Genomic DNA, 234928 nt, shown 5'->3' with positions numbered 1-234928 from the left:
GGGTCAGCGCACTCTCAGATGTTGTTTTTTGCCATCATTGTAAGCCTGCCACACACACACTATACAATACATTTAAACATAAGAATGAGTGTGAGTTTTTGTCACAACTCGACTCGTGGGAAGTGACAAAGAGCTCGTATAGGACCAGGGCACAAATAATAATACTATAATAATCAATAATTTGGTTCTTTATTTAGCCATCTTACATATAAAACCTTATTTGTTCATCAAAAATTATGACTAACTCACCACAGGTTAATGAGAAGGGTGTGCCGGAAGGATGCACATCACTCTGCAATGTTGGTTTGTATTGGAGAGAGTCTCAGTCTTAAACCATTTTCCACACACAGTCTGTGCCTGTATTTAGTTTTCATGCTAGCGAGGGCCGAGAATCCACTCTCACATAGGTACGTGGTTGCAAAGGGCATCAGTGTCTTAACAGCGCGATTTTCCAAGGCAAGAAACTCTGAACGCAGCCCTATCCAGAAATCTGGCAGTGGCTTCTGATTAAATTCAATTTTCACAGAACCGCTTGTTGCAATTTCGGTGAGGCTCTCTTGTTCACATATCGGTAAGTGGACTGGAGGCAGGGCATGAAAGGGATAATGAATCCAGTTGTTTGTGTCGTCCGTTTTGGAAAAGTACCTGCGTAATTGAGCACCCAGCTCACTCAGTTTTGGGGGCCTTTTCCCCCAGCATTGTCCCAGCCATATCTGCGGTAGCAGGAAGAATGAAGTCCTCCACAATAATATGGGCTTGCCTGTCCTAGCCACTCTGTAGCTCACCATATAAGACACTTCTAGTTCCTTCTTATTAATGGTATCTGTTGCTTTTATATGTCTTACTATTTCAAAGTTGTCCTTATTTTCGCTCCAAAAACTCCAGTGGCTTATTTTTCAAATTGTCATTTTTTCTAAATGTCTGCGCAAGAGTGAAGGTTTCCCGCGAGAGAGTAACGGTTAATGTGATTGGATGTTAATTGTTTGACTAGGCTACCTGTAATTTGACATTGTGTTGTTATTTCACTGAACACTAGATGGTTTCATTTTATTTTTGGCAGTGCAGCAAGGCTACTCAGGCGAGAAAAAACCCCACCCAAATGTATAGCCCCGTTGGAAAATATAAATTTACTGTTTAAAAATGTGAAGATTATTTTATTTTTATAATAATAATAATTATTTGGCGTACCCCCGACGGGAATACCTGCAATAGAGGGTAATACAGTAGGGGATTTGGGCCGACAGTATGATATAATAGTGGTGACGGAGAGAAAGAGTAATGTGCTAGGATAAAATGGTGAGGGGGGGATGGGTGGACATAACCTAAAACATATTTAGCATTCATTGGGTCAGTGAAACACAGAAATGGGGGGATTTCACAAAGTTATGAATAATTTGTTTTTCCAGCTTTTAAGCAGATGCTCGCACAATGACTTCAGAGCATGGGGAAAAGTTATAGCCCCTTTTTATAGGTCTAACAAGACAATAAAAATGTTTTAACGATTTTGGGGTGAATTTGGACAGCCTTGTGGTTCTTCTCCCCTCCGTCGTAGACTGTTTTCCCCCTTTGTGCGTGTTGCGAGCAGTGCACTCAGGCCCAAATCCACATTACTTAGCCTGGCTATTTTGCCCGTTACTCACATCTGTATTAGTTTTACTAAAGCTAATATAATGATGACCCGTCTCCTTTGTGTGTCAGAAGTGAGATTTGAACCTACGACTCCTGAAGATAACATAATGGTCTCTTTATCAATACAATTACCACTTGATATCCTTTATTACCTGATATCCTTTATAGCTTAAGCCTTACACCATAGCATAGCATAAAATCTCTTTGTGTATATGACGCTACTTTATGACTCAAGTCACTCTGGGCGGCAGCTAGCCTAGTGGTTAGAGTTTTGGACTAGTAACCGAAAGGTTGCAAGATCGAATCCCTGAGCTGACAAGGTAAAAATCTGTCGTTCTGCCCCTGAACAAGGCTATTCCATTGTTCCTAGGCCGTCATTGAAAATAAGAATTTGTTCTTAACTGACTTGCCTAGTTAAATAAAGGCAAAATAAAAACTATGTGTAAAGATTGTTATGATGTACAGAAAGAACTGCATTAAGTTGGGCTCAATTGGGAATTTTGGAATTGACTCCTATTCAACTCATGAGTTGAAATTGAAATTAGAATTGGCCACACCCCACAGGATGTAGAATTCGAATTTGAGTGACGGGAAGTTCAATTTCATTCAGTGCAATTCAAAGAAATTCCACTCAGTCATAGAACATGAGAGTTTCGTTGAATCTGTCAGGTCACTATCAGAAACCAAAGAATGTAACACTTTTCTCTTAGAATAGCCAATTATATTTCCACCAACCATTTAATTTGTTTGGCTTCTTTTTAAAGGCCTCATGGTCAACTTGAGGGTTAAACTAATGCATTCTGAGAAATGTAGTATTTTCCCTATATTGAACTAAATTTAAGTGATTACTGCAATATAATAACGTGGAATACAGATTGTTTTCCTTGAGCATTCATTTTAAGAGTTTTTTCTGAAAATGAATTGTTTTAACAATAATTTATATGTATGCCCACGGTATAACATCATGTTTGATGTTTTATGTACAATTTGTGTATTTGTATAAACTACACCTAATATAGAATAGAAGTGGCATTTGAATTTCATTGAATTACAATTATATATCCTGTTCACTACTTCAATTCAAGAATTTAATTGGAATTTATGAGGCCCAACCCTGATACGTACTGTATCAGCGGGTATTCATGGCTGCTGTGTGTGTGTGTGTGTGTGTGTGTGTGTGTGTGTGTGTGTGTGTGTGTGTGTGTGTGTGTGTGTATGTGTATGTGTATGTGTTGTGTGTGTGTGTGTGTGTGTGTGTGTGCGCCTGTGTGTGTGCCTGTGTGTGTGCCTGTGTGTCTGTGTGTGTGTGTGTGTGTGTGTGTGTGTGTGTGTGTGTGTGTGTGTGTGTGTGCCTGTGTGTGCCTGTGTGTGTGCCTGTGTGTCTGTGTGTGTGACAGCAACATGGCTCACCAAATGACCTCATTCTTTCTAGGTGAGCAGTGGCCACGCTGACCCTTGCTCCAGATCCTCTCTTCATTTTTCCCCTCTTTTTTTCTTTCCTTGCTCCTCTCTTATACCTGGCACCAGATAGATAGGGCTGTTTCCCATTATAGCAGGAATCACACTCCTCTCCCTTGTTCCAATTGGAGACATGTTAGAGACAACATGATTTAAGCAATACCAGAAATCCAATCTGGACATCTGACTACTTAACAGAAAAAAAAGAGAACAACGATTAAGAGAAAGAAAAAGAAAGGTGGAACAAGATTATGAAACAGTTAAATGTAGGTATGTAGTAAGGGTAAGAAAAGGTTGGAATTTGCTGAATGTGCCCCTCGCTGTGATATTGCAGCCTTTTTTCTTGTTAAGTCTTTCAGATCTGTGCTGCAGTGCAGCTCCGTTTTTGCTAGGGGTGGGTGGGGGACAGGTACATTTTAGATTTTTTATTAAAATTGGAAATTACAATAAAAAATGGATCACCAAAAATGTGATCACTCTACATACTCCAACACCATTGCAATAGAAAATACAGAAGGTCGATCTGAAGAGGAGTTGAGAGAGTTGGCGCAGCATTACCTAGAGCAGCGGTCTGATATTCAAGGCCCGGGAGCCACATAAGGCCTGCTAGATGCTTTCCAGTGGCCCCCAGATTGATATCAGAATCCTGTTTCTTACGTGAGGGGACTTCTTGTGTGGTGATGACTGATAAAAGATACAGGATGTCCAAACTGATACAAGATACAGGATGTATGTAATGGTCAACACAGATAGCACAACACATACAGTACAGTAGCCTACAAAATTTAAAAGCAGTCCATTCAAACGTCAATTTTACCCTACGTGTTGCTTAGATAGATGTTGAAAATGAAAAAAGGTAGACATGACAAACAATAATTGACAACACGACATCCCACCTCCCTCCTTTATAACCATAGCATGGTCAAACCCTGGAAACTAATGACCTCATACAAGTCTCTTAACAGTAACACCCAACCACAGACAGATTTCTACAAAGCAAGCAAACAGACAATTGACAAAGACCATGTGTCTGGCCAGTGATAAAGACACCTTTAAAGACGTTGCAAGTTGTAAAATGACATACGGTGTCCATCACAGGGTGAATTGGGTAAGTGTCCAACAATTATATGTTTATATTTTTCCTGTAAAGCTAACAAAGATAACTACAGTGCCTTCAGAAAGTATTCACACCCCTTGACTTTTTCCACATTTTGTTGTGTTACAGCCTGAATTTAAAATGTATTTCATTGACATTTTGTGTCACTCATCTACACACAATATGTCATAATGTCAAAGTGGAATTTTGTAGGTAGAATTTTTTTTCAATAATATAACATGTAAGCTAAAATGTCTTGAGTCAATAAGTATCCAACCCCTTTGTGAAGGGGTCCCTCAATCAATGAGTGAATTTCAAACACAGATTCAACCACAAATAACAGGGAGGTTTTTCAATGCCTTTCAAAGAAGGGCACTGACTGGTAAGTGTATAGAAAAAAGCAGACGCTGAATATCCCTTTGAGCATGGTAAATATATTAATTAGGCTTTGGATGGTGCATCAATACACCCAGTCACTACAAAGATACAGGTGTCCTTCCTAACTCATTTGCTGGAGAAGAAGGAAACTGTTCAGGGATTTCACAATGAGGCCAATGGTGATTTTAAAACAGTTACAGAGTTTAATGGTTGTGATATGTGAAAACTGCGGATGGACAAGAACATTGTAGTTACTCCACAATACTAACCTAAATGGCAGTGTCACGCCCTGACCTAAGAGAGACGTTTTATTTCTCTATTTTGTTAGGTCAGGGTGTGGGGTGGGCATTCTATGTGATGTATTTCATTGTTTTGGCCGAGTATGGTTCCTAATCAGAGGCAGCTGTCTATCGTTGTCTCTGATTGGGAATCATACTTAGGCAGCCTTTTCCCACCTGTGTTCGTGGGTAGTTGTTTTCTGTTTAGTGATTCTGTACCTGACGGAACTGTTTGGCTTTTCGTTTTTTTCTTTCTTTTGTTCATTTGTTTCATAGTAAATAAAATATGAACACTTACCACGCTGCGCTTTGGTCCCCTTCTTCCTACGACCGTCGTTACAGGCAGAGTGAAAAGAACGAAGCCTGCACAGAATAAAATATTCCAAAACATGCATCCTGTTTGAAAGAAGGCACTTAAGTAATACATAAAGAAATGTGGCAAAGAAATTAACTTATTGTCCTGAATACAAAGTGTTGTGTTTGGGGCAAATCCAACACAACACACCACTGAGTACCACTCTTCATATTGTCAAGCATGGTGGTGGCTGCATCATGTTATGGGTATCCTTGTTATTGGCAAGGACTATGGAGTTTTTTTAAGATGATACAGCTGCAAGCACAGGCAAATCCTAGAAAACCTAGTTCAGTCTGTTTTCCAACAGACACTGGGAGACAAATTCCCCTTTCAGCAGGACAATAACCTAAAACACAAGGCCAAATCTACACTGGAGTTGCTTACTAAAATGACATTGAATGCTCCTGTGTGGCCTACTTACAGTTTACTTAAATCGTCTTGAAAACATATGGCAAACCGTGAAACTGGCTGTCTAGCAATGATCAACAAACTTGAAAGGGCTAGAAGAATTTTGAAAAGAATAATGGGCTAATATTGTACAATACGGGTGTGAAAAACTCTTCACTACTGTGAATTCAATGTGAAATCAACAAAAAATGTCACCATGTCATTGAATTTAGGTTGCAAGTTTAGACAAATCCCTTACATTTTGCAAATCCAAACTATTTTTTTTTTACAAAAATGAATATAAATAGTGTCTGAGCATTAGTGTTTACCTCAGTTCACCCTGATGTTAAAGTAATCTGATCATTTTAAAAAGATACAGTGCACTCGGAAAGTATTCAGACGCTTTAACTTTTTCCACATTTTGTTACATTACAGCTTTATTCTAAAATGAATAAAAAATAAATAAAACATCCTCATAAATCTACACACAATACCCATAATGCCAAAGCTAAAACGGGTTTTTAGATTTTTTTTGCAAATGTATAAAAAATGAAAACATACCTTATTTACATAAGTATTCAGACACTTTGCTCTGAGACTCAAAATTGAGCTCAGGTGCATCCTGTTTCCATTGATCATCCTTGAGATGTTTCTACAACTTGATTGGAGTCCACCTGTGGTAAATTCAATTGATTGGACATGATTTGGAAAGGCACACACTTGTCTATATAAGGTCCCACAGTTGACAGTGCATGTCAGAGCAAAAACCAAGCCATGAAGTCGAACGAATTGTCCATAGATCTCCTAGACAGGATTGTGTCGAGGCACAGATCTGGAGAAGGGTACAAAAAAAGTGTCTGCAGCATTGAAGGTTCCCAAGAATACAGAGGCCTCCATCATTTTTAGATGGAAGAAGTTTGGAACCACTAAGACTCTTCCTAAAGCTGGCCGCCCGACCAAACTGAGTACTCAAGTGCCTTGAATACTCAAGAGAAGTGCCTTGGTCAGGGAGGTGACCAAGAACCCGATGGTCACTCTGACAGAGCTCCAGAGTTCCTCTGTGGAGATGGTTGTCCTTCTGGAAGGTTCTCCCATCTCTGCAGCACTCCACTAATCAGGCCTTTATGGTATAGTGGTCAGATGGAAGCCAGTCCTAAGTAAAAAGGCACATGACAGCCTACTTGGAGTTTGCCAAAACGCACCTAAAGACTCTCAGACCATGAGAAACAAGATTATCTGGTCTGATGAAACCAAGATTTAACTCTTTGGCCTGAATGCCAAGTGTCATGTTTGGAAGAAACCTGGCACCATCCCAACGGTGAAGCATGGTGGTGGCAGCATCTTGTTGTGGGGATGTTTTTCAGCTGCAGGGACTGGGTGACTAGTCAGGATTGAGGGAAAGATGAACAGAACAAAGTACAGAGAGATCCTTGATGAAAACGTGATCCAGAGCGCTCAGGACCTCAGACTGGGGCCTAGGTTTACCTTCCAACAGGACAATGACCCTAAGCACACAGAAAAGACAATGCAGGAGTGGCTTTGGGACAAGTCTCTGAATGTCCTTGAGTGGCCCAGCCAGAGCCCGGACTTGGAGAGACCTGAAAATAGCTCTGCAGCGATGCTACCCATCCAACCTGACAAAGCTTGAGAGGATCTGCAGAGAAGAATGGGAGAAACTCCCCAAATACAGTGTGCCAAGCTTGTATACAGAGGGTACGGGGCAACAGAAGATGAACAGCAAAGGGGCTAATGACACAGAGGGGAAAGGGACAATTAACCGGGGGGAAAGTTTGCGGGACTCCACCCGAAGGGGCAAATCCTGGGTGGACAGCCATACCTTATGCCCAAGACGATACCGGGGAGCCGGGGTCCGGTAGCGGTCCGCTTGTCATCGATACCTGGAGGTGGTCTTGAGAAGGGCCGACCGGGCTCTCTTCCAGGTACGACGGCAGCGGTGGACAAACATCTGGGCCGAAGGTATGCCAACATCTTCCTCTTGCTCAGGGAAGAGCAGCGGCTGATAGCCCAGGGAAAAATCAAAGGGCGAGAGATCCGTTGTAGAGCAAGGAAGAGTGTTGCAGGCGTATTTGACCCACGCTAGTTGCTGGCTCCAGGTGGTGGGGTTAGCGGAGACCAGGCAGCGAAGAGTCGTTTCCAAATCTTGGTTGGTTCGCTCCGACTGGCCGTTGGACTGGGGGTAGAACCCGGAGGACAGGCTGGCCCGACGACCCAATGAGCATTCAGAACGCCTTCCAGAACTGGGACGAGAACTGAGGACCCCGGTCGGTGACCATGTCCACCGGGAGTCCATGGAAGATGTGCTGCACCATGAGCTGGGCCGTCTCTTTGGCAGAGGGTAGCTTGGGGAGAGGAATGAAGTGGGCGGCTTTGGAAAACCGGTCCACTGCTGTCAGGATGGCGGTGTTAACTTCAGACGGGGGACGACCCGTGACGAAGTCCAGGGATATGTGAGACCAGGGACGGTGAGGGACAGGCAATGGTTGAAGACCAGCCGGAGCTTGCCAAGGAGTCTTGTTCTGCGCACAGACCGTACAGGCGGTGATGAACGCGGAGACCATGGACTATGCAAGGCTACCAAAAGCATTGTCGCACAAAGGCCAGGGTTCGACAGGAGCCCGGGTGGCAGGAAAGCCTGGAGTGGGCCCACTCACCCGTATTGACCATATTCCCAAGCATCTCCATGCAGTCAGACTTTGATTTTGTGCCACCAGGGTCACAATTATATACACCCTCTCTGAATATCCGAGTGTGACCCCCTCCCCATGGGTTACTGCAGCTAGTGTTGCCAACACTGCCACTGCCTGGGTGGGGGCTCCCCACCGGAATCCCCACCGGCTAGGTACAAGGTCGTCAAGGTTCTCATTAGCAGCTTTGAGAATTTCCTTGTGTAATATGCTCTCCCTTTAGGGGGCTTTGGCTTTGCAGGACCAACCCTGCCAAGTGGGCTCAGAATCTTGAGGGGGCAGTGCTGCTCTTGGTCTCTGACCGCATTTTGGCTGCATAGAGACTGCTTACAGCAGGCACATAAAACAGTTAGGGACTTCTCCTTAGTATCTGGGTCATTCAGGTGGGTGTGTAGGGTATAGGGTTGTTGACTGTACCATTAAATTAGGATCAATAATAAATAGATATAATTTATTTAAAAATGTAGTTCCCCATGATAGGACAATAAATCAATTAAATGTATAATTTATTTTAAAACTGTCCCACCATGATAGGACAATAAATAAATAAATAAATAAGACGTATAATTCATTATAAAAGTATATCCATCATCTGAACAACATTGAAAGCCCTCTCATACCCCCGCTCACAGCAATACATTGGTTCTGGGATATGCAACCATTTCATTACTCACTCACTCAACTTTCCCAATCATAACAAATAAAATAAAAAGATAAACACACACCCACCATCCACACATACTGTGCCTTCTGTTTACTTAGTTTTTATCTTCACCATGTTGAATTAGTGCTTGTGTGTTCTAATTAGTTATATGTGAAGATATATACAAAACCTATTTTTTTGTTTATTTTATTGTTACAATCCATAACCGGGCTAGAATTGTGTTTCATTATTTTCCTCATCTATGAGAATTTTGTAATTTTTTTAAATAACCATTGAGTAGTCTTTGTGTCTCTGAACAACTGGTTATCAATATATAGTTTATCGACGACGAGAGCTACTCGTTTCCCTTAAATCTATTTTCTTTGAAAATTGGATACTGAACTTTACGCCATTCTGCAATTTCATTGAAAACTGATCATTCATGCCAATTTTGGTCCCAACAAGTCTTTTACCCAGGCTTTTAGCCATTATTCTATCTTTAAATGAAGCAAATTTGGCAACGATTGGGCGTTCATACCATTGGCCTCTCTGTCCGAAGCGGTGTACACGTTCAAGTTGGATTTTGTCGATAGCTTCGCGTGGGATTTGAAATGCTGTAAGGAGGAACTCTCTAACTACAGATTCAGGAACTTCCCCTTCTTTCTCCTGGATACCTGTAAGTACCAGATTCTCTCTCATGGTTCTAGTTTGTATGTCCAGTAAGGCTTCTCTCAGAATGTGTTTCCTTCTCCAATGTCGCAGCTTTTTCATCACTCATCTCGAGGCTTGCCTTCAACTCTTTTATATCCTTACTAACTTATTCAAGTATACCCAGTTTGTAATTTATTGATTTTAACAGATCGGTTTCGACCTTTACCATTCCCGGTGGTGAAAATATTAAATCGTCTGTGTCTGTAGAAGAGACACGTTTTCGTTTTGAAATCGGTTCCCCTGTCTTTCTCTCCGTCATGTTTGGGTGTTGCTTATTTTCGTAATATTTGTCGATAAATGTCTCTAGTCTTAAGATTTGTTTTGTGTTATTATCCAGATTGAAGGTTATCACCCACCAGATTGTAAAGTGCTAATATTTTAGTCTAACTTACCGATATTGAATATTATGTTTTTATCTTGAGGTGCTCTACATAACTACGTTCAGTCCGCCATCTTCCTTCCTCACCTACCTCACCTACTATCACGTTTTAAAGAAAACCCAGATGCAGACAGTGTCGAAGTAACAAACGTTTATTACTAGAACAGGGGGCAGGCAAAACAACAGGTCAAGTGCAGGCAGAGATCAGTAATCCAGATCAGAGTCCAAAAGGTACAGAACGGCAGGCAGTCTCAGGGCAGGCAGAGGTCAATAATCCAGTGTGGTGGTGCAAGGGACAGGGCGGCAGGCAGGCTCAGGGTCAGGGCCGGCAAAATGATCAAAACCGGCAAAACTAAAACCAGGAACAATAGAAAAGACAGGAACAAGGGGGAAAACGCTGGTAGGCTTGACGAACAAAACGAGCTGGCAACAGATAAACAGAGAACACAGGTATAAATACACAGAGGACAATGAGGGGAGATGGGAGACACCTGGTGGTGGGTGGAGACAAGCACAAAGACAGGTGAAACAGATCAAGGTGTGTCGGTATTGTCATAAAGTGTTTCATTTTAAAGACTAATAAGGCTGGTGGAACCATTCATAGAGAGTTTTAGGAAGAACTGTTCAAAGATGAAAGGGCTCTCTTTCAAATGCTTGTTTCGGTATCTCACATATGGGACACGCCTCTTCAGGGAGAGACCACAGGAAGCACCAATCACACAACGTCTGTTGTAGACAGACAGGAAGCATGGTGACTAGTGGGGAACACTACTCTTTATAAAGTGCCACTGTCCTGCCCTAATTTTCTTCCATACGGAGATCACAAGCTCTCTTTAAACTCTCCTCAGCACCACTTGAATCCCTGTTTTCCTGCTTAAAAGGAAAGGTTCACCCATTTTGAATGTTATGCTGAACCAAAAAAATATTAAAAAATATAAACACAAAATGCAACAATATCAACAATTTTACTCATATATAAGGAAATCAGTCAATTTAAATAAATAAATTAGGCTCTAATCTATGGATTTCAGATGACTGGGCTGGGGCGCAGCTATGGTTGGGCCTGGGAGGGCATAGGCCCACACAGTTGGGAGCCAGGCCCACCCACGTGGTAGCCAAGCCCAGCCAATCAGAATTTGTTTTTCCACTACAAAAGGGCTTTATTACAGACAGAAACACTCCTCTTTTTTTCATACAAAATTATCAACAACTTACATCCCTACATCAAACATGTCTAACAAAACAAAACACATAAACAAGAAAATACTAAATACTTACATAAAAAATATATAAAAAAAGAGGTTGCAAGGATCTCGTCCTGGTCCGTCTTGTTCTTTCTCTCGCTTGAGCTCGTAGCATCTTGTGTATCAATGCTGCTCTGGCTCTTGTCGTAGCTAGCATGCCTGCTGTCTTCTGTGAAGCTTGGATATTCCGTCTTCTGTTGCCTTTCTGTCGTGTTCTTCCCGTACAACTTGACAAAAACGAACTCTAAACTTGCCATATGTAAAACAAGTTTTAGTTCGTTTCTTGCTACATCGATAGCCAATATTAGACTGTTAACCACCTAACTCTCAAAGTTGCTTGGACAAGCCAGAAAACACTCCCTCTCACAGCGATGCCATCATACCAACACTTAGTAAAGTTTTGTAAAAAAAATGGTGTTTGACCAGATACAATGCTATTTTACAGTAAACAAATTGACAATACACTTTCAGCACGCTTATAGGGAAGGATACTCAACAAGCACAGCATTTACACAAATTGATGATTGGCTGAGAGAAATTCATGATAAAAAGATTGTGGGGGCTGTTTTGTGGGGCTTTTAACATTATTGATCATAGTCTGCTGCTGGAAAAACATATGTTTTATGGCTTTACACCCCCTGCTATATTGTGGATAAAGAGTAACCTGTCTAACAGAACACAGGGGGTGTTCTTTAATGGAAGCCTCTCCAACATAATCCAGGTAGAATCAGAAATTCCCCAGAGCAGCCGTCTAGGCCCCTTGCTTTTTTCATTCTTTACTAACGACATGCTACTGGCTTTGAGTAAAGCGAGTGTGTCTACAGTATGTATGCAGATTACTCAACAGTATACACGTCAGCTACTACAGCGACTGAAATGACTGCAACACTTTACAAAGAGGTGCAGTTAGTTTTAGAATGAGTGGCAAGGAATAAGTTAGTCCTAACTATTTCAAAAACAAAAAGCATTGTATTTGGGAAAAATCATTCACAAAACCCTAAACCTCTACTAAATCTAGGAAAAACAAAGTTCCAAAGGCTGGGACTAATATAGTGTATAAGAGGTCTTACAAAGTTTTGTCGTGATTCCTATGTTGTTGATGTAAATAATATTTGTTGGTCCGTGGTGTGTAATGAGGCGCAAACAGACGTTGCACTTGACACATATATGAAATTGCTTATCCCCGTTACTAATAAGCATGCACCCATTATGAAAATGACTGTAAAAACAGTTAAATCCTCGTGGATTGATGAGGAATAGAAAACTGGTATGGTTGATAGGGATGAGGCAAAAGGAATGGCAAATAAGTCTGGCAGCACAGCCGAATGGCAAACGTACTGCAAATTGATCAATTACGTGACTAAACTGAATAAAAATAAAAATAAACTACACTATGAAACAAAGATAAATGACAAAGATTGATAGTAAAAAGCTTTGGAGCACATTCAATGGCATTTTGGAAAAAAAGGCAAATTCAGCTCCATCATTCATTGAATCAGATGGTTCATTCATTACCAAACCGACTGATATTGCCAACTACTTTAATGATTTTTTCATTTGCAAGATTAGAAAACATAGGCATGACATGCCAGCAACAAACACTGACACTACACATCCAAGTATATCTGACCAAATTATTACAGACAAAGAATTGTAATTTTGAATTGTATTTAACTAACCTTTATTTAGCTCCCAGACTGTTAGATGCAGCAGGCACCCTGTCTGCTGCTATCAATAGCTATAGCCCAGGCGTCGTTGTTCATGGGAGTTGTTGACGATCTCTCAAAACCAGCCATTGACGCACGAATGGAGACACCATCCATCCCCATGTGTAGCTTTCTTGCTATAGCAGTTGACAGATGCCTAGCTTCCCCACTGTTAGATCATTAATTGAAAGAGAACTTAAGGTTACTTGCATAACCTCGGTTCTCTGATAATATTAGTGAGGTACAGCATCTCACAGCGTTCCTCTTCTTGCTTTGGCATAAGGCGCATGTTCCATATTGTGAGATACCTCACTCAGAACTGGGGTAATGCAAGTAACCTTAAGTTCTTGGTAGAGCCCTTCATAGAGGGTTCTAGGAATAACCTTTAGATAATAAAAGGGTTCTAGGTAGAACCCTCTGCAAAAGGTTCTACATAGCACAAAAAAAGCACACTTCGGTTCAAATAGTATTTATTTGAAATGCATTGAGTGTTTGGTTGAGCCTGCATTAAGTGCCAGATGGGTATTGTTTGCACTTTTGGGACTATTCCATTAGTTCCATTTCAGTAGGTTAGTTCAATCAAGCGCATAGAAAGTATTTTAAGAAAGCAAATCATGTTTGAATCCAGGTCTGCCACTAATTATAGCCTTCTGTGAATGCTTATGAATCAGCATCTGTGTAGAGAGCAGAAGGCCCAGACATGACTACAACACACCAGACAGTTTACCAGCACATCAGCCCAAGTCTATTTAGTGTTTACAAAGGAAACATGTTGCACAGCTGTAGACAGTCTAGGGTGGTTAGCACATTTCTTCTGATTGGTCTGAAACTTTGCTATGCTACTCGCATGTTAGCATGCACAGTGCAACCAGCCAGAGACAGTATAGTTTGTTTAGCAACTTGCTTCTTAGTGGTTTGAACCTCTGCTATGCTACTACCATGTTAGCATGCACAGTGCAACCTACTGGAGAAGGTCTAGCGTAGTCAGTACATTGCTTCTAATTGGTTTAAACCTCTACTATACACCTCCAGAGTGGCGCAGTGGTCTAAGGCCCTGCATCTCGACCGGGAGACCCATGGGGCAGTGCACAATTGGCCCAGCGTCTTCCGGGTTAGGGGAGGGTTTGGCCGGCAGGGATGTTCTTGTCCCATCGCACACTAGTGACTCTTGTGGCGGGCCGGGTGCAACGCACGCTGACAAGGTCGCCAAGTGCACAGCGTTTCCTCTGACACATTGGTGCGGCTGGCTTCTGGGTTACGCGTGCATTGTATCAAGAAGCAGTACGGCTTGGCTGGGTTGTGTTTCAGAGGGTGCGCGGCTCTCGACCTTCGCCTCTCCCGAGTCCATACGGGAGTTGCAGCGATGGGACAAGACTGTAACTATCAATTGGATACCACGAAATTGGGTAGAAAAAGGGGTAAAAAATAAAATAAAAACTCCTATAATGTTAGCATGCGAAGCGAAATAGAAGAATGTTGATCCCCTGCATATCTCTGTACTGGAATTATCACAACTGTCATAGTCATGTCAGTAATATTTCCACCTGTTAATGGCTGAAGACTGTTGACAGCTTTATTGTCATACAGTCAGTTAGTATGGAGCTCCTAGAAAGCTAGCATTCTTACTGCCACCATCAACACATTATTTGATGAACTCATCATCACAACCCCATAATTGTGTAAAACATTAGGTGCTTGACAGCAACTGACATGTTAAACTCATCATGTATTAACTGATGTCCATGAACTACATTTTGTACAATAAGCAAATTCACTACAGAAGGAATTCTGCCTTGGACATTAATGGTTTAACACAAATGTATTTTAAAAAAAAATCTTTCTCACCATAATATCTGGAGAGAATATTGGATAGCCCTTGTTGACGTGAGTTATTCAGATTCACCAGCAAAATATTTATATCCTAAGCCAAAACAGCTAAGCCCATTTGACTGTGTTCCCCGCTCTGCATACAGCTGTTGGTGATCGAGGACATTTGCAAGATGTTGTTAAACTGAGTCCTGCAACCTATGCCTTGAAGAATGTAACAGTCTTGTGTCTTCACGCTCTCAAAATAATGAACCTATTGTCAAAATAATCATCAGGCCTAACTAGGGACAAATAAATCAGCTTTCCCCTAAAGAGAACATGATGCTGTAATTATCCATTATAAGACTTGTCATAAGCAGCTATGACACCCTTATGTCTTTTGATCATCTCAAAATGATCCTGATTAAATAGCACACACCTTGAGTCCTAAATGTCATACATAGAGAGACATACAATACCATATTATAAGCTTTATAATAAGACATTATTAAGGCTCATACATGCATGTAACAAGTAGGCTAATAAAACTTTATACTGGTGGGCTGTAAGTAAAGTGTTACTCATATGTTTTTATATAATATAGAAAATAATTAACGAACGACTGTTCATTGCTACACTCTAGACTGAAGTACACATTCAGTCTCCAGAAACTCATTATAAATGGTCTGTCCCTGGGGGAAGGGGGAACGGTTTATAGAGAGGGTCTTCTGGGTGGGTAGCAACCAATGGGTGGGAACTTTGTGACATCGGCTGATGTAAAAAGGGCTTTATAAATACATTTGATTGATTGGTTTCCCTGTTGGTCCTGCTTCCTGTGGGTCCTGCTTTTCATTTTTCATCCATGGGCTTATCAATTCTAAAGATAGCAATTATATAAAAAAAATAAACGATTCTCTTGTGGAATTAAACCGTTCCAGCTGTCTTGATATTTTAGCAAGTAGCCATATATACTGTCTGAAGACTGAGGCTACTGAGGGCTAAATAAGGGGAAGTAATCAAGGCAATGATGAAGTCCAGGTATGCATAATGATCTGGAGCAGGTATGCGTGATGATGGTTGCCATGTGTGCATAATGCGGGTTGCTAGGCCCGGTGGTTAGTCGAGCACCAGAGAGTGGAAGCGGGAGTAGGTGCGACAGTAGCCCCCCCCCGAGGCGGTGGAGTAGATGACCCTGTTCCTCGACCGTCCGGAATATGGTGTTATATTGGTAGTCCCCGGCCCCGATGCGTAACACCGGCCAGGGGGATGGCCCCGAGGGCGAGGAGCGGGCCGGTACGGACGGCGGAGATGGAAATCCCGGACAATATTGGGGTCCAGGATGCCGGCTGCCGGAACCCAACAGCACTCCTCTGGGCTGTACCCCTCCCAGTCCACCAGGTACTGAAGGGACCTGACAGCGTAGGCAGGGGACCCATTGTAGTCCAGGGGAGGTGGAGGGGTGTCGCATCAGCAAGGGGACCAGGAACCACCGGCCTGAGGAAGGAAACATGAAAAGAGGGTGCGATCTGGTAGTTGGTGGGGAGTTGTAAACGGTAAGTTACCTCATCAACCCTCAGGAGGACCTTGAAGGGCCCCACAAACCGGGGGCTCAGTTTCTGGCAGGGCAGGTGGAGTGGGAGGTTCCTGGCGGAGAGCCAGATGCTGTTACCAGGATGGAACATGGGGTGCCTCACTGCGGTAGCAGTCCACCTGATCCTTCTGACGGTGGACAGTGCCCTGGAGCCTCTAGTGGGTGGCGTGCCACACCTCCTCTGTGTGTCGGGACCTCTCGGTCTGGCTTGGAGTCCATGGAGCCAGGGCCAGCTGGTGTCCCAGGACGCACTGGAAGGGAGTTAGCCCCATAGAGGAGTGACGAAGTGAGTTCTTGGTGGAAGAGTTGCTGGAATACTGCCTCAGCAACCTAGTGAGCAGTAAATCAAATCAATTCTAAAAGCTTTAACAAGAGCAAGGTATTGTGTTTCATTTTAAAACAGCATCACATTTTGTAAAAGCAGAATATTTCAGGTCATCCAGAGAGAGGGATAAAATGGTAGGATTTGGAGAATCTGTCAACAACAACCATAATAGTGGTAAAACCATCAGAAAAGGGGAGATCAGTTACAAAGTCCATGGACAGATGTGACCTAGGCTGCTGAGGCACGGGAAAGGGAAGTAGTTTCCCTGCTGGAGTGTGCCGTGGAGATTTGGATTGGATACATACGGTGCATAAGTTTACATAGTGTGCAATGTCCTGCGCCAAGGTAGGCCACCAGTATTTATCGGAGAGGGATTGGATGGTGCAGGTGATACCTGGGTTTCCAGCGGCGAGGGATTTGTGTGCCCAGGTCAACAGCCAATCTCTCACCCCAGTGGGGACGTAGATTCACTCTGGAGGGCAAGTAGCAGGAGCGGATTCCCTCTCCAGAGCCTGGTGGATGTCCACATCTACGTCCCAACACACAAATCCAATGATTCAGGAGGACGGATTGATAGGCTGGATGGCACTCACAGGATCCTCCACCAACGTCAAAGCACAGGGTGTGGGAAAGCAGGTCCTCGGGTATCCTGGTCCCCAGGCGGTGATTCTCATCCTTGACCAGGTGATGTTGGGGTTATGAAGTTGGAGCCACGGGAGGCCAAGGATGATTTTGTGTACAGGTGAGGTGGTGATGAGGAAGGGAAGGCTTTCCTGGTGCATGGGTCCCACGGTGAGGGTGAGTGGTGCTAGAACTGTGCCAGATCCCAATGGTCTTGTATCCAGGGCTTGGACAGGAAAAGGAAAGAAGAGCGGGTGTGAAGTTCAGTTCAGGGAGAAGGTGAGGGCCTGATCGATGAAGATCCCATCGGCGCCGGAGTCCACTAGAGCTATACAGTGAGGGAAAAAAGTATTTGATCCCCTGCTGATTTTGTACGTTTGCCCACTGACAAAGAAATGATCAGTCTATAATTTTAATGGTAGGTTTATTTGAACAGTGAGAGACAGAATAACAACAAAAAAATCCAGAAAAACGCATGTCAAAAATTGTATTAAATGATTTGCATTTTAATGAGGGAAATAAGTATTTGACCCCCTCTCAATCAGAAAGATTTCTGGCTCCCAGGTGTCTTTTATACAGGTACCGAGCTAACGTACAAAATCAGCAGGGGATCAAATAATTTTTTCCCTCACTGTAGAAGCAACACTTGAGGGACATCCAGCCAGTGAAATGGGAACCAGAAATGGTTTGGTGGAAAACAATGATAATGGAATACTCACTCCTACCCTGGGAGACAGAAGGTCACGGGCCGCCCCTCTGCTCTAGTGGACCCCGGGTTGGGACAAACCAGACACTGCTGAAGCTGGTGCCCCTCCTGGCCGCAATAGGGACAGAGCCCCAGCTGTCTCCGGTGACCCTGCTGTGCCATGAAGAGGTGTGTGGCCCCTTCCTCCATGGGTTCAGACTCTGCCTCAGGACAGCCGAAGGAGGGAGGCGAGTGGCAAGGTGGACACCAGCTCTCCCGAAGTAGGTCATCCAGACGGATGGCCATCGCGCTGAGAGTGTCGAAGGATATGTTGTCATCCTGACATGCCAACGCCGTCTGGACCTCCTCGCACAGTCCACTGCGGAATAGAGTGGGAAGCTCATTCCATCCGCTGGAGGCTGCCACAGTCTGAAAGGTGAGGGCGTATTCCGCAGCGGTCTGGGCACCCTGCTGGAGTTGGAAAAGTCGCTCACCTCCCTCTCTGCCCTCTGGAGGATCGTCAAAGACTGCCCTTAACAGAGCCGTGAACCTCTCATAGGAACCCAGCTCCTCCTCTCCTCTCTCCCAGATGTCCGTAGCCCACTCCAACACCTGTCCGGTCAGCAGGGAAATGACTGTGGCAACCTTGGACCTCTCGGTGGTGGGTGCTCCCGTCTGATAGGCGAAATAGAGGGAGCACTGGAGTAGGAAGCCACGGCATTGCGATGGAGTACCGTCATACTTCTCCGGAAGGGACAGTTGGGCATCGCTGACCTGGGCAGACAGCTGGGTAGGCAGAGGGACTGGCTCACTGTGATGACCCATGGTAGGAGGCCCTCCGTCAGAGGTATGGAGAACCTCATTGGTGGTGTCGAGGCAGTGGAGTAGATGACCCTGTTCCTCGACCGTCCGGAATATGGTGTTATCTTCTGCTGCTTCCGTTATTCTGCAGTATTCTGTAACGTATATGCTATCAGTCAGGAAGCAGGTGCACAAGGTTAGTTTAATAATGAGAATAAGCAGATGAACAAAAACAGGAGCAGCGTACTGAATGTGAACGAAACCAATACTGCCTGAAGACTGAAGCTTCTGAGGGCTAAATAAAGGGGAAGTAATCAAGGTAATGATGAAGTCCAGGTGTGCATAACGATGGGGAACAGGTGTGCGTAATGATGGTTGCTAGGTGTGCATAATGTGGGTTGCCAGGACCGGTGGTTAGTAGACCAGCGACGTCAAGTGCCAGGGAGAGGGAACGGGAGTAGGCGTGACACCTAGAATTGTACACCTCTGATTGTAAATCCACACGAAACCTGATCAAGTCCTTTTTAAAAGATATAAGATCTCATCTTCTCTTAACTGAGGAAGCTGGTTTGCTGGGAGCCCAAATCTCTCTCCTTGACCTCAAAAGGGCATTAGATTACATGAATAAAGGCAAATTACCTGGTTGGGACGGTATTCCCCCTAAGGTCTATTTAGCATTTTGGAACCAATTAGGTCCACTGTTTCAAATATGAAATGATTAATACAGTCAATCACAAATGTTCATTTGGAAGGGATGTAAATACAGCACAATTTTTGCTTTTATTTTAAGTACGCCACCCAGTGATCTCACCATCTTTAATAAACGCAGATATTAAACAATTTTCAAAAAAAGCTTTTGATAGACTAGAATGGTCATATCTTTGGTCGGTTTTCGAACATATGGGACTTGGCTCCAATTGCATTAATATGATTAAAATACTATATGCCAAATTAATAAACTTGCAAAGAGGGAAAGACGTAGAAGGACTATCCTTGCTAAACTATAAATTGTATTTCCAGGCACTAGCATTTCGTCTCATGGGTTTAAACATGATTCGTCCAACTCCTGGCTGAGTATAGAGAGAAATATGGTGTCTCCTATTGCCCTGGAAGGGGTGGTCTTCACTGATATATCCCATAAACAATATAAAGTAACTTTGTTCCCATTATTGCTCACACAATTTTTTTCTGGCCAAAATTGAAAAATAATTTAGCTGGGAATCACAATAGCATGCCCATGTAACAGTACTCTTCTTGCGTTGTGTACAATCAATCATCGACACGAACTCCAACTTGTAACACCAGTCATGGAGATTTATTGTGATAAAAACAGTACAAAATTGCACGTCATGCAATGCATGGCTCACCATACAACTCTGCACTCACGCACTGTACAAAATATACAAACCCCCCCACCAGACACAGTAAGTTGCTAGCTAGTATTAGCTGGAATTCTCTACAACAAAATGCACAACAAATATGCACAAAAAAACGTTGCATCTTATGTGTGATGTTCGAATAACGTTTGCAAACAAATTGATATAAATTGTACATTCAAATCATCACTTGGGAGTATAAAAATCCCTTTGACGTACAGTGCTTTGCAACCAACAACTTACTGCTGGTTTGGTGCTTGTTCACTGGGACGATTCTAACTGAAACATCATCCCTCATTAGCAAGCCACGCAAACCAGCCAATAAGATTCCATGTTGAGTAGGTGAAGGCAAGTCCAAACTAAAACAAAAAACAATAAAATGGCAAGGGGAATCACCAATATAACCCTGTTACACCCATATTCCAAAATGTCACAATAATGCATTGCAATCTGGAGGGCAGACTTCTGCATCCCCCCCAATGGTCCAAATGTGAAATCCGTACTCTTGCCAGTATAGGTTTGAGAACATTTCAAAAGGCACAAATACAGCACGTTACAGTAATTTAGCAGACACTCTTATCCAGAGGGACTTACAGAAGTGAGGGTAACCATTTTCTTATTGCCCCCCCCATGGGACTTGAACCCACAACACCGACATTCTGACAGTCATACTCTACCAACTGTGCCACACAGGACATTACCAGGTAGCTCCTTTTTTTATATTTACAATTCAGGTCATCTATGCTGGCCTATGGAGTCCCTTGGAATATTCAACTACCAAACCATGCAATGATGGGATTTATAAATAAATGATTTGGTCTCCAGAAAGGACTGATCTCTATAATATATAAACTATTCTTGGAAAGCTCGTCTTCTGAGCTAGGCATTAATTAGGGATAGGCGTCCCGCTAGCGGGACAACTTCCACTGAAACTGCAGGGTGCGCAATTCAAATAAATAATCATAAAAATGATGGATATTAAACATTTAGGTACATATAAGTCTCTTATATCTGCTGAAAGCTTAAATTGTTTTTAATCTAAAATCTACCCCTAAACTTTGTTTCAATAAGTCAAAAAACATTTCTATTAACTCCTCAGATACCCTAAAATGTAATCAAACTATAATATTTCTTACGAAAACAAGTATGTTCAATAGGAAACCGATTTTAGCAGGTGCATACTGTCTTAATGGCGCGCGCAAACACGAATTTCCAAGACTGTGTCCCTGTACTAAAACTGATATTTCTTATTTGTTTTTGAAGTTACAAGCTTAAAACCTTGAACATAGACCGCTGACACAATGTGGAAGCCATAGGAATTGCATCCAGGGAGCTAATTTTCAATATGACCTTTTACTTGCCTTTCTAAGAGGATGGTCTCTCTCTCTTTGGATTTTCTCCTACCATATCTATTGTGTTATAGTCTCCTACATTATTTTAACATTTCTACAAACGTCAAAGTGTTTTCTTTCCAATGGTACCAACTCATCCCAAACCATCTCAATTGGGTTGAGGTCGAGTGATTGTGGAGGCCAGGTCATCTGTTGCATAACTCCATCACTCTCCTTCTTGGTTAAATGGCCCTTACACAGCCTGGAGGTGTGTTGTGTCATTGTCCTGTTGAAAAACAAATGATAGTCCCACTAAGCGCAAACCAGACCGCAGCAGAATGCTCTGAATTCTAAATAAATCACTGATAGTGTCACCAGCAAAGCACCCCCACACCATCACACGTCCTCTTCCATGCTTCATGGTGGGAACCACACATGCGGAGATCATCCGTTCGCCTACTCTGCTTCACACAAAGACATGGCGGTTGGAACCAAAAATCTCACATTTGGACTCAGACCAAAGGACAGATTTTCACCGGTTTAATGTCCATTGCTAGTGTTTCTTGGCCCAAGCAAGTATATTTTTAGTGTCCTTTAGTAGTGGTTGCTTTGCAGCAATTTGACCATGAAGGCCTGATTCACACAGTCTCCTCTGAACAGTTGATGTTGAGATGTGTCTGTTACTTGAACTCTGAAGCATTTATTTGGGCTGCAATCTGAGGTGCAGTCAACTCTAATGAACTTATCCTCTATAGCAGAAGTAACTCTGGGTCTTCCTTTCCTGTGGCGGTCCTCATGAGAGCCAGTTTCATCATAGGGCTTGATGGCTTTTGCGACTGCACTTGAATAAACTGTCAAAGTTCTTGAAATGTTCCGCATTGACTGACCTTCATGTCTTAAAGTAATGGACTGTCATTTTTCTTTATTTATTTGAGCTGTTCTTGCCATAATATGGACTTGGTCTTTCACCAAATATCTTCTGTATACCACTCCTACCTTGTCACAACACAACTGATTGGCTCAAACACATTAAGGAAAGAAATTCCACAAATTAACTTTTAACAAGGCACACCTGTTAATTAAAATGCTTTCCAGGTGACTACCTCATGAAGCTGGTTGAGAGAATGCCAAGCGTGTGCAAAGCTGGTATCAAGGCAAAGGGTGGTGTAATGGGTGCGTGCTGGTGGCAGGGAAGTCAGGCACAGGAGAACGAACTTGGTATAAACGGAGTTGTTTAATAAGTGCTCACAAAACCAAAATCGACAAAATAATAAAAGTGGGTACAAAACCCGTCGCACACCAGAACATAACTTGCACATCACATACAAACAATCACCGACAAGGACATGAGGAGAAACAGAAGGTTAAATACACAACATGTAATTGATGAGATTGGAACCAGGTGTGATGTAAGACAAGACAAAACCAATGGAAAATGAAAAATGGATCAGCGATGGCTAGAAGGTTGGTGACGTCGACCGCCGAACTCCGCCCGAACAAGGAGAGGGACCGGCTTCGGCGGAAGTTGTGACAGATGGCTACTTTGAAGAATCTCAAATATAAAATATATTTTGATTTGTTTAACACTTTTTTGGTTACTACTTGTTATTTCATAATTTTGATGTCTTCACTGTTATTCTACAATGTAGAAAATAGTAAAAAATAAAATAAAAACCCTTGAATGACTAGGTTTGTCCAAACCTTTGACTGGTACTGTATATAGTGAGCTCCAAAAGGGTATTTTCACCCATTTCGGGTGAACCTTTTAGAAATTACAACACTTTTTGTACATAGTTCCCCCCATTTTAGAGGACCAAAGGTATTGGGACAAATTCACTGTGTATTAAAGTAGTCAAAGGTTTAGTATTTGGTCCCATATTCATAGCACGCAATGATTACATCAAGCTTGTGAATCTACAAACTTGTTGGATGCATTTGGTGTTTGCTTTGGTTGTGTTTCAGATTATTTTGTGTCCAATAGAAATGAATGGTAAATAATGTTTTGTGAACTTTTGGAGTCACTTTCATTGTAAATAAGAATAGAATATGTTTCTAAACACTTATACATTCATGATTACAGATAGTCCTGAATGAATCGTGTATAATGATGAGTGAGACAGTTACAGACGCACAAATATCATAACCCCCCCCCCCCCCCTTGTGCGTCTGTAACTTTCTCACTCATCATTATTCACTATTTATTCAGGAACTAGCCGAAGTCATGGTAGCATCCACATTAATGTAGAAGTGTTTAGAAACATATTCTATTCTTAATTACAATAAAAGTGACTCCAAAATGACACAATACATTATTTACCATTCATTTCTATGCTGAATACACACATGCCCTTGCCATTTAGTTCTCCCCCCAGGGGTCATGGTGCATTACAATGGACAAATCATCCTGCCTGGCTCTATTTGTTATTGCCTAATTGGGAGTGCGACCCCAGTGTTGATTGTGACAGCAACCACGTTCATTACGAACCCCATTAACATGGTCATTAACGCTGGGGAGGGAGGAGAAAGGTGGGGGGAGATGACGCCGAGAATGTTTGGAGACAGTTATCTGGCTGGAGATTGGGAATAACTCAACAGGTGTGTGTGTGTGTGTGTGTGTGTGTGTGTGTGTGTGTGTGTGTGTAGACATACTATAGCTGGTGAGGGTGGCTATATCAGATTTGTGTGCGTGGAGAGACGTGACAGAGGAGGGGAGTGGGAGTCGTAGTAAGGCTAGTAATTCCATTGTTGAGGCACCCTTGTTTGTGTGCAAAACAGCCCACTGATAAGATCAGGCCCAGACCTTTCCAAATATTGACCGATATGACCAACTCATTAGAGATAGAGAGATATAGAGATAGAGATAGTGAGAGAGGAAGAGAAGGGATAGAGGGAAGCTACGTCAATGTGTTTTGATAAATGCTTGACTGCCAGAAGCAGAGACAGAAAACACTTTCAGATATGAGCTACATAGAGAAAGGCTGCAACATAAAAATAAATATGACCTCAACTGAAAATGTGTCTATAAGCTATAAGTCTTGCAGCCCAAATGCTTGGAAAGTAGAGCTGTTGCAAACTTCAAAATGTTAACATTTTGACATTTCTATTTTGATGTTTGTAAGTGCAGACAACCTACATTTGTGGGAGGCAGCATTATGTTTAGAGCAAAGACTGATGCAGCAGCTACAGTAACTAACTGTAAATAAGTGAATTGTTTCGCTAAAGTTATTTACAATTGTTTATCAACCACTACATACGCACGAACACACACATACACACACTTTCACACTCAACATATGCTGCTGCTACTCTGTCCTTTATTCTTACTCTTATTATTATCTATTCTGATGTCTAGTCACTTTACCCTGCCTTTATGTACATATCTACCTAAAATACCTCATACCCCTGCACATTGATCTGTTACTGGTACTCCCTGTATATAGCTTAATTCTTGTATATTGTATTCCTTTTGTGTTACTATTATTAATTGTTTTACTCTGCATCGTAGGGAAGGGCTCCTAAGCAAGCATTTCACAGTAAAGTCCACACCCGTTGTATTCGGTGCATGAGACAAATAAAAATGGATTTGATTCCTACACGTCTCCAAAATGACAAGGTGTCTCAAATTGTGTTCACATTTGACTGATTGTACGCAGTCCACATTTCAAGAGTAGCCCACTGGGCACAGATGTTAATTCAACATGTATTCCACATTGGTTCAGTGTAATTTCATTGAAATGATGTGGAAACAACATTGATTCAACCAGTGTGTTCTCAGTGGGAGGTTACTTTTCACTTGCCAACTGAATCATTAAATCAATAAATAAAGTCATACAATATTATAAAAGTATTACAATAAACCTACAACAACAGTATTGTAATAAAAGTGTTTAATGTTTGGAGGGTAATGACAAACCTGGTAACCACCAAGGATGAGAAATCAACTCCATGGTACCAGAGTAAAAGCCTTTTCCCACCGACTGGGTTGTTTAAAAAAAAATCTGAGTTCTGATTTCGAAGTGCAAAACCATTCACACCAAGTCCGATGTGTTTTTCCCCAACTTTTTAAAAATGATTCGCGTAATGTCACAAATGCCTGCTTCTGTGGTAATTCTCTTGCTTTCGAGAAGGCAGTGGCACTGGCAATGAGTTGTTTAAAGTGGCTAGAGAGTAGGCTATGCCATAAAGAGAATGAAAACATATAGCTTAAGCTACTGAAAATATTCTAAGATGATTCAATTATGAAAGGAACAACCTTTTCTTCAGTTACATCCCATTTAATGAGAGAGGAAACGCAAAACTGGCATCTGTCGTCATTCCTAACCTTCACACATATGCTGATCATCATGATAATTTTTGTTATGCTCATTTCAGTTTTACCAGTCCTTCTTTCTATCTGATTAAAGACATGGAGTCCCCCCCCCCCACCACCACCACACACACATTAAAGGACCTGTCAATCGAAGCCACCAGAACATCTCAGACACATAAGCAAATCACATTTCTCCTTTCCCAAAATCGTATTTAAAGCCTACACAGTAACGGAAAACTGTAATTTCTAAGGTCATTTTTGGTATTATCAACACCAAAAAGCTCTGAAACGTGTTACTGCGGAATGCTGTAAATGATGGTGCATTGTGTGAAAATTGCTGTATTTCGAATGTTACTGTAATTCCACCTCATAGTACCGTATCTTTGGAGCTCCAGAAACCTTTTGACCACTAGTGGGTGCATGTTATTGTTGTTTCTGGCTCATTAACATATTTGAGGCATATCTTGTAAGAGGCTATTGCACGAATGAGTGTGAATGCTGTACTAATTTAACTCCTATGTGGTTATAGTGCCCCATGAAATGTAAAGTGTATAGGGGACATATTGGAGTGGCAGCAAGTCTTAAACCTTAACTTGTTGAGCATTTTGCCTTGTCCTGGTCTGTTTTGCCCTGTAGTTGCTGCCAGTTTGGAAGCCTTTGTTAAAGCCTCTAGAAGTGCAAGTGATATAAAACACCAAATATTAATTTAAATTCTGTAATGTGTAAACACTTTACTTAGCAGTCAACCTGCTTGCACCAATCCCTCATTCATTAATTAATTCCTATTACGGTAGCATGAACTTTTTTACAGTATAATACAGTCAATTTTACAGTATTGTACTGTGTCATTACACGGTACTTGCTTTGGTACTATTTATATTACAGTAGGTGTACTGTAGTATGAACTACAGCATTTCACCCGCCAGCGAGCTGCCTGGAAGATACTGTCAAATTCAAGACAACCCCTTTAGAGTGTAGGCCTACCATCAAATCCTGGCTGTAGTCTATCAAAAAGCTGCATTAGGCCTAGGATGAAGCTAAAACAACGTAGGCCTAGCCTATCAAATGAACTGACAAGGAAAGTTTGAAGGGAGACAACTGTGCAATGGTAGTCTATGATGAAGATGAAACTGACAACCATTAGAAACAGAGAAACAACATGCAACCTGTCCAAGGCCTAAAGATCAGCCATTGAATCAATGGGTGGTTATGCTGACACCAAGGTTACTTTTGTTTTGTGATTTTCTATTCGTTTTTATTTCTATTCATTTTTTCATTTTTATTTGAAATTCAGTTTCCTTTCAGTTCGTTTTCATACTTGATTTTGCTTGTTTTTATTTATACCGAACAAAATATAAACGCAACATGCAACAATTTAAACTATTTTACTGAGTTACTGTTCATATAAGGACATCAGTCAATTGAAATAAATTCATTAGGCCCTGATCTATGGATTTCACATGACTGAGAATACAGATATGCATATGTTGGTCAGATACCTTTAAAAAAAAAGTAGGGGTGTGGATCCAAAAACCAGTCAGTATCTGGTGTGACCACTATTTGCCACATGCAGCATCTCCTTCGAATCAAATTGATCAGGCTGTTGTTTGTGGCCTGTGGAATGTTGTCCCACTCCTCTTCAATGGCTGTGTGAAGTTGCTGCATATTGGTGTACATGTCGATCCAGAGCATCCCAAACATGCTCAATGGGTGACACGTCTGCTGAGTATGCAGGCCATGGAAGAACTGGGACATTTTCAGATTCCAGGAATAGCGACATGGGGCCGTGCATTATCATGCTGAAACATGACATATGCAATTACATTTGTACACAAAATTTGAGAGAAATAAGCTTTTTGTGGGTATGGAACATTTTTGGGATCTTTTATTTCAGCTCATGAAACATGGGACCAGTACTTTACATGTTGCGTTTATATTTTTGTTCAGTGTATTTTTGTTCAGTATAATTGACTCCCTAAATGAGGTGGGAGTTAGAGATCCACATAAAGTCTCCTCCCGGGCCTCTGGGGCCAGGAGTAAGCTCTGGTGCACCAACGGCTGGGGATTTAGTGATGTTATCCATTAAGTGCTAAATAGCCAAACACAGGCATGCTGAGTGTCCCTCATTAACTGCCACCTCCAAAACCAGAACAGATGAGGCGAGATCGACTGCACTGTCTCTAGAAGATGGAATGATGGGGAAAGACAAGAGGGTAGGGAAAGAAAGAACGGGACAGGGAGAGTAAGGGGAGTCATGGTGAAAGGAAAGATCTCTGCTCTATGCTGTAAAGGGTATAATAAATATTGAGTATAGTAATCATGTTAGTCAAATTTTTGCCAAACTCTGTATTCCAGTCTATCCAAATACGTAATTAAAGTTGTGACAGATATGTGAGTAACACATAGATTGATACTGTCACCCACAGAGCAGATAATATAGTCAGCAACATCTGCATCTGTTAGCTTAGGTAACCAGAGTTGGGCCCTAGCATAAAACTGAAAAAAAAAAAAAAAGACGTGACTCAAAAAAAGTCCAGATGTTAAAGAAACAGACAGCATCTCACTCCAGGTAGCCATGCTGCAAAGCACATTGTAAATTAGACCTACTTTGGTCTGAAGATTCCTGCATCAAAAGTCAAGAAAGGGAATCTGTAAGATAGGAAAAAAGGTTGTAAATAGACAAAGAAAATACTTTTATAAATTCAAAATACACATATATTAAATGTCAGACTTTTTCCAAACAGAGGGCTTAAGGTTGGACACACAACATCTTTATCTGCCCAGAATTGCTAAAAGATAGTGAATCAAATATGTCACACTTCATTGTCATGGCTCTCCCGAGCTACAAAAAAATGTTTTTATCAGATCTGGGTGAAATATTTTTTATGTCAAATACCTATAAGTATTTTAAGGTGTGCCTGGTTGAGCTATTGAAACAAAACAAGTATTAGAAAATATTTTTGATGATTTTGACATTTGTGGTTATTATACATGAGAGTTTTGCCTCTGTCGTGCAAGGCAACCACAACTGCCCATCATCTTTAAGGCAATTAGTAGTACCCACAATTGTGTCCTTTTGTAACACAACATCTCTACTCTTTGGTCTTCATCAGGAGACCTCTTTTTGTCTTTGTTTGTCAGTTGCTTAATTTCGGGGGATAATTTGAATTAACAATATTGTTTTGAAGTTTGATCATATACAATAACCAAATTAGTATGATTAGTGTCCTCACTCTGGAAATGTGTACAAAGTTAGGAGGAAGACACAAGAGGAACAAAATCTATTAAATGGCCGCTTGAGAAAGCAAGCCGTCCCGCCAGAGTTTGTATTCCCCCTCCCTGATGATAATTACGTTTAATGAGATCTGGGGGTCGTCTGCAGTGTGCACTGAAACAAATTACTCCCAGCATGGGGCCCTTGGGGGGGGGGGCTTGTTTTTGTCCAGCACAGAGGGCCACTAGCTGGGGTCAACTGCGTTGGCCCTGTGGGGCTGCCACTCAACGACCCAGACCATGAATCTGTGACATGTCGTTTCTGTCTGCTTTTGTCTTCACACTCCCCACCTTGTTTGTCTGAGTGAGATAAGCCTTGAAGGTGCCTGTCTTGCTGCATTGTGTGGCCCCTGTTGTCAATGTTGTCAATCCATCAAGCCCATTACCCCACCCCTGGACCAACACCCCTCCTCTCCCCCTTTCTGCCTTCGCAGCTGATAATTCTGCCATCATTTTCTGGTCGTAGGGGGTGTCTCAGTCAATTTAGTTAAGCCATTAACCACTAATTGTCTCCTCCCACATTGTGGCTTGAACAAACAGCATAGCAGGGGGGAGAGAGAGGGTTCTCCAGGGCCTTTATAAGCCATGGGGCACAAGAGGAGCTTGATATCAAACACACCTGCCTAGACTGGCTGAGGTCTAGACTGGCTGAGACAGGACATCTATACTGGCTGAGACCCTCCATTTTGGAAACTCTCTTCACTCTCTGTCGCAATATTTCTTCAACTCCATTCGGACAAGCTCCTTTTTTCTCTCTTCCTCTATCATTCTCTCTTTTTCGACCTAATTGCATGTTTTGTGGAGATGATGTCAACCAGGATTCTGTGGCTCCTGTCTCTCTGGCTGTGTATGCCCTTGGCCCAGGGCCGTATCTGGGCCTGGATGCTCAACATGCCCCACAGTCCCCCCAAGAAAGGACCCATGGCTCTCATGGACAGCACCCCTCCAGTCAACACCAAAGGATCCACGGTAAGACACAGATCATCATTTTTATGTGTTTGAAAGCATCTTGTTTGCTTAAACCGGTTTTGTCCTATTGAAGGAGTTCTGAAATGTTTCTGAATTTGCTAATTGCTCAAGTGGTAATCTCTTGCTATTTTACCTGAGCTTGAATTGACACACGTGTATCTGCTTTTGTGGCATTTTCACATGGTCAATCTGGTCAAAGAATGCAATTTGTTAAAAGTCATCGATACATTTTCTCTATCTGTTCTGCAGCTAAAAAAAACACACACATCAAGATTCAGGAAGTAGCTCAGTCAAGCATAAAGGCTGGATGTATTCAGTAGTAGCTGAACCATTGTCAATACTCCAGAGTTGTAAATGGTACATTAGCATGTTAGTGACGATGCTACTCTATTCCAGTAGCTTTCTCTGTTTGTATTGTGCTGTAAGTGGTAGAAAAAATTAGGACCTTAGAGCACCAGTCTTCAACTGATAATAGCTCTCAATCACAGCAGCAGTAAATGGGCAGCAACACTGTGAATGGTTTATTTACTTAGATGGTTCTCAGTGTATCATCGTTGATCTTCCTTGGTTTCCTTTCTTGGTTTTCTTCATTCCTTTCAACTAGCTCAAATCCAGTTGAGCAAACCTAAATGTAGACTCAATGAAGTTGCGTGCATGAAGTAAACACGATATCGGGTCAATTTCCGTAACATCTAAGAGCGTTGAAGCCTGAGGCTAAACTTCTCCGCTGTTTTGCTCCCGTTACTAACACGTTTTATCAGCGTGAAGCGCACCTGCGCAGTTACTCTGTGTGATTGAGTGAGAGCGGTCTTGCATCGGGCTCATCTCAATAGCTGCGGTGCTGCTCACTGCAACGGCGTCTCGCTCAGTCTTTAATAACACAACTTATTTTCACTTTATTTCCCATAAAACATGACAACTACCATTATTTGAATATTTGTTTCAAGAGAGTATATGTTATACCAGATGTGAACGCAATGCTTTGCTTATGGGTGTGTGTCATCATTATCACAGTTTCTAAGCTCTTGCTCTGTTTTTCAGGGTGTGTGTGACCATGACCGCGCCTGTGGTCGAAGCTTCTCCTGTGACCGTCACTTTGGCCTGTGTTTTCCTCTCCGTGGGGAGGGCCAGTACTGCAGGAGGGATGCCCAGTGTGTCCGAGGACTCAGCTGCATGTTTGGGAAGTGCCACCGTCGCATTTCTGAGGGACAAGAGGGTAGGCTAAGTGACAAGGGCATAGGACTCACTTGAACATTTGTGGTGGACACAGTACAGTTTATTGAAGTAAATGTACCTCATTTTTTGCTATACTGAGTGCTGGCACTAAGGGAGGGACCTGTCTACATTTAAAATAATAATAATAATAATACACGAGAGAAATGTTTCATGATGACCACAGGGTGACAGGATGTTTACTCACTAATTGATAAAGTAGTGATTTGTATAATTCATTAATTCATTAACTAATTCATTAATTTAATTATTATTCACTTTCATGAAATGATTCACTTTTGGCTCTGTCTTGTCTAGGTGCTAGGTGTAAAGTAGACAGGGACTGCGGCGAGTCTGTGTGCTGTGCCCGTCATCACAGTGAGCAGTTGTGTAAGCGGCGTCTGTTGCGAGATGAGAGCTGCTTCGTTCCCGAAGGCGGCCTAACGTTCAGCATCAACCAGATCTGCCCATGTGATGAAGGCCTGCTGTGTCGTGGCGCTGTTGAGCCCAAATGGCGAGAGTGAGTATACAATAAAAGACTTAAGAATGACAGCAGAGCACAGGAGGCTGCTGGTACCTTAAATGGGGAGAACGGGCTTGTGGTAATGACTGGAGCGGAATGAGTGGAATGATATCAAATACACCAAACACATGGTTTCCAGGTGTTTGATGCCATTCCATTTGCTCCGTTCCAGACATTGTTATGAACTGTTCTCCCCTCAGTAGCCTCCTGTGCGGCAGAGGTCTATCTAAATCATGACAACATCAATAGTCATACAGTACTAATAAAACCCATGATCTATATCATTTATGGCATGACGTTAGACAGATTCTGACCACATTTTTCCTTGTTTCCCCAGGAAGGAGTTTGTCTACCACCCTGACACTACAAGTTGGACCTGTCAAGCCCCAAAGCCTTGATGAACACTTTGATCAATTAACCAGTTATTTATTATGTCAGTATCGTGTGTATACCGATATGACTGTATATACTATAATGTAAATTTTTCTTACATTTGTTGTCGTTTTGTATATTTTAACAAATGCACTGTTTAGCGAGGCCAATTACCATCATAGTTTTCTTGTCAAAGTAAATCGTTATTAAAATCGAGTTCATGTCGTCTGGTCATGTCAGACAATGTCATCTGATGAAATAAACGCTAAAATGAAAGCTGTTATTTTGTATGGGTGATTTGTTTTCTTTTTCACTGTTTGTCACACTACACAGCTCTTACATTAACACCATCCCTATTAGGACACCATCAGAGTACACATATCCATTAAAGTTGACAAGACATAACCTTTCACAACCTGCTACAATGCCATTATGTAGAGTACATAAGCAGCCTATGATGATCCTTTGCTGTTTTTAATACTTACATCATAAGGGGCTCGTTTGGGAGGTTTATATTTCTATTATGTCCTTTGTAAAGTTTACTGCGTCCAGCGTTGAGATATTTGTATGTTGTTAGTGGTACAGTTAAATGGATGACTGAGGATCATCAACACTGGTCTGACAACAGATAGGAACAGAAAGAGAGACTTTGCCGCTTTCTAGTGGAGAGCAAATGTAAGTAAAGTAATGGTCTAGGGCAGGGTTCTCCAGCCTTTTCTACTTAAAAAAAAAAACATGTCCTGACCTACTATGTTTTTTCTATCTTTCAAATAGGCATACTCTTTTCTTCTCATCTCCCCTGCAACTCTTCCCCAGGTCATTGGTGTGTTTATATATCAGTCTGCTAATACAGGACTAGTAAAGGCCCAGTGCACACTTTGTTTCAATTTTCATTTTTTTTTAATTGTTTTATTCTGATTTTTCAGAGGATGCTGCAGCACCCTTAGCACCCCTACTTCCTGCGGCATACTGATTGATACAAATAATCATTATATAATTCTGCCAGGTAGTCTTTCTGTCTACCATCTAACTGGCTACATGAAAGGATAGATGGCACACCACACAGAGACAAGGGCGATATTGCTGGAACTGTATTGGCAGATATTGTGTTACGTTTGGCTTTTTAAGCCAATTGTCACTTAACAGGGGTGTGATAATGTCAATGTTAATTTGATTGGATAGTAGCTGGGAGCATACAGTCTCGGATACTTGTGAGATTTGTTAACAATAAAATATTGTATATGTCACGGGCAGATAATTCACTGGAGGATGAGTCAGGCACAGGAGACTGAGTTCCGTTCGAGCAAAACGTATTTAATACTGCCAAGGGGCAAAATCCACATATAAGGCAGGGTGCACAAACGTCAAATGACGAGTGACAGCTCCACTTTGAAAGTCAGACGGGGCGCAGCCCGGCAACCCTAATGCCTAAACGAATACGTAGCAAAAGTAACTACGTTAAATCAATACAACCCCCTACCACACGTAACTTAGAACAATCCCGCACGAATCCTAACTAAACACAGACAAACTAAATACCCCCCAACTAATGACAAACAAGACACAGGTGCAACCAAAAAACAGACATGACTAACAGACACTGAAACATAGATCGGTGGCAGCTAATAGGCCGGCGACGACGACCGCCGAGCACCGCCCGACCGGGGAGGGGCGCCACCTTCTGTGGACGTTGTGACAGTTTATTTATATTTATTACAATAAAATATTATTATTACAATAAATATATCATCATTACAAATAAAAAATATTGTTCTTAAGAGAAATATATCATTATTACGATAAAGAACACTATTAGGCTATAGCCTAACATTTCAATAGGCTATTGATCGGACAATCGGACTCATCCAAGTGGATGATATTAAGATTAGCTGGTAAATTCATAGGTCCAGGGCTAGCGCTAAAAGCCCAATGCCAATAGGGCCTATAACTAACTATTAAGTAGCCAAACAATATATATCATAACTGAACAAGACCTGCATGGTCATGATACAATCATGCAAATTCAGACATGTGAATTTGAGAGATTTTGCATGCCTCTTCATCACGGTACTGTTAGTCAATCATGTATAAAGGCAGGCCATAAATCCAGCAAACAAAAATCAGTAAAGCCAGGGTGTGTTCATTAGCCACCTGAAAGGGGGAAATGCACCCAATCTTGGATTATTGCAACAGTCAGTCATGGAGAAAGGTGCGCTCAATGTCGGTCCCGGGTTTGTGATCTATTTGGTTTGCCAAATTGGTTTGAGCTTGTTAATTGTAGAAGTTGTAGACTAACGTACTGCTTGCTGTTCATTGACAGCCTCTGAACAGAAAGTGTGTTGTGACCATGCAACCTCAGGAAAGACACAACGCAGCATAACTGTCATCTGGATGTAGTGTTTTTCAATGGTTTATGTCTACCTGGAACCAAAAGGGTAATTCAAAGTGTTCTCCTATGGGGACAGCCGAAGAACCCTTTAAGGTTCTAGATAGGGTTAGATGTATTAATCATACTTCTCTATGATCTCCCTATTAAATATATTCTTATTTTATTCAATGCACGCACTTTAGCCATGGCATTTGCATGTAGACTATACAGTGGCTTGTGAAAGTATTCACCCCCCTTGGCATTTTTCCTATTTTGTTGCCTTACAACCTGGAATTAAAATTGATTTTTTTTTGGGGGGGGGTTTTGTATCATTTGATTTATACAACATGCCAACAACTTTGAAGATGCAACATATTTTTTATTGTGAAATAAACATGAAATAAGACAAAAAAAAAAGAAAACTTGAGCGTGCATAACTACACCCCCAAAAAGTCAATACTTTGTAGAGCCACCTTTTGCAGCAATTACAGCTGCAAGTCTCTTGGAGTATGTCTCTATAAGCTTGGCACATCTAGCCACTTGGATTTTTGTCCATTCATCAAGGCAAAACTGCTCCAGCTCCTTAAGTTGGATGGGTTCCACTGGTGTACCGCAATCTTTAAGTCATACCACAGATTCGCAATTGGATTGAGGTCTGGGCTTTGACTAGGCCATTCCAAGACATTAACATTTTCAATGTGGGGATGGTGTTCTTTGATGAGAGATTGATGAGAGGTGTTGGGTTTGTGCCAGACATAGCGTTTTCCTTGATGGCCAAAACATTTTAGTCTCCACGAACCAGAGTACCTTCTTCCATATGTTTGGGGAGACTCCCACATGCCTTTTGGCGAACACCAAATGTGTTTGCTTATTTTTTTCTTTAAGCAATGGCTTATTTCTGGCCACTCTTCCATAAAGCCAAGCTCTGTGGAGTGTACAGCTTAAAGTGGTCCTATGGACAGATACTCCAATGTCCACTGTGGAGCTTTGCAGCTCCTTCAGGGTTATCTTTGGTCTCTTTGTTGACTCTCTGATTAATGCCCTCCTTGCCTGGTCTGTGAGTTTTGGTGGGTGGCCCTCTCTTGGCAGGTTTGTTGTGGTGCCATATTCTTTCAATTTTTTAATAATGGATTTAAAGGTGCTCCGTGGAATGTTCAAAGATTTTGATTTTTTTTTATAACCCAACCCTGATCTGTACTTCTCCACAACTTTGTCCCTGACCTGTTTGGAGAGCTCCTTGGTCGTCATGGTGCCACTTGCTTGGTGGTGCCCCTTGCTTAGTGGTGTTGCAGACTATGGGGCCTTTCAGAACAGGTGTATATATACTGAGATCATGTGACACTTGGATTGCACGCAGGTGGACTTTATTTAACTAATTATGTGACTTCTGAAGGTAATTGGTTGCACCAGATCTTATTTAGGGGCTTCATAGCGAGGGGTGAATACATATGCACGCAACACTTTTCAATTTAAATATACTGCTCAAAAGAATAAAGGGAACACTTAAACAACACATCCTAGATTTGAATGAAAGAAATAATCTTATAAAATATTTTTTTCTTTACATAGTTGAATGTGCTGACAACAAAATCACACAAAAATAATCAATGGAAATCCAATTTAGGTCTGGATTTGGAGTCACACTCAAAATTAAAGTGGAAAACCACACTACAGGCTAATCCAACTTTGATGTAATGTCCTTAAAACAAGTCAAAATGAGGCTCAGTAGTGTGTGTGGCCTCCACGTGCCTGTATGACCTCCCTACAACGCCTGGGCATGCTCCTGATGAGGTGGCGGAGGGTCTCCTGAGGGATCTCCTCCCAGACCTGGACTAAAGCATCCGCCAACTCCTGGACAGTCTGTGGTGCAACGTGGCGTTGGTGGATGGAGTGAGACATGATGTCCCAGATGTGCTCAATTGGATTCAGGTCTGGGGAACGGGCGGGCCAGTCCATAGCATCAATGCCTTCCTCTTGCAGGAACTGTGGACACACTCCAGCTACATGAGGTCTAGCATTGTCTTGCATTAGGAGGAACCCAGGGCCAACCGCACCAGCATATGGTCTCACAAGGGGTCTGAGGATCTCATCTCGGTACCTAATGGCAGTCAGGCTACCTCTGGCGAGCACATGGAGGGCTGTGCGGCCCCCCAAAGAAATGCCACCCCACACCATGACTGACCCACCGCCAAACCGGTCATGCTGGAGGATGTTGCAGGCAGCAGAACGTTCTCCACGGCGTCTCCAGACTCTGTCACGTCTGTCACATGTGCTCAGTGTGAACCTGCTTCATCTGTGAAGAGCACAAGGCGCCAGTGGCGAATTTGCCAATCTTGGTGTTCTCTGGCAAATGCCAAACGTCCTGCACGGTGTTGGGCTGTAAGCACAACCCCCACCTGTGGACGTCGGGCCCTCATACCACCCTCATTGAGTCTGTTTCTGACCATTTGAGCAGACACATGCACATTTGTGGCCTGCTGGAGGTCATTTTGCAGGGCTCTGGCAGTGCTTCTCCTGCTCCTCCTTGCACAAAGGCAGAGGTAGCGGTCCTGCTGCTGGGTTGTTGCCCTCCTACGGCCTCCTCCACATCTCCTGATGTACTGGCCTGTCTCCTGGTAGCGCCTCCATGCTCTGGACACTACGCTGACAGACACAGCAAACCTTCTTGCCACAGCTCGCATTGATGTGCCATCCTGGATGAGCTGCACTACCTGAGCCACTTGTGTGGGTTGTAGACTCCGTCTCATGCTACCACTAGAGTGAAAGCACCGCCAGCATTCAAAAGTGACCAAAACATCAGCCAGGAAGCATAGGAACTGAGAAGTGGTCTGTGGTCCCCACCTGCAGAACCACTCCTTTATTGGGGATGTCTTGCTAATTGCCTATAATTTCCACCTGTTGTCTATTCCATTTGCACAACAGCATGTGAAATTTATTGTCAATCAGTGTTGCTTCCTAAGTGGACAGTTTGATTTCACAGAAGTGTGATTGACTTGGAGTTACATTGTGTTGTTTAAGTGTTCCCTTTATTTTTTTGAGCAGTGTATATATATTTTTAAACAAGTTATTTCTTTCATTTCATTTCACCAATTTGGACTATATTGTGTATGTCCATTACATGAAATCCAAATAAAAATATGTTTCAATTATAGATTGTAATGCAACAAAATAGGAAAAACGCCAAGGGGGATAAATACTTTTGCAAGGCACTGTAGCAGCAATTATTGTGTCCACCGATGATTGCAACTGATGGAGCACAAATGCTGTATTTTTCAATGGGGTTCAAGTCCGGGCTGTGGCTGGGCCACTCAAGGACATTCAGAGACTTATACCGAAGCCACTCCCGCGTTGTCTGGGCTGTGTGCATAGGGTCATTGTCCTGTTGGAAAGTGAACCTTTGCCCCAGTCTGAGGTCCTGAGTGCTCTGGAGCACATTTTCATCAAGGATCTCTCTGTACTTTGCTACGTTCATATTTCCCTCGATCCTGACTAGTCTCCCAGTCCCTGCTGCTGAAAAACATCCCCACAGCATGATGCTGCCACCACCATGCTTCACTGTAGAGATGGTGCCAGGTTTCCTCCAGACGTGACGCTTGGAATTCAGGCCAAAGAGTTCAATATTAGTTTCATTAGACCAGGGCATCTTGTTTCTCATGGTCTGAGTCATTTAGGTGCCTCTTTGCAAACCACAAGAGGGCTGTCATGTGCCTTTTACTGAGGAGTGGCTTCCATCTGGCCAATCTTCCAGAGAGGAACTCTGGAGCTCTGTCAAACATTGTTGAATCTTATTCCTTAAAGTTAGGCTACTGTATATTTTAGGACTAGCCATTTTTATAGTGTCATTTTCACAAAGTGGGAAAGCAGATACTGGCAAGGAACAACCTTCACGCCACAACCCATCCAAACATCAAAGGTCCAAATTCAAGCAAGAATAGCGTACAGAAAAGGTTTTTTAAAAGAAAAGCCCTGACTATGAGGTATTTTCCCTCCTGTCCCATCTCCTGTTCCCAAATGAACAGTCATTTCAGTTATCAGAGCTCACGTTTGCAGCCCATGTTGTAGTGTTTATTGGAATCATTATCAATCTTGCTTTATCTGACAGCATTGTAAGGCAAACCATAAGGATGTTGGGGTTAATTTTGGAGTTAGGAGTGTAGCTAGAGTGCATATCAGAATAGGTCTCGTGACTCAGACGTATCATCAGATAGAAATCATGATTATAATTATTCAACCAGTAAACAACAGTATATCCCTATCTTTCTGTCTCTGCAGATAGACACAACAAACTTGGGGAGAAGGAGGACAGTGGTTGTCAGTTTATCTGCCGAACTATGGGGACAGGATTGCCACAAGGCGTTTTTGGATTGAGTCCACAGTGTGAGATGCCAAAAAACTGTCCTTTTTGAAAAACTGAGAAAGATAGTGAACTGGGATTTAAAGGGGCTAAAAAAGCCACAGCATCAGAGGACACTGTAGAGCCGCATTCCAAAAGTTCAAGGGCGTACTTGAGGAGCAACAAGCTTACTGAAGAAAAACCAAGATCAATTGAATTTGGGTGGATACACGAGGGTAATCAAGTTAGGAAACTGTGTTTTGGGGGGACCAGAGTTATCAATGTTCCAAAAACTTTCAGTAAAAAGGAACTTTTGTGTCAAGCAAAATAACAGTTTTTCCCACAGTCGGAATATAAGAAATGTGGGGTGTTGAGATGTTACCTTATCACCAAGGAGCTGAAACAGGAAGTTGTTCATAATGCAAAACGAGTTACAGTTGCTGTCACTTTAACCAACACTGAAGGGATTGATGTTAGCTGTCTCTCAGACCTATCAGACATATCAGAGATACAGTTTGTACCACACCTGTGAGAACTCCTTCCGTATCAGCTGGATGACACACTGGTATTTACACATAGCCACCTGATCGCTTTTACACTTGATCCTTCTCCAGACAACAGATGTCACACCACATGCCCTGCAGAAGATAGAAGTCACGCCACAACCCCTCCAGACTTAAGAAGTCATGCCACAACCCCTCCGGACGTCATAGGTCATGCCACAAGCCCCCCAGATGTCAGAAGTCATTCAACAACCCCTCCGGACGTCAGAGGTCAGGCCACATCCCCGCCAGACGTCAGAGTTCATGCCACAACCCCTCCAGATGTGAATGGTCACGCCACAACTACTCCAGGAGACAGAGGTCAAGCCACAACCCCTACAGAAGACAAAGGTCACTTCACAACCCCTTCAGATGTCAAAGGTCACTCCACAACCCCGCTGGACATCAGAGGTCACACCACAACCCCTCCAGACATTGGTGTTCATGCCACAACCCATCCAGACGTCAAGGGTCAAGCCCACAACCCCTCCAGACAACAGAGATCATGTCACAATAAAAATACATAGAGTCAATCTACTTAAAGAGATCAATTCGCTATTAAAAAAATCCCAAAATTGTCGATCTCCTTGTAAAGTTCACCTTGATTGATGAGAAAGGAGATCATGCGCAAGGTGTTTCAAGGGATGTTAACTCTGGATTTTTTGGGGAGTCTGAATTTTTGGGTCTGAATGTTTCGACATTGCGGCTGATGGCGAGGATATGAGGGTCCCGTCCCTCATCCTGAGATGGCAGAAAGACGAATGGCAATCTATTGGCAGAGTACTGGCAAAGGGATTGAAAGGTAATGGCTATTTCACTAACCGACTTGCATATGTCTTTACTGAGGCACTCATTTTTGGAGAGCATTTAGTGTCGACTGAGCACTTGTTTAATTCCTTCCTACAATATTTAAGTCATTCTGAGAGAGATCTTGTTGTTAAAGCCCTTAAAGAGGATCTAAAGAGCGAAGATCAAGACGAGTTGATCGATCTCCTGGACAGCATGGGGGTGTGTACAGTACCTAACCCTAGAGCTGTGCTTTTACAGGTAGCACATAAAGAACTCATTCAGAAGCCAAAGTATGCTCTTGATAATATGTTGGATGCTGCAAGAGAAGTGCTGTCACAAACTCTCCAGAGGAAAGAGGCTATTGAGAATATTTATGCAGAGCAAAATCCGACAGCTAGAACAGTTTTGAAGTTACTGCAGGCATCCCCACAAAACCAAGCAGAGATTCAACATTTCTGGTATTTCCAGCAATATATCAGAGGGTTGGATGAGGTTGGACTCAGGAAGAAAAGGAGATTCATGACGGATTTTCGAGGAGTTTGTATTTCGCGCCACGCCCTATCATTGGATATTGGAGCGGTGTTCCGCTAGCGGAACGTCTAGATGTAAGAAGTTAATGAGGACAATTACTATGACTGTGATATGTGGTTGTCCCAACTAGTTATCTTAACTTCTCTAGGGCCAGTGGGACGATTTCGTCCCACCTACGTAACAGCCAGTGGAATCCTGTGGCGCGTTATTCAAATACCTTAGAAATGCTACTACTTCAATTTCTCAAACATATGACTATTTTACACCATTTTAAAGACAAGACTCGCGTTAATCTAACCACACTGTCCGATTTCAAAAAGGCTTTACAACGAAAGCAAAACATTAGATTATGTCAGCAGAGTACCCAGCCAGAAATAATCAGACACCCATTTTTCAAGCTAGCATATAATGTCACATAAACCCAAACCACAGCTAAATGCAGCACTAACCTTTGATGATCTTCACCAGATGACAATCTTAGGATATTATGTTATACAATACATGCATGTTTTGTTCAATCAAGTTCATATTTATATCAAAAACCAGCTTTTTACATTAGCATGTGACGTTCAGAACTAGCATACCGCCCGCAAACTTCCGGTGAATTTACTAAATTACTCACGATAAACGTTCACAAAAAACATAACAATTATTTTAAGAATTATAGATACAGAACTCCTCTATGCACTTGCTATGTCCGATTTTAAAATAGCTTTTCGGTGAAAGCACATTTTGCAATATTCTAAGTAGATAGCCCGGCATCACAGGGCTAGCTATTTAGACACCCACCAAGTTTAGCCCTCACCAAAGTCAGATTTACTATGAGAAAAATGTTATTACCTTTGCTGTTCTTCGTCAGAATGCACTCCCAGGACTTCTACTTCAATAACAAATGATGGTTTGGTCCCAAATAATCCATAGTTATATCCAAATAGCGGCGTTTTGTTTGTGCGTTCAAGACACTATCCGAAAGGGTAAATAAGGGTTACGCACCCGACGCGTTTCATGACAAAAAAATTCGAAATATTCCATTACCGTACTTCGAAGCATGTCAACCGCTGTTTAAAATCAATTTTTATGCCATTTTTCTCGTAAAAAAGCGATAATATTCCGACCGGGAAAGCGTGTTTACGTTCAAAGAGAGAGAAAATAAAAACATGGGATCCCCTCGTGCACAAGCCTCAGTCTGATGGTCCTCTGATCGGCCACTTACCAAAGGCACTAATGTGTTTCAGCCTGGGGCTGGAATTACATCATTCAGCTTTTTCCCGGGTTCTGAGATCCTATGGGAGCCGTGTGTCACGTTACAGCAAAGATCCTAAATTTTCAATAAACAGAGCCAAGAAGCCCAAGGAATGGTCAGAGAGGGTACTTCCTGTACAGAATCTTCTCAGGGTTTTGCCTGCCATATGAGTTCTGTTATACTCACAGACACCATTCAAACAGTTTTAGAAACTTTAGGGTGTTTTCTATCCAAAGCCAATAATTATATGCATATTCTAGTTTCTGGGCAGTAGTAATAACCAGATTAAATCGGGTATGTTTTTTATCCGGCCGTGTAAATACTGCCCCCTAGCCCTAACAGGTTAAGATGAATGAACTAACTGTAAGTCGCTCTGGATAAGAGCATCTGCTAAATAATTATAATATACAATTTTTAAATAAGTATACCTGAAAACAAGTATACATGAACTTTGAAACATGCTCTCGTTGTTGGGCTAATACCTATGGCTAATGACTTCTACCTTAGCACATGGCACGTGGTAATTTCCTGCAATTCACACCTCCCGTGTAGAGGGCATTAACAAGCATAACACTCTGAGCTGGAGTTTGTAGAGCAGCGTTGCTGCTTGAGCCAGGCATTGGAGAGCTACTACAGCGCTTTGCAGGGTGCGACCATTTCAGCGACGCAAGCAGTGACACTGAGACAGCTGGGACACTTTTTTCATCTATGAACCCAGCATGAACTGGCAGAAGTTCACCCATTGGTTGATGCAATCCAATGCCTGAGCAGTGGAGCACGGCCCTAATGTTCCAAGCAGATCCTTAGTGCAGAGCTAACATAGCAGCTTGTTTGGTGAGAGCACATTGCCGTTTGTGCTTAGTTGAATAATGAAACAAAATGTCCACATGCCTGCTAGACTGTGCCACTTCCTGTGTCCCTTTTTGTTTTCTGTGCGTTTTGTACAGTATGTTTGTGATTTTAACTAGAATGGTTTATAAAGTAAAAGCCGAATGGCAATAGAGTAACTGACAAACGGGAAAGCAAAGCAAAGGCTGCAGAACGAACTAACCATTGGTGTTCGGAACTTGATTGGAATGTTTCATGAAGACAACCATGTCCTAAAATGAAATGTTTGAAAATTGCCTCTACTTTATGCTGCCTGCTTAATCCAGATCCAACATTTCACATGTGTGTTCCCCATACAGCCCTGTGTTACAGGACCTGAATTACCTTTGACTCTGGAATGGACCCATTTATCTTTGACCATGAAAATAATGTTAATTTTATGTGAACATAGATTTAATGGAACATACTGTATACATGAGGATGTCAAAGTACAGACCTTTCAGCATTCCTGTCAAGTCACCGACTCGGACAGACTGATAGTGATCAGTACCTTTCATGGAACCAAACACGAGAAAAGCAGGGACCGCCACACAATAATGACATCGTCATTATTTGAGGAATCTTTAAAAGGTATCGGGAACAGAACACCATCTTAGTGGCACAACACTGCAAACAGGCATGTATGGATATCCCTGAACTGCGATGGAGGCTCTGATAAGATAAGACACACTACCAATGAGTGTTCCAAAGTGGAGATGAGATGGGCGACTTTGTTTCACAGACATTTCACATCATTCAGAGATATAGGGTTTCACAGAGCCCAGTGGGATACAATGAGATAGAGGCAGCTTTTGTCCCTGGTCTGGTGTCCCTTTCTTGTATGTATGAGGACAGAGTGACTGGGGGAAAGTGTCCTAATTGACCCCTCTCTCCATTCATATTTAGTCAGCTATTATGATGGCCCATACCATGCTCCTTACAGGGTTTGAAATTCCAATTAAATTCTTGAACTCACTCATGAAGTGGACAATATGACGTTGAATACATTTTTTATTACCACAATCTTCAAGTTATGAAATTTTAATTGAAATCAGACTGTTAGAATTGGAATTGCATTGGATTTGTAAAAACATTTGAAATTGAATGGTATTGGAATTCAATATTTATGCATTTCCCAGTTAATGGAATTAATGCATTTAGTATAAAACATGATTTGTTTTAAATAATTTCAACTTTAATTTCTATATTTCCAGCTAGGCTGTCTGAACAGTGACACGATCAGCCTGAAAGGCGGAGGTAATTGAATTTGTGAAATTCCTGGGGATAATATTGAATTGGGATTTGGATTATTGGAATTTACCTAACATGACTGACCTGCAATTTGAATTGAATTCAATGGAATTTAGAGTGAGAGGGAATTTAATTAAAATGGAATTCGTAGAATTAACCCCAACCCTGGTCATAACATTAAGTTTGTCAAATGTTTTTAGACCTCAAAAGCAGTCTAATGTCTAATTGGAAAAGGTCCTGTATGGCTCAGTTGATAGAGGACAGTGCTTGCAACACCAGCGTGGTGGGTTCAATTCCTGGGTCACTCATTTGTACAATGTATGCTTTGGATGAAAGGGTCTGTTAAATGGCGTATATTATATATAATGTGGGATCGAGACAAGCTGGATCCACACAACCGATGGCTTGTGTTGTGTTGTGGACTTGAAATGAGATGACTACGTGATAGATAATGTTCCTTTTACCCATGGTAATGAAACGCTATATCAATTAAAATCCTATTCTGAACAACTATCGTCTGTTATGACAGAATAGGCAATTTCCACTAATCAAGTGTAAAATGATAGGAGCGGATCAAGACACTCCTGTCATTCATATACCAGTTTGGGAAACATTACAGTGCTATTGAAGAGGCATAGCTGGCTGCATAGCGTTAGCATTAGCATCAGAATAGAGCATTGGGGAATTCTTGGAGGGGGATTCATGGAAGATACAAATCAGAGGAAGGGTCAGGGGACAGGTAGAGTTACAGCTCTTTAGCCATGCTAACAATGAGAAGCCCCCAGATTCCATCATGTTATGTAAGGTTGGCATCCCACGCTTCCAGTCGCAAAAACATGCTAGGTGATCTACAAAGAGCTAAGAAGAGTGACAGTGTGCGTGCGTGCGTGCGTGAGTGAGTGAACCTCTCCCTTTCAGAGCATCTAACTTGCATAGAATCTTTAAGCTGAGAACATGCTTAGAATCAACACAATACTGAATCAAATATGTCTCTGGACGCAACACAGTCATGCTCAATCCTTGATTATCGAATATAATTTAGAAGTATCAGAATAGAGTAAGACATAAAAGGAATGTTAAAGACTAACGCAATGTTGAGTGTGCTGCAGTGATCCCCTGAGAAGTTAGTAATTTGAAAGTCAATGTCGTTTCCTTCACAGAGAGCTTTTGTGAGTAGCTCCACAATGGGGTTACCAATTTGGCATTGCAAAGTAGGGGACTTGAGATAGAGGAGAGGTGAGCGGGGTGGGGGGGGGTTCCTCTTACCGGTAAAGGTATAAAATTCACCCTCTTGGCTGTCTTGTTGTCAGTGGTGGCTAAAGTTCCCAATCAGTCTATACAGACCACGAAGACCCTCTGACGGAAAACTAGCCAGACTAGAACTAGCCACCTACCCTTCATGAATCTTCTATGGTAAGGTTAAAGAGATGGTTCACTTAGGTTTAACCTTATTTAGGCCTTACCTAACGTGTTGTCATTTCATTCCATATTTAAGTCTCTTAACTTGTTTTTTTTTTTAAAACATCCGACATCTCCCTGAGAGCATTTTTAGACCATGTAGAAATCCTAATGGGAACGGATGTTATCAGCTCATGCCAATTAATACTAGAACTATGTATTGGTCATGTCTGTCTGTGACTGTGCAGCGGTTGTGAAGGAGTGGCTGGTTATTAAACCATGATTAAACAAAACAATGGCTTGGGATCTGACTCCCCTGGCTGCTATCGTGATCTCCGCTCAGAGACCAACGATGCTTCATCCCTCCACTCCAGTCCCTAACTTAATTTCACCCTAAAATCTTCTTATTTTTCTTTCCTTTTTGTTTGTACAGTGTAATTCAGCTTTTAGCTGTGCATGTGTACCAGCTCAAATAAACCTTATTATATATGGGGAGATTATACGATTTTAAGTTCTTATTGACTTATCATAGCAATGTGTAACAATTTAATTCTGATATTTATTTTCAGCCTTTGACAATGGCTGCTGTAAGCGCTCTACTACTTCTACTGCCTGTAGCGTGGACTTGTGCCCCCCAGAAAGCAGGTGAGTATTTTTTCCCTTAAAGAGAGTGGAATCGCTATCCATATGACACTATTGAACAGGTTCTATCAGCATCCTCTAAGATCGGCTTTTCTCTGTGCTTGTTGTTCATCAGACTATGTGATGGTGTCGTGTTTCCCCAATGCCATCATTGCTAACGTCCCGGAGTGTCCCTACGGCTGGGAGATCGGCCAGCTGTCCCTAGGAGGGCTGTGTTACAGCGGTGTCAACAGCCCAGGGTACTTTCGCTTCACCATCCCTGACCTGACGCCCAAAAACAACTCGTACTGTGGCACTCACGCCGAGGTGAGACACTGAACATACTTTTAATGGAGGGGGTAAGCTTGCCTGAGACATGAAGAGTTGCAGGTCTGAGCAAGGTATTCCAGCTAAATGCAAAGCAATGGGCCTAAAGAATCAACAACCCATCCTCATTCTTTGGCATGTCTGCTATTTTTTCCCAGTATATTGGTGGTAAAGACCCCAAGTATGTCTTCTACAACTCCATTGTGTCCAATGACACTTCACTAACAGTCAGAAACCAGCCGGTCAACTACACGTTCAGCTGCACGTACCGGGCCGCCTACTTGGTCAACAACGCCGTCTTCAGCCAAAGGTAAGCACTGATCCTGGCATTTAGGTCACCGCTGATACCTTCTGGAAAGCGTTTGCATTCTAACCCAATGACTTGCAGCGTTTTTACTAAACCCTTTGCTTCTTCCAGAGTGGCTACAGTTTTTGTCAACAACGGGAGTTTAGGCACTTTTAGTTCACAGTTGTCTATGAACGTGTTCACGGTGAGTACCTCAAGGTTAGGTTCTCATCAACTTCCCGGACACAGATTAGGCCTAGTCTTGGACATTAAATGGGGATTCTCCATAAAGCATGCTTTTTAGTCCAGGACTAGGCTTAGTCTGGCCCCGCAAAACAGGTTCTTAGCTGCTTGAGTGTAAAACGTAATGCTAACATTAGTTTTGTAATATTATGGAGATAATAATTTGTCCATTACTTGTAAGGATCACTCAAGTCGTAAAAGTCAATTTAACGTGAAAATAAATATAACTGACTAACCTATGTTCATGTTTTTAGAATTCCAAGTTCCTGTATGCCAAAGATGCCCCCTATGTGATTGATACATCAGAGATTGGCTCTGAAGTGTTCATTGGGATTGAAGCCAAAGGACTCAGCAACAGGTACTCAAAATATACAGTATATACGGTTGGTGTTGGAGTCATTAAAAGTTGTTTTTCATCCACTCCACAAATTTCTTGTTAACAAATTATAGGTTTTGGCAAGTCGGTTAGGACATCTACTTTGCGCATGACACAGGTAATAAAAAAAATTTGTTAACGGACAGATTATTTCACTTGTAATTCACTGTATCACAATTCCAGTGGGTCAGAAGTTTACATACACTAAGTTGACTGTGCCTTTAAACAGCTTGGAAAATTACAGAAAATTATGTCATGGCTTTAGAAGCTTCTGATATGCTAACTTACATCATTTGAGTCAATTGGAGGTGTACCTGTGGATGTATTTCAAGGCCTACCTTGAAACTCAGTGCCTCTTTGCTTGAAATCATGGGAAAATCAAAAGGAATCATCCAATACCTCAGAAAAACAATTGTAGACCTCCACAAGTCTGGTTCATCCTTGGGAGAAATTTCCAAATGCCTGAAGGTACCATGTTCATCTGTACAAACAATAGTACGCAAGTATAAACACCATGGGACCACGCAGCCGTCATACCGCTCAGGAAGGAGACATGTTCTGTCTCCTAGAGATGAACGTTCTTTGGTGGGAAAAGTGCAAATCAATCCCAGAACAACAGCAAAGTACCTTGTGAAGATGCTGGAGGAAACAGGTACAAAAGTATCTATATCCACAGTAAAACGAGTCCTATATTGACATAACCTGAAAAGCCGCTCAGCAAGGAAGAAGCCACTGCTCCAAAACAGCCATAAAAAAGCCAGACTATGGTTTGCAACTGCACATGGGGACAAAGATCATACTTTTTGGAGAAATGTCCTCTGGTCTGATGAAACAAAAATAGAACTGTTTGGCCATTATGACCATCGTTATGTTTGGAGGAAAAAGGGGGAGGCTTGCAAGCCCAAGAACACCATCCCAACCGTGAAGCACGGGGGTGGCAGCATCATGTTGTGGGGGTGCTTTGCTGCAGGAGGGCCTGGTGCACTTCACAAAATACATGGCATCATGCGGGAGGAAAATTAGGTGGATGTATTGAAGCATCTCAAGACATCAGTCAGGAAGTTAAAGCTTGGTCGCAAATGGGTCTTCCAAATGGACAATGACCCCAAGCATACTTCCAAAGCTGTGGCAAAATGGCTTAAGGACAACAAAGTCAATGTATTGGAGTGGCCATCACAAAGTCCTGACCTCAGTCCTATAGAAAATTGGTGGGCAGAAATGAAAAAGCGTGTGAGCGCAAGAAGGCCTACAAACCTGACTCAAGGTAGGCCTTGAAATCCATCCGCAGGTACACCTCCAATTGACTCAAATTATGTCAATTAGCCTATCAGAAGCTTCTAAAGCAATGACATCATTTTGTGGAATTTTCCAAGCTGTTGAAATGCACAGTCAACTTAGTGTATGTAAACTTCTTACCCACTGGAATTGTGATACAGTGAATTACAAGTGAAATAATCTGTCTGTTAACAATTGTTGGGAAAATTACTTGTGTCATGCACAAAGTAGATTTCTTAACCGACTTGCCAAAACTATAGTTTGTTAACAAGAAATTTGTGGAGTGGTTATAAAACAAGTTTTAATGACTCCAACCTAAGTGTATGTAAACTTCTGACTTCATCTGTAGGTGTTGGAGACAGTGCCTTCAGAAAATATTTATACCCGTTGACTGATTCCACATTTTGTTGTGTTACAGCCAGAATTCAAAATGGATTAAATTGAATAATTTTCTCTCACCCATTTACACACAATACCCCATAATGACTAAATTAAAATATGTTTTTAGTAATGTTGGCAAATTTATTGAAAATGAAATACAGAAATATAGTATCTAATTTACATAGGTATTCACACCCCTGAGTCAATGCATGCTAGAATCAACTTTGGCAGTGATTAAAGCCAAGAGTCTTTATGGGTAAGTCTCTAAGAGCTTTGCACACCTGGATTGTACAATATTTGCACATTATTATTCAAAAAATTATCCAAGCTATGTCAAATTGGCTGTTGATCATTGTTAGACAGCCATTTTCAAGTCCTGCCATAGATTTTCAAGTCGATTGAAGTCAAAACTGTAACCAGGCCACTCAGGAACATTCAACGTTGTCTTGGTAAGCAACTCCAGTGTATATTTGGCCTTGTGTTTTAGGTTATTGTCCTGCGGAAAGGTGAATTCTTCTCCCAGTGCCTGGTGGAAAGCAGACTGAACCAGGTTTTCCTCTAGGATTTTTCCTGCGCTTAGCTCCATTCCGTTTCTTTTCTTATCCTGAAAAATTCCCCAGTCCGTAACAAATACAAGCATACCCATAACATGATGCAGCCACCACTATGCTTGAAAATATGGAGTGAGGTACTCAGTAATGTGTTGTATTGTGTCACACCCTGATCTGTTTCACCTGTCCTTGTACTTGTCTCTACCCCTCTAGGTGTCACCCATCTTCCCCATTATCCCCTGGGTATTTATACTTGTGTTTTCTGTTTGTCCGTGCCAGTTCATCTTGTTTTGTCAAGTCAACCAGCGTGTTACTCTGTGCTCCTGCTTTTTTCCTTTTCTCTGTTTTTTGCTAGTCCTCCCGGTTTTGACCCAAGCCTGCCTTGACTCTGAACCTGCCTGCCTGACCGTACTGCCTGCCCTGACCTTGAGCCTGCCTGCCACTCTGGACCTCCTGGACTCTGACCTTGTTGTGATCTTTTGCCTGTCCATGACCATTCTCTTGCCTGCCCCTTGGATACTAATACATATCAGAGATTCAAATCATCTGCCTCCCATGTCTGCATCTGTGTCTCGCCCTGTGCCCTTATAGTATGAACTGGCCATGACAGACCCAGCAGACTTGGACCAGCTCCGCCACGCTGTCTCCCTGCAGGTAGCCACCATTGGGAGGCATGAGGAGCTACTGCTGGAACTTTTGGAAGGGCTTCGTTCCCTGACAGAACCCCACGACCAAGGGTTCAAGGCTATTATGGAGTAAATCAGTGAGTTAGCTCATAAGAAGTCTGCCACCTCTGAGACCTCCCAACCACCCAGTAACCTGTCTACAATCAGTGGTGGGTTTGTACAGCCTAACCCGGCTCCCCGAGAACCCTGCTTACCTCCTCTGGAGCGATATTCTGGGGATCCTGGAACCTGCCAGGGTTTTCTTTCTCAGTGCTCCCTTATTTTTGAGCTACAGACATCTTCGTTCCCTTCGGACCGGTCGAAGATAGCGTATATTGTTACGCTAATGACGGGAAGGGCCCTCTCCTGGGCTACGGAAGTTTGGAAGCAACAGTCTGCCATTTGTCATCATCTGGAAGATTTCATGGCAGAGGTGAGGAAGGTGTTTGATTCTCCAGTATCTGGGAGAGAGACAGCCTGAAAACGACTTGAATTACATCAAGACTCCCGTAGTGTGGCAGACTACGCAGTAGATTTTCACACATTGGCCGCCAAGAGTGCCTGGAATCTGGAGTCCCAATTCGATACCTTCCTTCACGGACTTTGAGGAAATAAAAGATGAGCTAGCAGCTCGGGAGTTACCGCTGGGCCTCGATTCCCTTATTGCCCTTACTCTTAGGATTGATGGGCGTCTACGGGAATGCAGTAGTGAGAGGAGGTCTGGTCTGGAGAATCATCGGCGACGGGTGAGTCAGACACACGGGAACCTATGCAACTGGGCAGAGCTAGATTATCGCCTAGGGAACCTTCACATAGGCTAAGTTCCAACAGTTGTCTGTGCTGTGGGGCTGCGGGACATTATATAGCCACCTGCCTGGTTAAGACACCTATTTCTTTAGTAGGTACAAGTAGGTGAGCCAGACTGGGAATCCTCTAATTTCCATCAACAACACTCCCTTTTTTGTGATACTGCAGTGGGGAGAGCAGTCTAAGTCTCTCCGGGTGCTCATTGACTCTGGGGCGGATGAGATTTTTATGGACGCTACCCTAGTTTCTGAATTAGGTATCTCCACTCAACTCCTCTCTGTTCCCATGGACGCTAGAGAAATGGACGGCCGCTCCGTTGGTAGTTACCCACAGCACTTTTCCTGTTAATCTGCGGGTTTCAGGAAATCACAGTGAGGCTATACAGCTTCTCCTCATTGAAACTCCCCATGAGCCTCTTGTGTTGGAATTTTCTTGGCTCCAAAAACACAAACCCGTTATTGACTGAACCACAAGTTCAAACCTGGGTTGGAGTCCATTCTGCCATTCCCATTGCCTCAAAGCAGCGCAGCCTTCCCCGAGATGCCCTCCTCAGGGCTTAACTTCTTATGGGCAACATCCGGTGTTGGCCAACATCCTGGCCAACTTCCGGTGAAATTGCAGAGCGCCAAATTCAAAATACAGAAATAGTCAAATTAAACATTCATTAAAATAGAAGTGTTATACCGCGGCTTAAAGATTAACTTCCTGTTAATCCAGCCGCTGTGTCAGATTTCAAAAAGGCTTTACGGTGAAAGCATGCCATACGATTATCTGAGGACAGTGCCTCGCTTACAAAAGCATACAAACATTTTACAACCAAGTAAAGGAATTACAAAAGTCAGAAATAGCGATAGAATTAATCACTTACCTTTGATGATCTTCATATGTTTGCAGTCACAAGAGTCCATGTTACACAATAAATGATTGTTTTGTTCGATAAAGTCCCTCTTTATGTCCCAAAAACTCTGTTTTGTTGGCGCATTTTGTTCAATAATCCACTGGCTCAAAGGCGGTCACGACATGCAGACGAATACATCCTAATAGTACCGGTAAAGTTTGTCGAAACATGTCAAACAATGTTTATAATTAATCCTCAGGTTGTTTATTGTCTAAATAATTGATAATATTTCAACCGGACAATAGCGTCTTCAATAGAAAGAAACAACAACAAACGGCGCGCAAAACAGCTCTGGTTCATTTAGAGTCCACTGAAAGAATGGTCTCATTCTTCCTCACTTTTCAGAATACAAGCCTGAAACAATGTCTAAAGACTGTTGACATCTAGTGGAAGCCATATGAACTGCAATTTGGGTCCTATCCAAATACATACTGTATATGCATTCAATAGAAAAGAACCCACATCAAAAATATCCCACTTCCTGGATGGATTTTCCTCAGGTTTTGCCTGCCATATCAGTTCTGTTACACTCACAGACATTATTTTAACAGTTTTGAAAACTTTAGAGTGTTTTCTATCCAATACTACCATGCATATCCTATCTTCTGGGCCTGAGTAACAGGCAGTTTACTTTGGGAACCTCATTCATCCAAACTTCAAAATACTGCCCCCTACCCAAGAGAGGTTAAGTCAAGCCACGGATTTCTCTGCCGTCCCCGCCGAATACCATGACCTCCTGGAGGTCTTCAGCAAGGCACGGGCTACTTCTCTTCCCCTGCATCATCCCTACGATTGTGCCATTGACCTTCTCCCAGGCACCACACCACCTCGTGGTCGGGTATATTCCCTCTCTGGCCCGGAGACCAAGGCCATGGAGGAGTATATTGAGGACTCTCTGGCTGCTGGAGGCATCCGTCCTTCTGCATACCCTGCCGGCACAGGGTTTTTCTTTGTGGAAAAGAAGGAAAAGACCCTGCGTCCGTGCATTGACTACCGGGGCCTTAATGACATAACGATCAAGAATCGTTACCCCCTACCACTCCTTCTTCGGCTTTCGAACCTCTCCGGGGGCTACCATCTTCTCCTAGCTGGACCTTCAGAATGCCTACCACCTGGTTTGGAAACGCGAAGGGGATGAGTGGAAGACAGCCTTCAATGTGGACATTATGAATACCTGGTCATGCCGTTTGGACTCACCAACACCCCCGCGATCTTCCAGGCCCTGGTAAACAATGTGCCCCGGGACATGTTAAATCATTTTGTGTTTGTCAACCTCAACAGCATCTTGTTTTTTTAAGTTCTGCCCAAGAACACATGTTCAACAAGTCCTTCAGTGCCTCCTGGAGAACCAGTTATTTGTGAATGGTGGGGTCTGTTATTCACCAGGTTCAACTTCACCATTTCCTATTGCCCAGGGTCCAAGAATGTTAAACCTGACACCCTCTCTCACCGGTACAGTCCTGCTACCACATCCTTAGACTCAGAGACCATCCTCCCTTCCTCATGTGCTTGCGGTTGCTGTGGGCTGGGGTATTGAGACCCTGGTCTGCAAGGCACAACGTTCCCAGCCTGCCCCTGGAGGGGGCCCGGCTAACCGGTTGTTCGTCCCCAATTCAGTCCAGTCCTGGAATGGGCTCATTCCTCCAGGTTTACCTGTCATCCAGGTTCCCGTCGAACCCTGGCCTTCCTCCGACAACGTTTCTGGTGGCTCACAATGGTTCCTGACGCCTCTGCCTTCGTCGCCGCGTGCACCGCTTGTGCTCAGAATAAGACTCAGCGGCAAGCCCCTTCCGGCCTACTTCAGCCACTACCTGTCCCTCATCGTCCCTGGTCCCATATCTCCCCCACTTTGTTGCTGGGCTCCCTCTATCTGATGGCAACACCATCATTCTGATGGTAGTGGATCGGTTTTCCAAGGCCGCCCATTTCATCCCTCTCCCCAATCTACTCTCTGCCAAAGAGATGGCCCAGCTCATGGTGCAGCACGTCTTCAGGATCCACGGATTCCCGGTGGACATGGTCTCCAACCCGGGGTCCTCAGTTCTCGTCTCAGTTCCGGAAGGCGTTCTGCACCCTTATTGGGTCGTCGGCCAGCCTGTCCTCCGGATTCCATCCCAAATCCAACGGCCAGTCAGAGCGAGTAAACCAAGACCTGGAAACAACCTTAAGATGCCTCATCTCGACCAACCCCACTACCTGGAGCCGACAACTGGTCTGGGTGGAATATACCCGGAACACTCTTCCCTGTTCGGCCACGGGACTTTCCCCTTTCGAGTGCTCCATGGGGTATCAGCCTCTGCTCTTCCCAGAACAAGAGCAGGTAGTCAACATACCCTCGGCCCAGATGTTCATCCGCCGCTGTCGGCATACCTGGAGATGAGCCCGGGTGGCGCTTCTCAAGACCAACTCCATGTATCGTCGACAAGCGGACCGCCGCCGGACTCCAGCTCCTCACTATCGCATTGGACAGAGGGTATGTCTATCCACATGGGACCTGCCCCTTCGGGTGGAGTCCCGCAAACTTTCCCCCCATTTCATTGGCCCTTTCCCCATCTCTGGAGTCCATCGTTCCACTGCTGTTTGTCTTTTGTTACCCTGTACCCTCCATATTTACCCTACGTTCCATGTGTCTAGGATTAAGCCCGTGTCTCACAGCCCTCTGTCTTCTGTTTCCAGGTCCATCCCTATGCCCCTTGTCATCGATGGCCATCCGACGTACACGGTGAGATGCCTCCTGAGTGTTTGACCGCGGGGCAGGGGTTTCCAGTACCTGGTTGACTGGGAGGGTTGTGGCCTGGAGGAGAGGTGCTGGGTACCCGCTAGAGACATCCTGGACCCAGCCCTCATCACCAACTTCCACCGCCGGCACCCCGGTCAACCAGGTATGCGCCCAGGTAGGACACCAAGTGGCGCCCCTAGACAGGGAGGGGGGTACTGTCACACCCTGATCTGTTTCACCTATCCTTGTGCTTGTCTCTACCCCCTCCAGGTGTCACCCATCTTCCCCATTATCCCCTGGGTATTTATACTTGTGTTTTCTGTCTGTGCCAGTTCGTCTTGTTTTGTCAACCAGCGTGTTACTCCGTGCTCCTGCTTTTTCCTTTTGTCTGTTTTTTGCTAGTCCTCCTGGTTTTGACCCAAGCCTGCCTTGACTCTGAACCTGCCTGCCTGACCATACTGCCTGCCCTGACCTAGAGCCTGCCTGCCACTCTGTACCTCCTGGACTCTGACCTTGTTTTGATCTTTTGCCTGTCCACGACCATTATCTGGCCTGCCCCTTGGATACTAATAAATATCAGAGACTCGTACCATCTGCCTCCCGTGTCTGCATCTGGGTCTCGTCCTGTGCCCTTATAGTATTGGATTTTCCACAAACAACACTTTGTATTCAGGGGAAAAAAAGTTAATTTCTTTGACACATTTTTTGCAGTATTACTTTAGTGGCTTGTTGCAAACAGGATGCTTGTTTATGAATATTTTTATTCAGTACAGGCTTCCTCCTTTACACTCCATCAATTAGGTTAGTATTGTGGAGTAACTACAATGTAGTTGTTTTATCCTATCACACTCATTAAACTTTGTAACTGTTTTAAAGTCACCACTGGTGTCAAGGATTCCCCCGGTACTGCTGCTCATTCCGTGCACCAGCTCCGGAGGTCTACGTCACCGGCCTCTAGGCGTCACTGAACTGTTTCATTATGCACACCTGGTTCCCATTCCCCCTGATTAGTAGTTGTATATGTGCCCTCTGTTCACCATTGTTTTGTCGGTTATTGTTACCACGTCCGTTGGCCCTCGGCTTCCAAGCTGCGTGTATTGTGTACCTGTTATTCCAGGTCTCGTCCCGTGTATTTGTGGTTTATCCTTGCTGTTTTGTTTGGGTTACATACCTTTTTTGCAGACGTGTTTGTTTTGGGCTTCGTCCCCGTGGCTTTCATGGCATGTTGTATTTTCAGGTGGAGTATTAACTTCTTATGGGCGGTAGCGTCCCACCTGGCCAACATCCGGTAAAATTGCAGAGTGCGAAATTCCAACTACAGAATTATAAATATTTAACTTTCATAAAATCAGAAGTGCAATACATCAAAATAAAGCTTAACTTCTTGTCAATCCAGCCGCTGTGTCAGATTTCAAAAAGGCTTTATGGCGAAAGCACACCATGCGATTATCTGAGGACAGCGCCCCGCTTACAAAAGCATGAAAAACATATTTCAACCAGGCAGGTGCGCCACGAAAGTCAGAAATAGTGATATAATAAATGCCTTACCTTTGATGATCTTCTTCTGATGGCACTCCAAAAGGTCCCAGATACATCACAAATGGTCCTTTTGTTCGATAATGTCCTTTGTATCCATAAAAACTCAGTTTAGCTGGCGCGCTTCAGTCAATAATCCACCCAGTTTCCCTCCATCAAAATGTATACAAAATGAATCCCAAACGTTACTAATAAACTTTTCCAAACAAGTCAAACAATGTTTATAATCAAACCTTAGTTACCCTAATATGTAAATAAACGATAAAATTTAAGACGGAGAATCGTTATTGTCTTTACCGGAGAAAAATACCAAAGAACGCCTTATAATAAAAGTGACAGCCATTGAAAACAGTGGTAGGCTGAATTGTTTTGGGGGGGGATGGTTTGTCCTCGGGGTTTTGCCTGCCATATCAGTTCTATTATACTCACAGACATAATTTTAACAGTTTTAGAAACTTTAGAGTGTTTTCTATCCACATCTACCAATTATATGCATATCCTAGCATCTGGGCCTGAGTAACAGGCAGTTTACTTTGGGCACGCTTTCATCCGGATGTGAAAATACGGCCCCCTACCCAAGAGAGGTTAAAACCCCCTGTTACGTATTCCTGCGCCTGTCTCCATTCCTTTATACAACGTGCCAATTGGCCTCATGGTAATATCTCTGAGTGGTTTCCTTCATCTCCACTTTTCACATTTAATTGATTTGTAAAAAGTTCTAAACATAATTCCACGTTGACATTATGGGGTATTGTGTGTAGGCCAATGATGTAATTCATTTTAAATTCAGTCTGTAACACAACAAAATGTGGTGTGAATAATTTCTGAAGGCACTGTATTTGTATCATGCAACATCCATTCACCCTTAAAGAGATCACTTCTCTGGATAGAAATTAAGAAAAAGAAGGGGATGATAACACAAAACAGGGGACGTGCCCCCGGATCCCCCTCTCTTGAATATAATTGTCCAACATTCTTTGCTCCCCCAGATTCAAAGTGGTGATAAGCAACTGCTGGGCGACACCCACTCCTTACTCAATAGACAAGAAGAGGTGGAATCTCATCATCAACAGGTATTTCAGTGGTAACCAACCTAATTCGCACTGCTTGCTGATCAAAACCCAACTTTGTGGAATAAACAAATTCATACTGAATTGCATTGAACGTTCGTACAGGTGATACAGCTGTTCCTATATTTTCCAAACATTTTATCAAACATTCAATCAATTGAGGTCTCTCATTCACAGCTGCTCGTATGACAAAACTGTGACCGTTTTCGAGAACGCCAAAGACAGCCGCTCCATGTTCAAGTTCAACTCATTCCGCTTCCAGCGCCAGGAGAAGGTGTCCACTGTTTGGCTTCACTGCGAGGTTGGGGTTTGTGATGGGGAAAAACTCTCATGTCAGCCAGTAAGTATGACATTTTACCATCCTACATATGTAACATGGGACATTTGTGATAAATAAGCAAAACTAACGGAGTCGTTACATTTACGTAGTCTCCAGGAAGTCGAAACTGGATAAGGGTCTTTCTATAAACTAGGGTACCAGTGAGCATTTCTTGTTGTGGACAACTGTTTAGAGCTGTTACAAAGTCATTAATAATAATTAGCTAAACAAATTCATTTGAATACATTAAGATAAAGGGGGAACATAGATACATTCAATTTAATTCATGAGTTGAATCAAAACCATGCTTGGCGTCTTCACAGATTTGGCAAATATCATGTGACAAAACATGAACTTTCTCTCCTTATATTTATGATACTATTAGTCGTTGTCATAATCATTTAAGAATTAAATTACACATTGAACTTGATTCCGTAAAATTCCTGGATAATGCTGTTGGAGTCAGTTTTCATGGGCACACATATCCAAAATAATTATGCGATTGCAAAATTGAATGCTTCTAACAGAACGAGTAACTTCAACATGACTTATAAAATAAAATCTATACTGTGATTAAGGGGGTTCTTCAATAATCACGCTATCACGTTCTGACCTTGGTATGAGGTCATTTTTCCATCGCAGATTGGTCAGGGCGTGACAGGGGTGTTTTTGTCTATGTATTTTGGGTTTTGTTTTCTGTGGGTTCTCTAGATTGTCGTTCTGTTGTATTTTCTATGTTGTGGCTGGGTATGGTTTCCAATCAGAGGCAGGTGTTTTGTTGTCTCTGATTGGAAGCCATACTTAGGCAGCCTGTTTTTCATGGGGTTTTGTGGGTGGTTGTTTTCCGTTTCGTTATTTGTACCTGACGGGACTGTTGTTGGTCGTTTTATTTTGCAAAGTGTTTTCATTAAAAGTAAATATGAGCACTTCACACGCCGCATTTTGGTCTCCTTTAGACGACCTATATTACACATGCATAATAGTTGTTTGATGTCTAGCTGTTTAGTTGTGGGGACATTGTGCAATACCAGCTGATTCAGGAAAGGCTTTTATGAATGACAGTCAAGTGATAGAGCTTGTGTGATACTGCACGTTTTTTGAACAGCCAAAGTGAGGGAATTAATGTGGATCGAGGATTGACAGAACATTGGTGTCCATGTTAGGCGGTCAAGATAAGTTTGTCAAGAGCCAAAATTAGTCAAGATTCCTGAGGTAAGATAATGGCTTATTTTTCAATTTTCTGTATATGTTGCGCACGCCTCTTGGAGGGAACGCAACACCCTGCTACACTCAACTCCCCGTGGAGTGAAAGAGGTATGTGACTGCAGGTGCGGTAAGGATGACAGAATATATTACCTTCACACAGTAATTTGGGGGAAAAGGGGCTGGACGGAACCAAAGCAAAGAAAGTAAAAGTTAAAGCGCTCCCTCTCCTACCTTACGTACCCACCCACAACTTACCTAACTAGCACCAACTGGTGCACTAACCAAAATACAGGGGATGGTCCGCCCAGGTCTTACCTAGTGTAACGAGTGTCGTATGTAATGGACCAAGGTGCAGCGGGAAAATGTATACTCATCTTATAAAAGGAAAAAACAAAGAAACACGTATACAAAAACAAACGAATGACACTAAACAGTCCCGTCAGGTGCTACATACACTAAACAGGAAATAACTACCCACAATTCCCATTACCAAAACACCCCTATACATAGGACCTTCAGAGGCAACGAGGAACAGCTGCCGCCAATTGAAAGCCAAATCAATAAACTAAACAGAACTAGAAAGACTAGAACAGAAATATACTAACATAGAACATAAACCAAAACCCCAGAACACTTTAATCAAACACCCCTCTACAAAACACATAGCCCTACAAACCCCGAAACACTAAACAAATACCCCCTGACCAAACTAATATAACAAATAACCCCTTTACTGGTCAGGACGTGACATAGTGTGCATAGACATAGTACGGGTATGTGTGCCCAGGTCTTACCTAGTGTGCATAGACATAGTGTAACGGTTGTCGTCGGGAATAGAGGACCAAAACGCAGCAGGAATGTGGATGCTCATCTTGTATTTATTTTTAAATAAAGAGAACACCAAAACAAAAAAAACAAAGAACTCACGAACAACAAAAGTCTTGTCAGGCTCACACAGGCAAGATAAGAAACAATCTCCCACAAACACATACCCATATATAGGACTCTCAATCAGAGGCAACTAGAAAACACCTGCCTCCAATTGAGAGTCCAACCCCAATAAACTAGACATAGAAATACAAAAGACTAGAGACCACAGAAATACAAACCTAGAACATAACCCCAAAAACCCAGAACTAACTAAACCAACACCCTACTAAATAAATCACCACCCCAAACCACAAACAAAATACCCTCTGCCACGTCCTGACCAAACTACAATAACAAATAACCCTTATACCGGTCAGGACGTGACACATAGTACATATTACGGGTATATGTATGCTCACAGACCTCTTGCCTAAGCACTCCCAAGGTGCCTTCCCCTCCCCCCCCCCCCCGGGAACAAATTAAACAGAACAATACAAACTTAAAGTGAACAATTTCACTAATCAAAAACACAGTCCTACGGCATACACAAACATCAGCAGGACCAGCTACAAAATGCTTTACAAAAATTCATAAAGCCGAACAACACAGGACATACCAAGAAGCTCTCTCCTCCTAACAAAGGAACACTGGCTTTTAAAGCTGCAGAAGGAGTCGATAATTGAAAATAGCTGTATCTCCTGATGAGAGGGCGGGGTCAGAGCTCCGATCATCAATGGGGCCGACCAATCAGCTGCTTAGGACTTTATGAAGCCATTTCCTGAAATACACACATAAACACATACAAACCCACAACAACACAGAAACTGGGGAACGTAACAATATAAAACCAAAAAACAACTTGATATAGGGTGGGTGGGGTTAAATTTGAACTGTCTGTCATTGGTCAGGTGCACAGCCAATACTTCCAGTCCTTTCAAAGTAGGAGGTAGTCGAGCGGTTAACCTCTTCCAGACAGTTGTACAGAGCAGATGTTGAGTGGCTAGGGGTTGTTTCTGGAAGCCATGGTTATTTTGGTAGCTCAGTCTCTCAGTCAGTCTGACACTGTCTAAAAATATGAATAGCTGTCAACTACTTGCATCCTCTGTCCTTGAGAATCTGAATTGCATGATTCATCGCATCCTCGCTCCTCGTCTCCTTCTCAAAATCCATTGGATGAGAAGGTCAGAGGTCCCGCCCCTCAACTTCTTATCTAATGGGTATTGAGAAGGAGGTGAGGAGAGATTATGTGAGGAAATGCAATTGAGATTCTTCCCTTGTTCCCTCCATTCCTCACCTCCCTCTCAAAGTACATTGTGGGAGAGAACTAAGGGTTCCTCCCCTCGGGCTCCAATGCACTTTCAAGGAGAGGCAAGGAGTATTGGAAAAAGACAGAGGAAGCAAGAATTTGATGGTTAGTTTTCAGATACAGATTCACTCACACCACACACACAGACAGGCTTGAACTGCTAACCTTGTGGGGACACACAATTCAGTCCCATTCAAAATCCTATTTTCTCTAACCGCTAAACCTAACCCTAACCAGTACACTTACCCTAACCCAAAAACCTAACACTAACCCTAAAACTAACCCTACCCTTAATGTAATTCTAATTCTAACCTTAACCCTAAACCCCCTATAAATAGCATTTGACCTTATGGGGACTAACAATGTCCCCAGTTGGTCAAATGTTTGTAAGTTTACTATTCTTGTGGGGACTTCTGGTCCCTACAAAAATAGTTAAAACACGTCCACACACACACACACACACACAATATTGAAGAGTTTACTGATTTTAATGATTTCATTATTGGTTATTGTCAATGATTTTGTTGACAGAACCCATTGTATTATATTGTTATATTAACTAAAACATAAATGCTGTTGATCATTTTCATTCTAAAGCAATGTTTAGCATGGCTATAAATGATAGAGAAGTTGACTAAAGCACAAACAGACCTGGCTAATAGGCAAAGAAACATGTGGTGTCCATGTTTCATGTGACATTTTGAATATTTTGTTGTTGCTAGGTGGAGTTATGGCATCATTTGCTTATCTAGACTCTTATTCCTGTAACAACACATGTGAAGCTGCAAAAAAAATCATATTTAAATGTATTTCCAACCATTTTGAAATGTTGACGCTGACGTTGGCACCTTTATTTATACAATGACCCATAAATGCAAACTCTGTTAAAAACTGTTGAAGTGCAATGCCTTCCACTCACTGTCCAATTAAAATGCATACTTTTTACTTATCTGCAAATTGCAGTTTAGTGCATTCACAACACACCTAACCCATTACATTTATCAGGAGTTGGTTGTATACAGCTCTGATCAGCAAAGAGGTCATTAAACACTATCTTCTAATCTTTTTAAGGGCCCGTGCACTGCCAGAAGCCTCCCTTCTGAAGCAGAGCCCAGTGGCGGTATCCTCACCACAGAGTTCCACCTTAAAGGTATGTCTTTTTCATCTTGATGTAACATTTCCTGACCTATCACTTGTGGTTCCCCTTTGCCTATGTAACAACTAAGGGGTGGTATAGTAAATACATGCAATATAATGTAACATAGCATTAAAGGCTCCTTTTTGTCTTTGTTTCACGTCTTTATTTTTTAATAATTGAAAATCAGTTAATAAATTAGTCATTTTTTTCAATGTTTTTAACACCAGCAAGGTGCCAAGGTCTTGCTTGTGCTGTATGGTGTAACGTTTGACTTCCATCATAATTTGCTGTCTGCCTTTCTATTATGTCTCACTGTTTCCCACAGCTAATGAATCTTCCAATAATGAACACATCACAGGTAATTATCTAAGAGCCGATCACATGGCATAATTACATTAAAAATCTATATTGCCTATTTTCAATCAGTTGACATGTAACCACTGAGTTAATGTTGTCTTTATAATGCTGCTGCTGACATCCGAAATAGGACATTTGCTGAAGTGACGCATTTATGCTGAAACAGTAAATGTATTCTTGAAAAAAGGCTCCGTACCTAAATTTGTATTATCCCAACAAATAGTACTATTGTAGTGTATTGTAAGTGCATTTATGATGTCCTCCAATTTGTGTTTCTCTTATCTCTTTCCTGTTTCTCCCAGGCACGTCTCTATGTATCCTGTGTATAGTCCTGGTAAACACACTGTTGGGTTGTGTGAATCTACCCAAAATGTAGAATATATAAATGCATTAGAACTGTATGTGTGGACAAACTACTACACTTTTGGAGAGGATATGAAACTACATAGACATGCTGGACATATATACTGACAAGAATATACACTACCGGTCTAAAGTTTGGACACACCTACTCATTCAAGGGTTTTTCATAATTTTTACTATTTTCTACATTGTAGAATAATAGTAAAGACATCAAAACTATGAAATAAGACATATGGAATCATGTAGTAACCAAAAAGGTGTTAAAGAAATCAAAATCTATTTCATATTTGAGATTCTTCAAAAAGCCACCCTTTAACTTGATGACAGCTTTGCACACTTTTGGCATTCTATCAACCAGCTTCACCTGGAATTCTTTTCCAACAGTCTTGAAGGACTTCCCACATATGCAGAGCACTTGTTGGCAGCTTTTCCTTCAGTCTCCCAAACCATCTCAATTTGGTTGAGGTTGGGGGATTGTGGAGGCCAGGTCATCTGATGCAGCACTCCATCACCCTCCTTCTTGGTAAAATAGCCCTTACACAGCCTGGAGGTGTGATGGGTTATTGTCCTGTTGAAAAACAAATGATAGTCCGACTAAGCCCAAACCAGATGGGATGGCGTATCACTGCAGAATGCTGTGGTAGCCATGTTGGTTAAGTGTGCCTTGAATTCTAAATAAATCACAGACAGTGTTACCAGCAAAGCACCCTTACACCTCCTCCATGCCTTATGGTGGGAAATACACAGGCGGAGATCATTTGTTCACCCACACAAAGACTCACAAAGACATGGCGATTGGAACCAAAAATCGCCAATTTGGACTCCAGACCAAACAACACATTTCCACCGGTCTAATGTCCATTGCTCGTGTTTCTCGGCCCAGGCAAGTCTCTTCTCATTGGTGTCCTTTATTAGTGGTTTCTTTGCAGCAATTCGACTATGAAGGCCTGATTCACACAGTCTCCTCTGAACAGTTGATTTTGAGATGTGTCTGTGACTTGTACTGTGTGAAGCATTTATTTGGGCTGCAATTTCTGAGGGTGGTAAGTCTAATGAACTTACCCTCTGCAGCAAAGGTAACTCTGGGTCTTACATTCCTGTGCCAATCCTCATGAGAGCCAGTTTCATCATAGCGCTTGATGGTTTTTGCGACTGCACTTGAAGAAACTTTCAAAGTTCTTCAAATATTTCGTATTGACTGACCTTCATGTCTTAAAGTAATTATGGACTGTCATTTCTCTTTGCTTTTTGAGCTGTTCTTGCCATAATGTGGACTTGGTCTTTTACCAAATAGGGCAATCTTCTGTATACCCCCCTACCTTGTCAAAACACAACTGATTGGCTCAAACGCATTAAGGAAAGAAATTCCACAAATGAACTTTTAAGAAGGCACACCTGTTAATTGAAATGCATTCCAGGTGGCTACCTCATGAATCTGGTTGAGAGAATGCCTAGAGTGTGCAAAGCTGTCATCAAGTTAAAGGGTGGCTTTTTGAAGAATCTCAAATATGAAATAGATTTTGATTTCTTTAACACTATTTTGGTTACTACTTGATTCCATATGTGTTATTTCATGGTGTTGATGTCTTCACTATCATTCTACAATGTAGAAAATAGTAAAAATAAAGAACAACCCTTGACTGAGTAGGTGTTCTAAAACTTTTGACCTGTAGTGTATTTACGTGCTATCACACGTGGAAACAAAGAAACATACATGCACACATGCTCATCAGGTCTCAGGGAGTGTACGTACACATTCCTCTTTATTCATACTGTATTAAGCTTTACAAACTGTGCAGTACATTCACAGTGGCATTACAGTAACATCCACCCATGTTCTCATCGCTTCTAGTATCAGTACATACTTTAACAATTCTAACAATATTCATGTTTAATGTAACCAACAGTACAAATATTCTGTTTCAAAATAATAAAAAAGTACAATAATTGTTTCCCATTAGTCTCTTTTATATATTAAATGAATTCTAACCTTGTGGACAAAAAGTACACATCTCCACATACAGTAATTAACATGTAACTACATTCCATTCAAACCTCGTATAACAAAGGCATGTGACAACAAAGATCAAAAACATGTCTGAAAACATGTAAAAAGCCCTTTCTGCAAATAAATTATTCTGCTAAGAAAGTACCCGTTTTTGTGTGAACAAATCCAGAAACCAGTAATGGGTTGACTAATTCATCTTTGTATTAATGTACTAAACAAGATAATTACTAGAAAAATAGCTGCCATTAACAACCATGTTGGGGAAAAAAAAGAAAGACTTTCGATGTGGCCTGAGTTCGCCTGTAGGTCATCCTCTTCCTGCGGTCAGCGTGCATGCCTTGGTCATATGACTGTGGTCAGAGTTCTCTGTCCTCTTCCCCTCGCTTTGCTCTCTTGGTCTTTGGATGTTTCTGGTTTGACCTAACAAAGAAATGACCAGGGCTCTGTTTAGAAGGATGAAATGTTACAAAGCATTTAGATATCATAGAACTGTATTGTGTAGAACATCTTTATTGGAAATCATGTTAGCTCTATTCATTACATTTCAAACTCACATCATTGAATACACCCCAGGATTATCACCATACACTTATTTAATTTGGTTCACATCAAACATCTACATTTACTCAAGAAAGGTGTGAACATAACATTTCATATAATCATCACGTGTGGGCACTAGGGACTTTTTCAGACCGGAGATAAGTTGCCTTAACATGGACTTAAAGGCCCAGTGCAGTAAAATTATGTTTTTCCTCTGTTTTGTATACATTTACAACAGCTGATGAAACTAATACTGTTAAAGTGTGAGGAAATTTGATCAGTGTTATTTCCTGGTAGTTGCTGGTTAAAATACAATCTACACAGGACCTTCTGATCAGCAGGTTTGCAGGATGGGAGTTTTGGCTTTCCACGGTGACATCAACATGCGGTAAAGAACAAAGAGAGTTCCAAACCTCAGCTACACCGCCTTCAGAAAGGATTCACACACCTTGACTTTTTCCTCATTTTGTTTTGTTACAAGGTCAGATAAAATGTATTTAATTGTCATTTTTTTGGTCAATGATCTACACAAAATACTCTGATGTCAAAGTGGGTGAAAAATTTGTAACACAAATCATGAAAAATAAAACACTAATCTCTTGATTACATAAGTATTCAACACCCTGAGTGAATACATGTTAGAATCACCTTTGGCATCAATTACAGCTGTGTGTCTTTCTGGGTAAGCCTGTAAGAGCTATGAAAACCTGAATTGTACCACATTTGCATATTATTCTTAAAAAAATTCTTCAAGCTCTGTCAAGTTGGTTGTTGATCATTGCTAGACAGCCATTTTCAAGTCTTGAAATAGATTTTCAAGTCAATTTAAGTCAAAACTGTAAGTAGGCCAGGAAAATTCAATGTCATCTTGGTAAGCAACTCCAGTGTATATTTGGCCGTATGTTTTAGGTTTGTAACCTGCTTAAAGGTGAATTAATTAACCAGGATTTCCTAGTAGGATTTTGCCTGTGCTTAGCTCTAATTATTTTATTTTTAACCTAAAAAAACTCCCTGGTCCTTGCCGATGAGATGTATACCCATAACATGATGCAGCCACCACCATGCTTGAAAACATGAAGAGTGTCACGGGTGTTGTAGGGATTGGACCAAAACGCAGCGGGAACGTGTAAACTCATCTTCTTATTTTATTAAAGAAGGAAAACAAAAGAAACACGTATACAAAAACAACAAACGACACTAAACAGTCCCGTCAGGTGCACGAACACAAAACAGGAAATAACTACCCACAAATCCCATAGAAAAAACACCCCTCTTAAATAGGACCTTCAATTAGAAGCAATGAGGAGCAGCTGCTTCCAATTGAAAGTCAACCCAATAAACACCACATAGAAATAGACATACTAGAACTAACATAGAAATAGACTAACAAGAACATAGCCCAACAAACCCCGAAACACTCTAAACAAACACCCCCTGCCACGCCCTGACCAAACTACAATAACAAACAACCTCTTTTTCTGGTCAGGACGTGACAAAGAGTGATACTCAGTGATGTGTTGTGTTGGATTTGCCCCAAACATAATGCTTTGTATTCAGGACAAAAGTTAATTTCTTTGACACATTTTTCGCAGTTTTACTTAGTGCCTTATTACTTAGCGCCTTATTGCAAACAGGATGCATGTTTTACAATATTTTTATTCTGTACAGGCTTCCTTCTTTTCACTCTGTCATTTAGGTTAATATTGTAGATTAACTAAAATGTTGATTCATCCTTAGTTTTCTCCTACCATAGCCATTAAACTCTGAAACTGTTTTAAAGTCACCATTGGTCTCATGGTGAAATTCCTGAATGGTTTCCTTCCTCTCTGGCAACTGAGTTAGAAAGGACGCCTGTATCTTTGTAGGGACTGGGTGCATTTGATACACCAGCCAAAATGTAATTAATAACTTCACCATGCTCAAAGGGACATTCAATGTCTGCTTTTTTCATATATTTTTTTTACCATTAACATGATTTTTGAATGACTACCTCATCTCTGTACCCCACACATATAGTTATCTGTAAGGCCCATCAGTTGAGCAACGAATCTCAAACACAGATTCAACCACAAAAACGAAGGAGGTTTTCTAGTGCCTTGCAAAGGGCACCTATTGGTAAAACACTATTTTTGGACACAGAGAGACTCCATGCAACTTATTATGTGACTTGTTAAGAACAAATTTACTCCTGAACTTTCACTGAGTGTACAAAACATTACAAACACCTGCACTTTCCATGAAATAGACTGACCAGATGAATCCAGGTGAAAGCTATGATCCCTTATTGATGTCACATTTTATATCCACTTCAATCAGTGTAGATGAAGGGGAGGAGACCGGTTAAAGATAGATTTTTAAAACTTGAAATGATTGAGAAATGGACTTTGTATGTCTGCCATTTCAGAGAGTGAATGGGCAAGACAAAATATTTAAGTGCCTTTGAAAGGGGTATGGTAGTAGATGCCAGGCTCACCGATTGTGTCAAGAACTGCAACACTGCTGGGTTTTTCAAGGTCCACCACCCAAAGGACATCCAGCCAACTTGACACAACTGAAGGAAGCATTGGAGTCAACATGGGCCAGCATCCCTGTGGAATGCTTTCGACACGTTATAAAGTCCATGCCCCAATGAATTGAGGCTGTTCTGAGCGGAAAATGGGGGGGGGTGCAACTCAATATTAGGAAAGTATTCCAAATGTTTGGTATACTCAGTGTAATTGCATAATGGAACTGTATTTGATTTGTATGTGAACTGTATGTCCAATTACAAAATACCTTGATCAGTAATCATCTCACTTGTTAGCTGGTGGTGAACTATTTGGCCATTGAGGACAGCAGTGTCGATCAGATGTAAAAATATGTTCTTATACCACTTCTAAGCGCATGCCACCAAACTGTTTACCATGTCCACCTTATCCACTGCTCCCATTTTGCAATTATAGTCAAGCACACAGTCTGGTTCGATCTTTCTCTCTGCCATCAGGTGGCCCACCTTCACTGTGGCTCTCTCTTCTCCTGTAGCTCCAAGGCATAGTGTTTGGTCTCGTCCACTATGTCTCTCGCCAGCTCCTCTGTCAGAAACAGCTTGAAGCACTCCGCCTCAGAGGGAGATGGCAAGAGGCTTTGCACTCCAGACTGGGACTCATTAAAGCCAACAGCAGGGCCAGGAGAGGTGAAATGGCTGGCCGCCTTCCAGCTACCGCAGACCTCCTCTACTTCACCCACTGTTGGCCTGCCTCCGTCACCACCAGCATCTTCAGAGGGATTTCGTCGCTGGGCAAGTGGTCCTCAGATTCAGGGTTCTCAATGGCCACAAATTTGGGGGACAGCTCCTCACTGTCACTGTTAGAATCTGATTCCTCAATTTCATACTTAGACTTGTCAGAATTTACAAAAATCTCCAGAATTTCCGCATTTGTGAGTTGTCTCCTTTTGAAAGACATAAACAACAAAACTGAATGGCTCTAAGTGAGTGTCAGGGTTGATGTGATTGGTTAGGATAATTAATGTGGCAGGTTAGGCTCATTATTGTGGCAGGTTAGGTGAATTAAGGTGACAGGTTAGTAGAACTAACGCAGCAGGGTGGTGAATTAACATAGGAGGTTAAGAGAATGAGGTTAAGGTTAGGAAAAATGTTAGGCTTAGCTACATTTCTACAGTTGTCAACAACTATTGTCCCACTAGATAGAGCTGTTGTAGGCCTAGCTACTCCATTTACCCACAACAAAAGAGCCGTAAACAAACCATCTGTGGCGACAATTCATCAGTATCATAACTCGGATTACTTTCGACTTTTAGAATGTGTTTTACTCAATTATTTAGATCACTGGTGGGCTCACCCGTCATGTGATAAACTGTAAATAGTAATTGCTATTAGTTAATTCATATTATGGTTTATGTCAGCCGAGAGTTAGCCAAATATGACTGCTTGTGTTAGATCACTCTTTCCTAAGTTAGCACTAGAACTAATGTTGCCTACATTTTCTGATTTGGATGACAATTGTCTTATGCTGTTGCTACTTCTGTGAATGTCTGAACATCTGCATCCAAAAATAAATTGCTCACATTGAGGACATAAAGTTGTAAAGATTGTGTTTGTGCAAAATGTCTGTGAAAAAAACAATGAGGTCAGCGCAAACGTCAATCGTAACTAGACGTTCTAATGAAGTGTTCTAATCACACCGATTTGAGCTTATGCTGCAGAGACCATTGAAGAATGATCGCACCCGTATGCTTGTATGCGTCAAAGGGTTAACAACTTAGGTCCATGTTAAGTCTACTTATCTCAAGTCTGAATCGGGCTCTAAGAGAAACATATGTCATGGATGGGATCTGAACCCCAGTCTCCCGCTCGGGAAACCAATGTCAATGTCTTACCATTAGCACTAGTGCTCCCAAATTGTAAAAGTTAGGAGCACAAAATAACATTTAGGAGCACCAGAAAATACAATATTTTAAATTGATTGAGATTTAGGCTCTATGAATTATAACTACTTCTGAAGCACATGTTGTGCCCTAGAAAGTACTATGTAAATCAAATCAAATGTTATTTGTCACATGCGCCGAATACAACCTTACAGTGAAATGCTTAATTACAAGCCCTTAACAAACAATGCAGTTTTAAGAAAATAACCCCCCTCCAAAAAAAGCAACAGATAAGTATTATTAAAGAGCGGGGGGGGGGCAGTACCTGTCATTGAAATGAAGTCATATGTGGAATATTAGGTTGTAGATTATGTAAATGCACTATTTTTAATTGTACACGGCATCTTTAAGAGTGTCAAGTTTGTGATGACTACACAAGATATCGGTCATTCATTCATTGCTATGATCATTGATCTCCTGAAGAAGCTATCCCTTTTCCTTTCATTCTGTGCCCCCATGTTTTTTGATATATTGGTAAAGTTATCAGGTTGTTAACTAGCTAGCTAATTAGGTAACAAATATGACTGAACAAGGTGTAAAACAAACGAGGACTGCAAGTAGTTTTAGAACATGATTTATGAGTGTAAATATAATATGCGTCAGATCTTTAGCAACAAGCGGTTTTCATTGTATTAATGGTGCAAGTATGACGCGAACAAATCTGTGCTTGAGTAACAATAGTACAGCGAAGCCTTATCATTACAACAATTATCAACAAAAACTCAAATATTGGATTTTCACAAAATTTCCCAAATTAAAACTCCAGGTGCAAAATAAATTGGTTCACTTTAGAGACCTGCAGAGGCATGTATTCTGTTGAAAAGCAAGCAGAGGAATGAACTTGTAAGTACCTCAGGTGGTGGTTTGAGACATGAAGCTGGGGGAGAGGTGTGGACTGGTAGAGGAGGGTTGAAGCCTTCTTTACCCAACAGCCAGAAGGTCTTCTGACAGCCCTTTCCCTTATGGCATGGATGGATACACACAGAGTTTATGTCACTCACACACATTATGTTGAGGTAACACTGTTTTTGAAGGGTACCTACATAAGGACATAACACATTTATAATCAATCCATAAGCCAAATAAGCATTAATTATACTTATGCCAACTCATGTCAACAACCACAAGCTAATATTTGCGTCATGTCTTCCTATAAAATTTGTTGATATAGATAACAACAAATGAAGGTGTTGTGTATTAGGGTTGTAACATTTGCACCTCCATACTTACTGTAGTTGTATACGCAGAGCATCAAGGGTAATATGTGTTGAGATGAGCACGTTCAGATAAATTGTTGAACTTATTCCCGTCTCCTGTTTATCATTATTGAATTGTTACAAAGACCTGGTTATGAAACCCACGAGACATAACAAAAGATTGGCGAAGAGTAAGTTTGAACCTATGGTAACTATTCTGTCTGGAAGAAGTTGGTTTTACAAGTTTAAAACTGTTATTTTCTGTGGTAATGTCTAGGCTAATGTTAGCACAGTGTATTGCTAGCAGAGGCAAGTGCATAGTCGAGCTACCTAGAAATAGAGTTAGCATCGTCATTGCCAGCAGAAAAGGATTCAAGAAGAATGTCGGAGTGGGAAAACAACGTAATTAAAAAAGGAGGAATAAATATACAGTTAGTAAAGGAAAGGACATTTATTAAACTGTGAAGACAAACTTTGGAAATAAAAACTGCTAAATTAAGGAACTTGATGATATAACATCAGTGAGTGAAGTGAATGAAGATCATGTGAGTGAGAGAAATATTGCCGTGGTTGAGGACAATATTGAAGTGAGTGACAATCAAGTGGCTAATGAGAAAAGAAAAATGGCTGGAATTGTTGGTTACATTGGACAGTTTGATGAAAGTATTGAGCTGTGGAACTCATATGCAGAACGGTTTAAATATTTTGTTCTTGCAAATGACACTAAACATGTTTCCATCCACAAGTCATATCATATGAAAACAAATCATGACAGCTGTGATGTTTCGGTGTAATTTTAGAAATGCCGGCAGATCATTTGTTTGTTTGACATGGTGGGATCTTTCTGTGTCTATAAAATTAATAATGCGGGAAATGTCGGTGGAAATGTCTTTCTGCAAATATTAATATAATAACCATCATATCGAAGTAAATTTGGAGTGTCGCGATGATATGGTGTGTGGTCCTCCCACTATGACTCAGGAAACCATACAGTTTATTAGGCTACAGATGAAATAAGTTATGATGAGCTTCATTGGTGGTGAAAGTGCAAGGTGATGAGCATGATGCTGCTTTCCAATAAATGTCGAGGGTCTTATTCTGGTGACATGATGATCGATGCTTGACTGCCATTTGACAAATACAAATACCAATAATAATCTCATCATGTAGACTACACAACCCGCATGTCACGCCCTGACCATAGAGAGCCCTTGGTTCTCTATGGTGTAGTAGGTCAGGGCGTGACTAGGGGGTGATCTAGTATGTCTATTTCTATGTTGGTGCTAATATGGTTCCCAATTAGAGGCAGCTGTTTATCGTTGCCTCTGATTGGGGATCATATTTAGGTAGTTATTTCCCCACCTGTGTTTTGTGGGATATTGATTGATTGTTAGTGTGTTTGGGCACTACGTCCTCACGGTCTTTATAAGTTTTGTTATTTTGTTTTGTTAGTTTCACTTAAATAAATATGTGGAACTATACTGCGCCTTGGTCCGATCATTTTCAAGAACTTGACAGAATATCCCGCCAAACCAGGACCAAGCAGCGTGTTCACCAGGTAAAGGAGTTTTGGACATGGGAAGAAGTGATGGGTGGATGCGAAACCCTTCCTTGGCGGCAGACGGAAGCTTCCGGCGACGTTTCCCAGTCCGGAGCTTCTGGCGACGCTTCCTAGTCCGGAGCTTCCGGCGACGTTTCCCGGTCCAGAACCTCCTGCGACGTTTCACGGTCCGGAAACCTCCTGCGACGGTCCCCGGTCCGGAACCTCCTGCGACGATCCCCGGTCCGGAACCTCCTGCGACGGTCCCGGTCCGGAACCTCCTGCGACGGCCCCCGGTCCGGAACCTCCAGCGACGGCCCCCGGTCCGGAACCTCCAGCGACGGTCCCCGGTCCGGAACCTCCAGCGACCGTCCCCGGTCCGGAACTTCCAGCGACGGTCAACGGTCCGGAGCTTCCAGGCACGGTGTCCAGTCCAGCTCCAAGGCTGTAGCCTTCTTCTGCGCCGGTGCTCAGTCCAGGCACGGCGTCCAGTCCAGCTCCATGGCCGGAGCCTTCTTCTGCGCAGGTGTTCAGTCCAGGCACGGCGTCTAGTCCATCTCCAGGGCGGGAGCCTTTCTCTGCACCGGTGCCCAGTCCAGGTACGGCGTCCAGTCCAGCTCCAGGGTGGGAGCCTTCCTCTGCGCCGGTGCCCAGTCCAGGCACGGCGTCCAACCCAGCTCCAGGGCCGAAGTCCTCCTTTGCGCACCGGTGCCCAGTCCAGGCACGGCGTCCAACCCAGCTCCAGGGCCGAAGTCCTCCTTTGCGCCGGTGCCCAGTCCAGGCACGGCGTCCAACCCAGCTCCATGGCCGGAGTCTTCCTTTGTGCCGATGTCCAGGCACGGCGTTCAGCCCGGCGTGATGGCCGGATCCGGGGTCTGGGCGGGGGCTACGACCTGCACCGGAACCGCCACCGACACTAATCACCCCCCTACCCTCCCCATTTGGTTTCAAGTTTTGCGGCCGGAGTCCGCACCTTTGGGGGGGCAGGGTACTGTCACACCCTGACAATAGAGAGCCCTTGGTTCTCTATGGTGTAGTAGGTCAGGGCGTGACTAGGGGGTGATCTAGTATGTCTATTTCTATGTTGGTGCTAATATGGTTCCCAATTAGAAGCAGCTGTTTATCGTTGCCTCTGATTGGGGATCATATTTAGGTAGCTATTTCCCCACCTGTGTTTGGGCACTACATCCTCACGGTCTTTGTAAGTTTTGTTAGTTTCACTTAAATAAATATGTGGAACTATACTCACGCTGCGCCTTGGTCTGATCATTTTCAAGAATTTGACACCGCACAGCTTACCCGCACTGAATCTGCAAGCTGTTGGCTAGAGCGCAGGTGCCAAGACCAGAGTAGGCACATTTGCTATTTAGCGCAAACATTTTGTGGCAAAACGTTAGATTTTTATTCGGTACATGAAAACGTCATCACTCACAAATGTTTATCTGCAACAAGTCTATTTGGTGGAATCATACAGTACCACTGGCGGGAAAATGCACTTATTTTCTTTATGCATATCCTAGAATATTCGCGTAAAAATCTGTCGCCAACTGGATGGGAACCTAGCTACTGATGAGGACAAAATTGTACCTACATTTTTTGGTGTAATGGGGCCAATTTAATATGCAGCCTGCTACAGACAGGCCAGGTAATAAGACATTGTCACGTCCTGACCAGCAGATGGAGCTGTTGTTGTAGTTTTGGGGTCAGGACGTGGCAGTCTTGTGTTCTGTGTTGGTCTTGTGACTCCTGATCAGGAACAGCTGGGGATCGTTGTTCCTGATTGGGAGTCATATATGTAGGAGTATGTTTGTCACTTGGTTTTGTGGGTAGTTGATTTTGCACTGCTGTATGTAAGTACTTAGCCTGTAAAACTGTCGGTCTGTCGTTCTCTTTTGTTTATTGTCTTTCCCGTGTTCACGTTTATTTAATAAATTATCATGATGAACACGCAACCTGCTGCACCTTGGTCCATTTCCACAGAAGACAGCCGTTACAGAACTACCCACCACCAAAGGACCAAGCAGCAGAAGAGGAGGAAGCCACAGGAGAAGGAAATGGAAGAATGGACCTGGCAGGACGAAAGAAAATTCTGGGCGGACAAGTTAAGGGAGCTAAGGGAACCCGAGAGGCAGCCCCAAGATTTTTTTTGGGGGGGGGGCACACGGGTAGTTTGGCCAGGCCAGGGAAGAGCCGTAAGCCAGCTACCCGTGACTACAGGGCGGTGCGTACGAGGTGGAGGGCGTCATGTTACGCTGAGGTGCGCACCATCTCGCCTATACGGACGCACAGCCCAGTGCGCCCAGTACCAGCGCCCGCAGGTGCCAGGGCAAGGGGAGCATCGAGCCGGAAGGGGTGATGCCAACCCTGCACTCAAGACCGCCAGTGCGCCCTTTCGGTCCGGTGTTTCCCGCTAGACACACTAGCATGGAGGTGCGTGTCTCCAGGCTGGTACGTCCAATACCTGCCCCACGCATCAGGAGTCAACAGTCGTCATCGGAGCTGCCCGCCAGTCAACAGTCGTCATCGGAGCTGCCCGCCAGTCAACAGTCGTCGGAGCTGCCCGCCAGTCAACAGTCGTCGGAGCTGCCCGCCAGTCAACAGTCGTCGGAGCTGCCCGCCAGTCAACAGTCGTCGGAGCTGCCCGCCAGTCAACAGTCGCCGGAGTGGCCGGACTCGCGCTGAACTGCCGGAGTGGCCGGACTGCGCTGAACTGCCGGAGTGGCCGGACTCGCGCTGAACTGCCGGAGTGGCCGGACTGCGCTGAACTGCCGGAGTGGCCGGACTGCGCTGAACTGCCGGAGTGGCCGGACTGCGCTGAACTGCCGGAGTGGCCGGACTGCCCTGAACTGCCGGAGTGGCCGGACTGCCCTGTTCTGCCGGAGTGGCCGGACTGCCCTGTTCTGCCAGAGTGGCCGGACTGCCCTGTTCTGCCAGAGTGGCCGGACTGCCCTGTTCTGCCAGAGTGGCCGGACTGCCCTGTTCTGCCAGAGTGGCCGGACTGCCCTGTTCTGCCAGAGTGGCCGGACTGCCCTGTTCTGCCAGAGTGGCCAGACTGCCCGGTTCTGCCAGAGGTGCCCGCCTGCCCTGATCTGCCAGGGTGCCCGGCCTGTCAGGATCAGCCCGAGTGGTCCTCCTGCCCTCCGGTCCAGCCCGAGGGGTCCTCCTGCCCTCCGGTCCAGCCCGAGTGGTCCTCCTGCCTTCCGGCCCAGCCCGAGTGGCCCGCATGCCTTCCGGCCCAGCCCGAGTGGCCCGCATGCCTTCCGGCCCAGCCCGAGTGGCCCGCATGCCTTCCGGCCCAGCCCGAGTGGCCCGCATGCCTTCCGGCCCAGCCCGAGTGGTCCGCATGCCTTCCGGCCCAGCCCGAGTGGCCCGCATGCCTTCCGGCCCAGCCCGAGGGGCCCGCATGCTCTCCGGCCCAGCCCGAGGGGCCCTCCTGCTCTCCGGCCCAGCCCGAGGGGCCCTCCTGCTCTCCGGCCCAGCCCGAGGGGCCCTCCTGCTCCCGGCCCAGCCCGAGGGGTCCTCCTGCTCCCCGGCCCAGCCCGAGGGGCCCTCCTGCTCCCCGGCCCAGCCCGAGGGGCCCTCCTGTCCCCGGCCCAGCCCGAGGGGCCCTCCTGTCCCCCGGCCCAGCCCGAGGGGCCCTCCTGTCCCCCGGCCCAGCCCGAGGGGCCCTCCTGTCCTCCGGCCCGGCTCGAGGGGTCCGTCTGCCTGGTGCAGCTATCGGCTCCACCAAAGTGGGCGACGCCGAGGGTGGAGCAGGGTCCACGTCCTGCACCGGAGCCACCTCCAGGATAGGTGGGTTGGGGAGGGAGGGTGTATAGCACAGTGCCGTCGGTGACGGCAGCCACCCTCCCTTCCCTCCCTTATTGTTTAGGGGTTATTGTTTATGGGTTTTGTTGGGGATTTTGTTTGTTGGTGTTTTTTTCGTTGTTAGGTGCATTCCGGGGTCTGCACCTTGAGGGGGGTACTGTCACGTCCTGACCAGCAGATGGAGCTGTTGTTGTAGTTTTGGGGTCAGGACGTGGCAGTCTTGTGTTCTGTGTTGGTCTTGTGACTCCTGATCAGGAACAGCTGGGGATCGTTGTTCCTGATTGGGAGTCATATATGTAGGAGTATGTTTGTCACTTGGTTTTGTGGGTAGTTGTTTTTGCACTGCGTGTTGTGTGCCTGCAGAACTGTAGCTGTTGTCACTTTGTTTGTATTGTTAAGTGGATGCTCTACTCCTTTATTTTAATTAAAGATGAGTATTCACATACCTGCTGCGCCTTGGTCCATTTCTACAGAAGACAGCCGTTACAGACATATTGGGATTTTGTGGAAATACTGAAAGGCCCGTTTCCATAAAACCACTAGTTATTGCTGAAAGTGTATTTAATGCAGCAGCAAACATTGTCCCTGATTCTCCCTCTTCCTGATTTCTTCTGTGGAGCCTAAACCTATCAGAGCACTGAGTTTAATTATGTTCTAAATGACACCATTAGAGACAGACTAGTATGTGGGATACACAGTGAAGCTACACAAGAGACTATTGATTGAAAGTAACCTGACCTTGGCAAATGCTATTGAAGTCGGGGTGTCCAGGGAACTAGCTGCTAAAGAGGCTCAGCAGTTGAGTTCATTGGGAAAAGTGCACAGTTTCAACTAAAAATCAGAGACAGGGAAATCAAGGTATATGTTTCCGCTGTGGCAAAGCGGGAGATCAGGCGTCTACATGCTGATGTAAGGACATGGATTGCCGAGCTTGTGGTAAAAAGGGCAACAAAAAGAACTCTGAGAAAACATGAAAGACTGAATACAAGAAAGAGACATTCCAACAAAAGAAAGAGACAAGTTCACGCTATCGATCTGGAGAACACTGAGGTGAGTGACTCATCAGACAAGGAAGTCCCACTGAATATACTGACCATTGCTGGGGGGCCGCATTGCTACTATGTCTCTCCCTTGCTAGAGGGGCAGCTGGTGCGTATGGAGCTTGACACAGGGGCAGCTCTATCTCGTGTCAGGCACAGTCTACAAAAAGACACTGAAATACGTTCCACTTCTGCCAGCACACATCGTGTTAAGACTTACACAGATGAATCTGTCGCAGTGATAACCATCACTGGGGTCACACTTCAGTTAAACGGACATACTGAAAAGCTGCCACTACATCGTGAAAAGAGACTATCCATCACTACTGGGATGTTCGTGGCTGGAGAAAATCACACTGGACTGGCGTACAATGACACACGGAGACACAAGCCTACCCTCCATCTTATAGAAACATGGATAAGTCTTTAATGGAGAGCTGGGTAACATGAAAGACATTACAGTGAAGCTTAGCATTAAGCCAGACAGTAAACCAAAGATTCTGAAAGTACGACCCATACCGTATGCTATCAGACCAAAAGTCGATGCCAGTAAGCGTGAGTGAATTGGCAACACCCATAATACCAGTCCTTAAGAAGGATGGTAGAATCAGGATATGTGGAGACTTTAAAGTTACAGTTAACCTTGTGTTGTCCACTGAGCAGTATCTGCTATAACACAACAACCTTTTTGCGGGTTTAGCTGGGGGTCAAAAGTTCAGCAAAATCTACCTCAGCCAAGCTTACTTGCAGATGCATGTGGATGAAAAGTCAAAGGAGCTGCTGACCGTCGTAACACACAAGAGGCTCTTCAGGTACTGTCGTTTACTGTTTGGAATCACAAGTGTGCAGCATTGTTCCAAAGGGCGATGGACCAGCTCTTGAGTGGATTGCCAGGAGTACAGTGCTACCTGGATGACATCCTCGTGACTGGAAAGGACGAAAATGACCATCTCCAGAACTTGGATGTGACCTCACAGAGATTGAATGACTATGGACTGGGAGTTCGTAAGGACAAATGTGCATTCTTCCAATCATTGGTTGAATACCTAGGAGCTCACAGTCACGTTCTCAGGACACTGACTCAACTGCACCCACACAAGTGTGTGACATTGTTGTTGGGAGTCAGTTTGACCACTGTTACCCTACGAGTGGCGTGAACCTAGAAGCTTGGACTTTTAGAACAGATTCTCCCTACAGTTCATGTAGGAGGGGAGGAGTTGTTGTGTATTAAGGTTGTACCATTTGCACCTCCATACTTACCATAGTTGTATAAGCAGAGCATCATGGGTAATATGTGTTGAGATGAGCACGTTCAGATAAATGGTTGAACTAATTCCCGTTTCATCATTATTTCATTGTTATAAAGCGTGGTTATGAAACCCACGAGACAAAACAGAACGGTCAAATGTTCACCTTTATCTCAATGTCTCCTCTCTCCTCCAGCTCAAAGGATCCTATCTGAGTGAGGATCTCAGCTGTGCTCTGGGATATGTGGATTTTCAGGGCTGTGGAATATTTACAGATCAAATCAATAGGAGGGAAAAACTATTGTAATGTAGCTAATACAACAAGATCATTACCAATGTATGGGATGGGGAATACACAATAGTATAAACTGGAGCTACAGCTAAGTGGAGTTGGGATGAAACAACACTATTCACACACACAAACCATGTTTGAGGAAATTCAATTACATTCAATTCAATTTGATATGACTTTATCGATCCCTGTTGGGCAACTATGAATTTGAACATAGTCCAGAGGCACCAAAATGAAACTTAATATAATGTGCTTAAGATGATGCAGTATCATTTGAATTGACATAAATAGCTTTCCATTAGGTTTCAGGAGCAGGTGTATGGAACTCACGCAGGCTGTTGCTCTCCATCCTGGAAGCAGTGTTCACTGTGTCACCAAACAGACAGTAGCGAGGCATGGTTGTGCCCACCACTCCAGCAACCACTGGACCTGCACACGTGCACAGGCACGCACACACACACACACACACACACCTCAGTAACTTGCAGATTTTTGGCACAAATGTCCCATTGACATCAATGTGTGATTCCTGCAACAGTCCAAGTTAAAGGTTAACTGCCCCTTAGAACCAACTTCTCTGGTTTTAAACAGCCTATGTGGTATTGATATGAGTCCGAAACATTAATTATAGTGTCAAATGGACTACAAAGTGTAAATAGGATGATTTTGGTCATAAAGTAATTCTCGTCCAAAACTGCTTTTTGTAAGTGAGTTTGTCACGACTACCTGGCGGGTTAGGTATGGATTATTTGCATGCCCACTTTTGCCAATGATGCGCGATTGCCCAGAGACAACACGTTGTGGTCCATCCCCAGCTGCCATGTTGACATTTGTTGTCAATTCCCGAATATGGGTGCAACGCACGCACATTTTGCTCAGAAAATCAGAGTGAAAATGGGTTTCCATAAAGTTGGTGCAAACTTCCAATGCATGTCAACAATATTGACAGATGGCCAGGAATGGATTACATACAACACGGTCCCTTCTGCTGCCTGTCAACCGTCAAACCACTAGTGTTGGTGAGTACATTAGGTAAGTAAATAGCTGGTACTAGCTAGCGAGCCAGGCTAGCTAGCTATGATACCACAGATGAAAGGGGAATGATACTGTAGCTAGCTAAATACATCAAGCTAACATGTAATGTGATGTAGCATGTCAGAGGAAGATGTGCATAGCTCACGTTAGTTAGCTACCTTGCTAACAACAGCTAACTGTAGCCCATTGGAATTTGATCTGGTCAATGGTCAAAATACTATCTGTCCTGGAAGTCACCTAACCACCATTGTCAAACATGTCAGGGAAATCCTGTCTTATACGGGACACCATACATGAAGGTATGATATTTTCCCTTTGTTATATTAGGAGAACACATGCTTCTACAGTATAATGTTATTTATGGGTTATTCTACATGGAACTGTTACACTTGAAAATTACACTTACATTTACATTTAAGTCATTTAGCAGACGCTCTTATCCAGAGCGACTTACAAATTGGTGCATTCACCTTATAATATCCAGTGGAACAACCACTTTACAATAGTGCATCTAAATCTTTTAAGGGGGGGGGGTTAAAAGGATTACTTTATCCTATCCCAGGTATTCCTTAAAGAGGTGGGGTTTCAGGTGTCTCCGGAAGGTGGTGATTGACTCCGCTGTCCTGGCGTCGTGAGGGAGCTTGTGCCACCATTGGGGTGCCAGAGCAGCGAACAGTTTTGACTGGGCTGAGCGGGAACTGTGCTTCCTCAGAGGTAGGGAGGCGAGCAGGCCAGAGGTGGATGAACGCAGTGCCCTTGTTTGGGTGTAGGGCCTGATCAGAGCCTGAAGGTACGGAGGTGCCGTTTCCCTCACAGCTCCGTAGGCAAGCACCATGGTCTTGTAGCGGATGCGAGCTTCGACTGGAAGCCAGTGGAGAGAGCGGAGGAGCGGGGTGACGTGAGAGAACTTGGGAAGGTTGAACACCAGACGGGCTGCGGCGTTCTGGATGAGTTGTAGGGGTTTAATGGCACAGGCAGGGAGCCCAACCAACAGCGAGTTGCAGTAATCCAGACGGGAGATGACAAGTGCCTGGATTAGGACCTGCGCCGCTTCCTGTGTGAGGCAGGGTCGTACTCTGCGAATGTTGTAGAGCATGAACCTACAGGATCGGGTCACCGCCTTGATGTTAGTGGAGAACGACAGGGTGTTGTCCAGGGTCACGCCGAGGCTCTTAGCACTCTGGGAGGAGGACACAAGGGAGTTGTCAACCGTGATGGCGAGATCATGGAACGGGCAGTCCTTCCCCGGGAGGAAGAGCAGCTCCGTCTTGCCGAGGTTCAGCTTGAGGTGGTGAGCCGTCATCCACACTGATATGTCTGCCAGACATGCAGAGATGCGATTCGCCACCTGGTTGTCAGAAGGGGGAAAGGAGAAGATTAATTGTGTGTCGTCTGCATAGCAATGATAGGAGAGACCATGTGAGGATATGACAGAGCCAAGTGACTTGGTGTATAGCGAGAATAGGAGAAGGCCTAGAACAGAGCCCTGGGGGACACCAGTGGTGAGAGCACGTGGTGCGGAGACAGATTCTCGCCACGCCACCTGGTAGGAGCGACCTGTCAGGTAGGACGCAATCCAAGCGTGGGCCACGCCGGAGATGCCCAGCTCGGAGAGGGTGGAGAGGAGGATCTGATGGTTCACAGTATCAAAGGCAGCAGATAGGTCTAGAAGGATGAGAGCAGAGGAGAGAGAGTTAGCTTTAGCAGTGCGGAGAGCCTCCGTGACACAGAGAAGAGCAGTCTCAGTTGAATGCCCAGTCTTGAAACCTGACTGATTAGGATCAAGAAGGTCATTCTGAGAGAGATAGCAAGAGAGCTGGCCAAGGACGGCACGTTCAAGTGTTTTGGAGAGAAAAGAAAGAAGGGATACTGGTCTGTAGTTGTTGACATCGGAGGGATCGAGTGTAGGTTTTTTTCAGAAGGGGTGCAACTCTCGCTCTCTTGAAGACGGAAGGGACGTAGCCAGCGGTCAAGGATGAGTTGATGAGCGAGGTGAGGTAGGGGAGAAGGTCTCCGGAAATGGTCTGGAGAAGAGAGGAGGGGATAGGGTCAAGTGGGCAGGTTGTTGGGCGGCCGGCCGTCACAAGACGCAAGATTTCATCTGGAGAGAGAGGGGAGAAAGAGGTCAAAGCACAGGGTAGGGCAGTGTGAGCAGGACCAGCGGTGTCGTTTGACTTAGCAACGAGGATCGGATGTCGTCAACCTTCTTTTCAAAATGGTTGACGAAGTCATCCGCAGAGAGGGAGGAGGGGGAGGGGGAGGAGGATTCAGGAGGGAGGAGAAGGTAGCAAAGAGCTTCCTAGGGTTAGAGGCAGATGCTTGGACTTTAGAGTGGTAGAAAGTGGCTTTAGCAGCAGAGACAGAAGAGGAAAATGTAGAGAGGAGGGAGTGAAAGGATGCCAGGTCCGCAGGGAGGCGAGTTTTCCTCCATTTCCGCTCGGCTGCCCGGAGCCCTGTTCTGTGAGCTCGCAGTGAGTCGTCGAGCCACGGAGCAGGAGGGGAGGACCGAGCCGGCCTGGAGGATAGGGGACAGAGAAAATCAAAGGATGCAGAGAGGGAGGAGGGAGGGTTGAGGAGGCAGAATCAGGAGATAGGTTGGAGAAGGTTTGGCAGAGGGAAGAGATGATAGGATGGAAGAGGAGAGAGTAGCGGGAGAGAGAGAGCGAAGGTTGGGATGGCGCAATACCATCCGAGTAGGGGCAGAGTGAGAAGTGTTGGATGAGAGCGAGAGGGAAAAGGATACAAGGTAGTGGTCGGAGACTTGGAGGGGAGTTGCAATGAGATTAGTGGAAGAACAGCATCTAGTAAAGATGAGGTCAAGCGTATTGCCTGCCTTGTGAGTAGGGGGGGAAGGGGAGAGGGTGAGGTCAAAAGAGGAGAGGAGTGGAAAGAAGGAGGCAGAGAGGAATGAGTCAAAGGTAGACGTGGGGGGGTTAAAGTCATCCAGAACTGTGAGAGGTGAGCCATCCTCAGGAAAGGAACTTATCAAGGCGTCAAGCTCATTGATGAACTCTCCAAGGGAACCTGGAGGGCGATAAATGATACGGATGTTAAGCTTGAAAGGGCTGGTAACTGTGACAGCATGGTCCTGGGAGGAGGCACAGGATAGACCAGGCTGGAGAGACCCACAGGAGGCCTGGTCCTGGGAGGAGGCACAGGATAAACCAGGCTGGAGCGACCCACTGGAGGCCTGGTCCGAGGAGGAGGCACAGGATAAACCGGGCTGTGGGGGAGCACTGGAGTTCTGGTGCGTAGGCTTGCCACCCAAACTCCAGGCTGAATGCCCACTTTTTCCCGGCACGGGCAGAGCGCAGGCATTGGGCAAACTGAGCCCTCCCAGTGCCCTGGAGACACAGTGCGCAGAGCCGGCGCAGGATAGCCTGGACCGAAACGGCGCACTGGAGACCAGACACGCTGAGCTGGCACAATCCGTCCTGGCTCGATGCCTGCTCTCGCATGGCACTTGCGGGGGGCTGGCATGTAGCGCTCCGGGCTATCAACGCGTACTGGGGACACCGTGGCTTTACCGCATAACACGGTGCCTGACCAGTACTGCGCTGCCTCCTGTAAGCACAGGGAGTTGGCCCAAAATGCAGCGTGGTAAGTGTCCGTCATTTTAATGAGAAAACTGAACACTAAAATATGACAAGCAACATAAAAGAACAACCGAACAATTCCATAAGGCACAGAAGCTATACAGAAAACAATCACCCACAAAACCCCAAAGGAAAACAGGCTCCCTAAGTATGATTCCTAATCAGAGACAACGATAGACAGCTGCCTCTGATTAGGAACCCTACTCGGCCCAAAACAAAGAAATACAAAAACATAGAAAAAGGAACATAGAACGCTCACCCAATGTAACACCCTGGCCTAACCAAAATAAAGAACAAAAACCCCTCTCTATGGCCAGGGCGTTACATATACACACAACTTATTTCTATTTGCTAGGTAGGTGTAGGCATACTGTCTTTATTAGCACATCAATATGATATTTACAGCACAGAATGTTTTGTCTTTGTATCATAAACACACTCATCGATTTTTTGTTGTTGTTAATAAATGTATCTACACTCAAGCTGGGTGATGTTTGAGCAATGTCCACATGTAGCCTACACCTGTTGTAGAGATATCAGTAGTTCTGAGATATGTCCCCTGGGAAAGACCTTACAGCAGACATAAGGAGAGATGACAATAGACAAACCTAGCCAGTCATAGCATATTGTGTTGTTGGACAACTGATTTGACTCAAGACCAGGCATACAACTCACAGTTGATACCGTTTCCACAGTAACATGTATTTACATGATATGATGAAACGTTGAAACTAAGTTGCAAGCTACTTTTGTAGCAAGGTGTTATAGAACGAGTGTCTTATAAAACACATTCGACACTGGCTCTTGTTATCTTGCCATAACTGATTTGGCAGTGAAATATCAGCTAGATAGAATAGCCAGCTGCAGCTATCACCAAGCTATGCTAGCTAGCTGTTGTCAGCTTGGCTAAACACAAGGTCAGCGCAGGCTTTAGGGTCAGCGCAGGCTTTAGCCTACACATAGAACGGAATTAGCTGACCATCTTGAGATGATGAGTCAATCAGGAGGGGAGAAGTCCTCAACTTCAAAACTTTGTTCTCTCCATAGGAAAGCTAGCTTAGCTTACCTCGCCGTACTCACTACTGGCTTTCTTTTTTTGGCAAAAACACACCCAAGACAACTCTCGCCTGCCTTCCGTCATGGCTGCTAGCATTTCTTCATCGGCAACTCCATCACTTTTCAACATAATTTTCATTATCTCCAGCACAAACCAGTGTGAAAATATGTGAAAATGGCGCATTTCTATGTTTCGTAGAAAAATCATTGAGTTAAAAACTGTGATTTTTAAACACTATGAGATTCAAGGTGATGTGGGGAGCAAGAAAATACCTTTCCTTGGGCTAGAAACTCATTGCAGGTTTTGAAAATCACAGTTTATTCATTTTAATGTCATTTGACCTTATGACCATTTGACCTTGACCATTTGACCAATTCTTTTGGCCTTATCTTTTTAACCACAGATCATAGAAACGCGCTGTTTTCACATATGTAGACACTGTTTTTGTGCCAAATCAGGAAATGCAGTCACCCTTTCAATTATACACACAGATCTCGAGTTAGGATTCGTTACTTCATGGCTAACAGCCGCTGTCTGGGTAATCGATTTGACAGGTTGTTCATACATACTGACCTGAGTTGATCCCGATGCGGAGAGACAAGCTCTGATTAGGCAAGTGGCGAATCTTGAAAAGCTTGATGGCACACAGGAAGTGAAGCGCCATAGTAGAAATCTCAGATGCGTGCTTCATGCCGTTACTGATGGGTAGCCCGCTAGCTACCATGTACGCATCCCCTATAGTCTCCACCTGATACACCATACACATAAATGCCCACAATATACACTGTAAACTTTACAAGGCTACCTACTGTACAGTGCCTTCAGAAAGTATTCACACCCCTTGACTTTTTACACATTTTGTTGTGTAAAAAGTGGGATTATAATGTATTTAATTGTCCGTTTCTGTCAATGATCTACAAGAAATACTTTGTAATGTCAAAGTGGAAGAAATACATGTTAGAATCACTTTTGGCAGCGATTGGGTGATTCTCATGAAACTCATTTTAAAATGTCTGTAGCAAATTGTGTTATAAAACCATGATGCATCTGCAAAAATCAACTATCATTCTGAGGACTAAGATCTTTAGTTTTTGGGAAAACGTGTTATTTTAAATCCATTTAAAAATTTCACCAGAATTTTGAAACTTTTTACAACAAATTCTCATTAACGAAATGCATCCGGATTAAATTATTGGGTCATTTGATTTTAAAAAATCATTAGAAAAAACAAACATATTTGAATAAAACACAATATGATGCATTATTATTATTTATTTTACCTTTATTTAACTAGGCAAGCCAAATAAGAGCAAATTCTTATTTTACAGTGATGGCCTACCCCAGCCAATTATCTAGAGTATTCCTTAGATGAGCACAAATTAAGTCAATTTATTCACTTATATGCCTTCAGAATGAGGTTCTTATTCTCAAACACCCCCTTTAAATCACTTGGCCTTCTCATTACCGAAACAGCTAAAGAGCTCAAATTGGGAAAAAGTCTGATTTAATTGTATGATATTTTTGTATAATTTCATTTGAAATATTCATATTTTCAGTGTTATGTTTAACTCAGACATTTTTATTAGGGGAGCAATGTAAAAAAAAAAATATTGGAAATATTGATTTGTTTATTAATTTGTTGAACTTTACATTTTGTAAAAAAGTTTGTAAAATGCTTCATATTTGATCCAAAAACATAATTATGAAATTATGAGACCATTTTTTTTGTTAATGAGGTTATTTTTTTAAAAAAAAAAAAAATTATGAGAATGACCCGATAACAGTTGACCCGATTACAATTCCACACCTGGATTGTGCAATGTTTGCCAATTATAATTTTCAAAATTCTTCAAGCTCTGTCAAATTGGTTGTTGATCACTGCTAGACAACCATTTTCAAGTCTTACCATAGATTTTCAAGCAGATTTAAGTCCAAACTGTAACTCGGCCACTCAGAAACAATCACTGTCTTCTTGGTAAGCAACTGCAGTGTAGATTTGGTCTTGTGTTTTAGGTTATTGTCCTGCTGAAAGGTGATTTCATCTCCCAGTTTCTGGTTCAAAGTAGACTGAACCAGGTTTTCTGCCAGGATTTGCCTGTACTTAGCTCCATTCCATTTATATTTTATCCTGAAAAACTCCCCAGTCCTTAACGATTACAAGCATACCCATACCATGATGCTGCCACCACTATGCTTGAAAATATGATGAGTGGTAATCTGTAATGTGTTGTATTGGATTTGGCCAAAACATAACACTTTGTATTCAGGACAAAAAAAATGAATTGCTTTGCAACATTTTTTGCAGCATTACTTTTGTGCCTTGTTGCACAGAGGATGCATGGATGCATGTTTTTGCACACAGGATGCTTCCTTTTTTTTCACTCTGTCAATTAGGTTAGTATTGTGGAGTAGCTACAATGTTGTTGGTCCATCCTCAGTTTTCTCCTATCACAGCCAATCAACTCTGTAACTGTTTTAAAGTCACCATTGGCCTCATAATCGTTGGCCTCATAATCCCTGAGCAGTTACCTTTCTCTCCAGCAACTGAGTTAGGAAAGATGCCTGTATCTTTGCTGTGACTGGCTGTATTGATACACCATCCAAAATTACAAGATTATGTTTAATTCTGTTTATGCATCGAATAAGGTTTCTCAGTACTCTCTCATCTATGTCTGTGGGACTTCGTTACGCCTCTGGGGCTTGGCGCTAGCAATTGATTTATGATGGCTTGGTGATAGAACCTACAGCCTGCATTCCATTGAATTATTTGTATCTGTGTATCTTATCTGTGTATCTTCTCCCAAGCCTAGAGAAGTTAACTTCTCTAGGCTTGGGGGCGCTATTTTCACGTCCGGATGAAAAGTGTGCCCAAAGTAAACTGCCTGCTACTCAGGCCCAGAAGCTAGGATATGCATATAATTGGTAGATGTGGATAGAAAACACTCTAAAGTTTCTAAAACTGTTTGAATAATGTCTGTGAGTATAACAGAACTGATTTCCCCGAGCACAATCCATCCAGGGAAAAACTTTTTTGAGGTCAATCTGTTTGCCATTGGTTTTCAATGGTAAGCCCGTTTTAATAGAAATATGCTTGCAGTTCCTATAGCTTCCACTAGATGTCAACAGTCTTTAGAAATTGGTTGATGTTTTTCTTTAGAGAAATGAAGAAGTACGGCTGTCCAGAACGAGGGTCCAGCCTAGAGCTCTCTAATGTTTTGATGAGCACGACCTGGAACGCGCTTTCTTTGTTTTCCTCCGGTATTGAACACAGTTTATTCCGTCTTAAATTTGATCGATTATTTACGTTAAAAAATACCTAAAGTTGTATTAGGAAAGTTGTTTGAAATGTTTAGATCAAGATTACAGGTAACTTATTAGATATTTTGTAGTCATATTGCGCGAGATGGAACCGGTGTTTTTTTTAATCAAACGCGCCAAATAAATGGACATTTTGGCGATATAACGATGGAATTAATCGAACAAAAGGACCATTTGTGATGTTTATGGGACATATTGGAGTGCCAATAGAGAAGTTCTTCAAAGGTAAGGCATGAATTAAATCGTTATTTCTGACTTTTGTGTCGCGCCTGGCGGGTTGAAATCTGATTTTCATGTGTTGGTATGCTGGGCGCTGTCCTCAGATTATCGCATGGTTTTCTTTCGCCGTAAAGCCTTTTTGAAATCTGACTAGATTTTAACTAGATTAACTAGATTAACAAGAAGTTCAGCTTTAATTTGGTGTATTGCACTTGTGAATGTATAAAAGTTAAATATTTTTAATATTTTATTTTGAATTTGGCACTCTGCCATTTCACCGGATGTTGTCAAATTGATCCCGTTAACGGGATTTGAGCCATAAGAAGTTTAAGACGAAGATAACCCTGTGTAAACGAGCAGTAAATGACCTAGAGACAGAAATCTGGCGCAATGTAAATCTCGCTGTCTGTTGCTTGATAGCATAATGTACCTTTGTATAATTATACACATCTGTTTGTCATGAACATTCAGAAGGATGTACTTTGCTATAAAGAGCTGTAACTCAACGATTACCGATGGGTGGTCGTTGAACAGCTTCCTTATTGCAATTCTTAATCGATAATAAAGATTGATTGTTTGAATAAATAACAAAGTCTCTCTCACTTGGTTAGAATTTCCACCACACCTTACTGGGGGCTCCTGAGTGGTGCAGCGGAATAAGGCACTGCATCTCAGTGCTAGAGGCGTCACTACAGACCCTGGTTCGATACCAGGCTGCATCACAACCAGCCATGATTGGGAGACCCATAGGGTGGCGCACAATTGGCCCAGCGTCGTTAGGGTTTGATGGGGTAGGCTGTCATTGTAAATAAGAATTTGTTCTTAACTGACTTGCCTAGTTAAATAAAGGTTAAATTACAGATAATTGTATGGTTGAGGTAAAGAGATGAGGTAGTCATTCAAAAATAATGTTAAACACTATTTTTGCACACAGAGTGAGTCCAGGCAACATATTATGCAACTTGTTTAGCAAATTTTTACTACTGAACTAATTTAGGCTTCCCATAACAATGGGGTTGAATACTTATTGACTCAAGACATTATTCCACTTTGACACTATGTGGTATTGTGTGTAGACCAGTGACAGAAATTTAAATTTAATCAATTTTAAATTCAGGCTGTAACACAATTTTGGGGAGAAAAGTCAAGGGGTGTAGGCACATGCAGTAGGCACATGCAGAACCCATAATGTATTCATAAACAGTAGCCTACATCAGCATTTCATAAGTTATTTTTTTAAATGCGTATTTACTGCTTATGCATTATGTAGGGATTATGAATTCCTTATGTGGGTAACCTTCAATAAAGTTTTACCATGCCCTAATAACTATGTAAGTTAATGGTGTCACTTGAGGTGAAGTGGTACCCCCAAAAAAGCTGGGGTCTGTCTAACACTTTAAAATGATTGTACAGGTATAATGTACCTTGTAGACATCGTAGAGCTTGATGATCTCATCAAAGAGACTGTAGAGGTCATTGAGGACGGTGACCACCTCCAGGGCAGAGCTAATGGAGCACATGGTGGTGAAGCCCACGATGTCCGAGAAAAAGATTGTCACCATGTCATAACCCTGAGGCTCCACCGACTTCCCAGCCATCAGATGGTCCGCTATGTACCTGTCAGTCAAGCCAGGGAAGTCAATGGAGTGGGTTAAATATATATAAAGGGTATGTTACACCAATGTTCTGTCCACAAAACAGCACTGAATTCTGCAAAAATAATATCTTATAAATCTCAATATTTGAGATATTTGAGACAAGGCCTGTGTTACCTTGGTAACATACTGGAGAGGAGCTTGTCCGACCGGGTCTTCTCTGCTGTAAGCTGTTTGGTTCTCTCTTCAACCACCTCCTCCAGGTGGTTGGCATAGCTCTCCAACTTGTTCACCATGTTGTCAAGGATATTCGCATGACTGAGAAGTATAAAATAGATGAGTCGATAAATGGTATAGACTGATATTACATGAGGTGAGGAAAACAATAATGATAGTGAAAACATCATTAGCTTAGGCAAGGGATGCCTGGGACCAAAAATCTTCTCTTGCATTGCTAACACACCAGCCCATTTTATTCATTAAGGCCCCATTATTAGCCAGGTAATTATAATTTTGCGCAAAAAAACAACAAGTCAGACAGGCCCACTAAGCAAAAAATGGACCAGCCCTTCTGACATTTGCCTCAGTTTAGGAGTGACTAACTGAATGTCAATGTTTATGCTAATTATACCTTTGTTTGCATTAATGAGTTAAGTATGGCCATTGTAATGTGAATTGGCTGAGGCCTGGTGGGAGTGGCTGCTAGGGGAGGAAGACACCATTGACGCTACAGCTGTCATCATTGAGTTACTCAGCCAGTCCTGCCATTCATCACGGCCATTAGGTATTTTAGCCTACCCTACTGATTTTCCATGTGAGGAGTACCACCAAGTGCAGTGGTTTCTCCTGGAGTTTTTAGGAGGTGGCGCCACCTGCTTGCACATCGGATTGTGAGTGGGCCACCCCAGGTCCTGGCGTTTCAGACCTGCAGCTGGAGCCGTCTGAGGCTCTGGTTTCCATTGTTGGGTTCTGATTTCTTGACTTATGAAATCATGAAATATACTTATTCCTTTCACTGAGGGAAAGAGGATGATTTATAACATTTACATTATGTCAGGATATGTTATTGTTAGCCATCAGGGATCCTATGAGAGAAGGAAAGACACCGTCTGGTACGAGTCAACATGACAGCCACGAGTTGGGGAGGAGTGAGCACTTTGGGGCAGAGGTCAGGTCAGATGAAGTGAGGAAGTGCAGGTATCACTAAGGTTCTGTCTAGCAACAGAGATGCATTGGCTGTTGAGATGTGTAGGAGGAGACTCAGCATAGGAGAAAGGGTTAAATATCAGTGCTTGTGTGAATATGTATTTTGTCTGATGCAGCTGTTTTGACCAAATGGGCGAATACATTTGGTTTAAGCTTTCATAGTGTCTGTTGAGTTCTTACTCTGATAATTAGAACTAACACCATCGAGGAGACACCTTCTCTTGAGGGAGTGGTGTCCCCTACTCTTCCAGCTGAGCAGGAGCTTCAACTGCTTCCTTTTGTCTAGGGCTGTGGCAGTCATTAAAGGTAGTCAGATTGTCACGCAAATAACTGCCGGTCTCACGGTAATTGATCGTTAATTAACATAAACATATTTAGTGTCTCCTGGATCCACACATAGCCTACAAGCCACTGACGCAGACCTTTGGAACATCTACATTTTAAAAAGTATAATAAATCCATAGCCTACACCATCACAATCAATCCATTAGGTATTTTAGATCGGTCTGAAGAAACATGATATGAAGAAAATGTAGTCTATTTCAGAAGAACAGAATAACATACTCTTTGTCCTGATGTTAGGCCCTGGTCTGGCTATGCCATATGTGTGTGGGCTACACTAGTTCATTTAGCAGACAAGATTTGCTTAGAATTCTGTGGCATTATCTTTTTAAATTATTTTGTAGTATGAAGAATACGATTGAACATAGCTGAATAAAATACTGTAGAAAGGATGTTTTCTCCAAAAGATTTCTGAGTGAGTGCGCACATTCTGTGTTGAGCGGTTAACAAAGAAATAGGTCTTAAAATATACGCTTCATATAGAGTTATTTATGCAACTTTAGTTGTGATCAAAACATATAGCCCAACGTTTGTATTTTTAATAAAATGTAAGTGTGCATGATGCGACTCTAATAATGATTTGAAAAAAGTACTATGAAAGGCATGAGCTCTGCTTTGTTATTTGCACAGGCTGCACATCATTTCATCTCTCATTCACAATTTGACACGCACTTGATAATGCCTTGAATATCCCGACAGCATCCCCCTTGTGTGGCCGCAATGCCCCTTAAAAAAATCCATCCCTTTTGCGGCTAGTGGCTGTTGTTGCACTTGGGCTGAATAAAACAATTATAATTCCCTTCGCCAGGCTGATTTCTCCGAAGCACCTCTCACTCACATGGCTCTCTCAGATAGCTCAATTCTGTCCACATTTACCTTTCGTCAGGCTAAATATCAATCTACATTTTTACGATGAAAATTATCTTCCACAAAGTTGAAACTCACGCGCTGCATATGTATGCCAGTTAGGCTCTACACCCGTTGTAAACTGGATTCATGTGCTTACTTTTAAGAAGTTATTGATACAAACCTTATCAAAACATATAGGCCTATGGGCTAGGCTACATGAGGTGAGACTATGATTTGAAAATGTCGCCAAAAAAGGCATGCTCTGTTTCTTGCCTTATTGCACACAAGCTTGGCATCATTCACAAGCGCTAATATGTAATTCACAAGTGATAGGCTAATATTTGCAAAAAACGATCAGATTTCGACAGAAATATGGCTGAGACGCAAAGAAAATTCAGGGAGATGGGGTACAAAAATGATCAGATTAATATTGCCATTGAGAAAATTCTAAACAAAACGAGACATGATCTTTTTCAAAATGATGTGGGTAAAACAAAGTGCGAATTAAAAGTACGTATCTCAGAGCATCATAGCACCATTAGGTGCAAAAACTCGACTTACCCAGTTGCGGCCCACTTTTTGGAAGCAAATCACTTGATTTCGTCTCTGCGTTATATTGCCATCGAACATGTCACTCTCCCTAGGAGAGGGGGTGACCTTGATCATTTATTGTTAAAACGAGAGGCTGCCTGGATCTTTAATTTAAAGACTCTTGCTCCCTTCGGTCTCAACATAGACTTTGATCTGAAGCTATTCTTGTGATTATTGTGACTTTGCCATTGTAATTGTTTGTAAGCTTGTGTAGTCTAAAATGAATCTATGATCGTATGCTATCCATTTGTTTTTTGTATGCTGTTCTTTGTATTCCATTTTAATATTTGAGAATTAACCAATGATATTAGGCCACACTTGGCCATGATTACAGACACCTGTGTGTGTCTTTTGACACTATATAAACGAGTCATCCCGCAGTGTTTGTGATCATACCCTGATGAAGACAGCTTGCCTGTCGAAACGTTGGACATTACATTTTTGCATCTGAGCTCCTAGAGTGTGCGGCTCTTCTTTGTTTTCAGGCTAATATTGTCGCCCATCAGATTGTTCTTGATTTAATCTTGTCTTTATACATACTAAATAATAGATGTGTGAAATTTGTTTTGATTTAGAAGGGACCAATATCATGCACCTGTCTCGAAACAAGGTAGTGGAAAAACAGACATGTCATCTACAGTATGCACTTAAATAGCGAATGGAGGACACTTTTCCCGTGGTTCATTTTCATGCTAGCCAGATAGGCTATACTCCTGTTGTAAAGAAAAGCAATGTGCTTAATATTAGGAAAGTTGAGAAATAATTATAGTAGGCCTAGCCTATAGAAAGCTGATGGGATCCTCCAGTTTTATTAGATTTTCGATTACATTTGCATTTATGTCAAAGTGATTAGAGGGACAATAGAGTGCTGAGTACCAGGCAGTACAAGGAAGTTAAGAAGATTGGTAGGCTACTAATGACCATAAGCAACAGAGCTTGGAGAAGCCTAGTTACCATGACTAAACGGTCACGTAGAATTTGACTGCCGTCATGACCCGTGACCGCCAGTGTGACGGTAATACTGTCACCGTAACAGCCCTACTCCTGTGACTGTTCCTGTCCCAAAAGAGGAGTGCCTACTTTCCGATGCACAGGGGCCCACTGTAGGGTCCTACTCAACTGCTGGGTCTTAACCTGTTGGGGGTAGGGGGCAGTATTTACACGGCCGGATAAAAAACGTACCCGATTTAATCTGGTTATTACTACTGCCCAGAAACTAGAATATGCATATAATTATTGGCTTTGGATACAAAACACTCTAAAGTTTCTAAAACTGTTTGAATGGTGTCTGTGAGTATAACAGAACTCATATGGCAGGCAAAAACCTGAGAAGATTCCTTACAGGAAGTGGCCTGTCTGACCATTCCTTGAGCTTCTTGCCTCTGTTTATTGAAGACTGAGGATCTTTGCTGTAACGTGACACTTCCTACGGCTCCCATAGGCTCTCAGAAGGCGGGAAAAAGCTGAATGATGTAATTCCAGCCCCAGGCTGAAACACATTTGTGCTTTTGGCAAGTGGCCGATCAGAGGACAATGGGCTTAGGCGCGTGCACGAGTCGACCCCATGCTTTATTTTCTTTCGTCTTTTTACCTAAACGCAGATTCCCGGTCGGAATATTATCGCTTTTTTACGAGAAAAATGGCATAAAAATTGATTTTAAACAGCGGTTGACATACTTCGAAGTACGGTAATGGAATATTTAGAATTTTTTGGTCACGAAATGCGTCGTGCTCGTCACCCTTCTTTACCATTCGGATAGTGTCTTGAACGCACGAACAAAACGCCGCTATTTGGATATAACTATGGATTATTTTGAACCAAACCAACATTTGTCATTGAAGTAGAAGTCCTGGGAGTGCATTCTGACGAAGAACACCAAAGGTAATAACATTTTTCTTATAGTAAATCTGACTTTGGTGAGTGCTAAACTTGCTGGGTGTCTAAATAGCTAGCCCTGTGATGCCGGGCTATCTACTGAGAATATTGCAAAATGTGCTTTCACCGAAAAGCTATTTTAAAATCGGACATATCGAGTGCATAGAGGAGTTCTGTATCTATAATTCTTAAAATAATTGTTATGCTTTTTGTGAACGTTTATCGTGAGTAATTTAGTACATTTTTAGTAAATTCACCGGAAGTTTGCCTGTGTGCTAGTTCTGAACGTCACATGCTAATGTAAAAAGCTGGTTTTTGATATAAATATGAACTTGATTGAACAAAACATGCATGTATTGTATAACATAATGTCCTAGGTGTGTCATCTGATGAAGATCATCAAAGGTTAGTGCTGCATTTAGCTGTGGTTTGGATTTATGTGACATTATATGCTAGCTTGAAAAATGGGTGTCTGATTATTTCTGGCTGGGTACTCTGCTGACATAATCTAATGTTTTGCTTTCGTTGTAAAGCCTTTTTGAAATCGGACAGTGTGGTTAGATTAACGAGAGTCTAGTCTTTAAAATGGTTTAAAATAGTCATATGTTTGAGAAATTGAAGTAATAGCATTTCTAAGGTATTTGAATAACGCGCCACAGGATTCCACTGGCTGTTACGTAGGTGGGACGATTTCGTCCCGCCGACCCTAGAGAGGTTAAAGAAGGCCCTTCTGTCTTAGAGATGGAGGTATCCATCTCCACTGTGTCGCCAGTGTTGACTGGTGATTCCCCAAGTTGCTCTCTCTGTGCCCTGGTGGAGCCTTGTGCTAAAATCCCCACGTCATCACAGGTGAGCTCTGTTTTGCCTATCCTGGTTCCTGCTGTTAGGCAGAGGGTCAAGCCCTTCTCTGACCATGGATTGCCTCTTGGTCCCCATCTACTCTACAAACATTGTGCCCATTTCCGCCCCTGAACAAACAATCTACAACCCCATTGGCAATCAATGCTGGGCCCTGGTTCACAGGCTGTCTGAGCCTTGGTACCCAAGTCCTGTGCTCAGCTACTAAAGAAGCTGAGACTTAAGGGGAGGGGTGTGTGACAAGGTGCCTACAATAGCAGAACCGCCTGTTCTGGCTTACTTCCACCCAGGTCGAATTATGTTCATTACCTGCAATGCTTCAGTAGCCCATGTGTCACGCCTGCTCCCGCTCGCCCTCTCTGGCGCTCGAGGGCCAGGCTGCCCATCATTACGCACACCTGTCACCATCATTACGCGCATCACCGCTAATTGGACTCACCTGGACTCATTCACTTTGTTGATTGCCCCTCTATATCTGTCTGTTCCTCAGTTGGTTCCCCGTGTCAGCATTATTGTCATAATGTCATTTTGTTCCCCCTGTCCAGACGCTGTTCTTGTTTCATTAAATGTTCACTCCCTGTACTTGCTTCTCGTCTCCAGCGTCTGTCGTTACAGAATGCTGACACCACTATTTGAAGCATCATGGAGTTCGTGTTTTTTGTTTTTGGTGGTGACGTTGGGTCCGGATGCCGCCGCCAATGGAACCGGGGGTGCCTCAGCTGACTCGTCAGGCTTCCACGCCTTAGCTGGCTTGAGAGGTTTTCTTGCCTCGGTTTGCTCGGCAGGCTCCCATCCTACGTCATGCCTCAGCCGGCTCATCGGGCTCCCACGCCTCAGCCGGCTCATCAGGCTCACATCCCACGTCATGCCTCAGCCGGCACGTCAGGCTCCCACGCCTCAGCTGGCGCATCAGGCTCCCACGCCTCAGAGGAATCGTCGGGCTTCTATGCCCCTAGGGGGGGGGGGGGTACTGTCAACATACCTTCATTGAGAAGTTACAAGCTGCCATCACACCTGAAAAGCGCTCAAGAGACGCTACAAGATCCAGTAGTAAGTGAAGTGCTACCCTAGATGGAAGGATGGAAAGGTCCACCAAGAGAATGTGCTCGCCGGAGCACATGAAGAACACCCAGCAACAAGAAAGAGGAAGCAGTTCCTTTGCAGCAAAGTATGTTGGCCAAAGATGGATTGTGTGCCATGCGCACTGAGTGAAAAATTGCTCAGACCAGAGAAACCACCACAAGAACCAATACCATCACCTGAAGAACCTTGGGTAAAGATTCAAGTGGTTATCTTCGGAGAACTACAAGCAGCTCTAGCTCACCAGAAGTACCTGATCATTGTGACAGACCTGTACAGTAAAAGGCCTGAAGTCATAGCCACAAGCAATGTGACCACAGCAACTGTGATCAATTGACTTTAAGATCTGTTCACACAAAAATGCCTCAAGTTCTAGTGACTGATAATGGCCCGCAATTCCAAGCTGACTTCACGTCCTACAAAAAAAAAGATGGAATGGTGCACCAGAAGACCCTGTTATACTATTCATTAGCCACCATAGGTGTAGAGAGGTTTAACAAAGTCTTGAAGTATTGTCTTCGTGCCCAGCTCCAAGAAGGAAAACAGTTCTCTGACGGGAAAAACACCCGTCGAGCTCATGATTGAAAGAACCTGGAGAGTCCCGCTGGATACAGTCCGTCCACCCTTCGTGGCTGACAAACCACCTGATGACGAAAAGCTAATGGCAGAAGTACAGAAACATCAGGATGCTCAAAATAAGTACTACAACAAAAGTAACAATGTCAAGGAGGATCCCTCACTTCAAGTTGGAGATTGTGTCTGGGTAAAGAGATCACTGACAGGACATAAGCTGAAAACCAATTTGTCTGGCCCTTACAGGATAATCACTCAACCAGGCAGACAAACCTTTCAGCTACAACATGGAACCTTCTGGAACTCAAGAAGATTGTTTTGTACATACCAGCCCGCCATATAAGAAAAGTCTGGGTTGCCTGGGCTGGTTAGTTCCTATCTAGGTTGGTCTCTACCTGTCTGGGCTGGCACGTCTCTCCCTGTCTAGGTTTGTATTTGTATTTTTATTTATCATGGATCCCCATTAGCTGCTGCCAAAGAAGCAGCTACTCATCCTGGGGTCCAGCTAAATTAAGGCAGTTTATACAATTTTAAAAACATTACAATACATTCACAGATTTCACAACACACTGTGTGTCTTCAGGCCCCTACTCCACCACTACCACATATATACAGTACTAAATCCATGTGTATGTATATTGCGTGTGTGTGTGTGTGTGTGTGTGTGTGTGTGTGTGTGTGTGTGTGTGTGTGTGTGTGTGTGTGTGTGTGCGCGCGTGTATGCATGTGTCTGTGCCAATGTTTGTGTTGCTTCACAGTCCCCACTGTTCCATAAGGTATTTTTTTATCTGTTTTTTAAATAAAATGTTACTGCTTGCGTCAGTTACTTGATGGGGAGTAGAGTTCCATGTAGTCATGGCTCTATGTAGTACTGTGTGCCTCCCATAGTCTGTTCTGGACTTAGGGACTGTGAAGAGATCTCTTGTGGCATGTCTTGTGGGGTATGCATGGGTGTCCGAGCTGTGTGCCAGTAGTTTAGACAGACAGCTCGGTGCATTCAACATGTTGGTCTCTTCCTGTCTGGGCAAGTCTGTCCCTGTCTGGGCAAGTCTGTCCCTGTCTGGGCTGGTCTCTCCACAACAGACCTTTCTGGGCTGGTCTCCTTCAGCTGCCTTCTGATGGAGCCAAAAGGAGGTCTGTAGTCAGGGTTCTCACTCCAGCAGGCCTTCAGAAGGTCGACCAGCCCCTCGTTGCACATCTGGGGGCACAAGGTCGGCCTGAGGGGCTCCCCTAAGAGAGGGACCCGCAATTGCTTGATAATCTCTGGAGAAAACCAATGAGACACAAACACTTTCTACACAACGTGATACCAAGTACAACAAGACTACCATGTCCCAGCCCCAGTTTCTAATGGACTTGATACAGAACAATACAGTTTTACCACTTTACATAACTATTTTCCCCACAAAGGACGGATTATAATTTGTGGTGTTTTCGAGGACCTTCTAGAATCAATTAATAACGCACCTTTTGGCTCCAGCTGGATATCGTGGTATGGATCCACCTCTGAGCTGTAGATCAGCTCACGCATAATCATTGCAAAGCTGTAGATGTCCCCCTTGGGTGTGCCATTGAACGGGAGCTGATCTTGCCTCAGAAGTTCTGGAGCCGTCCAGTACATCTCTAGACAAAGTGGCATCAAACTATGGTTAATTCGACTTGTGGTAAGACTTTACTTGAGAGGGGCATACATTGATAGACACATTCATAAGCTCTGTCTCAACATTCGTAATGGGTTTCATGACGTTTAATATAACACTGATATCATTTATGTCCATTTAAGGTCCCACAAACAACAATTGATAAAGGCGTCATAGGGCATTCCTTAAGTCTTCGTAAGCCCGACATAGATGCTTCACAAATTATTTTAAGCAAAGTAATACTACATAATGGTTAATATAAAAGGTTGCTACGTCTGTTGCTTTGCCAAATGTGCCATAACTCTTTTGCCCTACTTTATATAGCATGATATTTGCTTATGAATGATTTCTGAAGCATCTGTAAAGGTCTTATGAAGGAAGGCCTCATAAACATCTCCAAACACTGAATAGTCTGAATAGTCTGAATAGTGATTACATCAAACTACTCAGTTCTACTACCATGATCAATTGAACTATTAACCTTCAAATTTGGGATTTTCCAGAGGGATGACTTTGTGTTTAGTGCCGTGTTTGAACTCCCACAGTCCAAAGCCAGAGAGTTTGACCTGAAGTCTGCTGTCCACCAGACACGTGCTGGGTTTCAAGTTGCCATGGGACTTCAAGCTACTCTTGTGGATGTACTCCATCCCCTGCAAGTAAATCAACAGTGTCAAACTAAACCGGGAAAAAGTCTAGCCCTGTTCACATAAAGGACGTACCAGTCTAAAGGGATTTTTACTCACATTAACAATATCGTATGCAAAGGACAGTTTAAACATCCAATCCAGCTCAATGTCAGTGCATTTCAGAACATCCTGCAGTCACAAACAACAAAAAGGATACATTTTGTAGCAATCCTTACAACCCAATGATTGACATCTGAGTCGTGTCCATTAGGGAGGGTTTTTTGGGAAACAGAGATAAATGAGAAAGTACTACCTGAACTTTAGTTTTTTACTAAACACAACGCACCACATAATATGATCCCTTATATAGAGTGGTACAAGAAAAGCAGCAGTGGTACCACTTTAAATGAACATCAACTTGAACCCTTCTCTTATGTTCGATTCGGCTATACACAAGTTATGTTCTGGCTCAATTTGATTCGGTACAGTGAACACAAAAGGTACGGTAAGTACAGTTCCCCTTATCTAAATGTTGCTGAGAATGTCACCTTTCAGATTTTTTTCCCCCGTGGGTTGATAGCCCCAACCTTTCTAAACTTAGACCCAAATGTTTGATGCATGTAAAAAGTCATAAATCCGTAAGATCGTACAATCATAATTTGTCAAAACTCAGTTTTAGATCAACTTCAGATCAGTGTTGTTCAGCCTCAAGAGCTTGAAAATGGTCAAGTTCAAGGGTCAAATTGCGTGTCAAATTGACTTCAGATCTGTGTTGCTCAGCCTTTGAGCATCATAGGGAAATAATACTGTGACCAGCATGGTTGCACCATTCCTCTGAAGAAGCTTGTTTCTAGGACATAACGTTCAAGAGATATATAGACCAAGCTCACGGTCAAATTCCGAGTCAAATTGACACAGAACATCATGGATGTCACTTTTCTTGTACCGGGTAGGGTGTTTTATTGTGTGTAAATTACACATTTTACAAGTGTGAGATTCATACAGAGGAGAGTTGATTAAGTATGTTAGTGATTTAAAAAAAAAAATGGGTCAAATTGACCCGGAACGTAAGGGATGGGTTAAAAACTTTATGAAGCCTTTATGAACTGTTTATATGGCATTCGCAGATGTTTGACAAATAGCATTCTATATACATTGTTGTAACAGAGTTTATATAGTGTGAATTTGCTTATAAATCAGTTGTAAAGCATCTACGAAGGACTTATAAATAGTTTATGGTGGCATTTCAATCCGGACCATCACAGTCCTATGCTGTTACCTTCAGGCTGCCTTTCTTGCAGTACTGCATGACCATACAGACCTTTGGAGGGTCAATGCAAACCCCAAAGAACTGCACCAAGTTTTCATGCTTCATCTCTCTCAACTGTTTTATAAAGGAATACAGAGAATTATTTACAGAAATACTTACAAATGGGTTTTTCAATAATAATGAATTATTAATAAATATTAAGATTACATTTTTTATTGAATTCAATGTGCAATTTTAAAAACCGGAATAATCATAAGCATACAAACTTCAACTGCCAGTGATTGTTTTGGACTCAATATTGAGTCAATTATGTAAATATATATATATATATACACACATACAGTACCAGTCAAAAGTTTGGACACACCCACTCATTCAAGGGCTTTTCCTTATTTTTACTATTTTCTACATTGTAGAATAATAGTGAAGACATCAAAACTATGAAATAACACATATGGAATCAAATAGTAATCAAAAAGTGTTCAATCAAAATATAGGTAATTTCATGCAGCACTCCATCATTCTCCTTGGTCAAATAGCTCTTACACAGCTTGGAGGTGTGTTGGGTCATTGTCCAGTTAAAAAACAATCAATAGTCCCACTAAGCCCAAACCAGATGGGATGGTGTAACACTGCAGAATGCTGTGGTAGCCATGCTGGTTAAGTGTGCCTTGAATTCTAAATAAATCACTGACAGTGTCACTAGTAAAGCACCCTCACACCATCACACCTCCTCCTCCATGCTTCACGGTGGGAAATACACATGCGGAGATCATACGTTCACCCACACTGCGTCTCTCAAAGACACGGCGGTTGGAACCAAAAATCTCCAATTTGGACTCCAGACCAAACAACAAATTTCCAATGGTCTAATGTCCATTGCTCGTATTTCTTGGCCCAGGCAAGTCTCTTCTTCTTATTGGTGTCGTTAAGTAGTGGTTTCTTGGCAGCAATTCGACCATGAAGGACTGATTCACGCAGTCTCCTCTGAACAGTTGATGTTGAGATGTGTCTGTTACTGAACTCTGTGAAGCATTTATTTGGGCTGCAATTTCTGAGGCTGGTAACTCTAATGAACTTATCCTCTGCAGCAGAGGTAAATTCCTTTCCTGTGGCGGTCCTCATGAGAGCCAGTTTCATCATAGCGCTTGATGGTTTTTGCGACTGCACTTGAAAAAACGTTAAAAGTTCTCTAAACGTCTTAATGTAATGATGGACTGTTGTTTCTCTTTGCTTATTTGAGCTGTTTTGGCCATAATATGGACTTGGTCTTTTACCAAATAGGGCTATTTTCTGTATAACACAAATTATTGGCTCAAACACATTAAGAAGGAAAGAAATTCCTTCTTGGACATAAATTATGGACTTTATCGAACAAAACAAACATTTATTCTGGAACTGGGATTCCTGGGAGTGCATTCCGATGAAGATCATCAAAGGTAAGTGAATATTTATAATGTAATTTTTGTCATTTCTGTTGACTCCAAAATGGCGGGTATCTGTATGGCTTGTTTTGATATCTGAGCGCTGTACTCAGATTATTGCAAAATTTGCTTTCGCCGTAAAGCTTTTTTGAAATCTGACACAGCGGTGGCATTAAGGAGAAGTGTATCTATAATTCTGTGAATAACTGTTGAATATTTCATCAACATTTATGATGAGTATTTCTGTAAATTGATGTGCTCATTCACCGGAAGTTTTGGGAGGCAAAACATTTCTGAACATTACACGCCAATGTAAAATGGGGTTTTTGGATATAAATATGAACTTTATCGAGCAAAACATACATGTATTGTGTAACATGAAGTCCTATGAGTGCCATCTGATGAAGATCATCAAAGGTTAGTGATTAATTTTAGCTGTATTTCTGGTTTTTGTGACGCCTCTCCTTGCTTGGAAAATGGCTGTGTGGTTTTTCTTGTCTAGGCGCTGTCCTAACATAATCTAATGTTATGCTTTCGCCGTAAAGCCTTTTTGAAATCGGACACTGTGGTTGGATTAACTAGCGTCCCACATACCCCAGAGAGGTTATTAATCCCCACGACCGAAAGTAAGTTCCTGGCAACATGGACCGGGCCGTAAGAGGTGATAGAGAAGCTGGGACCCGTCAATTACCACACATGGCAGCCAGGGAGACGGAAACCCCAACAGATTCACCATGTGAACCTGTTGAAGAAGTGGCACCAGAGGACAGTCTTGGCAGTGTTATGGTCGGGACCCAAGATGCCAACGATACCAGTTGTGGTTCCGAGCAATGAGGACCTCGACCCGGCCCAAAAGCAAGCGCTCAGGGAGATCGTCGATCAGAACATGGCGGTGTTCTTCGAGGCCCGGAAAAACGGTACAAAAGAGACCATATCGGATTCCTGAGGCCCGAAGGAAGGCCATGAAGCAGGATGTGGAGGCTATGTTGAGGATTGGGGTCGTCGAAGAGTCCCACAGCGCATGGTGCAGCCCCATCGTGTTGGGGCCCACCCCAGATGGTAGCCTGCACTTCTGTAATAATTTCCGGGGTGTGAATGACATCAGCTTGTTCGACGCCTACCCCATGCCGAGGGTGGACGAGCTCATCGACCTGACCAAAGGATATTGGCAGGTACCATTGGCAGCCTCCTCCAGGGAGAAGACGGCGTTTTCGACACCGTATACCACACATTATATCAGTACCGGGTGCTCCCATTCGGTCTCCACGGAGCCCCACCCACATTCCAGTGCCTGATGGACAAAGTACTTCGACCCCACCAACAGTACGCAGCGGCCTATTTGAATGATATCATCATCCACAGGCGGTGCTGGACGCGCTCAGGCAAGCCGGGTTGACAGCAAACCCCAAGAAATGCAAACTAGGGTTCGATGGGGGAACGTCAAGCACCAGGAGAGGAAGGTCCACGCGGAACGTGACTGGCCTGTTCCACACAACAAGACACAGGTCAAGTCCTTCCTGGGACTGGCAGGATACTACAGCCGGTTTATCCCCAACTTTACGGCTATAGCTTCCCCCCTCACCGATCTAACCAGGGCCGGCCTCCCGAAAACAGTGAAATAGACGGGCGAGACCGAAGCGGCGTTCAGGCGCCTGAAGGAAGCGCTGTGCTCCCATTCGATTCTCATAATGCCCGATTTCCAGGTGCCGATGTTGGTCCAGACGGACGCATGCTACACGGGACTAGGGGCCGTCCTGCCCAGGCACACAATGGGGAGGAGCACCCCATCATGTACATAATCCAAAAGCTGATACCCAGAGAGATAAATACTCTATTGTCGAGAAACATTGCTTAGCAGTGAAGCTAGACACTCTCAAGTGTTGGGTACCCACTTCACCCTGGTAACTGACCATGATCCCCTGCTCTGGGCCAGGGGAAGGGACACAAACGATTGGGTCACCAGGTGGTTCTTGTCCCTTCAACGATTCTCTTTTTCTGTGGTGCACAGGTCAGGGGCGAAGCATGGAAATGTGGATGGCCTATTGAGAAGGGAGACATACGTCGCACTGACGACAGCCCCCTCCCCGACAGAGCTAACGGGGGTGGCTCCCTCTGCTTGACGTGCCAGGTCTCGACGAGATCTCCGGCCAGGACTAGTTGGGGCTGATTGCTCACCAGCTAGACGAGTCCCATAAAGCTGCTAGAAGGGCAGCACACGGGAGAGGGGACTGGGGGAAGAGAGGTGACTCCCGTATAGTCGTGCTCAGTTCCAGGGATAACGGAGGGAGCTTAGTTTTGTTCCCCACAGGATACAGCAAGACCCGGAGCCCAGAAGACGGTATCCCAGATAATTATTTTGTTTGTGTTTGTTTTTTAAATAAACACCCTTGAAAACGAGCTAATCCAACTCTGTCCATGTCTGATCTGTGTAAACGTCTTGACCAAACCCCCTGGTCTGCCACAAAATATACAGTATATTTATATATTTTTTTACATAGGCCTACCATTCAAAAGCTCAGTTCTTACCTTTCTTAATGTACTAACCATGTGTTTGTTGGATTTATACTTTACAAATGGTTAGAAGTTAAAAAGGCATTGTACTAAATGTTTGAAAATGCCACAAAAGGGCTTCAGTCTAGTGAAACCCAACTTTACCATGTTGAACTCTGCGATGATGGATGGCTTCCTGATATCGCTGACAGATTGATTCTCCATGTATTTGATGGCCACTTGATTTCCCTGAACACAATAGAGGTAGGTAGTAACACAGTGTCAGTAACACATATGCAGGCACACAGTTGCAGTTAAAACATCTATTATATTGTAATCTATTAGATTGTATCAGTTGCAGGTAGAGGCCTTTATGGATAACACTTTAATTGAAAGGGTTATACATTATGCATTCATAACACCTGACATGATAAACAGTTCAAAACACATGAGTTTTGCTTCAACATTCATAACGGCTTTCATGTTAACATCTATGTAATTTATGACATGGCTTTGGAACAGTATGTTAATTTAACCGGCAGAGTCATCCTGCTGTAGAGTAGATAGATTGTATTCTGTCAGTGTATACCTGAAAAAGACCTATAGTGGAGTAGATGTGCTCTTTCCCTGCGTTGTCTCTCAGTCCGTAGCTAGTGGAGGAGAGAGTGGTCTGATAGGAGCCTCCACTTCCAATCTTACTGGCTGTCGTGCTCAGAGATAGGGCCGGCACTCCCTAGACGTTAACCATATTTGTGTTAGTTACATACATACTTTGAATACATTCAGTTAGACAACTGACTAGGTATCCCCTTTCCCTTTGGTTTCCATTTACACAATGTTTCAGATGAGAGGAATCGCAGACATATCCATTTTTGAATTGGCTCATACTTTAGGCTCTTTGATAATAGTGATCTCATTGTAGTTGATGATACACCAGCAGGAGCCGGCCAGCCTGGTCTGCAGCCGAAACTTCTGCAGCATAAGGAGGCCAATGAAGACCAGGGCTGACACACCAATGAGAGGGGACACCACCAGCAAGATCACCAGGGATATATCTGTTTAAAAAAGCCCAGGTTTAGCTTTAAAGTGACCATTTAAGGGACAATTTAACATAAAAGTTTCCAGATATTTTCAGACATCAATTGTAGACTAATATTGAGATACTACCACGTCTCAGGTCATCTGGTGTGTAGACACACTTATGTTTCTATCTTAAATACATCGAAAACATAAGCACCATATCATTTCCTGATTTTATTCTGGCTGATCTTTTCAATTAATTTTAGGTTGAGGTATATAGCTGGATAAAAGACATGGGACGTGGATTCATTTTGAAATTAGAATATTTTTTAGATTTAAAAACATTTGATCATCTTTGATTATGGAGTGTAATGTCCCTTTAACAGCAAGACCACAATGTACAGCTATGGATATATAGATTGATATGAGTATATCTATAGTTTAATACTGTTATAGGGGAATGGAAAGACTTTAGGAGGTAACGCTAAGAAAGTAGATGTATTCAATCCACTCATATTAAACGTAGATTTTACATAGAAACATCTCTATTTTTTTAAATTTTGAGCTTGAACAATAGTTTATTAGAGGTATGGGTAGCACCATCTTGAATTTACATAATAACGACTGATGCCAATGTGTCATTGGTAGGCTTGACCAAATTGTGATTTTTAGCACCGTGACTGAAAGTGAATGCTGCCACCAGGAAGCGCCTCGCCTCCACTGGACCTGAAAGGTTTCTCACAACTTTGACAGCTCTGCTGTTGAGATCAGGATGACAACATTAAGGTAAGAAACTGTGTACAATTAGTTTCTATGTTGGTAATTATAATATTAACATTTTAGAGGATAATAAATAAATAAATTGAGACGTGTATGGTCTGTTTACATTTATTTTAGAGGCTATTTATACAGATTTTTTTATAAAACCTGTATAAACTGTATTTATAATTATATGATCATATTTTAGCTTGATAATAATTATATTACACAATTTCTGATATGGCTTACTGCCATTCATTCCAATTAGACTGATTTGGATTTCCCTCTGACCAATACGGCTGCCATTTGCACCCCATTTTGGAACTTTGAAGGTTCATGACATTACATTTTATAATACGATCTATATGATCTTCTCCTACAATTTTTGCACAGATATTGTTAATTTTAGGCAAAAAAAAAGTGTCATCCTGTTACATGTCACTGGACACTCTATATTCTGCTGTCTTTTGGATTTTTGTTCATTTTCCCAGTTTTTGCTTTTGGAATGCCACGGTTGCCATGGGTAACAGTGCTGTTACAATGCATAAGATGTATGCATTTGTAGGCCAATTTGGAAACCATAGAATGACTACATTACCCACAATGCGCATTGACTGAACATTCCAAATTACGATGGCAATTTTGTATCTCAATAGTAATTATATTTATATGGTGAAGGGCCTTCTATGGTGTAGGGCAGACCAGTAACTGATTTTACTGTGCATCACAATAGTCATCCTATTTCTATAGTAAAGGGCCAGACATTTTTGTAAACAAAACTTCTTGTCACACAAGATGCCACTGGTGGATTCAAAATGAGTAGCTTAATAATTATTTACATGTCCCAAGTTACATTTGCAAACTAATTATTTGTCTGTATACATAATGTGAAAAGTGAGCAATTGACAGTGAGCAATGAGCAAAATAACCATAGACAGCAAATGGACAATGTATAAATAGTATTTCTATGGTTGCAGTCCTCAAAGAGTGAATTGCATTGAATTGTAATAATCAGATCCAATGATTTACCGCCTGTAGGGTGGGATGCCACTAGTGTAGATTATTGTTGGATGGTGATATTGGGAATTACCATTGGAGAGCCATTGACAAAGCTTGTTGTCAAAGCCACAGTCAGGATTATCAGTCGGAGGCGTTCCCTTTGGCCAGATCACAGATACAAACTTTGGTGTCGGTCTGCAAAGGAACAACGTGACATGTATTCTACAAACCTACTATCCAATATTCATGGCGGTCACAATTAATTGTATGTTACAGAAATGGCCAGTTATTTACAAAGAAATTACAAGGTAAAATGGCAATTTAATTGAAATTAACTTAAACATTGTGTCACCTGATAGATTTGGTGTGGCTGTCAAAATGAAGGATGGGCACAAATGTGGTGCTGTCATCAGTATGCTGCAGATCATAAATGGAGTAGTCCAAGTTCCTCTCACCCTCCTCATCAAAGTGGACCAGTCCAGAGGCTCCTGTAATACACAGGTCACCACATACAATGATTATGCTTACATTGCGCTCATTTATAAATCCTCCATAGCAGTGCAACACCAATTATTAATACTCTATAAATGGGTTAGCTGACAACGTCACGAAAAACAATGCACACGCTTCAATGGGGCAGAAGGCAGTGTGTTGTTATGATTCTGGATGGCCAGATATCTAGCAACAATGACAAGAAGCTGCCATGTGGGGAATTGTAGGTGGCTCGTTTCAGCTAGTTTTATCTTGTTCTTGATACCATGTCTTGTTTTGAGTTTTTTTGACTGATGTCATGTCTATGCTAATAGGTCAAAACATTTCGCTAGCTAGCTTACCAACAACTGTAATGATGTATTTGAGAGACAACAAGTGCTCATTGTGCAAATGTATGTTTTCAATAAACATTAGAGCTGAAATATCATTACATGCTGTCAACAATCATGCTGTCAACCAACCATGTCCAGTTTGGTGCAACAGGTTCTTATTGACAATGGCAGCTGCTTCTCAACAGAAAAATCTGTAAACAGGTAAATTCATTTAAATGAATGGATAAAATAATACAATTTAGCATATGCTCTTCTCCAGAGTGACTTACAGGAGCAATTAGGCTTAAGTGCATTGCTCAAGGGCACATTGAAAGATGTATTCCCTTGTCAGTTTAGGGGTTCAAACCAGCAACCTTTCGCTACTGGCCCAACACGCTTAACTGCTAGGCTACCTGGCCACCATTATTATACTGTCCTATAGACTTGAGTGTAGACAGCTACTCAGGGCTTGGATTTCTGAATGTCACTGCATTGTAATGGGACCAAATAAATTAAAGGTTTAATTTATTTTACAGGGACAATGAACATTCCAGAGTCCAGACATAAACGTGCTGGAGTTTTTTTGTCTAGTCATGAATGAATAGAAGCTGAATTGAAGCTACCATAGAAGTGGATGTTGTTCTTGTTCTTCAGTCTCTGGAGCAGTTCACCGCCGTCATGGGGGTCTTTGCCATCTTTAAGGACTTCTTTCAGTCCCATGGCATAAAGCAGAACTGCATCGTGCAAGTAGGCAGAGTAAGGGCTAACCTGGAACACAACATCACCCACAGCAGAATCTCATACTTTTACTAGATCGCAATGAAAAGTGTAAGATTTGCTTGAAGGGACTTCATAAAGCATTCATAACCCATTCATAAGCAATACATAAACAATGTGTTGTGTATTGAGTTACTTTCTGCCAAGCTACAAGGGGTTAATGGGGGTATGATTTTGGGCGTCAAAGTTGAGACTGTTCTAAAGTGATCTTACCACACGTGAATGTAATGTTGATCTGAAGTTTTTAGTAAAAACCCCTGTCTTAAGCTGTCCTTATTTACTAGTTGAGAGATGTGATACAATGCTTATTGTCAACATCTGCAAGACATAATGAAATATCAACTTAAGTTGAAAAACTGCTAATGAATATGGTTAAAATGCTAATGTATGTGATATGTATGATATGTAATGTTGAAATTAAATGTTTTCAACCCCATATCACACACTCACAAACTGAAATACAGTATCTCACAAAAGTGAGTACACCCCTCACATTTTTGTAAATATTTGAGTATATCTTTTCATGTGACAACACTGAAGAAATTACACTTTGCTACAATATAAAGTAGTGAGTGTACAGCTTGTTTAACAGTGTAAATTTGCTGTCCCCTCAAAATAACTCAACACACAGCCATTAATGTCTAAACCGCTGGCAACAAAAGTGAGTACACCCCTAAGTGAAAATGTCCAAATTGGGCCCAATTAGCCATTTTCTCTCCCCGGTGTCATGTGACTCGTTAGTGTTACAAGGTCTCAGGTGTGAATGGGGAGCAGGTGTGTTAAATTTGGTATCATCGCTCTCACACTCCCTCATACTGACTGGTCACTGGAAGTTCAACATGGCACCTCATGGCAAAGAACTCTCTGAGGATCTGAAAAAAAGAATTGTTGCTCTACATAAAGATGGCCTGGGCTATAAGAAGATTGCCAAGACCCTGAAACTGAGCTGCAGCACGGTGGCCAAGACCATACAGCGGTTTAACAGGACAGGTTCCACTCAGAACAGGCCTTGCCATGGTCGACCAAAGAAGTTGAGTGCATGAGCTCAGCGTCATATCCAGAGGTTGACTTTGGGAAATAGACGTATGAGTGCTGCCAGCATTGCTGCAGAGGTTGAAGGGGTGGGGGGTCAGCCTGTCAGTGCTCAGACCATACGCCGCACACTGCATCAAATTGGTCTGCATGGCTGTCGTCCCAGAAGGAAGCCTCTTCTAAAGATGATGCACAAGAAAGCCCGCAAACAGTTTGCTGAAGACAAGCAGACTAAGGACATGGATTACTGGAACCATGTCCTGTGGTCTGATGAGACCCAGATAAACTTATTTGGTTCAGATGGTGTCAAGCGTGTGTGGCGGCAACCAGGTGAGGAGTACAAAGACAAGTGTGTCTTGCCTACAGTCAAGCATGGTGGTGGGAGTGTCATGGTCTGGGGCTGCATGAGTGCTGCCGGCACTGGGGAGCTACAGTTCATTGAGGGAACCATGAATGCCAACATGTACTGTGACATACTGAAGCAGAGCATGATCCCCTCCCTTCGGAGACTGGGCCGCAGGGCAGTATTCCAACATGATAACGACCCCAAACACACCTCCAAGACGACCACTGCCTTGCTAAAGAAGCTGAGGGTAAAGGTGATGGACTGGCCAAGCATGTCTCCAGACCTAAACCCTATTGAGCATCTGTGGGGCATCCTCAAACGGAAGGTGGAGGAGTGCAAGGTCTCTAACATCCACCAGCTCCGTGATGTCGTCATGGACTCCAGTGGAAACCTGTGAAGCTCTGGTGAACTCCATGCCCAAGAGGGTTAAGGCAGTGCTGGAAAATAATGGTGGCCACACAAAATATTGACATTTGGGCCCAATTTGTTTATTTTCACTTAGGGGTGTACTCACTTTTGTTGCCAGCAGTTTAGACATTAATGGCTGTGTGTTGTGTTATTTTGAGGGGACAGCAAATTTACAATGTTATACAAGCTGTACACTCACTACTTTACATTGTAGCAAAGTGTCATTTCTTCAGTGTTGTCACATGAAAAGATATACTCAAATATTTACAAAAATGTGAGGGGTGTACTCACTTTTGTGAGATCATGTATATGTGTGTACATTGTACAATCAATTAGTGAGAGAGAGATGAAAATATCACTTTCATTTGTATATCCACTGTAGCCTGCTATAAATCATGGCAAAGTTGGTTCCTGTTCCAGTCATGTCTTCTGTCATGTTCCTGTGAGTCAAACAAAAACTCTCTAATGATTGGTTTACAATAGAGCCTCCCACAATGCAGGTGATGGCTGCAGGATGAAGTTGGTGAAGAGCAACTGCAGAAACTTGCAGTCGACTGTAGTCAAAACTTCATGACCTTTGATCACGATTTTTGTAAAGTTCATGCAGTTGACATTTTTTTGGCCAATTTTTATCCCCATAAACAGTGGTGTCAGTTCAGCTCAGCTAAACCTAGGGTATGGCAAAGTGGGGTGTGTGGGGGTTGGAAGTTGAAGCTCATTTACTGCATTTTTACACAATTTGAAAACTCTAAAATGTTATTTGCAGAACAGAAGAAAAAAAAAATTGCCCCCAGCCATAATTATCACCAAAAATAAAAGGTTTAAATATATGTGGAACGGCATATACAATGTTAACAACTACTCAACCTCATCATAAATTGACTAATTTACTTTTGAACCGTGCATGCAGTGCAATGTGAAATAGATGCATAATACATACAAGTCACAACAAGGGCGACTTCAAATGCTGACATCCATAAGCGGTGCGTCAGTTTAAAGCTATTTTTCACCATGAAATTTAATCTTTATAATACTCTAAAACAGCCATTACATTTGATTCGGGATTGGAATGATTTGAGTCTACTTTTTTGTAGCCTACTTTAACATTCTTGGTCGTGAGCTAGGGTATTACGACTGCCATACCCAACTGACACCAATGCTCCATAATGCAATACACTTTGAAAGGCGATTTGACGAAAGTGATTCGCTCGAATGCACCATTATGATGGATTATGCAAAAAATCCTGGTAACATTGAGGACCTCTTTTCTCTCACCTCTTTTTCTGATTTAAGTTTGCTGTGAAAAGGGTGCGTCTTCAGCCTCTCATAGACTTGCTGAAAGAAGTCGTAGTAGTCGTAACCCTCATTGGACTTCTGACCAATGACAAAGGCCATGTCGAAGGCCCTCATGGTCGCCAGGTCTTTCCTGTTGTTCATGGCATATTTCCACAGGTTGTCCTGTTCAAACCAAAAGTGGTGGACAAAGATGGGTTTTTATAGCTGCATTCCAGTGTAAAAAGTTGTTCCCCTTACACCTTAGCCAAATACATTTAAACTCAGTTTTTCACAATTCCTGACATTTAATCCTAGTAAAAATTCCCTGTCTAGCTAGGTCAGTTAGGATCACCACTTTATTTTAAGAATGTGAAATGTCAGAATAATAGTAGAGAGAATGATTTATTTCATATTTTATTGCTTTCATCACATTCCCAGTGGGTCAGAAGTTTACATACACTCAATTAGTATTTGGTAGTATTGCCTTTATATTGTTTAACTCGGGTCAAACGTTTCGGGTAGCCTTCCACAAGCTTCCCACAATAAGTTGGGTGAATTTTGGCCCATTCCTCCTGACAGAGCTGGTGTAAGATTCAAATTTGTAGGCCTCCTTGCTCACACACGCTTTTTCAGTTCTGCACACAAATTTTCTATAGGATTGAGGTCAGGGCATTGTGATGGCCACTCCAATACCTTAAGGACAACAAAGTTAAGCCATTTTGCCACATCTTTGGAAATATGCTTGGGGTCATTGTCCATTTGGAAGACCCATTTGCGAACAAGCTTTAACTTCCTGACTGATGTCTTGAGATGTTGCTTCAATATATCCACATAATTTTCCTACCTCATGATGCCATCTATTTTGTGAAGTACACCAGTCCCTCCTGCAGCAAAGCACCCCAACAACATGATGCTGCCACCCCCATGCTTCGCGGTTTGGATAGTCTTCTTCGGCTTGCAAGCCTCTACCTTTTTCCTCCAAACATAACGATGGTCATTAAGGTCAAACAGTTCTATTTTTGTTTCATCAGACCAGAGGACATTTCTCCAAAAAGTACGATCTTTGTCCCCATGTGCAGTTGGTCTGGCTTTTTATTGGGGTTTTGGATCAGTGGCTTCTTCCTTGCTGAGCAGCCTTTCAGGTTATGTCGATATAGGACTCGTTTTACTGTGGATATTGATACTTTTGTACTTGTTTCCTCCAGCATCTTCACAAGGTCTTTCGCTGTTGTTCTGGGATTGATTTGCACTTTTCGCACCAAAGTATGTTCATCTCTAGGAGACAGAACGTGTCTCCTTCCTGAGAGGTATGACGGCTGCGTGGTCACATGGTGTTTATACTTGCGTACTATTGTTTGTACAGATGAACGTGATACCTTCAGGCGTTTGGAAATTGCTCCCAAGGATGAACCAGACTTGTGGAGGTCAACCATTTTTTTCTGAGGTCTTGGCTGATTTCTTTTGATTTTCCCATGATGTCAAGCAAAGAGTCACTGAGTTTGAAGGTAGGTCTTGAAATACATCCACAGGTACACCTCCAATTGACTCAAATTACATCAATTAGCCTATCAGAAGCTTCTAAAGCCATGACATCATTTTTCTGGAATTTTCCATGCTGTTTAAAGGCACAGTCAACTTAGTGTTTGTAAACTTCTGACCCACTGGAATTGTGATACAGTGAATTATAAGTGAAATAATCTTTCTCTCAACAATTGTTGGAAAATTACTTGTGTCATGCACAAAGTAGATGTCCTAACCGACTTGCCAAAACTATAGTTTGTTAACAAGAAATGTGTGGAGTGGTTGAAAAACAAGTTTTAATGACTCCAACCTATGTGTATGTAAATTTCCGACTTCAACTGTATATATATATATATATATTTTTTTTATTTTTTTCTCTCAAATTCTTTGCACAAATTTGTTTACATCCCTGTTAGTGAGCATTTCCAAGATAATCCATCCACCTGACAGGTGTGGCATATCAACACGCTGATTAAACGGCATGATCATTACACAGGTTCACCTTGTGTTGGGGACAATAAAAGGCCACTCTAAAACGAGCAGTTTTGTCACACAACACAATGCCACAGATTTCTAAAGTTTTGAAGGAGCAGGCAACTGGCATGCTGGCTGGTGCTGAGGAGTATTTCTGTTCGTAATAAAGCCCTTTTGTGGGGAAAAACTAATTCTGCTGGATTGGCATGTGCCCTCCCATATGCCCTCCCATCTGGCTGCTCCCCTGCCCAGTCATGTGAAATCCATAGATTAGGGCCTAATGAATTTATTTAAATTGAATGATTTCCTTCTATGAACTGTAACGCAGTAAAATCTTTGAAATCATTGCATGTTGCTTTTATATTTTTGTTCAGTATATAGTGCTGTCATCGATCATAACCCCGATATTTAACCCTGTTTAATATTTAAAACACTGATTGCATTTAGAATGCACTTCCCCTATTATATGAAAAAGGGGAGAAGTGCTAGGTTTTTCTAGCTGGTTACAAGGACAAACTTGTGTTTTGACGGGCCTCCCAACTGACGCAGCAGTCTCAGGCACTGCAGTGCTTGTCCGGGTAAGGGGACGGTTTGGCCGGCCTGGATGTCCTTGTCCCACGAGCTCTAGCGACACCTGTGGCGGGCCAAGCGCATGCACACTGACACGGTCGCCAGTTCTATAGTGTTTCCTCCGACACATTGGTGCGGCTGTGTCAAGAAGAAGTGTGGCTTGGCAGGGTCGTGTTTTGGAGGACGCATGGCTCTCAACCTTACCATATCCCGAGTCTGCATGGGAGTTGCAGCGATGGGACAAGACTGTAACTACCAATTGGATATCACGAAATTGGGGGAGAAAAAGGGCTAAATGACGTGTTTTGACATGGCAGGAATCAATAATTCAGTGGGAGATAAAGATGCTGTTCTATTCCACCGGAGCAGACCGGCAAAATATGTGCACTCGTAACAACATGTTTGCTTTAATCCGTTATTTGTTAAAATAATGATCAGAAATGATTCCAATCGTTTTTCCACCATTCAGTTTCCCCATAACAGATTTTAGAAAAACTTCAAATAAGGCCTGTGTTTTGTGTAAACTCACCCTGGTGTGACATTTTGATAACTGTGTAAATCTCTTTCGGACAAGTTGACTTTTATCAATATATTCGCTTGTATTTATCCCCCAAAACGAAATGCTAATTAGCTGCTAATGTGGCTATCATACAGAACTACAAATGCCTGTCTCAAGCTTCACATCACTCACCAGGGCCATGATGATCTGGACGAGAGGTAAGAATCTCAGGATTAGCTATCTAATGTTAGCTAAATTGAGTAATTAATCAAAAGGCTACATTTGTTTAAATTTACAATTCTGTGAACTGTCTTTGCATTTACACAATACATGTTATCTAGCTAGCTAGCTAGCTCATGGTTAGCTAGTTATCAACCTTAGCCTGGCTAGATGGGTACATTAGCCATATACTTGTCTAGCCATTTAAATGCATGAGAAACTAATAAAAACAAGTTTAACTTTCTTTGACTTTTATAAACCAACAGTCTAGCTTGCTAGTTAACTAGCTAGCTAACTTAGATGGTGATGCTAGGTGTTCTTGATAATGTTTGTTTGTGTCTGTGGGTGAGGGGTGGGTAGCCTACTTCAAGCACTACTTGACTTGTAACTACCCTGGCTACAGTGCCTTGCAAAAGTATTCATCCCCCTTAGTGTTTTTCCAAATTTTGTTGCATTACATCCTGGAATTACAAAATTTAAAAGTGGTGCGTGCATATGTATTCACCCCCTTTGCTATGAAGCCCCTAAATAAGATCTGGTGCAACCAATTACCTTCAGAAGTCACATAATTAGTTTAATAACATCCACCTGTGTGCAATCTAAGTTTCACATGATCTCAGTATATATACACCTGTTCTGAAAGGCCCCATAGTCTGCAACACCACTAAGCAAGGGGCACCGCCAAGCAAGCGGCACCATGAAGACCAAGGAGCTCTCCAAACAGGTCAGGGACAAAGTTGTGGAGAAGTACAGATCAGGGTTGGGTTATAAAAAAATATCCAAAACCTCTGAACATCCCACAGAGCACCATTAAATCCATTATTAAAAAATGTAAAAAATATGGCACCACAGCAAACCTGCCAAGAGAGGGCCGCCCAACAAAACTCACAGACCAGGCAAGCAGGGCATTAATCAGAGAGGCAACAAAGAGACCAAAGATAACCCTGAAGGAGCTGCAAAGCTCCACAGCGGAGATTGGAGTATCTGTCCATAGGACCACTTTAAAGCGTACACTCCACAGAGCTTGGCTTTATGGAAGAGTGGCCAGAAATAAGCCATTGCTTACAGAAAAAAATAAGCAAACACATTTGGTGTTCGCCAAAAGGCATGTGGGAGACTCACCAAACATATGGAAGAATGTACTCTGGTCAGATGAGACTAAAATGTAGCTTTTTGGCCATCAAGGAAAACTCTATGTCTGGCGCAAACCCAACTTTAACTAACCCTAACTGTGGCATCAAGCTACACACTCACGCACAATGACACTCCAACACACACACACACAATAACATGCTCACACATTTATACTGACTCTACACACACGCACACACACTCACATAAAATCATAATTTACGCTGCTGCTACTCTGTTTATCATATATCCTGATGCCTAGTCACCTTACCCTTATACATATCTAGTTCTATCACTCCATGCACATTGTAAATATGGTGTTGGAACTGACCCTGTACATAGCTTCTTACTTTCTCGTGTTCTTCTTATTTTTATTTATTGTGTGTTTTTGTTCTACCTTACGTTATTTTTAATGCTACATTGATTTTGATTACTGCATTGTTGTGTTTGGAGCTTGCAAGAAAGGTATTGCACTATATTTGAAACTTGAATTAAGAAAGACTTACTCACCAAATTGCCACTGACCTCAAAATGCTGCAGAAGGAAGAAAACATACTCTCCAGCCATTAGGTCTTGCCTCTCCGCCTCCATTAAAAGGTTAATTGCATCCTCGGCGTTGGTCATCACCACAATCACTAGGAGAAGATGGGAAATTATGGTTTCGGTAACTTAGGTTTCAGTAAGCATTTTTGGCCAGTTTCCTTGACAGATTAAACCTAATCCTGGACTCAATAGTGCTTTTAATGAAATCTATTGAGAATGCTTTTTAGTTCAGGACTAATATTAATCTGTTTCTGGGAAACCAGCCCATAACGTACTGCTGGTTGGTGGTAGGAGCTTAGTCTCGCGAAATGAATAGACCTGAGTAAAATTATGTCAGGTCAATACTTTCAATTGCTTTAGCTGTGCTTGATTATGTTCAGTGCATAGAGCGAATTAAAAACAAAAAACAACGTTTTGTGTGAAGTAGGCATTGGTCTGAAGCCGAAAAAGAAAGGAAACTCACGCAATGCCTATTCCACCCATGCTCTACCAAGGTTATCCAGCAGACAGCTTTGGGCTACTAAAGTTTCTATGTTGGTATTGTCTTTCAAACTATGTGTAGGCAGGTTGCTTGGGATTCAAACCTTCTTGATATTAACAGCTGATTTTCCAGAGGGAAGCGAAAAACCAGAAACCAATTTAAACCAACATGGAGTATAGACAAATGAGCAAGCTCCTGGAAAATACACAAATAATCAACATGTACACATTAACTATTTACAGTGCATTCAGAAAGTATTCATACCCCTTGAATTATTTAACAGTTTGTTGTGTTATAGCATGAATTCCCCCATTTATACACAATACGCCATAATGACAAAATGAAAACATGTTTTTAGACATTTTTACAAATGTATTGAAAATGAAATAAAGAAATATATCATTTCTGGGTAAGTCTCTAAGAACTGTCCACAGCTGGATTGTGCAACATTTGCCCATTATTCTTTAAAAACATTATTCCAGCTCTGCCAAATTGGGTTCTGATCATTGCTAGACAACCATTTTCATGTCTTGCCATAGATTTTCAAGTAGATTTAAGTCAAAACTGTCACTCGACCACTCAGGAACATTCACTGTCTTCTTTCTAACCAACTCCAGTGTAGATTTGGCCATGTGTTTTAGGTTATTGTCCTGCTGAAAGGTAAATTAATCTCACAGTGTCTGTTGCAAAGCAGACTGAACCAGGTTTTCCTCTAGGATTTTCCATTCTGTTTCTTTTTATCCTGAAAAACTCCAGAGACCTTAACGATTAAAAGCATACCCATAACATGATGCAGCCACCACTATGCTCGAAAATATGGAGAGTGATACTCAGTAATGTGTTGTATTGGATTTGCCCCAAACATAACACTTTGTATTCAGGACAAAAGGTTAATTGCTTTGCAGTATTTTTTGCAGGATTACTTTAGTGCCTTGTTGTAAACAGGATGCATGTTTTGGAAAAGTTTTGTTCTGTATAGGCTTCCTTCTTTTCACTCTGTCAATTAGGTTAGTATTGTGGAGTAACTACAATGTTGTTGATCCATCCTTAGTTTTCTCCTACCACAGCCATTAATTAAACTGTAACTGTTTTAAAGTCACCATTTTAAATATTGATAGTGTACTGTGTCCATTTGAACTGGCACAAATCGTTTTTCAGCTCTACATGGGAAAGCTTGCATTTCTCCGTGACAGACTCATGCCCACAATCAGCCACTCTGCCATAAAGCACTCTGTCCCTGGGCAGTACCATTGGGATGTTGTTCATTTCAAGGATGTGGGCAACGACTTCTTCCTTTAGAGTCTGAGAACCGGTCTCTACGGAGGTTCTAGCAAGACAGACGCAGTACTACACACCACCACACTCACTGCCACTCCAGAAAACCAAAGGTTATTTTCAGAGCACACTAATACATTTGAGTGAGTGAGTGAGTGAGTGGTGTGGCTGTCAAAACTATAAACTGAATCATGGTCAAAATGTATTCTCCAGGAGGCGAACCCACAATCTTCAGGTGGTAACTCTAACCATTACACTACAAACCCTGTCCTCAAAATATAAAACGTTTTTATTAGAATGAATCACTTTTGCATGTGAAATAACAGAATCCTTGTATTATTATATATTTTGTTTTGTATCTCTTTTGTAATATATATTTTTAATTATTATACAAAATAATCAACAACTTACATCCCTTCATCTAGCATATCTAACAAAACAAAACACAGGTATAAACAAGAAAATACTAAATACATACAAAATATATGTATAATATACATACATATATATATTATAATTGTTTTAAATATGACAATTCTAATGCAATTGTATTCACTCAGAAAAATGTTCATTATAATGATTGAGGAAGATGATTCACTATGGATAGTGTCTTAACCTGTTTAGGATAGGGGGCAGTATTTTCACGGCCGGATAAAAAACGTACCCGATTTAATCTGGTTATTACTCCTGCCCAGAAACTAGAATATGCATATAATTGTTTGATTTGGATAGAAAACACCCTAAAGTTTCTAAAACTGTTTGAATGGTGTCTGTGAGTATAACAGAACTCTCCCTTAAATTTGTTTGGTATTTAATATTTGTAAGGCATCAACCAAGCTTTTTTCCAGACAATATCAGGAAGAAGCATGTTCCAGAAAAATGTTCCTCTAGGCATAGGTTGGTTTCCTTGAATGGAAAATGTGTCCTTATGTATTTGTTACAACAAGATTTCTCAAGTAAGCCCACGCCTTCCAAACTGAGTTCTGGATAACCTCTGTTATCATCACCAAAGCTAAGATGAGTTTTCATTAGTGTAGTTAGACCACTGGGAATGGCTTTCATCACAGAAATAAACTCTTTGAAAGGTATTGGAAACTCATTCAATGTTATAAATTGTTCATATGAAACAATATTACCCTGTTGTTGAAAAACATCAAGAACAAAGTCAATATTCATCTCATGCCAGCTAAGGTAGAACAATGACCTATTCCTTACAATTATGTCAGAAGTAATCCACAAAAGAGCTTTATGTTGTCACGTCCTGAACATAGAAAGCTCTTATTTTCTATGATAGAGTAGGTCAGGGCGTGACAGGGGGGGTTTCCAGTTATTATTTTCTATGTGGGGTTCTAGTTTAGTTTTTCTATGTTTGGGTGATTTGTATGATTCCCAATTAGAGGCAGCTGGTAATCGTTGTCTCTAATTGGGGATGATACTTAAGTAGCTTGTTTTTCACTTGTGGGTTATTGTCACGGTTGTCGTTAGTAGAAATGGAGGACCAAAACGCAGCAGGTACGTGAATGCTCATCTTGATTTTTAATTATCTTCAAAAATGAACATACAAAATAACAAAAACGAAAAAACGAACAACTAACAAACAGTCTGGCAAAGCATAGGCTCAACACAGAACAATCACCCACAAATCACACACACAAACATATGGGACTCTCAATCAAAGGCAGATAGACAACACCTGCCTTCAACTGAGAGTCCCAACCCCAATTAACCAAACATAGAAACACACACACTAGACTAACCATAGAATACAAACACAGACCATCAACCAAAAACCCGGAAATACTAAATCAAATACCCTTTACACAAACACACCACCCCGAACCACATAAAACAAATACCCTCTGCCACGTCCTGACCAAACTACCAAAACAATTAACCTTATACTGGCCAGGACGTGACAGTACCCCCCCCTTAAAGGTGCTACCCCAGAAGCACCTTAACAAAAAATAACCCCAAGCAACACCAAAAAAAATTCCCCTTTTCTAAAGGGAGGGAAGGGAGGGTGGCTGCAGTCAACGACGGCACTGTGCTACACCCCCCCTCCCCAACCCACCAATATCTGGAGGTGGCTCTGGTTCCGGCCTTTCCAGGCTGTCGGGCCACTCTGGCATCGCCGAGGGGCAGTCGGGCATCGCCGGGGGGCAGTCGGGCCAGTCTGGCAACTCGGGACAGTCTGGGCAGTCTGGCAACTCGGGACAGTCTGGGAACTCGGGACAGTCGGGACAGTCTGGCAGTTCGGGACAGTCTGGCCACTCGGGGCAGTCTGGCCACTCGGGGCAGTCTGGCCACTCGGGGCAGTCTGGCCACTCCGGCAGTTCAGGGCAGTCTGGCCACTCCGGCAGTTCAGGGCAGTCTGGCCACTCCGGCAGTTCAGGGCAGTCTGGCCACTCCGGCAGTTCAGGGCAGTCTGGCCACTCCGGCAGTTCAGGGCAGTCTGGCCACTCCGGCAGTTCAGGGCAGTCTGGCCACTCCGGCAGTTCAGCGGCAGTCTGGCCACTCCGGCAGTTCAGGGCAGTCTGGCCACTCCGGCACGTTGACAGGCGGGCAGCTCTGCGCCGGACTGGCGGGCAGTTCGATGACGACAGTCTGGCCACTCGCGGGCAGCTCTGATGACGACAGTTGCTGGCGGGCAGCTCCGGACGACTGTTGACAGGCGGGCAGCTCTGATGACGACTGTTGCTGGCGGGCAGTTCTGATGACGACAGTTGACTGGCGGGCAGCTCTGATGACGACTGTTGACTGGCGGGCAGCTCTGATGACGACTGTTGACTGGCGGGCAGCTCTGATGACGACTGTTGACTGGCGGGCAGCTCTGATGACGACTGTTGACTGGCGGGCAGCTCTGATGACGACTGTTGACTGGCGTGGCTGGGTTGACGCACTTGTAGCCTGGTGCGTGGTGCTGGTACTGGGCTTACCAGATTATGAACACGCACCTCCAGGCTAGTGCGGGGAGCGGGAACAGGACGAGTCGGACTGGGTTGACGCACTTCCGGGTCCGCACGAGAGACAGGAGCTGGAAACCCAGGGCTATGGAGGCGCACAGTCGGTCTCGATCTTACCTCCTGCACAACCTGTCTTGGCTGGATGGAACTAGTAGCCCTGTACGAGCGGGGTGCTCGTACAGGGCAGACTGGGCTGTGCAGGGCCCTGATGGTAGCCGTGCGTAGAGCAGAAGTTGGGTAGCCTGGTCCTCGGAGGCGTACCGGCGACCAGATGCGCTGCGCAGGCATCCTCCTACCAGGCTGGATGCCCGCTCTAGCACGGCACCTGCGAGGGGCTGGAATAACGCGCACCGGACTGTGCGTGCGTATGGGTGAGAGTGCGCTCCTCAGCGAAACATAGCGCTCTCCACCCCATACGCTCCTCCATATAACCACGGGTAGCTGGCTTCCGGCTCTTCTTACGCCTAGCCAAACTACCCGTGTGCCCCCCCCAAAATGTTCTTGGGGGTGCCTCTCGTGCTTCTCCTTCAGCGCGTCCATGGCCTCGTACCACCGCCTCTCTGCCTTGGCTGCCTCAATTTCCCACTGCGGGCGGCGATAATCCTCAGCCTGGTGCCAAGGTCCGGCCCCGTCCAGAACTTCCTCCCAGGTCCACTTCTCCCGCCAGTCCAACTCGAAGTCCCTCTGCTCCTTCTTCTGCTGCTTGGTCCATAGTTGGTGGGTGATTCTGTCACGGTTGTTGTTGGTAGAAATGGAGGACCAAAACGCAGCAGGTACGTGAATGCTCATCTTGATTTTTAATTATCTTCAAAAATGAACATACAAAATAACAAAACCGAAAAACGAACAACTAACAAACAGTCTGGCAAAGCAAAGCTCAACACAGAACAATCACCCACCAATCACACACACAAACACACCCTAATATATGGGACTCTCAATCAAAGGCAGATAGACAACACCTGCCTTCAACTGAGAGTCCCAACCCCAATTAACCAAACATAGAAACACACACACTAGACTAACCATAGAATACAAACACAGACCATCAACCAAAAACCCGGAAATACTAAATCAAATACCCTTTACACAAACACACCACCCCGAACCACATAAAACAAATACCCTCTGCCACGTCCTGACCAAACTACCAAAACAATTAACCTTATACTGGCCAGGACGTGACAGTTATGGGATATTGTTTATGTGTAGTTTCATTACAGTCACGGTTTGTTTATTCTTTATTTGTTTTGTATTTTTCTAAAGTTTCACTTTCTAATAAATTATGTGGAACGCTACTCACGCTGCGCCTTGGTCCGACCATTATTATTATAACGAACGTGACGTATGTGGAGAATTTGTGCAGGAAACATATTTTCCAGGACGTTAAAGCTTGTTGGTGAAACCTAGCCAATTTAACGGGTTCTCTATCAGAAATATAATTACAATTCTGTGAAAATTGAAGACCTCCTAACTTATTAAACACATTGTTTGGAATGAAATACCAAATTGATTCTGTATTTACCAAACATATTTTCAACCAATTGATCTTGAAGGTATTATTAATGTCAACAAAATCCAACACTTCTAGACCTCCTTCACATCTTTCATTTCAAAGGACTGACTTTTTTAGTTTGATGTATTTTTCCAGATGAAGTCAAGAAAGGTCTTGTTGATCTCTTTACAGGTAGAGGGATTTACAAATACAGATAATGATGTGTACACAAAGTGAGACAGTCCCTCTGCCTTGTATAGAAATGTCCCTTTGTAGCCAATTAATAAATATATTCTAGGTTTTCTTAATTTTAGGAGAGAAATTTATATGTTGTCTGACCAAGGGTTTTTTGATAGATGTATTCCTAATTATTTAACACAGTCCTTTACAGGAATATTTTCTATTTCTTTATCATCAGAGTCAAAGAAACAGATTTCACATTTTGAAACGTTCAGTTTTAATCCAGACGCAATAGAGAATGCAGTGATAGCATTAAGGGCATGGGTGACCTGGTCTTTGTCTTTTAAAAAAAGAGTATCATCAGCCAGTTGGGAAATTTGTATTTTTCTGTTAAACTAAACGAATGTTGGAGCTTATGTGACGGCCCTTCATAAATCCTGAGGCTCATTTATAATGGTATCTATTGCTTTCTTTAATATTTTGGCATAAACCAGAGCAATCCATTTGTAATCAATATTTAATAAAGTAATTGGTCTCTTGTTGTCAACGGGAGAAGGGTCTTTCTCAGGCTTCGGAATCAGTGAAATTAAGGCCCTGTTTCCTAACGGAGACAATTTCACATTTTTCAATGCAATCTTGAAACTTACTAAAAATAGGGTCTTCTACTGACTCCCAAAACTGCCTATAGAATTCAACTGGGGCCAGGTGATTTCCCTTTTATCACTGAATTCAGAGCCTCTCTAATTTCTTCCATTGACAGGTGAATCGCAAATTGAGTGGAAATATCATTCTCAATTACAGGAAGATAATTCTGAATGTGACAAATGTAGCTTTCACAACCATCTTCCTGAAATTCTGAGTTATAAAGGTTTTCATAAAAGGAATTGACAAATGTTGATATTGTAATGGGATCTTTGCATAATACATTAATAATTTTGAGGGCCGTTATAGATTTTCTTTTGTAGTTTCTCTTTTCAAGTGCAAAAAATAACTGGTGTGTCACACTTTGCCAGATCCGTCTGAAGCTATTCTAATTCTTGTTGTATAGGTTTAAAGACCCTTCTTCTTGAGATACATTATCTTTCTTTAGAAAACTGTCAAGCTTGCTCATCAAATATTTTTCTCTAAGGTTCTTCAGGTGCTTCAGCTCTGTGGCACGTTTAATGACTACAATTCTGACTTTATATTTGAAGAATTCCGATCTACTTCCATGACCCAAGTCTTTTCTTGCAAAAATATCTTTGGTTAACAATTTGATGTTTCCAATGAAAATAGGATCTTTAAGAAGTGCGTTGTTAAATTTCCAATATCCTTGAATACCATAACATTTTTTTGTATCTTGCAAATTCAGGGAAATCAAATGATGATCAGAAAAGGGAGCCAACTGATGATCTACATTTATAACAAATTGTAACAAAAAGGTAGAAATTAGAAATACATAGTTTTGTTGGTCGGGGTATACAGTTGAAGTCGGAGGTTTACATACACTTAGGTTGGAGATTAAAACTCATTTTTCAACCACTCCACAACTTTGTTGTTAACAAACTATAGTTTTGGCAAGTCGGTTAGGACATCTACTTTGTGCATGGCACAAGTAATTTTTCCAACAATTGTTTACAGATCACAATTCCAGTGGGTCAGAAGTTTACATACACTAAGTTGACTGTGCCTTTAAACAGCTTGGAAAATTCCGAGACAATGATGTCATGACTTTAGAAGCTTCTGATAGGCTAATTGACATCATTTGAGTCAATTGGAGGTGTACCTGTGGATGTATTTCAAGGCCTACCTTCAAACTCAGTGCCTCGTTGCTTGACATCATGGGAAAATCAAAAGAAATCAGCCAAGACCTTAGAAAATAAATGGTTGACCTTCACAAGTCTGATCCATCCTTGGGAGCAATTTCCAAATGCCTGAATGTGCCATGTTCATCTGTACAAACAATGGTATGCAAGTATAAACACCATGGGACCACGCAGCCGTCATACCGCTCAGGAAGGAGACACATTCTGTCTCCTAGAGATGAACGTACTTTGGTGCGAAAAGTGCAAATCAATCCCAGAACAACAGCATAGGACCTTGTGAAGATGCTGGAGGAAACAGGTACAAAAGTATCTATTTCCACAGTAAAACAAGTCCTATATCGACATAACCTGAAAGGCTGCTCAGCAAGGAAGAAGCCACTGCTCCAAAACCCCCATAAAAAAGCCAGACCACGATTTGGAACTGCACATGGAGACAAAGATCATACTTTTTGGAGAAATGTCCTCTGGTCTGATGAAACAAAAATAGAACTGTTTGGCCATAATGACCATCATTATGTTTGGTGGAAAAAGGGGGAGGCTTGCAAGCCAAAGAACACCATCCCAACCGTGAAGCACAGGGGTGGCAGCATCATGTTGTGGGGGTGCTTTGCTGCAGGAGGGACTGGTGCACTTCACAAAATAGATGGCATCATGAGGGAGGAAAATGATGTGGATATATTGAAGCAACATCTCAAGACATCAGTCAGGAAGTTAAAGCTTGGTTGCAAATGGGTCTTCCAAATGGACAATGACCCAAGCATACTTCCAAAGTTGTGGCAAAATGGCTTAAGGACAACAAAGTCTAGGTATTGGAGTGGCCATCACAAAGCCCTAACCTCAGTCCCATAGAAAATGTGTGGACAGAACTGAAAAAGCGTGTGCGAGCAAGGAGGCCTACAAATCTGACTCAGTTACACCAGCTCTGTCAGGAGGAATGGGCCAAAATTCACCAAACTTATTGTGGGAAGCTTGTGGAAGGCTACCTGAAATGTTTGACCCAATGTAAAGAATTTAAAGGCAATGCTACCAAATACTAATTGAGTGTATGTAAACGTTTGAGCCACTGGGAATGTGATGAAAGCAATAAAAGTTGAAATAAATAATTCTCTCTACTATTATTCTGACATTTCACATTCTTAAAATAAAGTGCGGATCCTAACTGACCTAAGACAGGGAATTTTTACTAGGATTAAATGTCAGGAATTGTGAAAATCTGTGTAGAAATGTATTTGGCTTGGGTGCATGTAAACTTCTGACTTCAACTGTAACCCTTTGCATCCAGATTGAAATAACACCAGGCATCATCAACAGAGAGATCCTTGCATAATGTTATGATGATTTTGAGAGCTTTGACTCATTCTAGGAGGAAAACGATCAGCAGAGTCATCGGGTGTTTCGTTAAAATTCCCTGATAGAATCAGAAAAACCTTTGAGTATTTGTTGTGTCAATCCTGTAATTTTCTGGTGAATTTGGCAAAAAGGGTCTTATTTGGAGAACGTGACTTATGTCCATACACATTACAGATGATGAAAATAGAATTGTCAAGTTTAACAATTTCTGTGACCCATCTCCCATCCTGTGAAGATGTGGATTCTAGAATGTCGCCTTTAAACTTGTGGATGAGCATCAAAAGACCAGAAGAATGATTTGATCCATGACTGAAATAGGCCATGTCTCCCCATTGTGACTTCCAAAATTTCAAGTCATTTTCACATGAAATGGTTTCCTGAAGAAGGACAAAATCTGTGTTATTGTGTTTACAATATAAAAATAAGGCTTCCTTTTTGTAAGATCTCTCAAACCCCAAGCATTCAGGCTAATGATATTGAGTGAGTTGAAAACAAACTCCTGCATTAAAAAAGAAAGAGACTCAAACTAGACAACAGATGTAGTAATGTGAACAATAAAGCAAAACAGTAAACCTTGAGAGCGTTACTTCGACGGAAATCTACGCTCAGTTGAGGTAGCGGTGGTTAACAGTATAACAAATCTATTTTTTTCTTTTTTGGTTGGCAAGTGTTTTCTAAATTGTAGTTCGGACAGTAAATTTACTCGTGGCACCACAGTAAATGTACTCTTGGCAGTACTCACAGTTCAAGTGTGATTTCATGTCATCAGAGTTAACCATTAATCTTTCTTCTTTTGATGAGCGCGTGTGGGCCCTTGAACCCAGCCTTCTTTCCCTCTTGTCGTGCCTTTTGTATAAGCTGCCACAGTTTCTCCCTGGCAGTCTGATCCTGCGGTATCAGAGCCTCTGGTGGCCAGAATACGTCACAAGCTTACAGTTGGATTTTTGCATGGAATTGACACTGAATTTCACTTTCAGTGTTTTCAAGTCTCTCACAGATAAGATAAGACGTTACAGTGAGCTCCTGTATATAGCGTAACAGTACGTTTCTGGATGTTATTTTTCAGTGTTTCTGTCCACTGCTCTTTCTCAGTATTCTTCTCATTTGACATTCACTAGCTGAGCTACACATTGTACTTCACTCTGTTTCACTTCAATTGTCCCAATGAACATGTCCTCATTTCCTGCTGTTATCCCCTGTCTATGCTGTGAATCCTCAGGTTTTCTGCCCGTGTGTGTGCGTGAGGAGCACTTTTTGGCATAATCATTTTTTCTGTAACATACTTTGCATATCTGACCATATGCTGGACACTTTTTTGGTTCATGTTTGTACCCACAACGTGAGCATTCTCCCTGTGATCATTCTTTTACTAGCTGTGCACTGTCTTTGTCTAACTCATGAAACATTATCAAATGGCTCTGGCTCACTTCACTAGCACGGCAAATGTCTATTGGTCTAGCTAGCAGGAGATCTGGTTCTCTGAGTAATCTGCCTCGAACTTGGTCATTTGTGATTCCGCACACAATTCTGTCCTGTATCAGTGACTCGGTATGTTGTTGAAACTTAGTCTTTTGCTTTATTTTTTAGATCAGTCACATAAGCATCAATTGACTCTGTTTGTCCTTGCACTCTCGTAAAAAAGATATGCCTCAGGTATGTCCAATTTTTTCTTGGCTCACAGTACGTTCGAAAAAGCTCTTTTAATACATCCAAGTCATCTACATCATTGTCAAAATTGAATACCTTGATTGCATCTTCTCCGGCTACGTGCAAGAATTTGGCACATTTCACTTTTTCGGATTTCTCTGAGATGCCACTGGCGATGATATAAAGGTTGAATTTCTGCATCCACACTCCAATTTCCCTCTAGGTTCAGAGTAGTTGGTGGTCTCATTTGTTCCATGTTTTGTAATGTTGAGCTTTCCTTTGTATTACGTTTTAACATGACACCACGTAATATATTAGCACACTGAGGCAGGGTAACAGCGCCACCCTCAGGCACTCCAGATAAGTACATGTACTGTGCATTCGGAGAGTATTCAGACCCCTTGACTTTTTCCATATTTTGTTATGTTACAGCCTTATTCTAAAATTGATTAAATAAAATGTTTTCCTGGTCAATTTACACACAATACTCTTTAATGACTAAGCGAAAACAGGTTTTTAGAAATGTTTGTAAATGTATTTAAAAACAAAACCAGAAATACCTTATTACATAAGTATTCAGACCATTTGCTATGAGACTCGAAATTGAGCTCAGGTGCATCCTGTTTCCATTGATCATCCTGAGATGTTTCTTTATTGGAGTCCACCTGTGGTAATTTAAATTATTTGGACATGATTTGGAAATGCACACTCCTGTCTATATAAGGTCCCACAGTTGTCAGTGCATGTCAGAGCAAAAACCAAGCCATGTGGTCGAAGGAATTGTTCGAGCTCAAGAGACAGGATTGTAGACAGCAAAAAATGATGACAGCATTGAAGGTCCCCAATAACACAGTGGCCTCCATCATTCTTAAGTGGAAGAAGTTTGGAACCACCAAGACGCTGGCCGCCCGGCCAAACTGAGCAATCAGGGTATTAGGGCCTTGGTCAGGGATGGCTTCAGAGTTCCTCTGTGGAGAGAAACTTTCAGAAGGACAACCATCTCTGCAGCACTTCACCAATCAGGCCTTTACGGTAGAGTGGCCAGACGGAAGCCACTCTTCAGTAAAATGCACATGACAGCCCGCTTGGAGTTTGCCAAGAGGCACCTAAAGGACTCTGACCATGAGAAAGAAGATTCTCTGGTCTGATGAAACCAAGATTGAACTATTTTGCCTGAATGCCAAGCGTCTGGAGGAAACCTGGCACCATCCTTAAAGTGAAGCATGGTGGAAGCAACATCATCCTGTGGGGATGTTTTTCAGAGGTAGCGACTGGGAGACTAGTCAGGATCGAGGGAAAGATGAACGGAGCAAAGTACAGAGGGATCCTCAATGAAAACCTGCTCCAGAGCACTCAGGACTTCAGAATGGGGTGAAGATTCACCTTCCAACAGGACAACGACCCTACACACACAGCCAAGACAACTCAGGAGTGGCTTCAGGTCTCTGAATGTCCTTGAGTGGCCCAGCCAGAGCCCAGACTTGAACCCGATCTAACATCTCAGGAGAGACCTGAAAATAGCTGTGCAGCGACACTCCCCATCCAACCTGACAGAGCTTGAGACTCCCCAAATACAGGTGTGCCAAGCTTATAGTGTCATACCCAAGAAGACTCCAGGCTGTAATTGCTGCCAAAGGTACTGAGTAAAGGGTCTGAATACTTATGTAAATGTGATATTTCAATTTGTTTATTTTTTATTTTTTTGCAAAAATGTCTAAAAACCTGTTTTTGTAATGCCATTATGGGGTATTGTGTGTAGATTGATGAGGATTTTATTTTTAAATGAACAGAGTGGACTAAGTTTTGTAGACTTTACCCTTTGCAAAAGTTTTTTTTAAATCGTGCTTGGCACTGCCCACCTCCTTGCTTGTGTGCCACTATGACTAATTTGTTGCCATTGGAAATGACAGGCTGGTTTAGCTATACAAGTCTTTGCTAATGTTAGCTAACGTTAACTAGCTACCTAGCTAATCAAAATATCTGTTTGCATTTATTGATTTACCTCAGCTTGAATACAACTATATAGCTAGCTATCTACAGTAGCCTAGGTTTGTTCACATACACTTCTTATGACTGGCAGCCTGGTGAAAGCAGCTGTGTTGTTGCCGAGCAACCGACCCGGTGTTAGAACTCTGAGCTTCAGCTAAAAAAGATGTTAGCATTGTGAGAAATACTACAAAAAGGTAGCAGATCGTTGGTTCTTAATGGACAGAAATGAGCAAGTAAGACCAATAAATTATACATTTAATCAAATCTGTTGCCCCTACAAACGTATTCAGTCCGAAAGGTCTGCAAGTCTAATGGTCACTTTATGGACGCTGTAGTCTCATTCTCATCCAATGCCTGAACATTGAATTAATTCTGGGCAAAAAGTTGTCTGAAAACCCTAACATGCTGACCACACCACTCGCGCGTATGTTGATTCTGTCCTCCCACACCAGACGCGATCAGGACACGCAGGTTAAAATATCAAAATTAACTCTGAACCAATTATATTCATTTGGGGACAGGCCGAAAAGCATTTATGGCAATTTAGCTAGCTAGCTTGCTGTTGCTAGCTCATTTATCCTGGGATATAAATATTGGTTTGTTATTTTACCCGAAATGCACAAGGTCCTCTACTTCGACAATTAATCCACAGATAAAATGGTAAACCAAATTAGTTTCTCGTGCTCTCTCTCCTCCTTCCTTCAGGCTTCTTTTTCTTCTTTGGACTTTATATGGCGGTTGGCAACCAACTTTACGGTGCATTACCACAACCGACTGGAGAGTGGACCTCAGTTCATCTTTCAATCACCCATGTGGGTATATGCTCCTAAAAACCAATGAGAAGATTTGAAAGGCAGGACTTGCTGCGCGTTGAGCATCACAAATAGAACCAAGATCTATTTTAGCACCAGGCTACACAGACGCTCGCTGACACATGCGAGCAGTGTGGGTGCAATAATTGAATAACATGTATGTGTACATTTATTTTGCAATGCTCGCGCACGCGATGCGAGCACTGTGGTCAGCATGTAATGCTAACGGCCCTGTTAAAAATCCAGTATATGGTTCTTGGTAATGGACGGATGGCTCATGACGAGAGATGAGAGTGTATTGTGTACCTCCAATCAAGTTGATTTGCTAATTTTTATTGAGATTGGTGTCATATTGGCTTAGATATGATGGTAGGGAGATCTGAATTTAACATTGAGCTTCAATCAATGCCTATGTAATAGAATAGGGAGATAATGCAAGTCTTCAGGTCTATAGCAAGGTTACTCATCATGCAAGCATAGTTCATCAGGCCATCTGCAATACAAACCCACTTACCACATTAAAAGACAATACAGCACTACAGCACGATATAACTGATAAGTAATAGAGGAGGAACATTTGTTTGCTTACCTCTTGCCACTGTCGAGATGTACTTGACATTCCTGTGGACAAGTTCCATGTTGCTGGTGTCAAACTTAACACTTGCTGTTACGGTGAGTTGAGCGCTGAGCTGATCCTCGACAGACTTCCATAAAGCATCGACTTTGTCCCAAGTGTTTGAATCTAACCCCCCTCCAATCAGAGCCACATGGTCCCACCCAAAATATTGCAGTGTCCTAACTAAGACCTCTCCACTTCTTTTAAGGGGGGGCACAACTTTGATGTAAGTATCGTAAATGGCAGTATTGTCCATCTTGGAGGATTGTCCGACAAAGCCAAACATTGGGATGTTCCAAGTAGATGCAATAAGACCGGTGACCTGTAAAACAAAGAGTAAAATTATTATTGTATTCATAAACATTGTTCATGTTTGACCGTGCAAAATATATACATTTTAAAGGATACTACAGTGCCTCCAAAAGTGAGTACATAGTCATTAGGGACAGTTTGATAATTACTGGGAGTGGGGGGGGGTCCAAAATAGTGTAGGGGGGTGCAACATGTTTTTTTTTACTTTGGGGAGGGTTGAGGGTTCTTCTTTTGGGCACAGGGGAGGGATGTGCATTTTTCACCCAGTTTAAAATTCACAGTTTTGAAGGTTTTCCTATATAATTTATTCCAACCTAGCCAAGTTTACCCATATACTTGCATACTTTGGTTTGACCATTAGAAAGTGTTCTCTGGGACAAGTGTTCTGTCACCGACAGGTCCGTTGTTGAATGAATGGATTTCTCTCTGTTTCTCATGTAGGCTACATTTATAATGCATCAGTACTGCAATGTACTGTACCAATGCATCACCACCAGACTATATGATCACATTAGTCCTACACCAGAGCTACACACTCTGGCCATTCAAACTTCCCTGCCAGTACATTGCCAAAGATTCACCAAACAAGAGTAATTCTTGTCCTCAAACATTAGTTTTAAAAATTCCTCAAAATAAGTGACCAAACTATAGGCCTATTCAGTGCTATTCAAGTCCAATGCAGCCGTTTTATCGCAAAATCAAATCATTTTTGGGTAACAATTAAGTACCTTACTGTGACTGTTTAAATTAAAATGGTCAAAAAGAAACACAAATAGCTTCTTAGCAAAGAACAATTTCTCAAGTAAGAATTTTGCGAAGACTTTTTGGGAGTGGTCTGAGTAGGGAGGGGAAAACTGAAAACTAGTTGTTATTGGCAGAGAGGTTTTGAACCTAGTGATGTCACCAGGCAGGCCAAAACTCCATTCCACCAAAACAGGCTGAAATTTCAGGCGGTCTTTTCAAACAGCTCTTACACTAAAAGGGCATTATCATAATTTTCACAATTTCACAGTATTATTCCAACCTCATAGTGTGGAAAAATATATAGAACACAGGTAAATCAATTTTTATGTGTTGTATTGGATTTGCCCCAAACAAAACACTTTGTATTCAGGACAAAAACATATTTGCTTTGCCATATTTTTTGCAGTATTACTTTATTGCCTTGTTGTGAACAGGATGCATGTTTTCGAATATTTGTATTCTGTACCAGCTTCCATCTTTTCACTCTGTCACTTAGGTTAGTATTGTGGAGTATCACAGCCATGAAACTCTGTAACAGTTTTAAAGTCACCATTAGTGAAATCCCTGAGAAGTATCATTCCGCTCTAGCAACTCAGTTATGAAAGACGCCTGTATCTTTGTAGAGACTGGGTGTATTAATACACCATCCAACGTGTAATTAATAACTTCACCATGCTCAAAGGGATATTCAATGTCTGCTTTTATTATTTTTACCCATCTACCACTAGGTGCCCTTCTTTGCGAGGCATTGGAAAGAATAGAAGAATAGCAAGAATAGCACTCCCAAATCTCCGGGACCCTTCAGGAACTTGCAGAGTCCCTCCAACCACGGCACGCCCCCAACCCAGGAGGAGCCAATGCCCAGGTCTCATCATCCAGTGCTACAGACGTTATTGTGGTTCCTGCAGGGAACCTGCACCGGGAACCCAAGATTCCAGCCCCCAAGTGGTATGACGGCCACCCAGGAGGATGCAAGTGGTTCATCACTCAGTGTTCTCTGGTGTTCGAGCTACAGTCCTCCTCGTTCCACACCGATCGGGCCATGATCGCCTACATCATCTCTACTCTCGGGTAAGGCCCTGGTGTGGGCAACGGCGGTGTGTGAACAGCAGCCACCATCTTGCAGATCCTTAGTAGCCTTCACTGCCGAGCTGCGATGCGTCTTCGACCACCCAGTCGGCGGATGAGAAGCGGCCAGCCAACTGTTCAACCTCCGCCAAGGGGCCAGACCAGTGGCTGACTTCACCATTGAGTTCTGCACCCTTGCCGCCGAAAGTGGGTGGAATACGGTAGAACTGGTTACCGCTTTCCACCAGGGTCTGTCTAACTCCATGAAAGATGAACTGGCCACTCGGGAACTGTGAGAGGACCTCGAGTCCCTGAAAACGCTGGAAATCAGGTTGACAACCTCATCTGGGAATGGGTGAGACAGCACCCTTTTGACACCACTCCAGCATTCCAGTTACCTGAGCACCGCAAGCCCACCGAGCCCAGCATGGAGGATCCCATGCAGCTGGTTTGCATACGTCTGAGCCCACTGGAGCGTGACAGGCAAATGCGCGAAGGTAGCTTCCTCTACGGCGGAGGTCTCGGCCATCTCCGTTCTACATGCCCAGAGCTGACGGGAAACGCCAGGGCTCGCCAGGAAAGGGGGAGACCCTGACGAGCTGTGCAGTTACCTCCCGGCTACCCAATCACCGTCTGTTACTAGCCGCAACCCTCCACTGGGACAACCATCAGAACCAGATTTAAACCTTTGTGGACTCCGGGGCTGCGGATAATTTCATTGATCAAGACTTCGCCAGAGAGTTACAGATCCCCTACGTGAAATGTCCCATCCCTTTGCAGATTCAAGCCCTTGATTGCCGCCCCATTGGCTCCGGTCAGGTGTAATATCAGACCAAGCCCATTCTACTGCAGGTTGGGGTGAACCACTCAGAGACTCCTAGTTTTCTGTTGATCACTACTTCCGGGATCCTCCTTATCCTAGGGTACCCCTGGCTAGCGCTACATAACCCACTCGTTTCCTGGTCCATGGGACACCTACTAGACTGGGGTAAGGACTGCCAGACTAAATGTCTAAGAACACCACCAAGAGCCTCGCCGTGTCCTCCTGCATCCCTTGAAGACGAAGACTTTTCTGCTCTCCCTCCCGAAATACTTCGACCTCCAGGAGGCCTTCAGTAAGAGGCAGGCCGCCACTCTTCCCCCTCATTGTTCTTACGACCGTGCCATAGAACTCTTACCTGGCACCACACCACCCCGGGGTCGTCTGTACTCCCTCACGACCCCTGAAACAGCATTCATGGACAATTACATCCGGGAGTCGCTGGAGGCAGGTTTCATTCGCCCCTCTTCATCCCCTGCTGGTGCAGGCTTCTTCTTTGTGGTTAAGAAGGATGGAGGCCTGCGTCCCTGTATAGACTACAGAGGGCTGAACCAGATTACGATCAAGAATCGTTACCTCCTACCCATGATGTCCTCCGCATTGGAGTTGGTCCAAGGGGCCCAATTCTTCACCAACTGGACCTCCACAACGCTTACAATCTGGTGAGAATCAGGGAGGGAGATAAGTGGAAGACTGCCTTTAATAAACCTAGTGGCCACTATGAATATTTAGTCATGCCCTTCAGATTATCGAACTCACCGGCAGTCTTTCAAGCATTGGTCAATGACACTCTGAGGGATATCTTCTCTGGGCTAGGTGGGACGTGACCGTCCCACACTATTCAACAGCCAGTGAAATAGCATGTCACGAAATACAAAACAGCAAAAATCTCACAATTTCATTTTCTCAAACAATCAACTATTTTGCACCATTTTAAAGATAAGACTCTCGTTAATCTAACCACATTGTCCGATTTCAAAAAGGCTTTACGGCGAAAGCATAACATTTGATTATGTTAGGACATAAACTTCACAAGAAAATCCACACAGCCATTTTCCAAGCAAGGACATGCATCACAAAAACCAAAAGTACAGCTAAAATATTCACTAACCTTTGATGATCTTCATCAGATGGCACTCATAGGACTTCATGTTATACAATATATGTATTTTTTGCTCGATAAAGTTCAAAAACAGCATTTTACATTGGCGCGTGATGTTCAAAAAATGTATTCCCACCAAAACCGACGGTGAATGTGCACATCAATTTACAAAAATACTCATCATAAACGTTGATAGAATTTACAACAGTTATTGAAAGACTTATAGATACACTACTCCTTGACGCAACCGCTTTGTCAGATTTCAAAATAACTTTACGGAGAAAGCACATTGTTCAATATTCTGAGTACATAGCTCAGACATCGAAGCAAGCTATACAGCTACCCGCCAAGTACTGGCATCAACAAAACTCTGAATAGTATTATAAATATTCTCTTACCTTTGCTGATCTTCGTCAGAATGCACTCCGAGGACTCCTGCGTCCACAAGAAATGTTCGTTTTGTTCGAAATACTCCATATTTATGTCCAAATACCTCCGTTTTGTTTGTGCGTTCAGATCACAATCCAAAGGCATAACGCGCGAGCGCAGAACCAGAGACGAAAAGTCAAAATGTTCCATTATCGGTCGTAGAAACATGTCAGACATTGTTTACAGTCAATCCTTAGGGTATTTTTAACATAAAACGTTGATAATATTCCAACCGGACAATAGCGTATTCATTCAAGAAGAAAAATAAGGATGGGTGCGCTGTCGGGATCGCGCATCACCAAGTCCTTTGTCCATTGGCAGTCCACTCATTGACTGAGCTACTATTCTCTGCCCAGTAACAGGAGAATGATGGAAAAACTTTCTGAAGGCTGTTGACAGCCAATGGAAGCCTTAGGAAGTGCAACGTGACCCCACAGACAGTTTCGATAGGGATTCAAAAGAAGAACTACAATTCTCAGATTTCCACACTTCCTGGTTGGATTTTTCTCAGGTTTTTGCCTGCCATATGAGTTCTGTTATACTCACAGACATCATTCAAACTGTTTTAGAAACTTCAGAGTGTTTTCTATCCAAATCTACTAATACTATGCAAATATTTGACTCTGGGTCCGAGTATTAGGCAGTTTACTCTGGGCACGCTTTTCATCTGAAATCAAAAATACTGCTCCCTATACCCTAAAAAGATATGTTGAATCGGTTCGTCTTTGTTTACCTTTGACGACATCTTGATCTTCTCCAAGATCCTTCCTGAACACATACTGCACATCCGCCAAGTCCTGAGATGCCTCCTGCAGAATCAACTATATGTAAAGATATAGAAGTGTAGGTTCCACGTATCCCAGGTTTCCTTCCTGGGTCACATTATCTCTAACGAAAGCATCCAAATGGACCCCATAACGATTGAGGGGGTCGCCGACTGGCCCCGTCCCACCTCACTCAAGCAGGTCCAGTGGATACTCGGGTTTGCCAATTTTTACAGGCGTTTTATACGCAACTTTGGTGCGGTGGCAGCACCTCTCACGGTCCTAACCCGCAAGTCCCAGACCCATTTTTGCTGGACCCCCGAGGCTGACAGGGCATTCATGGAGCTCAAGGGACGTTTCACCTCTGGACCCATCCTCGTTCATCCTGATCTGACTCATCCCTTTGTGGTGGAGTTGGACGCCTCAGACACCTGGCGCAGGGGCGGTCCTTTCACAGCGCAACGAAGAGGACAAGAAACTGCACCCATCCGGCTTTTTCTCCAAGCGATTCTCACCAGCAGAACGCAACTACGATGTAGGCAACCAGGAGTTCTTGCCAGTTAAGTGGGCTCTTGAGGGGTCGAGACACTGGTTGGAGGGGGCACCTCATCCTTTTGTGATCTGGACGGACTTGGTCTCCATTCAAGAAGCCAAGAGGTTGAACGCTCGCCAGGCTAGGTGGCCTTTGTGTTTTAACAGGTTCGATTTCAGGTTCGATTTCACACTAGCCTATCACACTAGCCTAGTGGTTAGAGCGTTGGACTAGTAACCAAAAGGTTGCAAGTTCAAATCCCCGAGCTGACAAAGTACAAATCTGTCGTTCTGCCCCTGAACAGGCAGTTAACCCACTGTTCCTAGGCCGTCATTGAAAATAAGAATTTGTTAAATAAAGGTAAAATAAAATCAAATAAATATCCCCTGGGATCCAAGTATCAGAAGGCAGACGCCCTGTCCTGCCAACACTATGTCTCTATCAAGGAGAGGGAGTCTGAGCCCATCATCCCCAGCTCACGCATTGCGGCCCCTGTGATGTGGAGTATTGAGACCACGGTCCGACAAGCCCAGACCCGAGAACCTGACCCCGGCAGGGGACCCACTAACAGACTTTACATTCCGCGATCAACCCAGTCTCAAGTGCTACAATGGGGACACTCCTCTAAATGAACTGGGCATCCAGGGCAGGGGTTAATTGGACACGAGTCCCTGAGGTGGAAATTGTAGTGGCCCAACATGATGGAGGATGTGAGATCCTTTGTTGCGGCCTGTTCCATCTGTGAAAAAAAACAAGTCTTCACGTCAGCGACCGGGCCGGGTTGCTCCAACCTCTGCCCATCCCCAGCCGGCCCTGGTCTCATCTGTCTGTAGACTTTATCACAGGGTTACCTCCATCTCAAGGGCTTACCACTATCCTGGTGGTCGTCGATCGGTTCTCCAAGGCAGCCCAGTTCATCGCCTTACCCAAGTTGCCTGATCTCATGATTATCCATGTATTTCGACGACATGGACTTCCCCAGGACATTGTCTCAGATCGTGGGCCCCTGTTCGTCACACAGTATTGGAAGGCCTTCTGTTCCCTGTTGAGGGCATCGGTGAGTCTCTCCTCTGGGTTCCACCCTCAGTCAAATGGGTAAACTGAATGGGACAACCAGGAGCTGGAGAAGTTCCTCCGCTGCTTTTTCTCCACTCAGGCCAGCAACTGGAGCAAGTTCCTCATCTGGGCGGAGTATGCTCATAACACACTGCCAAACTCGTCCACTGGACTGTCGCCGTTTTAGTGTCAGTTCGGGTTTACCAATGTCATAACACATTACGGTAGTTAGATTATTAGCATATGTGTTTTAAAGTAGATTTTTTTGGTGGGAAATTCTGAGGATTCTTTGGAAAATGTAACGCCTTTAGATTGCTACAATATGCTCCACTGTATGGCAAAATAGCTGTGCGACTCACAGCTGGCCTGCCGTCATGACCAGTGGTCGTGACACTGTCAGTCACATTTGTGAATAAAGTTTGATTTGATTAAGATTTGTAACAGATACAAAGTCCTGCTCTAGGAGGCATTCAGGTTAATAAAATCCTATCTGGATATATTTGTCTGTTTCCACAAAATAGCGTGAAATTCACATAAATAAACACTGTACATAAAGGCGAGGGGTACTCAAGTAATATTTGAGAAGGTCCAGTCACACAAATTTCCTAGGTGGCAAAGGTCCGAATGGATAATGTTGTTTATTGGCATAGTAACAAACCATCACCACGCAACCCATGTGATCCTAAATTATACACCCGTTGTTGGAAGAGAGAACATTTTACTGTTTTTAATGCTCATTTCCTGCAATTCTATACTTTTTGCCATGGGGCAGAGAGAAAATGTTGCAGTTTAAAGAAAATTTCCTGCAATTCTACACATTTTGCAATGTCTTATTTGTGTTCATGTGATACCAAGGGTCGAATCCGGACTGAGTTTGCATTTTTTGTTGGTTTCTTGAATCAAATTAAATCGAACTTTATTTGTCACATGCGCTGAATACAACAAGTGTAGATCTTACCTTGAAATGCTTACTTACAAGCCCTTAACCAACAGTGTAGTTCAAGAAGAGTTAAGAAAAGATTTATCAAACAAACTAAAGTAAAAAATAATAAAAAGTAACACAATAAAATAACAATAACGAGGCTATACAAAGGGGGTACCGGTACCTAGTCAATGTGCGGGGGTACAGTTAGTCGAGGTAATTTGTACATGTAGGTAGGGGTGAAGTGTCTATGCATAGATAATAAACAGTGAGTAGCAGCAGTGTACAAAACAAATAGGGGGGGTCAATGTAAATAGTCTGGTGGCCATTTGATTAATTGTTCTGCGGTAGCAGAGAAAACAGTCTATGACTTGGGGGACTGGTGTCTGACTTTTTGGGCTTTCCTCTGACACCGCCTATTATATAGGTCCTGGATGACAGGAAGCTTGGCCCTAGTGATGTACTGGGCCATACGCACTACCCTCTGTAGCGCCTTACGGTCAGATGCCGAGCAGTTGCCATACCAGGCGGTGACGCAACCGGTCAGGATGCTCTCAATGGTGCAGCTGTAGAACTTTGAGGATTTGGGGACCCATGCCAAATCTTTTCAGTCTCCTGAGGGGGAAAAGGTGTTGTCGTGTCCTCTTCACGACTGTCTTGGTGTGTTTGGACCATTATAGTTCGTTGGTGATCTTGAAACTTGAAACGCTCGACCAACTACAGCCCCATCAATGAGAATGGGGGCGTGCTCGGTCCCCTTTTCCTGTAGTCCACAATCATCTCCTTCGTCAGCCATCCCCTATAGATGTGAGTTTCTTGGAAATTTCTCGCATGGAATAGCCTTCATTTCTCAGAACAAGAATAGACTGATGAGTTTCAAAAGAAAGTTCTTTGTTTCTAGCCATTTTTTGCCTGTAATCGAACCCACAAATGCTGATGCGCCAGATACTCAACTAGTCTAAAGAAGGCCAGCTTTATTGCTTCTTTAATCAGGACAACAGTTTTCAGCTGTGCTAACATAATTGCAAAAGGGTTTTCTAATGATCAATTATCCTTTTAAAATAATAAACTTGGATTAGCTAACACAGCGTGCCATTGGAGCACAGGAGTGATGGTTGCTGATAATGGACTTCTGTACGCCTGATATGTAGATATTCCATAACAAATCTGCCGTTTCCAGGTGCAATAGTCATTTACAAGATTAACAATGTCTACACTGTATTTCTGATCAATTTGATGTTATTTTAATGGACAAAAAAAAGAACTTTTTTTTCAAAAACAAGGACATTACTATGTGACTAAACTTTTGAATGGTAGTGTATCTCCGTTCATTTATGCAGGAACATACAAGACATTTTTGGACTCACCTTGTTGTGCTGTGCTCACTTGAACAGGAAGGTTGTGTGGCAGTCTTTCTTGGGGGCAAATTTTGTCATCAAACTTTGTCATCAAAGTCTGACATTCTCCGGATTTATGGTGCTTTCAAGACAACTGGGAACTTTAAAAAAAACTATAATCACGGCGTCAGTGATCTTCAGGTCGGAGCTCTAGAAAGAGGCCCAAGTTCCCGACTTCGAGTTCCAAGTTGGATGACCGTTCAAAATGTATTTTCCCAGTTGGATCTTGGTTTGCAGTTGTCTTGAACTCACTGAAGTCTGAGATTTCCCAGTTCCGAGTTTCCAGTTGTTTTTAACACGGCAGAAGTCATGCTGGATTGACAGCATGGCCAATGTATTCAACCTTTTCTGGCCCATGGTGTGTTGCAAGTGAATGTTTATCCTTTTCAGCTTGGAAAAGAGACCCTTAAACCCAGATTTGGTCTACACACCCTCTCCACTGAATAGTAGACTAGTGATTGCTTTACAAAGCTTTCAGTTAGCCACTGATTGCTGAATTTGCGATTTTCAACTTGTTGTGTAATGTGTCTGTCCAATGCCCTTTGAGCACCGATATATTTTAAGTTTAATTTCTCTTCATATGACAAGATTTGAAAAGGATTTGCCAGTAGATTGTCGACTTGATTTATGATGATGACTGCATGTCTAGCTTGCTAGCTAAGATTTTGAAAGTATGATGTTGATATGATCAGTCCAATCAAAGCTACAGTAGACATAACATGATTTGACATCATTTTATCCGTGGCCAAAGACCCTGAGCCTTCTTGGATGGGCACTTCGAATGTAAATCTATGGCAGCACCCAAGGGGCTTTAATTTTCTAGCTCTCCCCATAGATTTGTGGTGGTAATGTAGGGTCCTCATGAGTGACAGAACATTGAGTCAATCACGACGCAACTAGAGAACATTATCAACCCCTAAGCTCCGTATTTTCCGCTGGCTGCCCCACCACCACAGAAAGCACATAGCTAGGCTGAAACACCTGCATTTTAGAGCTGCCTTACTCAAGAAAGCAAAAAAGAGACAATGCTTGTATGCGGCATTATTAACATTTTTTTTTTTTTACATTGTTTGCAAACTGATATGTGACACGTATCTATATACAGTACAGTACCAGTTAAAAGTTTGGCCACACCTACTCATGCAAGGGTTCGTATTTATTTTGACTATTTTCGACATTGTAGAATAATAGTGAAGACATCAAAACTATGAAATAACACATATGGAATCATGAAGTATCCAAAAAAGTGTTAAACAAATCAAAATACATTTTAGATCTGTCAAAGTAGCCACCCTTTGCCTTGATGACAGTTTTGCACACTCTTGGCATTCTCTCATTCAGCTTCACCTGCAATGCTTTTCCAACAGTCTTGAAGGAGTTCCCACATATGCTGAGCACTTGTTGGCTGCGTTTCCTTCACTCTACAGTCCAACTCATCCCAAACCATCTCAATTGGGTTTAGGTCGGGTGATTGTGGAGGCCAGGTCATCTGATGCAGCACTCCATCACTCTCCTTCTTGGTCAAATAACCCTTACACAGCCTGGAGGTATGTTTTGGGTCATTGACATGTTGAAAAACAAATGATAGTCCCACTAAGCACAAACCAGATGGGATGGCGTATTGCTGCAAAATGCTGTGGTAGCCATACTGGTGTGCCTTGAATTCGAAATAAGTCACTGACAGTGTCACAGCAAAGCACCCCCACACATGTGGAGATCATCGGTTCACCTACTCTGCGTCTCACAAAAACACGGTGGTTGGAACCAGAAATCTCCAATTAGGACTCATCAGACCAAAGGACAGATTCCCACCGGTCTACTGTTGTCTCTATTTGCTTATTTGAGCTGCTCTTGCCATAATATGGACTTGGTCTTTTACCAAATACGGCTATCTTCTGTTTACTATCCCTACCTTGTCACAACACAACTGATTGGCTCAAATGCATTATGAAGGAAGGAAATTCCACCAATTAAATTTTAACAAGGCACACCTGTTAATTGAAATGCATTCCAGGTGACTACCTCATGAAGCATGAAGCTGGTTGAGAGAATGCCAAGAGTGTGCAAAGCTGTCATCAAGGCAAAAGTTGGCTACTTTGAAGAATCTCAAATATAAAATATATTTTGATTTGTTTAACACTTTTTTGGTTACTACATGATTCTACATGTGTTATTTTGGTCTGGTCCGGACCAAATCTGAACCAATCATAGTTGTCTATGTTTGGTTCAGATTTTGTCCAGTCTGGACCAGCCTTGATTTGGCCCAAACATAGACGTCTACTTTCGAACTTTCATTCAGAACCAAAAATGTGCCTGATTTCAACGTCTGGAAAATACGTACGTCTTCAGCCTCCTTGCCTCTCCACAATTTTGCAATGTGCAAACAGTGTGGTTTCTCCACAGACTCTACCCCGGCATTTATGAAGCATGTGAAGAAACACAGATATATTTGTCTGTGGGGTGTCTGACAGCCTCTGCACTTTTAAAAACTTTGCCTCTTTAAAACCCATGTGTGTCGATACCACAAGCTAGCAATAACAGCACAAAAAAGAGAAAGAATGGAGGATGTGAATCTGACATGTCAACTTGATGAGTGTACTTTCATATCTCCCAACTTTTTCAATGTTTTGCGAGCACTGAAATGGCATATCAGGGATGTGACAGAAAATACAATGTCTATTAAACAGTTATCCGAAGTCATCTGTCACATCACATTTGTGCAGAAAACATAAATACTTGGTGGATCACCCTGACTATGGGGATAGGGGTAGACCCACAGGTAGCAGTAATCCGCATCACATTGAGACCATGCCTAAGCACAGTTGTGAGGGTGCAGGTGTAGAGATAAAATACACATTTGTTGCCGTTGACAATGAGGAATATTTGAATAATCATTTCTATCTTAGAATACAAGCTAAAATGCCGTTATCGGCCACCACCATTCAAACAATAATACAGGAGTTCCAATAAATTATGACGGTATGGCATGCACTATAAAAAGTTCATGAACAACTGACAAAACGGAACACTTCAGACAATGATATCAGACAAATCATGAATGACTTATCAAAAGAGAATCAATGTTTTTATTTTTTTAATTGCAGCACTTTTTGTACGTGGTCTCCCCATTTTAGGGGACCAAAAGTATTGGGACAAAATGTGTAGTAAAGTAGTCAAAAGTGTAGTATTTGGTCCCATATTCCTAGCACCCAATGATTACATCAAGCTTGTGACTCTACAAGCTTGTTGGATGCATTTGCTGATAATTTTGTGCCCAATAGAAATTCATGGTAAATAATGTATTGTGTCATTTTGGAGTCACGTTTATTGTAAATAAAAAATAGAATATGTTTCTAAACATTTCTACATTAATGTGGATGCTAACATAATTACAGATAGTCCCGAATGATGAGTGAATAATGATGATTGAGAAAGTTAGACACACAAATATCATGGTGAAATGGAGACTGTTGAAAAGGCCATACAGAGGGTGCTGCCAAAACAGGAGGAGTCACTGCAGACTTTATTAAATTAACTAACTAAAGTTGAAGTGGAAGAGCCACAAGGCCTGTATTTGGTTAAGAGGAGAACATCAAAAACATGATCTCACCAATTCACTGTAGTTAAATGATCCATGCCTTCAAGGGAAAAGGCTTGTGATAGAAGTAAAATAAATAAGTCAGAGTAGCAAATACTGCCGTTGTACACAAATATTTGTGTGCACTACTATATGCGTGAATAGGCTGAACTCTGAACCTGATAGTCTGGGACTAAATACTATGGAACTCTGTGCCCAGGCCAGAGGGGTACAAACAGCCTGTGAAGTTGCTGTTTGTGCTCCCTCATATTTTATGACCTGTTACTATTTCCCTTATTTTCTAGATAATGGTGCTCAAGAAAGCCAGCAGCCAACTCCCTGTGTGTAATCCCCTGCTGTGTCACACCCTGACCATAGAGAGCCTTTTTATTCTCTATTTTGGTTAGGTCGGGTTGTGACTAGGGTGGGTAATCTAGGATGTTTATTTCTATGTTGGCCTGATATGGTTCCCAATCAGAGGCATCTGTTTATCGTTGTCTCTGATTGGGGATCATATTTAGGCAGCCATTTCCCCACTGTGTTTTGTGGGATCTTGTTTATGTGTAGTTGCCTGTGAGCACTTCATTTGCGTCACGTTTCGTTCGTTCTTTATTGTTTTTGTGTGTTTCATTCAATAAACATGTGGAACCCATATCACGCTGCGCTTTGGTCCAAATGTTATTACGACGATCGTGACAGAAGATCCCACCAAACCAGGACCAAGCAGCGTGCCCAGGAGGAGAAGGTATCCTGGGCTTGGGAGGAGATCAAGGAGGAGAAGATATCCTGGACATGGGAGGAAATCATGGAGGGACACAAAAGCCTTCCTTGGAAGCAGACGCAAGGAGATAAGGGAGGTCAGCGATGACGCCGGGGATCGTGGCCACAACGAAAGCCCAAAAAACAGCCCCAACATTTTTCTGGGGGGGGCGGGGGGGCACACGGGGTGGTCGGCGGAGCCGAGGAGTGAACCAAAGCCAGTCTGGGAGAAGATGGAGAAATTGGAGGAGAGTGAACAGAGGGAGTCAGAGACCATCAGGGAGTTGATGGAGAAATTGGAGGAGAGAGAAAAGAGAGAGTTGTTGTGTTGGTGTATGATGCACGACATTCGCCCTAAGGAGCGTATAATCAGTTTGATGCCACCTGAGTCAGCTCTCCATACTCGTCCTGAGGAGCGTGCTATCAGTCTGGTAAAATCTGTGCCGGCTCCACGCACCAGGTCTCCAGTATGCCTCCCCAGCCCTGTACGTCCTGTGCCAGCTCTCCGCACTCACCTTGAGGAGCGTGTCATCTGTCCGGTACCATGTGTGCCAGCTCTATGCACCAGGTCTCCAGTGCTACTCCACAACCCAGTACGTCCTGTGCCAGCTCCCCGCACTTGCCGAGCGAAGTGTGTCATCGTCCAACCCAGCTCCATGGCCGGAGCCTTCTTCTGCGCTGGTGCCCAGTCCAGGCACGGCATTCAGCCCGGCGCCATGGCCGGATCCAGGGTCTGGGCGGGGGTTACGACCTGCACTGGAGCCGCCACCGACACTAGATGCCCACCCGGACCCTCCCCTACAGAGTCAGGTTTTGCAGCCGGAGTCCGCACCTTTGGGGGGGGGGGTACTGTCACGCCCTAACCATAGAGAGCCTTTTATTCTCTATTTTGGTTTGGTCAGGTTGTGACTAGGGTGGGTAATCTAGGTTGAGAGGCAGCTGTTTTCCGTTGTCTCTGATTGGGGATAATATTTAGGCAGCCATTTCCCCACTGTGTTTTGTGGGATCTTGTTTATGTGTAGTTGCCTGTGAGCTCCTCCTTTGCTTCACGTTTCATTCTTTATTGTTTTTGTGCGTTTCATTCAATAAACATGTGGAACCCATATCACGCTGCGCTTTGGTCCGAATGTTATTACGACGATCGTGACATGCTGTCTCAGACAGCCTCAGGCACAATCTACTCCCCAAGGCCTGCTGTCTGGTTGGTGGACAGTTTCAATGTCCCATGGGACAGGATAATGATGGGTAAAGACCAGAGAAGCAAGATAGACTACACATGATTAGAGTTATTGTAAAAGGAATCCAAAAGGTTTGCTTGAACCCTACACGCAACCAATGTGCAGTAATTACCAAGGCAATCATGCAAAAGCACCCTGACAGCATTCTATACAAAACAGAAGAGGGGGAATTGGTTTTGTTTATGCAAAAAAATAAATGAGTAGAGAACAAAAACAGAACTAATACGGTTGCCCGTCTCTGAAGACAAAGGCGCACTAACACTAAAGAAAGCTAGCCCAAACCTTCAAATTGTGGCTAAACGAACAGCTACAGTATGGCTACATAAACTGGCAGCCTGAAGATCTGCCAGATGAAGAGTCGTCTGACACCATGGAAGAGAGATGGTCAATATTTTTTCAGGAGAGGCGCCCCAAAGGTGCGGACCAAAGAGTGGAGGAGCTCCTGCAGATCACGTATGCACAGTAGAGTGAACTGCGATGGCGCAGTGGTCTGAACAGCAAGTATGCACAGCAGCACAGCGCAATAAATGGAAGCCCTTCACCGAGCTTAGAAGAACTCAAAAAGCTATGGCCTTTTCTGTTCACTAAGACGTTTTTGGTTCAACACTTCAAGATCCACACAGAGATAGAGATTCATTCACAAATCGAATTACATCTAGTTTTGATTTACATTTGGTTGAGTTTTCAACTAATGTGAATTCAATGTGAAATCAACAAAACATTACACAATGTCATTGGATTTAGGTTAAAAGTTGGGTGAAAAAAAATACGAACTGCACTTACGTTGAGGCCTTACTGCAAATCCAAATCAGTTTTCCACGTTGATTCAACGTCATCACATAGATTTTTTGGGGGTTGAAATGACGTGGAAACAACAGTTTTTGCCCAGTGGGTAGGTACTATCTTGGCAATGATGGCATACTCCCAAGAGAATGAAGGACAACTATTTATTCTGTTTGATGTAAGTCGTTTTCTTTATTCATGTAGTGATAACATTGAGATACAGAAAGATTCAATATTTTAAGTCTTGTTGATATGAAATTTGTATGATCACAGAAAGGTACATTTAACAAGCTACTGTTTTATGTTTGTGTTTTGTAGATCACCAGCAGAGGCAGAAGCAGTACACAAGTACACAAAGGATAATCATGCGGGTAAGTTTGTCATTTTATTCATTTATATTATATATATTTATTCAGCTTGGCATATCAAGTTCCTATTAGAGTGGTGATATTAACATGTGTAATTAAAAGATAACTGTAGAATGACAGTAAATGCATGTTTTTCAGGCGATTCCATTTTGACTGCCAAAAATGGTTGTTGAAGGGACAATTTCCATTAACCCAACAGTCCTCCCTTCAGACTGTACTGCATCGCTGTCAATCTTTGCATCCTACTTTGTGTTCAACATAGTCTCCATCACCTTGGAATTCATACAAAGGTAAGTGTATGCATTATGGATATTTACAGATTTGTACTACGGTGTGCAAGTGATGCGTTCCTACGTCATAGTTTCATGTTCATGTCCCTGGTCTTTTGAATGGGCTTGACGATTACATCATCAAATTCAAGAAATCGCAATCACATAAGATATTTAAAAAAATCGTATTCATGTTTGTGGGTAATTTATTTCTGCCAGATGCCCTTCATTAAGTTTTGGCGCTGAAGACCATTGCTCTACATTTTTGCCCAACAAGGCTACTGCCTTGTCTCTCATTTGCATAGCGTATAAGATGTAAGATGTTCCTTTACATGACCAGTTCACCAGCGACAAATTGAAAAAAAAATATTCAGCAAATCCTGATGTGATTCACTTCTTTGCAAATTCCTTGTCAGGATCAACCCTGACAAGTTATAGAAGAGAGGTAGAAACTGCAAGCTAGTGCAGCGGAAGAGTTCTGCCATCAACCAGAAGTGCTCCGATTGATGCAAAAGATTGTGGGATTTGTCTGGACAAATGAATAAATACAGGTAAGGCTTCATCTCTTTTTCTCTCTTACCCTGCCTTTCCCCCTCTCCCACTGCTTCCTCTCTCTGTGCACCCCCTCTATCTCCCTCTCTCTCTCCTATGATTGTGCCCCCCTCGCTCTCCCCTATCTTTCTTCCTTCCACTCTGTCTCAATTTTTCTCCCTCTCTCGCTCTTTCTCTCTAATTTGATTGATGGCTAATTGTATACTATACTTTTATTTTCAGGTTTCAGTGACCAGACCTACTTTTTTCCAGTGTTGTAAAGTACTTACAGTGCCTTCGGAAAGTATTCAGACCCCTTTGACTTTTTCCACATTTTGTTAGGTTACAGCCTGATTCAAAAATTTTATGAATGATTTTTTTTCCTCGTCAATCAACACACATTATCCCATAATGACAATGCAAAAACTGGTTTTTATAAATGTTTGCAAATTTACTACAAATAAAAAACGGAAATATCACATTTACATAAGTATTTAAACCCTTTACTCAGTACTTTGTTGAAGCACCGTTGGCAGCGATTACAGCCTTGAGTTTTCTTGGCTATGACGCTACAAGCTTGGCACACCGGTATTTGGGGAGTTTCTCCCATTCTTCTCTGCAGATCCTCTCAAGCTCTATCAGGTTGGATGGGGATTGTCGCATCACAGCTGTTTTCAGGTTTCTCCAGAGATGTTCGATCGGGTTCAAGTCCGGGCTCTGGCTGGGCCACTCAAAGACATTCAGAGACTTGTCCCGAAGCCACTCCTGCGTGGTCTTGGCTGTGTGCTTAGGGTCATTGTCCTGTTGGAGGTGAACCTTCGCCCCAGTCTGAGGTCCTGAGCACTTTGGAGCAGGTTTTTATCAAGGAACTATCTATACTTTGATCCCTTTATCTTTTCCTCGATCCTGGAGGTCACTGTGTTCTTGGGACCTTCAATGCTGCAGAACATTTTTGGTACCCTTCCCCAGATCTGTGCCTACGACACAATCCTGTCTTGGAGCTCCAGGGACAATACCTTCAACCTCATGGCTTGGTTTTTGCTCTGACATGCACTGTCAACTGTGGGACCTTATATAGACAGGTGTGTGCCTTTCCAAATCATGTCCAATCAATTTATTTTACCACAGGTGGACTCCAATGAAGTTGTAAAAACATCTCAAGTGTAAGGAGTGCGTACTAGCGGCAGAGAAGTCAGACGCAGGAGAACAAAACTGACAAACAAAAGTACTCATTACATTTTTAATGCTTAGCAGGACAGGAAAATGTTCCAATTCACGCACTTATCAAGAGAACATCCCTGGTCATCCCTACTGCCTCTGATCTGACGGACTCACTAAATAGACAAGCTTTGTTTGTAAATTATATCTATGTGTTGGATGGCGCCATCTGGTTTGTTTAATGTAAGGAATATGAAATTATTTGTACTTTTCCATTTACTTTTGATACTTAAGTATATATAAAAACAAATACTTTTAGACTTTTACTCAAGTAGCATTTTACTGTGTGACTCACTTTTACTTGAGTCATTTTCTATTAAGGTATCTTTACTTTTACTCAAGTATGACAATTGGGTCCTTTTCCAACTCTGCTTTTTAATACAAATGGGGCTCTTTCAGTTCTGTTGTTGGTGAGCATAATCCTCAACTTTGTTCCTATAATCTTCTTCTAGTCTCTCTCCCTGTGTCTCTCACTCACTCACTCACTCACTCACTCACTCACACGCACTTCTCTCATACACATCTCCTGTCTCTCTCGCTTTCTTCCTTTTTCTCCCTCTCTCTCTAATTTGATTGATGGCTAATTGTATACTTTACTTTTTTAAGGTTTCAGTTACCAGACCCCCTTTTTCTTCAAAGGAGGCTCTTTCAGTTCTAAGATTTCTATTCTGAATTTCAATGTCTTTCTCTCTCCCTCTGTCTCTCTCTCTCTCACACACACTCACATGCACACACACATCTCTCTTTCTCTCTTTCTTCCTTTCATTTCCTCTCTGTCTAATTTGATTAAGGCTAATAGTATAATTTACTTTTATTTTCACATTTTCTAAAGTGAGGACTCTTTCTGTTCTGTTGTTGGTGAGTACAAACCTCAACCTTGTTCATATAATCTGTTCTAAGATTGCTATTGTGAATGTCAATGTCCTTCTTGCTCTGTCTCTCTCACTCACACAAAGTTGCAAAGCTACCGGTAATTTACCAAAGTTACCGAAATCGTCAGTACTTTTGGTAATTACCAGAAAATCTATGGCAATCTATCGTAACTTTAGTAATTTATACTTGAATATGTTTTAAATGTATTCATATGTAGCATTAATTTATTTCATCCGTGTCATATTGTCTATGAGTTTCTAGTAGATAGACTATATGGTTCAAGAGAAAATACTTCTACTCAACAATGGCATTATTTTCAATTAACTCTGCAACTCTTCTATTGACTGTGTTCACAACTGCCACCAGTTTGACGCCAAAAACATTTGACATCAAATACATATTGTCACACCCTGATCTTTGTGCTGTCTCCACCCCCCTCCAGATGTCGCCCATCTTCCCCATTATCCCCCAGTGTATTTATTCCTGTGTTCTCTGTTTTTCTGTTGCCAGTTCGTTTTGTTTGTCAAGCCTACCAGCGTTTTTCCCCTTGCACTTGACTATTTCTAGTTCCTGTTTTCTAGTTTTCCTGGTTTTGGCCATTCTGCCTGCCCTGAGCCTGCCTGCCATTCTGTACCTTGTCACATCACACTGGATTACCGACCTCTGCCTGCCCTTGACCTGTCATTTTGCCTGCCCCCTGTTCTAGTAATAAACGTTTGTTACTTCGATACTGTCTGTATCTGGGTCTTCCCTAAAACGTGATAGGATGAACTTGCCATGACTGACCCAGCAGACTCGGACCAGCTGCTTAACGCCATCTCCTCCCAAGGAGCCACCATTGGAAGGCACGAGGAGTTGCTTCGTGGTATTATGGAAGGGTTCCAGACCTTGACCGTACGCCATGACCGAGCGTTGAACAGCAATTCCGTGGTTGTCTGTTAGGCAGCCTACCACGACGGTGACCTCCCAACCCCTCAGTAACCCGGCTGTTAGCAGCACCGCCTCCCCGGCCACCCTACATAACCTCCCCCGGAGCGCTTCACTTCCCTCATCATTGAGCGGTTGCCCTCCTCCTTCCCCTCGGACCGCTCTAAGATAGCGTACCTCATCACGCTAATGTCCGGGAGGGCTCTCGCCAGGGCAACAGCAGTATGGGAACAACAGTCGGCCGTATGCCTCAGTCTGGAGGAGTTTGTGGCGGAGATAAAGAAAGTTTTTGATGCGCCATTGTCCGGAAGAGAGGCTGCCCGGAAGTTACTCTAGCTTCGGCAAGACTCGCGTAGTGTGGCAGTCTATGCCGTGGATTTCCGCATGTTGGCAACTGAGAGTGCCTAGAACCCGGAAGCGCTATTTAACATGTTCCTGCACAGAGTTTTGGAGAAAGTAAAGGACGCAGCCCAGGAACTACAGACAGAACTCAACTTGCTCATCGTCTTGACCATTCAGATTGATGGGCGACTACAGGAACGAAGGAAGGAGAGGAGATTTCCCGACCAAAGGATTCCACCTCGCCTCCGAGGCATCCCGGAAGTCCCAGACGGCTCTGTTGCCGAGAGAACCCAAGGCTACCCAGTTCCCCCGAGAGTCTCTGAAGTCTGCCGATTCACCTCTTCCCGAGCCAATGCAACTAGGCAGAGCTTGGCTGTCTCCAGCCGAACGGCTATACAGGCTTCACAGTTGCCTGTATTGCAGGACTACTGGTCATTTCATCTCCACCTGTCCACTAAAAGACTAGGCTCACCAGTAGGAGCGAGTACTCTGGTGGGCCATACGGAGAACTTTTCCTCTACCTTACACCCCTTTTCATGTAATTTTGCTGTAGGGGAAAAAATCAAAATCTCTCTGGGTACTCATCAACTCTGGGGCAGATGAGAGCTATATGGACGCTACCCTGGTGTCCGAGCTGGGCATCCCCACTTGGCCCCTCTCCATTCCCATGGATGTTAGAGCACTGGACAGGCGCTCTACAGGCCGGGTCACCCACAATACCACCCCCATCAACCTTTGTGTCTCAGAGAAACACAGACGATCCAATTCCTGCTCATTAAGTCTCCTCAGGTTCCCGAGGTATGGGGATTCTCTTGGCTCCAGTGACACAATCCCATCACAGACTGGACTGCTGGTGCCATCATGGGATAGAGCCCGCTCTGCCACTCTCATTGCCTGAAGTCAGCGCAGCCTGCACCGGTACGTCGGAAGTTGGAAGTTGCTCAGGACCTCTCTGCTATTCCAGTGGAGTACCAGGACCTCTGGGAGGTGTTCTGTAAGGCCCGAGCCACTTCGCTTCTGCCGCACCGACCCTATGACTGCGGGATTGACCTTCTCCCAGGCACCACTCCGCCCCGGGGACAACTGTACTCTCTGTCAGGTCCGGAGACCAAGGCTATGGAGACCTACATTGAGGACTCCCTAGTTACATCCCTGTGCTTTCTTCGCCTCAACACCTGAGCTTCTCGTGGTGAAGATGGAGTTGGAGGAGTGGAGGCACTGGCTGGAGGGGGCAGAACATCTGTTCATTGTGTGGACCAACCACAAGAACCTGGAATATCTCTGCCCCGCCAAGCATCCGGCAAGCTAGGTGGGCCCTGGACTTTGTGCGACAACACTTTTGGTGACCTGCCATGTTCCCTGACGTCTCCGCGTCCGTCGCCGCCTGCAGGATCTGTGCGCAGAACAAGACTCCTCGGCAACCTCTGCCTGTCCCTCACCCTCCCTGGTCTCAAATATCCCTATGATCCCTTATTGATGTCACTTGATCCACTTCAATCAGTGAAGGGGAGGAGACAGGCTAAATAAGGATTTTTAAGCCATATTTAAGCCAACATAAATTGTGTTTGTGTACCATTCAAAGGGTGAATGGGCTAGACAAAAAATGTAAGTGCCTTCGAACTGGGTATAGTAGTATGTGCTAGGCGTAACGGTTCGTGTCAAGAACTGCAACGCTGCTGGGTTATTCACACTCAACAATTTCCCGTGTGTATCAAGATTGGTCCACCACCCAAAGGACAGTCAACTTGACACATCTGTGGAAAGCATTGGAGTCTACGTGGGCCAGCATCCCTGTGGAAGGCTTGCAATACCTTGTAGAGTCCATGCCCCGGCAAATTGAGGCTGTTCTGAGAGCAAAATGGATGTTCCTAATGTTTGGTGTTCCTAATATAGTGTTCCTAATGTTTGGTATACTCAGTGTATTTTACCTGTGATAAGACCACACGGAGGGCTAGAGATGATTACAGACACCTGTGATAATCTAAAGTACCCAAAGGGCCACTAGATGTCTTGTTATAGATTACATAAAATCCTTGAAAGACACCAAATTTTGGGTAGTTTGCTGGAAATGTTTCTAGTAATATACCATTTCTCTGCAAACGTACGCGCAGGCGCACACACACACACACTCACACCTCTCGCTCATACACACTCTTGTTTCTCTCTCTTTCTGTATTTTGATTGATGGGTATCATTCACTTTTATTTTCAGGTATCAGTGTCCAGACCCCTGTTCAGGGCTCCAGACTAACTTTTCCCCTGGGTACACTTTACATTTTCAGTAAAAAAAAAAAAGACTAATCGTTTTTCACAGTGCTACTGAGATGGTATGCTTCAAGAAATAAGTTTCATCCAACATGTCCAAGCATGATCAAGATATTTTGATGTGCTACCTAAACCAGTGATTGTCATGAATTTGGGTTGATAATGAGGCTGTGTTATATTTTACTCTCAAAATATTTATTTTGTTCAGTAGAGATTCATTTGCATACATATTTTGTGTACAAATATCACATAGGCTAAAATGTGTCTTTCCCGCGATTGCATTTTGAAATGTTGTGCATTTTTCTATCCCTCTCCCTCTCCTTCTCTCCCTCTCGGAGGGCTCAGTGAGAAACAGGCACAGGGCAGGGCAGACACTTTCATGCAGGAATCAGGATATTAATGCACTTTAGGCTACTGTTTGACCAGACTAAATGATCGCACTCTGGAGCCCTTCTTTGTACAGAGAATAATAAATGCATCTTTTGAAAAAGGATTGGGACTCTTGTCTTCTGTGATTGACTCAATGTATCTTTTCCTCAAAGTAATTGATCTGTTACTGTAAATAGACTACAGTCGCAGCAGTGGTAACGTACAATAGATGACAGTAACTGTGTTAGTACCGTACAAGAGATAACAGTAACTGTTTGTACCATATAATATATTACAGTAACTGTTTTAGTATGTACAATAGAGAACAGTAACAGTGTTAGTACCATACAATAGATTACTGTGGGAGTATTTGGTAGTAAAAAGACTACGGTATTATTAGTTGTACCGTAAATTAATAACAGTAACAGTATTGGATACTGTAAAATAGTGTACGGTAATATACTGCATATTTTTGGACGATAACATACAGGTATCTGGCTGCCTATAAGTTGCTGTAAAAACAACAGTTGAACAGTTTATGTGCAAGGAATGACGACAGGTGCCAGTTTTGCATTTCCTCTCTTCCTAAATGGGATGCAACTAAAACAAACGCTCCTGTTATGATTTCCATTTTGTAATTTCTTCAGTAACATAGATTATTTCTCTGTCATTACAGCATCCTCTCTAGCCACTTTGAACAACATATTACATTGACACTGCCGGAGAATGAGCACAGCAGCAACGTTTAGTTTGTTGATGTATGACTATTTCTGAAAGGTGGGGTGAAAACGCACATTTACTATAGTGGTAATCATTATCTTAAATTAATTCCACGATTTCCCCCCCCCCAAAAAAAAGAAAAGTAGCCGACATTTCAAGTTTAAACCACCTCTCACACCATCGATTGTGTAGATTCGTTGAATCGCCTCAACCTTAAATGAATGCGGGAAGAAAGCACCAAATCCGATCTAAGAGATGTGGTGCTTATCCTTTCCATTCATTTAGGGTAGCTGGATATACACAACACACACAATGACCTAGGATGTGGACTTATCTCAAAATAAAACCATAATTGAGGTCTGAACATTTTAGACAAACTTTGATTTAAATGTCCCTTTAAACAGTGTTTTTGTTGTTGTTTTATTTGGCCAGCATAATGATCTATCTTATCATATATCTGCATGTAAAAGTATTCACTTATTATATCTATGGTCCGCTACACAGAAATATTATATAATAGTACATTGTAAATTAATCTTAAATAACAAAGTGTTACCAATGCACACGTAAGCTCTAACTATGAATTCAAAATCATAAAATACTAAAATATTATTTTAAAAAATGTACATTGAAATTAAATAACATTTATTAAACTGAACTGAATTGATTTGAATTGTACCTCCGCCTCCTCGGGACAAGCCGGACCAAAGAGCGCCGACACATTTTCTTTCCACACCTGCTGAATGAAGGCTCTTATGGAAACCTTGGCATCGCACTCCGAGTCCACGTAAACAAAATCCAGGCTGTAGTTCCCCAGAAATGATGGGTTGCTATTGACCTTTTCCACAGCAATCTGTATTGCGGAGCCTAACCGGCGGGCACTGAAGGGATAGGACACGTTCCAGGGAGCCTGGAAGCCAATAAGTAGCCGGTAAGAGTTGGTCCCATTCATGCCATTGCAGAGAACTGGGGTAGCAGCTATGAGCAGCAGCAGCAGAGGAAAATACAGGGAGCTATGGCTCAGGCTGCAGAGAGGTAAAGGCAACAGGGTGTGCATTCTCCCTGTCATCCTCCTAGTCCTTCTAGGACAAGCAGAGTATGCTCTCTTGTGTATGGTGAGAGGTTTAAATACCCCTGACGCTCCCCTGACATTGCTCCTCTACCTTCACAGGGGGAATTATGATCAAACCCTCTCAGAGTACCTGTAAAGAGGGAGTGGTTAGCACTCAATGTACACGTTTTGACCTGTTGTTTATATCCTAATGAGCAGCCAAAAAATGTAATTTTTATTTCATATAAATGAAACATCTCAGTGTGCAAAATGCTTCTAGCCTAGCCATAATTGTTTTCTCCCCCATTTCCTTTCCTTCCTGACCTTTCAATGAATGATGGAAAACTGAGGTTGCACAGTAGGTTACATTTTTTATATTTTTCTCCCATTGTTGGTTACACACAAAACAACATTGCAGTCATGTCAGGTTGTACTACAATATGTATCCCTATAATACCTGTGTGACGCTTGTCAAAATGAGTAGACAAAGGTGCAGCGTGGTACGTGTTCATATTTCTATTTTTATTGGCTCCGCGCCATGGATCATCACTGGAGGCTTTGTGCCATGGATCATGACTGGAGGCTCCCGGCCATGGATTATCACTGGAGGCTTTGTGCCATGGATCATCCCTACAGGCTGCTTGCCATGGATTATCACTGGAGGCTCCGGGCCATGGATTATCACTGGCAGCTTCATGCCATGGATCATCACTACAGGCTCCGGGCGATGGATCATCACTGGAGGCTTTGTGCCATGGATCATCACTGGAGGCTTCGAACCATGGATCATCACTGGAGGCTTCTTACGTGGAGCTGGAACCGGTCTCACCGGTCTGGGGAGACGCACTGGAGACCGGGTGCGCAGAGCTGGCACAGGGTATACTGGGCCGTGGAGGCGCACTCGAGGTCTGGAGCTTAGGGCTGACACAACCCATCCTGGCTGGATGATTACTTTAGCCCGGCAAGGGTGGAGCGCTGGCACAGGACAAACTGGGCTGTGCAGGCGCACTGGCGACACAGTACGTAGAACTGGCGTAGGATATACTGGGCCGTGGAGGCGCACTGGAGGTCTGGAGCGTATGGCTGGCACAACCCATCCTGGCTGGATTCCCCCCGTAGCCCGGCAAGCGCGGGGAGTTGGAACAGGCCACACTGGTTTGTGCTGGCGAACTGGGGGTACCGTGCGTAGAGCTGGGCCGAAAAGACGCACTGGAGACCAGGAACGCTGAGCCGGCACAATCCTTCCTGGCTGAATGCCAGCTTTAGCACGGCAACTGCGGGGAGCTTGAACAGAGCACACCGGGCTGTGGCTGCGCACTGCATAACACGTTGCCTGGCCAGTCCTACTCTCCCCACGGTAAGCACGGGGAGTTGGCTCAGGTCTCCACCCTGACAATCTCCCCGTGTACCCCCCCAAAAAACATTTTTGGGGCTGCCTCTTGTGCTTGCCTCGTTGCCATGCTAGTTCCTCTTCTCGTCGCCGCCCTGCTCTCGCCAGCCTGGATCTCCTCCCACGTCCAGAATCCCTTTCCGTCCAGGATGTCTTCCCAGGTCCATTTCTCCCGACCACGCTGCTTGGTCCGTTGGTGGTGGAATCTTCTGTGACGCTCGTCAAAATGAGTAGACCAAGGTGCAGCGTGGTATGTGTTCATATTTCTATTTTTATTAAACTCAGAACACGAACTCAAAACAACAAACAAAGAAAAAACGAACGTAACGTTCTGCAGGCTTACTGAGCTGTACAAAAACAAGATCCCACAACTGAAGGTGGAAAAAATGGCTGCCTAAGTATGATTCCTAATCAGAGACAACGATAGACAGCTGCCTCTGATTAGTAACCATACTCGGCTCAACACAAAGAAATAGAAAACATAGAATGGAACATAGAAATATAACACATAGAATGCCCACCCCATGTCACACCCTGACCTAAACAAACAGAGAAAAACGACTCTCTCAGGTCAGGGCGTGACAACCTGGTAGTTACATAGGTATGTATCGTGTAAACCTGTATAGGGTGAAATTACAGTAAGTCCACATTGCTACATACATAGTAACTGTTACAACTGTATGCAGCATGCAACATTCCAATGACTTAATAATGTAGTTATAGACATTAATAAGCTGTTTAGAGCCTATGTTGTGCATTATAACGCATTATGGAAAGCAGATAAGGGTTTAGAAATGCTTTTATTATGCATTATGGGGAGGGTATTCATAGGAATTGTTGTTACCAAACTTTTTAAATAACAAACTGCTTTCCTATTCACATTGATTGCCTATACTCACACTCCACTCTGAGACGCTTTATGAGTACAGGCCCTGGTAATATACACTGAACAAAAATATAAACGCAACATGCAACAATTTCAAAGATTTTACTGAGTTACAAAAAGTTCTCCTACTGTATGTGGACAGCCAAAGAACCCTTTTAGGTTCTAAATAGCACCTTTTTTTCTAAGAGTGTAAGCCGTAGCCTATGGATTTCACATGACTGGGAATACAGATATGCATCTGTTGGTCACAGATACTGTAACCTTATAAAAAAGGTAGGGGCGTGGATCAGAAAACCAGTCAGTATCTGGTGTGACCTCCATTTGCCTCATGCAGCGCAACACATCTCCTTTGCATAGAGTTGATCAGGCTGTTAATTGTGGCCGGTGGAATGTTGTCCCACTCCTCTTCAATGGCTGTGCGAAGTTTCTGGATATTGGCAGGAACTGAAACACGCTGTCGTAGACGTTGATCAATAGCATCCCAAACACACTCAATGGGTGACATGTCTGGTGAGTGTGCAGGCCATGGAATAACTCTGACATTTTCAGCTTCCAGGAATTGTGTACAGATCCGTGCAACATGGGGCCATGCAATATCATGCTGAAAATGAGGTGATGGCGGCGGATGAAGGGCACAACAATGGGCCTCAGGATCTTGTCACAGTATCTTTGTGAATTCAAATTGCCATCGATAAAATGCAATTGTGTTTGTTGTCCATAGCTTATGCCTGCCCATACCATCGCCATCATGGGGCACTCTTGTTCACAACGTTGACATCAGCAAACCGCTCGCCCACACAATGTCTGCCATCTACAGTTGAAACCGGGATTCATCCGTGAAGAGCACACTTCTCCAGCATGCCAGTGGCCATCGAAGGTGAGCATTTGCGCACTGAAGTTGATTACGACACTGAACTGCAGTCAGGTCAAGACCTTGCTGAGGACGATGAGCACACAAATGAGCTTCTCTGACTTTGGTTGGTCTAAGAAGAAGCTGGATGTGGACGTCCTGGGCTCGCGTGGTTACACATGGTCTGCAGTTGTGAGGCCGGTTGGATGTACGGCCAAATTCTCTAAAACGACTTTGGAGGCAGCTTATGGTAGAGAAATTAACATACAATTATCTGGCAGCAGCTCTGGTGGACATTCCTCCAGTCAGCATACCAATTGCACGCTCCCTCAAAACTTGAAACAGTTTTAGTAGATACACATACATAGATACACATACACACCTATACTGTACATACAGTACCTGTCAAAAGTTTGGACACACCTATTCATTCAAGGGTTTGTCTTTATTTTTACTATTTTCATGTGCCATAATAACAAACTTTTATGCCATCTGTAAATATGAATAAAGTTGTTAATTTATGAGCCTAGTTGGTTTAGCCAAAGAAAAAGTCAGGAACCTTCCTGCTAGCCATGATTGACTGAGATAATGAGTGGGCTGGACATGCCGAGAGATGAGTTTCAGATTGGTCTGCAGTGTAGCATCTTGTGTCTATAAAATGAGCTGCTCGTTATTCATACATAATCCTTTCTACTGCAGTTTTTTTTTTAAAGACATAACGTTAGCCATGAAGAACTGCAAATATGTTGCTACTGCTCTCAATAACATTGCTGCCCTGAATTTATCAGGCGCTATTGACAAATTTTAGTGGGAAAAAGTTTCTGGTGGACGAACGTGCCATTCTGACTCTCTCTGACTCTGAAAAATGAATCAGACGATGAGAAAATCCCTGATTGAGGTAAAAACATTTTCATTGAAGAAGACATTGTAGAGTCTTCTGAGGATAGTGATGGGGAAGAAACAGTGATCAACGTGTATGAACTGTGTGTAACGTTAGTGATGTTTTCTCAGAATGCCATTTCGCATTGCTAGTTATAGCCTAATGATAGCTAGCTAACTAGCTAACATTGAACCTATTTCGTTAACTTTAACTAGCTATGACAATCAGTTTGTATTGCTAGTACTCTATGGTTAATCCGTCCGGTGTGAAAAACCGTCTTCTCCCGGGAGGAGGCTGCCAACGGTACCTGCCAATATCCTTTTGTCAGGTCGAGGGTGCTGATGTACCGGGCCTTTCCCAATCGGTCGATGAACTCGTCCACCTTCGGCATTGGGTAGGCATCAAACAAGCTGATGTCGTTCACACCCCGGAAATCATTACAGAAGCGCAGGCTACCGTCCGGTTTGGGCCCCAACACGATAGGGCTGCACCATGTGCCGTGGGACTCTTCGACGACCCCCATCCTCAGCATAGCCTCCACTTCCTGCTTCACAGCCTTCCTTCGGGCCTCAGGAATCTGATATGGCCACTTTTGTACCATTTCCTGGGCCGGATGCGGACGTGGTGTTCAATGAGGGTCGTGCGGCCTAGCTTCTCGGAGAACACCGCCGTGTTCCGATCGACAAGCTCCCTGAGCGTTTGCTTCTGGGTTGGGTTCGAGGTCCTCATTGCTTGGGACCACCACTGGTACCGTTGGTGTCCTGGGTCCCGACCATAACACGGCCAAGGCTGTTCTCTTGTGCCACTTCTTCAACAGGTTCACGTGGTAAATCTGTTGGGGTTTCTGTCTCCCCGGCTGCAGTATGAAGTAATTGACGGGTCCCAGCTTCTCTATCACCTCGTACACCCGTGCCATGTTGCCAGGAACTTACTTTCGGCCATGGGGATTAAGACTAACACCTTGTCTCCCACCTGGAATTCTCTGGGCTGGGTTCCGCGATTGTAGGCCTGGGCTTGGGCGCGTTTGGCCTTCTCCATATTTTCCGTACCACTGGCCATATGGCTGTCATCCACTCCCTCATCGTCTCCACGTGTTCTACCACGCTGCGTAAGGGGGTCGGTTGGACTTCCCACACCTCCTTGGCGAGGTCCAGTAGGCCGTGTGGCCTCCTCCCACAGAGGAATTCGAAAGGGGAAAAACCTGTGGAGAACTGGGGTACTTCTTGGATCAAGAACATTAGGTGGGGTAGTAGCTGGTCCCAGTTCTTCCCGTCCTGCTCAATGACCTTCCGCAGCATTTGTTTGAGCATTTTATTGAACCGCTCAACGAGCCCATCTGTCTGGGGGTGAAAGATGGAGGTCCAGATCTGTTTGATTTGCAGGAGAGCACACAAATCTTTCATTAGATGGGACATAAACTCAGTACCTTGGTCTTTCAGGATCTTGTTCGGGATTCCCACCCAGCTAAAGAGGTGGAACAGCTCCCGGGCGATTCCATTGGATACCGTCGCCTGTAGGGGAATGGCCTTCGGGATAGCGGGTGGCATAATCTACTATTACCAGGATGTACCGGTGTCCTCATGCTGTTTTTACCAGGGGGCCCACTATGTCCATGGTGATGCGTTCAAAGGGGACTCTGATCATCAGTAGGGGGGACCAGCGGGTTTTGGAAGTGTACTTGGGGCAGTGATTTGACACTTCGGGCAGCTTTGACAATTGTCTTACACAGCCCTCCTCATCCCGGGCCAGTGGAACCGGGCAGCGATCCATTACCAGGTCTTCTTCATTCCCAGGTGAGCCCCCAACAGGTGGGTGTGGGCCAGCTGAAGAACGATTCCCAAGTACCATTGGGGCAGCAACAGTACCTGTCGAAGTTACCCATGTTGGTGCGACACCTGATACAAAAGGTTATTCTTGTTTTGGAAATGGGGGTATCGCAAGTCACTCACCCCCGGAAGTAGCAGTCCATCCATCGCTATCACTCGGGCTGCGGTGGCTTTCAAGATCGGATCCTCCCACTAGGCAGTCCCGAATTGTCCCCTCAGCGGGTGTCTCGACTGGTCCCTCGAAATCAAGGAGGGGGAGGATGGGCTCCTCCTCCAGTTGTTCACCAGTGGGTTTGGTTTCCGGCGCCCTCTCCGACTCCGACTCCGGACCCGTAGATACAGGTTTATCAACCGCTTGCTTCCAGGCCATGCAGACGACGGGTCGTCCAACAAGAGATAACGTAGTTCACTGCATAGCCCACCTCGCCTCCGGGGCTTGCTCATGGCATCGACTCCTCTTGAGCCGGGCAATTCCAGGCAAGGTGCCCCCGGGCGCCACACTCAAAACACCTCCTTTGGTCTCCATTTACCTGGGGTCATCGGTGGCGGGTCGGCTCTCCCCCAGCGGTCTCTCCACGGGTCTGCGGCCCTTTAGCCCTGCCGACTGTCAGTTTGGGGTATACAGCGGTGGGGCTGTCCTTCTGTCCCCTCGGACGGGTCCACAACTCCGCCCAGCTCCCACTCAGCAGGGCCTCAGTGTTCTGATATGTCTCCACTAATCCCAGGAGGCCCTCCAAGGTCTGCGGCGCACATAGACTCACTGTCCTCTTCATGTCGTGGGGTAGCGCCCTTAAGAAGAGATCCAGGACCACTTTGTCTAGGATAGAGAGGATGGATACGTCGGTTAGGAGCCATGCCCTGGTGACGCTCATCTGGGTTGATCGGCCACAAACCTCTGGTTGTGGAACAGCTGGGCCCGATGGGCCAGGCTGTACCCATAGCGGCTGAGTATCTCCTGTTTGAGTCCGTCGTAGTTAGCCGCCTGTTCATCGTTAAGGTCCCAATACGCCTTTTGGGCATTCCCAGAGAGGAACAGGGCCAGCAGACTTGCCCACTTCGGCCTTGGTCATTCTTCCCATAGTGCTGTCTGTTTAAAATCGGACATATCGAGTGCATAGAGGAGTTCTTTTCATTATTTACTATTTTACATCTAGGGTTACTATACATGATTTTAACCCATTTTATAAGAGATTCTCCAAAATTGAAATATTCCAGGTATACTTCATCAAAAGCCTTTTCAAAGTCAGTCATGAATAGCAGGCCTGGTTTCCCCGATTTTTCATTGTGTTCCATTGTTTCCAGTACTTGCCATATTTGTGACCCGTTTCAGGAAACTAGGCATATGTCACGTGTCACTGTTTTTTGGAAGAAATGCCTTCTCGAAAATGTGAACTTTAATATGCCTTATTAACAAACGTGTATGCCATCTGTAAATACTAATACAATTGTTCAATTACGAGCCTAGTTGGTTTAGCCACAGAAAAAGAGGGGCAACCTTCCTGCTAGCCATGATTGGCTGAGATAATGAGTGGGCTGGACATGCCGAGAGATGAGTTTGGATTGGTCTGCCATATAGCACGCTTCTTTTTATTTGAGGTGGTCAGTATGTCTAGGTAATCCTGTCTAAAGCAGCTTAAAAAAATATATCACGTAGTAAAACTGCGTAAGCCTAATGTCAAGTTAATGTGTACTGTTAGCTAGCTAACATTGCTGGCTGGCTCGCTAGCTAACGTAACGTGTATGATCTTATTATTTGTCAGAGACATTTACTTGACTAGTTATAGCCTAATGTTAGCTAGCTAACATTGAACCCGGTTGGTTAGCTACCTGCAGATTCATGCAGGGTAGTAACGTCATGAGTTGGGATTATGGTTAAATGTTTAGCTAGCTACATGTCTTAACAAAAGACTCCACTATACAAGTATCAATTTCAATTGAATGTCACTGCAACAAATCAAATCAAATTTATTTTTATATAGCCCTTCGTACATCAGCTGATATTCTCAAAGTGCTGTACAGAAACCCAGCCTAAAACCCCAAACAGCAAGCAAAGCATGTGAAAGAAGCACGGTGGCTAGGAAAAACTCCCTAGGAAAAACTCCCTAGAAAGGCCAAAAACCTAGGAAGAAACCTAGAGAGGAACCAGGCTATGAGGGGTGGCCAGTCCTCATACATGTCTAAACAAAAGACTCTCGACTGAGTGTAACAGAACGCTACGAACGCTACGAGAGCGAAACGCTCTGAATTTACGAATGGACAATCTGACACCACAGTTGCAGTCCCCAACGCTCTGCATAACATAACAGCCTAACCAGCTCTGCTAGGGCGAGTAATGTTCAGTGAGCTTTTCTCTCATTTGTGTCTGGAAGTAGCTAGCAAGTTTGCTTAGGAGATGCTTGCTTGCTGTTGTTCGTATAGAATGCTCGAATCAACCCTTAAAGAGATGGGTGGGGCTAAAGCTTAAGAGGGTGTGAATGATGCTGAATGGGTGTAGACGTAGAAGGGCTCTCCTTCTACCAAAACATTCAAAGGCCATTTTCTCAAAAGTGAGTTTACAAGTTTGTCAACTTTCAAAACAAAATTACTTTCACATTGTTCCTCAACTGTAGTGTATGATATACCATTTTGTAGCTCTGAGTCTCTACTTTTATGTCACGTCCTGACCATAGAAAGCTGTTATTTTCTTTGGTAGAGTAGGTCAGGATGTGACAGTTTTTTTTTCTAGTTTAGATGTTCTATGTTGTTCTAGTTTTGTATTTCTATGTTGGGTTTTGTTTGGGATGATCTCCAATTAGAGGCAGCTGGTCATCGTTGTCTCTAATTGGAGATCATACTTAAGTAGGCGTTTTTCCCACCTGGGTTTGTGGGAGATTGATTTTGAGTAAGTCTAAGTCTATGTTGTAACTCGAAATACATAAACATAGAACATTGCCCAAAACCCGGAATAATAAATCAAACACCCCACTAAACACACAACCACCCCGAACCACATAAAACAAATTCCCCCTGCCACGTCCTGACCAAACTACAATAACAAATAACCCCTATTACTGGTCAGGACGTGACACACCAAAGGACCAAGCAGCGTGGAATGGACCAGTGGACTTGGGAGGAGATACTGGACGGGAAAGGACCCTGGATGCAAGCTGAGGAGTATCGCCGCCCTAAAGAGGAGATTGAGGCAGCGAAAGCGAAGCGGCGATATTACGAGGCACTATACCAACCACACGGGGAGATTGGCAGAGTCAGGGTGGAGAGCTGAGCCAACTCCCCGTGCTTACCGTGGGGAGCGAGTGACTAAGCAAGCACCGTGTTATGCGGTGATGCGCACTGTGTCGCCAGTGCGCATTCACAGCCCGGTGCGAGCTGTGCCCACGCCCCGCATTTGCCGAGCTAGGTTGAGCATTCAGCCAGGAAGGGTGGTGCCAGCTCAGCGCTCCTGGTCTCCAGTTCGTCTTCTCGGTCCAGGATATCCTGCGCCGGCTCTGCGCACTGTGTTGCCAGTGCGTATTCACAGCCCAGTGCGTCCTGTGCCAGTGCCCCGCATTTGCCGGGCGAAAGTAAGCATCCAGCCAGGACGGGTTATGCCAGCTCTACGCTCGAGACCTCCAGTGCACCTCCACGGCCCAGTATATCCTGTTCCTGCTCCCCGCACTTGCCCTGAGGTGCATGTCACCAGTCTGGCGCCACCTGTGCCAGCCCCACGCATCAGGCCTCCAGTGCGCCTGCCCAATCCGGGGTGTCCTGTTCCTGCTTCCCGCACTCGCCCTGAGGTGCGTGTCACCAGTCTGGCGCCAGCTGTGCCAGCCCCACGCATCAGGCCTCCAGTGCGCATTCTCAGTCCAGAGCTTCCGGCAACAGTTCCCAGTCCAGAGCTTCCGGCAACATTTCCCAGTCCAGAGTTTCCGGTGACAGTTCCCAGTCCAGAGCTTCCGGCGACAGTTCCCAGTCCAGAGCTTCCGGCGACAGTTCCCAGTCCAGAGCTTCCGGCGACAGTTCCCAGTCCAGAGCTTCCGGCGACAGTTCCCAGTCCAGGGCTTCTGGCGACAGTTCCCAGTCCAGAGCTTCCGGCAATGTTTTACAGTCCAGAACCTCCTGAGACGGCCTACAGCCCGGAACCTCCTGAGACGGCCTACAGCCCGGAACCTCCTGAGACGGACGCAGTCCGGAACCTCCTGAGACGGGCCGCAGTCCGGAACCTCCTGAGACGGGCCGCAGTCCGGAACCTCCAGCGACGTTCTGCAGTCCAGTCTCCAGCGGCGGTCTGCAGTCCAGAGTCTCCAGCGGCGGTCTGCAGTCCAGAGTCTCCAGCGGCGGTCTGCAGTCCAAAACCTCCAGCAGCGGTCTGCAATCCAGAACCTCTGGTGATGATCCATGGTCCGGGTCCTTCGGCGACGATCCAGGGTCCGGTGACGCAAAAGCGGAGGGATCAGCGGGTGGAGCAGAGGTTACGCCTCGAACCGGAGTCGCCTCCTCTGCTAGAGGATCCGCGGGATGAGAAGGTTCTGCGTACTGTACCAGAGCCACCATAGACATTTGTCACCCTCCCTAACCATCCCTTTTTTTTGTTTTTTGTTGTTGTTTAGATGCATTCGGAGTCCGCACCTTTGGGGGGGGTACTGTCACGTCCTGACAATAGAAAGCTGTTATTTTATATGGTAGAGTAGGTCAGGGTGTGACAGGTTTTTTTTCTAGATTAGATTTTCTATGTTGTTCTAGTTTTATATTTCTATGTTGGATTCTGTTTGGGATGATCTCCAATTAGAGGCAGCTGGTCATCGTTGTCTCTAATTGGAGATCATACTTAAGTAGGTGTTTTTCCCACCTGGGGTTGTGGGAGATTGATTTTTTGAGTAAGTGTATGTTGTAACTCTTCGTCACGGTTTGTTTTGTTTATTTCAGTTTATTTGTATGTATTGCATAGTTTCACCGTTGAATAAAATATGTGGAACGATAATCCCGCTGCACTTTGGTCCGCTTCATCCTACGACAACCGTGACATTTTATCCAATGTAAAAACCACAATTTCACATTTTGCACGATTTGAGCCAGTCGGTCACATATTATCTCCAATGTATCGTCCATGTAAAAAACCTGTCTGATTAGATTGAATAATGTCCGGCAATACCTTTTTAATTCTATGCGTTATGCATTTTGCTAGAATTTTTGCATCACAACACTGAATTGTAAGGGGCCTCCAATTTTTAAAATGGACTGGATCTTTTATAATTCCCACTTGTATCCTGTTTCAGTAATAATGAAATCAGACCTTCTTGTAGAGTGTCTGATAATCTACCATTTACATAGGAGTGGTTTAAAACTTCTTATGGCTTGGGGTCAGTATTTCGACGTCTGGATGAGAAGCGTGCTGGGTCTGTTACTCAGACCCAGAAGCTAGGATATGTATATAATTGGTAGATTTTGATAGAATACACTCTAAAGTTTCCAAAACTGTTCAAATAATGTCTGAGTATAACAGACCTGATATGGCAGGCGAAAACCTGTGGAAAATCCATCCAGGAAGTGGCATTTTTTTGATGTGGGTAGTTTTCAATTGAATGCCTATAGAGTATCTAATGGGTTAGGACCCAGATTGCAGTTCCTATGGCTTCCACTAGATGTCAACAGTCTTTAGACATTGTTTCAGGCTTGTTTTCTGAAAAATGAAGAAGAATGAGACCTTTCTGTGGACTGTAGAATCCTGCAGTGCTGGTTTGCGTGCGCGCCCTTCGTGGTTTTTCCTTTCTATTGAATATGCTATTGTCCGGTTGAAATATGATCAATTATTTACACAATTGACAACCTGAGGATTAATTATAAACATCGTTTGACATGTTTCAACGAACTTTACCGTTACTATTAGGATGTATTCGTCTGCATGTTTTGACTGCCTTTGAGCCAGTGGATTACTGAATAAAACGCGCCAACAAAACAGTCTTTGGGATATAAAGAGGGACTTTATCGAACAAAGCAAACATTTATTGTGTAGCTGGGACTCTTGTGACTGCAACCAGATGAAGATCTTCAAAAGTAAGTGATTCATTTTATCGCTATTTCTGACTTTCGTGACTCCTCTACTTGGTTGGAAAATGTTTGTATGCTTTTGTAAGCGGGGCGCTGTCCTCAGATAATCGCATGGTATGCTTTCGTCGTAAAGACTTTTTGAAATCTGACAAAGCGGCTGCATTAACAAGAAGTTAATCTTTAAGCCGATGTATAACACTTGTATTTTTATGAATGTTTATTATGACTATTTCTGTATTTTGAATTTTGCGCTCTGCAATTTCACCGGATGTTGTCGATGTGGGACGCTAGCGGAACGCCTGCGCCAGAAAGGTTAAACATGTTAATAACGGTCCCCTGAATATACTGTATTAAAAAAGGTTTAGTATACCTCCACTGGTATGCCATCCAGCCCTTGAGTGTTCCTGGACTTAAAGGATTTAATTGCATCAAGAAGTTCCTCCGGCAGCCGAAGCTAAGTAGTAACATTAACATTATGCCTTCTAATTGCAGTCGTTGTACTTGTAATATACAGGAGAACGATCGCCTTATGGTGAGGATAGCCGTGCTGCAAGCCCAGCTTCAGACGCAATGATTAGGCAAGGGTAATTTAAGTGTAGGAAAGGATGAAACTGCGTCTGTGCCACCAGTAAGTACAGAGTAGTATAAATCACCTCTCACTGTCCCCGCAGCCTGCTCAACCGGTGTCGCTCATTCATCAAACAAGTCGGAGTCAGAGGCCGAGCCTTCTCTGGTCTCTCCTCCACCCATTACGGGGTCTGAGACGCCGAAGCCTCTCACCATTAGCTCTGACACATTGAAAACCCTAGTCATTGGCGACTCCATTACCCACAGTATTAGACTTAAAAAGAATCATCCAGTGTTTACCAGGGGGCAGGGTTACCGACATTAAGGCTAATCTGAAGATGGTGCTGGCCAAGGCTAAAACTGACGAGTGTAGAGAGTATAGGGATATTATTATCCACGTCGGCACCAACGATGTTAGGATGAAACAGTCAGAGGTCACCAAGCACAATATAGCTTCAGCGTGTAAATCAGCTAGAAAGATGTATCGGCATCGAGTAATTGTCTCTGGCCCCCTCCCAGTTAGGGGGAGTGATGAGCTCTACAACAGAGTCTCACAACTCAATCGCTGGTTGAAAAATGTTTTCTGCCCTTCCCAAAAGATAGAATTTTTTGATAATTGGCCCTCTTTCTGGGACTCACCCACGAACAGGACCAAGCCTGGCCTGCTGAGGAATGATGGACTCCATCCTAGCTGGAAGGGTGCTCTCATCTTATCTATGAACATAGACAGGGCTCTAACTCCCCTAGCTCCACAATGAGATAGGGTGCAGGCCAGGCAGCAGGCTGTTAGCCAGCCTGCCAGCCTGCCAGCTTAGTGGAGTCTGCCACTAGCACAGTCAGTGTAGTCAGCTCAGCTGTCCTGTTGGGGTTCGTTTCCTTGTTCCTTGTCAATCATTGGCTCATTGGTTAAATTAGCATTATGACAAAATCTTTAATTAAATCCTTCAAAAACCTTTATTAATGCAATTGCAGACAGAAATTGACACCAGGAACATAGCACGCATGTTTCCGAGTAAATTCTGCATCAAAGAAAAAGTCCCAAGTTATTTTATTAAACCCGAAGTCCAGCCCTAGTGATATCACTGCCTACGTCATTATCTTCTACTCCTGAGACCAACACCATGCCTACTCAACACTAAAACTATTGTTTAAATAGCTATCTAAAAGCTTAGCAGTAAACGTCCAAGTTGATTTATAGTGGAATGTCTGACTAATCTATTATCTCTTACACTCCCCTGCAGAGTTCTGTCTTCACAATCACACATTTCTCAGACAGTTTCTTCACCAGAGGCAGAGAGCCTAGAAAAGTACTGTGAAACAATATTAAACCTCATAATGTATATATATTGTTAATCTGTAGTCTAGGACCCTATAAATGTAAGGAGGGAGGGGTCTTATAACCCCTCCCTTTCTATTAATAAAACATAAGCATAATCAATTATTATAATACATCAAACATTTGGTACAGCCCCTATCATGACCCCTAGGTGAACCCACTTCGATCCCCATTGAGACCGTGTCTGTGCCTCAATCTAGGTTGGGCAAAACTAAACATGGTCGTGTTTGCTTTAGCAATCTCAATGGAATAAAGACAACCTCCATTCCTGTCATTATTGAAAGAGATTGTGATATCTCACATCTCAAAATAGGGCTACTTAATGTTAGATCCCTTACTTCCAAGGCAGTTATAGTCAATGAACTAATCACTGATCATAATCATGATGTGATTGGCCTGACTGAAACATGGCTTAAACCTGATGAATTTACTGTGTTAAATGAGGCCTCTCCTCCTGGTTACAATAGTGAATATATCCCCCTCCGCATCCCGCAAAGGCGGAGGTATTGCTAACATTTACCATAGCAAATTTCAATTTCAATTTACAAAAAAAGAAATGACTGCGTTTTCGTCTTTTGAGCTTCAATCACGTCTTTTGAGCTTCAATCACTTTTTATAGCTACTGTTTACATCCCTCCTGGGCCGTATTCAGTTCCCTGAATACCTATCGGACCTTGTAGTCATGGCTGATAATATTCACATTTTTGGTGACTTTAATATTCACATGGAAAAGTCCACAGACCCACTCCAAAAGGCTTTCAGAGCCATCATCAACTCAGTTGGTTTTGTCCAACATGCCTCTGGAACTTCTCACTGCCACAGTCATACTCTGGACCTAGTTTTGTCCCGTGGAATAAATATTGTGGCTCTTAAAAAACCTCTCCAGCGTCTCATCCCGTCAGCGGGATCAAAATCCAGCGAAAAATCATATCGCCAATTAGCATTAAAAAAATCATAATTTAAAAAATATATATATATATATATATATTTTTTTTTATAGATACACCTCTCCTGAATCGACCCACGTCGTCCGATTTCAAAAAGGTTTTACAGGAAAAGCAAATCATTAGATTATGTTAGATGAGTCCATCGTAAAAAGCAGCAACATAGCCATTTTCCGACCAACCACTTGCATCACAAATAACCAAAAAACAGCTAAATGCAGCACTAACCTTTTACAAACTTCATCAGATGACACACCTAGGACATCATGTTACACAATGTATGCATTCTTTTGTTCAATAAAGGTCATATTTATATATAAAAACAGCATTTTACATCGGCGTCTGACGTTGACTAACCATTTTCCCCTCAAATGCGTCCCGGGAAACAATGCTACAATTCCCTAAATTACTATTCAAAAACGATTTTTTAAATTTATATTGTCAATCTAACATTTATAGATGAATATCTCTTGAGAACACCTGTCATACCAGATTTTAAATTAACTTTACTGGGTAATCACACTTTGCGATAAAAGGAGATGCGATACTCAGAAAATGAGCTAATATACCGAGCTCGGCGCCATCTTGGAACAATCGCATGTCACATCTCATCTTGTATAATATTGTCAATAATCGCCTACCTTTAGTTGTCTTCATCAGAAAGCACTTCCAGGAAGCCCAGGTCCACAACAGATGTATTTTCGGTCGAAAAAGTTTATCCTTCACGTTCCATTAGCCTGCTGTTGGTAGCGCGTCCTAGGGCTCTCTCCAAATTCTCCAACGTGTGCAGGGCTGAAGTTTCGGATAAATGAGATTTTCCCGCCTGTAGGTTCGTTCAAACATGTCAAACGTTGTAAAACATTCATCTTCAGGGCCTGTAACACCAAGAGAGCCAATAAGATTCGAGGGGGATGATTTCATTGTGTTTCAAACCGTTTCCAAAGGTGGGGGTAGACATGGCCGCCGGCGTCATAATGGTGATGGCCCATCCCCTGTGACCAATTTCCAATGCGTCTCATTCACTGAGTTTCGACTGTATAAGGCTCAAACCACTGTGAAAAGACTGGCGACATCTAGTGGAAGCAATAGGAAGTGCTCACTGAACCATGGTTAACGGTGTGATTAATAGGGAAAGATGAGAAGTCGAGTCCACAATTCTGAATTCCACTTCCTGTTTCAATCGGTCTCGGGGTTTTGACTGCCAAATGAGTTCTGTTATACTCACAGACACCATTCAAACAGTTTTAGAAACTTTAGGGTGTTTTCTATCCATATATAATAAGTATATGCATGTCCTAGCTTCTGAGTTTGAATAGTAGGCCGTTGAAAATGGGAACGAATTTTTTTCAAAATGCGCTCTGGCACCCCCTATCCTAGGGTATCCTCAAGATTAATGTTTTTCCTCATAATCCTGGACTATCGGACCACCATTTTATTAAGTTTGCAATCGCAACAAATAATCTGCTCAGACCCCAACCAAGGATCATCAAAAGCCATGCTATAAATTCACGGACAACCCAAAGATTCCTAGATGCCCTTCCAGACTCCCTCCACCTGCCCAAGGACATCAGTACAAAAATCAGTTAACCACCTAACTGAGGAACTAAATGTAACCTTGTGTAATACCCTAGATGCAGTCGCACCCCTAAAAACAAAAAACATTTGTCATAAGAAACTAGCTCCCTGGTATACAGAAAATACCCGAGCCCTGAAGCAAGCTTCCATAAAATTGGAACGGAAATGGCGTTACACCAAACTGGAAGTCTTCCGACTAGCTTGGAAAGACAGTACCATGCAGTATCGAAGAGCCCTCACTGCTGCTCGATCATCCTATTTTTCCAACTTAATTGAGGAGAATAAGAACAATCCAACATTTATTTTTGATACTGTCGCAAAGCTAACTAAAAAGTAGCATTCCCCAAGAGAGGATGGCTTTCACTTCAGCCGTGATAAATTCATGAACTTCTTTGATGAAAAGATCCTGATCATTAGAAAGCAAATTACGGACTCCTCTTTAAATCTGCGTATTTCTCCAAAGCTCAGTTGTCCTGAGTCTGCACAACACTGCCAGGACCTAGGATCAAGGGAGACACTCAAGTTGTTTTTATACTATATCTCTTGACACGTTGATGAAAATAGTCATGGCCTCTAAACCTTCAAGCTGCATACTGGACCAAGTTCCAACTAAACTACTGAAAGAGCTGCTTCCTGTGCTTGGCCCTCTTATATTGCACATAATAAATGGCTCCCTATCCACCGGATGTGTACCAAACTCACTAAAAGTTGCAGTAATAAAGCCTCTCTTGAAAAAGCCCATCCTTGACCCAGAAAATAAAAAAAATATCAGCCAGTTTCGAATCTCCCAGTCCTCTCAAAACATTTTGAAAAAGGTTTTGTTCAGCAACTCACTGCCTTCCTGAAGGCAATCAATGTATACGAAACGCTTCAGTCTGGTTTTAGACCCCATCATAGCAGTGAGACTGCACTCGTGAAGGTGGTAAATTACATTTCAATGGCGTCAGACCAAGGCTCTGCATCTGTCCTCTTGCTCCTAGACCTTAGTGCTGCTTTTGATACCATCGATCACCACATTCTTTTGGAGAGATTGGAAACCCAAATTGGTCTACACGGACAAGTTCTGGCCTGGTATAGATCTAATCTGTCGAAAAGATATCAGTTTGTCTCTGTGGATGGTTTGTCCTCTGACAAAACAACTGTACATTTCGTTGTTCCTCAGGATTCTGTCTTAGGACCACTATTGTTTTCACTCTATATTTTACCTCTTGGTGATGTCATTCGGAAAACATAATGTTAACTTTCACTGCTATGCGGACGATATACAGCTGTACACTTCGATGAAACATGATGAAGCCCCAAAATTGCCCTCACTGGAAGCCTGTGTTTCAGACGTAAGGAAGTGGACGGTGGCAAAGTTTTTACTTTTAAACTCGGACAAAACAGAGAAGTCCCAAGGAACAAAGAGATCTTCTGTTGGATCTGAAAATTAATCTTGATGGTTGTACAGTCGTCTCAAATAAAACTGTGAAGGACCTCGGCATTAATCTGGACCCTGATCTCTCTTTTGACGAACATATCAAGACTATTTCAAGGACTGCTTTTTTCCATCTACGTAACATTGCAAAAATCTGAAACTTTCTGTACAAAAATTATTCCGAAATATGAATCCATGCTTTTGTCACTTCTAGATTAGACTACTGCAATTCTCTCCTTTCCGGCTACCCAGGATAAAGCACTAAATAAACTTCAGTTAGTGCTATACATAGCTATTAGAATCTTGACTAGAACCAACAAAAATGTATCATATTACTCCAGTGTTAGCCTCTCTACACTGGCTTCCTATTAAGGCAAGGGCTGATTTCAAGGTTTTACTGCTAACCTACAAGGCATTACATGGGCTTGCTCCTACATATCTTTTCGATTTGTTCCAGCCGTACATACCTACACATACACTACTGTCAGAAGACGCAGGTCTCCTTATTGTCCCTAGAATTTCTAAGCAAACAGCTGGAGGCAGGGCTTTCTCCTATAGAGCTCCATTTTTATGGAATGGTCTGCCTAACCATGTGAGAGACGCAGACTTGGCGTCGACCTTTAAGTCTTTATAGAAGACTCATGTCTTCAGTAGGTCCTATGATTGAGTGTAATCTGGCCCAGGGGGTTGAAGGTGAACAGAAAGGCACAGGAGCGACGACCCACCCTTGCTGTCTCTGCCTGGCCGGTTCCCCTCTCTCCACTGGGATTCTCTGCCTCTAACCCTATTACAGGGGCTGAGTCACTGGCTTACTGGTGCTCTTCCATGCTGTCCCTAGAAGGGGTGCGTCACTTGTGTGGGTTGAGTCACTGACGTGATCTTCCTGTCCTTGTTGGCGCCCCCCTCAGGTTCGTGCCATTGGGGAGATCTTTGTGGGCTATACTCGGCCTCGTCTCAGGGTAGTAGGTTGGTGGTTTGAATATATATGCTACCTTGTCCCAGACCTGCTGTTTTTGACTCTCGCTCTCTACCGCACCTGATGTCTCTAACTCTGAATGATCGGCTATGAAAAGCCAACTGACATTTACTGACAGGTGCTGACCTGTTGCACGTTCTACAACCACTGTGATTATTATTATTTGACCCTGCTGGTCATCTATGAACGTTTGAACATCTTGGCCATGTACTGTTATAATCTCCTCCCGGCACAGCCAGAAGAGGACTGGCCAATGCTCAGAGCCTGGTTCCTCTCTAGGTTTCTTCCTAGGTTCCTGGCTTTCTAGGGAGTTTTTCCTAGCCACAGTGCTTCTACATCTGCATTGCTTGCTGTTTGGGGTTTTAGGCGGGGTTTCTGTATAGCACTTTGTGGCATCAGCTGATGTAAAAAGGGCTTTATAAATACATTTGATTGATATCCTGGCCATCTGCCCAAGATTGTTAAACAACTTTATGGAAGCCCATTTTCACTAGAGGAGCTATTTCCCGAGCAAGGGCAAGTACTAACCACAATTCTTGTCTGGGGAAGACGTTCCATTGTGCGAGTTAGGTTCCCCAGGTGGGCGGGGTTTGGTCATTTTCGACAATTCAATTGGTCTCCATAAGGAGAGATCTCCATGCAAAGCAGTCTCGCCCAGTCTTTTCCCAGAAAACACAGTGCCACCATGTGTTAATAGGCAAAAGGGGGCATGAATTGATGCCATAATAGTAATCCAAACCCAACCTTCATTTACATGTGACAAACTCAAGTTCCAAACTCCGTTTCGGACGAGACTGACTTTATGACCAAAATTATCCTATTTACACTTTGCTGTCAATTTGGACACAAGAATAAATGTTTTTGACTCATACCGATGCCAGATGGGCCGTTTTCAAAGGGATTAGTTGGGTTTTAGGGGCAGTCGCTCTTTAATTACGGAGTGACTGTGTGACCAGACTCTCTCTTCCCATTAGCTAAACAACTGTACCTTCTACACATGTGCTACTTTGTCTGTTGTTTTTATGTTGCTCCGGAACTCTGCTGCTGCTTCCATCCTGTTCTCACGCACCCCACATTGGGATGTCATTGTCTGCTGTAACCTAAGACATGTTGTACAAACTTTTTGTCTGTTGTAACTATAAACGAGATAATCACCCACACAAAATCGAATTTAGCATCCACACACATTGTAACCTACAGGTAAATGACAACATAATGGAAACACTTGAGTGTCTGAAGGATACAAAGTGTATTGAAAGCAGTGCTTCCACACTGGTGTGGTCCCTGAGTTAATTAAGCAGTTAACATCCCATCATGCTTAGGGTCATGTATACAAATGGGTTACTGCTATCTGGGATCCTTGGGATATCCCAACCCTAACTTTAACCCTTACCTAGCCCTAACGTTAACCCTTACCAGAGAGGAAGAAGTGAAGTGAGAGGGTTTACTCCGCCCAAAATATGCCCACGAAAATAAAACCCAGAAGTGAGCCATTTTTGCATGGAGGTCAATGAGAGAATGTCGAATTTGGTAAAAATTTATATTTTGCTAATTTACTACATGAGGCTAATTTGATTGAATATAAGTTTCGTAATGGTTAGTTTGTAACGAATGCACTGGATCGGGTCACCGCCTTGATGTTAGTGGAGAACGACAGGGTGTTGTCCAGGGTCACGCCAAGGCTCTTAGCACTCTGGGAGGAGGACACAATGGAGTTGTCAAATTCGACATATAAGAGGATATATGTGGCATTCTGGCAACAAAAACAAAACATCAGAGTTGTGCCTCTTGTTCACATACATATCTGGTCTCTCATTGGCTAGAATGGTCCCACCTGATCTTGCCTCCTCCCATCTGATCTTGCCTCCTCCCATGTATTTCCATTGTTAGAGCAGTCACTCTACTATCTTGTCAATATAATAGATCATATTTGCCCTTACCTAAATAAAGGATCCCCCCAGAGGAAGTCGCAGTCACTATTTTTATGTAATTTCCTGTCCTAGAAATTAAATGCACGTTTAGGTTCTACCTCGAAAGAATGACGAAGGCTACTTATACATTTTCACAAATTGGGTTTGGGAATTTCCACATGGAATTGATTAACATCAACAAATCGGCCACTGACGACTATCAGTGTAGTTAGCTAGCATGCTAACCTAATCTAGCTAGCTAATGTTATTTTTTGTTGCTGATATGTGTTTTTACACATAGTAATGGACACAGTGCAACCTTTGGTAGGCTGCTGGCAGGCTTCAGCTGTTGTACAGCAAAGCCAAGTCAGTAAATGCTCATGGTTCTCACAGGGGAGATGAAATGATAGGCTAGATTGACTTTGCTCATGATCATGCATGCCGCAAATGATATGTAACTACAAGTTACTCCAATGCTTCCCACAGTTGTGTGAAGTTAGCTGGATGTAATTTGGGTGGTGGACCATTCTTGATAAACTGTTGAGTGTGAAAAACCCAGAAGCGTTGCAGTTCTTGACACACTCAAACCACTGCGCCTGCCACCTAAACCGTTCAAATGCAGTTAAATATTTTGTCCTGCCAATTCATCCTCTGAATGACACACAAACGAATCAATATCTCAAAATAAAATCCTTGTTTAACCTCACTAGGGTAGGGGGCAGCATTCGGAATTGTGGATGAAAAGCGTGCCCAAAGTAAACTGCCTGCTACTCAGGCCCAGAAGCTAGGATATGCATATAATTGGTAGATTTGGATAGAAAACACTCTAAGCTTTCCAAAAACTGTTAAAATAATGTCTGTGAGTATAACAGAACTGATATGACAGGCGAAAACCTGAGAAAAATCCATCCAGGAAGTGCTATTATTTTGAAATGGCTGTTTTTCCATTAAAAGCCTATCCACCATACAAAGACTTGTGACCCAGTTCACGATCCCTATGCCTTCCACTACATGTGGCCAGTCTTTAGGCATTGTTTCAGGCTTTTACTCTGAAAAATGAGAGGACAGTGGAAATTTCCAGACATGAGTCCTGCGCGTGACCAGGAGTGTGCCTTTCTTGTTTTTCCTTTTCTATTGACGAAGCTATTGTTCGGTTGAAATATGATCGTTTATTTATGACAAAAACAACCTGAGGATTGATTATAAATATCGTTTGACATGTTTCTACGAACTTTTATGGTACTTTTTTGATTTTTCGTCTGCCTGCTGTGACCGTGCTTTGTTCCAATGGATTACTGAACAAAACGCACCAACAAAACGGAGGTTTTTGAATATAAAGAAGGACTTTATCAAACAAAACAAACATTTATTGTGTCACATGGAGTCTTGGGAGTGCAACCATTTATTGGGTAACTGGGAGTCTTGTGAGTGTAACCATATGAAGATCATCGAAGGTAAGTGATACATTTTATCGCTATTGCTGACTTTTGTTACTCCTCTACTTGGCTGGTTACTGTTTGTAATGATTTGTCTGCTGGGCGCTGTTCTCAGATAATCGCATGGTTTGCTTTCACCGTAAAGCCTTTTTGAAATCTGACACAGCGGTTGGATTAACAAGAAGTCTATCTTTAAGCTGATGTATAACACTTGTATCTTTTATGTATGTTTATTATGGGAATTTCTGTTTTGTTGAGTTTCACGCTCTGCATTTCACCGGATGTTGTTTGAGACAGTGGATTACTGAACAAAACGCGCTAACAAAACTGAGGTTTTGGGATATAAAGAGGGACTTTATCGAACAAAACAAACATTTATTGGGTAACTGGGAGTCTTGTGAGTGTAATCATATGAAGATAATCAAAGGTAAGTGATTAATTTTATCGCTATTTCTGACTTTTGTTACTCCTCTACTTGGCTGGTTACTGTTTGTAATGATTTGTCTGCTGGGCGCTGTTCTCAGATAATCGCATGGTTTGCTTTCGCCGTAAAGTATTTTTGAACAAGAAGTTCATCTTTAAACCGATGTATAACCCTTGTGTTTTATGAATTTTTATAATGAGTATTTCTGTTTTTGAATTTGGCGCTCTGCAATTTCACTGGATGTTGGCCAGGTGGGACGGTAGCGTCCCACACCCCCTAGAGAGGTTTTAACCTGTCTCTTACCGTTCATCTACACTGATTGAAATGAATTTAACAAGTGACATGTCACGATTCCCACCGACGGTGGCGCCCCCTCCTGCTCGGGTGGCGCTCGGCGGTCGTCGTCACCGGCCTATTAGCTGCCACCGATTCCCTTTTTGGTTTTCCCTTTTTTTGGTTTTGGGCACCTGTGTTCAGTTTAGTTAATTAGCGGGGCTATTTAATTTAGCTGGCCCGCTTCCGTGTTGTGCGGGATTGTTTCTTGTCAGACGGCTTATGTTCGTGTCGGCGTTGTTTTACGCCGTATATGTTTTCTCCCCTGTGTTTTGGAACATTTGTTTTTGTGTGAGTGTATATTAAAAACACCACTACCCTGTGTTCGCTGCTTCCTGCCTCCTCCATGACTACCAAGCTGTAACAGAATCCCGCACCACAATAAAAGGCATGGAATCAGCGGGAGTAGCGGCCACCCCTCTTCCCTCGATGGAGGAACGCGTGCTCCACCACACTACGGTCCTCCACCGCATCGGATCAGCAATGGACCTGATGATGGAGAGGATGGACCGATTGGAGAGAAGTGGTCTCCTCTCTCCACCTCCACCTCCTCCGATGCAGCCACCTTCGCCTCCCACTACGTCTGGCTCTGGCGCGCTTTGTTTGGCGCTCCTGAGGGAGTATGATGGGGCGGCGGCTGGGTGCCAGGGGTTTTTGCTCCAGCTCGAGCTGTACCTGGCCACCGTCAGACCTGCTCCCACGGGAGAGGAGAGCGTGAGTGCCCTCGTTTCCTGCCTGACGGGCCGAGCTCTGGAGTGGGCTAATGCGGTCTGGAATGGCCCAGACTCGGCGAGGGACCACTACCCAGAGTTCACCCGTCGCTTTCGGGCCGTGTTCGACCACCCTCCGGAAGGAAGAACGGCGGGTGAACGGCTGTTCCACCTTCAGGTAGGAGACGAGGAGTGCTCAGGACTTCGCGTTGGAGTTCAGGACCTTGGCTGCTGTGGCGGGGTGGAACGACAGGGCCCTCATAGACCACTACCGATGCAGTCTCCGGGCGGACGTCCGCAGGGAGCTGGCCTGTCGAGACACCGCTCTATCCCTGGACGAGCTGATCGACATGTCCATACGTCTGCACAATTTGCTGGCTGCCCGCGGGCGTTCGGAGAGGGTCCTGCCCGTTCCACCTCCATGCACCCCCGCCCCTACCCCTATGGAGGTAGGGGGGGGCCGTGCCAAGGGGCACCGGAGGAGGTGGCTCCTCCTGCACCAGCTGTGGTCGGAGAGGACACACGGTCGACCAGTGCTGGAGGAGCCAGTCTGGGAGTCGAGAGGCAGAACACTTCTCGGTCACCCCAGGTGAGTCAGCACCAGATTCACCCAGAACCCCCTGTTGGTCACGTGTTCTTACCTGTTGTGTTTACTAAATTTTTTCCCTCTTCCCAGCATAGGGCGCTAGTCGATTCAGGCGCAGCTGGGAACTTTATGGATCGTGGACTTGCCATTAAGCTGGGCATTCCGCGGATGCCGATAGATTCCCCCTTCCCCGTGCACTCCCTAGATAGCCAACCATTAGGGTCAGGGCAAGTCAGGGAGTCTACGGTGCCACTGGACATGGTAACGCAGGGGAATCATAAGGAACGCATTAGTTTTTTCCTTATTGATTCGCCTGCGTTTCCGGTGGTGCTGGGGGTTCCCTGGCTGGTCACAATCCCGGTATTTCGTGTAAACAGGGGGTTCTCCAGGGGTGGTCAGAGGAGTGTTCAGGGAGGTGTCTAGGAGTTTCCATAGGTGCCACGTCTGTGGAGAGTCCAGACCAGGTGTCCACCGTGCGCGTTCCCCCTGAATACGCCGATTTGGCGATCGCCTTCTGTAAAAAGAGGGTGACTGAATTACCACCTCATCGACAGGGGGATTGTGCGATAGATCTCCAGGTTAACGCTGCGCTTCCCAAGAGTCATGTGTACCCCTTGTCACAGGAGGAGATGGCGGCTATGAAGACATATGTCACGGAATCCCTGGGACAGGGGTACATTCGGCCCTCCATCTCACCCGCCTCCTCGAGTTTCTTTTTTGTGAAGAAAAAGGAGGGAGGTCTGCATCCGTGCATTGATTACAGAGGTCTAAATGCTATTACGGTGGGGTTTAGTTACCCACTACCTCTCATCGCTACGGCGGTGGAATAATTTCACGGAGCAAAGTTCTTCACAAAACTGGATCTCAGGAGCCCGTATAACCTGGTGCGTATCAAGAAGGGAGATGAGTGGAAAACCGCCTTTAGTACCACATCGGGCCATTATGAGTACCTCGTCATGCTGTATGGGTTGAAAAATGCTCCAGCCGTCTTTCAATCCTTTGTTGACGAGATTCTCAGGGACCTGCACAGGCAGGGCGTGATTTTCTATATCGATGACATTCTGATATATTCCGCCACCCGCTCCGCGCATGTGTCCCTGGTGCGCAAGGTGCTTGGTAGACTGTTGGAGCATGATATATAGGTTAAGGCTGAGAAGTGTGTGTTTTCCAAACGAGCCGTTTCCTTTCTGGGTTATCGCATTTCCACCACGGGGGTGGTGATGGAGTGTGACCGCGTTAAGGCCGTGCGTAATTGGCCGACTCCAACCACGGTGAAGGAAGTGCAGCGGTTCTTAGGCTTTGCCAATTACTACCGGAGGTTTATCCGGGGTTTTGGCCAGGTAGCGGCTCCCATTACCTCACTGCTGAAGGGGGGGCCGGTGCGTTTGCGATGGTCGACGGAGGCGGACGGAGCCTTCAAGAAGTTGAAGACGCTGTTCACCGACGCACCCGTGTTGGCGCACCCGGACCCGTCTCTAGCATTCATAGTGGAGGTGGACGCATCCGAGGATGGGGTGGGTGCCGTGCTATCACAGCGCTCGGGTACGCCATCGAAACTCCGCCCCTGCACTTTCTTTTCGAAGAAGCTCAGTTCGGCGGAGCGTAACTATGATGTGGGGGACAGGGAGCTGCTAGCGGTGGTCAAAGCCTTGAGGGTGTGGCGGCACTGGCTTGAGGGGGCTAAGCACCCCTTTCTCATCTGGACCGACCACCGAAACCTGGAGTACATCCGGGCAGCGAGGAGACTGAATCCACGTCAGGCAAGGTGGGCCATGTTCTTCGCCCGGTTTAGGTTCACTATCTCCTAAAGACCGGGTTCCCTGAACACTAGAGTCGACGCGCTGTCCCGTCTCTATGACACGAAGGACCGGCCCATCGATCCAACTCCCATCATTCCAGCGTCTAGGCTGGTGGCACCGGTGGTATGGGAGGTGGACGCAGACATCGAGCGGGCATTAGTGATGGAACCTGCGCCTGCGCAGGTGCCCGTGGGGCGCATGTATGTGCCGCTCGGTGTTCGTGATCGATTGATTCGGTGGGCGCACACGCTACCTACTGCGGGTCATCCTGGTGTGACAAGGACAGTGCGGAGTCTCAGGGGGAAGTACTGGTGGCCCACCTTGGCTAAGGACGTGAGGTCCTATGTCTCTTCCTGTTCGGTGTACGCTCAGAGTAAGGCTCCTAGGCATCTACCGAGAGGGAAGTTACAACCCCTCCCCGTTCCACAACGGCCATGGTCGCACCTGTCTATCGATTTCTTGACAGATCTTCCCCCCTCTCAGGGGAACACTGCGATTCTGGTGGTTGTGGATCGGTTCTCTGAGTCATGCCGTCTCCTCCCGTTGCCCGGTCTCCCTACGGCCCTGCAGACTGCGGAGGCCCTATTTACACACGTCTTCCGGCACTACGGGGTGCCGGAGGACATTGTCTCTGATCGAGGTTCCCAGTTCACATCCAGGATCTGGAAAGCGTTTATGGAGCGGCTGGGGGTCTCGGTCAGTTTGACCTCCGGTTATCACCCCGAGAGCAATGGGCAGGCGGAGAGGGTGAACCAGGAAGTGGGCAGGTTTCTGAGGTCGTATTGCCAGGACCGGCCAGGGGAGTGGGCGAGGTACATTCCTTGGGCTGAGTTAGCCCAGAACTCACTTCGCCACTCCTCTACTAACATGTCACCCCTTCAGTGTGTTTTGGGTTACCAGCCGGTCCTGGCACCATGGCACCGGCGCCAGACCGAGGCTCTTGCGGTGGAGGACTGGGTACAGCACTCCAAGGAAACCTGGAGAGCTGTCCAGGACTCTCTGAAGGAGGCCAGTGCTCGGCAGAAGAGGAGTGCTGACCGCCACCGCAGTGAAGCACCCGTGTTCGTACCAGGAGACAGGGTCTGGCTCTTGACCCGGAACCTGACCCTCCGCGTGCCCTGCCGGAAGTTGGGGCCGCAGTGTGTGGGGCCCTTTAAAGTCCTGAGGAGGATAAACGAGGTGTGTTATCGGTTACAACTCCCTTCCTATTACCGTATTAACCCCTCGTTTCATGTGTCTCTCCTCAGGCCGGTGGTAGCTGGTCCCCTGCAGGAAGGTGAGGTGCCGGAGGTCCCTCCGCCCCCTCTGGACATCGGGGGGTCCCCGACGTACAGCATACGGGCCATTCTGGACTCGAGACGCCGGGCGAGGGGCCTGCAGTACCTCATGGACTGGGAGGGGTACGGCCCGGAGGAGAGGTGCTGGGTGCCGGCGGAGGACGTCTTGGACCCATCCATGTTGAAGGATTTCCATCGCCTCCGTCCGGATCGCCCAGCACCTCGCCCCCCGGGTCGACCTCGAGGCCGGTGTCGGCGCGCTGCGGGAGCCGCGCGTCAGGAGGGGGGTACTGTCACGATTCCCACCGACGGTGGCGCCCCCTCCTGCTCGGGTGGCGCTCGGCGGTCGTCGTCACTGGCCTATTAGCTGCCACCAATTCCCTTTTTGGTTTTCCCTTTTTTTGGTTTTGGGCACCTGTGTTCAGTTTAGTTAATTAGCGGGGCTATTTAATTTAGCTGGCCCGCTTCCGTGTTGTGCGGGATTGTTTCTTGTCAGACGGCTTATGTTCGTGTCGGCGTTGTTTTACGCCGTATGTGTTTTCTCCCCTGTGTTTGGGAACATTTGTTTTTGTGTGAGTGTATATTAAAAACACCACTACCCTGTGTTCGCTGCTTCCTGCGCCTCATTCCTCCTCCACGACTACCAAGCCGTAACAGACATCAATAAGGAATCAGAGCTTTCACCTGGATTCACCTGATCAGTCAATGTCATGGAAAGAGTTTTAATGTTTTGTACACTCAATGTATGTTTCTTAAGGGTAGCTTTAGGGTAGAAGCTAAACAACAATTGTTTATTATTTATGGTTCAAACGCAGATTGTTGGCCCCAATGCAATGTGTAGACAGGGCTAGGCTACATGTTACATAACCTAGGCTAGGTTATGTTATGATACATGTGTTTGGTGTGTTTAAATGTTTGTTCAAATCGCTGCTGGGTTTTTATTTCAGCTGTTAAAAAATATGAAGTATAGAGGTACATCATGACGATGATATGTCGCTGATTGGAAGGTGTGGGAAGAGGGTGAGTATAAAGTGATAAACGTGAAGGGAGGTGGAGAGGGAGCAGCAGCTAGGTAAAAAAATGTGTGTGCGTAAAGTAACATCATGCAGAACATTGTAAAATGGTTAAGATGGCGCCGACAGAGGGCACCTCACACTCCGATAAAACATTGCAGGTTTCAACAATTTTCAGCGTGTTTTCTAGTGTTTTTCTAAAATGTTCTTAATCCGTTTGCTTCATGCATTGCTACATAGTTTCTTCAGTGAGGGGCCAAGCTACTTGGGAGTCCTTCCAGAGAGTAGGAAGCGAAGACACCGACAGAGAGGCAGACGTGGCAGGGTCTTAGTGAGATTAAGACGCTGGCGACCCGTCCTCCATTACCGAGCATACTACTCGCCAATGTTCAATCATTAATTAACAAAACTTGACAAACTCAGAGCGAGGATCTCCTTCCAGAGGGACATCAGATTCTGCAACAGATTTAGTTTTTCTGAAACTTGGCTTTGGCAAGCCTAAATAAGTTCAGGAGTAAGAATGTGCTTAACAAATCACATAATAAGTGTTTAACATGATTTTTGACTGACAACCCCATCTCTCTACCCCACACATACAATTATCTGTAAGGACCCTCAATAACCAAGTTATTGAAGAAGGCTTTGACAAGGCTGTACATCTGATGTGCAAAAAAGCCCTTCCCTTGTAGTTTGGAATTTAGTTCATTCATGAAGACCATGATGTCCACGGTGAAGGCAAAATCAGCCAACCATTCTTTATAGCCTTTGCCCTGCCCTGAACAGTCTTTACTCAGCCTCCCCCCCAATGGACAATTGTTTATTCATCACTGTACAGTTATGATGTATACTAAACAAACATATGAACACAACATGCAACAATTTCAAAGATTTTACTGAGTTATAGTTCATATAAGGAAATCAGTCAATAGAAATAAATTCATTAGGCCCTAATCTATGGATTTCACATGACCTGGAATACAGATGTGCATCTTTTGGTCACACAGATTTGTAAAAAAAAAAAAAGGTAGAGGTGTGTATCAGGATACCAGTCAGTATCTGGTGTGACCACCATTTGCCTCATGCAGCGCGACATATCTCCTTCACATAGAGTTCATCAGGCTGTTGATTGTGGCCAGTTTAATGTTGTCCCACTCCTCTTCAATGGCTGTGCGAAGTTACTGGATATTGGCGAGAACTGGAACTGTTGAACACGTCAATCCAGAGCATCCCAAACATGCTCAATGGGTGGCATGTCTGGTGAGTATGCAGGCCATGGAAGAACTGGGACATTTTCAGATTCAAAGAATTGTGGACAGATCCTTGAGATATGTGCATTATCATGCTGAAACATGAGGTGATGGCGACGGATGAATGGCACGGCAATTGGCCTCAGGATCTCGTCATGGTATCTCTGTGAATTCAAATTGATATCAACAAAATGCATTTGTGTTCGTTGTCCATAGTTTATGCCTGCCTATACCATAACTCCACCATGGGGCACTCTGTTCACAACGTTGACATCATCAAACCGCTCGCCCACGCAACACTATACATGTGGCCTGCGGTTGTGAGGCCAGTTGGACGTACTGCCAAATTATCTTCAACAATGTTGGAGGCAGTTTATGATAAAGAAATTAGCATTCTCATTCTCTAGCAACAGCTCTGGTGGACAATCCTTCAGTCAGCATGCTAATTGCACACTCCCTCAAAACTTGAGACATCTCTGGCATTGTGTTGTGTGACAGAACTGCACATTTTGGAGTAGCCTTTTATTGTCCCCAGCAAAAGGTGCACGAGTGTAAGGATCCTGCTGTTTAATCACACCTGTCAGGTGGATGGATTATCTTGGCTCACTAACAGGGATGTAAACAAATTGGTGCACTAAATTTGAGAGAAATAAGCTTTCTGTGCATATGAAAATGGACTTATATTTTTGTTCAGTGTATATAGTGATATTTATATTGTTGTTGTTTTACCATTTTCATTATTTTATTTCACTTAATCCTGCATGTTGGAGCTCAGCGCCAAAGACTTCCACTGTACCCTGAAATCACACCTGCAACCCTGTACATGTGACTATTAAACACTCTGAATCTGAAGGATTTTTAGCTATAGGAAAGAGGTGTGGGATGGGACAGCTCGATCAGGTAGTGCAGCCTCCGCCTTTTAATTAAAATAGGAATCAATTATCATGGTGGCACTTCCTGTACTGATGACTAGGGTGACAACTATTGTGTTTCCAGGGTCATGCTGTGTCGCACTAACGATGTGTTAACCATGTGCTAACGACCAAAGGTGAATAGAACAGAATACAGGTGATGCTGATTGAAGTAGGTGTGCCTTAATCCCCACAGATTTCCCATCGTTAGCCCCACCATGAACACTATCCTGTTAAACTAACACTAGAATCGAGAATTTCCTAGTGTTGATGCTGGCAAGTAGCTTATACATTGCCTTCAGAAAGTATTCACACCCCTTTACTTTGTGTTGTGTTACAGCCTGGATTTAAAATGTATTCATTGAGATTTAGAGTCACTGATTTACACACAATATCTCATAATGTCAAAATTGAATTTTGTTTGTAGAAAACGTTCGAAATTAATAAAAAATTTAAAGCTGAAATGTCTTGAGTCAATAAGTATTCAACCCCTTTGTTATGGCAAGCCTAAATAAGTTCAGGAGTAAGAATGTGCTTAACAAATCACATAATAATTGTTTAACATGATTTTTGACTGACAACCCCATCTCTCTACCCCACACATACAATTATCTGTAAGGACCCTCAATCGAGTAATGCATATCTAAAACAGATTCAACTACAAAGACCAGGGAGGTTTTTCAATGCCTCGCAAAGAAGGGATTGGTAGATGTGTAAAAAAATAAAATCCCTTTGAGGATGGTGAAGTTCTTAATTAGGCTTTGGATGGTGTATCAGTACACCCAGTCACTACAAAGATACAGGATCCTTCCTAACCAAGTTATCGAAGAAGAAGGAAACTGCTTAGGGTTTTCACCATGAGCACAATTGTGATTTTAAAACAGTTACAGAGTTGAGTGGTTGTGACATGAGAAAACTGAAGATGGATCAAAAACATTGTAGTTACTCCACAATACTAACATAAATGACAGAGTGAAAAGAAAGAAGCCTGTGTAACCGATGTGAAATGGCTAGTTAGTTAGCGGTGGTGCGCGCTAATAGCGTTTCAATCGGTGACGTCACTCGCTCTGAGACCTGAAGTGGTTGTTCCCCTTGCGTTGCAAGGGCCGCGGCTTTTGTGGCTCGATGGGTAACGATGCTTCGTGGGTGTCAGTTGTTGATGTGTGCAAGGGTCCCTGGTTCGAGCCCAGGTTTGGGGCGAAGAGAGGGATGTTACACCTGTCCAGAATAAAAATATTCAAAAACATGCATCCTGTTTGCAACTAGGCACTTACATAATAATGTAGAAAATGTGTCAAAGAAATTAACTTTTTGTCCTGAATACAAAACGTTATGTTCTGGGCAAATCCAACGCAACACATCACTGAGTACCACTCTTCATATTTTCAATCATGGTGGTAGCTGCATCATGTTATGAGTATGCTTGTCATCTTCAAGGACTAGGGAGTTTTTTGGGATAAAAATAAACAGAAAACAGCTAAGAACAGCCAAAATCCTAGAGGAAAACCTGGTTCGGTCTTCTTTCCAACATACACTGGGATACAAATTCACCTTTCAGCAGGACAATAACCTAAAACACAAGGCTAAATCTGCAATGGAGTTGCTTACCAAGACGACATTGAATGTTCCTGAGTGGCCTGGTTAAAGTTCTGATTTATATCGGCTTGAAAATCGATCCCAAGGCTTGAAAATGGCTTTCTAGTTTTGATCAACAACCAACTTGCCAGAGCTTGAAGACATTTTTTAAAGAATAATGGGCAAATATTGTACAATCCAGTTGCGCAAAGCTCTTAGAGATTTACCCCTTTGGCAGCTGTGTAGATTGTTGACCAAAAATTACAATTAAATACATTTTAATCCCACTTTGTAAAACAACAAAATGTGGAAAAAGTCAAGGGGTGTGAATACTTTTTGAAGGCATTGTATATGTGAACATATTTCCTTGAATCTTCTGATAAGCTAGCATTTCAAAACAATGCTACTATAACCCCAGTCATTCTAGTGTCCTTCTGGAGAAACCCTGATCCACCTATGCATTGATAGCATCATTGCTGTCTGGTTAGCATAAATAATTAAATCAAAAGAGGTAGCTTGCATTATCCTGGGTACGTGTATTGAATGCTTACACCCTGTGGTAAACATACATCCCTTTCCAAGGTTATTCAGAATTTGGCCAAATACAAAATATTTTTTATACTAAAATCACATGAATGTTGTTAGGTTATCATGGAATCTTCAGTAGAAGTTTAATCTTATAGTAGTTTGACCTTTGAGATCAAAACGCAACACCCATAGGCAGTGCGGTACCGTGTCAAGACTAGCTCAATCGTATGTTTATAAAGTATTTTTCAAGTCAATAACACATGTAGATTTTTTTTTTTTTACCTTTATTTAACTACGCAAGTCAGTTAAGAACAAATTCTTATTTTCAATAACAGCCTAGGAACAGTGGGTTAACTGCCTTGTTCAGGGGCAGAACGACAGATTTTTACCTTGTCAGCTCAGGGATTCAATCTTTTAACCTTCCGGTTACTAGTCCAACGCTCTAACCACTAGGCTACCTGCCGCCCTATGACATGAACTTGCTTCCCAAGTCGATAAGGACACGTGTTGCCTATACAGAGTATTAAGTAAGGTATGGATTTTGGGTTAGTTGAGATATTGGAATTGAAAGGTTAGGTGAGGAGCAGTATACAGAGGAGGAGATTATAAGAACTTGGCTAGAAGCCTGTGCAACCTTTAACCTATTGACCAATCCAGTAAGTTATCTGTTATTGGAAAGCATATTTCATACATTATGTCGACATATTGTATAAAATGTATTAGAAATGGTACCAAAAATTGAGTGGGAAGGTGAGGAGCCGGATGATAAGATCTTGGCTAGAAGCTGCACCAAGATGACAACCTTTCACCCAATGAACAAATCAAATCAAATCAAATTGTATTTGTCACATGCGCCGAATACAACAGGTGTAGACCTTACAGTGAAATGCTTACTCACAAGCCCACAGTTTTAAGAAAATAGAGTTCAGAAAATATTTATTGAATAAACTAAAGTTAAAAAAATCTAAATAAAGTAACACAATAAAATAACAATAATGAGGCTATATACAGGGGGTACAGGAAGCTTGGCCCCAGTGATGTATTGGGCCGTGCGCACTACCCTCTGTAGCGCCTTACGTTGATGTCTTTGCTCATTTTCAGTTATCAGTTTGAAAGATAGTGGCCAAGGTTCAAAGGTCACTTCCTCTCAGCTCAGTTTTATTGGAGCTTTGGTTATGACTTCCTCACTCGCCCGAGTGTCAGCAAGCAGACCAGTGGACGAGGCTTGGTCCTACACACACACACACAGACACGCATAGACACACACCTGTCATCGGTGAGTGGAGCCCCCAAAGAGCAGACGGTGAAATTGGAAAGGACGGCGGAGAAACCGAAAGATACCTGGGAGAAAGACAGGTAGGGTGGCAGTGCTTCATGTCATGTTTTGTGTGCTTGTTAGGTGAAGGGGTTAGACTGTTGACATTGGTCAAACAAACAAATCGTTAAGATTGTATTTGCATAACCCCTCTCAGGTGATCTAAAGATGTTCGACTAAGTATTGACACACTATCAGTATGATGAATTCAACTGCAACATGCTTCAACTAAGTTTAAAGAAAACATGTTAGCAGAGTTAGCCTAGCTAAATATGTTTTAGACTGTTTGAGTATACAGATAGGTACTCCTGACTATGGTTTTGCACAGTTAAAACTGTTAACTGGGTGTACTTTATTGACTAGTGATGTTGATGGGCTAATCGAGTCTGTATTTGCCCCTTTATTTGCATAAAAGGTAATGTCAGATGGACAGTATTAACCACAATGCACCATTTTGACCATTGATCAGATTAAGAAAAACGGTGATATCGAGTGATGCATTATGTAGTCGTAGTATGGGTAAAAGCACCAAATAGATAGAGAGAATAGATAGAAATAGAGTCAAACAAATATGGTATGCTATGTGAAAACGTTTTTTACCCCCTATCGAATTAAAATACACTTGTATCATCAGGTAACAGAATCTGAGAAAGCATTTTAGATGCGTTTGGCAGATCATGAATATAAATTTGAAGGTCCAAAAATCCATCCCTGTGGTACACCCTCTACATTTGATCTCAAGAGGGGGAGTATACTCCTGGAAATATGGTCAGTGGTATTATCAACAGTATCAAATCTTTATGCGTCCAGTGGGTCTGACCTCCCAAGTGCCCTTGAAGTTCTGACTTTGGACTGTAGATGACCATAAAGTCTTATCAATGTCTTTCACTGTTCCCTATGCAGGCGTTTCAGAAGGCCGATCTGTTAGCATAAATCGATTAATTCTTCCTTCAGTTTCTCCTCTTACTGAAATACAGTCAGCGTTGAATACACACACGAGCATGCACATAAACACACCCACACACTAGGTCAAAGACAAATATTGACATTGAGAATTGTTAGAGGCAAGCATTGAATTGAAGGAGATGGCGGAAATGGGTAAACCTAGGTAAACAGCATTCTACAATGTACCAAGTAGACCACTACATTGAGAATTACTCTAACAGTAAATGTACATGGGGCAAAAGTCATTTCAGATAACACTACAGTAATATACACTGACTTTGATCCCATTTAATGGTAACACACACACATGCAGATCCAGTCAAAAGTGTGGACACACCTACTCATTCATGGGTTTTTCTTTATTTGTACTATTTTCTACATTGTAGAATAATAGTGAAGACATCAAAACTATGAAATAACACATATGGAATCATGTAGTAACCAAAAAAAGTGTTAAACAAATCAAAATACATTTTATATTTGAGATTCTTCAAAGTAGCCACCCTTTGCCTTGATGACAGCTTTGTCCACTCTTGTCATTCTCTCAACCAGCTTCATGAGGTAGTCACCTGGAATGCATTACAATTAACAGGTGTGCCTTATTAAAAGTGAATGTCTTTCATTTCTTTCCTTCTTAATGCGTTTGAGCCAATCAGTTGTGTTGTGACAAGGTTGGGGTGGTATACAGAAGATAGCCCTATTTGGTAAAAGTCCATATTATGTCAAGAACAGCTCAAATAATTAAGAAGAAACAACAGTCCATTATTACTTTAAGACATTAAGGTCAGTCAATGCGGAAATTTCAAGAACTTTTTAAGTTTCTTCAAGTGCAGTCGCAAAAACCATCAAGCACTATGATGAAACTGGCTCTCATGAGGACCGCCATTGGAAAGGAAGTCCCAGTTACCTCTGCTGCAGAATATATGTTTATTAGAGATGCCAGCCTCAGAAATTGCATCCAAAATAAATGCTTCACTGAGTTCAAGTAACAGACACATCTCAACATCAACTGTTCAGAGGAGACTGTGTGAATCAGGCCTTCATGGTTGAATTGCTGCAAAGAAACCACTACTAAAGGACACCAATAATAAGAAGAGACTTGCTTGGGCCAAGAAACATGGGCAATGGACATTAGACTGGTGGAAATCTGTCCTTTGGTCTGATGAGTCCAAATTGGAGATTTTTGGTTCCAACCGCCGTGTCTTTGTGAGACGCAGAGTAGGTGAACGGATGATCTCCGCATGTGTGGTTCCCACAGTGAAGCATGGAGGAAGATTTTGTGATGGTGTGGGGGTGCTTTGCTGGTGACACTGTCTGTGATTTATTTAAAATTCAAGGCATACTTAACCAGCATGGCTACCACAGCATTCTGCAGCGATATGCCATCCGATCTGGTTTGCGCTTAGTGGGACTATCATTTGTTTTTCAACAGGACAATGACCCAACACATCTCTAGGCTATGTAAGGGCTATTTGACCAAGAAGGAGAGTGATGGAGTGCTGCATCAGATGACCATCAGATCACCCAACTTCAACCCAATTGAGATGGTTTGGGATGAGTTGGACTGCAGAGTGAAAGAAAAGCAGCCAACAAGTGCTCAGCATATGTGGGAACTAATCATTCCTGATGAAGCTGGTTGACAGAATGGCATGAGTGTGCAAAACTGTCATCAAGGCAAAGGGTGGCTACTTTGAATAATCTCAAATATAAAATATATTTTGATTTGTTTAACACTTTTTTTGGTTACTAAATGTATACTACATACACTATTTGTTATTTCATAGTTTTGATGTGTTTCCTATTATTCCACAATGTAGAAAATAGTAAAAATAAAGAAACTCTGGACACACCTACTCATTCAAAACATTTGACTGGTACTGAACATCATACGTGATACATGTACCCTGCACAAAAGAAAATTGTCATATTCCAATGAAATCACTACATATCTCAGCTAGACAATACAATGTGTACATTTTAGTCATTTATCAGACAGGAGCAATTAGGGTTAAGTGCCTTCGCTTTTTGTATGTGTCTGTATGTGTATTTATTAAGTATCCCCATTTATTTGGACACATTGACAGATATTTCACCTAGTCGGCTCAGGATTTGAACCTGCAACATTTCGGTTACTGGCCCGACGCGCTTAACCGCTAGACTACCTACCGCCAATATAAGTGTATACAAGTAATAGTGTTAATATTGTGTATTGGTAACAGCACTTCCTTTCTCTCGTCAGATTTGAACATGGACTTCCTCCTCAACTTCCTGTTTAGCCCTCTGCCCACCTCGGCCATCGTCTCCCTGTTTGCCTTGATGGGGGCTGCCCTGGTCTACCTCAACACCAGGCCTAAACCCCTCACTATGCCTGCAGACCTCAACTGCCAGACCGTAGGAGTCAAGGTAAGGACACTCTCCGGCTGAATTGCAAATTGACCCCTAGCCTCTACCTACACCCTAGGCACTCCTGTATCTGAGAGGATTGGATCACATGGTTGAGGGTCAATTCCATTTCAATTCAGTCAAATCAGGAAGTCATAAACAGATTCCAATTCCAATTTTCCTCATTGCTTTTCAATGTGTCTTCCCTTTATGTCATTGCTCTCCCTCATATCCAGGATGGAGCGAGGAAAAGTGCCCTGCAGGAAGATGACAACCTGATGTCGTATTTTCATGACGATGCCAGAACACTGTACGAAGTTTTCCAGAGGGGACTACAAGTCTCAGGTCACCACCATATCTCCTTCTGTCACATATATCTTGTTTCTGCACTAAGAATAAGAGAGAGGTTTTTGGAATCAACATTAGAATACATAGTAGTATTCATGTCTGACTGAGCGTGGCAAGGTCAGTGAGATTATGTGGTTATCATAATGAGGAGATCAAATCCATGTCTCATTTACAGGTAATGGACCCTGTCTAGGCTACAGGAAACCAGGGCAACCGTACCAGTGGCTGAAATACAAACAGGTAGGACACTGTCACCGATACTACTTACATAGGCCTGCATGTCTCTGGGTCTGAATTCAGAAAATATTTTGTATACAATATTTTGGAAAAAAATATGGAATGAGTCAACGGCTTTTCTAAGTGGTTCATGCGTTGACATTCATTTGTGTTTGTTTGTGTATTTATTAGGTATCCCAATGTGTTAGGTTCTGTCCTAACACATTAAGGCACTTACATCACACAAAAAACCTTACATCATATAAAATTATTACACCACTTCATATCTACAATACAACATTTATAATACCACCATACAACAATATTACAATGTACACTACCGTTCAAAGTTTGGGGTCACTTAGAAATTTCCTTGTTTTTGAAAGAAAAGCATATTTTTTTGTCCATTAAAATAACAACAAATTGATCAGAAATACAGTGTAGACATTGTTAATGTGGTAAATGACTATTGTAGCTGGAAACGGCAGATTTTTTTTATGGAATATCTACATAGGCGCACATAGGCCCATTATCAGCAACCATCACTCCTGTGCTCCAATGGCACGTTGTGTTAGCTAATCCAAGTTAATCATTTTAAAAGGCTAGTTGATCATTAGAAAACCCTTTTGCAATTTTGTTAGCACAGCTGAAAACTGTTGTGCTGATTAAAGCAGCAATAAAACTGGCCTTCTTTAGACTAGTTGAGCATCTGGAGCATCAGCATTTGTGGGTTTGATTACAGGCTCAAAATGGCTAGAAACAAAGCACTTTCTTCTGAAACTCATCAGTTTATTCTTGTTCTAAGAAATGAAAGCTATTCCATGCGAGAAATTGCCAAGAAACTGAAGATCTGGTACAACGCTGTGTACTACTCTCTTCACAGAACAGCACAAACTGGCTCTAACCAGAATAGAAAGAGGAGTGGGAGGCCCCGGTACACAACTGAGCAAGAGGACAAGTACATTAGAGTGTCTAGTTTGAGAAACAGATGCCTCACAAGTCCTCAACTGGCAGCTTCAATAAATAGTACCGCAAAACACCAGTCTCAACGTCAACAGTGAAGAAGCGGCTCTGGGATGCTGGCCTTCTAGGCAGAGTTGCAAAGAAAAAGCCATGTCTCAGACTGGCCAATAAAAAGAAAAGATTAAGATGGGCAAAATAACACAGACACTGGACAGAGGAACTCTGCCTTGAAGGCCAGCATCCTGGAGTTGCCTCTTCACTGTCGACGGTGAGACTAGAAATTTCTAAGCGACCCCAAACTTTTGAGCTGTAGTGTACGTGTGCGTGTAGAGAGCGTGTTCTAGCGTGTTTGCGTATGCGTGTGAACCTGTGTGTGTCTCTTCACAGTCTGCTTTGTTCCATAAAGTGTAGTTTTATCTGTTTTTTTTAAACCTGATTTTACTGCATGCATGAGTTACTTGATGTGGAATAGAGTTCTATGTAGTCATGGCTCTGTGTTGTACTGTATGTTACCCAGAGTCTGTTCTGGACTTGAAGAAACCCCTTGTGTCATGTCTTGTGGGGTATGCATAGGTGTCTGAGCTGTGTGCTAGACATTTGAACAGACAGCTCGGTGCTTTCAACATGTCAATACCTCTTACAAATCAAATCAAAATCACATTTTATGTCACATGCACCGAGGTGTAGACCTTACATTGAAATGCTTACTTATAAGCCCTTAACCAACAATGCATTTTTAAGAAAAATATCCAAAACAAGTAAGAAATAAAAGTAACAAATAATTAAACAGCAGTGTGAAAATAGCAATAACGAGGCTACATACAGGGGTTACTGGTACAGAGTCAATGTGTGGGGGCACCGGTTAGTCGAGGTAATATGTACATGTAGGTAGAGTTATTAAAGTGACAATGCATAGATAATAACAGACAGTAGCAGCAGCGTAAAAGAGACAAAAAAGACAAGTAGTGATGCAGTCAATCTTTCCTCTACTTTGAGCCAGGAGAGATTGACATGCATGGCATTGATATTAGCTCTCCGCGTACATTTAAGGGCCAGCCTTGCTGCTCTGTTCTGGGCCAACTGTAGTTTGCCTATGTCTCTCTTTGTGGCACTTGACCATATGACTGAGCAGTAGTCCAGGTGCGACAAAACTAGGGCCTGTAGGACTTGTTTTGATGATAGCAATGTCAAGAAAGCAGAGCAACGCTTTATTGTGGACAGACCTCTCCCCATCTTAGCTACCATTGCATCAATATGTTTTGAAAATGACAGTTTACAATTCAGGGTGACACCAAGCCGTTTAGTCTCCTCAACTTGCTCAATTTCCACATTATTCATTACAAGATTTAGATGAGGGTTAGAGTTTAGTGACTTGTCTGTCCAAAATACAATACTTTTCGTTTTTTAAATATTTAGTACTAGCTTGTTACTTGCCATCTATTTTAAAAATGACTGCAATTCTTTGTTAAGGATTGCAGTGATTTCACCTCCTGTGGTAGCTGATGTGTATAATGTTGTGTTATCAGCATACATATATACACAGCCTTTACTCAGTGCCATTAGTAAAGATTGAAAAAAAGTGAGCGGCCTAGAAAACTTCCCTGGAAAATGCCACTCTACCTTGATTATGTTGGAAAAGCTTCCATTAAAGAACACCAACTTTTCTGTTAGATGGGTCATTCTTGATCCACGATACAGCAGGGGATGTAAAGCCATAATAATACGTTTCTACAGCAGCAGATTATGATCGATAACGTCAAAGCTAACAACACAGCTCCCACAAGCTTCTTCTCATCAATTTCTTTCAGCCAATCATCAGTTATTTGTGTAAGTGCCGTACATATTGAGTGCCCTTCCTTATAAGCATTGTGAAAGTCAATTGTGAATTAGTTTACTGTAAAATAGCATTATCTGGTCAAACACAATTTTTTCCAAAGGTTTACTAAAGGTTGGTAGCAGGCTGATTGGTCGGCAGTATTCTTGGGTAGCGGAATTACTTTTGTTTCCCTCCAGGCCTGAGGGCACACACTTTCCTATAGGCTTAGATTGAAGAGATAGGAGTGGCAATACAGTCCGCTATCATCCTCAGTACTTTTCCATCCAAGTTGTGAGACCCAGGTGGCTTGTCATTGTTGATAGACAATAATATAATTTTTTCACCTCTTCCACACTCACTTTACTGAATTCAAAATTACAGTGCTTGTCTTTCATAATTTGGTCAGTTATGAATGGCTGTGTAGGTTCAGAGTGTGTTGTTGGCATGTCATGCCTAAATTTGCTAATGTTGCCAATGAAAAAAATCATTAACGTAGTTGCCAATATCATTGGGTTTTGTGATGAATGAACCATCTGATTCAATAAAGGATGGAGCTGAGGTCGCCTTTCTTGGCCACAATTTAATTTAAAGCGCTCCAAAACGTTTTACAATCATTCTTTATATAATTTCTTTGTTTCTTCTTTTTGCTTAGTTTAGTCACATGATTTTGCAATTTACAGCATGTTCAACGATCAGCTGTGCAGCCAGACTTATTTGCCATTCACTTTGGCCTCGACCCTCTCAACCATACATTTTTTTAATTCCTCATCGATCCACCGGGATTTAAACGTTTTTACAGACATTTTCTTAATGGGTACATGCTTATTAGTAACTGGAATAAGAAATTTCATAAATGCGTTAAGTGCAGCGTCTTCAACGACGCAAACATTACAAAACCTCTTGTATGATCTCTTATACACTATATTAGGCCCAGCCTTTGGACATTTTTTCTAACTTTTTTTTATTGCAGGCTAGATGTGGCTACAATATTATGATCACTACATCCAAAGGATGTGGATACTGCTTTAGAGCAGATTTCTGCAGCATTAGTAAAGATGTGATTAATACATGTGGATGATTTCATTCCTGTGCTGTTTGTAAATACCCTAGTAGATTGATTAATAACCTGAACCAGGTTGGAGGCACTGGTTACAGCCTGAAGCTTTTTCTTGGGTAGACAGCTTTATGAAAGCCAGTCAATATTTGTCACCCAGAAAGTACACGTCTCTGTTGACATCACATACATTATCAAGCATTTCACACATATTATCCAGAAACTGACTGTTAGCACTTGGTGGTCTATAGCAACTTCCCACAAGTATAGGCTTTAGGTGAGCCAGGTGAATCTGTAGCCATATTATTTCAACAGCATTTGACATGAGATCCTCTCTAAGCTTTACAGGAATATGACTGAATATAAACAGCAACACCTCCCCCATTGGTATCCCTGTCTCTTCTGTTGATGTTATAACCATATATTGCTACCACTGTATCATCAAAATAATTATCTAACTGAGTTTCAGAGATAGCCAGTATATGAATGCATTCTGTTTCTAGCAAGTTATCAATTTCATGAACCTTGTTTCTTAGGCTACATATGTTAATGTTAATAATACATATGTTAATTTTTTGCGCTTTTCTGGGTTGTTTGTTGTTATTGCTTTACTGGGAGGCTTGTCATTGCTTTATCAGAGGTAGACATGACAGTGACTTGTCCGTAATTATAACTTTTGATGGACAGGCGGCATTCTTCGTGCATTTGATCAAGCTCTGTATGAATAGAGACCCTAACATCCTTGACTTTAGACCTTTTATGTAATGCCTCCCACCGCAGGTGTCCAATCGGGCTGAGCACCTTGGGTCAGGGCTGATCCACAGGGGCCTGAAGCCGACCCCTGATACCTTCATTGGTATCTTTGCTCAGAACAGACCAGAGGTGAGACATTTTTTTTTTCTAGGTTAAGTATATTTCATCTATCACTGTCATATTGATGCATACAGAAGTTGCAGTTATTGAACTGTTTGAAAAATCAGAATTGGTATTGTATTCGAATCAACACTCACGCTGTGCACATGAGTGTTGATCCATTGAACATTGATCCTTTACGGCTTATTATTGCTCCCTGCTTGTTCTTTGGTCCAGTGGATTATCAGTGAGCTGGCCTGCTACACCTATTCCATGGTGGCGGTGCCCCTGTACGACACCCTGGGACATGAGGCACTGGAGTTCATTATTAAGAAAGGTAATTGGGCCTTCTCCACCATGTACTGCACTTTATTAAGTGTTAATGAGGACAGGTTTAGGCCCGTCATTCCCTAGGGGTTCCACAAGGCTTGTTCCCGAGTCCACTATATTTTACCTTGACTAATCTTCTTCTTATTTTTCCTCTCACTTCTAAACTCCACCTCCTCCCCTCTATGCCACTGCTAGTATAGTGCAAGCCTTCATAAACCCTTTATAACGCTCACATAGATGCTTTAGAAATCATTTATAAACAAAGTAATGCTATAAAGAATGTGGCAAAGGGGTTGTGCCACATTTGGCAAAATCAAGATGCATGGACCTGTTACAACCAAGTATGAATACATACATGTATGCATGCGTACAAATTAATAAAAAATAGAAAAGCAGAAATGTCTTGATTCAATAAGTATTCAACCCCTTCATTATGGCAAGTCTAAATAAGTAACAATGTTCTACACAAGTCACATAAGGTTCATGGACTCCCTCTGTGGGCAATAATAGTGTTTAACATGATTTGTGAATGACTACCTCCTCTTTGTGCCCCACACATACAATTATCTGCAAGGTCCCTCAGTCGAGCACTGAATTTCTAACACAGATTCAACCACAAAGACCAGGGAGGTTTTCCCAAAGCCTCACAAAGAACGGCACCTATTGGTAGATGGGTAAAAATGAAATAAAAAGCAGACATTAAATATCAAATTTTATTTGTCACATGCGCCGAATACAACAGTGAAATGCTTACTGTTATGTATGCTCCCTCTCCGGCCTCTAGGTCATCAGGCTGCTCATTATGGAGCACACCTGTCACCATCGTTACGTGCACCTGGACTCCATCACCTCCCTGATTACCTTCCCTATATATGTCACTCCCTTTGGTTCCTCCCCCAGGCGTTATTGTTTCTGTTCCAGTGTCATGTCTGTGCGTTGTTCATGTTTGGCACTCCCTGAACTTGCTTCCCGACTCTCAGCGCACACGTTGCACTTACTTACATGCCCTTAACCAACAATGCAGTTTTAAGAAAAAGAAGTGTTAAAGTATTTACTAAAATAAACTGAAGTAAAAAATAAATAAATAAGATTAATAAAACAAAATAAAAAAGAAGGAAAAATAGAAAAATAACAAATAATTAAGGAGCAACAATAAATAACAGTAGCGAGGCTATCTACAGGGGGTACTGGTACAGAGTCAATCTGCGGGGGCACAGGTTAGTCGAGGTAATTGAGGTAATATGCACATGTAGGTAGAGGTAAATTGACTATGCATGGATAATAAACAGAGAGTGGCAGCAGCGGGGTGGACAATGCAATAAGTCCGGGTAGCCATTTGATTAGCTGTTCAGGAGTCTTATGCTTGAGGGTAGAAGCTGTTAAGAAGCCTTTTGGACCTAAACTTTATCCTGAATATAAAATGTTTTGGGCAAATCCAATACAACACTCTCCATATTTTCAAGAATAGTGGTGGCTGCATCATGGTATGGGTATGCTTGACATTGGCAAAAACTGGGAAGTTTTTCAGGATGAAACAAAATGGGATTTAGCAAAGCACAGGCAAAATCCTAGAGGAAAACTTGCTTCAGTCTGCTTTACACCAGATACTGGGAGAGGAATTCACCTTTGAGTAGGACAATAACCTATAATGCAAGGCCACATCTACACTGGAGTTGCTTACCAAGAAGACAGTGACTGTTCTTGAGTGGCCCAGTTACAGTTTTGACTTAAATCTGCTTGAAAATCTAAGGCAAGACTAACAGAGCTTGAAGAATTTTGAAAAGAATGGGCAAATATTGGGCAAATATTGCACAATCCAGGTGTGCAGAGCTCATAGACTTACCCCAAAAGACTCACAGCTGTAATCGCTACCAAAGGTGTCTCTAACAACAGTATATTAACTCAGGGGAGAATATACTAATCAAGCTATATTAGTGTTTTATTTTTATTATAATATTTGACATTACATAGTATTTTGTGTAGGTCAATGACAAAAAAAGTATCATTTAATTCATTTCAATCCCACTTTGTAACGCAACAAAATGTATAAACATCCAAGGGGGTTGAATACTTATGATACCCACTGTACATACATGTTCCAGCTGCCACATTTTCAACTGGTTGTTTGTGATTTCAGCGGACATCTCCACAGTGCTGTGTGACAAACAGAACAAAGCCGAGACACTGCTGGAAAACTGTGAGAAGGGAGAGATGCCTGAGCTCAAAACCATTATCCTCATGGATGCCTTTGACACCAAGCTGACCGCACGGGGCGCAAAGTGTGGGGTGGACATTCTGTCCCTGAAGGAAGTGGAGGTACTGTACTGTATGACAGCATATAGGGATGTATAAGAAAATAAGCATTTACACACTTTCAATGGCTTTGAGCAGGTGCTGGGGAACAAAATATTTGTTAAGTAAAGAAAGAAAGATTGCACACTTTAATCTATGCTTCCAAGCTTTTCGACCCTTGGGGTCTTCCTCAGGTCGAAGCCTGTTTCTCCCGAGGGGTTCCTCAAGGGTCTATGATAAGTCCAGCTCTATTTTACCCATGCTCCGAGAACAAATTGACCTTAATCATAGATAGGATCAGCTTTACATTCCCAACTCCTAACAACCATTTGGGGGATAATACTGCAGGACTTACATTGTCAATTTAAGCTGTCTTAATGAGGTCCCAACTGTAATGGGTCAAGAAAGTTATAGTGGTAATCACTACTCTCTAGGGCAGTGTTTCGCAAATCCCTCCTCACGTCCTTCTACTCAGTTCCACTTATTTGACTTATTATTTCCAGTTAATTGCGGAAAGACGTTCCGCTAGCGGAACCCCATTCCGCTAGCAGAACCCCTCGCCAACAGCCAGTGAAATAGCAGGGCGCCAAATTCAAAACAACAAAAATCTCATAATTCAAATGTGTATATATATATTTTTTTATATATTTAAAAATGATACATACAAGTATTATACACCATTTTAAAGAAACTTCTCGTTAATCCAACCACAGTGTCCGATTTCAAAAAGGCTTTACGGCAAAAGCATACCATTAGATTATGTTGGGACAGCGCCTAGACAAGAAAAACCACACAGCCATTTTCCAAGCAAGGAGAGGCGTCACAAAAACCAGAAATACAGCTAAAATTAAACACTAACCTTTGATCTTCTTCAGATGACACTCCCAGGACTCAATGTTACACAACACATGTATGTTTTGTTCGATAAAGTTCATACGTATATAAAAAAAAACATTTTACATTGGCACGTAATGTTCAGAAATGTTTTGCCTCCAAAACTTCCAGTGAATGAGCACATCAATTTACAGAAATACACATCGTGAACTTTGATTAAAGATACGAGTGTTTTACATAGGATTAAAGATAAACTTCTCCTTAATGCAACTGCTTTGTCAGATTTCAAAACAGCTTTAAGGCGAAAGCACATTGTTCAATATTCTGAGTACAGCGCTCAGCCATCAAAACAAGCTATACAGTTACCCGCCAAGTTGTGGAGTCAACAAAAGTCAGAAACAGCATTATAAATCTTCACTTACCTTTGCTGATCTTCGGCGGAATGCACTCGAAAGACTCCCAGTTCCACAAGAAATGTTTGTTTTCTTCGATAAAGTCCATATTTATGTCCAAATACCTCCGTTTTGTTTGCATGTTTACTTCAGTTTAGCTCACTAATCGAAATGCACAATGCGCGGGCACAAAGGCTGGACGAAAAGTCCAAAAAGTTCCATTACAGTTCCTAGAAACATGTCAAATGATGTCCATAATCATTATTTGGGATATTTTTGTCATAAATATTCAATAATATTCCAACCGGACAATAGCGTATTGAATACAAAAGAAAGAACGGTGTGCTTCACGTGACCGTGCGAGAGTGCACTATTGTCTTTCAGGAAGCCTGTTTTGAGAGCTCTTATTCGATTCCCTGTCAAATTACAAGCCTGAAACAATTTCTAAAGACTGTTGACATCTGCTGGAAACATTGGGAAGTGCAATTCAATTTGACCCCACAGACACAGCATATTAAAAAGGCAGTCACTTAAAAACTACAACCCTCAAAATCTCCCACTTCCTGGTTGGAATTTTCTTGGGGTTTTTGCCTGCCATATGAGTTCTGTTATACTCACAGACATTATTTAAAACAGTTTTGGAAACTTTAGAGTGTTTTCTATCCAAATCTACACATTATATGCATATCATAGCTTCTGGGCCTGAGTAACGGGCAGTTTACTTTGGGCACCTTATTCATCCAAATTTCCAAATACTGCCCACTAGCACGAAGAAGTTAAAGCACACCTCAACTAATGAAGTGCATGGTTATTAGTTGACGAGTTGAATCAAGTGTCCTTGTACTGAAATTCCATAGTCTTACACCAGTGCAATGTAAGACAATGCTGAAATGCATACAATTTGTGGAACTGTCTGGGAGTACTCAAGAAGAGGTTTGGTAAACAATGCTATAGGGTAGTTAAGCAAGTACTAGTCCCTAGTATTTCAGTGGCCATGCCCAATGTAGAGCAAATGCTGTCCTCTTTTCAAACATTGCCGAAAAACTGTTTTAGATAAATCAATTGAATCCTAAATATTTTTTAGGCTCTGGGGAAGGACCATCTACACAAGCCAGTTGTAAGTAAATTATCCAGTCTACAAAAAAATTCTTAGAAATATTTAGCTATATTTAAGCCACCTGCTTTTGATTTAAAAATTGTTATTTTCTGCCAACATTGTATGTAGAAATACTACAATAAATGTGTGTTTTTGCTACCCATACAGCCACCAAAGCCGGAGGACCTCAGCATCATATGTTTTACCAGTGGAACTACAGGTTGACCATACTGTACTTTCCTCTGTGTGTGTGTGTCTCGTATATAATGTGAACACCCTCCAAACATTAGTTGTTGGTTTCAGGTGACCCTAAGGGAGCCATGCTGACTCATGAAAATGTGGTCTCGGATGCAGCAGGTGTGATTAAAACCTTTGAGGTATGCATACTCTATCAGGAACTGACATATAAACACTGCCTAGGTCCAGGTTTTACCTTGTAGGAAAGTTATCCTACCCATAGAAGGACATCTAGAATCCCATAAAGTAATCCAATAACGTATACAGTGAGCTCCAAAAGTATTGGGACTGTGACACATTTTGTTGTTGTTTTGGCCCTGTACTTCAGCACTGGATTTGAAATTATACAATGACTACGAGTTTAAAATGCAGACTGTCAGCTTTATTTGAGGGTATTTTCATCCATATCGAGTGAACAGTTTAGAAATAAAAATTTTTTTTTTTATAATGGTGAGAGGTTAGCATCTCTTGGGTGTATGATATTTGTGTGTCTAACTTTCTCACTCAAAACAAGGTTGGTTATTAAAATCAGATCTAGCAATAATATCAAGGGGCTACAAATCCAGGGCTTAAAAACAAAGCTGTCATTGTACGCTGATGATTCATGTTTTCTTTTAAATCCACAATTTCGATCCCTCCACAGCCTCATAGAGGATCTAGATACTTTTTCTAACCTCTCTGGATTACAACCAAATTATAAGTGTACTATATAACATATTGGATCACAAAAAAATACAACTTTTACATTACCATGTAGTTTACCAATAAAATGGTTTGAAGGTGAAGTGGACATACTCGGAAGAGAGAAATGATCTCAATACAATACATTTTAATAGAAAATTAGCAAAAATAGATAGGATCTTACTATAATGGAAAGGAAAATACCTGTCTATTTGTGGAAAAAACACCCTGATTTAACTCTTTAGTCATATCCCAGTTTACCTATTTGCTTATGGCCTTGCCTACACCCAACGGCTTGTTTTTTTTATTATTTGAGCAAAAAAGAGTCAATTTTATTTGGAACGGCAATTCAGATAAACGGGCCTATTTATATAATGCTATTTTAAAAACAAACCATAGAAAGTTTGTTGCAATTTCAGTTTAATCCATCAGAAAAGACAGAACAAGTATTACAACAAATATTATGGTTAAACTCAAATATACTAATTGCGAAAAGAACGTCAATAAAACATTTTTTTTAAAATTCAGTATTATCTTTACAAATTATATCATAACTGGACTGGTGGAGTTATGTTACACATGCAGCTAACAAAATATATGGAAATGTATGTTCTACCCAAAATTACAACCAACTAATTGCAGCATTACCGCAAAAGTTGAAGAGGCAAGTGGAGGGGGGGAGTAAGGAACTTGTCTGTTGGCCCTGCATTAAAGAACACAATTGGTTAAGAAAATTGTGATAAATAAAAAAGTATACCAGTTTAATTTAAGGACCAAAAATGGACAGCTGTGCCATACAGATTGCAAAATAGTTGAAGAGATTTTTGATGTACCGATTCCATGGCACATGGTTTATGAACTGATACACAAAATGACGGAGGATTCAAAAATTCTTGCAACTAATAGAATGTTATATATATATTGGGGATATAACTATCCCAGCTCTGCAAATTTTGCTGCGAAGAGACAATCATTTGATCATTTAAGTTGGTACTGTCCATATGTAGCTTGTTTTTGGTGGCAGATTCAGGAATGGCTGAAGAATTGCAACATTTACCTGAAGCTAACTCTGCTAATAGCACTGCTGGGTGATTTGAAAAGTCATAGTCAATTGGTCAATAATATAATAATACTCTTAACAAAAAATATATATATATTTACAATCTGTAGAAACTATGAGAATAGAAAGGTTCAGAACTTTTGTGAAACATCACAGCACAGTGACAAATGTATGGCAAATAGAAGTCAAAACTGGATGGTGTTCCGAGATAGATGGGAGGGGTTGAGCAGAGCTGAGGGGTGGGACTAAAAATAACATAACTCATGTAAAATATACTGTGTCCGCAAAATATATATAGGTTCAGAACTGTTGTGAAACAGCATAGTTGAAAAATATATATGGCAAATAGACAGAGATATATGGGAGGGGTTGAGGGTAGGTGAAGGATGGGACGAAAAACAAACACAAGATAACTATTGTAAAATATACTGTGTCTGTAAAATGTATGTATGTATGTATGTATGCATGTATGTATGTATGTATAAATAAACTGGAAGTAGAATCCTAAATGTTGTTGTCAATTAGTTTACTTCAATTACAGGAGGGGTGGTAGGGTTAGTGGAAAGTAATATAGAAAAATATTTTATACTGAACAAAAATATAAACGCAGCAATTTCAACAATTTTATTGAGTTACTGTTCATAAAAGGAAATCAGTCAATTTAAATAAATCCATTAGGCCCTAATCTATAGATTTCACATGACTGGGCAGGGGCTCAGCCAATCAGAATGAGTTTTTCCCTACAAAACGTAGGCAAATAGAAGTCAAAACTGGATGGTGTTCCAGGGTGGCTGGTCTTAGACGATCACGCAGTTGAAGAAGCTGGATGTGAAGGTCCTGATCTGGCATGGTTAGACGTGGTCTGCGGTTGTGTGGCCAGTTGGAGGTACTGCCAAATTCTCTAAAATGACATTCAAGGCAGCTTATGGTAGAGAAATGAACATTCAATTATCTGGCAACAGCTCTGGTGGACATTCCTGCAGTCAGCATGCCAATTGCATGCTCCCTCAAACTTAAGACATCTGTGGCATTGTGTGACAAAACTGCACATTTTAGAGTGGCCTTTTATTGTCACCAGCACAAGGTCCACCTGTGTAATGATCTTGCTGTTTAATCAGCTTCTTGATATGCCACACCCGTCAAGTGGATGGATTATCTTGGCAAAGGAGAAATGCTCACAAACAGGAATTTAAACAAATTTGTGCACCAAAAAAAATAAAATTCACTGACCGACCCAATACTTTTGGAGCTCATTGTAGTAATTTAATAGGATCGCTGTGATCTTATCCTCGTGTGTGTGTGTGTGTGTGTGTGTGTGTGTGTGTGTGTTGTGTGGGGGGGTGTGGGTTGTGAGTGTGCTTGTGTGTGTGTGGAGTTGCATATGTGTGTGGGAGAAAAAGAGAACGAGAGAGATCTTATAATAATGTAGTCTCTTGTGAATGGTAAAAACAGAGGCAAGCATTCACACGGGATTTGGTTCTGGATTGCCGAGATTTGTAGTCATGTAATCATAACCTTCTGAATCAACTTGTGTCCCCCACAGATTTCCGTGGTTCCTACTACTCAGGATGTGTCCATCTCCTTCCTGCCTCTGGCACACATGTTTGAGAGGGTTGTACAGGTGAGATCACAGTCTAACTGCAAACTAGTCTTGAATTTTTTTGCGTTAACTCAACCGTATCTTTGAGCACCTTCAGCTTTAGCATGAATACATGACAAATAGTTACTTTTTACAATGTATTTATTTAGTATTTTATCCAGGCTAGTCAACGAGGAACTAATTATTTTCTTGTTACAAAAAAAAATGTTTTCTATTAACAAGTGATATTTACCTCTTACATTTTTCACCAATGGGAGCAGAGGACATTGAGTTCTCTAAGTTGAGTATTGAGGCTGATGGGTGCTAGTCTAGAAGTGCTTGTGTTCTCTCCCAGACAGTGATGTATGGTGCTGGGGCCAGGGTCGGATTCTTTCAGGGAGACATTAAACTACTGCCAGACGACATGAAGAACCTGCAGCCCACCGTCTTCCCCGTGGTGCCGCGACTTCTGAACCGCGTATATGACAAAGTGAGTTATTAGTCTGCGGTCCTTCTTCTGAAGTGTGCACTAATACTGTACACTAACCCCACCACTAATCTCAGCACTTTACCTAAACCTTACCCACAGCAAATTGTTGCATGTCAATAGAGTTACAGAGTTACAGTTAATAGTTCTAATGGATAGTTTGAACATCTGTAGACCATTCAAAATGTATGTAGTTCTGTCCTTGAGCTGTTCTTGTCTATAAATGTTCTGTATTATTGTTAAGATAATTTTGTTCTCAATGTTCATAAACTGAACTTCAATTAAAATACTCAGTCTGCAACCCTGAATTTGTAAGATTCTGGTTGAATAACACAGACAGAGTCCCAGCTCACAATAGTCAAAAATGTTTTTTCACGAGGGCACTCTGAAGTCCATTGTACAGAGACATCATTTTTATAGTTCACTCCTTCCTTACGCACACATATACCCACAAACATTAAGGCCCCAGATCTCTTAACACTGTAGATCATTACCCAGCCGACAGTTTCATTCCTCTGAGATTAGGGAAACCTTGAGGTGTACTCCCTCTCATATCTTAAACCCTCAGAGTTCAAGCTAGGTCAGGTCAACCACAGTTTAACAGTTCTTGGTGTTTACTTAAACATAGAGACACACATTTTTTCTCTTTCCCAGTCCAACCTCGTTAGATTTACGCTTACCCCTTTAGTTAGTCATTCTACATGCTATATAGACCATATCCCTAATAGTTAAGTTTCAGGGTAGAATTATTTAATCATTACATTCAAACATATAAATCCCTTAACAATTATGTCATGTTTCATGTTGTGTGGACCCCAGGAAGATTAGCTGCTGCTTTTGAATAAGCTAATGGGGATCCAAATAAAAAATGTAAAAATACCAAAGAGGACTATCTATATAATATGAGACCAAAATGAGTATCCTTTCTCTTTCTACTGTAGGTCCAAAGCGGAGCCCAAACCCCCTTCAAAAAATGGCTCCTGAATTTTGCCATTGACAGAAAGCTTGCCGAAGTGAAGGAGGGTGTCATCAGAAAAAACAGTATATGGGACATGCTCATCTTCCACAAAGTTCAGGTATGGCACTCTCCAAGTAGGAGTGAGTCATCGTGTTCAAGGAAGTAAACAATGCTATTGCCAATGTTGTGCCAACAATCCTTGGAGGCTACATATAAACCGTTTCCTGTGCCTAAAAAGGCAACAGGGGAGAAAAAGAATGTTACACTGCAGGGGCTGAGAATTGGGAGGTTGTTATGGTACAGAATGCTCTACAATCTAGAACGTGTCATGTCGGTTCTCTGTAGGAGTCGTTGGGGGGACGTGTGCGAGTAATGGTGACAGGAGCAGCACCCATCTCTCCCTCCGTTCTCAACTTCCTCCGAGCATCTCTGGGGTGTCAGGTACTTTAGCACCATCTACCCATCTATTATCTACCATAGACCTACCATCTACCCATCCATTTTTTTCTACCATTCAAAAGGGCTTTTCACACTGCATGTTCTTGGCCCATGGCTATCCTTTACCCTAGCTTATGCTCCTTTTACACAAGCATGTGTTAACCCTGGGCTAACTGAAACCCAACGGTCACTTTTTGGAGTAGAATATTCAAATGAGATGACATTGGAGCTCTGATTGTGATTGAAGTGCAGTGTGAACAGGACTTGTGTCTCCAAACTCATTAGTGAGACACCTCCGTCAATGATTATATTACTGTTAAGGAGAACTTGTCAAAACAGGTCATGACTCATATCAAATATACCTAGAAAGCAGTTGAATAGATGCTTCAAAGTCACACACATGCCACTGGAAGGTGTTAACAATACCTGAGTTGCAAGTTTGATTCCTACATATATGGGTCATTTCTATTGAATAAACATGCTGAGGTAGGTCACTTTGGATAATAACAAGACCGTATTATAAAGTATATATGAAAAAAAGAGCATACCCTGACCAAACAAGGATGAACTTGTAAAATAAAATCACCGTTGCACACCTTGAAATTTGGAAACCTTCATCAGGATCCCTGCAAGGAGAGAATAGTGTGCGACTTCCATTTTATTTACTGTAAAGACCATAAGATGGTCATTATTATATAATGAAACCAATCCTGCGCCATTATGGATCTTGTAATAGCACTGAGACCATGTGCTTTTGTTTGGAGAGCAGAGATGACCTCAAATGTATTGATCTGTCCGTGTTGCTGTGACAACCAGATCACACTGACCCTACTGATCTCTCGGTTCTGATTGGTTCTCCAGATTTTTGAGGCGTACGGCCAAACAGAGTGTACTGCCGCCTGCTCCTTCACTATGCCGGGAGACGCCACTTCTGGTATGTCACTACAAATATTTACAACCTCACAGAGGATGCTAAATTAAAGGGATAGTTCATCTAAATGTCAAGTTCTTTGTTTCCTTACACTAAAAGCAGTCTATGGACAAGGAGAGACTGCAATCCATGCTTTGTGTTTGTGTAGCCACTTGTACCAGCCACAATGTAATTTGGTTGAACTATCCCTTTAAGTTGAGAACACTTGCATGCTTCCTTCTTACTTCCTTCTCAAAATAGGGACCTTATATAATCACCCAAATTATAAAACAGGTGTTTCTTTCCTCAGGGCATGTTGGAGCTCCTATACCTTGTAACATTGTGAAACTGGTTGATGTTGAAGACATGAACTACTTTGCTTCCAATGGTGAAGGGGAGGTAAGTGGTTGTCACTACCTAGCCATGCTGCAATGTATGGAAAAACCAAAAAATGTAAAAGCTTATTTTTCGACTTCCCTTGGGTTTTGTTTTCTTCAAACCATAAAACAAGCTGGTTATTTAGTAATGTCAAGAATAATCTGGCTATCATTTTTGGAGAATGTAGCAATGTTAGTGGAAACAGATTGTTTACGTTAGGGGTCATTCAAAAGCATGGGGGTGGGCGGGGGGGGGGGGTGCGGCATGGTCTTTCTCCGATTTCCCCATACTTAATTTGTAGAAAATTAGCTTAAAGGCAAAATATGTTGCTTTTTGGGCGACCCGACCAAATTCACATACACGTGAGTTATAGATCTATCATTCTCGTTGAAAGCAAGTCTGAAAAGCGGCAGGTCTGTTCTTTGTGCGCTATGTCTTTACTTACTGTCCTTAAGTTAAAATGTTGCTTCTTTTTACTTTCAGTTTTGCACACCAGCTTCAAACAACTGATATGATATTTTGGGTTATTGAAAATATATTTCAAAGAAGTTTAGATGTTACAATGATTCTCTACACATTGCTTGTTTAGTCACAAACAAATGAAATTATGCAAAAAAATTAATAAATTGCATCCAGTAAATGGTGGAGTGATTTCTGCATTTTGCGGCTTTAACTTAAAAAAATATATATCTTAGTTTAACCTTTTGAATTGGTTGCTATGGCTTGCCTGCCTTAGAACTAGGAGCTGGAGGTTTTCCTGGTCAGGTCACATGGTCTGGAAAAACTCCCCGGCCGTACTTAGAACACTTACTGATGCATACTTTTCTATTTTCTCAGGTCTGTATCAAAGGTAAAAATGTGTTCATAGGATATCTGAAAGACCCTGAGAAGACAGCAGAGGCCCTGGACAAAGATGGCTGGCTACACACTGGAGACATTGGCAAATGGCTACCGGTGAGATTCTCATAGATACAAACCGAACTGTAGGAACAATAAAATAACCTTCTGAATTTATCTCAGCATACAATCAATCTGACATCAATTTGAATGACAGTGGTAGAGGAGTTTAATACCAGGACCGAGTAGAAAATCTTTCCGGCTCTCTCCTGTTCATTCAACTCAAAGCCAGACAAGAAATCAGTGGGATGAAATACTGGGGTTGTGTGTCATCTGCAGCATCGTTATACTATCCAAACCCAACTATTCTATTATTACAAGCAGGACAAAAGGGCAGTGCAGATTACCATTATGGGCGGTAATTCATCTGAATTGAACTACCTGATTCAAGATTTCACTATTTCTATACTGGGGTCCACATCAGCAGCAGGGCAATATTATTGTAGTAGTTGTTGTACAAGGTCATACAGTGTCTTGATTTATAAAATGTACACCATTTAATACAACATTTCAGTTACAAAAAAATGTTTAAATGCATTTAAAAAAAAATGTAAATCACATTTTCATGTCAAGTTCAATGGTTATGAACCAAAACATGGACATACACAGATTGGATCATACAATTGTGTCTAAGAAAATTATAAACGAGACCCCAAGACTGTCATTGTTTGTAAGCAGAACTGGCTTTGCAGGCTGACATGGGGCCGATTCTGACGGGAGTGAAGCGCGTAAATGGAACATACTGTAATTTCCCTTTTATGCACGTTTCTATGAGTATTCTAATAGTGTGCTATTCACCTGCTATTTGTTTTGGTCCCGATTCCAACTTAGGAAATTGCACCTTCCTACAGTATGCACTTCTCAGTAGTTGGTATTCAGACTTACCTTATGAAGTGCGTAATGGGCTTTGTAGGCGTGGATCCCTTGCATGCGCTGAATAAATGTAATTAACCACTGACAACACTCCTACGTTCTGGCCAACAGATTTTCTCAAGGATTTTTAATTTCAGTACATTTATCTTAAGCCATCTTTAAATACGGTGCACCTTTTAGCTGACAGACTCAGAATATTAGGGATCAATGAAAGAAAGCCATCTAAATATCTGCATATTCGTCGCCTTTTCAGCACCAATTGGTAGATCTTTTTTTAATACAGATTTTGTACAATAGTACGCTGTATCAGTGTCTTGCATGCACTTACCATGGAACTGTGTGATGACACAGTTTAGAGTAGCATGCACATGGATACAGTTTGTGGATTACCTTGACGTTGTGACAGGACGGCTTCCACCTCCACCACAAAGGGCAGCGTAGGGTCTTCGTGTTTCAGCAATGGCTGCAGGATTCCACACCAACTTACCGGGAGCACCTTTGAGGAGAGAGTTGAGAGGCGATGGAGCTGAAGTTCCTGAATAAATCGGTAATAAAAAGTTGGCAATCCCCAAAAACCGTTGTAGTCCCTTTATGGTGGTTGGGACTGGCCATGACCTGACCCCATCTACCTTCCTTTCCTCCATAACCACTCCCTGCTGATCCCATATCCCAAGACGGAAACCTGATGGAACTGGCACTTCTAATGCCTTGACGTACAGATGGTTATCCAGGAGGCGTCCCAGGACTACCCGGACGTGGGCGATGTGCAAAGTGGCCGAGTAGATCACGATGTCGTCAATATACAAGACCACCAGGCCCCCCAAGCATGTCCCGAAACACCTCGTTCACAAATGCCTGGAACACCGACAGAGCATTGGCTAAACACTAAGGCATCACCAAGTACTCGTAGTGCCCAGACACCGTGTTGAAGGCCGTCTTCCATTCATCCCTTTCCTGGATGCGGATCAAATTTTAGAAACTCCGCAGGTCCAGCTTGGTATAAACTGGGCCCCACGGAGCTATTCAAAGGCGGCCGGGAGGGGGTAGCGGTACTTTGTGGGGATGGCATTGAGACCTCTAGTGAATACATGGACGAAAACCCCCCTCCTTCTTGGCCACGAAGAAGAAACCAGCCGACACAGGGGAGGTGGATAAAATCCTGTTGGAGAGCCTCCTGGATGTACTCCTCTATTTCCTTGATTTCAGCCACCATTAGGGGTTAGATGCAGCTGCTCAGAGCCGCAGAGTCTGTAGGCAGGTTGATGGCACAGTCCCAGGGGTGATGAGGAGGGAGACAGGTGGGGTGAGTCTTGGCGAAATCCTCCCGGAGATCCTGGTAAACCTCCAGGATGTCGGCGTGGAGGGCAACCACAAGACTCTCAACCGACGTGGAACCACAGGGTAAGGGAAAGCAGGTTTTCCGGCATCCGGGTGCCCAGGCCGTATTCTCCATCCTCGGCCAGGAGATGGTGGGGTTGTGGCATTGAGCCACGGGAGGCCGAGGATGCCTTTGTGTAGGAATGACTGGAGGATGAGGAAGGGGAGGCTTTCTTGGTGCAGGGGTCCCACGGTGATGGTGATGTGTGTGTGACTGTGCCAGATCCCAGTGGTAGGTTATCCAGTGCTTGAACGGGAAAAAGAGAGGAGAGCGGGTATGATGTTATGTTCAGGGAGGAGGCAAGGGCCTAGTCAAAAGTCCTGCAGCACCGGAGTGCACTAGAGCTGTGGAAACACCACATGAGGGGCAGCCAGCTAGTGAAATCGGTACTAAAAAGGGTTTGGTGTAGAGTGAAGATGGAATACTCGCACTTACCCCAGGAGACGGATGATCCCTCTGCTCTAGTGACTCCCGGGTTAGTATGTAGCGGACACCGTTGAATCTGGTGTCCCTCCTGGCCATAATAGGGACAGAGCCCCAGTTGTCTCCGGCGGCGTCACTCAGCCGCGGGGAGGCGTGTAGCCCCTACCTCCAAGGGGTCAGACTTTAACTCAGATCCGTCAACGAAAGAGGGAGAGAGGCGATGGAGTGCCAATGCTCCCGAAGGAGGTCATCCAGACGGATGGTCATCGTGATGAGTGCATCCAATGAGAGGGTGTCGTCTCGGCATGCCAGCTTTGTCTGGACCTCCTGACGTTATCCTCTTCTGAATAAGGTGTGGAGCGCCGGCTCATTCCATCTGCTGGATGCTGCCAATGTACGAAAGGTACGTGCGAACTCCGCAATGGTCTGGTCCTCCTGCCATAGTTGGAGTAGGTGCTCACCCCCCCCCTCTCTGCCCTCCGGTGGATAATTGAAGCTTCCTCTGAACAACACCATGAACCTCCCATAAGAACCCAGCTTCTCCTCTCTCCCAGACGGCCGTATTCGATCCAAACGCATGCCCTGTCAACAAGGAAATAACCATGGCAACCTTGGACAGCTCGGTGGTGGGGGCACCCGTTTGATGAGCAAAATAGAGGGAGCACTGGAGGCCACGATATTTGAATGGAGTCCCATCATATTTGTCATGAAGGGAAAAACGGGCGTCACTGACCTGAGCAGACTGCTGAATGGGCTGGCTCGCTGGGTCAACTCATGGTAGAGGATCCTCCGCTCGTTGGGGGTGACGCCTCTTGGAGAAGATCTAGACGTTGAAGAACGCGGAGGACCTCATCCACCACCCTCCCTAGTTGCGCTAGCTGATTGTGGTGCCGGCGAAGTTGGTCTCCCTGTTCGTCGACCATCTGGGAGATGTCTCGGTTGGCTGCTGCTTCCATTTTGAGAGGCAAGATTCTGTAAGGTAATGTAGACGCAGGGAGTCAGGAAACAAGTGAAGTTAGTGAGTTAATTACAAAGAACATGGAAGTATGCAAACCAAAGGAACTGTCTAACATGGAAAACATAAACAATATTGTAGGGATGACCAGGGATGTTCTCTTGATAAGTGTGTGAATCAGACATTTTTCCTGTCCTGCTAAGCATTCAAATGTAACGAGTACTTTTGGGTGTCAAGGAAAATGTATGGAGTAAAAAGTACATACTTGTCTTTAAGAATGTAGTGAAGTAAAAGTTGTCAGAAATATAAATAGTAAAGTAAACTACAGATACCACCCAAAAATACTAAGTACTTTAGACTCACTGTAATTCCTTAATAATTCCACCACCTTTACATGCAAGGAAACCATGAATAACGTCTAGCGAACCTACCGATTCCCAAGTGGAAAAAGCTTCAACTTTATTTTTTCAGATAGAAATAACACCATTCTCCATGCACTGTCATTTACAACTTGATAAGGGCTATTGATAAGAGCTAGGTAAATGAGTCATCCATTTGGAAAAGGGAATTGTAAATAGAAATCACACTTGTTTTAGATATATTTGACCTAATAAACGCTGGAGACAAATGTGAATCCAGTCATATGGCAGCAAACTGAAACATATCAACTTTCCCACAGTAAAGTTTATTAAATGCTGTGACATTATGAATAATTTAAATTGTATGGCCTTTTAACTTGCAAGGAGGTGCACTCTCGAATGTCTTAATTATAAGCTACCACGTTTCCTATTTCTATTATGTTAAATATTAGCCACTATCAGTACTGACCGTCAGTAGGCCTAATAACACATATTGCACTGCAAATTTACTGTTTGATCCCTTCAGGTGGTATAGCCTACTGTACATTAACATTGTTACATTGTTTTTGTTAACCTTTATTTGCTTCCTCTGTAAATGGCCATGTGATTGTTGATGAGGATCATTAGTAACAGTGGATCATCTTTTTTTTTTAAAGACATGTATGCTAATTAAATTGTTATGGAGCGGAGCGCAGACCAAGCCATAACAGTTTGAACCAGCCACTGTGTCATGACTGTGTCTTAACACAGTTCCATGGTTAGTGCATGCAATAGACGAGGGTATAGCCTGGTATTGTACACTGTTCTCCCTATTATAATTCTATGTACACTAATCTTCCAACATTACCATGGGATACTTTTTGAATTAATCAACTCAACGTTTTCTTTCTTTTGTGTGTAAAGGCTCCCCAAACCTGTTTTTTTATGATTCATAAATACTTTCCTCACCCTAATTATAAACTGAGTGGTTCAAGCCCTGAATGCTGACAGGCGTGGTATATCAGACCTTATACCGCGGGTATAACAAAACACTTAGTTTTAGTACTCTAATTATGTTGGTAACCAGTTTATAATAGCAATAAGGCACCTCAGTGGTTTGTGGTATATGGCCAATATACCACGGCTAAGGGCTGTGTCCAGGCACTCTGTGATGCGTCGTGCCTAAGAACAGCCCTTACACGTGGTGTGCCTTATTGCTTATCTGCATCATTTCAAATCCCCCATATATATTTTTTATATATAATTTTTAAATCTATCAATTGGTGCTGAAACAGACAAATATTTAGATGGCTTTCTTTCATTGATCCCTAATATTCTGAACCCGTTGTCTATATATATTCTATTGAGTCTGTCAATAGAATTCAAACTAAAAGGTACAGCGTATTTAAAGAGACGGTTTAAGATAAATGTACTGAATTGAAAAATCTGTTGGCCAGCAAGTAGAAGGGTTTTCAGCGGGTTGAATTACATTTATTCAGTGCGCGCCAGGGAACCACTCCTGCAAAGCCCGTTTCGCACCTTCATAAGGTAAGTCTGAATACCAACTACTGAGAAGTGCATACTGTAGGAAAGGTGTGCATTAGAAAGGCGTAATTTCCTAAGTCGGAATCTGGTCTATATAGAACAGTGAATGATGATGCATTCATGTGCTACTGAAATTATTGGTAACTCTGAAACTTGGAGTTAAAAAACTGATGTAAAATGCCAAAACACATCATAACTCAGAGCTTTTGACGTCAAAAACTGGTCTTAATGAGCTTCCGAGTGGAAAATAAGAGTAGGAGACTCAGTTTCCCAGTTGGATAGTGCAGTTTCCCAATTCTGAGTAGCACATGAATGCTGCATGACTTGACACAGGCCCAGGGTCAGTTTTAAATGAATTCACACAGGCATGCCACTCACCTGTGAGGGCTGTGTCACAGATGTTACAGATGTCAGATGATGGACCTGTCCTAACCCCCTAAGGCCATTAGCCTAGTTAATGATCTCTCCCTCTGCACTCTGTGGCCTCACCAGCCTCAACATGGGATGTTCATTATCTGAGAAAAGAAGGGGGAGAGGGAGGGGGGGTAAGATAAAGGTAATTGAGTTAATTGATTCGCTCTGTCATAATGTAGGCCCTTTTTAATTTCTCCAGGGGACCCTTTCTTTCTCAACATAGACAGATGGCATGTCCATTAGGGACCTGTCTAAGCTTGCTCTTAGGTTTCAGTAATTACACACGTGTGTGTGTGTGTGTGTGTGTGTGTGTGTGTGCATATGTATGTCTGTTTACCAGAGGAGGCTGGTGGTAGGACCTATAGGAGAACGGTCTCATTGTAATAACTGGAGTGGAATTAATGGGATGGAGTCATGTGGTTTCCATGTTTGATTTGTTTGACTCCATTGCACATATTCCATGACAGCCATTACAATGAGCCCGTTCTCCTATAGCTCCTCCCACCAGCCTCCTCTGGTAAACACATATATATATATATATATATATATATATATATATGCACACACACACTTTTACGTAACTCAGTAATTATCTTTTTTTCGTTCTCTCTCTATACTTATAAACAAAATATGCCTCTAGGATATAAGGCTCAAAATATATTATGAGCAATCATGATGACATACTGTATTACTCAAGATACAATCTAGTTCCTTGGTGATTTCCGATTGACAAATTAGGATAATGTATAGCTTGTTGAAAATACTAATGATCAAAATGATGGCAGAGTGGAGTCTTGAAGATCGTTGACCGCAAGAAGAATATCTTCAAGCTGGCTCAGGGAGAGTACATCGCCCCGGAGAAGATAGAGAATGTGTACATCCGCAGTGCACCTGTAGCCCAGGTGTTTGTCCATGGAGACAGTCTTCAGGTACAACACACACGCACAGCATAACAATGTACACACATTTACGCACACATGCCAAGCACACACATTTCAGCAGCATACAATACTTAGACAGAGTGTGTGTGTGTGTGTGTGTGTGTGTGTAGGCCAGCTTGGTAGCCATTGTGGTTCCTGACCCAGAGGTCCTGCCAGGTTTCGCCCAGAAACTAGGAGTCCAGGGTTCTCATGAGGAGCTGTGCAAAAACCAAGTGAGTGCTGTATCAGAACCTTTCCACTAAGAACATTAGAGTATTTGAACACAACAGCATCATGTTCTTTACTTAGCCACCAAATGGAAGAAAATGGACTGAAACAGAGATGGACTATCTATAATAATCAATAAGGCTTATTTTCATTTTCTGTTCCAAAATGTTTTAAAACACTGTCCGTTACGTGCCCTAATGAGCATGACTTTGGATTCATTCATCAAACAAAAGTGTGATTGTTCATAATACCCTTCATACATTTGCACAGATACAAAGGACATTCAAATATTGTATAAATGGTTGTCCATACATTGGGTACCACTGAACACAAAACTGCTACCACAGTCCAAGTACTTCACAAGACCATGTTTACAATGCACTCCTGATTGAAGCAAATTTATTTTGTACCACTGAATGATGGCCTGAGTTTGACCTCTCCTTTTTTTCCTGCGGCAGACAATCAAAAAGGCCATTATCGCTGACCTGGTCAAGCTGGGCCGGCAAGCGGGGCTGAAGTCTTTCGAACAGGTGAGCGTGTCTCTTCAAGATGTTTTCACCAATGCCCATTAAGACCTGGGCCCGTATTCATAAAGCTCAGAGTAGGTGTGCTGATCTAAGATCAGTCCCCCCTGTCCATGTAATCTTTTTCATTATTATCTAAAACAGTGGTTCTCAGACCTCTCCTCTGAGACCCCCTGCCTGTTCCATGTACTTGAGCTATTCCAGAGCTAGCACACCTGAATCAGGTGAGCTAGTTCAGAGCAACAACAAAATTGTGAAACGAGTAGGGGTCCCTAGAGGAGAGGTTTGAGAACCACTGATCCTAGATCAGCACTCCTACTCTTAGACACTTTAAGAATATGGGCCCTGAAGTGCAGTCTTGTCATTAACTCAGAAGCTCCCTGCCCTTCTTTATTTTCTTTCACTCGACATACCACTTCAAACATACTGTATACTCTTTACTGCAGTTAATCCTAAGTGTGTTGAGCTGATTTTTCTCAGTATTTCCAAAAAATCAACAGTCAATGCTGCGTGAACTAGCTAAAGGCAGTGGTGAACTACTGAGCAAAGACAGACAAATATGATTGATGTCAATGTGAATTGGGTTTGAGAATAGCCAAACCATGAAACTCTGTTGCCCATTTTTGTTTGAAGTCTTGGTTCCACATTTTTAAGCAAACAGCCACATTGTATGTTGACCAGCTCGATTGCAGAAAAAGTTATGGCTAGAGTAGGGTAAGACTAGAGACAAAGGAGAAAAACCCTCATGGCCGTAACGCGAAACGTACGTTTCCATGTAATCAATAAATTCACTTGTTGGAGCAGTAAATACTGTACACGGATTATTTCAGTTCTTACACAGTGACTAAGCCATTTTTGCCTGGTGAGAATGACCCAACAACATGGTTCATGTTCATTAGGCACCAATTGGAGGGGAAATTGTTTGAAACAGGGAGGGACTAGATTTCAAAATGTTTTCCATTGTGTCCTAATGCTGTTTCTCTTTGTTGTGCAGGTGAAAGACCTGTACATGCACCCAGAGCTGTTCACCATAGAGAACGGCCTTCTCACTCCTACGCTGAAGGCCAAGAGGGCCGACCTCAAGAAGCTCTTCCAGCCGCAGATCGACAGCCTCTATGCTAGCATGGAGTGACTGGTCTGAGGGGTAGAAGGAGGATGAAGTAGGGCCCGATGGGCAACAGCTTCACTTCCTGTTGACCTTTCAGTAAATAAATACTGTACATTTTATGGAAGTTAGAAATTACATGGGAAATGTGTCATTACTTTTGCTTCTTTGGGATTCATTAAAACAAGCACCACCACTATCAGAGTACCCATTGTTAGCACATAATTTAATAAATACCAGATAATTACTGTAACAGTGGAAAAAGTTACAAAGAATATGCTAGGAATGAGAATTTCTCAATGACATTCACATTGAATCCATGGAATTAAATTATGATTTTTATATTGACTCCAGAATGAAGCAACATTGTGAACTGTATACACCTCAAGGGAAGCTGGTACTCCCATAAATATAATTCCTAGAAACAGAATTCTATTTTTATGGGTCCTCAAATTAGCCATTTACCAATAATAAATAGCCCTGCAAATGTAATTGATAACGGATATGCCACTGTGGTGACCTGGGCCCGTATTCCTAAAGTCTGCCGTCTCCTCCAGCACTCCTACTCAGACACTTTAGGAATACGGGCCCAGGTCACCAGTTCAACAACTCAACCACTGGCTTGTGGTTAGAGAAGCGGACCAACAACTGGAGGGTTACTGGTTTGAATCCCAGCTCAGACAGGAAAATCTGGTGCAGAGTAAGCTGGCATCATCCTAGATACCAACAAGTGCCCTTGAGCAAGACACTTAACCCCCAAATGTATTTATAAAGCCCTTTTTACATCAGCAATGTCACTAAATGCAGAAACCCAGCCTCAAACAGCAAGCAATGCAGATGTAGAATTGCTTCAAGGGCCCTGCAATAAGGCTGGCTCATTGCTTCCAGCACCTTCGGGTATACGTGTGTCCTAAGGGTTAGGTTGTGAGCCTAGACACATTTCAATTACGTGTAAATTAATGGACAATAAAGTACATCTTGATCTGGGATCAGTCTTTCAAACTATAACGTATAAGATTATATGGACAGAGGGGTCCTGATACTACATCTGTGCTGAGACGCTTTGTTATTAGGGGCCCTGAAGGTTTGCGTCACTTCGGCCCAAGACATTAAGCAACACAGCAGTAAATGTATCTAAAAATAACAGGTTCACACAATAAAGTCAAAGGTCATTCGTGATGGAGTGTGAAATACAAAGATAACTGACACTGCTTTTATAGGGAAGGACATGTTTAATTTTTTTTATTGACTTTGAGGGTGAGAGTGTTTTACAAAAATAATAAGAACAATTCAAAAATTGAAATAAAAGTTAGCATTTTCTTTTGGCTGTACAAAGAATACAGAGAAGAAATTGCCTGACAAAGCCCTGGGTTAAAGCTGGGCAGAGGAATTTGCATAATTGTATAATTGGCAAAGGACATCAGGAAAAATTATAAAACAGCGGATTCAAGTAAAAGGCTCAACTCCTAAACAAATAAAATCCCTATTGTTTAAGACTATAGTTGTCTCTTTCTATGGCAGCGGTATCAAACTAAACTCCTGGAGGCCAAGGGGGGTATGCAGGTTTGCAAGGCTGCAGGTAGCCTAGCAGTTCAGAGCGTTGGGCCAGTCACCCAAAGGTCGCTGGTTTGAATCGCCGAGCTGACTAGGTGAAAATTGTCGGTGCCCTTGAGCAATGCACTTGACCCTAATTGCTCCTGTAAATCGCTCTGGATTATAGTGTCTGATAAAATAAATGTTTCCTTGTAACTAGTATCTGATTTTGACCTGGGAAAGCAGGGACGTATTTCAATAGGCTAAAGTGGCTTCCTCTCCTTATCTGCTTTTCATCATCTGCACTGATGTGATTTTGACAGGTGAATGAAAAAGTCCATAAGCATTCACCATATTGCTCTCATTGATCCTACGTTTCTAGATCAGTACAGACGAAGGGTGAAAGTCACTTTGCCAAGTCATTGACTATTAAAACACATCCCGGGTGTGTGAACTCCTTAGTTGATCAGTGACTGGGGGTGAGTCTCAATAGTATTCAAAGCACAGAGCGCAAAAATACAATTAAGATCCACCCATTGAAAGACACACAAAGACCTCGGTGGCTCAGTTGGTAAGGGCATGGCGCTAGCAACGACAAGGTAGTGGGTTCATTTACCACAGGGATCACATACACATCACTCACTGTACTTCGCTTGAATTAAAAGAATTTGCTTAGTGGAATATAGTATTATATATTACCAAGGAGAAAGACAGACACTGCAGACCTCCAGGAATTGAGCGTCATACCGCACCCTGCTCTGTGGCAAATCTTAATGTCATAACTTATTTAACTTTCTTCTCCTCACTGCTGGTCTCACTGGTCATTGCACTAGTCACCGCTGTGTCGTAATGGCACTTTTCTACGCACCGGCGGGGAAACCAACCCCGCAGGCGAACTCCAGCTGAAGGAAGAACCAAAAAGATCACGTTAGAAATATACAGTAATTATTGTCATTCTGCATTGTTGGGAGGGCCAGATTCACGTCATTCACTAGCTTTGCTCTATTTTTTTCTCTCTCTGGAAGATAAAACCAGAAAAGGCAAATACAGAACCACACACATTAAAAAGTGGGTGATAATCAAGATTACTATGTAACAGCTCTGTTTGGAAGTTTTTATTCTCTTCTGCAAAATGGCTGAAAAATGTGCACAGGTGAGAAAGGTTTGAGTAAACCTGGTATTCTTCCATGTTCGCAGCCATACCTTTAGTCTGCGCGTCATCCAACACTTTGTCCCCATACATCCACCATCTGAAGAAACATACAAAATAATGAATGGTTCTGAAATTCTCTGAAAATGTTGAGAAATCAATTAATTCTCTGATATTCTCTGGCCATTCAGGTACAGTAATTTAGCAACTGACAACCTGGCAGGCATGTGGGAAAGCACTCAGCTGAAAAAAGAAGCTCGGAATAGCCCGAACACAATACCTGGCAGCAAATGGAGACTGTAAGAACCAACTTCAATAATAACTCAATTATAGGGACAGGCTAATAACCACAAAGGCATAAAATATTGCCATTTCTCTTCTCTATTGAGGCACTCAGGACTTTCCAAATGGTACTATCGCTATGGCAATGAGTAATACCATGACTACGGTAACTATCACACTGGTTTTCCCCAATCAGAAGAAACTTATTTATCACCATGGAGGTCATGGAGTTCACTTTAGTGGTTCCCCAAAGCCTAAAAATACATTCCCCACAAACAAACTGCAGATTGTTTCCAGCCATAAACTTGCAGATTGGTTGCCCTAAACCTGAAGATTGGTTCCCCCCAAAAGTCTGCAGACTGTTTGCCTCCCAAAAGTCTGCAGACTGACCCCCACCAAAAAGCTAGCAGATTAGTTCTCAAAAGAAACTCACTTGGTCCCCCGGGTGGCAAGGATGGTCTCCCCCTTGTGGAGGCCGATGCGGGGCTCCTCGGTGCAGGGAGTCCTGAAGAAGGTGTTGAGGCCCTTGCTCAGTGGGCAGCAGGCTCCGTTGTAGTCCTCCACTACCCGGTACTGAATCTGCTGGCCGAGCCACAGGATATAATATGGTTATTATACCATAATGACCATAACATCGAAACTTTAACATTTAAAAGTGGATTATAGCGACATATTTGTAAAGAAATATGATGCAGACGTGGCTTCAGAAAGGCATGCCAATGCAGTCTGCGTTTGGAAGGTACAGTACATTCGGAAATGATTCAGACCCCTTTTCCACATTGTTACGTTACTGCCTTATTCTAAAATGGATTGAAAAAAAAAATCCCTCATTAATCCACACACAATACCACATAATGACAAAGCAAAAACAGGTTTTTAGACATTTTTGACAATTTATATATATTTTTTAAATCTATTGAAATATTACATTTAAAGTCGGAAGTTTACGTAAACTAGTTTTAATGACTTCAACCTAAGTGTTTCAACCACTCCACACATTTGTTAACAAACTATAGTTTTGGCAAGTCGGTTAGGACATCTACTTTGTGCATGACACAAGTAATTTTTCAAACAATTGTTTACAGACAGATTATTTCACTTATAATTCACTGTATCACAATTCCAGTGGGTCAGAAGTTTACATACACTAAGTTGACTGTGCCTTTAAACAGCTTGGAAAATTCCAGACAATGATGTCATGGCTTTAGAAGCTTCAGAGACTTGTCCCAAAGCCACTCCTGCCTTATCTTGACTGTGTGCTTAGGGTTGTTGTCCTGTTGGAAGGTGAACCTTCGCCCTAATCTGAGGTCCTGAGCGCTCTGGAGCAGGTTTTCATCAAGGATCTCTCTGTACTTTGCTCCGTTCATCTTTCCCTTGATCTTGACTAGTCTCAGTCCCTGCCACTGAAAGACATCCCCACAGCACGATGCTGCCACCACCATGCTTCACTGTAGAGATGGTGCCAGGTTTCCTCCAGACGTGAGGCTTGGCATTAAGCCAAAGAGTTCAATCTTGGTTTCATCAGAACAGAGAATCTTGTTTCTCATGGTCTGAGAGTCCTTTAGGTGCCTTTTGGCAACTCGAAGCGGGCTGTCATGCGCCTTTTACTGAGGAGTGGCTTCCGTCTGGCCACTCCGCCATAAAGACCTGATTGGTGGAGTGCTGCAGAGACAGTTGTACTTCTGAAAGCTTCTCTCACAGAGGAACTCTGAAGCTTTGTCAGATTGACCATCGGGTTCTTGGTCACCTCCCTGACCAAGGGCCTTCTCCCCCGATTGCTCAGTTTGGGGACCTTCAATGCTGTAGAAATGTTTTGACACAATCCTGTCTCGGAGCTCTACGGACAATTCCGTCGATCTCATGGCTTGGTTTTTGATCTGATATGCACTGTCAACTGTGGGACCTTATATAGGCGGGTGTGTGCCTTTCCAAATTATGTCCAATCAATTGAATTTACCACAGGTGGAATCCAATCAAGTTGTAGAAACATCTCAGGGATGATAAATGGAAAACAGGATGCACCTGAACTCAATTTTGAGTCTCATAGCAAAGGGTCTGAATAGTTATGTAAATACGTTTATTTTTTTATACATTTGAAAAATGTTCTAAAAACCTGTTTTCACTTTGTCATTATGGGGTAACGTGTTTAGATTGATGAGGAAAAACATTAATTGAATCCATTTTAGAATAAGGCTGTAACGTAACAAAATGTGGAAAAAAGGAAGGACTCTACAATGCACTGTATATACACATGTTTTCCGAATGAATGGGAAAATAGAATAACATATTGTCTGGAATACTGAAGACACTGCAAACAAACATTCACCTAAGTACATGAGGTTGCAAATATTTCACAATCCATCAATACATACGAGGTGTCTTTGAACCAATGCTACCCATATTGCTGTCTGAACAGGAACATGTCAGCTACTTACACTTCTCACCCGCTTGTCAGCTTTTTGTTTCAGTTGCTCAATCTAGAAAGCAAACAAACACAAGAGAATGGTTTATCATTGAAAATGCCAAACATCTCAAGTCTGTTAAGTGTGACAACCCATGTTCCGATGGTTCAGCTGGGTTGGAGCATGCTAGCAATACCAGAATGGTGGATTTAATTACCAGATGGACCACACATACTTACAACAACAAAATGTATTATATCTATATATATTTATTTCAGCCACACCCATTGTTGATAGGTGTATAAAATCGAGCACGCTGCCATGCAATCTCCATAGACAAACATTGGCAGTAGAATGAAATTACTGAAGAGCTCGGTGACTTTCAACGTGGCACTGCCATAGGATGCCACCTTTCCAACAAGTCAGTGTGCAGAGCTGTCATCAAGGCAAAGGGTGGCTACTATGAAGAGTCTCAAATATAACATATATTTTGATTTGCTTAACACTGTTTTGGTTACTACATGATTCCATATGTGTTATTTCATAGTTTTGATGTCTTCACTATTATTTTACAATGTAGAAAATAGTAAAAATAAAGAAAAACCCTTGAACGAGTCGGTGTGTCCAAACTTTTGACTGGCACTGTATATTTACACACACATTTGACTGTCAGTCACATTGGATTCCATTTTACATCATCATAACAACATGACAATACAAACCTAGTGTTCTCTTTAAAAATGCATATAATAGCATAACTGAATATAAGTCAACTTTGGATAAAAATGTCTGCTAATGCTAATTGACAATATTACATCAACATTATTATCGCTTACGGTTAAGGTGTGCTGGTGACACTTGGCGTGGATGGGCCACTGGATGCCGTCGCCCTCCGGGCTCCCTGACCAGGTGAACACCTGTTTGAAGTTCTCCCAGCGCCGGCCCAGGTCGTAGGGGAAGATAAACTCTTCCCCCGTTTGGTAGTACTGAATTCTGTCTTTGGCCTGAGGTTGGAGGAGATGGAATGGGAAAAAGAGAAACGAGGCAGGAACGAGAGAAAGCATGAGAGAGAGAAACATTTAGTGAGTGAGTGAGAATGACAGAGTGAGAGAAAGATACATAAAAAAGTGAGAGAGAAAGAGATAAGAGAAAGGGAGTGAGACAGAGTGAAAAAGAGTGTGGGAGAGCAAAAGAGTAAGTTAAATAAAGTAAGAGATAATGAGACACACACACAGATAGTGAAAGAGTTCACATGGTTATTCCTGGCTCCAATGTTTGTCTTAGGGTTTACCTACCATCTTAAAATCCTAGTGTCACATTAGCTAAGTTCTTCGGTACTAAGCCCTTTACAGGCTAAGAGGCCACTAGAATAACACTGATGTCTAGTCTATTAGATTAGCTGAGATCTACTGGATTATCCTGCCTTTTGGACAACAGTGGCACGGCTGTTGACAAACACACCAGCACCAGTGATCATGAAGGTTACAGCCTAGCAAGTGAAAAAAACACGTCCAGAAGAAAAAGGAGACGAGGTTGTAATTTTCAAACAAGGTAAGGTTGTATCGTGGTTGTACAAAACCTAATCAAACTGCTTATTCCATGACAAACACTCACCTTTTCCTCGATCCAGGCCTCAATGGAGGTCTTGTTTCGAAGGATGACTTTCATCTTGGGTGGAGAGAATAAAAAAGGTTTGGTGGGAATTATTTGAGAGAAACATGGGCAACTCACAGTTACTACTGTGTAATACCTATCAAAAGTACTACCATCATCTCTTAAAGAGATTTTGTATCGCTTTTAGCCAGCAGCTCTGAAAGTAGCGCTCACGAGCCAAAAGTGGTCCCCGAAAATTGCTACTAAATACTACTTCACATGTGCAGATATGTGCACCACGTCATCGCTCTCTCTCTCTCCCCATCTCTGCTATGTGAGCATCTTGCTAGCTGTCACTCATATGGCGAGGGGCTGAAGCTCATTGGCTAGAACTGAAATTTCTAGGGGGCTGGCCCACGTGGGGGCAAATGTAGGGAAAATGGCACAGCACAGGTTCCAGAAAAACAGTTAAAAAAGTTTAAAAAAAGACTTAGTAGTCGCCAAAGTTCCAGAGAATGTATTTAATTAAATACACACTCAAGTGTACAGTGTCATCTACTAGAGGTGAATCCACTAGACATTCATATGGGTCTACCCTGCACCTGGAAAATAGCTGAATATGGACAATGGGCACACTACTACCATCAGTATTCTATTACCCCCAATGTGCATGTTACCTGTATGAAGAACAACATGCCAACAGCTATGGTGGTGCCCAGTGCCAGCCCTAAGGCAAAGAGAGTGGCAGCGAAGGCGGGTACGCTGAACGGCATGATGGGTTGAAACCGTCTGACGGCACTCATGTCGATCTTCACGGTACTCCAGCCAAAGGATATCTATAATAACAATTAAGAAGAATGCATTTATATTAAGCTTTTCTAGGACCCAAAGACTACTAGACGAAAATGCCCTACCAATTTAGAATCTCCATTGAGCATGCTTTTCAGTCCAGGAGTAGGCTTAATCTGGTACCGTTTTCACACTACTGAGTCAAGTCAAACTGAGCCAAAGTGTACTGTGCTGGCCTGGTCACATATCCACCATAGTTGCTGGAAGCATAAAAAGTACTGTAATATATCCAAACGAAACAGTATGGTTCGGGTCGGCATGAATGTGAGGTTATGGGTCTGGGAAACCAGCCTACAATGATGAATCGATAAGAGGTGAAATGCAAATGTGTCACTGACTCCTCACCCTCTCGTAGAGCTGTGTGTACATGGTCATGATGAAGATGAAAGCGGCGTGCGAGCAGCCGAGAGGCGCCAACAGCAGGAAACTGGTGAAGTAGGCGTGGTTCTGGTGGCCGCAGCAGTTGTTGATCCACGGGCAGTGGTGATCCATCTTCATCACACACCTGAGGATGAATAAATTAATGAAATGATTTATCAATTTTAAAAAGCATATGAACTTGCCTCAGTCATGTGAATACAACAACACACACACATTAAAAGTAACTGAGGATTAAAAACAATAAAGTCAGACTTATTTTCATTGTGGATCTTAAAGAAGAGGTGGAGGAGAGAAGGAAGAGGAGAAAGGCAGAGGAAAAAGAGGAAGGGGAGGAATATCAGCATTGTGAAACACAGGCTTGAATGATTGACATGCTGATGGCACTGGCAGGAAGAAATGTGACGTTACAGAGCAGACAATTTCCTTATTATGAATCGTAGCATTAGTAGAAAGTATGAGTAGTAAAAACCAGTGTCCATTCTATGTGGTTAATCTCTAACGGCAATCTCCTTTGTTTTACCCAGCTGAGCACACCCCATATTTAAGTGAGTTAGTAGAGCTCAGGCTTAGACATCGACTAAGAGATAAAGAACTAATGGATGGGTGCATACATTTCAGTAAATTGGCTTAAACTATACTGGTGTTTATTCATTAGTGCACACCGTAGCAAAATGTTTTGCAACTTATTGGCCAAGATCCAGTTAGTCCCTCCCTGTTCCGTCCGGTTTGCTTCCAAGTGAATAAACCCTTTTGCTTTAAAGCCCAACGTGCTATTCAATCATTTTGGGACCGAGTTATAGGTGAGCTAAGTGTGGGCAAATAAAATGTTCAAGTAAAATCATTAATTTACGTCAATGGGAGACTAAACTCAGAAGTAAGCATACGCTATAAAGAAGCACAACTAGAGCACATTTGTAGCAGTGACAAGACAGAGTCAGGGTTGCCAAGTCTACCTGTTGCACTTGCGGCAATGGTGGGATCTCGGGGCCTTGTAGCCTTGGCACATTCTGCAGAACTGAAGGTACTTGGTGTCTTCTTCCTTCTCCTGTTAAAGAGGAGAAAACACACGTCAAGGGCTTGATGCATTCAATTTATACTTTATCGGATATCCGGATAGACAAATTGCATTCCTTTTTTAAATGCTATTGGCTCTAGAACAATCAGAATGGCGCAAATACACATGACAGAGGTAAACGGGATATGCTGCTTTTCTCTGGTAGTTTAGCTAAAGGCAACAGCGAAAAATAAGTTCGATTTTCACCATGATAGAACTGTTTCTGTTACAAAAAGGTTGTCTTTGTTGGGTATAATGGAAAGTCCGTTAGGTGAGTGCCTGTAATGCTATTTAACGTGGGGGAAATATCATACCGATGTCAAGGCAGCCTGGAGGGATAAATGCGCAGCAGTAACTCAATGAACCGTTATAAAAACTACATTCAAAATTGTGTTATTTTATTAAATTAAGAATTTCAAAAGTCATGGTATATCCTTGTAGATAAAAATGTCACAAGAATTATTTAATTTAGACAAAGCTTTTCATTGTTAAAATGAACACTCACTCAAATGATATAATAATTATTATTTCCGTTCGGATATTCGATTAACCGTGCCCATCCCTACCTTGGTCCCACAGGATGAGCAGGCTTTCTTTCTAACCCAACACCAACACTCTGGATTCAACCAATCAAGGCCGAGTGCTGGGCTGGAACAAACGCCTGGCTGCACCCAATTTGCTCTCCAGGAGGACCAGTGTATAAGGCTAAGTGACCACTCTGCTCTACAACACAATTTCACACATTGTTGTGTAGCAGCAAAATGATCAGTTTCCCTTGTCTCTGTATAATGGGTTAATGAAGATGTATTTCTCAGCTTAGCTCCTTACTGGTTTCCAGCCAAGGGGGATGTAACCAGGGCCCACGAACATGGCGTTGAAGTAGTTGTAGAGAATGAGCACGGACCAGTTGATGAGCATGATGAAGTTGAAGCTCCCTCCCGTGGTGTCCAATGGCCAGTACCAGATAATGGAGTCTAATATGGCCATGGAGGAGCACACGGCGATGACCGTCAGGGCTATCACTGGGCCCCAGTGACACAACCTCCGGACCTCATGGAGGTTCTCGAACGTCACGAGGGCTGTAAGAAAATTCATTGTTTTTTTGGTTGTTTCTGTGTGTGTTGTGTTTAGGTTTTAAAGGCGTTGTGGTTAGGGAGTTTGTCAAACACAGAGGTTAGATGCACTGCTTCTCTCTACTATCTGGCACAGACAATGAAGACAACGGGCATCTTTTCTCTCGTCTTCTGAACACCCAGCAACCGGCTGGGTTACAAGTTACTGAGGCAGTCCGTGTCCCAGAGTTCTTTGTGTTCCTGGCGATGAGCGGCATCCTTTGACAGCACGGGAGACTGCACTATCCCTGTGAGCGATGCAAGTTCTCCATCTGAGAGAAGGACATAAATATGACCACATTGTGAGTGACCCTGATAGGGAATTGACTGTTTGAAAGATTGACACTGTATACTTAAGTTTAAAACAGTTGTTTGGCTGAACAACACTGGACCAAGTTAGCTACTTCAAATTAGCTAGCAAAGTTGTTTAAGGTCTCCCCAATATAATAACCAACTACAAAGCTACTTATTGTCAACAAGGGGGAAGTTATGTGTAACACTATTTTGAGTGTGACAACGTTATAGTTATGCCAACGTATTTTACAATAAAGCACCCTATGGTTTTGCTCAATTTAACCAAAGCACCTGTGACCTGCAAAAAGCTCACACTGAACATGGCCTGAGCCTTTTGTCATTACTTTACTGACATATAGGTAGCTAGCTAGTAAACTTAAAATGATCAGACCAAGACGATGGCCCCGATTAGCTAGCTCATGGTAATTAGCTAGCTAGCTAGCTGACTAATTCGGGCAGACAGTCGGCTAACATCGTTAAAGTGCCTCCCTGCTCATAAATCAACATAACTATTTTGAATATGCCAGGTGTCAGTGTCAAGGAAAGATAAGACTGTCAGTTAGACAAACAAGAACCACACGGACAGGTAAAAATAACTGGGTTCTCAAAGCAAATTCAGGCAAAGCTAGCTAGCGAACATTACTAGCTAGCTAGTATCTACCCTAGCTAACGTTAGTAACGATGTCGTTGCCTGTCCTGACTGTTTTGTTTCCCAGTGCGAGCTAGCTAGCTAGCTAGCCAAGCATTAACGTTAGCCCATCCCCGATGTTTCAAATTGTGCGCGATTTACATGACATGTAAATTGCAGGCATTTTTCAAACACAATAAACATATTATTTTATAGATAATTGTGATATTAATAACTACCAACAACATGTCAATGTTCATGAATGAAGTAAACTACCCACCTCGCTACTTCCTTGATTTAAGCCGTGTTCCAGTCTATCGCGAGATTACCGTGGGACCTGGCGTCAACGTTTTTTTTCACGAATTTCAAAATAAACGTCTTGTCGAGAGCACTTACTTTTTGAACAGAAACTTGTGAAATTGATACAAATTATTACTTTTTTGACAAAACAAAAATAAGTCAATGAAATACCAATAATTGGAAATAAAACCATGTTAGAGTGTACATCAAATTGTGAAGAAAACGATTAATTAGTTGGACAGTTGGAGAAACTTATATGAGAACTAAACTCAGCAAAAAAAGAAACGTCCCTTTTTCAGGACCCTGTCTTTCAAAGATAATTCGTAAAAATCAAAAAGAACTTCACAGATCTTCATTGTAAAGGGTTTAAACACTGTTTCCCATGCTTGTTCAATGAACCATAAACAATTAATGAATATGCACCTGTGGAACAATCATTTAGACACTAACAGCTTACAGACGGTAGGCAATTAAGGTCACAGTTATGAAAACTTAGAACACTAAAGAGGCCTTTCTACTGACTCAGAAAAACACCAAAAGACAGATGCCCAGGGTCCCTACTCATCTGCGTTAACGTGCCTTAGGAATGCTGCAAGGAGGCATGAGGACTGCAGATGTGGCCAGGGCAATACATTGCAATGTCCGTACTGTGAGACGCCTAAGACAGCGCTACAGGGAGACAGGACGGACAGCTGATTGTCCTCGCAGTGGCAGACCACGTGTAACAATACCTGCACAGGATCGGTACATCCGAACATCACACCTGCGGGATAGGTACAGGATGGCAACAACAACTGCCCAAGTTACACCAGGAACGCACAATCCCTCCATCAGTGCTCAGACTGTCCCCAATAGGCTGAGAGAGGCTGGACTGAGGGCTTGTAGGCCTGTTGTAAGGCAGGTCATCACCAGACATCGCCGGCAACAACCAGACAGGACTGGCAAAAAGTGCTCTTCACTGACGAGTCACGGTTTTGTCTCACCAGGGGTGATGGTCGGATTCGCGTTTATCGTTGAAGGAATGAGCGTTACACCGAGGTCTGTACTCTGGAGCGGGATCGATTTGGAGGTGGAGGGTCCGTCATGGTCTGGGGCAGTGTGTCACAGCATCATCGGGCTGAGCTTGTTGTCATTGCAGGCAATCTCAATCCCATTGAGCACATCTGGGACCTGTTGGATCGGAGGGTGAGGGCTAGGGCCATTCCCCCCTGAAATATCCGGGAACTTGCAAGTGCCTTGGTGGAAGAGTGGGGTAACAGCAAGAACTGGCACATCTGGTGCAGTCTATGATGAGGAGATGCACTGCAGTACTTAATGCAGCTGGTGGCCACACCAGATACTGACTGTTACTTTTGACCCCCCCCTTTGTTCAGGGACACATTATTATGTCTGTGGAACTTGGTCAGTTTATGTCTCAGTTGTTGAATCTTGTCATGTTCATACAAATATTTACACATGTTAAGTTTGCTGAAAATAAACGCAGTTGACAGTGAGAGGACATTTCTTTTTTTGCTGAGTTTATGACTGTGGTATGTAGAGAAGACTGTAAAACTAGCTCCAACCAAATCCCCCAGAAAGAGGTTATTGAAAGTGGTGTAGGGGGTAAAACATATTACATAATTAAATCAATAGGTGCAGCATTAATAGGTGCAGCATCAAAAAAGAAAATAACATAATTATTTAACCAGGAGCAGGTCCATCGCCAGGGTTGCAATCTCAGTCAGCCCTGTGCTCTACAATATTTACATAAACTAATTGACCACTTTTCTAGAAAAATCCTCAGCCACTGGTGTTAGTCTGCACAATTCAGAGGTTAAATTCCTTCTCTTCGCAGATGACCTGTGCCAGCTGTCACCCACAGCACATGGCCTAGAGCAGAGCCTGGACCTTCTAGAGCAGTACTGCCTGACCTGGGCCCTGGTAGTAAACCCCAAAAATAGCAAAATACTGATATTTTTTCAGGGGAGGTCCAGATCTCAGGGAATTAGACCAAAGTTCTCAACCGGTACAAAACATATAGGTGTGGTTTTGCATACGGAGTTCAATTTAAAATCAGGACTAGGCTAATTCTACTTAAATTAACCCAGATTTTAAAAAATGACTTTCTAAAATGTTGCTTAGTTTCAGATGAATTAGGTCTAGACTAGGTAGCTCCAGACTAAGGTAAAGTTAATCTTTGTGAATCCTAAATAGATTAATGATGTGCACTAGGTGCTGACCTGAGAATGCTTCAAAACCCAGGGATGGGACACTTAAACATAAGTATTGTGGGGAATTGGAGCAAGTCACCTAAACCAAAAAATGAACAGAGGTAAAGGAAAACATTCAAAGAATTTCTGTGACTTTGAAAAAAACATATGAAAGCGAATTGTGTAAAATCACCCAATTACTGAGAAAAACAGCATGATTCATCAGCAGAAAACAAGAATAATAATGCCTGGACTACCATTTGTACCAGACGAGCCCCATGACAGAATGGCGCCGGAGGGGATGGCTGCCGTTTTACGTGCTCCTAACCAACTGTTTTAGTTTTTTTGCGTTGTTTGCAACTTCTTTTTTTACTTTTTTTGTACATAATGGTGCTGCTACCGTCTCTTGTGACCGAAAATAACTTCTGGACATCAGAAAAAATATTACTCACTTCGAACTGGACAAAGATTTTTTTCTTTAACGAGTCCAACACGAAGGATATACTGTACTGCTTTCTCAGGAACGGGCCCAAATCCCCATCATTTGCATGAAGAATTGACAGAGAAAAAGGGGGTGGAGGTCAGGCTACCTGAGAATTTGTAGGCGAGTAAGTAAACCCCCACTGCCATCTGTTCTATTGGTCAAGGTGCAATCATTGGAAAACAAAATGGATGATCTACGATCAAGATTATCCTACCAACGGGTCATTAAAAACTGGAATATCTTATGTTTCACCGAGTCGTGGTTGAACGACGACACAGATAATATAGAGCTGGCGGGATTTTTCACATGCAACCAGAGGGAAAAAAACACTAGATGACCTTTACTCCACAAACAGAGACGCATCCAAAGCTCTCCCTCGCCCTCCATTTGGCAAATCTGACCATAATGCTTTCCTCCTGATTCCTGCTTACAAGCAGTACCAGTGACTCTCTCAATACGGAAGTGGTCAGATGAAGCAGATGCTATGCTACAGGACTGTTTTGCTAGCACAGACTGGAATATGTTCCGGGATTCATCCATTGGCATTGAGGAATATATCACCTCAGTCATCGGCTTCATCAATAAGTGCATCGACGACATCGTCCCCACAGTGACCGTATGTACATATCCCAACCAGAAGCCATGGATTACAGGCAACATCCGCATCGAGCTAAAGGCTAAAGCTGCCGCTTTCAAGGAGCGGGACACTAATCCGGACATTTATAAAAAATCCTGCTATGCCCTCAGATGAACCATCAAACAGGCAAAGCGTCAATACAGGATTAAGATTGAATCCTACTACACCGGCTCTGATGCTCGTCGGATGTGGCAGGGCTTGAAAACTATTATGGACTACAAAGGGAAACCCAGCCACGAGCTGCCCAGTGACGCGAGCCTACCAGACAAGCTAAATGCCTTTTATGCTTGCTTCGAGGCAAGCAACACTGAAGCTTTCCTGAGAGCACCAGCTGTTCCGGACGACAGTGTGAAAACGCTCTCGGTAGCTGATGTGAGCAAGACCTTTAAAGAGGTCAACATTCACAAAGCCGCGGGGCCAAACGAATTACCAGGATGTGTACTCAAAGCATGCGCAGACCAACTGGCAAGTGTCTTCACTGACATTTTCAACCT

At 43.0% G+C, this 234928-nt stretch overlaps 5 protein-coding genes across 8 annotated transcripts; 3 read left to right on the top strand and 2 right to left on the bottom strand.

The window, feature by feature from the left end:
• Positions 1-9316: 9316 nt before the first annotated feature.
• Positions 9317-63002, top strand: tectb (tectorin beta). Its single transcript, XM_045702579.1, has 11 exons — positions 9317-9605; positions 46055-46130; positions 46243-46433; positions 46592-46743; positions 46852-46924; positions 47217-47320; positions 57160-57243; positions 57418-57580; positions 62013-62091; positions 62405-62437; positions 62739-63002. Exons 2-11 carry the CDS (start codon positions 46064-46066, stop codon positions 62810-62812), a joined length of 1020 nt encoding a protein of 339 aa, XP_045558535.1. The 5' UTR covers positions 9317-9605; positions 46055-46063; the 3' UTR covers positions 62813-63002.
• Positions 27723-32453, top strand: LOC106579120 (dickkopf-related protein 3). Its single transcript, XM_014158689.2, has 4 exons — positions 27723-30056; positions 31098-31272; positions 31587-31788; positions 32129-32453. Exons 1-4 carry the CDS (start codon positions 29892-29894, stop codon positions 32187-32189), a joined length of 603 nt encoding a protein of 200 aa, XP_014014164.1. The 5' UTR covers positions 27723-29891; the 3' UTR covers positions 32190-32453.
• A 1783-nt stretch (positions 63003-64785) lies between the features above and the next one.
• gucy2g (guanylate cyclase 2g) lies at positions 64786-155977 on the bottom strand. The gene is made up of 22 exons (XM_045701910.1): positions 155592-155977; positions 131502-131850; positions 116898-117007; positions 111959-112141; positions 108744-108888; positions 107670-107805; positions 107409-107512; positions 105428-105594; positions 105129-105272; positions 104700-104788; positions 100635-100734; positions 99473-99544; positions 99211-99379; positions 98557-98712; positions 98175-98352; positions 89892-90032; positions 89544-89736; positions 85156-85330; positions 79225-79323; positions 78769-78860; positions 70624-70731; positions 64786-65227 (listed from the first exon to the last, which is right to left on the bottom strand). The coding sequence occupies exons 1-22, from the start codon at positions 155967-155969 to the stop codon at positions 65150-65152; spliced, it is 3366 nt and encodes a 1121-aa protein (XP_045557866.1). The 5' UTR covers positions 155970-155977; the 3' UTR covers positions 64786-65149.
• A 33489-nt stretch (positions 155978-189466) lies between these two features.
• Positions 189467-219684, top strand: acsl5 (acyl-CoA synthetase long chain family member 5). Its single transcript, XM_014158690.2, has 21 exons — positions 189467-189739; positions 192883-193046; positions 193262-193370; positions 193549-193613; positions 198203-198304; positions 198512-198611; positions 200742-200920; positions 203207-203239; positions 203387-203438; positions 203522-203595; positions 206740-206817; positions 207131-207265; positions 208204-208338; positions 208566-208661; positions 209520-209592; positions 209879-209967; positions 210784-210900; positions 217555-217698; positions 217821-217922; positions 218376-218447; positions 219436-219684. Exons 2-21 carry the CDS (start codon positions 192891-192893, stop codon positions 219571-219573), a joined length of 2049 nt encoding a protein of 682 aa, XP_014014165.2. The 5' UTR covers positions 189467-189739; positions 192883-192890; the 3' UTR covers positions 219574-219684.
• Positions 219685-220758: 1074 nt separating this feature from the next.
• zdhhc6 (zDHHC palmitoyltransferase 6) lies at positions 220759-231181 on the bottom strand. Of its 4 annotated transcripts, none has more exons than XM_014158483.2 (11): positions 231105-231181; positions 229619-230174; positions 228690-228781; positions 227701-227860; positions 227184-227342; positions 226528-226581; positions 225750-225917; positions 224947-224988; positions 222945-223093; positions 222283-222329; positions 220759-221981 (listed from the first exon to the last, which is right to left on the bottom strand). In XM_014158483.2, exons 2-11 carry the CDS (start codon positions 229883-229885, stop codon positions 221863-221865), a joined length of 1257 nt encoding a protein of 418 aa, XP_014013958.1. In that variant the 5' UTR covers positions 229886-230174; positions 231105-231181; the 3' UTR covers positions 220759-221862. The 4 variants fall into 4 exon arrangements, with proteins under 4 accessions (XP_014013958.1, XP_014013960.1, XP_014013959.1 ...); XM_014158485.2 differs by having other exon boundaries at positions 222945-223090; XM_014158484.2 differs by lacking the exon at positions 231105-231181 and adding an exon at positions 231064-231085.
• Between the last annotated feature and the right edge of the window lie 3747 nt (positions 231182-234928).

The sequence above is a fragment of the Salmo salar genome, chromosome ssa19 (genome assembly GCF_905237065.1).
Source record: "Salmo salar chromosome ssa19, Ssal_v3.1, whole genome shotgun sequence".
NCBI classification, from domain to species: Eukaryota; Metazoa; Chordata; class Actinopteri; order Salmoniformes; family Salmonidae; genus Salmo; species Salmo salar.
Note: the sequence above shows the minus strand (reverse complement) of the source record. Positions and strands in the feature narration are given on the sequence as shown.

Coding starts and splice junctions, on each gene's coding strand:
- LOC106579120 (XM_014158689.2), top strand. CDS start 29,892: ATGATGTCAACCAGGATTCTGTGGCTCCTGTCTCTCTGGCTGTGTATG. Junction 31,273..31,586: donor CATTTCTGAGGGACAAGAGG/GTAGGCTAAGTG, acceptor TGTCTTGTCTAG/GTGCTAGGTGTAAAGTAGAC. Junction 31,789..32,128: donor GTTGAGCCCAAATGGCGAGA/GTGAGTATACAA, acceptor TTGTTTCCCCAG/GAAGGAGTTTGTCTACCACC.
- zdhhc6 (XM_014158483.2), bottom strand. CDS start 229,885: ATGAATTTTCTTACAGCCCTCGTGACGTTCGAGAACCTCCATGAGGTC. Junction 223,094..224,946: donor CTGACAAGCGGGTGAGAAGT/GTAAGTAGCTGA, acceptor TGGCTCGGCCAG/CAGATTCAGTACCGGGTAGT. Junction 222,330..222,944: donor CTTGCCACCCGGGGGACCAA/GTGAGTTTCTTT, acceptor ATGTTTCTTCAG/ATGGTGGATGTATGGGGACA.
- gucy2g (XM_045701910.1), bottom strand. CDS start 155,969: ATGCACACCCTGTTGCCTTTACCTCTCTGCAGCCTGAGCCATAGCTCC. Junction 131,851..155,591: donor CTTGTCCCGAGGAGGCGGAG/GTACAATTCAAA, acceptor TTTGTTTTACAG/GTCACCGGTCTTATTGCATC. Junction 79,324..85,155: donor CCGCATCGGGATCAACTCAG/GTCAGTATGTAT, acceptor GCACGTGTGCAG/GTCCAGTGGTTGCTGGAGTG.
- acsl5 (XM_014158690.2), top strand. CDS start 192,891: ATGGACTTCCTCCTCAACTTCCTGTTTAGCCCTCTGCCCACCTCGGCC. Junction 203,596..206,739: donor GTGTGATTAAAACCTTTGAG/GTATGCATACTC, acceptor TGTCCCCCACAG/ATTTCCGTGGTTCCTACTAC. Junction 217,923..218,375: donor AGGAGCTGTGCAAAAACCAA/GTGAGTGCTGTA, acceptor TTCCTGCGGCAG/ACAATCAAAAAGGCCATTAT.
- tectb (XM_045702579.1), top strand. CDS start 46,064: ATGGCTGCTGTAAGCGCTCTACTACTTCTACTGCCTGTAGCGTGGACT. Junction 46,925..47,216: donor TGTCTATGAACGTGTTCACG/GTGAGTACCTCA, acceptor TCATGTTTTTAG/AATTCCAAGTTCCTGTATGC. Junction 57,581..62,012: donor AAAAACTCTCATGTCAGCCA/GTAAGTATGACA, acceptor AATCTTTTTAAG/GGCCCGTGCACTGCCAGAAG.